Raw genomic sequence first — 269,150 nt, 5'->3', positions numbered from 1 at the left:
AATTAAATTTAAAAATTCAGTTCCTTTGTTACGCCAACCACATTTCAAGTGATTAAGAGTGACACGAGGCTACTGGCTATTAGTATCTTGAACAGAGCAGACATAAATCGTTTCCTTCATCACAGAAAGTTTTATCAACAGCACTGTTGTGATTACTGCTTTAGATGTGATCCTAACATTTTTTGACATAAGATGTTGCCACTGTTGTTTTTAGTTCCATCATAGTTTCCCTTGTATTTCTTTTTTACCATGTTATTAATAATATACTAATTAGCTGCAGACAAGGGAGGCTTTGTTTGTTTTAGATATCCTTTCATTACTAACCTCTAACCATTTTTCATAATGATCAGAGCACAAGATTCATATTATATTTGTTCTTGGGAGTCTATTGAGGTTTCTCTTCTAACCTAGCGTGTGTTTGGTTTTCGTATATATGTTGTGTGTGTTTGGAAAAGGAGTGTGTGTTGTTAGGTGCCAACTTCTAATTGTACATCTAATCCAGGCTGAATGACGACCCCCCACCCAGACACCCATGTCTTAATCCTCAGAACCTGTGAATATCATTTTATGACAAAAGAGACATTGTAGATGTGCTTAAGCTAAGGACCTTGAAATGGAGAGATTTTCCTGGATTATCCGAACGGGCCCCTAGATACAATCACAAGTGTTCGTGTAAGAGGAATACAGAGGGAGATTTGAGCAGAGAAAAGGAGAAAGCCTGTGATGATGGACCAGAGATTGCAGTGATGCCGCCACAAGCCAAGGAACTCCGGCAGCCGCTAGAAGCTGGAGGAGACAAGGAACCGATTCTTCCCTGATGCCCCCAGAAAGAACAAGGTCAATGTCAAGGTGTCTTGATTTTTAACCCCACATCTTTTTTTTTTTTTTTTGAGACAGAGTCTCACTTTGTGGCCCAGGCTAGAGTGAGTGCCGTGGCATCAGCCTCGCTCACATCAACCTCAAACTCCTGGGCTCAAGCAATCCTCCTGCCTCAGCCTCCTGAGTAGCTGGGACTACAGGCATACACCACCATGCCCAGCTAATGTTTTTTCTATATATATTAGTTGGCCAATTAATTTCTTTTTATTTATAGTAGAGACGGGGTCTTGCTCTTGCTCAGGCTGGTTTCGAACTCCTGACCTCGAGCAATCTGCCCACCTCGGCCTCCCAGAATGCTAGGATTACAGGCGTGAGCCACTGTGCCCGGCCTTAACCTCACATCTTGACTTGAGCCCTGCAAGACTCATTTGGACTTCCCATCTCCAGAACTGGGAGGGAATAAATTGGTGCTGTTTTAAACCACTAGGTTTGTGGTAATTTGTTACAGCAGCAACAAGAAGCTAATACAGTATCTAATAGCTTGAGTTTCTTAATTGCATAATTCTTATGTATATCTTTGCTTACTTTTAGTCTGCTTGTTTTATCAGTTTCTGAGACAATTACATTAAAACATCCAATTGTACTTATTGATTTGTACATTTATCCCCCTGTTCTATTAATTGCTTTTTATACTTTAAGGCTATGTTGTTAGGTGCATGTATGCTCAAAATGATTTCATCCTCTTGCTCTGTTTATTCCTTTTGACAGTATATAAGGCTCCTCTTTGTTCCATAAGATATTTTCTTGGCTTCAAAGTTATTTTGTTGGATATTAAAATTGCTTTCCAATTTAAAAGTATGATGTCTTTGGCTACTCTCACTGCAATACTTATTTACCACACTCTCTTCTGATTCAAACTCATGGGTTTTAAATACACACACACATACATACACATATATGTGTGCATATTTGGCATATGTATGTATGTATATGTACACACAAATATATATATTTATATATGTATATATACAAACACATATAGAGACATAAATAAATATATATGTGTGTGTGTTTACACTAACTCATATGTATATATAGGTTAATATAGATATGTATGTATTTCTTAGTTCTTCCATTGGGAGAAACGAGAAGCATTGGCACCCTGGCTGCAATGAGCACACCTAGTTCCCACATCTTGGTTTCTAAATGCCATTCTCCACTGAAAGAAAACACGGTTCTTTGGAGAAGTGGTTGGGGAAAAGAAAACTCAAGATGAGCCTGGGGGCATCCAGTGGTGCCAGAAAGTAAGGAAGTACTGAGAAGAAAACAACCCAGGCAAGGAATGATAGCATGTTAAAAGCCAACCTGAAGGAGCACCCAGTAACCAAAGCTGGAACAAATTGAGTGATAAAATAAATAACAAAAGAATATTAATATTAGATAATAATTCAAAGAATAAAATCAATATCCGTAAGACCATCCTGATATAAACAAATGATTAAATAAAGTCATGGGAAGAAGAGACAACCTTTTCTTACAGAATACAAAGTGTCTTTATACAATATAAAGACAGAAATAAGGGAAATAGAAAATCACCATTAGAAAACCACATGGACTAAAGAAAATTACTCTGGAATAAAGAATCATAATTCCCCAAGGAAGGGATTGTTCACTATGACATTTACATTTTCCCAAGGCGATATGTTTTAGTTATTGTATCAACCAGGATCTAAGCGGGCAATAGATGGTACACCCAAAGTGTTAAATTAAGGAAAGCTTAACGAGCAACTGTGCAAAGATGTGGGTAGGATAAAGAAAACCAACAAGAGTAGGCAAAACATCCTGACCCATGGGTCCAAAAGATCAAGGGAAGGTCCCTAAAACTCCAAGTGGGCTGGAACCCTAGAAGCAGCATTGCTTAACAGAAGCTAACCCAGTGCATTATAGAGAAATGCATTCACTGCCAAAACTTCAGCAAGAAAAGCAAGGAATGGGAAAAATAAATACTCGATTTCTCTCCTCCCCTCAGACCTGTTGATGCCTCTCATGAGCAAACCTAACAAGAAGGCAAAAGCAGGGGAGTACAGTTGATGCAGTCCTCCAAGGTCCACCCCCTATGGACACAGCAGGACAAGCACAGGACGTGGTTCCAGAGGGACAAATGGAGAATATATTTACATAAATCAGGGGGGAAAAAAGCAGAAATTTTAATTTCATTTATAGTGCTTACATGAATCAGGGGGGAAAAAATCCTAAATTTTAATTTCTGTCACATGGGGAAAAATTTGATTACATGAAACCCACAATTGTCCTGATGGTTTTTACTCTTCACTTTTAGGACAGCAGCATTTGAAAAGAAAAATAAACAAATGATTTCAAGGATTTCCTTTTAAGCCATATTATCTCCTAGGTTTTTGCATGTTCATCATCAATACTGTGCAATGAGAATTAATAGTGACATAAACCATTACAGGACCCTTTGCTTCTAAGAGCAAAATATGCTGCATATATTTCATTCGCCAATGCAGGAAACAGACTAATAACACATTAAACATTTGAACAACTAAAATCAGAATAGAACAGCGTTTTATATTGACTGACAGTAAACCAGAAAATTAAAATTTATTTTATTTCATTTTTTAAAATGAATTTATTTACTTTATTTTTTTAGCATATTATGGGTAGAAAATTAAAATTTTAAAACAATTTCTTAAGCAGAAGTTTATGACCTTTATGATATCACATTTGTCCTCACCTTTTATCTATGAGGTATTACTTTTATTATCCCTGGAGTCCTTTGATCCCTAATAGGGTAGAAAGAAATTTGTAGAGAGAACTAAAGAGATAGCAGGCTTCAGACTCCACCTATGAAGAGGAGAAAACTAAATCTGTAAGGGAACCAAAAATGTTTCTGAAATTTCTCAATAGGTTGCCATCTGCTGGTTGGAAGATCATATATAAGTATAAGCTTGTTTCTGTTACTCTGCCTCTGAATGATGAAAAAACTAGTGTGTTTGGGGCCACCATGATGCATTTCCAAGAGTAATGGGCTACAAGTCAGAAATTTCATGTTCTAGTCTCAATCTTGTCACCGTGAGGCTGTGAGACCTTAGATAAATCATAGCTCTTTCTTGGCTTCCATTTCCTAGTTCCATTTCCTTCCATTACCTGGAAAACAAAAGTCTAGGGCTGCTTCTGCAATGGGACCATGCTGGGAGGGGTTTCTCTTCAGATATCAGTGAGCTATTGTACATTATTAAATCATATTATTAAATAACTTATAATTAATAAATTGATATCCAAATCTTTGATTTGCAAACACACCCCTCAATTGTTAGGATACATGAGAAATTTGGGGAACTCTGATGTGTGGATAATCAGATGCTTAACAAATGATTCAGACTGACCAACAGACCATGCCCTGCGTGGAGGGTCACTGAAGGGTGTGTGACCAGGGACAATTCTGAATTTGTCCAGCAGCTTTCCCTCAGTGAAACTTTGCCTCAAGTGTTCTGTCTTAAGAAAAACAGGACTATGGTTATGAGTTAGTGGCAGATGCAGGATTATAACGACGAGAGATTTCAGATTCTGGATCAATTACTCTGGTTAAATATTTTTTAAACTTTTATTACAATATAATATACACACAGAAAAATATTTAGTAATACTATTTTCTTCACTTATTATAGTGTAAATATTTCATACTGCTCCAAGATCTTCATGTTACTGTGTTCAGTGGCTGCCTGATATATGTTGTATGGCTACTCTCTGCTTTAGAATAAAAAGATAGAGACCTTGCATGAATATAGCCTTTTACCTATATTGGAAGGAGAATCTTCATGGTTTTCCCCTTATATTTTAGATTATCTCATGAAGATATCAACATAAAAATATAAATATTTTCAAGGGTCTTAAAATTGCAAAATCTCCTGAAAGAGTGAATTTTATCTCTTGTTAACAGTAGTTATGGACTCACTGGACAAGCAAGAAGCACTAAGTAGAAGGTTGCAATGCAAGATTCTGTTGGCCAATAATGTTTTGTTTTTTTTTTAAATAAAAATGTAACTCAAATTCTGGATTTTCACAGATTGGAAGACAATATTGTTAAAATGTCCATACGACCCCAAAGCAATCTAAAGATTCAATATTATACGCATCAAAATCCCAGTGGCATTTTTTATAGAAATAGAAAAAATATCCTGAAATTCATATGGAACCACAAAGACCCCAAATCGCCAAAGCAATATTGAACAAAAAGAACAAAGCTGGAGGCATCACACTTCTTGATTTCAAGATGCAAGGGAAAGCTATAGTAATTAAAACCACACAGTACTGGCATAAAGACACATACATTGGCCAGTGGAACAGAAGAGAGAGCCCAGAAATAAGCCCTCACATACATGCTCAACTGATCCTCAACAAGGGTGCGAAGAATACACAATGGAGAAAGGATAGTCTCTCCCGCACATGGTGCTGGGAAAATTTGCTGTCCAGATGCAAAATGATGAAAGTGCACTCTTACCTTATACCACACATAAAAATCAACTCAAAATATATTAAAGACTTAAATAAATGTAAGGCCCGAAATTGTCAAACTCCTAGAAGAAAACATGAGGGAAAAGCTTCTTGGCATTGGTCTTGGCAGTAATTTTTTGGACACAATACCAAAGTCTCAGGCAACAAGAGCAAAAATAAACTAGTGGGATGACATCAAACCAAAAAGCTTCTGCACAGCAAAGGAAACAATCAACAAAATGAAAAGCCAACCCACAGAATGGGAAAAATATGGGGTTAATAACCCAAATATTTAAGGAACTCCTACAATTCAATAGCAACAACAAAAAAATTGAAATGGGCAAAGGATATAAATATAATAGATATTTCTCCAAAGAAGATATACAAATGGACAACAGGTATATGAAAAGGTGATTGATAACACTAATCATCAGAAAAATGCAACTCAAAACCACAATATCACTTCACATGTGTTAGGATGTCTATTATCAAAAAGACAAAAGATAAGTGTTGTCAAAGAAAAGGAAATCTTTGTACACTGTTGGTAGGAATATAAAATGGAGCAGCTACCACGGAAAACAAAAAATTTAAAATAGAGTGGTCATGTATGGTGGCTCATGCCTACAATCCTAGCACTTTGGAGGCTGAGGCAGGAGGATCACTTGAGCTCAGGAGTTCAAGATTGGGCAACATAGTTTTGCCTCTACAAAAAATAGAAAAATTAGCCCAGTGTGGTATCAAGCACCTGTAGTCCCAGCTACTCAGGAGACTGAGACAGGAAAATCGCTTGAGCCCAGGAGCTGGGGTTTGCAGTGAGCTATGATGATGCCACTGCACTCTAGCCTAGGCCATGGAGTGAGACCTTGTCTCAAAAAAAAAAAAAAAAGAAAATTACTAAGTGAAGTTTCCCAAGAATGGAAAAACAAGCACCAGATATATTCTCCAGCAAACTGGTATTAACTGAGTAGCACCTAAGTGAACACATAGGTACTACAGTAATAGGGTATAGGGCAGGTGGGAGGGGGGCGGGGGGTGGGTATATACATACATAATGAGTGAGATGTGCACCATCTGGGGGATGGTCATGATGGAGACTCAGACTTTTGGGGGGAGGGGGGGAAATGGGCATTTATTGAAACCTTAAAATCTGTACCCCCATAATATGCCGAAATAAAAAAAAGAAAAAGAAAAAAAAAGAAAAAGAAAATTAAAAATAGAACTACCATATGATCCTATAATACAGTTTCTGAGAATATACTCCCAAAAACTGAAATCAGGGTCTTGAAGAGGTATCTGCACTGTCCTGTCCATTGCAGCATCATTCACAACAGCCAAAATACAGAAATAATATAAATAATATAAATGTCCACGGATGGCTGAATGGGTAAATAAAATGTGATATATATGTGCAATGGGATATTATTCATCCTTTAAAAAGAAGAAAATCCTGCCACATGTGACAACATGGATGAACCTGGAGGACATTATGCTAAGTGAGATAAGCCAGTCACAGGACAAACACTGCATGATTCTGCTTACATAAGGTATTTAAAATATTCTCGCAGAAGCAGAGAGTAGAAAGGTAGTTGCCTGGGACTAACGAGAGACGGAAACAGGGAGTTGTTTTTCCGCAGGTATAACATTTCAGTTATATATTTTATTAAAACTAATAAAACATGTATTCAGTTTTTAATTCAGATAGATATAAAGGAAAAACAAATAAGGAAAATTGGCCCATCTGCTCAGATTACTGTTGTCAACCTGTTTTAATGAAAGCGATGTATGTATAGTTAGAAGATGGAACTGCATGGGAAACAATGTCACATAAAAAGCAAAAACCTCCCATACACTGCAATCCTTCTCCCTGAAGCTATTTACAGCTCAAATTTTACAGCAAATTGTAGAATCTATTATACCTCCAAGGCAAAGGGGAGAATTGGAAGCTCACAGAAAAATATAGAGCAGAGGGCTTCTTGCCTAGATTTAAAAAAATATATGTACTAAGAGAAGACATTGTTTTTTCATAGCATAGGAAATTGAAGGTATTATTAAAAGGTAGAGACAGTTCTTTTAGGATATTTCGCTATAAAGGTGAGGCAGAGATATGGGGCAGTAGTTGGTAATTTGGGGAGATCTGGGATTTGGGGTTTTACTTATCTATAAGTAGGAAATAATATAGCCCATTTGGGTGTTAATGGGAATTATCCAAAAGGAAGGAAGGAAACCAAGGATGCAAGAACGAAGTTGGTGGGAAGGAATGAGCATAAACTGATCCTCTTCTAACATGAGGGAAAGTAAAGTACCTGGGTCCAAAGGCAAGAAAGTTGGTAGATTTCCTGGGGAAAGCAAAGGACATTCTCTTGTGGTCACTTCCATCTTCTCCACTGGAGTCAAGGTTATATCAGCTGAGAGGGAGGGAGGACCAGTGAGGAGGTGCCAGAGTTTCAGGAGAGGACAGAAGGTGTGAAATGCTCTTCTCTGGGTCTAGAAAAGTTCATTGACGAGGAAAATGAGGTAGGACTTCCAGGGGGCACTTCAGGTTCCCGGAGGTGGAGAGTCCCATCATTGCTACATGACAGTCCTCACGGTTGTGAGCTTCTCTCTAGCCATATTCCACTGCTCAGGTGCAGGGGTCCACAGCTCAGAGACGGATTTCAACAGAGTTTGCCAGGAGAGCACTGGGCAGGGTCAAAGGAGCAGAGAATACGTGCAAAGCAATGATCGTGACGTTGGTAAGCTTGGTGAGAAGGGAAGTGAGGGCATGGTGGGTGGGTGGGATGGGGGGGGTATGGATTTAAATAAAATAAAGCAATGGGGCTACCAAGTCATTCAGAAATGAATCCCAATTCTGCTAAATGATAAAACCAGCAAACTCCACAGCAGTGCTGAGACGCTACTTGGTTTTATTAATAGTTCCTTCTGGGGCACTTTCTCCATCACCCTGGTGTCCCCCTCTGGCCTCCTCTACATCTAGACATTAAAACTGATTCAGTGTCAGCTGTTATACAGCCATGTGTTCGTGGACAAAGCTCAGGTGTCATTTGTGTTTCAATTGGACACCTTCTTTTTGATGAATAAAACCTTCCAGATGCAAAGGTCTCAACTCTCTCGGGGTAAAATTTCAAGCCATCAACAGACAATACGTAACAACTTTGGGGCAAACTACATAGCCCATATCAATGGGTTTATCAAATGAGTGAAGCTAAAAGATGATAGTACCAGGACAGGGCCCTGGACTGGTGAGTTCTGCTGAACACATGTGATGGGAACAGCTGTGGTTCCTCAGAGGAAACAGTCAGAGATGCAATGTAAACTTGAACTTGGACGAGTGTCCGTTCATTGGTTGTACGGTGAAAATTCTGCAAAAGGACAGCTGACTTTTACTATTCTTTTCCCCTCTTTGTCTCCCTAGGCACCGATATGTGTGTGTTGCAATCTTTGAGAATATAGAAAATGTTTACGAAAATAACCAAGCATATGGTCGGTGGACCAGCTGGCAGGCGGTCCAACGTCAAAGGAAGGGCAGAAGGATGGGAAGCCCGGGAGTGAATGCATGTCCATCTCTTAGAGCTGTGACCCCCCCCCCCCCCCCCGCCCCTGGAGCTCACACATACACCCCCCCCACATCCTCTGAATCTGTTCTAGAGCCACATTTGCCAGAGAAACTTTCCCGATTAGCATTTGAATGGAAAAGGTTTGTCCTGCCGTTTCCCCTGGGGTCTAGACGGCTCATTATAATCAAAGAGTGAGGAAACCTGTTCCCCGGCCTTCTGAACCTGGGAGGGAAGAAAGGCTTCCTGGGGTGGAAGAGCCCAGAGAGAAGTGCCCACCAGGAGGAGTGCGCGGTGCACTGCTCACACGGTGCACATGCGCACCTGGCCCGCACGCCAACCGCTCTGCGGGCATATCGTATGTACTATGGGGTCAGCCAGCAAGAGGCTCAGGAGAACCAGGGGGTGGGCCCCAGAGAGAATCTGGTCCTCACTTCGCACAGAAACAAGAGCGTGGGGATTGCATAGCATTAATGCCTTATACCTGATGTGCATAGAAATCACATATTTGGAAGCATATAACCCAAAATGTAAACGATTATTATCTTTGCCTGATAGCACTACCAGTGATAGCTATTACCTTATTTTTGCTTACCTGGGTTTTCTGAGTTTTCTAGAGTGAATGTGGACTACCTTTGAAAAGAGGTGGGGGTGGACAGTTGGAAATATTCTTTAAATACCTCCCACTTCACATGCTGGGGAATATTAGCTTATTTGATCCTCACATAATTGTCTAAGGTTGGGAAGCCCATGGGACCATACTTGCAAAGAAAGAAACTGAGGCCCCAAATTTACATTATTCTGCAGTGGGTCATGGTTATCCAAAGTGGATTGATGTGTAGGCAAGCACTGCTTGATATTTCCCTCCCCTCTGGCTGGTACAGCAACATCTACCCTGAAACCATCTCATGCTCTCCCACTGAAGATTGATGCTCATTGTTCAGTTGATGGATATTTGACTGGAGAAGGGAGAATCCTTCATTCTGAGACTCAGGATCTATACCCAAATCAGCAAGAAACAGCAGGATGACCTGCCTTCTCCCTGCCATGACTTCTCTTTGAAGAGAGGAATCATAGAGATGATGAGCTCATTTGCCCAGGATTGCAGAGCTAGCAGATGGCATGGCTGTTGTACAAACCTGACATGCTAACTGTAGACACCTGCACTCAGCCACGAGTAAAAACCCCCTCAATAAAATAGTCAAGATCCATTCAAAACAATATGGGTGTGAAACTCTCAGCCAGCACTCCACCAGGACTGGGGGGAGGGAGTCTCTTAGCTCTTGCCTTGCCCTGGCCAATGTGAGTCAGAAGCTGTGGGGCTGAGAAGACAGCCACAGTGGCTGGGAGGTTAGCTGCATCCAAAAGAATTAATCAAATACATTGAGGATAATGGGAACCAGCTTTCTTACTGTTGATGAAGGGAGGTACAAGGTATATGGAGAAAGGAAGATTAGAATATCATGTGATGTTGGATTGTAATTGGAGGCAATAGTGTGAATGCAGAATTTCCAAAATGTGCAGATACAGATACAAATAATGGATGGATGGATGTACATGTGTGTATCTAGCTCTATCCACCGAGAGAGCCTAGGATCGATGACACCCTCGTAGCACTGAGCACTTTTCATGCCTAAATATTGGTTTCTAAATACCATCCTCAACTAAAAGAAACTAGAACTTCTTGGAGAAATGACTGGTTCTATGGCTGGGAGCAGGGAAGATACGAAATGAAGTTGGAATTTCTTAAGTCAGAATATAAGGAAGCAGGCCAGGCACAGTGGCTCACGCTTGTAATCCTAGCACTCTGGGAGGCCAAGGCGGGAGGATCATTTGAGCTCAGGAGTTCTAGACAAGCCTGAGCAAGAGCAAGACACTGTCTCTACCAAAAAAAAAAAATTGAAAATATTAGCCAGGCATGGTGGTGCATGCCTGTAGTCCCAGCTACTCAGGAGGCTGAGGCAAAAGGATCGCTTGAGCCCAGCAGTTTGAGGTTGCTGTGAGCTAGGCTGATGCCACGGCATTCTAGCCTGGGCAACAGAGCGAGACTCTGTCTCAAAAAAAAAGAAGGAAGTTCTCCAAGAATGGTGAGGACTGTCAAAAGTCAACAAGAAGTCAGCTTGAAAGGTTCTCACTGGCCAAATCTGGGTCAGTTTGATCAAAGCAAATGATGCTAGTAATTATAGTAAATTGTAATTTATTCAATAAAATAGGAATATGGGAATCAACACTGATTTAAATAAATAATAAGGAAGCGCTCTACCTCATAGTAGAATGCAACAAATAATTGTAGAAGGAACGGTAGCATTATATAATTATCAGCCATTGTAATCATTGGTTCCGGTAGGAAGCATCTGTGGGTGCCCAAATTAATAGATGAAGTTTTAATGAGCAGCCAGATATTTACATGGTCTCAAACTATCTCCCTCCGAAATACTTATTAACATCTTAATGGATGCTCATCAACACTTACCAATGCTTAATACTTATTAAAATCCCTCTACAAAGTACTTATTAATTAACTCTTCTGTAGAGAAACATGATAGACACCAACAATGAAAGCTAACATCACCGGTGATGGGTTAAATCAATGCCCTGTGCCTTTTGACACTCTGTGCTGAGAAGAACACACCATCATTCCTGTGATATTCCTGCAATCTACCTGCATGGTACCATGGCAAAACAACTGACAACCTCAAATTGAGCACATTCCTCAAAGTAAAGGGTCGGCACATCAAAAATGTCAAGGCCACAAAAGATAAGAAAAGACTGAATGACTCTTCCAGATTGAAAATGATGAAAGAGACATGCAAACTACATGCAATACAGAGTCCTGAATAATTGGATCCTGGCCCCCATTATTGAGATAAGCAGTGAAATTTCAGTGGTGATCTGTGGATTAGAAATTGCATAGTATCAATGTTAATTTCCTGATTTTGATGGGTATCATGTGGCTGTGTAAGGCACGTCCTTGTTTTGAGAAAATACACACTAAGGCATTTAGAGAGTAGTGCAGCATCGTGCCTTTTGGGACTTTTTCTCAAATGCTTGAGGGGAAAGATGTATAAATAGAGAAAGAGCTAAGGAAAATGAGGTGGACCGACAATTCATGAATCTGGGGAAAGATGTACAAGACTTCTATGTACTGTTTTTGAAATTGCAAATATTCTGTAAGTTTAAAATTATTTGAAAATAAAAGCTACTCAAAAAAGCATATATTAAAGTCCAACACCAACTTTAACAAAAATAAGTCATACACATATGAAAAGAGAAAAAGAGGGGGGCGGAGCAAGATGGCGGACGAATAACACCGCCAGACAGAGGGTCTCTGCAGAAAAGACCGATTCTAGCAGAAACTAGAGGAAAGAAGCAAGAAGACGAGCATACAGCGGACAAGGGCCGGAAGGAGGGGTACCTGAGACCCCGGGAGACTCCACGGGAGGAGGCTGCGGAGGAGAACTGGAGGCTGAGACCACCGGAGCAGCCCGGAGACCAGCGGCAAGGGTAGGTGGATCTGCTGTTCCCCCTCCCCTGCATTCGGGACTGCTGGTGGGCTCCCCAGCGGGTGGAGAGACCTGCGGACATCAGCCCAGAGACTGCCGCCGCCTGCCAACGGTGAGCCTGTAGCAGACGTGGCACCAGGTTCCCAACTTCCTCCGGGCACCTCCGTGTGCACGGAGAGCCGCGCGGCAGGCGCCATATTGCCTCCTCCTCCCCTCCGCCGACCCTACCCGCGGCTGCCCAGAGAGACAATACAGCCACCAGCCGGAGGCACCTCCAGGGAACCTTCCCGTTTGGGACCCCGCCCGCCCTCCCAGGTGCTGCTGGCACCGTGTTCCCAGGAAAACATAGACCAAGCTTGGGCTCCCTGTGGGTGAATTAGGACCGGAAATCCTCTCCCTGGTGGGAATACAGTTTGAACTCTGGGACCCAGAGGTCGGACCTGCAGACCAGATCCCCTGCACCGAGGGCTAGCATTGCCCAGGGCACAGAAGGGTTATATGTGAACAGCCTACTGAGGTCTGTGTGCCTCCAGGGGCGGATCGGGTCCTAGAGGGCAACCCTCCTCCCAGGAGGAGGCTGTGCGCCCAACCCAGGTGGCGTTCCTGTGCAGGGAATCTCCCCGCCGGCATCACAGTCCCGGGAGGCCTGGCGGCTTGTGGTCTGGCCTGCTGGCAGAGGCCCAGGAGTAGCTGCGGAGTTGGGGAGGGTGGAAAGAAGCGAGGCCTGCTGCAGACTGCGGGTCTCAGACAGCCCCACCCCCACACCCAGACTTTCTGGCTGAGCAGGATCATTCCAGCCCCGCCCTGACAGCTCTCCCTGGAAGCAGAGAACAGAACTTTGACCCCTGCTAACGGCCTGAGGGCAGGCTTACCCAACCCAGCTCCGCCCAGAACAAGAGCTGATAACAGGACTCAAAATCAACACCATAGCCTGTTCCTCCAAGCAAACGCCACCTACTGACAGGGACGGCATCTTGCACAGCCTTTCCACGGCACCCACTGACTCAATATACAGGGAGTGGTCCAATTTCACCCACAGGCACCACCTAACGCCTCAGAAACTAAACAAGGTGTGTGAATACCCAAACAATAACCTAAGGAAAGAAACAACAACTGATCTACATGGGAAGAAATCAGAGAAAGAACTCAGGAAATATGAAGAACCAAACGGAAAACACACCCCCAAAGAGGAGCACCAGCCCCCTAGAAACGGACACCGACCAAAATCAGGCAACCAATATGACAGAAGAGGAATTTCGTATGTGGAACATAAGAACACTCACCCAGCTGCAACAACAACTCAATAACCAACACCAAGAAACCACAAAAAATCTCCAGGATATGAGAAAAGAAATAGACACATTGAAGAAAAGTGTAGCCGAACTCCTGGAAATGAAGAATCAATTCAAGGAACTACAAAATACAGTGGAAAGTCTCAAGAACAGGGTAGATGAAACAGAAGAAAGAATCTCAGAGCTTGAAGATAACACCCTCCAATTAAATAAATCAGTCACAGAAATAGAGCAGAAAAACAAGAGAAAAGAGCAAAGCCTACAAGAGCTGTGGGATTATGTGAAGAAACCTAATGTGAGGGTCATAGGGTTACAAGAAGGGGAAGAAGACAACACTCAAGGGTTGGACAAGCTGTTTGAAGATATAGTAGAGGAAAATTTCCCAGGCCTTGCTCAAAAGCTCGATATACAAGTTCAAGAAGCCCAGAGGACCCCTGGGAGATTCAATGCAAACAGGAAGACGTCACGTCATGCAGTCATTAGACTGACCAAAGTATCAACTAAAGAGGCCCTTCTAAGAGCTGTAAGACAAAAGAAGCAAGTGACATACAAGGGAAAGCCAATTCGAATAACATCAGACTTCTCTAATGAGACTTTACAAGCAAGGAGAGACTGGGGCCCCATTCTCACTCTTTTGAAACAAAACAATGCCCAGCCTAGAATATTATTCCCTGCAAAACTAAGCTTCATATATGAAGGAGAAATAAAAACATTCTCAGACAAGCAAAGGCTCAGAGAATTCACCAAGACAAGACCAGCCCTACAAGAAGTACTTAAAACAGCGTTATGCGCGGAACATCATAATAATAACCCACGGATATAAAAACAACCAAAACCCAAAGATATTAAAGGCCAGATATTACAATGGCTCAAGACAGAAATCATAGCAACAACATCCAACCCAACAGAATGATCAGTAATCTACCTTACCTATCAGTTCTCTCAATAAATGTGAATGGCTTAAACTCTCCACTCAAGAGACATAGGCTGGCTGAATGGATAAGAAAATACAGGCCAAGTATATGCTGTCTTCAGGAAACACATTTAACCTGCAAGGATGCACATAGACTAAAAATAAAAGGGTGGAGATCAATATTCCAAGCAAATAGAAGCCAAAAGAAGGCTGGTGTGGCAGTTCTAATTTCAGACGATTTAGTTTTTAAACCAACAAAAGTAGTGAAAGACAAAGAGGGTCATTAAATAATGGTGAAGGGCACAGTTCAACAAGAAGAGATAACAATTTTAAATATATATGCACCCAACTTAGGTGCACCCAGATTCATAAAGCAAACCTTACTGGAGCTAAGCAAATGGATTAATAGCAACTCCATAATAGCCGGGGATTTCAACACCCCACTGACGGCACAAGACAGATCCTCCAAACAGAAAATTAATAAAGAAATAATGGACTTAAACAAAACTCTAGAACAATTGGGTCTGACAGACATCTACAGAACATTCTACCCAAAATCCACTGAATATACGTTCTTCTCATCAGCTCACGGGACATTCTCTAAGATTGACCATATCCTAGGACACAAAGAAAATCTCAAGAAATTTAAAAAAATAGAAATCATACCATGTACCTTCTCAGATCACAGTGGAATAAAACTAGAAATCAACCCTAACAGAAACTCACATTTCTACACAAAAACGTGGAAATTAAACAACCTCCTACTAAATGATTACTTCGTAAATGAAGAAATCAAGACGGAAATAAAAAACTTCTATGAAGAAAACGACAATGGAGAGACAAGTTATCAACTCCTCTGGGACACAGCTAAAGCAGTTCTAAGAGGAAAGTTTATCTCCATAAATGCCTATAACCAAAAGGCAAGAAGATCACAAATAGACAATCTAATGAAACGACTCAAAGAGCTGGAAAAAGAAGAACAGACCAACCCCAAACCCAGCAGAAGAAGTGAAATCAACAAGATCAAATCAGAACTAAACGAAATTGAAAACAGGAAAGCTATTCAGGAGATTAATAAAACAAAAAGTTGGTTCTTTGAAAAAATAAACAAGATTGACACGCCATTGGCTAAGCTAACGAAAAGCAGAAAAGAGAAATCTCTAATAAGCTCCATCAGGAATAAAAAAGGAGATATCACAACTGATCCCAAAGAGATACAAGATACAATTTATGAATACTACAAAAATCTTTATGCACACAAACTGGAAAATGTGGAGGAAATGGACAAATTTCTAGAAACACACAGCCTCCCTAGGCTCAACCAGGAAGAAATAGATTCCCTGAACAGACCAATCTCAACAGCTGAAATAGAAACAGCAATTAAAAATCTCCCTAAAAAGAAAAGTCCCGGTCCAGATGGCTTCACACCTGAATTTTACCATACCTATAAAGAAGAACTAGTACCTATCTTGCAGAAACTATTCCACAACATCGAGAAGAACGGAAACCTCCCCGACACCTTTTATGAAGCGAATATTACTCTGATACCAAAACCAGGAAAGGATGCAACAAAAAAAGAAAACTACAGACCAATATCCCTAATGAATATAGATGCAAAAATTTTCAACAAAATCTTAGCTAACCGAATCCAGACACTTATCAAAAAAATAATCCACCACGACCAAGTGGGCTTCATCCCAGGGATGCAGGGATGGTTCAACATACGTAAATCTATAAATGCAATTCACCACATAAACAGAAGCAAAAACAAAGACCACATGATTCTTTCAATAGATGCAGAAAAAGCTTTTGACAAAATTCAACACCCTTTCATGATACGAACACTTAAGAAAATAGGCATAGAAGGGACATACCTAAAAATGATACAAGCCATATATGACAGACCCATAGCCAACATCATACTGAATGGGGAAAGATTGAAATCATTCCCACTTAGAACTGGAACCAGACAAGGCTGCCCACTATCTCCACTTCTGTTCAACATAGTGCTGGAAGTCTTGGCTACAGCAATCAGACAGGAAAATGGAATCAAAGGTATCCAAATAGGGGCAGAAGAGATCAAACTTTCACTGTTTGCTGATGATATGATATTGTATCTAGAAAACCCCAAGGATTCAACCAAGAAACTCCTGGAACTGATCAATGAATTTAGTAAAGTCTCAGGATACAAAATTAATACACAGAAATCAGAGGCATTCATATACGCCAACAACAATCTAATTGAGAACCAAATCAAAGACTCAATTCCCTTCACAATAGCAACAAAGAAATTAAAGTACCTAGGAATATATTTAACCAAAGAGGTAAAAGACCTCTACAGGGAGAACTATGAAACACTGAGGAAGGAAATAGCAGAGGATGTAAACAGATGGAAATCCATACCATGCTCGTGGATCGGCAGACTCAATATCATCAAAATGTCTATACTACCCAAACTGATCTACAGATTCAATGCAATACCTATTAAAATCCCATCAGCATTCTTCACAGATATAGAAAAAATAATTTTACGCTTCGTATGGAACCAAAGAAGACCCCGAATATCAAGAGCAATTCTAGGCAACAAAAACAAAATGGGAGGCATTAATATGCCAGATATCAAACTATACTACAAAGCTGTAGTAATTAAAACAATATGGTATTGGCACAAAAACAGGAATATTGACCAGTGGAACAGATGTGAGAATCCTGATATAAAACCATCCTCATATAGCCATCTCATCTTTGACAAAGCAGACAAAAACATACGCTGGGGAAAAGAATCCCTCTTCAATAAATGGTGCTGGGGAAACTGGATAGCCACCTGTAGAAGGCTAAAACAGGACCCACACCTTTCACCTCTCACAAAAACCAACTCACGCTGGATAACAGACTTAAACCTAAGATATGAAACTATTAGAACTCTAGAGGAAAAAGTTGGAAACACTCTCCTAGACATCGGCCTGGGCAAAGAGTTTATGAAGAAGTCCCCAAAGGCAATCACAGCAGCAACAAAAATAAATAAATGGGACATGATCAAACTACAAAGCTTCTGCACAGCCAAAGAAATAGTCATGAAAGTAAACAGACAACCTACAGAATGGGAGAAAATTTTTGCATCCTATGCATCCGATAAGGGACTGATAACTAGAATATACTTAGAACTCACGAAAATTAGGAAGAAAAAATCAAATAACCCCATTAAAAAGTGGGCAAAGGACTTGAACAGAAATTTTTCTAAAGAAGACAGAAGAATGGCCAACAAACATATGAAGAAATGCTCAACATCTCTAATCATCAGGGAAATGCAAATCAAAACCACAATGAGATATCACTTAACCCCAGTGAGAATGGCCTTTATCAAAAAATCTCCAAACAATAAATGCTGGCGTGGTTGCGGAGAGAGAGGAACACTCCTACACTGCTGGTGGGACTGCAAACTAGTCCAACCTCTGTGGAAAGCAATATGGAGATACCTTAAAGCGATACAAGTGAATCTACCGTTTGATCCAGCAATCCCATTGCTGGGCATCTACCCAAATGATCCAGTGACACTCTACAAAAGAGACACCTGCACTCGAATGTTTATAGCAGCACAATTCATAATTGCAAGGCTGTGGAAACAGCCCAAGTGCCCATCAATCCAAGAATGGATAAATAAAATGTGGTATATGTACACCATGGAGTACTATTCAGCTCTAAGAAACAATGGTGATATAGCACACCTTATATTTTCCTGGTTAGAGCTGGAACCCATACTACTAAGTGAAGTATCCCAAGAATGGAAAAACAAGCACCAGATATATTCTCCAGCAAACTGGTATTAACTGAGTAGCACCTAAGTGGACACATAGGTGCTACAGTAATAGGGTATTGGGCAGGTGGGAGGGGGGAGGGGGGCGGGTATATACATACATAGTGAGTGAGATGTGCACCATCTGGGGGATGGTCATGATGGAGACTCAGACTTTTGGGGGGAGGGGGGGAAATGGGCATTTATTGAAACCTTAAAATCTGTACCCCCATAATATGCCAAAATAAAAAAAATAATTAAAAAAAAAAAAAAAAAGAGAAAAAGAGAAAAGCATTACTGAGACATTTTTCTGTGCCTATCGACATATACAGGGGTTTTGTTGCTGTCCTTTAAAAATGGGATCCTATTGTGCACACGGTTCTACAACTTGCTTTTTTCACTTAAACATATGAGATCTTTCCACATCAGCATAGATAAATCTGCCTCGGCCTTTCAGTTGCTGTGTATAATTGCCTTATATTGATATTTGATCATTTTTTAAACCAATTGCCCATCAGAAGATATTTAAGTTGTCACTTAATATGCTTTAAAATATTTTCTTATAACATTTTTACAACTATATGAGATCAGGTACTTAAAATCAGGATGTGAATTACTGAATATCATAGAACCAAAAAATTCCTAGACTTGGGTTGACCAATGAAGCTAAAAGAAAACAAATTCTAGGCGTCCTTCCTGAATGTTTCCATTTCCAAGGAGAGGCATAGTCCTCAGAGCGTCAAGATCTTTGGAATGAAAAGTTTGTAAACACCAGGACCTCAATCCTCCTTCCATTTAAACCACACGTGATGGTCACATTAAAAAAAAATTTTTTTTTTTTTTTTTTTTGAGACAGAGTCTTGCTTTGTTGCCCAGGCTAGAGTGAGTGCCGTGGCGTCAGCCTAGCTCACAGCAACCTCCAACTCCTGGGCTCAAGCAATCCTCCTGCCTCAGCCTCCCGAGTAGCTGGGACTACAGACATGCTCCACCATGCCCGGCTAATTTTTTCTATATATATATTAGTTGGCCAATTAATTTCTTTCTATTTATAGTAGAGACGGGGTCTTGCTCTTGCTCAGGCTGGTTTCGAACTCCTGACCTTGAGCAATCCGCCCGCCTCGGCCTCCCAGAGTGCTAGGTAAAAAAATTAAGTCATCGATTCAACACCATTCTTTGGGGTGGGAAAAAAAATCCAGTTGCATTAACTGCAATGATTAGTAAAAGCATTTAAGTGGCCTTTTGTTTTTTTTCAACATGGTCTTTACCCATGAAGGCCTAGGTTTCATTCAAGTGTTAAATAGACTTTTAAACAAAGATACCTACATTCATAGATACTCATTGATTTTTCCAAGCAGAATAGTGCACATTTTCCCTCCGTCTAGATGAAAGATACATAATTTAGGATATGTGCCAAGAAGTATAGCTTAGGTGAAAATAACTGATACTGTTATGAACACATCAACTCATATTTTCTAACAATTTAAAAGAGTGAAAAAGAACACTGCAAAATAGAACAACAACATATCACATTCTAGTATATTCTATTTTTTACCTAATAGAAAAAGGAAGATAAATGGGAAAATTACTGATCATCAAACGAGTTCCAAAAAAACACAACTCACAAAATGCTTTTCTTTAGGTTACTTAGTTTTTAAGAGTTTCAATAGGCATTCTGAGGACATCTGCTGAGGCGTAAATATCTCAGGTGTTTCCAGAGAATTGGTATTTGTGGCTATAGTGAAAAGGTCTATGAAGATATTTCATCACTCTTTGTGTTACTGAACAAAACAGCTGACCTAAATTCTCCTGCATCTCGCATGATGCAAGAGCCTCATGGAGATGTATAGAATCAAGGGTGCTCCAAAAATACTGAGTAGCCCCAAATATTAATACTAATAACAGAGATAGCCCACCACTGATCACAGCTGCCATTCCAGAACACATTATATTTACTGTAATATGTATTGAATTCCAATCACCTGAGGTCGTTTTGATTTGACTATTTCTCAAAATCTCTTTAAGAACACAAAGGCATGAAGTCTGACTGTGTTTGCTTCCCAAAGATCCCTCTAAAGTCCTACTCTCCAAACCATCAAACTGTCATCCCTGAATTTCTCAGACAAAAATATATATATATATCCAATCCTCAAGTCAAGTGGCCTGAATTCATTTCCTGGGCAAATTGCCAAAAATGTTACCTCTGCCTCACTTCCTCATCTGTAAAATGGGCCAGTAGCCATCATGCCTTCATTGCAGAATGCGTTGAGAATCAATGAAGTTTTTAGAAGTCTCATTCCGATTCAGCTACTATCTACTGAGGTATCTGCTCTACTCTAGGTGCTCTGTTACGTATTTTTACTTAAAATTTTCCATTTAATCCTTGAACAACCCTACTAGGTAGACATTATTAGCTGCATTCTAAGATGAAACACCAAGGGCCAGAAAAGTTGAATGACTCTTCACCTCAAATATCACGGCTAACCATAGGCATGCTAGGATTCAAATTCCAAATTGTGTGCTCTTTGCACCTTATTATTTCTACTTCTATGTTTGTATATTCAGGATGCTACTACAGTAATAAGCTTTTCTAGTAGAATGAAACGTTTGAAAATCACCAACAAACTGTACATTTGAGACAGCAGACTGCAAAGGTCGTTTTCAAAATCTACGTCTGAACCAGGCTTTTAAGTACTTACTGTCCAAGGTCAAGGTGCTGTGTTCCTGTGAACTTCCTGGCAAGGCAAAAACATATACATATAAATATTCAATATTATCCAGAAAGGAGAAAACTCTGCATTTTGGAAAGAAACAAGAACCTCCCTGTTAATTTAGGATTGAAGAAGAATTGAGATTTATAAGTAAATATTTACCTGACAGGGGAAGGCTTTTAGAAGTGAGGGGAACACGTGAATTCCAGGACCGTACACACACATTCTTGGATATGATCTAGCAGGTGAGCAAGTTCACCGCCTGCTAGAGCTTGCACAGCCCAAGATCCCTCAGAATGTATTTATAGCTGCTCCGTCACTAAGGAGCCAACATTTGATCTGTTCTTTCCAAAATGGGTTTTAAAAAATTCAAAAGGAAAAAAGGCAAGAGGGCTGTAAACAACATCTCCTGCGGCCAACTGTAAACATTGCAGGCAGAGAGACTAGCGGACAACTGGTTGCAAAGTCTGAACGGGGCAGACTTTTAGTCCGATGAGAGAGGGGTGGGTGAGGGTATGTGGGGGGCTGCAGAAAGGAGGAACAGGTGCTTCAGCTCTTGTGACCTGAAGAAGCAAAAGCAGAGCAGACACACCTGTGTGGGGAAGGAAGGCCACACGGTGAGTGCGTTTCCTCCATGGGTATTTCATGCCTACCCTGCTCTGTGCTCTGGGAAGGCAAGTGGCCAAAAGAAAAAAGCAAGGCACTTGGAGTCCTGCTTTTCTGAGGCCCCAGGTTCTAGAACTTCTAGAACTTTCCAACTTCTAGAACTCTATGGAAGGTGTGAAGTAGAGGTTTTGTAAAAAAGGGCCCAAAGTCTCAATTAGTGATTGATAACACCTAGAGTCGCTGCAAAATGGCATTTCCACAATCTCTAACCCAAGATCTCAATATCCCAAAAGAATTCTAAAATCAAAACTTCTTGTATGTGACTCATTTATGTGACCTGAATTCTTCTGGTGACAAAACCTGACCCAGATTTATGGGAGGGTGTTTCAGGGTGCTGCCCCGAGCCCTGTTTGGGGCGGGAGCGAGATTATGCAATATTAGTATATGCATCGTAGTACCTTTCTAAAATCTGAAAAATCATTAATTCCAAGAACATGTAGCTCCAAGGATTTTGGTAATGGATTGTGTGGGCCTATATTCTGTCTTTATGTGCTCTTTTTCTTTCTTTTTCTTTTTTTGTTCTTACTGTGGGTTAATCCATGCATTACTCATTATAGACAACAGTGTCTTAATAAGCAGGTGTATGTTCACAGAAAATGCAGCAGTTGCAGGTCAAGTGCATTAGTTTGCAAGGCCAACCACCACACTTTGGGAGAGCGAAAATGCATGACCTGAGCTTCATATACTGAGTCATCCTCACGTTGGGGGACAGTTGTCAGAATCATATGCAGAGGGCCTAAGACAGTGGTTCTCAAACTGTGGCTCCACATTGAAGTCACCTGGGAAGCTTTAAAAAAGACACTGGCACCTGGGACTCTCTCCCTTCCCTCCCACCACCCCGAGACTGAAGTGATTGGTCTGGGGTGCAGCCTGCACTTTGAGATTTTTAAACATTGCCCAGGTACCTTCGACACAGAGCAGGGTTGAGAGCCACTGAGCCAGGAGTTAAAAATCCACCTTTAAAGTATGTGCCTTAAGCAGTTTCATTTCACTCACAACTAACAGCCCAACCTCTGTCGACAACCACATTTAAAATTTTGATCGATTGGTCTCACACAGTCCACTGTTGAGAGTTGGAAATTCAGCCCCTTGAGTACCTGCCCAATCCCAATTCTCAAAGTTCTGGCCAGTGAAAAGCATATCAAAAACAAACAAGTGTGAAACAATACATACTACTCATTCCCTTTTCTATTGATCTTTATGTTACTGGGGAAAAAATATTCTCAGGGGAAAGATAACTTGATGCAATAACGGTTCTAATTTGAATCCTTTGCTGATAGTATAAATTTGAGATCCCTATGCTAAAACAAAAAGGAGAAAAAATTAAAATACATGATGGAGACTAATGAAAAAAAGTTTCTAAATTCAGAATGATAGCATACCCAAGAGGATTGGTGGAATTGTTCTGTTTCAAACACACAAGCATGGCCACCTGACAATCATTTCTTTTAGATTAGATTCATGGGCTAAAAGTACACATTTATCTGCTTAGAAGGACACTCATCAAGAGCTGCTCAAACCCATAGATGGGGCCTTTGGATCACAAACTTCTGTACTGTTTAGAGATTTACTAATTAAATATTTTCTTATCCTATATGCCAAGCTAATTCGGTTCATATTTAAAGCTTTTTTAGTGAAATGTGGATTACAAATTATTCAGTTGTATTCAGAGGAACTACAACTTTTAAGTTGTGCTCTAAATGTTATATCTGGTCCCCCGTGTGTCGAAGAACCAAATTAAAGGGTCGTCTGCATGGAATTTTCTAAATCTAGACTAGATCAGGAATGATTCCTGTCCCAGCCTGCTGCTGTTCAGATGACAGGTTTTTTTTTTTGTTTTTTTTTTTAGCCCAGAGTTTTGTCACTTTTGTCAGAATGTCTGATTTCTAAATCTTATGTGCTGATGGATTCGGGGGTAAAATCACACATGAAAAAAAATGCACGTACACACACAAACCCATGCACAACGAAAGAAGAAGCAATTTAAAATAAAAATAAAATAGAAAAGTGGTAGCTACTTCTTGTTAAAGCAAAAAGAAAGAAGGAAAAACTTGTATGAAAGATGCAAGTAACAAGGAGGAGGAAGAGTTATTTAGGGTATGATAACCAGGAATTATAACTAAGATTCAGGGTAAGGAAAAATTTATACTATGTGGCCAAAATAGATGGTTTGTGGCCACAAACTATTTCCCTCCATCCTCCTCAGTAAAAAAAAAAAATCCTGATCTTATTTGGGCAGCAATGAACCCAACCAAATGAAGTTATTTCCCAAACTCCTTTGCAGACAAGTTTGACATGTGATTAAATTCTGGTCAATGGTGTAGAAGCAGAGTGTTAAGTGCCACTCCAGGGTGGGGGTGGGGCTGCCTTAAACAAGGTGGCTCAGGTTGCAGGCAGGTCCCTTCATCCCTTCCCCCTCTGAAATCAGGAATTCCAGCAGCCAACTTGGACCCTGCGTTAAAAATGGAAACTACCACCAGGATGTGAAGCGAAAAGACTAGATCTGAGTCCCTAAAAACTTTATGGAGCTGCCACATTCATTCTGGACGAGCTACCATCTGGACTTGTGGTTTTTGGGTTTTGTTGTCGTTGTTGTTATTGCTGTATTCACCTCTTTCAAAAACCTAACTGATTGAGACTGGTGTGAAAGTCATCAAAATCAAAATGGAGTCACTCATGGTAAGAAAACCCTGACAAATAGAGCTGGGAGACCCTGAAGGGAGGGTTCTCGGGCTTGTCTGCCTGGCAACAAAAGCTATCATAAAAGACTGCAAAAAGCACAACCTTGCATAAAAAATACTTCTGCAAAGGACATGTGCCCAGCAACTGCATGTCCAACCTCAGACTGGTGTCACCCTTGTTATTGATCTTGGTAGCCAAGGAGAATTATTTCAAAACAATTATGCAATTCTCATTTGTTTTTCCTTTTAAAAGCCTTTATCTTCCTTTACTTCCCTGAATACACACATAGTTTCCTACGGCATGCATGTTTCCATTGCAATGCTCTATTCCCAGATAAACATATTAATATTTTCCTTTAGAGGGCCTGTCTCTGTTATTTAGGTTGGCAGTGAAAAAGGAAAAAAATATGTCAATCACAGGATCCCTGACCTCGGCCCTTGCCACTGAAAGTGTGGTCCCTGGAAGAGTACAAAATGAAGAATCAGGCCAAGTATGATGGCTCGTGCCTGTAATCCCAGCACTTTGGGAGGCCAAGGCAGGAGGATCACGTGAGGCCAGGAGTTCTAGGCCAGCCTGAGCAACATAGTGAGACACTGTCTCTACAAAACATAGAAAAATACATGGTGGCATGTACACCTGTAGTCCCAGCTACTTGGAAAGCTGAGGCTAGAGGATCACTCAAGCCTAGGAGTTTGAAGTTGCAGTCAGCTATGATGATGCCACTGCACTCTACCCCAGGAAACAGAGTGAGAACAAGTCTCAAAAATTAATTAATCAATTAATTTAAAAAATAAAAAGAAATACAGAATCTCAGGCCTCACCCCAGACCTACCAAATCAGAACTCACATTTCAATAAGATTTCTGGGTGATTTGGATGCACAGTTCAAGAAGTTTGAGAAGCATCATTGTAGAGTAAATTCTCCTTTAAAAACTAGACTAAACACCACTGGTTTCAAGGACCTGCTGAGCATGGTTCCTATTACCTAGATTTTCATCCAGAAAAAAATGACACAGAAGTGTGACCCAATTTTGAGATCAGACATCAATCATACTATTTTCAAACAACACAGTGCTCAATAGGTTCAAAATGCAAAAAGAAAAACAAACATAAAGGCTAGAAGAAATTAAAAAAAAAAAAAAAACTAATTTTGGACTTTTAAAAAATGTAATTCAAAATAAAGTAGGTGTTTTACACACCATGATCAAGATGCCAAAATCCAGAAACACAACCACTTTTGGCCATTTGTTTACACCAAGGCTTTTTTATTCTCATTTTTCAGTCACATGGCTACATATACATTTCTCCTTAGGAACCACAAATTCTCTGTCAAGTTCAGTTACATCCCAGATGTCCAGCTGAAAATTCATTTACACCTGCAGCATTTAAAGGTGAAAATTATACCTTCAATGTATACTTTCATTCTGGAAAATTTCTCCTCTACTCCCCAAAATGACTCCCAGGTAGTAAATGCAATTCTTTGAACGAACAAGGTGTTTTGAATCAATTAATTTTATTTAATTTTCAATAATTTTTCTACAGTGGTTTTTCTCTGATAATTTACATACAATAAAATGCTCGGATCTTAACTGTACTACCAGATAAGTTTAACAATCCTATTCACCCATGTAACCATCACCCCAATCAAGATATAGGATATTCCCACCACTCCAGAAAGTTCCAAGGAAATGTTTTACAGTTATTTCTCACCTCCACTTGCCATACAGGGGCAACCACTTCTACCTTGGGTTTCTTATTCTTATATGGCCACAAAATGGAACCAAAAATAATTTGACAATCTTAAAGCCAGTAAAATAGCATTAAGAACCATAGAGTTCCATATTGCCTACAGGTTTTCTTAATATGCTTTAATCTTCTATCAAAAGTTTGTCTGATATAGGACCATGAAGAAAGAAAAAAGACCTTGAACTTGGTTCAATTAGTAATGCAACTGTTGGTTTGTTTTTTTTTGTTTTTTTTTTTGAAACAGAGTCTCACTCTGTTGCCTGGGCTAGAGTGCCGTGGCATCAGCCTAGCTCACAGCAACCTCAAACTCCAGGGCTCAAGCGACCCTCCTGCCTCAGCCTTCCAAGTAGCTGGGACTACAGGTATGTGCCACCATGCCCACCTAATGTTTTATATTTTTAGTAGAGACCAGGGTCTTGCTGTTGCTCAGGCTGGTCTTGAACTCCTGACCTCAAGCGATTCTCCCACCTTGGCCTCCCAGCGTGCTAGGTGCAATGCAAGTGTTGTTACAATTGGTCAAAACATTGGGTATACTTATATGGATTCTTGATCTATTTTCTTCAAGCAGATTTAAGTAGGTTTTCTTCAGATGGGAAATACCAACTTCCAGTAGTCCTGCCCAACCATTGCTGACCCCAAAGAAAACTAGCATGTAGAGTGATTTGCAGATGAAAATAAAAAATTGACTTTAAAAAAAAAAAAGTTTGATTATGTTAGGTAATTATTTGGGGTTGAAGTTGTGTGTCAGATAAGCTAATCATTGCTTCTTTTGTCCTAGTCAAATACATTTTTAAATCATGTGCAGCAAAGAGCCTTCGCGCATTCTCTTCCCTCTTGGAATCAATTCACTTCATCAATTTCTCAGCACTTTCACTTTTCCCAGTTTCAGGAGACAGGCAATGGTCATTTACATAGGCCTTCCAAGAAAAGCATGAGAAAAGTACTTTTAAGTGTTGGTTCCCTGCAAATGTCCCATATCAGTAAACTCATAAAGTAACAAAATTCGGAGGTATAATATTGACACAAAAAGTATGAGACCAAATATAGCGCAGTTCCTAGTTATCCTTCATGAACATGTCCATACCCTAGACAGTCCTTTTCTTTTCTAATCACAAGTCATGGCGTGCCAGGTTCAAGGTCAGAGCTCTGTTTTGGGGGGTGTGGCTGTGTACTTGGGGGCCAGTTCTTTGATCAGATCCACATAGTCGGTTTTTTCGGCACAAGCTCTGCACTCTTCCCCCCAGCTACGAAGGATCTGCTTCAGCTCTGCTACTCTCATCTTCCCCAGGTCGGCGGAGGCCAAGTCCAGTTTCTTTTCTAAATGCCAAAAGGGAAAAGCACGATTAAAAAACAAAACCAAAAGAACCCTCTAAGAAAAATGTAGCGCAACTGCTCTCTGTATCCGCGAGTTCCACATCCGTGGATTCAACCAACCATGGATCACAAGTATTCGAAACAAAAAAATAACAACACAATTTTAACAGGAGAGTATAACAACTACGGACATAGCATTTGCATACTATCAGGTATTATAAGTAATCTAGAAATGATTTAAAGCATATGAGACTATGTGCATAGGTCATATGCAAACACTTGTGCAAAAGGTCCTGGAACCAATGCCCCACAAGTACGGAGGGACAAGTGTATACACAAAACTATTGGAATAGTTGGTGTTTTTATCTGACTTTCTTTCCAAGAGATTATACTTGCATCAAACAAGGTAACAGGGAAAGCCATAAAAGGCAATCGGTCCCTTTGGGATGGCCTTGGTTTGCGGCCAACCGAAAGCCATAGACCATAAAAAGCAGCAAGCTGTGATTCACTTTTTCTACGAAGATATGTTTTCCTTAAAGCAGATGAGCAAACACTTGGCAAAACACTATCAAGTTTTAAATAAAAATGTAAAAAGAATCCCAAACAGGTGGTCAAAATTAGGAGCATGCTCATTGAACCTGAATTGTTTGGGATCTCTGTTTAAACTCACCTGCCGCCCCACCCCTAATAAATAGGATTACTAAATCATTTCTGTGTTCACTGACAGCCCTTTGCGGTCTACCCACCTCTCCAATGCTAGTGCTTCGGTGCCAGCCAACCTGGCTTCTACAGTTCTTGCCAGTAATACTTGTTATCAAATTCTAACTCCTCTAGCAAGACTACTGTTTCCTTATTTACAGATTATGGGCAGAAAATATCAAGAACTCAGCTACTTCTCCGTTGCTGACCCCAAAATAGAAAAAAAAAAAAAAAAGCTCATCTATAATACACTAATAATTATCATTTACCTATCAGAAAGGGTTAAACTTTTCCTCTTTCAAAGGAAACTCTCTTTGACCGCTCCTGCCTGCCAGGTATTTGTTTTGGACAAAAATACAACCTTTAAGTTTACTTATTAAACCAGTAGTGGCAGCCCAGGACTTTTTCAGCTTGACTTGTCTTTAAAAATTCTTTCCCTTTTTTTTCACCTGAATAATAGAAGATTGTAAAACATTAGAAACTTAGAAGTTGTCAAGCGATTTGTCAAAAAATTTTAGTAAGTGTGTTCTAATTCAAAAATTGGATGTTAAAGCCCTTTTTTAATGAGGGAGGATCAGCTATACATAGTACTCCACAGAACCCTTACATTTTTATGGGGATTTCTCATCCTTTTAAATTACAAAACAGGCTGGGCGTGGTGGCTCACACCTGTAATCCTAAACACTCCCCAAGGCCAAGGAGGGAGGATCACTCAAGGTCAGGAGTTCAAGACCAGTCTGAGCAACAGTGAGACCTTGGTCTCTACTAAAAATAAAAGGCAATTAGCTAGACAACTAAAAATATTTTTAAAAAATACAAAAAAAAAACAATTAGCTGGGCATGGTGGTGCATGCCTGTAGTCCCAGCTACTTGGGAGGCTGAGGCAGGAGGATCACTTGAGCCCAGGAGTTTGAGGTTGCTGTGAGCTAGGCTGATGCCACAGTACTCTGGCCCAAACAACACAGCAAGACTTTCTCAAAAAAAAAAAAAAAAGAAAGAAAGAAAGAAAAGAAAAGAAAAGAAAAGAAAAGAAAAGAAAAGAAAAGAAAAGAAAAGAAAAGAATAAATAACAAAAGTAAACAATAAAAAAGCAAATGAAAATGTTCTTTCAGGTCAAAAACCAAATGACACCTTCCTAATTGAAAACATACTCCAACTTTGCACTTATCTTGCTTTTAATTTCATCACTGACCTTTAAAAGTAAAAACTTTTATAGCCCAAATTATGAATATCCCGCAGCACAAAGGCCTCTATTCGATCTCATCTTTTCTAACAACAATAAGGAAGGGAGAATGTACAATAATTAATCTATTCAAGATAAGAGGTGGAAGGAGAAAAATTCTTTTTGCAAGTGTCAGTTTGAATTCTCCTAAAGAACTTGGCATCTCACATTAATTTTAAAAAGGGGAAAACCTCTGTGATGTCCTAAAACTATCAACAACAACAAAAAAATAGATCCATACAAAAATTAAAACTAGTTCACAGCTCCCCAGGGGCCTCTAGTGGCCGGTGTTGCCAAAACATTAAGCATTCATTTCTTCTCGATATCCGATTAGTTTTTCTATTAAGGAGCTCTGTTAAGATCCCTTGCGTATAGGAGAAATTATTCAAAATAAATTTTTTGAATGAATGAATCTGCATTGGTGCGTCCCTTTTGCAAATGTTGTTTATGTGGACTCAGTGATTTCTGCCTCTACTTCATTACTTTAGAAGCCAATAAAAAGGGAAGGCTACCCATAATAACTACCCTGGGAGTTAGGTCTTGTGCTTGACAAATTGAGAAATAGTTTGGTAGCTTCCCATCTCAAACCTATTTAAAGCTAACGATGTAGCTATGATGCATAGGCACATTACACAGCTGTGTTGGAAAATAAGACTATGATAACTTAGAGTTGGATGCTAATGACTTAGGTAGTTTAAATGAGTCTGTCCTGGGAGAATTTCAGCTGTCAAGGATGGACTGAGGGAGGGATTCCTCATCCTTTTATCAGACCCCAAAGTCTGGTCCAGATATAAATCCTTACTATAAGAATAGATCTATCCATGTGAAATTTATAAGGCCAAGGATAACGTTTTAAATAGAACATCTCCTTCCTTTCCTTGCTGTTTATTTTAGGCACCCTCTGATATGCTATTTCATCAGGCAAAACCTGATTTGATGTGAATAACCTATTTCCTAAAATTTAAAGCTGGCGGAATGGTAGACGTGCCCAGGAAGAAAGATATAATCACGTTTACAACATCAAAGTCCTCGTATCACCTTTGAATAGATGCAACTTTTGTCTTAATAGGTTACCAAGAACTAAATCACCACAAGTAGCTGCTCTCTTTGTATCTTGAAATTCTCCTTGACATACGTAGCTGACATTGCATTATTACATTGTGAGTTTCAACGTGGCAGTTTGGGGGTGGCAGTTTTAACCTAATGCTGATTATGCCAATACTATTCATTTCTCTTCTCTCAAATAAACTCAGATGGCACTAGGCACCACTTGTCAGCCCAGCAACCTAATTGGTGAGTGGAGAATTTCTTTGCTTCTAACACTGACTCTTTAGAAAACATGGCCCTGAGTTTGGAAGTTTGGCAATCCATTGGATGTGCTGGGAAGAACGCCGGGCTCTGTGATACCATATTTCAGCTCACAGATCTGACTGTCCATCTTCTTCAGCTTGTCACAGATCTTCCCTGCAGGCATGTGCACACTCATCGGACGTGTGACCTCACTTAGGATCTTCGTGGCTGCGTCTTTGGTGGCTCCCAGATAATAGCACTGATGGAAAAGGGAGAGAATTTAGTTTCCCAGACAATGAAAACAGCAAGTAACACACTATGGAGGGATGAAAAAGAGGTTAACCTAGTTTTCATGGTCCAGCTATTGAAGTTTAACCTCTGCTGACGAAGATACCAGGAAACTGGTGACTCCGTTCTTGTGATCATCCTAATTAGAAGTGCCCTGACATTCACATGGTGTTAAAAGACTAATGGGAAGAGCTAACACTTACTAAATGTTTTCTCTGTGCCAGTCACTCTCAGTGCTTCAAAGGTATGAATTTATTTACATCTCACAACGATCCTGTGAAGTTCTATTATTATCCCTATTTTATACCCAAGCCAACTGAAGGTCACCCACCTAGCAAGTAGAAGAGACAGAATTATAAAATCCAGCATTTGGGCTCTAGAGTCCATACTCTTTTCCATTGTGCAATACTGCTTTTCAAACTCTCTGAATTAAGAATTTTACATTTAAAAATATAAAACTTAATAGTACAAATAAATGACGTGAGTTTTACAGCGTGTCCATGGTGAGCAGTCAACAATGCAGATGTAACTGACAAATTCAACATGACATTTTTAGTCAAAAAGGAATTGAAATTGGAAAAGGAATTCAGTGATATAAAATAGTATATTGAAACAAGCCATCAGTGTATACCCAGGAAACACCACATAAATACCATTATAAGAAAACAGAAATACTTCATTAGTTATGTATAAGTAATAATATAAAATGTTTTGATCGGTTTGACTAATTGTCATGGCAAGAAACAGAAAATCTACCCACTCTTAACTCAGGACTCTTAAATTCTCATTAGGAATTCAATTTTATAATTTCATTTAAGAAAACATAGAAATGGTTGCCCATGGTATACTCAGAAAGTAAATGAAGCTGGATAATATATTCTGGATGAAAATACATAGGGCTCCATTTCACTGGAAAACCGATTTCTGCTTGCTGTCTGCCATGAACAAGCTTGAGGCAAGCACGTAAGTAGGACGACATTGAGTCTAAGATGAAAAACGAAATTATTAGTTTTATTTAAGCACACGGGAAAAACAAAAGGTGAAGATTTACCATACCAGGCGGTTTTCTTTTCCTTTGGCATCCAAGCAAAAGCTGATCAATTCTTTCTCTATGGTATCCAGCGAAAAGTTAATTCCTCTGTCTACTAAGGAGCTGTAGAATCGGTTCAAGAATTCTTTACATACTAGAAAGAACACAGAGATATGTCTGTATGGACAACTTAACCACTACCACACCTATGTTTATGACCCACTGACCACATTTTAAAAAGTGGGAATGGGTCAATGTGTTGTGACAATGGATTTAAACTCTAAGAATGATTTCAGGCCTGTTGCTACTTAATGTGCGCTTAATGAATCACTTCATCGATCAATCTTTGGAACCAAGTTTCACTTAAAATGAGAACTTTTCCACAAAATTTGGTGAAACCTAACAGAAAATACAGCCTTCTAAAGGATATGGTCTTGGGACAGCTTAGTTTTAAGCACAGACGAAAACCTGAATAAAAATCTTGAATGACGCCTCTTGGTAGTCTGCATAAGTCTCTATGTTCTATCATCATGACCCTGAAGTGAAACCCTTATTTGAACAACAATCATATTCAGCCCTGGTGTCCAGAGCTAGTAGAAGAGATGGAGCCAGGCAATAACAACCATCATCATGGTTCACATCTGTTGGGTGCTAAAGATGCTGGCCCTGTTCTAAGCACTCAGTGGCTCTATTTTAACTCACTCAAGTCTCAGGACGAAAGTATGATGTGGATACATTACTATCCTCATTTTACAGAAAAAGAAACTGAGTCAAAGAAAGGTCAATGGACTTGCCCAGTAAGTGGTAGGGACAGTATTAGATCCCAGGTGGTCTGACTCTGGGCCCACACATTTATCCATCAGGCCAACCTGCCATGGGAGGAGGTGGTTTTCCCAGATGGGCAAGTGTCTGCACCATGCAGGTCCAAAGGAAACTTAGGCCAAAAGCGTGTGCTGGAAAAAAAGTGGCCTTAATATTAGAAAAAGAATCCTGGGGAAACACAGTGAGGAAGAGTGGAGAGTACTTAGGCCCTTGGTTTTAGTTTTCCTCTTAATTCATGGCACTAACTAAAACCAAGTGACCGGCACTGTGCCCCATGCCCAGGTGACCAGGTGTCTTATCTACCCATCTGGTAAATGAGGCAAGATCTATCGATCCCTCTAATACACAAACTAGACATCTCAAATAGTTTAAACTATTTTCACTTGATTCAATTAATTTAATAATGAAACACGTTAGCAAACAGGAAGTCAAGCTTGAGTTTTGTTGTAAAATTGATTCTAAGTAGTGCCTAGGCAGTATCATAACACTTGTGTTTGTATATGCTTCTAAGTGCATGGATGTGGGTTTTGCATTTCTGTATACCATCTTAAATACTTTTTTTCAAATAAAGTGACTATAAGTATATATGACAACATATTGTTCTATTTCCAAATTCATGTGCATACACATGTCCGAGTATTGTGAAAGATTTTCTGTTACAATCGAATACAACTACAGACTCTGTATACAGTGGAGAGAATTTTAATTAAAAAGAAAGCAAATGTTTATTAGAAAACCTGCGAATTTGCCTCTACTCTATAAAAGTTAAGATGTTTTTGTCTTCACTTTGTATCCTGCAAAGAAGAAAGATCAGATTTTAAAAGAAAATGAATAAGTAACCTATAGTATGATTGATTATGTTTTGGGACAATATAATGTATACCATAAACTGAAAGCTTTTTGAGCTTTCTTTTCTTTATGAGAAAAGAAAATGGCAAAGAAGATTTAAATAAAGATGACCTGTATAAACAAAAATAATGAACATATAGTGGTGTAAACATAAGGTAAAACCCAAATATGGTACAATTGCAACATAGAAGCAAAGGAGAATTCAAGTTAAACTTCCTAAGGTCTTTTATTATCTAGGTGGAGAGTTAAAGAGATAGTATTAAGTCATATTGATTTTTAGCCAGTCAAGCACGCTAAAAATGTAAGGGTAATGGCTAAAAATATATAGATTATTTAAATCTGTATTGGTTCAGGGGGCAGAGGGAGGGATTTTAAAAACTTTGCCAGTCCACTAGAAGGCAAGAAAGAGAAAAAATAAACAAAGCACAATACTTCTTTAAAAACTCACAAAATTAAGTGATAGGAACAAATTTAAATATATCATAATTACAACATGTGTAAATTATTAAACTTGCAGTTATATACCTGTATATTTACAGTAAAAGATTTTTTAAAAATTCATGGAAACCACACATTTACTTCTGAATTGAAATTTCCTCTGAAAATGACCGGAAGAAAAGAGAATTGGACTGAGCTGCAGCTAATAGTTTTGGGTTTTTTTTAAAAGAGAGAATGGTGTCAAATACGGAAAAATATTAACATTTAATCTAGATGCTAAGTATATATACCATATATAATTTTTCTGTTATGTTTGAAATATTTCCTAATTTGTTTCAAAAAAACTCATGATGTATTTGATTATTACGACCCCCCCAATATGCTCAGTAAAATACTTAGTAATATTAATTAAATTGAATTTAATCTTTTAAAGTGAAATTACTGTTCAATTAAGCAATTAGCCAGAGCCCAAAAAGAATACAGCAGTATTTGGAAAACATAATAATGCCACCTACAGGAAAAGAGCTACAATTTTGTCAAAAAGATAATGGTAAAATGCTTAAAATCAAGTTCATGAATGTGTAGTCCTTCACTGTACCAATTTTATTTATGTTTTCCTAAAGAAATTGGTTCCCAGCACTACACCCAGAAGGCAGTACCGTTAGAGATTCAGTGTTAGGGCTCTGAAATTAAACCATCTATGTCCAAATCCTAGCTTGACTCCTTACTAGCTGTCTGACTTTGGGCCTTTCCTTGTTGCTTTTAAAAAATCATCTGTTATGCCGGGCTCGGTGGCTCACGCCTGTAATCCTAGCACTCTGGGAGGCCGAGGCGGGCGGATTGCTCAAGGTCGGGAGTTCGAAACCAGCCTGAGCGAGACCCCGTCTCTACTAAAAATAGAAAGAAATTAATTGACCAACTAAAAGTATATATACAAAAAATTAGCCGGGCATGGTGGTGCATGCCTGTAGTCCCAGCTACTTGGGAGGCTGAGGCAGAAGGATCGCTTGAGCCCAGGTGTTTGAGGTTGCTGTGAGCTAGGCTGACGCCACGGCACTCACTCTAGCCTGGGCAACAAAAGTGAGACTCTGTCTCAAAAAAAAAAAAAAAAAAAAAAAAAAATCATCTGTTAGTCTAATTGCCATTCCTTTGAAGGTTATCAATCTTTACCCACCCCTCCCTCCGGATATTTTTAAGATTTTTTTTATTATTTTTTCTCTCGTGTTCTGCAATTTCCTTATGACATGACTATGTGTGAAATTGTTTTTATTTATACTGTTTGGACCAATGCTACAAGTGGGCAGAAACAATCATCAGAGTCTCCTAAGTGACCTCTAATTCTTGTCTTCCTACAATCCAGCACCCCAGTGCCTCATAGCTCTTACCCTACTTCCCACAATATACCTTCATATGATTCCTACACTTCAACGGCCACTCTGCCCATGTATCGTCTAGGTAGGTGATGAGTTAGAAATTCTTGTGCGTTTCAAGGTATACATGTGACCCCCTAAAAGACACACAAAATTTTACCACCATATATACGCACACATTTGTTCAACAAATTGAGTGCCTACCAGATGCCATGCCCTATAGTAGGTGCTGGAAATAATCTAGTGAGAGAAACAGTCTTGAGTTTCAGAGTGCACAGTTGCATGGGGGAGACCAAAACAATTACTAAACAATGGAAGTATACTAGATACTGTGGGAAAACAAAGGAGAGGCCCCTGGAAGAAATTGGGAAATCATGAAAGATATTAAATAAGGAAGTCACATGACACCCCTGCCAGGAGACTAGACATGTCGGAGGGAGACAAGTGGCAGGAAGAATGCTTTTGTGGCAGCAAAGAAGGTAAAAATGGTGAAGGTCAGTAACAAGGCATTGGACCTGGGTAAGGAGAAAGGAGCAGAGTCAGTCTGGAGGTAGGATCCATGGACACAGTGATTGATTGGCTATCAGGGCAAAGGGAGAAAGATTAGTCTGGAATCCAAGGCTAGTTTACCAGGTGGTGGATCCATACTTCACCATAAGCATAACAGGTTTGGAGTTGTTAAGAGGGGAGTAGATGATGACTTTGGGTTTTGACCGTGTTGAGTTTCATGCATAGAGTATCTAAGGGGAGGAGGGTGTTCAGCAGTCAATTGGAAACAAGGTCTAGAACTCTAGAAAGGAGGCAGGTTGGACACAAAGGTTTGGGGATTTATCAGACTATAGGTAAATTGATTTAGATTGCACAGAAGAAAGACTGTGTAGACTGAGAAGAGATAAGGGCAGAGGGTAGAACCCTGGAAAATCCTAATATGTAAGCCACGGCTAGAGGATTGGAAGCCCACAAAGATACTTTGGACAAGTGGGCACAGAAACAGGAAGCAAAGGCGAGGAAAAAAGTAGTGTCACTGCATTCAAGGGAAGAAAGTTTCTGAAAAGGAGAGAAGTCAAGGGGAGAAGGGAAACTCATTCCTTGGACTTACACAAAGAGAATCATAAATCACTACACAAATTAGTAACTTAAGGTTACTGGCATGTCTTATTGCTATAACAACTTCAGATAACCATACGCTTTTCTTTTACGTTGCAGTTTTTTGTTTATTAAAGATAGTCCAATAAGTGAATCTGTAGTTATTTCAAAATAAGAAAGTTTTTTTCAAATAGTGCCATAATATTATAATCCTTTTAAAGAGATCCAGAAATATTTACATGTTTCCAGTAAGCCTCACATTACCTAACACAGGGCTCACAAATTTAAATATCCACAGGCAAGGAAAATGAATGAGTTAAGCAATTTGAGTCTAAGCTAAAAAACGAGACCAAACAAAACAAAACAAAAAACACCCTCAAGACCTAGGGAGCACATATGGTTTCTAAAAAGAACAGGCACAACTAATTCTTACTACATGGCCACATGGGCCAGTCTTATTGGGTCATCTGGTTTTCTGAAAAAAGCCAGAAATCTGAACTTTTATATGAACTCTCCCAATTCTAAAATGTAACCGATTAACTTAAATATTTTCAAAATACTTTGTAAACTTAACAAGACACATCAGTAGATCTGAGGTGGCTCATGAACCATCTTTATTTATTTTTTTTAACTTTGCTCTAGTACACATAATATATAGCATTTTAATCTTACACATTCAGGAGAAATTAAGTTGCAAATAAGAAAGGCTCATAAACAGTAATAGAGCCATATCTAGACTCTAGTTTTTTTTTTTTGTCCCCAAACTAATATTTCCTTCCTCTGTGATTATGCAACCTCTTTACCTAACAAATGAAAGAAATACACAGGTTAGTCAGATACGCAAGTTAGTAATCACAACATGCTGTAATAAATTTAGGAAAGATAGCATAAACTTCACATTTAATTAACCGAGATGCTGTCACTTCTGAAACATTTTTAGGTAGAAGCTCCAGAAAATAAATTACTGATGACTCATCAAATCCACCGACTGTGCCTCACAAATTTGGCTTTAATTGTATAGGGTGCAATTCTATGACACTTTTAAGCAAAAGTATAACTTAGCTAAACAAATGTCTATGCCACGTTTAAAATATCATGTAGATATTTTAAATTTCTGGAGAAAAAAACGATTAACTATCACAGGGCTAACAGAAAGCTGGCCTCTAATTAGTAAGACTTTATTTATTGTACAGACTAAACTCATCCGTTCTTTAAACATACATTGTGAGCCTACAATTTCCTGTTCAGCGGGGATCGATTCTCAAGCTCAGGGGACATACACTTAAAAGTAATCATTTTCAATGAAACATGAAGTGAGCGCTATAGTAGTCCAGGAGGAAAGGGCTAGCAAAGCTATTTATCTTCTTTTCTCTGAACAGCTCTCTAAAGTGAAGCACGCTGATTTTGCAAGAACCAGGTGCAACAGCCCCAGAGCTTGTGCTCTGAGTTCGAGTCCACAGCTGAAACACCGTGACCAACAACAGCAAAGGGATTGTTCTTTCGCATTCCTCTCCTACCTATGGAGTTACTGCACTCCTTTGCAAAGCAACTGTCACCTGTAGAATCCTAACAAATGTTTGCCATGTGCTCAGATTCAAGCCACCCCAACTCGGTGTCATGTTTTATTTTCCTTCCGGGAGTCACAAACTAGCTTGGACTTGAAAGACGTCTTCCGTGCAAGGAGGGGCGAGTCTCGCCGGTTAGAAGCAGCAGAATTAGTCTGGCGCCAGGGTCAGCTGAGTCTAGCAGCGTGTGCACAAAACCTAACCCAAATCATAAGCCGCCAGCTTTTATTGCAGCAGTTTAATAGTCACAGCAAAACCAGAACGTGGCCTCAAGGTGTCACCAGACCCAATTCCAGCTTTTGCTTAGGCGTGGGCTGTGTGCACCAGGGACGGGGCCCGCATTTGCCAGGTGACATGTAATTTACAGCCAGGGCCGGAGAAGCCAAGGACAACAGCTGCCTGCCGCGCGGTGCCGCCGCCAAGCAAGCAGGGCTCACACCGCTCACCTTCGCAGTCGGCCCCCGGCCGCCCCCCGGCCTCCTGGCCCTGTGCCGGCACCGGGCTAGAGACCCAGAGCCCCGCGCAAAAGGCCACCACGGCAGCTGGGCTCGCGCACCACATGCTGAGCCCGCAACTCCAATCGCCGCCGCCACCCGCGCGCACCTCCAGCCACGCTAGGGCTAGGAAAGAATCTGCCCCGGGTTGCTAGGACAAATGACGCCACTCAACTGACAGCTTCCATTGGCTCTCACGAAAGGGGCACGGGAGGGGGCGGAGCAAAGGCGCCTCTTCCTTTCCCTCCCCGGCGGGCGCGTGCGCACTCCCACACGCGCGGCGCGGCTCCCGCGGAGCGCGCAGAGGCGCATTAAAGCTATTCGCCCACTCCTCGTGAGGAAAGGAGGGACCTTCACGCTGATTGGCTGCGACGCGGGAGACCGACGCGGCGGACCGGACGCAGTGGGCGGGCGGGAACGTGTAGTCTCCGCGGTGCCTGCTGGGCCCGTTCGGCGGCCGGTAGCTGTTGCGGCTGTCGGACTCGTCGTTGCCGCCACCGCCGGCGCTGCCGCCTCATGGCGGCCATCGGGGTTCACCTGGGCTGCACATCAGCCTGTGTGGCCGTCTACAAGGTGAGGACTGGGGGCGTTGGGCTGCGGCTTGGTGTCGGCCACCCACCCCTCTGGGCGCCGGGTCATCTACAGGCGTGAGGACGGCATGTCGCCGGCCTAGCAACGGCGCTCGGAGTGGCGTTGCTGCAGGGACTTTGCGGGGCGAGGGGCAGAGCGGGCCCGGCCGCGTCCCCCGCGGCTCCTCCGGAAAGCCCGCTGCTCCCTGGGGGAGGCGCGTGGCGACGCCGGCGCGCCAGGTTCGGGGATGTGGTGGAGGCAGGATGCCGGGAAGGGTCCCGGCGACTGGAGGGCCGCGGGATGCCCGGAGGGGCCCAGGATTCCTGCTGGCGGGTCGTCCTGGGGACGTAGTGACCGCGAGATGGCCAGAGGCTGGTGGTGGTGGTCGCAGAGACCTCTGGGCCGCAGGACGTGCTGGGCTGGGCCGGAAAGTCTAGGGCCCAGGGGGGCGGGGTAGCCGCAGTCTGGAACTGGAGCTCTGGATCCTGCGGAGCGTGCCTGGCCGGGAAGCCTGTTGGTCGAGCATGCCCGCCGCACTTGGCCTTTCTGCAGGTGAGAGAGCTAAACACGGAGCTGTGGCCTTCCTCTCACCAGTGGGGAGGCGGAAGGAACGGTAGTAATGAGCTCCCCTGCTACTACTCCCGCGTTTAAATCTCCGTTGGTCTGTAAAGAAAAGCCAAAGGGATTGGTGCTACTTTATTTGTATAAAAGGGAAGAAAGATGTATTTGTGGGAGAAGGAAGAGAAGTAGGATGATAATGTAATAATAGGCTTTTTATTGTGTATAGAAAGGTTATTATGTTTGATGCAATTGTTGACTGTGCAGAGCAGACTGAAAAAAAAAACGAGGCCATTCCTCAGGGAATGCAGACCTACTGTAAAAACTAGGGAATTAATAATAATTAAATATACAACTTTAAGATGTTGATATAGCAGTTTTTCTTGCCACATAGGTGGCAAAGTAACGCTGTATGTCAGAATATGTCTAATATGACTGTATATTTCATTTCAAAAGAACTAATACAGTTGTGCTTTTTTTTTTTCTCTCTAGGATGGCCGGGCTGATGTAGTTGCAAATGATGCAGGTGACAGAGTTACTCCAGCCGTTGTAGCTTACGCAGAAAAGGAAGAGGTATTATTCTCCTTATTTTTATACTTTGAAATAATTAAAACATTACATGGATTGTAATATATTACTCCTTTTCAGATTGTTGGACTGGCAGCAAAACAAAGCAGAATACGAAATATTTCAAATACAGTAATGAAAGTAAAGCAGATCCTTGGCAGAAGGTATGGAACAAAATTATACTTTTAAATATGGTAATAAAAACATGTTCATAAATTCTAAATATAATATGAAATGAAACTTGGGAACACCATAGTTTGGTTTTTTTGATGCTTTTTATGACTGAGTCATTTCAGAGAATATTCCAATAGGCTGTTTCTTTTGATTATTATTATTGGATCTTCTAAAGGATGGAATTCACTCAGACATTTCTTACTGACAGATCTGTTAGTGTTGATAAATGCCAACAAAAGTTCATTTAATTTTGATAATTTGCGTCATTCCTAGGTAATAACTTAGACTTTTCACATTTTCATATTTTTTTTTTGACTAAGGGAAATTCAAAGGTTTTGTGGGAATTTGAAGAGTTCTTGGCACTGTGGTTGAATTTTGCAAAACCTATTCAAATTGGTTATAATTTATATAGATGCTATTGATTTTCCTTAGGGGCTTTTGTGACACTTTCTGGGAAGTAACTTTTCCAGTTGGCTTACACATTTAATCATTAGAGAAACAGCTTTTAATTAATGTCTTATGTAAGAATCAGGTCAATCATCTGTTGTAACTTTAATTAGAAGATTAAAGAGGCTTGCCTCTCCAGACTTCTGTCTCCTCAAATTATAGATTACGGTAATTAAGGGTTTTCCTTTTCACTACAGTAGCAATACTTGATAGAGTGTTTTTAAATTTTCAAAGTGCTTTCACATCTATTATTTAATCCTCTCAACATGCCTGTAAAATTGGTAGGACAAGTAATATTTCTCCCCATTTATAGATGAGAAAATCAAGGCTAAAAGAAATGTTGCATTTCTAAAATAATTAGGAAGAGTGAACTAGGTAAGATTGCAGTTCAGTTCTCCTAACCCTCAGCCCCAGTTTCTTTTCTACTTTGTTTAGTGAGAAATTTAAGTAGAAATTTCCTCATGTTGATTTTAGGATTTGGAGATTATAGATTAATATTTATTTCTTTTACGTATATATTTTTATGATCTCTTACGGCTATTAAATTGAGCTTGATATTAATTTTTTTCCTTAGGATATTTATGCACTAAGCCAAAAACTATAGTATTTTAGAGAGAATTCAATATTTTGTGACAATAAATATATTCCCATATCCTTTTACCTATTGATAAACTTAGTACTAAGCACGTTAAAAATTAAGTTAGTAAGCAGGACACAGTGGCTTATGCCTGTAATCTCAGCTACTTGGGAGGCTAAGGCAGGAGGGTTGCATGAGCCCAAGAGTTTGAGTGGGAGCTATGATCGCAGTGCACTCAGGTTGGGCATTAGAATGAGATCTTGTCTCAAAATAAAATAGTTGGTCAAATATTTTTAAATCATAAAGTCTGGAGTCTGGACAAAAGGAAGCTAGAATCACTTAGTAGCCAACAGTGTGTCTGGTTTTTTTTTAATTAAACTTTTTATTTGGGGATAATCATAGTCTTACATGCTGCTATAAGAAATAAAAGAGACTTCTGGTATATTACTCGATTTACTAATTCCCAGTGGTTATATCTACAAACTATAGTACAGTATCACAACTAAGATACTGACATTGATATAGCCAGATATAGAACATTTCCATAGCAATGTTTTTCTTAGTTTTAGGCTGCTATTTGGGGGCAGATGGTTACAGTAATGATGTGGCTGTCTTTTGCCATATTATGCAAAAAGTCTTACATTAGCAGAACAACTCAAGCTCAATTTTCTAGCCCTCAAAGTTACCTTTTAGCAAAGGAGTAGAATAGTGACAGTCAGATGGGTAACACAGCCACAGTGTGCTTCTTAGGCAAAGGTCAGTAAAGCATGAGCGCCTTTTAGACTGTTGCTATACCATGGTCTTTCTTGGGCTTCTCCAAAGTTAGCTGCCTCTTGGTCCACGTTGCTTTCCCTCTCAGCCTATGCTACTCACCAGTCAATGGTGATTTTTACAGATTCATAGTTGTACCAGGTCTCAGCCTTAGAAGCATTTGGCCCTTTGTGGAGGAGCCAGTCCTTTTGTTACCAAGCCATTAAGCCCCTGGTCCAGTATCCACCCTGGGCAGCCTCCCAAAATGGAGCTTTCTCAGTCTTGGCCTCCTGCCTATGTATGACTTACTCACAGGTAGCACCACTTAACTTGCTGCCAAAATTATCCTTATACTCTCCCTGTAACTCTCATTCCCCTGTGGCCTTCCAGCCAGAAATTCAGTCCTTGGACCTGGCTTCTCAGCAGTTGTCCCTGAGAGGGAAGAATCGGCTGGCTCCTGGAAATACACTGAGAACACACAGAGCTTCCCCACACCTTCAGATTTGCACCTTGCTGCACAGGAGCTTTCCAGCCTTCCTTCCCAACGTACCATGGCCAGTACCAATAGCAGTGCGGGCATCCGGTGGTCCAGACAGGAGACACGAACTCTCCTCTCCATACTAGGTGAGGCAGAGTATATTCAGCGCCTCCAGACTGTGCATCATAATGCAGATGTCTATCAGGCTGTGTCTAAGCGAATGCAGCAGGAAGGCTTCCGCCGCACCGAACGTCAGTGCCGCTCCAAGTTTAAAGTTCTGAAGGCGTTATATTTAAAGGCCTACGTGGCCCATGCCACAAGTATGGGTGACCCACCACACTGTCCTTTTTATGATACGTTGGATCAGCTTCTCCGAAATCAGATAGTGACTGACCCAGACAACTTAATGGAGGATGCTGCTTGGGCCAAGCACTGTGATCAGACCTTAGAGGCCTCTGACACCCCAGGGGAAGAGGGAACCAGCATTCTGAAAGCAAAAAGGACTCAGGCAGCTGATCTTCAGCCTATCTTGAAAACAGTTAAGGAATCAGATGAGGATTGTCAGCTGAGAATCAGTGACCGGATACGAGAAACCAGTGACCTCGAGGACTCCTGGGATGAATCCCCGGGTGCAGGTAACTCCCAAGCATGTGAGGGATTGGGGTCCCCGAGTCACTTGGTTCTAAACAGCAGTGTATATTTGGCTAGTGCTCTCCTGAGCATATTCCCTACTTCTGCTACCCCTTCTGCCCTCCCCTTTTTAAACCTATTAGTAAGATAAAACCTCTAGGTTTTAAAAAGCTATGGTCCTAGGTAGGTAAGGTGTTAGAACTCTTAGAACCTAGAAGTGCTCTTTAGAACCAAACTAGTTCTGGCATTATTTGTAATGGGTACTTAGTGCTTTGTAGCTAAAGAGCAGGTTGTATAGCTACTTGGAAAGGGGTTACAGAAAGCAAGGGGGAAGTTCTGGAGGGAAGATTAAACAGGCCAAAATGCCCACATTAAAGAAATGAATTCTTCCCAATCCCTGGCAGAAAGGGACCTTTCTAGGAACTGCCATAGTTTCGTAATTGTCTGTCAACTCTGCTGCTGGCTGCAAGCATTCCCTTAGTGGGAATGTCCTCTTTGCAACATTGTTGCTTTGTTTTTCAGGGTGCTCTCAAGGGACCCCCACCTACAGCAACTCCCACAACCTTTTCAGAGGTGCAGTTGCTCCCTGTCAGAGCAGCCCCATGACCAGACTGGGTGTGTCCGGGGAGCCCGGTCCCTGCACCAGCACCAGCCGCAACACTCCTGGTGCAGCCTCCGCACCACGGCCTCCGGTCTCCTCTCCCAGAGTTGGTTTTGTTTCTGGTGGGGATAGGCCTTTGACCAGTGAGCCCCCTCCAAGGTGGGCAAGGCGAAGAAGGCGGTCAGTGGCCAGGACCATTGCAGCCGAGTTGGCAGAAAACAGGAGATTGGCACGAGAACTTTCAAAGCGTGAGGAAGAAAAACTGGACAGGCTGATTGCTATTGGTGAGGAGGCCAGTGCTCAGCAAGACACTGCCAATGAGCTCCGCAGGGACGCTGTCATCGCGGTCAGACGTTTGGCGACAGCAGTGGAAGAAGCAACTGGTGCTTTTCAGCTAGGCCTTGAAAAATTGCTTCAGAGGTTGATTTCGAACACCAAAAGCTAGGAACTGATAACAAAAGTTTATTTCCTAAACTGGTAGAAGTCTAGTTTCAATACTTTCTAGGATTCTGGCTCCTTTTCTGTGTCCTCAGAGAAAAAGAGTGGATGAACCATTAATGTGCAGAGTGGTAGGAATATACTTGCTAGTACCTTTCCCCAAGATTCTCCACTAATTGTAAGACCTTTCAGAAATGTGAGGGGTGGCCTAATAGAAAATGGATGGAGCCGAGTCCAAGAGAGCTAGTTCGACCTGGGCTTTGTCTCTGATGTAAGGCAATTTAGTTTACCTCTCTACAACAGTTTTCCTCATCTGTAAAATGGGGATGATAATAACTCCTCCCCTGCCTACCTCACAGGGTTGTTGTGAGGGTCAAATGACTAATAGATGTGAAAGAGTTTAAAAGCACTATAGACATTTAAGTTATTAACACATCTGACCTTGGCTGCTTGGTAAGGCCATGGTGAGGCACGTTAGTTTACAAGACACAAGTGTGGCTGTATACCATGACCTCATTGCTTGAATCTTTTTTCACTGGTTTAACTTGACTGCTTTCATGGAGTTTGGGATCTTAATTTTATAAATCCCTCTGTGGCTCTTCAGGCTAGTGTTAGCACTGCATTTTCTTACATTTTCACTGCTATGTCTTTGACATACCTACTACTAAGCAGTCAGACCATCTTTCCCCCCTTCATTTTACTAGTTCTCAGTCTCCTGTCAACATAAGGATATAATTAAGAACCAACAGGGAGTCACAGTAGTATGTTATGGTTCATATGGGTAATCTTTTGATATAATTAAATATTGGCTGTTTTATTGAAAATGTAAGTAAATTCTTTGCATTCCATAGTATTTGGGTCCCTCTATATGCCTAAGTTGTAGCTTTAAATTTTGGTTGCCATTTGAGCATTATGGAAACCATTCAGATTATTATATCAGTTTCCAATCTTCTTTTAGCTAATTTCATTCTTTTCTGCTAGCTGTTTTTTGTCTAGTATGTTACAGAGGGAAAGCCCTAGAAAACTTTCCTTCTAAGGAACTTTCCAAGGTCACTTTTTCTCAAGCATTGCAGCCAAATTTGATGTAGTTAATGGAGTACGGTGGAAGAGAACAGCATTATTTCCCCTTTAGCTTTGGAAACACCAGAGGGTGGTGTGGGTAAAGACTGCCTGGAATAGAGGACTCCTTTTAAGCACAAGCCCTCAACAAATGCACCACTCCGATCCCTCCCCCCACTTCTTTGGAAGAGATGAAGGTGATAACGCCAAACTTCCACTTTACTTTAGAAGGAAAGCCAGTACTAGCCGTCATTAAACTAACTTAAAGCTTTTAGTGGTTTGCTTAGTACTTTCAGGACATACAAATAGAAATCTTTGTGATTTATAAAGCTTCCCTACAGTCTAGAAGCTGGGGGAAAAAAGTGGGCATGTTGGGAGAAGTGAGGTTTTATATTTTGCAGGCGTGGGTGCTTAGCTAAATACTGGAAATGCGAGTGGATGGAGAAATGGTCAAAACAACAGTGGGACCATACCCAGAACCATGAATAGATGGCAGGCAGGCATGCTGCTCAGTGAATGTGTGGTGGCGGAGGGAGGCAGCTGGAGTGATAGAGTACGCTGGAATCTAGTTAGAACGCCTGGATCCCAAACCTTCCATAGTTCGTTTCATCAACCAAATCCCTTGCCCTTTGCATGCCTCGGTTTCTTCGTCTCTAAATTGAGGGACTTGTACTAGTTGACTTTTTTCTAGTACCTTCCAGTTCTAAAAATCTTTTAAATAGCATAATTTAAAAAAGGCGAAGTGGAAGTGAATTTAATTGTAATACTTTCAGTCATAGCAGCATATTAATGTATGTTTGAAATACCGGTAACGATTGTAAGGTAGCATTCTATGGTACTAGTGTTTCTTAATATACTGATGAGCTTCTAAGCACCACACCAGACACACAGATTCCTTGCTTTTATAAAAGGGCATATATTATGGCCTTGAAATGGATCCAGATATATACATTTTCTCAATTGTCTTAGGTCACTATATGGAAAGGTATACGTCAGTTATAACTGGATAATGCTATTATAGATAGGTAGATTTTTCTGGAAAAACAGGGAAGTACTTGAAGGAGAGTTAGAACTGTACTATAGGCCAGGCACGGTGGCTCACGCCTGTAATCCTAGCACTCTGGGAGGCCGAGGCGGGCGGATTGCTCGAGGTCCGGAGTTCAAAACCAGCCTGAATGAGAGCCCCGTCTCTACTAAATATAGAAAGAAATTAATTGGACAACTAAAAATATATATACAAAAAATTAGCTGGGCATGTTGGTACATGCCTGTAGTCCCAGCTACTCGGGAGGCTGAGGCAGAAGGATCACCTGAGCCCAGGAGTTTGAGGTTGCTGTGAGCTAGGCTGATGCCATGGCACTCACTGTAGCCTGGGCAACAAAGCGAGACTCTGTCTCGAAAAAAAAAAAAAAAGGAACCGTACTATATAAACCTAATAATGGTAACAAAGGACTTAGGCAGGAATGTCTTAGAGATGAGTGAAGTGCTGAGGAGCAGAACTGGAGTTCGAATTCAGAGGTAGTATTATGAAAATGTAATGGGTAAAGTGACCTGAACATGGGAATAAAACTCAAGGGAAAGGGCCTGCAGAAGTAGACAGAAAAATACACTAGAAATATTAAGGGGAGGGAAGTTGCAATACTGGGAGACAGTGCAAGAAAGCAAGCCAGGAATCTGCTGATGCGATAGGCCCAGCCATTATACCTGTACCTCTTTGGACAGCCTTTCCACCATTCTGTAACTCAGGTTCCTTGTCTACAATGTAGAAAACTCATAATTACCTACCTCACAGGGGTGTTGTGAGGGTGCTTTTAGGACGTGTAAGGTGCTGTCATGTAACCATAAGGAAGGAGATCCGAGAGCACTTGAGTGCAGCTGACTGTAAGGGATGCCTAAGAAGGGGGACGAAGAGAAAATGGCATTGCTGATACCGATTGTGATGCAGTGGTAGGATTAACTCTGCCTCCTCAAGACCATGATGTAAATGTGGTGCTGTGTATACCAACCCCCTACCACCTTTGTCTTATGTTCAGTAATTTAATCCTGGTGTGGACAAATAAAGTTTTTACTTGTATGTGGTTGTGGGTCAGTCCACTACTTTCTGATGATAGCTGTGATCCTTTGTCACCTCCATTCTCTGCTTTCTACCTGTCCAGTAATTACTCTCCAGTGTCTGGCCTGTATATGGCCCTCAGCTCTACATATGCTGTCTGTCCTGAGATGAGAGAGCCCTCTTTGCATGGCAGTTCAGAAGTAATTCGCCATTTTTAATAGTTGTATGAATTCCATAAAATATTCTTCCTGGCAAATTGTCTTGAGTAGTAGAGAACCTACACAGAAAGGATAAATTATCCCGATTGACTTAAATTCTATTTTAAAGAAAACAGAACCAGGAAGTATCATGCTGGAATTATACTAGGTCATTAAATATGAAATGTCCAATTTTGAATTGAAAGTGTAATTTATTATATCTCAAACAAGAAGCAGTACAAAGTGTGTGCCTAAACTATCGACACAGTTTTGCCGTCTTAACAGTAGCTTGTTCATGCCAGCAGCAAAGAAGCCCAAGAAGCGAGTGGTGATGAAATTGAAAGGTGTTTTCTGCAGACTGTTGACAACTGAATATTTTTCCTTGCAAGAAATGGGCCAAAGCCTGGAAGTAGTGGTAGTGGGTTGGTGCAAGGTCTGAATATAGTGGATGACAGAGAGTTTCCAAGTCCAGCCTCTGTAGTTTAAGCAGTATTGTTTGTTTGACATGTGGCGAGCATTGTCTTGTAAAAGGATTGTCCTGTCTCTATTGACCAATCTCGGCTGCTTAATTGCAATCATACTCATTTCGTCCAAATGGTAGCAGTAGACATCCACTGTAATCAATTTACCAGGTTTAATGAAGCTGTAGTGGATAATACCAGATCTGGATCACCAGGCAGACACCATTAGCTGTTTTTGATGAATATTCTGTTTTAGACCATGTTTCGGCACTTCATCTTTATGAAACCATTGTCGAACACTTGAGATTGTCAAAAAGAATCCATTTTTCATCACACATAACAATATGGTGTAGAAATGTTTCGTTTATATTGTGACAGCAAAGAAAGGCAAGCTTCGAGAAGGTGTCTCTTCTGGTGCTCGTTTAATTCATGTGGAACCCATCTATCCAGCTTCTTTGCCTTGCCCATTTGTTTCAAATGGCCCAATATTGTTGGAATGGTAAGGTCAGACCTTGCTGTTAATTCACACATAAATTGATGGATTCACTTCCACTACAGCTTTCTGTTCATTGTCCACCTTGTTCTCAGGCCGCCCACGGACTCATTTTCAAGATTAAAATCACCAGAACAGAACTTCTCAAACCATTGATGTACTGTACATTCATTATTAGCTGCATCCTTCCAAAACACTTTGTTGATATTTTGAGTTGTCTGCAGTATATTGGTTCCATACAGAAGTCACATTCAAAAATAACACAAATTTTTGACTTAGCATGGTTTCACCAAAATTACTGTAAAAAAAATTACAAAGATAATCACAAGCCCAATGATGCTTTTGCAAGACTGATGATGTACCTTCACAATAAAAATAAAACAAGAGGTGTCAAAGTGAAATGTCAGGGATGACAGTTGTCAAACTTACTACGTAAGGAAATCGGACATTTCATACTTAATAACCTAACACTACTGCACAACCCACTGTGAGCACACTCTTAAAATATTTGACTGGGATATAGTGTAAGTATTGAGTTTAGAAAAAGGGAGCAGAGGGTTTAGTGGAAAGAACACTACATTTGGTGTTGAAGATTAATTATCTGTGTGACTTTGGACAAGCTACTTAGCTGTTTTGTCTCTTATTAATTGATTTTTTAGGTGATAGAGAAGGAAGTATGAGCAACCTGCAAATACTCCGGAGTTCTAAGCCAATTAACCCATTAGTCCTTTCCTTTGCCTGTTACTTACACAGGTTAAGGTCCTCAGATGTCCTGTAACCCTTCAGCAATTAGCTATTATTGCTATTATTATTGCTATATTATAGCTATTACTAATTTTCAGCTCCTTTTACTGAACATTAATATCTCCCAGTGATTCCACTCAAGGAGTCACAGCTCCTTGAAAGAAGGGTTTAGTTTTAGTGGAAGGGTGCTAGTCTATTTCATCTTAATTTCTGGATGAAATTAAGCCAAGGATCAGATTTCTATTCTTGCTCAAGAGGCAGAAGCACTGTGATCATTGATAGTGTCAGTGGGAGGCAGGATGGTAAAGTGTAGACAATAGTAGCCTGATAGAGAAGAACTGGGCTCAAGTGCTGGCTTTGCCTCTTATGTGCTTATAAGTCGTTACCCCTCTCTGAACCTTTTTCAATCTGAAATAATAGCTGCCAAACGTGCCCCACTTTGGTGTCATGAGGATAAAGTGAAATATGTGAAAACATTTCGTACTCTGCATAAATTGGTATTTCCAATTTTAGCAACATAGTACCCATTGTTTTAATTTTTTGCCTTATACATTTATGTATTACTTTGGGACATTATTATGAATTTATATATATGAATATCTGTAGAACTTTGCACATTTCCATTCACAGCATTTATATGTTCACGATGTCTTCTGGTTTTTGATGTTGATTTATATTTGGAAACCAGGCAACAAAGATGGTCTTAGCTATTTTGGTTTGTCCTTGGTTTGTTATCTCCTTTTGTCCTTTTCATCTCAGTGGTTGGATCTTAGGATCACAGATGTGAAAGAATATGACATAAAATTAATTATATCATGAAAAGTCACTGCAAAACATATAGTATCTGTTATTAGCAAGGTCAGAACAAGAAAGAGCTGTTTACTTTCATATTCAAAGATCAGTGCTTTAGTAGAATTAACTATGATATAGTTCTCCATTTCTCAATGAAAATATTATCATGTAAATATTTTAAGACTATGTTAGCATTATGCAGCAATATAAATAAAAATAATTTTATTTATATTTTAATATTCCAGTGATACTGAAAATTACAATCTTTAAACCTTATATATCTATTGTACTGATTTTAATACCTAGCTATCTTTATTTTTCTTTATGGACAGTTCTGATGATCCACAAGCTCAGAAATACATCACGGAAAGTAAATGTTCAGTGAGTATGGGTCTGTTATTGCTTCCCTGTTACACAAACTAACTGCCAAGGTCATGGCATATAATGTTGATTTGAAACTTTGCATTTTTATTAAAATTATTTCTTATTTAGCACAATTATTTCTTTTATAGGTCATTGAAAAAAATGGGAAATTACGATACGCAATAGATACTGGAGAAGAAACAAAATTTGTTAACCCAGAAGATGTTGCCAGACTGATATTTAGTAAAATGAAAGGTATAGAGCAAAAAAGAGAACAAGTCTAATAGTCTTTTGAAAGTTGACCTTAAAAAAAAATTTGGAGGTATTTTTAGATCTTGGGAGAATCAGAGTGATTGAGTGGATTTGCAGTAAAGAGACCCTAAACTGTAGATATAGTTTGAGTACTAATTAGCTGTGACTTTAAGTAAATGACTTACCTTCCCTGACTTTAATTGCCCTATATGTAATATGCATGGATTGGGCATTTACATATTAGCATTTTCAAAACTTTTTAAGATTCAGTGGCCAAATAAGCTTGGTAAGTAGTGAATATTATATCTCTCTTCAATATTGACTGAGCACTCTCTACAGTAATTTAGGCAGATTAATTAGGTCTGATTTTTATCACCACTTCCAACAAAGCCTCTGATCTGAGCAGTATCCTGTTGAACAATTTGGGACATTCTGGAGTAGATTATAAGGCTCACTTCAGCTCTGCAATGATGCTATGAACCTGTGGGATGGAAGGCAGCCTTTCTGATGTGTTGAACTAACATTATTATGATGTTGTGTCTTCACATTGGTGCATTAGAAGATCATTCTTTTTTTTTTTTTGAGACAGAGTCTCGCTTTGTTGCCCAGGTAGCTGGGACTACAGGCACGCGCCACCATGCCCGGCTAATTTTTATATATATATATATATATTAGTTGGCCAATTAATTTCTTTCTATTTTTATAGTAGAGACAGGGTCTCGCTAAGGCTGGTTTTGAACTCCTGACCTTGAGCAATCCGCTGGCCTAGGCCTCCCAGAGTGCTAGGATTACAAGCGTGAGCCACCACGCCCGGCCCTTAGAAGATCATTCTTTATGGAACCAATCTGATTTGGAAGATGGTTGAAACTTTAAAGCTTAAGAGCTAGACTTTTGGGAAAGTACCTAGTTCTGTGTCCATAAGCTGTCACCAAAACCACAAGAAGTACTGCATAATTTAAGATTGCAGAAAGAAAATTGACAGGGTAGGGCTATTTTTTTAGTGAGAAGATCTTTGTCATAAATTAATAAAATCAGGAAGTATTACTTGACATTTTTTTCTGTCATCAGAATTAATCTTATATTTTTTAATATACAGAAACAGCACATTCTGTCTTGGGCTCAGATGCAAATGATGTAGTTATTACCGTTCCATTTGATTTTGGAGAAAAGCAAAAAAAGGCTCTTGGGTAAGTATAATATGGACTCTATCTTATTGGCTCAATTAAAGAAATTTTTCACAATAATACTATATAGTAAAAGATAAGATTATATTTGATAATACCTTAGGCAATAAAGCTATATTTGTAAATAGCTTAGGAAGGTAATGCTCATTAATATTCCCTTTTAAGAACAGCTAAGAGAAAAGTTAGATGTGGTGTACCCTCTTAGCTATTTTGATTGGAAACTTTAATTACCAGGTTAAATTGATATTTATTAATTAATTACTTTGCCTTAGTTTCCTGCAATTAATGTTTAAATGGGAATTACAGAAGAATATGTAATTTTAGAAAATATTTGTGATTATTTCTTCATCTTAGATCTTTTCTTTTTTTGAGATAGAGTCTCACTCTGTTGCCCAGGATAGAGTGCTGTGGCATCAGCCTAGCTCACAGCAACCTCAAACTCCTGGGCTCAGGTGATCCTCCTGCCTCAGCCTCCCAAGTAGCTGGGACTACAGGCATGTGCCACCATGCCCAGCTAATTTTTTTCTGTATATTTTTAGATGGCCAATTTCTTTCTGTTTTTAGTAGAGACAGGGTTTCACTCTTGTGCAGGCTGATTTCAAACTCCTGACCTTGAACTCCTGACCTTGAGCGATCCTCCCACCTTGGCCTCCCAGAGTGCTAGGATTAAAGGCGTGAACCACCACGCCCTGTTAGATCTTAACATCTAAACAAAATAGTTGCACTTAGTTTTTACATGTCATCATGCAAATGTCATTGGTGAATAAGCATGTCTTTGCTGAATACAGTTCTATATGGAGCTTTGGCAAATATTGAAGTTGTTTCTGTGGCAGAGAATTCCCTTATTTACTTATGAAAACTGTGACCCTATATTAAAGCAATTGGAAAATTTCAAATGCTTTATGAATTTGTATTAATCTCTTTCTAAAGTTTGTAAGCATAGGCATTTTCTTTTTGACTCAACAAATGTTTATTGATTACTGTTTAAGCCACATTGTATTCAGGGTTGAGTATATAGCTACAAATAAGACATGGTTTCTGACTTCACAGAATTATTAATAACAAAATCATTGTGATAAAGTATGATAGTGCCTTGAATGGGGAAATTCTGGATGGCATGAAGGCTTTGAGAGCCCAGAAAGACTGTCCAGAGAAAGTGAACTTCTTTTGTTAGCATGGACATTTTTGAGAGCTTTATTTTCCTTATTCAATATACGCACATATTTTCTTTGTCAAGAAAATGGGCTCTGAACATTATAATTTTAAACAGAAAGTGAACTCTTATAATAAGTCACATCCATTTCTTGTGGTCTATTTTCTTTTAAAGATCATTGCACTTCATTTTCTACTTGTGAAATCTTATTTGCTGTTACATAAAATCTTTAGCAGAGCATTTCTAAAAATGTAGTATTGAATATGTTGTGATATTAAATTCATTGAAAGCAAATTGTTCACAGAGATGCAGCCGGAGCTGCTGGATTTAATGTTTTGCGATTAATCCATGAACCATCAGCAGCTCTGCTTGCTTATGGAATTGGACAAGACTCCCCTACTGGAAAAAGGTAAAAACCATATTTGCAGTTTTAAGTTCTTTCAGTGCAGAGAACATTTTAAATTACAGCAATTTTATCAATAAGGATTGTTATGTAGTGGCTCCCAACCTTCATGGATGGAAGGATGTTGAAATTCTTACCTAGAGGTTTTCAAATATTAGTAGTTAAGAAAGAGGTCATGGGAAAAACAGAAAGGACATAACAGGAGGAAAGATTGAGCTTTTCTGTCCTTTTTATTTAATCGCCTTCATTTTGTCCCTTTTTTAGAGGAAGATTTGAAAATAACATGCCTGGCCAGTTCCAACTCAAGCTAGGAGCACTGCTGATTTTTCTACCAATTTTAAAAATTATTAGACATGTTTAGGACAGTGGGTACTTTCATATACTTTTTTTTTTTTTCATATACTTTTGACTTGACGGGAGATGGGGGAAATCCAGCATAAGCATTTGAGATTCCTTTTTTTTTTTTTTTATGAAACAAGAGTCTCACTGTGTTGCCCTGGCTAGAGTGCTGTGGCATCAGCCTAGCTCACAGCAACCTCAAACTCCTGGGCTCAAGCAATCCTTCTGCCTCAGCCTCCCGAGGAGGTGGGATTACAGGCATGTGCCACCATGCTCGGCTATTTTTTTCTCTATATATTTTTAGTTGTCCAGCTAATTTGTTTCTATTTTTAGTGGAGATGGGGTCTTGCTCTTGCTCAGGCTGATCTTGAACTCCTGAGCTCAAACAATCCACCCGCCTCAGCCTCCCAGAGTGCTAGGATTACAGGCGTGAACCACCACACCCGGCCTGAGATTCCTTTTGATGGTGAAATAGTAAGATATACTTATTCCTAATTTAGCTGTCAACACATCTCAAGAGACCTAATGTTCATACAACTTTAGAGAAATGAATTGAGATAGATAGTGTTGACTTTCCCTAATTGTTTGACCTCATTCATATCTCACAGTGAAAGAAATTAATATGTATAAGTCACTAGGAAATTATTTTTACAAACACTAGATAAATGTAGAACAAATACCAAACTTTGAGTTCTGATGCTCAAGAAATTGGGAATTAGCACCTAGTTTTACATGTTTTATATCTACAGAACATGTTATTACACTAAGTTACTTGCATAGTATTAACACATAGAATTTCTATATTCAATTTTCTTAAAATTTACTATAATCACAAATGTCTTCTTGATTTCCTTTGAAAAGTTAGTGTTATAAATTCTAGTTACTCAGAAGAATACAGTTGTACACACATGACTAAGTAAAAAAGAACTTTGGGGGGCGTGAGGCATGGGCAATATACATAACCTTAACATTTGTACCCCCATAATATGCTGAAATTAAAAAAAAAAAGAACTTTGTCTTTTTTTTCTGAACCAAGACAAAGTTCTTGGTTCAGAAAGTCTGGGTTTGAAGCTGAATTCATCACTGAGTGACTGTGAACAACTTAATTACTCACCTGAGATTTTCAGTTTCCTCATTTATAATTTAAAGCAATTAGACTAAGTGACTCCTAGTGTTCAACCTAGCTTTAAAATGTTGTGGTTTGCTAATAACTAACTCTGTCTTTCTCTTGAAGCAATATTTTGGTGTTTAAGCTTGGTGGAACATCCTTATCTCTCAGTGTCATGGAAGTTAACAGTGGAATATATCGGGTTCTTTCAACGAACACTGATGATAACATCGGTGGTGCACATTTCACTGAAACCTTAGCACAATATCTAGCTTCTGAGTTCCAGAGGTGAGTGTTAATGGCCTGGATAATACATTTTGATAGAAGTTTCTCTTCCAGTTTTTTATTTTTCTCCTAATTTATTTTAAATTATCCAGCTACAAAGGAGGAAGTTTTTGTGTTATTTTTTTTTTCATTGCTTGGAAACTGGATATTTTCATATCTGAAGTTATAATGTCCTATTTGGGCAATAGCAAGGAAGCAGAGGCCAGGCTGTGCCCAGTGCAGTGTGCTACTTGGATTTTTCACTTAGAATAAAGGGACCACCAGACGTTGAATTGCGTGAGCTTGGATCTCAAGTTTGTTTTCCTAATTCTTCATTTACTGCTCTTCTGTCTGGTATAAGCACTGAGGCCTCGCTGCCTTCTGAACAATTTTTTTATAAGTCTAGATTTGGTGAAGACTGCATTATGTTATCATCATATTCCAGTAAGTTAATGTCTCATGGAGTGTTTAATTACCAGTCTACCACAAGGAATATTTTAGTCTTGTTACTGGATGTAATTACTTCATTCAGAATTCTAATCCTGCTTGGACATAGAAAGAGTCAAATATATAATGGTTATACTTTGGATATTGCCACTGTAAAAAAATAAAATAGTTGAAACAGTATCTTTACCAGTTTGATTAAATTCATTGGTTGAAAAAGTCTTGAAAAAAATGGCCATTTCTCACTTGTTTAATAAAGACCTATACTGCTTTTTGTTGTAAAGTTATTGTTTAAACAAAACCATTGATAACTACTTACCAAGTAGTTTTAAAATTGAACTCACTGGAGATAGAGGAACTGTAATTTACTTATTTTGTATGTGTCAAATTTCTTCGTATAAGCACTTTTAGGTTTTTTGGTTTTTAATGCTCAACTGGTAATTTGAAACCGTTTGACAACGATAGTGTTATGATTGTAAAGAGTAACATAGGAGACTTTGACCCAGTTACATAAATCTCCTTCAACCTCCGGTTGTCTCATGTGAAGGATCATGTGTACTCTGCTTGCTTCAAAGCATAATCTACTATTACGGTTACATAATGCACCAATTCAAAATATTCGGTAAATTGGTTATTTTTCTTGAGGAGACCCTTCTTTTAATTGCAGATAATGTTCTTAGGAAAGTTTAGAGGAATTAGAAGTAAAATAATAAAATGTGGTATGTAATATTGATTCATGAGTTTATTATTGTTCTCATAGGGATTATCCAGATTTTAGTTACAATAAATTCCAAATGGCCCAGTAATTTTAAGCTTAAAAGGCTGTATTTTTAATTTAGATCCTTCAAACATGATGTGAGAGGAAATGCCCGAGCCATGATGAAATTGATGAACAGTGCTGAAGTTGCGAAACATTCTTTGTCCACCTTGGGAAGTGCCAACTGTTTCCTTGACTCATTATACGAAGGTCAAGATTTTGATTGCAATGTGTCCAGGTAAAACTGAATTTGAAAAAACTTTCTTTAAAAATTCCAAAAGCATTCTTATTTAGGTTTAATTTTCTCACCTTGAGTTTTGTTTGTTTGTTTGAGATTTATTAGCCATCTATAAAAGGGGAATCTTACTATCTTTACTTTTAGGGTCCTATTTTTGTCAGACTAAATAGCTGTTCCCAAAATAATTACATCAGTGTGGCCGCTTGCCCAGTTATTTTATGGCTACAATTAGCAGTATGTGAAAAAGAAATCCTAGATCTTTTAAAGAAAGGTGGGATGGGATTTACAGTTTGAGAATTTCAGATTTCTCTATGCATTGCAGTTCTACCTGTATAATCCCTAGTTCTTTGTTGCTTAAATTTGATATGGGATTTGTTACATTTCAGTATAGCTTGATAGTTAACACTGTGTAGCATGCTGTGTTCTAAGTACTTTATTAAGTGATCATATCTCTATAACATGTCTAGAAGGTGGGTAGATACTATAATTATCTTCCTTTTATATATGAAGAAGCTAAAACCAGAGAGGGTTTGTTACCCAAAATCACACAGCTAATGAGTGATGGACCTTGGATTCAACCCAGGTATTTTGACTTCCAAGTTCATATTCTTTAACACTGTAGACAGTCCCCAACTTAACGGTGGATTGACTTTCAATTTTTCACCTTCATCGTGGTGCAGAAGTGATACATGTTCAGTAGAAATCATATTTTGAGTACCCATACAACCATTCTGCTTTCCACTTCCAGTACAGTATTCAATAAATTACATGAGCTATTGAACACATTACATATTATGAAATATTATAAAATAGGCTTTCTTTGTGTTTGATTTTATAAATCATATTATATTTTATATTATATTACATATTATAAAATAGGCTTTGTGTTTGATTTTGCCCAACAGTAGGCTGATGTAACTGTTCTGAGCACATTTAAGGTATCCTATCACGTTTGGTAGGTTAAGTGTATTAGGTGCATTTTTGACTTAGGAAATTTTCAGCTTATGTTGGGTTTATCAGGATGTAGCCCTGCCATTAAGTCAGGGAGCATCTGTGTACTGAAGATTAATATCTGTCTTGTTTTTGTTTGCTTTGTCATCCATCGTCATGCATTTTACATTTTCATAGCTTTTATGACATTTAAAATAAGCACACATTTAATGTGCATAGTTTTTAATATCCATATCTTCCATAATCAAGATACTGGTCACAAGTGAGGACCAATTTTTGTCAGACTAAATAAATAGCTGTTCCCAAAGTCGTTTTATCAGCTGTGATTGCTTGCCCAGTTATTTTATGGCTGTAATTAGCAGTATGTGAAAAAGGCATCCTAGAACCTTCAGCCTAAATCCTAGGTTACAAGTGATTGTACTTTTACCCCAAAAGCACAAGTAGAGGACACTGCCCTAGCTTTTTGTGTTGCATATTTGCTAACTCTAACGATAGCTACCATTAGTGAGCCTATCCAAACCTCCCAACAGCCCAGCAGGTGACTTTGGAACGTAGTGAAAATTTCCAGAATTGCAATATTATATTATTTGTAGGATTCTCGTGACTATATTTGATTACATTCTCTTTTCGTCTGTTTAGTTTGGTTTCTTCACTTTCCCTGGGCTTTCCTGAATACTAGATCTGTACTGCCCAATACAATAGCCACTAGCCACCTGTGACTATTTAAATTTAAATTAATTAGAATAACTTCAAAAATTTGGTTCCTCAGTAGCACTAGCTTACAGTTCAATAGTCTGATGTGGCTAGTGGCTAGCAGAAAAGTCTATTAGATGGCACGGCTCTAGATCTTTGTAGAAAGATTTTAAGCTACAACTCAGAAGATAGAAAAGGTGTTAAATTGAATTGAAATTTCTTTGTGGGCAGAGCATTTTTATATTTTTATATTTCCCTAATTTTTTAGTGCTAAGTTTGTCCAAGTATTCAATATATGTTTGCTTATTAATATCAGTAGTTAAGGAAATGAAATTTGTAATTTTTCATTAGGGAAATTTTGCCTTTATCACAAAGTTTTTAACCGTAAAAGTGTGTTTTAATATATAGAGATAAAACAAATTTTAAAATCACCCATCTGCATTTAGAAATTCAGTGTGAAATTAGGGAGTACATTTTCCATGAACTCATTTTTCTTAAAATTTTATTATGTGCCAGCATTCAAGCTTCTTAGGTAATACAAAAGGACTAAGTTTGTTATAACATTGACTATCAAGAAAAATAATTAGAAATAATTTTCAAAGCTTTAACATGTAAAAATAGCAAAAACTTCCAAATGACAGTTTGATTAGGGTTAATAAGTTTATTGTTGGGAATGCCATATACTGGGTACATATTCTTAGATTTTGTTTTCAAAACTTGTAAGTAGGCCATGGGTAAGACACACTTTCACCTGAATTTGATATTAAATATCTTTATACATATGTAGATGAATAACTTAGACTCCATCCTCCGCCTGTGATATTGCACTGCTGGTATTTAGTATCCTGTTCTGATCATAATAAATGAGATAACTGTCACATTAAGGTACATTCCTTGTCACAAGAAAAATAATTTTGTTTAAATGTTCTAAGCCTTTTTTCTGTCTTTCTCCTGTGTGTGTGTATGTGTTTAGGGCAAGATTTGAACTTCTTTGTTCTCCACTTTTTAATAAGTGTATAGAAGCCATCAGAGAACTTTTAGATCAAAGTGGATTTACAGCAGATGATATCAACAAGGTAATGCTTTTATATTTTTCTTAATTATTTTAGGGGTAGTTTCAGACTTGGAATTTAGGAAATAGCTCTTGGTTCTGAAAGCATATAAATATTCTCTTATTTTGTGTTAATGAATAAGGAAACTTGATTAAATTTTGATTAATGACTCTGGTGAACTCATATATATTTAGTTTCCTAGCAAAAAATAATTTCTTTCCAGTAGATTTTTTAAATGTGGACAAAGACAGGCAGATACCTGAATGCTTATTGTGTGTCAGGCACTGTTTCTAAGTGCTTTACATGTATTAACGCATTAAATGCTCACTAGCAACTCGGTGAGGAAGACACTATTACTTATCCCTATTTTATAAGTAAAGGCACCAAGGTACAGAGATTAGGCATCACCTGGAGATCACATGGTTATAAACATTAATAATAAAGCCAAGATTTAACCCAGCACTATCATTGCTGAATCTACTCTTTTTTTTCCATGCACCACTAATTTTTTTTTTTTTGTATATTTTTTTAGTTGGCCAATTAATTTCTTTCTATTTTAGTAGAGACTAGGTCTTGCTCTTGCTCATGCCGGTTTCGAACTCCTGACCTCGAGCTATCTGCCCACCTCGGCCTCCCAGAGGGCTAGGATTACAGGCGTGACCCACCGCGCCTGGCCTGAATCTGCTCTTAACTAGTACACCATACCACTTCTCTCCACTTGCTTATTTTCAGACTTTCAAAAGTATTAAAATTGCTTAATCTTTTCTTTTTTTCCCCCAAATTATTTCTATTTATTGAATATACTCTTTCAGAATGATGTCCATCTTTAGGCATAGGCTAGGCTTTTTTTTTTTTTTTTTTTTTTTTTTTTTTTTTTTTAAGACATTGTCTTATTCTATTGCCTAGGCCAGAGTACGATGGCCTCATCATATCTCACTGCAACCTTGAACTCCTGGACTCAAGCCATCCTCCTGCCTCAGCTTCCCAAGTAGCTAGGACTATAGGCATGCTCCACCATCCCCTGCTAAATTTTCTGATTCTTGTAGAGAGGAAGTCTTGCTGTGGTGCTCAGGTTGGTATCAAACTCCTTGCCTCAAGTGATCATCCCACCTCTGCCTCCTAAGGTGCTGGTATTACAGGTGTGAGCCCCTGTTCCCAGCCAGACATAGGCTTTTCCCATATTTAGGATTATTTCTTAGGGTAGATTCCCAAAATAAAATTATTAGGTCAAGACTGTAAATAACTTAAGACTATTCTTACCTCAAGTTGTTATACTTTCCAAGAGAATTGAATATTCTCGTCAACAATACCTAAGAGGGTGCATTTTACTATAACCTTGTTGCCGCTGAGTTTTATCACGTAGAGATAAATTTCCAATTGACTATCAAAGAAAATCTTTCACTTTATATTTAATTGGCTACTAGAGGATTTTTTTTTTTTTTTTTTTTTTTTTTTTTTTGAGATAGAGTCTCACCCTGTTGCCTAGAATAGAGTGCTGTGGCATCAGCCTGGCTCACAGCAACCTCAGACTCCTGGGCTCAAGCAGTCCTTCTGCCTCAGCCTCCCGAGTAGCTGGGACTACAGGCACGCGCCACCATGCCCGGCTAATTTTTTCTATATATTTTTAGTTGGCCAATTAATTTGTTTCTAGTTTTAGTAGAGATGGGTCTCGCTCTTACTCAGGCTGGTTTCGAACTCCTGACCTTGACCTTCGAACTCCTGACCTTGACCTTCAAACTCCATCCACCTTGGCCTCCCAGAGTGCTAGGATTACAGGCGTGAGCCACCTCGCCTGGCCTATAGGATTATTTTTAAATGTTTATTTTTATATCTCCTTGTGTGTAAATATTTCATATTTTTTGCCTCTTTAATCATTGAAATCTTAATATTTAAAAAAATTTGTGTGAGTACTTTATATAATCAGAATATTAACTATCATTTACTGTAATCTTCCTTCGAGGTATGTATTTCACTATTTAATTTTGATTCTGCTAGGGATAAAGGTGTTTGGCATGCAAAAGCTTGATTTGTTTATCTGAATCTATTGATCTGTTACTCTGATTTCTTCAGGTGTTTTGCTCAAATGTATGACAAGTATTAAATAGTGTTTTCATTTGTCTGTAGCTTGACAGTTTTATATTTTTAACTTTTTTGGTATATGCTGTGGGACAGAAATCATTTTTGGGTTTTTTTTAATTTTTTTTTTTGCAATTTAGGTGAACAAGTTCTTTTAGGGAGAGGGAGCGTTTATCTTTGTTTTTTTGATACTAATAATGTGCCAGGCATTTTGCTAGGTGCTCAAGGGCTAGGGGAGAGCCATGAAGAATGCGGCATGTTGTACAATGGTAGAGACAGAGGTGGAGAGTGAATGACCCTGCAGATAAGCCCAACTGAAGTAGAAGTCTCACAATGCTGATATTAGTAACTGTGGACTAGGCAAACCACTTAATTTCCTGAGCTTTACTTTTCTCTTCTTACAAGAGGGTAATAATACTTACAAGTATTATAACATACTCTGTAGAGTTGTTATGAGGATTAAATGAAATATCTATGGCACAGTGTGCGGCATATTGCAGGTGATGAATTAGTGTCAGTTCCCTTCCTTCATTAACTGGTCACGGAGCCCTGACATTTAATTATCACCAATAATACCAATTCAGTTGCCTCAATTGAAATGGAATACTTTTAGGGTTGAGAAGATTCCTTCTCTAGATATTACTAACATTTAGGCTTTTGAGAACTTAATAATATGAAATTGTGTATTCAGATGTTGGCTTTGGTGCAGTAACAAAACCACCCTCCATTCTTAGTGGTTTTTCTGTAGCAGATGATTTTTCTCACTTGGCTTACTTGTTGGCAGCGGAAGGTGGCTGTAGGTGTACTTCTGTATCTGTGTTCTACCTGTTTCCCATTGTAGGACCCAAGCCAAAGGAGCAGCCTTTGGGACATGCACTTCTTGGGGCAGAGGGAAGAGAGAAAGAGCACTGGGACAAAACACACAGCTTTTAAAGCCTCTTTCTTAGCTAGAGATAGGTGCATGTCAGTGTGTTCACATTTGGTGTCATGGGCAGGCCTGACAGCAGGCAGGGAAATCCACTCCACTTACCCAGTCCTGGCAATGGGCGGGGATGGATTATCCTCTTAATAGGGGAGGGTGGAGTGAATGATTGGGATATACATGCATTAAAACGTTTAATCCTCACAAAAGCACCAGGAGGGAGGCACTTTTATCTCCAATTTCAGATAGGGAAACTAAGAGGTTTCCAGAGGTTAAGTCCTAAGACTGGTAACATAAGTGATGCAGGCAGGACTAGGACTCAGGCAGGCTTTCTCCATCTCCCATGTTCTTTTATGCTTGTCCTGTTGCCTTTCTAATTTTAGTATGTGAAGGTCTAGTGTGGAGCATTTGCTTTTTCTGGAAGGAATTCTCTAATCTCTTGCTTGACGAGGACAGGTCTGGTTTCTGGCCAGAAACTGAGTAATTAAGGTTAAAGGGAGTCATCAGGGTGGGTCCCTGATCCAGTGGAATTACTGTCCTCATTAGAAGAGACCTAAAGAGCTAGCTGTTGCCACCCCAGCCCAAAAGGCACGAAGAAGAGGTCATGTAAGGAGACAGTGAGTGAGATGGTGGCCACCTACAATCCAAGAGAAGAGGCCTCAGAATTACCTACCTTGCTCAGTCTTGGACCTCCCAACCTCTAGAACTGGCAGAAATCAATGTGTCTTGTTTAAGCCACCCAGTCTGTGGGATTTTGCTGTCGCAGCCAAAGCCTAGTAATACAGGTGTTTTTTTCTTAACAGCAGTTTTGTTTTATGAAATATTGTGAAAATTATATTTGAAAAGCCCTTGGTAAGGATAGTTAATTATACTTGAAATATATATTTTCTATTAAAATCTAAGTTTGCAGAAAAAATCTTACACTGCAGATTAGACATTTGAAGACTTTTTTTTGTAGAGATGGGATCTCACTATGTTGCACAGGCTGATCTTGAACTCCTGGCCTCAAGTGCTCTCCCCACCTCAGCCTAAGAATTTATTTAAATTAAATGTACGGGTTACTGTCAGCATTCATGGTAACACTAATTTTGTACTTTTTATCCTAAAATAAAAATACAAAAAGTCAGGATTTTCTAAGGGTTGGATTTTTTTTTTTTTTGGCATAGTGCTGCTTACTGTTTATTAATAAAACCTTTTGATGTTGAATACAAGAAATTTGAAAAGGCATATTCTGCATTTTTGTTCTCATGGTATTTACCTGGAATCATAAAATTTTTTTAGAAGACTTCCCTTTTAACTTAACTCCAAAGCAGATCTTTTGAGGATCTTTTCCAAGGCTGGGGTCCCTCATGCCCTCACCTGTGGATTAGTAGGGTGTCGTCCGCATTGCACAGCGAGTGTTAAAGAGGCTGAGTTTTCATCAGTCCTCTTCTCTGCCACATTGAGCTGGAGAACATCCATTAAGAAACTGTGAAATAAGAAGTGGTTATTGATGTTTTGCTCTCTTGGGCTATGAATGTGTCTATTCAATATTCTGAAAGTCCATGCAATCATAGTGCTAAACAGAATCAACGAAGAACTGAAGGCATTTGTAATTTAAGGGAGTGATTTTATGTGAAGTTCTTCAAAGATAAAAGATTTAATAAGATGGTACCAACAGCTTAAAATGCAGCTTCATAAAATATCTCATTTTCCTCAAGAAACTTATTCTTCATAGTGAAGACAAAACTATAGTATAGTTTTCACATAAAGAGATTGGCAATATTTGTTTTGTCAGAAAAACGCCGTAGGATTTACTTAAACATTTCTTTTGGTGGGGGGGAGTTGGAACAGTACAAAATATTAAATGTTTTCTATTCAAATGACTCTTTGTAGTTAAGCTTCATATGCACAGTGTTAATCATGAACCACATACCTAGCTCTACTGTATTTTCTAATATATGGTGAGGTCTCTTTATTTTAAATTTTGCTGGAAGTAAAGAATATATTATACATAATATGTGAAATATGTATATTATGTATGTATATGTTACGTATATATGTATATGTTACGTATATACATGTATATATGTATATGTTAAGTATAACATAATATGTTAATTTATAGGGCTTTTTTGTATTTTACCATTATATGTGAAGATGATTGAGCCTAGAATGCTTTATTTTGAGAAATAGCCATTTTTTGAAAAGTAAATGACTGAAGATTATTTTCATTTTCTAGGTTGTCCTTTGTGGAGGGTCTTCCCGAATCCCAAGGCTACAGCAGCTGATTAAAGATCTTTTCCCAGCCATCGAGCTTCTCAATTCCATCCCTCCTGATGAGGTTATTCCTATTGGTGCGGCTATGGAAGCAGGAATTCTTATTGGGAAAGAAAACCTGTTAGTGGAAGACTCTCTTATGATAGAGTGTTCAGCCAAAGATATTTTAGTCAAGGTTTGTATCGCTTTTCTATACTTTTCCTTAAAAAAGTGCAAATTAATTGCCATAAGTTTTCATGCATACCATGACTGTATAATAAAACTTAGTATACTAGTAAAGATTTTAAATTTAGATTTATAATCTTCTAATGAATTTCTTATATTCTTTTCATATTTATCTAACATGTTAATTTCTTAGGAAAATAAAAGTTTAGCTAAGAAGTGAGGTAGGATTAAGGATCTTTCCCTTCTCTTTGCCTAGTTTCCAGATTATCAACAAGGAATATATATTTTAGTTATAATAGGAATGCTTTTTTAAATTATAAAGATAAATATCAGAGGATATGCATCTTCTTTTCCCGCTTACTAGGGAGTGGATGAGTCGGGGGCCGACAGATTCACAGTACTGTTTCCGTCGGGGACCCCTTTGCCAGCTCGAAGGCAGCACACGTTACAAGCCCCTGGAAGTATTTCTTCAGTATGCCTTGAACTCTATGAGTCCGAGGGGAAAAACTCTGCCAGAGAGGAAACCAAGTTTGCACAGGTGAAGACGTGAAATGAGACTATGACTTAGTCAACATCAAACGGTTTAACTTTTCCTTCTGGATTAGATTCAGTTTAACATCTCAGTTAATACAAAATGTAGATAGGACACCTAACGCGTTTCTATGAATGGTTTGCTTCTACTTTCTCATTTTTGAAAGAGGGAAGAAATAGGCCATTTGAATCTGAAAGAGTTCTGGGAAAATATAAACAAAATACACTTTGTATTTATATACCACTTCTCTGTTACGCTCTTGGTCCACTTTGGTAATTGGTAAGAAGGGGAAAATAACATTTTTTGTTTGCTAAATGAACATTATGCTCAGGTTGGTTTTACTCCTGAGCCCATGTTCTTTCCATTTCACCCAAGCTGCTTCTGATATAAGATAGGCTTGCTTTTTCAAAATATCACAATGCAGATTTCGCACTATATGATTCTCTGCATCTTTTACAAAGAATGAAGTGGAGCTGTGTTATTTACTTAAAAACATGTCCAAGAAATACAGTTGCATTAAAATGAACACACACAAGGACTGCCTAACAGAATTTATACTATGATGTCATTTGCATTTAAGTTAAAAGATTGAGAGCTTGAATGTGTTTGAGGGAGGTGTGTTTCAGTGGGTGTTCACTTTTAGGTATCCATGCATGTATACAGAAGGTATCTGTAGGTATTGAAACCATATTCCAGAAACTTCTCAGTGGGTAGATATATTTGAGGGTACCAAAACTTTTTTTTTAATTTCCTTTTTACATCTAGTATTGAATTTTTTTATAAAGAGTACAGGATGTAACAAAAGAGAATAACTAAAAGAGTATGGTTATTTTTTTTTTAATATGTACTCCTTAAGAGAAGCCTAGAACCAGACGAAAAGGTCTAGTTATTTTGAGAAAAGAGGGTGTTTATTAGTGATGAGAGATACTGTATATGTGTATAAATATATATATATATATATATATATATATATATATATAATCTTTAGCTTATATATTTTCTAATTCCAGTGAAAGAATAATGAAAACACACACACACACACACACACGCATACATACATGGCATGCCTGGGCTACAGCTCAGATCTACCAACTTGGAATCCACTGGTAAAGTTTTAAAAGCTCCTCTAGATAATTCCACTGTGTAAATATAAGAACTTCCCCATGTGCCAGGTTTCTAAACTCAGATGGCATTCTTAGTACTCCCTCAAGTGCACTCTCTTCACATGCATTACCTTTTCTCTTCATATCCTAGTGCTGCCACCATATCCTAACTTGAAGATTCTAGAAGAAGAGTTAATCACATAACACTGAATTTGGAAGAGAATCTTTCAGAGTTCCCATCTGTTCTAACCCCATTTTACAAATGAGTGAAACACTGTATTTCATGACTTACCTAAGATCATTAAATTTGATCTTGGCAAAGTCTGAAAAGTCACTGGTAGACTCTAACTTGGGTTTATTGGTATACCATTCTTTAGGAAACTGGAAAATTTTATACCAAATTCATTAGCATTACTTACTAATATAATCTTAAAGTCTATATGGAAGACTTTCCAAAATATAATTTGCATGTTACTAGTAATAGTTTAATTACCAAAAAGAGAGCACTCTTTATTTTTGAGACAAACAGTACTTAGAAACAATCATTTTAACCTAGGACATGACATTTAAAAGGGACACATATATTAATTATCTTAAATCCCTCCTTCTGGAAGAGACATTTCCAGTTAACAAAACTTTACTCCTATTATTCTCTGAATTCTGTTTAAATGGCAGCAGAATTGAAAACTGCTTTATTTTAAAAGTTTTATTTCATTATTAAGAAAGATGTGGTCCTTGTAGTAACTGATGCATCAGTTCATTGATATGGCAAAGTACTGAATCGTCTTTGTATTATTTTTGCATAAACAGGTTGTACTCCAGGATTTAGATAAAAAAGAAAATGGATTACGTGACATACTAGCTGTTCTTACTATGAAAAGGTACAAAATTAAACTATTTCTGATGTTAAGAAAATTCATTTTGAAACTTGACCCTTTTGTGAGTTGATTTTTTTACCCATTGTCATTCTAGGCAAATCATTTATTAAAAACCTACGTACAAGATTTTCTCAGTGAATTATATTTTTTACCCCCCAAAGTTATTACATTGTACAAAGAAAAGTATATCTCAAGTCATTTGCATTCTGAATATTTTAGGAACTTTTTATTTTGGTTACAGTCAACCTAAAAAGCTGGTCCATACTAATTTGAAATGTCATTTTATCAGTTTTCAATTATAAAGTTTATATAATTGATACTATTTGCCCTATGAAAGGATAAGTTTATTTTATTATTGCTACAGAAAATCTCTAGGAAATAAATGGCTATCTAAATTCAGCTATTACCACATCCCTAACACCAGGCTATCCATACCACTGTGTATTACAAGTAAAACCTTTCCTAATTGATGTTAGGGACAACTTACTGTATCAACCATACTTAGCAAGACTGTCGAATTCATCAGGGTGGGTATACCTTGGCCTGGGCTTGAATAAGGCTTGATGCATCTTAAGCTTGCATGAAGTCTTACACTTAAGATGTGTGCCATCAAGGGTTTTCAAGGAATATAATTATTGTCTTAATGGCCTAGGAGGAGATTTCTAAGAACAACTATCTAAATATAGCATATGATACTAAATTTAAAGATACCGTGATTGTGTTTATTTATCTGAAATTCTTTGGAAATTAAAATTAACCCTTGTTTACTCAAGTTCCTCAGGTAATTTGTTATAGATTTTCTGTTTCTATGAAATAAGCTTATGTGGTGTTACTTGTTTTTTTGTTTGTTTAGGGATGGATCTTTACATGTGACGTGCACAGATCAAGAGACTGGAAAATGTGAAGCTATCACTATTGAGGTGGCATCTTAGTGTTTTAGGGAAACCGAGGATTTTTTAAAACAAGATTATCAACATTATTTGGTTTTGTGTATAAGTGGTGTTTATATTAAAATACTTTTTCAATGAACAGTATAAGCTATGTTTGTATTAAACTACAATATATCAATATGTGTTGCATCCTTTTTTTGTTTTTCATGTAAGATGAATAATTACTGGTGGGAAATACAAGTTTTTTGTCATGAAGCTGTTGAGAATTAAATTGAGTTGGTTGAAGGAAATTTTACATGGTGTTTTTTAAGTTTTTCTGCTTCTATACTTTCAAATTTTAAAGTCTTTTACTCTTGTTAATTAACAAAGAGAACAATTAAAAGTCCTTGATATTAATTGAAAAAAATTGCAGAACCATATGCAAAGTAAGATGCATGAAGGGGAAAAAAGTAAACTCATTAACTCAATTATTGGGAGAGGGACTTTTACTTTTTCTCTTTACTTTTTTGATAAGTTTGATTTTTTTTCCCTCCAAACATGTTTTTCTTTTAAAATTGAAAGATTTTTTTTTTTGAAGAGTAGGGTAGCCATATTCTGTTTACCAGAGAACATTTCTAGAGCACTGAGATCCTCAGTGGGCTCCCAGTGAAAAACTTTATTCTCTAAGTAAAACAAGAGAGCAGATCTGTATCCCCCAAGGGAGTTTTCATTCATTCCTCTCTAGGGTTTCATCAGAACTAGGAGAGGCAATACCTTTATTCAGTGGTAAAATAAAAACAAAAAACTATTGTTTTTAATCTGTTCAAACTTTATGGATGTGCTTTGTTATTGAAATTGGTTTTATGCAGATGGGTGGCAGTACTCTTCTAGAAGTTTCTAAAGAAATAGAAACCAAACTTAAATTTTTTTCATGATTATTCTGTATCAAATTGACAGAACCATGAGGAGAATTCAGCTGTGATTCTAAGTCTACAAAGTCTTTAAGAAGCAGCATCAAAGGTATATACACTCTTTTGACTGAGTACTTAGTTACTTCTTAGGATCTTGTCCAAAGTTATAAAATATTTGAAATAAAATTAATGTATGTATAAACCATTAAGTGTCTTCGGAAAATACCAACAGAACTATTTCACCTGATACATCTAAATGCTTTCAACTAGGCCAGGCTCAGTGGCTCACACCTGTAATCCTAGCACTCTGGGAGGCTGAGGTGGGAGGATCACTCAAGGTCAGGAGTTCGAAACCAGCCTGGGCAAGAGCGAGACCCCGTCTCTACTATAAATAGAAAGAAATTAATTGGCCAACTAAAAATATATAGAAGAAATCAGCCCGGCGTGGTGGCACATGCCTGTAGTTCCAGCTACTTGGGAGGCTGAGTCAGGAAGATCGCCTGAGCCCCAGGAGTTTGAGGTTGCTGTGAGCTAGGCTGACGCCACAGCACTCTAGCCCAGGCAACAGAATGAGACTCTGTCTGAAAAAAAAAAAATGCTTTCAGCTCTGCTTTGGAAAAGTGTTATAGGATTTTATTTTATTAGAGTGTAGCCCCCTTTAATTGTTTATGTATTGTCTATGGCTGTTTTTACATTACAAAGGCAAAGTTGAGTAGTAGCAACAAAACCTATGTGGCCTATGGAGCTGAAAATATTTATCATCTGGCCCTTCACAGAAGTTTGTTGACCCTTGAAGTAGATTTTTCTTTAATTTTGTTTAATAAATAGGGCCTAACTTTGCCACCCAGGCTGGTGTACAGTGGTGCAATCATAGCTCACTGCAGCCTTGAGTTCCTGAGCTCAGGCAATCCTTCCACCTCAGCCTCCTGAATGCTGATGTTACAGGTGTGAACCACCATGCCCAGCTTGAAGTAGATTATTGAAATTTGTAGACTAAAATATCATAAGACTAACTCAAAAGTTTATTTTCTTCCATATTTAGGTAATAATTTACTTACTTGACTGCTTAACTAGATTATTAAGCATTGTGAGAGCAGAGACCCTCAATCTTAAGTCACCATCTTGTCTCAGCCCCTAGAACAGTAAGTACATGAACATAGTAGGTATTCATAAATGTCTATCTATTAAATGAATTACATGGAAGAAAAAATGTTATCTTTGTATCCTACAGGAAAATGGCCACTAAATACATCCTTTGCATTTCTTACGGTTTGTTTAGAAACATAATAATAAAGGAAAGGAATACCTTTGACTTTATTGGTCAGCTAGGCATGTTCCCCCCCCCCCAGGCATCAAATTTGAATTATCATCAATAAGCGCTCTATTGCCTGATGAAATTCTTCCAAATTTTCTTGTACCTTCAAGTGACAAGTTTTTTTCTTCTAAATTTATGAAAGATTTGCCAACTAAGTTTTCTAGTGTTTTATTTTTCAAGGTAAAAACAGTTTTATTTATTCTAAGAATGTTACATGTTCATTATAAAATTCAAAAAGAAAAAATACAAAACATTCTGTCTTCTACCCCCGAGTAACAACTGTTAAGATATTTTTGGTGAACATCTTGGTAATTTTTTGTGCACTCGCCAATTATCTTTGCTGTGTCATACACATATTTTAAAACTTGAACACTTATGAGCAAAAGGTTATGTCAAATTATCGTTTTGCCTGTTTACATGTCTGACATAGTGTAAAGAACACTACCAAGTATAAAAATGGGAAGAAATACCTATATATAATGTGAAAGTCTCGGGAGGTGTCTTAGTTTGGGCTGCTATAACAAACTGCCATTGACTGGGTGGCTTGTAAACACGGAAATTAATTGTATTTCTCACAGTTCTGGAAGCTGGAAGTCTGGGATCAGAGTGCCAGCATGGTCAGGTTGTGGTTAGGGCCTTCTTCTGGATTGTAGACTGTTACCATCTTGTATCTTCATAGAAGACAGGTCTAGAGAGCTCTGTAGGGGCCCTTATATAGGGACACTAATCTTCATGAGGATTCTATCCTTGACCTAATCACCTCCCAAAGGCCCTGCTGCCTAAACCATCATATTGAGAATTAAGGATTTCAACATATAAATTCTGGTGGACACTAACATTCAGTCCATAAGAAGAAACCATAAGATATTTCATCAGGGGTCAGGGCTGGAGGCAAAAAGTTGGGAATCTTATGTGTAAAGATAATATTTAAATCCATGGGAACTGAGGCAGTCACATAGGGAAAGCATAAGAGAAATGTGGTCCCTGGGCTAACCCTTGAGGAACCCCAACTTTTAGGTTGGACACAGTAAAAGGAGCCCAAAAGGGGAGTAAAGAGTGGCCAGTGAGGTAGAAGGATAAACCAAGAAAATTTGAGTAGCCGTGGACGCTCATGATGTCCTGAGGACATACGGATAGCGAAGGAGACGCTTTGGGAAGGGAAGGGAGGCTCGCTCTCCAAATTCTTAAAGGTCTGGAGAAGTAATCCTAGCAGATGCCCTTCCGTGTGATAGCGATGAACAGGATCTTGTATTCTTCATTATCAAGGCAATGAGATGTTTATTACAGAAAATTTTTAATATGTAAAAACAACTCAAAATCACCCCAGAAAGACTATATTTCGGTATCTTCCCATACGTTTTTTCTTACATAGTTTTAGGGGATTTGTTTTGTTTTTGCTTAACATACGAGAAACACTTCCCCAGGATGCTAAAAGCTTCCTACACATCTTTTTGTTTTAGATGGCTACACAGAATTTCATAATGAAATCAAATAACCGTTCTTTTAATGTTCTGCGTTTGTTTCCAGTCTTTCAAAATTTACACATGCTACTGTGAAATATTTATGTAGTTTCTTAAAATGAATCTTTTAAAAATCCCCGGTAGATGTCAAATGGCCTTCTACCAAAGCTTTTGCAGCTTGCCCTTCTAAGATTTCTGCTTCTTGGTGTCCAGCACAGTGGCGGCGTCCGCGGCGTGAAGAGCGGGCGGCGCGGGAAGGAGACAGCTGGGAGGCCCGCAGCCGTCCTGCTGACGGGAGCAGGGCGTCCCTTGGCCTCGCCACCCAAGCGTGACCCCCGCCCGGGCCGGTCAGAAACGCAGAAGCTCGGGTCCCGTCCCAGACCCACCTAATTCAAATCTGCATTACAAGCAAGCACCCCAGCCGACTGCTATTCCCCTACCGCGGGAAGCCAGAGGGCGCCCGCTGGTTCCTAACTGCGCCGCACTTTGGAGTCGCCTGCGGAGCTTTCGCGCCTGGCCACACCCGGCGCCCGTGAATCAGACTCTCGGGAGTCGGACCCCGCCGAACCGCTCCAGGGGCCCCCACGTGCGGCCAATCTTCAGAGCCCGTGCTTTGGGGCGGTGCTGTGGGAGGGAACGGAACAAAGGCTGGCTGGGCGCAGGCGGCCGAGGAGCGGGGCCGCGTACCCCGCTGCACGTCCGTGTCCTGCAGCGCGCGCGTGGCGCCGGCGTGAGGCAGGTCGAAACCAAAGCGTGGGAAGGCGCGAGGTGGGCCGGGCGAAGGGAGGGGACGGCCAGCCCAGGTGAGGGTCCCTCCAACCCAGAATAAGGTCCCCGGCGCCGCGTACGCCTGCACGCCCCGCTCCTGGCCCCGCCCCCGCCGGGCTGGGCCGTAAAGCGCAGGCGCATTGGCCACTGCGGCCGGGGTCGGCCTCCGGTGACGTCAGGACGCTCCGAGGGTGCCGGCCCCCAGCCCCGGCCCCCAGAGTCCCGCGCTGGCCGGGCTGGGGCGGGGCGTCGGGCCAGCTGAGCTATCCCGTCAGACCGCGCCAGTTTGAATGAAAGCTCCTCAAGATGGCGGCGGCGGGGGCCGAGACGCGAGGAGGTGAGGCTGGAGCGCTGCCCCTCGCCCTGGCCGTCCCCGGGCACGCTCCCGGGGCCCGGGCAGCGGGGCGCTCCCGCGGGCCAGCCGGACCGCGACGTGGCCGGACGCCGCCCGGCGCGGCCTCTGAGCCCGGGATGCGCGCCGCGGGCTCCCGCCCTGCCCCCGGCCCGCTGACCCGCCTCCCGGCCCGCGTCTTGCAGGCACGGCTGCGGCTCGACTCCTTTGTGGTGGTTTGCGCGGGCGTGAGGTGTGCGCTCTGGCCTTTTAACTGGGAGGCGGGGACCGCGGGTGTGAACGTGACCTTAGATTCGGGGGGGAGGAGGAAATCGGGGCTGAGGCGTGCTGCGAGTGGGCGTGAGCGAGGACCCCCCGGTGCGGACACGCTGGGAGGCTCGGCCCTCTCTGCAAACCTCCCCGAAAGTGGGCGTCCGAGGGCGCAGCGGGTGGCTGGCGGTAACTTTGCCACCCGCCGGGACCTTGCGTGGTGTCCGTGCGAACGCGGAGGAACCGCACAGTGGGCGCGCGCGTGGGGGCGTGTGTGTCGCGCGGGCTTGGAAAGCCTGGAACTTCCGATGCGTTCTGGAATTTAGAGGTGTCTGCACGCTCTGCTTTTCTCCGCGGAGAGTATGACCTCATTATCCCTGAACCTTTTTCTTCCTTTGGGAATGGCAGGGGTTCGTGAGAACTAGCGAAAAAGGCTTTTGCGGTGGCAATGAAGTGCTTGATTTTTTTTTTGTCAGTGAAATCTTTCTCTACGTTATCGTAGACTATCTGGTTTTTTTGTTTTTTTTTTTTAACCAAGTGTTTGCGGTTTTTTGTGTTCAAATTTACTTTTTCTCAAAGGTAGCATTTTTATCGAGGGTTGTGTTTTGAATCTCCAACTAAATAAATAAAAAAAAAAATGTAGGAACAGCGGAGCAGTACACCTTGGGTAGACACCCAAGAGGAACTGCCTTTGAATGTGATCAGCATTATGAAGTGAACTTTACAGAAAACAACCTCAAGTTTTTTACATGGAAGGGGCTTATAGGATCATTTCTCTTCCATCGCTGTCCTGCCCCCAAACCATCACTCCAAAGCTATCAATCTCGCCCCCCAAATTTTTTTTGGGGGGGAGAATATCTTTCCCTTTCTTGGTTTAGAATGATGAGTCGTCTGCAGCCAATAGGGTGGTGGAAATTGTGCTTAAGAGTTTCTGACAATAAAGTCGCTGTGTGAGTTGGGGAGGGTGAGGAAAGGAAGTTAGAGCAGCTAGCAGTATACTCGCTTCCCTAGAAATTGCCTCCAAACACAAGGTTATTGCAACCACCTGGGTGAGCTACCAAGTAAAGCTTGAGTTGACTGCTAGATTTTGTGTGATAAACCCAATTTTCCCCACCTTTAACGTTTTTTAAGTGAATGTGACACCCCAGAAAGATTGAGACCTCAAGTCATGTAGTTATGTGGCCAGGCAAGGGGTAGGGCCGAGGACTCTTGCTCCTGTCTAGTGCTTGCTATGACACTAGCCATAAAACCAAGTCTATTACGTTTTCATAAACATGGCTTTGTTAATTTATACTTTAAATTCAGTATGGTAGCATACTGTTTACAGAAATTGGAAGGTAAAATCTTCTGGAACACAAGTAGTTTCTGGCATCTGTAAGGTTGATTATGAGTATGTCTGATTTTCTTGAAGTTCAATATATGGATTATGTAAATTGAACACTGGTAACTCTTGGCTTTAAAAACAATACAGGCAATGAGTTACAAAAATCAATATACTCTCCATTTTTAAACTATAACTCTTGGGTTTATTCACATTGATGATAATACATTTGCCACATGGGCAAAATAATAGTTGGATTTAAAATTTCATGCAACATTCCAAAGTGGGAAAACTAGGACATAATGATTTGAGTTTGTAACTGTAGAACTATATTTCAATTAGATTTCAGTTCTTATTGTCCAATTAAATGAAAAAGTGACCTTAACGAATTATAGGATTGCATTTTAAGATATATTTTAGATATGTATACATACAGTATGTCCTAGAGATCTATGTTTTATTGAAATAGCAATTATATTTTATGTAGAATATAATGGAAGTCAAAATGTTCCTCAGTTGACCTTTGCATCTATAGATAATCTTTAAAAAGCTTATAGATGTGCAACATTGTGTTCAAGTGGCTTAGTAGAAATTAACTGATGTCAGGTAAACATAGGATCAAAATCCGTGAAAAAGCCAAAACTATTTAGCAAAATAGTTCTTTAATGCTTACTTTTTTTCTTGAAGACACATAATTGGTTTCTTGTCATATGAATTTTTAGTCCTGTAAAATTGCCATTTAAATGGTGGGGATCTAGAGGTTTTAAGTTTCTCTTTTTTGTTTCAATTGAATAGCTATTTCATTAGTAAAGAATTCTATTTTCTTATTGTAGCTTGGTGTGTGCCTTGCCTAGTTTCACTTGATACTCTTCAGGAATTATGTAGAAAAGAAAAGCTCACATGTAAATCGATTGGAATCACCAAAAGGAATCTAAACAATTATGAGGTGGAATACTTGTGTGACTACAAGGTAGTAAAGGTAAGGCAAATTCTAGCCCCTTAAAAGAGACCTAATCAGACTTCAGTATTTCATATTTTTGTAACATAAAAAAAACTGGAAAAGTAAGCAAAGCTCTTCTTAATGTTTAAAATTCTAAGCCATGATAAATTTATATGTCCTGTCATCTGTATTGCCAAATAACATTGAGAGGATTTTGAAGCATAAAATGTTCTTACATTAGAATATTTTAAGGTGCTTGTATCACTCTGCATCCAACTCTTGATTATCTCTGTGGTGGATTACCAGAGCAAGTGTTTGATCTCAGATTGGCTTCTCCTGTCATTCGTTTTGGTCCTAGATCATATTTCCCCACTATCACCTGAAATGAACCTAGCGTTTCAAACCAATTTTAGTGTTACTGAATTTCCTCAAGAACGTCACCATTTGTATTTCCTGCCATCATGTCAAACTCTGAATACTAGTGAGACTCTAGGCTATAATCGGATGTCCTGGATTTCAAAGTCATTTCCAGCCTTTGTTTAGTACCTTATAGCTTCTGCAAACTCAGTTAACATCTTTGGGCCTTCATTTATTCCTCTTAAAAATGACATAGTTGTTCATCTAAGCTTTTTTGATCTAAACCTTACATTTATATTTTTGAGTAAGTCATCTGTTGATAGCTTACCAAAGCACTGCACTGTTTTATTTTCCCACCAGCTGTGTCTGAGGGTTTCAGTTTCTTTACATCATGACCAATATCTGACTTTTGATGATCACCATCTAAGTGGGTGTGAAGTGGTATCTTATTGTGGTTTTGATTTGCATTTCTCTGATGACTAATGATGTCGAGCATCTTTTCATGTGCATACTGGCCATTTGTATATCTTTGGAGAGCTGTCTATTCAGATCCTTTGCCAACTTTTAAAAACTGGATTTTTTTGTCATTTTGTTATCGAGTTGTAGTAGTTCTTTATACTGGATACAAATCCCTTTTCGGATACATAATTTGCAGATGTTTTCTCCCATTCTGTGGGTTGTCATTTCACTTCCCATTAACTTTTTAACCCACTTTATTCTGGTTTGTGCCTCTATCAGTGAGCTTTTCTAATTGCCAAATTTGAAAACCTCAAATCTTAACTCTAGTACTTTGCCACATTTAACAGTGTTGGCTACCTTTTCTTCTTTGAAACTCCATTGTCTGTGGAGAGACTGCCTAGGTTCAAATTCTGGCTCTTATCATTTATTAATTGTGAGAACTTCAACAAATTACTTAGCCTCTCTGCCCTTCAGTTTCTTCGTCTATGAAATAAGGATAGTTATAATACTGATCTTACAGGGTACTGTTAATAATAGTGTCAATGAGTTGATAAAATGCTTACAACAGGGGCTGACGTGTATTTGTGCTACGTCAGTGTTTACTGTCATTATTGTACTCACCTCCATCCCCACTTCTTTTTTCCACCTATTTTTCTTAGTGAATCTCCTTTATTGTCTCTTATCCATCCTCCCTCTGGAATGTCAGTCGTATCCAGTCCTTGGCCCTCTTCTCACATTGAAGGTGCTCCATAGGGAACCTCTTACCCAATGGTTTCTACCTATATCTGTTTGGCTCCTGACTCCCAAATCTTTCTGAGACCCTGACCTCTTTCTGGGCTTCATTTTGAACTAGATACCCTGCAGGTGCCCAAGTTCATTACATTCAAAATCGGACGTATTTTCCTCCTTCAAATCTACATCGTGTACTGGCGTTGAATTGTAATTCTCCCAGTTACCTAACCTAATAATTTCATACATTTTTAATACTTCCATTTTACCCTCTAAATCTAGTAGGTGATCAGAATGTGTTATCTATACCTATTTGTCTTCTCCTGTTCATTCCTGCTATATATTCACAGAGAGAATTGGTTGCATACAGGTCTGTGCTTACATTGAGAAAGCTACCAAGATTTTTAATACAGAATCCTAAGTGTTGTAGTTCATTGTCAATTAGTTTTTGCTGTTTAGTTTCTCCTTAATCTTTCTCATCAATCTGTCTGGTTTCTTGCTTTGAAATAAGCAACCTTACTTTGCTCACTTATGTCCTCAACACCCACTTATATCTTCCACTTCTTCTTCTGTCTGGCACAAATATTTAATCATAAGCCAGTACTACTACTTCAACACACCTCCATGTGTTTTCTTCTCTCTCCCTCTCTCTCTCACATATTCAGGGTAGGTAAAAGATCTTATGACTCTGTCCTTTTCCTGCTGGCCCTTCTACTTAACTCATGAAAAATGTGGTCTTAGTACCATATTCCATAATGCCATTACATTTGTTTCTGAAATCTAGCTCTGATTGCATTGGGGCTTTGCTATAGATCTTTTAATGGTTCCCTGTTGTCTACCAGTCTAATCTGAGACATTTAGCATGGGACTGAGATTCTTTACCATCTGACCACCCACCACCTTTCCAGCTTCATCTCTTATCATCTATCCTACTCTGTCCACATTGAAATACTTATAGACTCTTTTATTTAGCTAAGAATTACTGAGCACATACTATGAGCCAGAGGCTATGCCAAGCGTTGGAAACATAACTGAAAAACAGACATAGCTTATATTCTAATTCCGTGAGCACATCATGTACCTTTGTGCCCACTTGCTTTTCTCATCCAGTTTCCTCTTTGGAATACTATGGTTTCCCTTCTCTGTTTGGCAAAATCCTATATAGCCTGCAAGGTTCAGTGTCAAGGTTACCTACCTGTTGTAGTAACCTCTCTCACCTCCAGCAAAATTAGTTGCTTTATGTTCAGGACTTACAAAGCACTGTTCTTGTCATTATTCTAGAACTTGTCACATTTTATGGTTGGTTCCTGTCATGCCTTCCCTGCTAAATTGTCCATCATTTGAGGGCCAGGACTCTGTAGTCCCTGGTACAGAGGAGTGTTTTAGTCAGTGGTTAGTGAGTTGGATGGTCTTTTGCCAGTCATTTCTCCAGTGCCCACAATCACTATTAGACAAGACCTTCCTGGCTTCATGCTTAGATTGTAGCAGCACTCTATTGACTCATAAGTCCTCCTCCTTCCCATAGATTCACTCAACAAACATTTTTGTTTCTTCCATGTCTCAGGTACTATAGTAGGCACTGGGACTATAAAGATTAGTAAGAAACAATCCCTTACTTTAAAGAACAGCCTAGCGGGAAAGTTTGGCAAGTAAATAACCCATTGCAGTATATATATATATGTGTTTGTGTGTGTATATATATATATATATATAAAAAATAAATGTTATGGCAAACATCACTGTTACATCTTTGGGAGCTACATCTAGGATAGGTCACAGAAAGCTTCCTGGAAAAGGTAATATTTAAGTTGGGCGTGAAAAGACAAGCATATTTCAGTACAGCTTCTGTCTAGAGGATGAGGTGGTAGGAGATGGACGTGGCAAAGGTGAGAGATGAGTGAAAGATCTTTCAGCCATCCTGAAGCAATGGGAAATCAGTTGACAGGTCCTATAGAGAGTGACACATCAGATTTGTAATTGAGGGAGTTTTCCTTCTGCAAGGAGAAAGTTGGTTGGCAGGAAGGAAAGGGAGTGACACACACATGGCTCCTCGTTTTGAATGGCTGTCATAGTAACCAGGCAGGAAACCATGGTGCTGGAACTGAAGTATTAATGATGGCAAGAAAGAGAAGTAGGTAAATTAAAAAAAAAAATAAATAAGTATATAAAATTTATGTCTGTGCTTGTGGTCAGACGGTTGGGTAGGGGTTTGCAGTGAAGGAGCCACATCTAGGAAGATAGGGGTTTCTGCTTGGGCAGTGGTGTAGATAATATTATTTATTGTTCACCGGCTTCCAGGAATATAGGAGGAAGAACTAGATTGGGTTTGGGGAGGAAAGTTGAGCATATTTTAAGTAGAACTTAAACCAGCTGGAAATGTGGCTCCAAATAAAGAGCGAGATCTAACTAGAAACATAGATCTTGAAGTAATTGGCAAAAAATAACAGTGATGGAAGCCTTGGGAGTGGATATAGTTTCCCATTCATTAACTCAACATACATTAATTGGCCATCTAGCATGGCCTGTGCTAGGAACTGGGAATCTCAGCAGTGAATGACATGGGGATATGGTCCCTGATATTAATGAGTTTATCTTTTAATGAGGGTAGAAATGCCTTAAATACAATTGTACTTTAATTATAGTTGAGGTGAGTACTGTTGTAACAGAAGGATCTAACTTATCCTGGGCAGGTATCCCTGAGGACCTGATGCTTTGACTTAGTACTAAAGATTGAAGAGATAAGAGGGGAAGGATTTTGAGGAAGAAGATAGCATGACTTCTTCAAGGAATAGGAAGAAGGCCTTCAAGGAGTAGAGCGTGTGCATGGGAACATAGTCAGCAAGAGATGGCCATGGAAGCCTGAGGGAGAGGTTGTGTGAACAACAGAGACTATTAAACAGTGGGTCAAAGAAGAACTCCCAAGAATCCATTGTCTTTAGCAGTGTAGGGCCATTGATGTCCTTAGAGCAGCTTCTGTGGCTTGGATAGAGGAGCCAAAAGAATGAATTAAAGAATAAGTTGGTGGTAAGAAAGTAGAGTAGTACGGACAATTCTTCCACGAATCCTAGCTGTCATTTCTTTTTTTCTTTTTTTTGGTTTGTTTGTTTTTGCTTTTGTACGAATCCTAGCTTTCAAGAAAAGAAGAGACAGGGCTACATGGATGTGAGGGTGTTCATAATTTTTTAATTTTTATTTAAAAATTTTTGAAGAGGTAATATATGCATGTGATTTAAGAAACCGAAATGTTATAAAAAGCCAGATACTGAAATCTTCCACCCCGTGACCTAGTTCAGTCTCTCACTCTTAGCAATTTAATATGTCTTTTAGAGATTCTTTATATACACAAGCATTTATATCTCAAAGGTTTGGTTTTATTTTGCTTTTTAAAAAATGGGGGAAGCTTATGTGCTAGCGAGTACCAGTAGAGAGAGAGAAACTGAAGAAATAGGAGAAGAGGAATAGTTGATGGAGGAAGTACTTCTATTGTATCCACATCCACCTTCTCTCTAGTTAGATGTTTGTGCAAGGCTGGAAATTAAGGCCATTTGTGCCTGGTGGTTTCTGCTTTCTCTCCCCATAACGAAGAAAGATCACATGCTGCTGAGAATAATGGAGGAGGTGGGGGATAGGAACATTGAGTAAAGTAGAGGAGGTCTGAAATAGCCTACTTGGGAAATGGAAAGAATGCTGTCTGGGGAACAAAAGGGTTGTTACTATTATGAATTCATGTTGAGGGGCTAGTTCAGGGGTCCTCAAACTTTTTAAACAGGGGGCCAGTTCTCTGTCCCTCAGACCGTTAGAGGACCGGACTATAGTTAAAAAAAAAAAACTATGAGCAAATTCCTACGTACACTGCACATATGTTATTTCGAAGTAAAAAAACAAATGGGCAAAAACACCCGCATGTGGCCCACGGGCCATAGTTTGAGGACGCCTGGTACTCTAGTTGAACTTAAAGGGTACAAATTGTAGTCGTACTTAGTCTCGGTGCCATGTGATTTTTCTGCAGCAGTGTTCTTGCCACATCACATACAGAATGCTTTCTGAGAAAACAATGGGCATTTAACATACTTAGTTCAGCAGTAAAGAACAACAGTCTCCATGCACATCGATGGGATTTCTGTCTTAGTAAACAATACATATTACCCACAGCTTTGGCTTTTTAAAGCATACAGGTACGTCTATGTCTCTAGAACCACCACTGTACTGCATGGCACAGACGAACAAAATAATCCACATCTAACAATAGTGTAATATTCCTACAAGTCTGATTGCACCTAGAGTGTTTTTTAAGAACTATAATAACACAGAAATCATTAGACTATAATCTGAATTTTAGAGATCGGGAAAACAAAGCTCCAAGAAAGGACTTTTCCAAAGTCATGTGGCTCATTTTTTTCAGTGCTGGATCTCTCATCCAGCTCTCACAATTCCTACCCTCTGTCAGTCACTGGCATTGAAAATCCAGTGACTTTTCATTAAATATAATAGTTCTCAAACCGTGTTCCTGTAGAACCACTGGTGTTTTCATAATCAGATTCGGGTTATTCTAATGCTAATATTGAATATAATGATTAGTTCCAAATTGGCACAAAAAATTAGCTAATGGAAAGATAAAAAATGTTGTTGGTCTTTGTTCTCCCATATGTATTTCTTTGAAAGTTTTGGTGTTTGCTGCCACTTCTTGGCTATAGACAGCAGGTGACAAAAACAAATACTGAAAAACTATGGATTTGCTACCTCCAGGTTGAGTTTAACAGCTTGTATTTCTTTTAAGAATTTGTAGAGTTACTGTTGTGATTTTTATATTGCATCCATTTTGGTAGTCATATTTTTTGTTATACAGAGCCTGAGATGTGGTAGGCAACTGTGCTCATTCTCAGGCTGTGAAGAATAAGATCTCATCCCATCCCACAGCTAGCTTATAGTTTAAATTAGAAATGGGAACACAAGGGAGTTAGTTGGTAGTAATAATAAAGTTAACAGGAAGTTTAACTTTATTTCTGTTAATGGCAAAGTAGGAACCACTAACAGTTTTCAAGCAAGAAAACAATGGAATAACTGGTTCTGTGGATTTTTGTTTTTGTAAGAAAACTGTGATGCAGGACAGTGTTGTCAGTCTGGAGGAAAGAAGCCTTTTGGAACATTAATAAACTAGGCAAGAATTGAGGGCCTGAACTAACTGAAGCTGTAGTAGTAGAGATGCACAGGAAGGAGGCCATGTCTAAAGGAACATGGCGATCAGTTGGATTGAAGAGAAGGAATCGAGATTGAACCCCTGGTTTGTGGCCTCTGCGAGTAGGTGAGCAGATGAGTTTAGGAAGGACAGTGTGAGTTCTGTATGTATAGATTGTCCAGGAACCTGTTGGACATCCAGCAGCCTATGGGGATATAGGGGGTTGCGGAGAAAATTTCGGGAATCGTCAGCATATAATTAATAGTTAAAAACACTGGAGTGATGAATGAGGTGACCCATTTAGAACAGGATTTCTTAACCTGGACTCCAAATGTCCTGCAACTGCCAAAAAGGTTACTTCTGTGGCTTTTGCTATGGAAAGGTCCGTGGCTATCCCTTTCTCACAAGGGATAAACACTTGTTTAGCATAAAAAGGGGCTGAGGGTCCCGAGTGGCTCACTCCTTTAAGAGATGGGCAGGGAAAGCAGTCTCAGTAAAGACAGTAAGAAAGGAACAAGAACCAAGGCAGAACGGTGATACTGGAGCCCAAGGGATGGTCCCGCAAGTGGCTGCTGCTATAGTGAGGTCAAACGAGACAGGGCTGTAGAGTTCATTGCCTGGGCGATTTAGAAGATCTGCAAACTTCGATAACAAGGTGGAGTAAAATGTATTTGTATTTAATGAAGCTCCCCCAGAAACACCGTGATTTCTAGGAATTGTAAGAACCGAACTGTAAAGCTACACAAATCCATCTTCTCAGTGTTTTCTGGGCACTTCATACAAATCTGAGCTCCCAGCTTTTGCTTATGTTTTTCATCCTGCCTGCCATGGTCCCTGCTCAACAAATTCTGTCAGCCCTTTACAGTGTAGTTTGTTCTGCTTCCTCTGTTCCTTTTTCCAATGGTCTCACCTATATTGATTTTCCTCTTTATATTTTCATGGTATTATCTTATGTTGCTGCATATTTCACATATTACTGCCGCCTTTTCCCGGTGAGATTTTGCTCCTAAATGCTAATCGTACCTTGCATTTCATCACAACCCCTAGTGACCAAACTTTCATACACTTATTATCGATACTAAAATATTGACTAAATTTAACTTAAGCCAACCATAGTGGAGGAAAAATGTCTTTAAGAAGAAATTCATATGATATGTTCCAAATTATATAGGAGTGATTTATGGATCATTCTTACTACTTGTACTCCATTTCTATAGGTAATCAAGAGTTGATTACATATCAGAGTAAGATATTGATATAATACGTAAGTTTAATGAACTTCTTGGCTTTTATTTGGAATTGTAGGTTATCAGATTATTTGAATTTGTTTCTTAAGTCAATGTGATTTTTTTGTGTAAATTATCTTATTTTTCAAGATGGAAATATTTTTCGGATTTTAAAAGTAAAATATGTTTACAAAGAAAAGACAAGTCTATGAAATAAAAATAAAATATTACTAAGATTTGTATACTATTTTGCCAAAGGCATTCGTTTTGTGAGCATATTTACAAACATAAATTAAGTAGGTAACAATATGATTAACATATGAAACTTAGTCACTTAAAATGCAAGTGACTCATCTAAGATTAAAAATTACAATTAATTATTTTGGAAATAAACCTCAGTGGCAGGTGTTTCTAGCTTTGCTGGATGATAATTTAATCATCTGACTTAAAGCAATGTTATCTATTTCTTTCACTGAATGCTGATAGCATTTGGCACAACCCAGGGTTATGGTAGGAAAAACTGTAGCAGAAAAAAAACAGTACCAGGTGTTGCTTTATGCTAGCATCCAAAAAATTAAAAACTTACAGGATTAGGGAAATTAGCTATATTAGGTTTTGCCGGTTGGCTCTCTTAACATGCTTGCATGAGCAGATACCTGCTGACAGCAGTCCCAAATTGTAGCAGTTACTTGACAGGAAGGGGAGAAGTCCTTAAACCTTACGAAGGATCAGTCTGACACATACTCAAATGTATGTCTAGGCTTTTTTCCTGGAACCTCAATATATATTGACTTCCACAGAAGGACAGTTTTTGCACGTATCCTCACACCATAATTTAATCACGTTGTTTGGCAGAAAGAGTTTATCCAGTTTTCCAAAGGAAACAAAGTTCTTTTAATTCACGAGGATTTCTGCTTATTGAATAGAATACAGTAAAACAAAACACAAAGATGCAGGTAGTGGGATAAAGTAACCTCGCTCATGGGTGGACCACTTGCTCCGGCAAAGTGGCTTTCCCATGTTCCTCAGCCCAGTTGGTGCCTCAGCTGTGCGTCAGCCACCACGTACCTCAGACCTCCCGGTCCTTTGTCGTTAGTAAATCATGAATATTACAACGGCGGTCGTGGGCAGCCTTACTTTACAATTAAAACTTTATTGAAATTTTCAGAGAAAAGCAAATGTATTGCAATTAACAAGTTTTTTCAATATCTATACATGAAAATAATTACAACTGTCAAATGCAATTTAATCACTTCCCTATTTCAGGAGACATTTTATGACTTTACTTCACCCTAGGGCATGTGGATATATGTTAGTTATTCTAGAAGACAAAACAAAAAGCTTACTATAAGAGGCTTCACTTCAGATTATATTTATTATACACACTGAATGGCCTAATTTTAAAGTGAAACTTACCATGCCATTGCCTGACTTCAAGGGAAGAAAACATAGTCAAGTCACTGGGGTGGAAAGACAAGAGTCTGGGAACCAGGGAGGCCAACAGTAGTCTGAAGGATAAATCAAAATATTTTATCTTTGGCTTGAGTCCCTGCTACTTAATCCAATCACAGGTGAGTCTAAGGTCAGCATTCTCTAAAATAGAGCCATCTAATAGGAATAGAATGAAAACTGCAGATGTCATTTTAAATTTTCTAGTAACTTATCTTAAAAAGAAACATTTGAAACTGCTCTTAGTATGTTTAATCCAGTATATCCAAAATATTATTTCAACATATAATCCATATTTTTAAAAAGTTAGAGATATTTTATATTCTCTTTTTTTATATTAAGTCTTCAAAATTCAGTGTGTGTTATACTTAAAGTACATCTCGATTCAGACTAGCCACATTTCAGGTTCTGCGTAGCTACATGTGGCTAGCAATACCTGTATTGGACAGTGCATCTCTAGAACATCTAGGGCCTGTGTGCCCATGACACTGAGAAATAAAAGTTCCCTCATGTCCAGGGTATGATATTAAGTTATGGACCTTAGTACCATTATCCATGCTGGCCAAGTAAGCCATTAACCTGGGTCATAAATAGTTAGCTTTGGGACCATCTGTTTTCATGATCGAGATAAATACTTTTTTGGTTTAATCATTGTTTAGTAAAATATTCATAAATTTTAGTTCCTTTATCTTTCTCCAGGTAAGATTCTTTAGCCTATTGTCAAACATGTTATGCCACATCTACAGTCTGTTTTATGTAATGTAAAGAAAAAGTTTTACTTGTACGATTTGTAGTTCATGTGTTAGGAACATGTGACTCTTTACATATTCTGAACTGTTATTAAGAAAAATGGTAATGAATGCCTTTTTCTTTATGTTTAATAATTTTCAATAAGTGGGACTATCATAATCTGAATTGCATTTTCTTTTGTATTTCAAGGATATGGAATATTATCTTGTAAAATGGAAAGGATGGCCAGATTCTACAAATACTTGGGAACCTTTACAAAATCTCAAGTGCCCATTACTGCTTCAGCAATTCTCTAATGACAAGCATAATTATTTATCTCAGGTAAAGAAAGGCAAAGCAATAACTCCAAAAGACAATAACAAAACTCTGAAACCTGCGGTTGCTGAGTACATTGTGAAGAAGGCTAAACAAAGGATAGCTCTGCAGAGATGGCAGGATGAACTCAACAGAAGAAAGAATCATAAAGGAATGATATTTGTTGAAAATACTGTTGACTTAGAGGGCCCACCTTCAGACTTCTACTACATTAATGAATATAAACCAGCTCCTGGTATCAGCTTAGTTAACGAAGCTACATGTGGTTGTTCGTGCACGGATTGCTTCTTTGACAAATGTTGTCCTGCTGAAGCTGGAGTTCTTTTGGCTTATAACAAAAAACAACAAATTAAAATCCCGCCTGGTACCCCCATCTATGAGTGCAACTCAAAGTGTCAATGTGGACCTGATTGTCCCAATAGGATTGTACAAAAAGGCACACAATATTCACTTTGCATCTTTCGAACTAGCAATGGCCGTGGCTGGGGTGTAAAAACCCTTGTGAAAATTAAAAGAATGAGTTTTGTCATGGAATACGTTGGAGAGGTATGTTTAACTTATCATACAGCAATTAATGTGTATGTAAGGTTTATACTTTTGAAAAGTTGTCTTTTTACCTGAGTAACATAAATATTTGGTATATTTTGATATTATCTGAAGATATGTATGTAGAAATTCATTTTCAAGTTTAGGAGAAGAGTTCATTGGCATACTTAGAAATAAACTTACGAACAAAATATATATATAATGGCAAATTAAATCAATACAGTCATCATTCAACAAACATTCATCGTTATTGAAGCTAGAATTTAAACATTTTAAAATATGACAGTTTTTATGCAAAAGTCCTAGGAGGAAAACCAGATCACATGCTGACTTTGAAACTTGAAAGTTGTTCATTCATTTGGCCAAGTATGGTTAGGTATAGTTGACAAAACCCTATTTTGTATCAATATGAAAGATACCATAGGGTAAGTAAGCCAATGCTTTGCAAGCAAGTATTATAAAATATACACGTAAGCATTTATTGCATCGATAAGAAAATCAGACTGTATCTGTAACTCAAGATACTTTGAACTGTAAAGACCATTCTCTGAATGACCAAATACTAGCAAACTTATTTTTATACAAATCATACACATTTAAATGTAAAAAATAGTATTTGCCATGTGCCACTTAGTGTTCTAAGCATTTTATGTATTAACTCACTGATTAATGCTCTCTACAACTCTGTGAGGTAGTACTATTATCTCCATCATTATAGATGAAGAAACTGAGGCCCAGAGAAATTGAGCAACTTGCCCAAGTCACACAGGAGTAAGGAAGAGCCAGGTCTCACAACTACAAAATCTCCCTGGTAGACTAGTGGATGAAAGAAAAAAACATGAGTTAAGTATTTGAAAAAAGAAAGGCAAAACTCCAAAATCATGTTCTTCATTACTGCACTACACTGCCTCAAACTGAAGGGTGGGTTGAGCTGTGACTAGATAGATAGATGTAAGTGTGGCAGCATATCTAGGGTTATCAAATCTGATTGGTTTTTTAAATTAGTTGACATTGGATCACCTATAATTATTTATATTCATTCTAGAATTCTGAAAGTAAATGAGATTCCTCTTTTGTTCCTTATACTTTTAGACAATGGCGGATTATTATAAATCACTTCAGGGTTCTAGATCTTGTACAATCAATGTTTTTGGTTAATCAATTTTTTTTTTTTTTACTTATTAATGAGTATAGCAGCCAAGTTCGATTGGTAACATGAATCACTTTAGATATTTTTGGTTTCTTTAGCTGAGCATGTGATAAAGCTGTGTTCTTAAGAGCAGAACTGTAGATGATAGTTTTGAACTTACAGAAATTCATGAAAACAGCCTTTTGCACAAAACAAAACTTTCCACATAGTCAACTGCAGATTTAACATATCTTCTCCCCTGTATTCCTAACAAATTTCCTTTTGTAACTGCACATAGATGAGTTATAGAGAAAATATCCTTTTCTAGGATATATACTTGCAAATGTAGTCCTTAACATTCAGTTATGCCCTATAGAGAGCTCTAGTTGTATAGCATTTCGAACATACTAATTATAATGAAAGTAGTGCAATGTTTCAACTTGTTAAGTGTCTCAAATCCTATTTAAAAAGTCATAAATCTTTTGCGTCATCATTTTTCCTTTTTTTGTTTTCCCACTTCTTTCCATCTGGCTCTTTATGTGAACATTTGTTTTGAAGACACTTGCTTGAATCTCTCACTTTTTAAACACTTGTAGGCATTAATATATTAATAAATTTATGAATGAAGGTTTCTTCAGTTCAGCAATAGCTACATAATATACTATAGCTTTTTCTGTTTAGGTAATCACAAGTGAAGAAGCTGAAAGACGGGGGCAGTTATATGACAACAAAGGAATTACATATCTCTTTGATCTGGACTATGAATCTGATGAATTCACAGTGGATGCAGCTCGATATGGAAATGTGTCTCATTTTGTGAATCACAGTGTAAGAAGAAATACTTAAACTGTACACAAGATTAATAATTCAACTTAGTACTATTAATGATTTTCCATAGTTTGAAAAATAATCATCTTTAAACTACATATGCTTTTAACATTTCCAAAGTACATATTTTAATATGAGGGCCCCTTCTGTTAAGTCATGGTGTTATTGCTGTATTAGGAAAATAAACATTGAGGTACCTACCCAATACCATGCATTCGTAAGAGTCTTTACATATGTTACTACATTTAAACGTTCCAGTAACTTTGAGTATTATCTTCCTATCAGAGGAGGAAATTGATGAGCAGAGGAGTTAAGAGGGTAATATGTTTAAGAATCAAACATAACTACATAGGTGTCTTACAGAGGTTAACACAACTAAATTGTAGGATGTACAACTAAAGATAAATGTATTTCCTTAACATGTTAACATTTTTTATAAAATTTAAAGACTTGTAGAGTATTGAAGGATGTGGGACTATTTATCTACATTATAAATTAGTATTCTTCCTTAATTTTTAATTAGTGTTTGAAAGAACTTAGAATACAGCTGGACTTAACTCCAAAATCTTAGACTCTATAAAAATTATTTCCTAAAATAAGGAAGTTAAAAATTGGGGTTACTGAGTACCAGGTGTAGATAATATAACATTAGGCTTGCAAGGTTGACATTATCTTCATTTAATAGGGATTTTATGGATAACAAGGAAAATGTGTTTCAGAGTTATTTAGATGACCAAATAAGGAGGTGGACCATCTTAAACTTCTGATGAATTTTATACCAAGAAATTAGTGTATGATTGGCAGTAAAATGACAGAGACATCCTGACTCCCTTGTGAACTTTCTGATTGACCTAAAATTTCACGTTAAGGAATTTATGTCTTAATGATAAATTTGAGATATTCTCAAAGCAGATATATTCCATCCAAGGACAATTAAACACTTATTTTGATTTTTTAGTATTCACTAGATCTCTCTTCTTACATATTCCATAAGTTAGTATAGTGTTCTTAAAATACTGAACAAAAGTTCAGCTGATGGAACTCTATGCAATATGAAATTTGTGTTCCACATGCTGATTTGACTTTTTAAATATAGTTATTCTAGTTCTTTAAAGTGTATATGACCTCCTGAAACAGAGGTGAAATGATAATGTTATATGGGATTTGCATTAAAATTCTCAAGAAAAAAAAAGTTGAAGATTGGCAAACTTGTTGAAGCTGCTTAGTGGATACCTGTGGATTTATTATGTCATTTTTCTCTACTTTTATGTATGTGTAAAATTTTTTTTTTTTGAGACAGAGTCTCTCTCTGTCACATGGGCTATAGTGCCATGGTATCAGCCTAGCTCACAGCAACCTTGAACTCCTGGGCTCAGGCTATCCTTCTGCTTCAGTCTCCTGAGTAGCTGAGACTACAGGCAGGCACTACCACACCTGGCTAATTTTTCTATTTTTAGTAGAGATGGGGGTGTTCCTCTTGCTCTGGCTGGTCTTGAACTCCTGACCTCTAGCCATCCTCTCCCGCCTTGGCCTCCCAGAGTGCTAGGATTACAGGCATGAGCCAGTGCGCCTGGCCTAAAATTTTTTATAGGTGAAAAAATGTGCATGCCTCAAAGACCTCTAAACAATAAGCAACTTATTTTCCAGTGGAACCTCAAAAACTAATACTCTGGGAAAGTAAAAATTTTATATGGCAGGTAGAAGAGCTCATTCACATCATTTTTTACTTAAATGGGTTCTAATGTTCCTTTTTAGTGTGACCCAAATCTTCAGGTGTTCAATGTTTTCATTGATAACCTCGATACTCGTCTTCCCCGAATAGCATTGTTTTCCACGAGAACCATAAATGCTGGAGAAGAGCTGACTTTTGATTATCAAATGAAAGGTATGGTTTTCAAGTACAGTTTCATTGGTGTTAGCTTCAATAGGAAGAATCAGATAAGATAGGAAAAGACCTTAGGTCATCTGAACCAAACTAATATTAAAGATGGAAAAAATCGAGGCTCTAAGTTTATCATCTTATTTAAGATCCATAGCTAATCTGACAGCTAATGCTGGAACCGAGGGCTGCCTGACCTTGGGCTGAGGAATGGTCTTTCATCTACATCACATTGCCTCCTGACTGTTTTCAGAACTTCCATTTTGGGAGCTGATTTATTATAACATCAGTTCTCAATACTATACTACTTGTGTAAAAAAAAAAAAAAATCTAAGCTTACATTTCTGAATATTTACTAAGAGATATATATTGAAAAGATTGAAATATAATTTAAGTCACATGAATTCCATTCCTACTTGAATCTGCTTTTTAAAAAGGACATCTAATTCTATTTTATTGTCACAATATAGATGTTTTCTTTCTTTTGTTTTTCTGAGCGTGATGCCCATTACATATTGTTATTACTTGACCTCACTTTATGTGCTCTTATGTAATGCATGAAATGAATGATTGGATTTTCCCAGTAAGTGTCATCATTTCAGAAATCCATATTCACAAATAGAGGCTAATAAACATAAATTTTACCTATTATTAGCCCATACCATCCTTTCAGGATAACGCATCATGATTTTCTCTGATATTACCATTTGTTTATAAATACAAGGGAACTTTTATCTCTTGGGGAGTTAACTTACTCGAACAGTCTTGAATACGTAAGTACCCTTGCTAGTTACTTTAATAGAGATTTAGAAATTCATTCTAAATTGTCTTAACTCTCTCCTTTATTTCTTTTTCTGTGTATTCAGGTTCTGGAGATATATCTTCAGATTCTATTGACCACAGCCCAGCCAGAAAGAGGGTCAGAACTGTATGTAAATGTGGAGCTGTGACTTGCAGAGGTTACCTCAACTGAATTTTCAGGAAATAGAGCTGATGATAATTGTAGTTTTTCTGATGTTAACATTTTTTAAAAAATGAATATTTGGGACTCTTTGTTTCATATCAGCAAGATTATACCTTTGTTAATTTATAATTCATATTTCAACACATTTGCCAAATGTATTACCAACGCTTCTAAAGAGAGTGCCACTGGGCCACATAGACTGACTTGAAGTCTACATATGTAGTGCTTGGAGACCAAATACAGAAGGCAAACTATTTACGGGTCAGCATATGCATACGTAAGAAGTCCATGTGAATAGAAAAATGCCGCCTTCAGTATTTGAAAAGTGTTAAACTCATAACAGTTGCTGAGATCAGAAATTCGACTTGCCACACATACACCCCAAATTCGGAAAAATAGAGTTAATTCAGTCTGGGCAAACATGCCAGTTCTGTTTTTGTTACTACATTGTCATTTCTGTTTAATACTCACTGTACTTGTATTTGAGACAAATAGGTGATACTGAATTTTATACTCTATTTTCTACTTTTTCATTAAAACATTGGCATCTTAATGATACAGAAATTTAAGGTTTAAAATTCAGTGTAAAAATATTTCAGCTTGATTTCATATTGTGAAGCAATTAAGACCATTATGAGGGATGTATGTCTGAACTTGTAATCCTTAAAGGTTTTTTTAATCCTATAGAAGAAAAAATCTCCTAAAAGTCTGGAATGGCTGGCCATTATGCTGCTTTAAAAGGGCAGGACAGTGGGACCAGGAAGGTTTTGGGGGAGGACCAGGCAGAGGGATGGAGTACTTTAAGGGCACCTCTTAGGACCATGTATTAGGAGATCCATGTTGAGTACCTGCAATCTAAACAGTAAAACAAGATATCTGGGGAGAGCAGCTATACCCAATGATAATGTAATGTGCATTAACAGTACATCTTTTCAATTTCAGGCAGTTTTAACATTTCGCTTCCACCAAATTTAATTATTTTTATATTTCCGGAAGGCCTTTCTTAAAAATTAATCTATATTTGGAATTGATACTCATTTTATACATGAATTTTTTAAATGTGATAGAGGTAACCTTGGCCAAAGCGTGTGCCTGAATTATGAGACCTTTTATTAGTTGACCTATGAAGACTGAATTTATTCGTTTTTGGGGTTGTGTTTTTTTGTTTTGGGGGTTCTTTTCCCCTGGCATGGTATAAAACCTCAATCAGGAAAAACCATTTCCATCTCTTTCTAATTCTAGGATTTCTAATCATGGCGTCCAGTGATGTGAAGGTAAATGCAGTGAATACATCTAGCTTTCAGTATTCCTAAATTAAGTTCTACCTAAGCTCACTGCTCCAGGTTTTCATGGCCTAAAATAAGCTGAGGTAAAAGTTGAATGCAGCACTTCAAATCTTCTTACTCCTTAGCCTCTTTTTTGGGAGAAGCTATCCTTTATTATTCATTATCTTGCCATCACATGACTTTGCTCGTTCATAATATAGGATAAATTGTTTACATGTCTGGAGCCTTAGAGTATATCTGGTAACCAAAATTTGCAGAATGTATTAAGGAAAAATACACTTTTTAAATGGCATTTCTTGTGTTTTTGGGTTTTTTTTTTTTATGAAAAATTAGCCTCATAGCATCAGTGGTGAGAAAGAGTCACAGGTTTATATGTTGCCCCAGTGGCCAAGCTTGATTTGAAGTATGATTCTTGTGGGTTTAAAGACGTAATTTTTTAAAGTCAATGTTTTACTGTCTAGTTACCGGATCTTGTTGACTTTGTGTGTTAAAAATATTGTAAAAGTGGAGGGCGAAGGGAAAAAGACTATTGTCAGTAAACTTGTAGTTTTGTCCTTATTAATAGACATTTAATGGGCTTTTGGGACCATAGGTACTTATGTTACCTTCATTATTAAAAATCTGAACTTTGGTGAAGCTGAATATATTTCCTAAAAAAAGAAAAGCTGAACTTCAGCAGTAAAATAGAAATTATTTAAATGAAGCTATTAGGGGCTTTAACTATTGAGTTGACATTTGGCTTAATTAAATTAGTTTCCTGAAGATGTCAGAATTTGTTCTCTCTGTATAAAGCAAATAATCAAAGGTAATATAGATCAAGTTTAAAATGTAAATCCACTGTTCAAGTTGGATTAATAGTAACATTTTCAGTATCTACATAAGAGGATTGTGATATACAATTAGTTAATCTCAGGGTTCTTCCCCACATACCTGAAGTCGTCTAGACTGTACTTTTTAGTTCAACAGTTTCTCCTTAGCGAAATAAATTTAGTTTATCAGTCGATGTTCTATTTACCATGGCTTAGCTTTGTTGGTCATTTGCAGTAAGTCTACCAAAAAGGCAGAAAAGTACTGATACACTCCTGATTACTTACAAGATTAACTGAAGGTTTATATACAATTCTTTTAAATGTAATTTTCCTTTTAAGAAAGCTTGTCATCATGGTTCATGAATTTGAATATAAAGTACAAATATACAGTTAGGGTACTGTGGATAGATATTTCTGAAGTTTTTTGAGCATTACTGCTCATCAGGTAAACATCCTGTGCTAAATACTGCCTGGAAATAAATGCAAAGGGATTTTTGAATTCGGAGCTAATATTCATTGAGCAAGCCCTTTATATATATTCATGTACTTCTCATGAATCTGAGGTTGGCTTTGTCGTCCCTATATTGCACCTAAGGTAACAGGCTTAGGCTAGCTAACATTTACATACCCAAGATCACTCAGCTAGTACTAAAAATATATAATCTTCAGCTTCAGGCAAACTTTTTAAAAAATCGATTTCTACTATGTAAACATTTGAGTCCTAGGACTGCTTTCTAAGGCAAATGTGGCTAGCTCTAGTGAGTTTCTTCTGTAATATATCTTGGCAGTTTTGAAACTATTTTTCTTCACATTTCCTTTTATAATTTATAGGGGGTTTTGTTTTTGTTTTTTGAGACAGGGTCTTGCTCCGTCACCTAGACTGGAGCACAGTAACATGATCGTAGCTCACTGCAGCCTCAACCTCCTGGGCTCAAGCAATCCTCCTGCCTCAGCCTCCCGAGTAGCTGGGAACTACAGGTGCGTGCCACCAGGTCTGGCTAATTTTTCTTGTTTTTTGTAGAGATAGGGTCTTGAACTCCTGGCCTGAAGCAGTCCTCTTTTCTCAGCTTCCCAAAGTGTAGGGGTTACAGGCCTGAGCTACAGCACCTGGCCTATAATTTGTAGTTCTTGAGGTACAACTCAAGTAACCACTACAATTAGTCCTGGCCCTTTTTTAGTGCTCTTTTTGAGAGATGTCATAGCATAGCGGTTAAGAGTATGGACTCTGAAGGTAAATTGCCTGTGTTTGAATCCTCACTTTGCTCCTTACTAGATATGTGAACTAACCTCTGTGCCTTAGCCTCATTTGTACATGGGGAGAAGAAATGTATCTACCTCAAAGGATGGCTATGAGGATCAACGGAGGTAATATATAATGTGTGAAAAACTTGAGCATTTTTAGGGGAAGCATCATATATGAGTATTGGCTATTGTAACTGTGTACTCTAAACCTTTGCTTTAAAATTTTTGGTGGTCACAAGTTTGTTGATCAGAGTCTGTTCTGGTGCTGTTAGCCCTAAAATTCAGTCAGCATTTATGATGCCAGACTCACACATGAAACAGTATGTGGCAGTGTGTAATACTAAATCGATGGTATAAAATGCTGGGAATATATTCAGAAGAATATTTATAGGCATTTTTGAACAGCCACCTTGGACCATAAGGTACAATGGGTGGAACTAAGTCTTCAGTATCAGTATGTACAGTTACATATATAGTGAATCCTATTACCTTAATCTTGTGGGTCCATTACTAATTGGTTGAATTGCCATGCAGCATAGTGATAATGCATATCATTTAGTTTAATGTGCAAATTGTGTTTTAGAGATTATTTAAACTTGTTTTAAGTGATTTCTACTTCCTTATTTTATGAAATGTCAGTATACCAAAGCATGTACAAATATAAACTTTATTAAATCCACATAACAAAAGCATACCCTATTGATGGACTCTGAGGAAGGTGAATGACACAGAACACACACTTTTTAGCCTTTTAATTCTAAAGCATTTTCTTGTATGTCCTAATTGTCAAGGTTCTTTAATGATGTTACATGTTTGGAAATAAGGTGTCTATTTTTTCTGTAGCCATTAGTTTATTATTATAGATCCAATATGTATCCAAGTTTATTCTTTCAACTTAATGAAGTATTTTTATGGCCCCAGACATGGTCAATCTTGGTGAATGTTCCATGTACACTTTAAGAGATATATTCTGCTGTTTTGGGGTGGAGTGTTACACAAATGTCAATGTAATCCGGTTGGCTAATAGTGACATTCTGATTTGTTGTGTATGTACTATTTCTTACTAAGAGATGTTACAAGTCCCTATTTCTAATTGTGCATTAGTTTGTATCTTTTTTTTTCCTCCAATGAAGCTATTGTGAGGTGCATGACACATTTAGGATTCTTATGTCTTTTTGGTGAACTTGACCTCTCATCGTTAGCAAATTGTTACTAATGTAGCCTCTCCACTTTTCATGTCATGGTGTTTACGTGGTCTTTTTTCCATCCTTTGACTCTTCACCTACCTCTACCTCTGTCGTGTGAATTGAGTTTTTTGTAGACATCATATAGTTGGCTATGTGATGGGTTTATTGGCTTTTTTGTTTTCCTCTTTTTTGAGATAGGGTCTCACTCTGTCACCCTAGGCTGGAGTGCAGTGGCAAGATTGTAGCTCACTTTGGGGCCTGGGCTCAAGCCATCTTCCCATCTCCCAAAATGCTGGGATTACAGGCGTGAGCCACACACTCAGCCCCAAGGGTCTTTGCACTGAGTTGTCTAGACCTCGGTGTAGAGGTCTTTAATGTAATTATTGATATGTTCGGATTTAGTTTTATTTGCTTTCCATGTTTTTTGTTCCTCTGTTTCCCCTTCACTGCTGTCTGTTAGGTTATTTGAACATTTTAAAGTATTCCGTTTTAATTTCTGTATTGTGATATTGCCTATTCTCTCTTTGCAGAGTTTTTTTTAATGGTTGCTCTAGGATGAAATGTTATTTTAAGTATCTAACAGTGAGCATTTTTTCTTTTCAACTACTATACTCTCACCTGTTGCCAGCTTCTCATATAAATATCGTAAATGTTCTCGTTGAGGGAGCTCAGCTTCTGGAGTTGAGGGAATTTCAAAATCAGAGGAGCTCTGTGAATCTGCATTTGTGCTCAGATTTAGCTGACTTTTCTCCTGAGGTATATGTTCCCTACCACTTAGAGTAGTCGGTTCTTCAACAGTAGGAACTACCGTTACATCTTGATGTCTGCTTTTCAAATCAGAGTGAGTATCCTTTGGGCAAAGTGCATTTTGTTCCATGTGAGAGGCAGGAATAGTCTCTTTGATTCTTGGTCTACAGCCAGCTTTGTTTGAGGAAGTAACATCCCCATTTTTCTCTTGGGAAGATAACAAAACAGTATCAGATTGGCTGTCCCAGCCTTGACTTCCCTGTTCTGTTATGTGTGTTGACTGAGAGGAAGTCTGGGAGGAGATGTGGGTTGATTCTCCATCAGAGTCACTGAAAAGCTTCGGTGACTGAGATCCCCCCGCCTCTGTAGAAGAAGGGCAGTTTTCCAAACTCTCGTCTGTGACTTCATCAGTTCTTTTAAAGAATACTTCCCACTGGGGTACATCCCCATCAGCCTTTTGCTGGGGAAGTGTTACAGAGCTCAGATCTTCTTGCAGGGAAGCTGGGTTTTCTAATTCTTCTTCACTTTCACTGTTGGATTCTTCACAATCTACAAAGTTTGCCACAAGAGAGCTTTGCATACTCTCTGCATTGTAGCAGCCTGTGCTTTGTCTCAGTTTCCCGGGCTGGTTTTCTAATGCTGCAGTCATTGAAAATACCTCAGGGTGAACAATTTGCTGGTTTGGAACCTTGTGCCTTAAAGGTACTGGCAGAGGGTCATCAAAGAGATCATCATCATCTTCTTCTGTGGAACAAACAAAACAATTTTATAGGAAACAAAGCAAAGGGAACCATTTTGTGCTTTTCATAAATATCCAATTTGTAGCATTTACTTACACTTTTAATTCTTAGAATTGCAAAGAAGACAGAGGTCACTCTTCTTCAAAGAGTAATCAATTCTTGGGATATTCTGAATAGTTGAAGTATAAGCCTTCACTTTTTGATAATGCCAAACTATCAGTTGAGGATAGAGATCCGTCAAACCTGGCTGATCATTACAATCATACAAAGAGCTTTTTAAAAAATACAGCTTTCAGGCCGGGCGCTGTGGCTCACGCCTGTAATCCTAGCTCTTGGGAGGCCGAGGCGGGCGGATTGCTCAAGGTCAGGAGTTCAAAACCAGCCTGAGCAAGAGCGAGACCCCGTCTCTACTATAAATAGAAATTAATTGGCCAACAGATATATATAAAAAATTAGCCGGGCATGGTGGCGCATGCCTGTAGTCCCAGCTACCCGGGAGGCTGAGGCAGAAGGATCGCTCGAGCCCAGGAGTTTGAGGTTGCTGTGAGCTAGGCTGACGCCACGGCACTCACTCTAGCCTGGGCAACAAAAGCGAGACTCTGTCTCAAAAAAAAAAAAAAAATACAGCTTTCTCTCATTCCAGACCTATTGAATCCCTGAAGAAACTAGGGCTAAAGGATTTGATTTTTGTTTTAAGTTCTACAGCTGATTGTGTTCATCAGCCTGGTTTGCAAACCCTGAGTGCTCTGCAAATAGTAGATGCCCAGTGGGTTGACTGATTTAATAAAAAGACATTTGATTTTCTTTTCCCTAAGGTTTTCCCTCTATGAACATTTTATTGATACCTTTGTGCACAAGGCTGTGACAGATTTCAGGGAACACATACAGGCTAAGTCAACTTTAACCAAAATGCTGAGTAAACTACATTGAGTGTCAAGAACTAAAAGTCAACAAAATTCACTTTGCTGATTTTTAAGCAAGTTCATGTTATATCAGACAGTAAGCCCAGTCCCCTTAAAATGAAAATAATCTTTACTTGGAGAATAAAATTCTCATAAATACATAAAATTTCCATAAAGTAAAATGTGAAAGCATGGAATTGGGGACAAAACGAATTTTCCTGCCTTCTAGAGTGCTATGTATGGCAACTTTTACTGTTCTACTAAATCTGGTGTTATAATAACCTACTTCTTTCCCAGAGATGAAGGATGTGGTTGAATACCACATTTGTTTAAAAGCCACTAAAATAACAGACCGTAGATACTGTCACCTAGCTCCCACTTAACCCATGAGGAGACAGGCCAGACAAGCAGTATGCCAGTACACAGACCAAATCTTGTTCTTAAAGTCCAGTGTTCTATTATGGTTTGAAATTGGTCCTGCCCTTCAAAGGGCTTAATGGTGACCGAAATGTCTAGCTACTGTATTTGCAGTCACCCTAGTCTCTAGGATGTGGCTTAAGCCATGGATTATATGTATATTCTAGCTCCTCCACTGGTATGCCCAAGTTATTTCTAACTGAGACATTGACTATACCAGGGTCATGGTACGTTTCAACTGTACAATCCTTCCTCCATCAAAACATTTTCAATCATCTCATGAATACTGGAAAAACAAAGTCTCTGTACTCTTAGAAATTTACTGTAACATTATGTACTTTTTGTTATGAACACATAGAATTTTAACTTTATGAAAATAGGCATATAATACTGAGAAAATTTTCTTAATATAGAAGTCTCAAAATCCTTGCAAGTTTACACAAACTGATACGTAATTCATAGATACTTTCTACCATCATGCATTGTTTATAAAAATCATACTGAAAAAGCAATTTAATATGTACAAAGCACCTTAATTTTTATAGTATAAACAAGATGTGACATAGGGATGTTGATCACATTATTTATACAACTGAAAGTTCTAAATAACCTAAATGTATGACAAAGACTACATCTACCATTATATGGTTGTCATGAAAAACATGCAACCATTGACATTTTTGAATAAGAAAAATTTTCCAGTGAAATGTTTAAAGTGAAAAAATATACATATACACATGTATATGTGTGTGTGTATATATTAATGATCTAAGCTGCTTTTCGGCCTGTATGCACCTATATAGTCTTACAGTTGTTATGTTTAAGAAATACTTTTGCCCTCGCCTTGTGCCAAGTGTCCTTCCTGTCTCCCACCACCCTGGGCCCTACCCTAAGGACTCCAGTTCACCTCTCCCCAATCCAACCCAAAGAGCTTTGCACTGCAGAACTTTAGGACATTGCTCTAGCACTACAGTTACTGTTCTTGTTGATTGGTGCCTATATAATGTTGCTTTTTAAACATTTTCAATATCACTCCTTCAAGTTTTGTGAATATTTATATAAATGAATAGAAAAAAAGGAAATACATTAAAATGCTAATCAAAATAATTTAGACTTGTGTGGTTCTACATAACTTTCTATTTTCTCAGTTATCTACCGTGAGTATATAACTATTGTAAGAGGAACAAAAACGAGACTAAGAAGAACTTGTGGATTTGCCCCACAGATGCTGAGACAACAACACACATCTTAAAGCAGCTGATTTAACACTAGTACCTTAGCACTGACTTGGATCAACAGACCATTGTAAGAACTAAAGAACCTGAAAGACTGGTCAACAGGTTGTAGAGATCACCAGAGATTCCAAAGCATGCTCACAAGACTGAATACCAATTGTAAAGTCAATGACATACCTGGACTAAAATATTATGACGACACCTGTTGCTTACAAAATACATCTAAAGAGAGTAATATTACAGGGCTGTTTAAAGATCGATGCCTGTATAAATACAAGATATAAAAATTATTGCTAGAATACATGTATTATAGTAAGGAATAAAAAAGCCTTAGGAATCACAAAGGAAAAAAATCAAAGCTAAGAAAATAAAGTGGAAATGAGCATCAATTCAAAAAACAAACCCATGGCCTGATTCAAAAAGACGTTTCATCAAAAACAAGTGTGGACTAGGTCAATGCATATTAGGTACAAAAGTTTAAATATAAGACTTCTGCTTTCAGTAAGATGGAGTAACAGGAACTAGATTTAACCTCCCACCTGAAACAACTAAAAACCAAAGACTGATAAACACTGGCTCTCAAGAAATTAGATGCCAGGCAATGAAGGACAATAACGTGAGACTAGCCCTGTGACTTCCCAGCTCACTGCTTGGTGACAAATTCCAGTCAGGGAGGGGACGTCTCCAACTTGAGATGGAACTGGGAGTCTGAGGCGGTCAAGGTGGCTGGAGTTGACAGAGCAGAGGGCCGGAGAGGATGCTGAGGAGCTGCAGGGGGTGGTGGGTGGGCATAAATGTGAAGCCTTTGAGCAGCACGTGCTTGTGAGGAAACTACCAGGATCCCTGGAAACAGTGCCAGGAATGGTGTCTGTTCCCAGCAACCAGAGTGAAAACCTTATAATCTATGGGCATTAGTAAGAGAAACAAGGGCCTTGCCTCAGTAGTAGAGAAAGCCAACCGTAAGCTAGATGCTCCTCTGGTCCTGCCTAACAAAGATAAAAAGACACAAAAGGATCAAACTGTAAATTACTTAAAATTTTTTTAGCCCTATACCTGAGAATAATAAAGAGTATTTTTGGGAATCCCAAATTATGCAGGACCTAATGTACATCAACAGGTGAATGGAGCAGCAAGTTTTAGTATCTCCATGCAGTGGACAACTACTCATCAATAAAGAAGAATGAACTACTGGCACATGCAACCACATGAACAAATCTCCAGTGTGCTGAGTGAAATATGCCAGGCATATACAAAATTCTAGAAAATGCAAACTAATCCCTAGTGACAGAAGGCAGATCAGTGGTTGCCATGGCAGGAATGAAGACAGGGAGGAATTATAAAGTAGCATAAGGAAACTTGATGATGATGGATATTTTCAACATCTTAATTGGAGTCATGGTTTCTCAACTGTATGCATATGTAAAAATGTATCAAATCCTATACCTTAACCATGCATAATTTATAGTTTATCAATTATACCGCAAAAAAAACTAGATTTATAAAGATAACAAAATGTATTACAGGATAGAGTGAACATTTGAAATTAATGGAACTTTTCTAGAACCTTTTGAGTTCTACAAAGGTTTGCTTTCAGACACCAGCAATAGGTTTAGTGTATCAGTCCTGGACTTGGCACCTAAATGTTTTCAAATTATATTCTAAACAGAAATGCAGAAGCAGAGATGGGCTGAGATTCTAATCTAGGTCTCTCTCTCCTATCACTTACTTCCTGCTAGACCCTGAGGGCTTTCCTTAACTCTCTAAACTTCAGTTTCCTCATTGATAAAATTGGGATGGTACCCCCTCATAAATTTGTTTAGAGGTTTCGCTTTAACATGTGTAAAGGACCTGGCACAATACCTGCCATGTAGCAGGTATTCAATAAATAGTGTCATTATTATCATGTTTTGGCCACGTATTCACGGTATGGCATGGTGACTGGCTCTCCGCCAAAGGAATGGAAATTCAGAACCCTAACCACTAAAGCTGGCTGCTGTAAAGCTGCAGCGCTTTGCCCAGGATCTAAAGTTCTGATTTCTGCTTCAGAGCTTACCTCTGTCCTTCACTAAAAACCTAAAGTAGCAATAAGTGAAGGTAGAAAAGTAGAGAGAAAATCCATTTGCATAAACACTACCGATCAATCTGATGAGAAATGACTAGAAAAGTCTCTTATCTGCATTTACTAGTGTCCTAAGGAGGTGCTCAAACATAAAAATGTAGCCTCTCTCCTTATGGCCTATGTAAGTCTTAGGGCATATTCCAGAAAGCTGAGACCAACACACAATACTGCAGTTTTCACCACTTGTTTTAAACCTGTGAAGGACAGCCAACTCCCGGTTTTACAGGCTGGGGACAGGAAAGCAAAGCACATCCCAAGACCATGGGACAAGTTTGAGCTACGTGGGTCCACTCTTTCTGCCCAAGGCCATTTCCACCAGACCACAGCACGCTGGAAAGCAATCCTTGCCGGAAGCCCAAACCCCTGAACCCAGGACCATTCTCACCTGAGTCTTGGTAGAGTGTTCTAGCTTTCTTCAGTTTTCCCAGTGGTTTGTACTTAGGCGTAGTACTTTGGGAAGATCGGCATAAAGGCTTTAAGCTGAAACAAATCAGAATATTTGATTTTTCCTTTTGGGAAAGCTGCTGGGAGCAAAGCATCACTAATAGGGGTTACAAAACCATGACCATAGCGGAAATCACACAACTATTTTGCACAACTAAAAAGCAATGTTTAATCATTAAAAATCACTTCAGTATACTAAGGGGATGACTATAAGCACTTGAATACAACCTGGTAGATGTCTCTCTAATTGTCAGGGTGGAGGGAAACACCTTCAGTAAACTAGACCAAAACTTCCATCTTTCCTTTTACAGTACTATAAAAGCAGGTCCCTATCCTAAAAACCTAGTAAGAAACACGGTGGTATCTTCTGGCATTCAGGGAATACAGCATAGCTCATTGTTTCCCCTTCCCAGTTTATTGGGATTTACTTCTGTCTTATAAGAATCTCACAGATTCAGTCTCTTTGTTCTAGACCCTTAGGCTGAAAGCTAAGACATGGTAGAGATAAAGTAGAAAAGGGCACAGAAATACCATTTGAAGGTGTCCTACACTCTTTTTCTGAGGGCCTCATTTTTAACTACCTCCTCCTTCCACATTCCTGGAAGCTGTTAGGATGCTCTATGAACACGACACACTTGAACAGGGCCATTAAGTTCCGAGCGTGAAACATGTACAGCCACAGCCATTGTACATCACTCCCCTGTTCTCAGGTCCACCGGGGTTTTGTGGATCATCCCCTTGTACAAACCCCAAGGACCTCTGCTCTTGTCACCGCCTCTCTCTGTAGTCATTTCAGCTATTCTTGGATAACTGTTCAAAGTGAGGTCATCCTTCTCCACCTGCCTACAAAAAAATCGCCTGATAGAAATGCGAGACGGGAGCATGCATTTTAATAAGCGCCCCAAGTGACGCCTGACCACATTCAAATTTATGTATGTTCAAGTTTAGCTCCCTAAGGCATACTGAAGCCTCAGCTATTTTAAGATTAAGCCTCTATACTTTGCTGCCTCCAGTTACCATAACTTTCCCTTCACCCTCGGGCTTTTTCAAAGAATGTTCTATCCTGAGTATTCTCCATTTCTTCACTTTTTACCCATTTCTCAAATAGCTGAAAAATGGCTTTTAACTCAAAAGTCTACTAAAATTTCGCTCACTGAGCTCACATGTATATATTGTCATCCCTATATTATTTGTCTTCTCAAGGGTCTTGACACTGATGCCCTCTACTGCCTTTCCCTGTTCTCGTCTGCTCTGGGCCACCCTGTCTCCATCTCTTCTCAGCACTGCCTCCCCCACCCCTCCCCTCAACGTGCTGCTCAGGGTTCTGGCCACAGCTTTGTGATCCCTCCTCACCCCCTCCTGGTGATTTCCTATGTCCTCATGGTTTCAGTTGTCACCTGCACTGCCAACTCGAAATCCGTGTCTCCCACCCAGAGCTCCTGAATCTTCTTTTCTGTCAACTTTTGCTAGCTTGGGTCCTATATGTCCTCATCAGGGTCTCTGTGGTAGATTCCCTGACACCAGGTCTGGTTCCTTCCTGCACGCCTGGCCTCCCCACGAGGCTGGAGCTCTGCTAGGGCAGGGTGAACCTTAGCCTGGCTCTCTACCATATAGCTGGCTCCAAAGAAATCTTTAATGAATGCATAAATGAAACTCCCAGAAGAGGTGAAAACATGGTAACACCGTAGTACAAGATATCCATTATACTGTTTCACCTCTCCTTTGACTTACATTTATCCATTCAATACATAACCTTTACCTGACTACCTATTTGGCACTGTGCTAAGTACATTTCATATATTATCTCCAAATCTCTAAGAAACTCATCAAGGAGGCAGAAATATTCTTGCTTTTCTGATGCGAAATGATTAGCTCAGAAAAGTGATCTGATTAAGATCACACTGCTAGTAAACAAGCTGAGATGCCATTCAGGACAAACTGACAACATCACCTCTACCTTCTGCCACGCTGCGGACTAAAGTAAACACTCGAGGAAAAATGGACATGAATATAAGTTGAGAAGTGTCACAGCGTTCTAGATGTGTAAACATTCAGGCATTGTCACCCATCGACAAACCACAAAGGGAGGCGCTGAATTCCACAAACAGTAACTACTCACATTTCTATCACTTTATCCACAGTCGTGCCTACTGGAATGACATTTGGATATGCGTTCACAGGACAGATGTAGCTCAAGAAATCTTTAATCTGGAAGAAGGAAGATAAAATGGATCAACTGTCTTATCTCTATGATGAAAAACTAGGGTGTGAGAGGAGACAAAGGGACGCCAAGTGTAAGAGAAGCAGAAATCTCGTGACTGTGGTTCTCAACAGCGGCTGCATGTAGGAGTCACCTGAGGGCCTCTTGGGAAAAACGAATTGCCGATGCTCAGGCCTCACTCCCAAAGAGCCTCTGAACCCTGAGAGAATGCAGGGCTAGGAATCAGGACATTGGAATGTCTCCAGGTAACTCTGCTCCACAGCAAGAGCTGAGAATCACTGATGAAATGAGGTTCAAACATTATTTTTTTTTTCTTTCAGACAGAATCTCACTCTGTTGCCCGGGCTAGAGTACCTCGGCGTCAGCCTAGCTCACAGCAACTTCAAACTTCTCGCTCAAGCAATCCTTCTGCTTCAGCCTCCTGAGTAGCTGGGACTACAGGCATGTGCCACCATGCCCAGCTAATTTTTTCTATATATTTTTAGTTGGCCAATTCATTTCTTTCTATTTTTAGTAGAGACGGGGTCTCGCTCTTGCTCAGGCTGGTTTTGAACTCCTGACCTTGAGCAATCCTCCTGCCTCTGCCTTCTTGGGATTACAGGCGTGAGCCACTGCGCCCGGCCCTCTTTATTTTTTTAATATGATAGTTTCCTTGTCCAAGGTCAATAGCTCATATTTAACAAATCCCCTTTGAAGTAAGTTAGAATTTAGCTGAGAATTAACTGTAATACACACAAGAAAAAGTCTTAGAATTGCACTTCTTAGCCAGGTGCAGTGGGGCACATCTGTAATCTTAGCACTTTGGGAGGTTGAGGTGGGAGGATCACTTGAACCCCGGAGTTTGAGGCCAGCTTGGTTGATATAGTGAGACCATTTTTTCTCTTAAAAAACAAAAACAAAACAAAAAACTGCATTTTTTTCCTCCTGCAAATAATTAGCAATATCAAGAGAATTACATCTTCAAGTTTACTTAATTTGTTCTAACAGTTTGTTCTCATAGAGCAGAACACACTATGCACTGGTTACCAAATCCTAGGGAAGGAATCCAAACACGTCTACCTGTGGCATCTTGGTGTTGGAGTCACCAAGGAAAGCAATGGGACATCAAGCACTGGATGGAACAATGCTTTACTTACAAAGAACAGACAGAACAAGGTCAGCTCCAGGGGTCTGTCAGTCCCCCATAGCCAGCATGGGCAATCTGCCTACAGCACCCCTCTCCTCCCACGCCTCCTCCTCCCCCATAGTGTCTGCAATCAGGAAAGCAGGGGTGTGCCTGAGGGCCATTGACACACAGTCTTAAGCAAAACAAAGGAACACACGGTGAGTCCAAAAAACAGAGAAAGATGTTTCCACACAAGGCAGTCAGCAGGCTATCAGCTGGTTCAGCTACATGTGCTCTTTACCTCTTGGTAAGAATTGCTCCAGGCCAAGGGCCCTTCTTCTGTGGCCAGTGCAGGTGGGAAGACTGTGCACTTGGGACTGCCTTTCCCAACAATTAATTCTAAACAAGCACAATTACATGCAAAAATTTCACGAAATACCTTGACTTTCTGCAAAGTTCAGAATGCTACACGGAGGAACTGTCACTATTCCTCAAAGCATCTCTACAACCCAGATGACCTTTGCATTTGTTAGATAAATCTTGGCAAGTCATCTCCACATCTTAGATTATTCATCTGAAAGACTGAGATAACACACAAAGTGCTTAGCCCAGTCCCTAGCACATGGTGCAAGTCAATAAAATTATCCATTACAAAGTTGACAATGACAACGCAAAGATTTTTATTTCCTTCTGCAAATAGAAAGTCAAACTAGGGCATAAAATGCTTGCTACTGTCCAACTTTCCAAAGAAAAGACCAAATCAAAAGAGGCAAGAACCCAGAGATTACCATTAACTATATAAAAATAAGATGGCTGCTTTAGTTAAGATGGGGCAAAGCAGGAGGACCTGTTATCTTTCATAAGCAATTTCTTGTGTACCTTCGAATTAGGCATGCAAAGACAAACCATTATTTGCCTGCCCACTACTTATTTGGTTTGCACAATCAGTTAAAGTTGAGAAATAAATCTAAGACTCCTGAGGGGAATACAGATAAAGAGAGTTAGGTCAAGCCTATACTAGAAAAGATTCACTGCTTGTTCTCAGGGATGAAGTGGCCACAGGGAGGAGAGAGACACCCAGTAGAGGAACTCTCTCTCTCACATGCACAACTTGACTCCCTGGCATCAAATGCCTTTAAAACAACGCGTTAATACAGTCGATTTCTCTTTATCCACAGCAGTTATGTTCTATAAAGTCACCACGAATAACAGAATTAGCAAATACTGAACCATTGCTCCTAGGGGAAATACCGGGTAGAGTTCATGGGAGCCTCTGGTGAATATCATTTTCAGTCAGTCAATACATAACCTCATTTTATGTGTGTTTCTGTTTAAAGACACCTTATTTAATATATATTGTTGATTCAAGAACATTGAACTCATGGCCAGCAGGACTACGACTCATGCCTGAACAAAGCTTATCTAACATATCTTCTCCATAAGGCACATCCCAGCCTTCTTGAGATAGGAATGCTAGATAGAACTTCAGTACTAAGTTTGGGAACCATTTAAAATAGTGATATTGGGCCGGGTGTGGTGGTTCACGCCTGTAATCCTAGCACGCTGGGAGGCCCAGGCGGGAGGATCGCTCAAGGTCAGGAGTTCAAAACCACCCTGAGCAAGGGCGAGACCCCATCTCTACCAAAAATAGAAAGAAATTAATTGGCCAACTAAAAATATATAAAAAAAATTAGCCGGGCATGGTGGCACATGCCTGTAGTCCCAGCTACTCGGGAGGCTGAGGCAGGATTGCTTGAGCCCAGGAGTTTGAGGTTGCTGTGAGCTAGGCTGACGCCATGGCACTCTAGCCCGGGCAACAGAGTGAAACTCTATCTCAAAAAAAATAAAAATAAATAAAATAGTGATATCACCAACACAAAGCACAAAAATATGACAAACACGCCACTCAACAGACCCAGAAAGGACACTGTTGAGAGTACGAGAGCTGAAACGTGGCGGCAGAGCGCTGCCTTGCTTGATATAAGCTGGGAACGCGCATGTCCGGTGGCTCACATTTTTGACCACTCTCCCGTGTCCACAAATGATCACAAAAGCACCGCAAACATTGGTGTTGGTATTGGGTTTACAGAATAGTTTCAGGGAGCAGGAAACGCACAAATATGGAATCCGTGAATAATAAGGATCAGCTGTATTTTAAAAAAAGAAAGGAAATGAGACTTAAATAGAAAAAGAGATGCCTCTGAAAGTCAAGGGAACTGCAGTGACCCATGAAGGCTGCAGAACAGTCAGCAATAAGGTTTATGAGTACACGGATCCTCTTACCTCGCTATAGGAAGAGTGAAAAGAAAAACAAGCTCTGTATGAACTTTCTCCAGTCCTGGAGGAAAATGAACACATGAAATGAAAAGGTCACTTAGCAAAACTAAGCCAAGTTCTAAACTTTGACCCTTCCCATTTAGGCAATTTCAGTATGAGATCACCCTAAGTCAGGAACTTCTTGGAACAGGAGTGAATCTTTTTCAGAAACGGAAATTTGTTGCGTACACTCTGAACAGCCAGAGTTAAGGGAATGTTGCTAAGATACTGTGATCATCATGGTAACTCCTGCACTCTGCCAAGGGCTTCTGTTCTCTACGACGTCAGTTTATAACCTCTAGGCGAGCACTCAGGTACCCTCGGTCTGCAACCATCTTAGCCAACTAGAGTAACACTCAGGATAGAATGGCCACTGGTATCGCCATGGGTTGGAAGAAGCATATCCTCACATTAAATAAAGTTTAAGAAATTATTTCCCACACCTCTAACATATCCTCTTCTTGGGCTTAGCCTAGACTGCATTGACAGATTAAATCATACAATTGACCTCAAAACCAGGTTTCCCTCAGAAGACCTATGACATTGCGTTCTTACCTCACTATGACATCTGTTTTTCTGGTTCTTTCTCCAAACCACATGGTGGATGGCTTAATGCTGATTGTGCGGAGTGGAATCCTGTTTTTGGAAGTAATTCCACAAGGTAGTCTGTTCCACTGAAAATATTCTTCTGCCTAAGAAAGAGCAAAAACACAGAAAAACAGTTGTACATTTCTGACAAATCTTTTTATAGGGAGCGTCTCAAAAACAAAGGTAAATTAATTTTCAGACATGAAAAACAAAATGTAGACATGAGGAAACAATCAGATAATTCCAAATTGAGGAACATTCTACAAAACAACTGGCCTGAACTGTCCAGAACCATCAACATTAGGACAGAGAAGCAAAGGCTAGGGGATGTGACCTACATCAAGAGACCCTTCAGGCCTGACTGAATGCAATGCATGACCCTTAACTGAGTCCCCCATACCCCTCCTGCCTGCCCCACAAGCTATCAAGGACACTACTGAGACAACTGGGGAAATGTGACTATGGACTGTATACTAGCTACCAGTACTATGACAACACTAAATTTCCTGAGTGGAGGAATCATATGAGAATGTTCTTATTCCAAGAGATACATGCTGAAGGATTTGGGGTGAAGTGCCATGGAGTCTGCAACATGCTCTCAGATGGTTTGGGGTAGAGGAGTTGGTTACACATACATAGAAAAAGAGAAAGCGAGAGAGAACGTGGCAGTGTTAACAAACCTGCCACTCCAGGGAGTATGGCGTTCTTTATACTAACTAGCCTTACAACTTCACTGTTTTAAAAAATTTTTTTAAATAAAGTCAGAGGGAAAAAAATAATAAAAGTGTTTTCAAACAGCTCAAAAGTAATAGGATGACACTTCCAAAGACATTATTTTTACTTCTGGGTCCTTCAAAACCATTAGCACTCCATCCCAGTCTGGATTTCTTCAGAGTGCCTTGGTGCTGTTTCTCATGAAGAAAGAACTCCACAAGCTCCAGACCTCCCAGTACTTTTAAAGGCTGTGTGACCTAAAATATATTTTAAGCTGCTAGCAGCAGTGTCTCAGGAAAGCTATGACAGCAGTAGCAATTACAAATTAAGCTACTCTGTGGGATGTGAGAAAATTCACAACAAAAAGAAATTTGCCAATTACAAGATTTGTAATACAAGGGACCAAAGACTATAAGTCTAATAGAAAAAAGGACAAGATAATTTATATTTAATTTAATATGTACATTTTTAACCATCCAAGAGTCCACTGCATATGTGTGTAAGTGTATGTATGTGAATATATATTTATGTAAGTACACACACTTAAAAAAATTAAATAAATTTATGAATGCAAGATAGAATACGTAGCTTACCAATCATCAGAAGTAATTTCTTACCTTGCAGCTCTTACAGTGGCCTATAGAAGAACAGTCCGTGCTGTGGATAAGAATTCTTTTTTTGTTTAATATTATGCTTCATTATAAGGGCCAAGCAACTTTAGGCTTTTGGCTGATGGAGCCAACAGTACTACCACAATGGTGATTTAAAGGTATAAATGCAGTATTCACTAAAAAATTGCTCAGCATTTGCATGCTTAAGATATTTTAAAATTTAGGCCAGGCGCAGTAGCTCACACCTGTAATCCTAACACTCTGGGAGGCCGAGGTGGGTGGATCGTTTGAGCTCTGGAGTTCGAGACCACCCTGAGCAAGAGTGAGACCCCCGTCTCTACCAAAAATAGAAAGAAATTACTTGGACAGCTAAAAATATATAGAAAAAAAAAATTAGCTGGGCATGGTGGCACATGCCTGTAGTCCCAACTACTTGGGAGGCTGAGGCAGAAGGATTGCTTGAGCCCAGGAGTTTGAGGTTACTGTGAGTTAGGCTGACGCCACAGCACTCTAGCCCAGGCAACAGAGTGAGACTCTGTCTCAAAAAAAAAAGATATTTTAAACTTTAGAGGAAAATTAGATTCACTAATACCACTACATTTGAAGATCATTAATTTGTCATGACATTTTAAACTAAAAAACTGAATTTTTTTAATTGAAAAAAATGTCAAGGAAAATTTGAAATGGAAGTCTTATATCTGACATTTGAAAACAGAAGGGGGTTCTACGGTGGTATTAGAAAACAATCACAAGTGAGTTACAGAAACACTGGAAGCATACATTTGAAATAGAACCATCAATACATGTAACTTTCAAAGTGTGACGGAACGTTATATCTAGATATTTGTCTCAAATGAGTAGAAGACAAATAGTTTATACGTATGCCCATGTCACTTGTCTTAAAAATAAATTAGCAGTGTGGACCATGAATGTTTCAAATTATAAGCTATAATATATTACTACTTTCCTTACAAATGAATTTGCATTCTCAAATCTGTATGAATAGATTTCATCGGAAAACTGTAAGGATCTGTGTCTGTTCACTAATTATGGAGTATATGGTAATGGACTACAGTAATGTACAGCTGTGTGAACTTGCGCTAACGATTTAGGAGTATACCCTCAGTTTGTACATTTGTAAAGTGTGGAGCCTAAAAAATGGAATTTCTGAGGTTTCTTCCCAACCTGAAAATCTTTTTTACGGGTCACACAAACAATACGAGAAAAATCACTTGCATATGTACCTTTGGATGCCGGCACGCATGGATCTGGGTGCTGCGGTCCGTCGTGAGATGATGAAGGATGTCGGGCATGTTTCTAAACATGTCTAGCTTATCCACGTGAACCTGAGTAACATACATAAGCAAATTATTTGAAATGCATTTCCTATAAATACATTGTTAATATTCAGATCGAAACATCCAGTTAGTGAACTAACCCCCTCTTCTTTCTTGCAACCTAGTTTTTGGCTGTTTCAGTCCATGGTAGTATTCTGCCAGGACGTCAACAGGCACAAGTCCAACCAAGTCACCGGTGGCAGTAAAAAGTTAGACACGTGGCTTATGGATTTCATTTGATCCTAGCTAATACTGCCCTTTAGTCTTTCAAAACGAATTCAATTATTATTTATTGTGAGCCTACTGTATGTCATCACATGTGGTTCTAAATGCTGGGTATACAGCAGTGATCAAAGCAGACAAAAAACAATCAGGAACCACCTACCCTTAAAAATAAACACACAGCTGCTCCTCTGTTCCCAAAATGATAATGACCCTGACAGCAAGCAATATACACTGATACCTCCTAGTTCAAATTTATTTTCAATGCTGGTCCCAATCACTAAATTTATTTCATGACCCACAGTTTGGAAAAAAATACTTCCTCTATGGGGCATTTCACTTGAAGGCTCTTCTAAGCTATCTGGGCTCCTGTCAGTTTCCTCCCATGAGGATGCAAACAAAGATGACATCACCTTAGAGAAGCCACCAACCTCTGCTGCAAACACGGTTTCGATAGGTCACTTCCGTCTGTCACTGTTTTTGGTTATTTGGGGGCAGGGAGGGGAAGGAAAGAAGTTGTTGGGAGAATGGAAGGGAGAGAGAGAAAAGAACAGTCAGTCGGCATACCTGGACTCCAAATTCTTCACTAAGGTTGGTGAACAAATACTCGTAGCCGTAAGCTGCCTTGCAGTTCAGCCACACGACATGGCACGGACTCCGAGTGATCCAGCTGCGAACCAGCTCTAAGATTCCACTCAGACATTCCCCCTAGACAGGATTGTTGAGACATTTGTGAAGAGCCTCATTTACTCTTTCATTCCTGACACTCGCGGGTACTCATGTCAACAGGGACAAAGACGATCTGATCTGTCATCCTAAAAACCCTCCTGCTAGAATTACTGCCACATTCCTCCAGGCAGACTTACCCGACTTGGAATTTGATAAAATCTTGGATCGCAGAAAGTGGTATCTAAATATACACTCTGGATGTCTTTTACTCTGAAAGAAGAAAAAAACTGCTGATAGCCATCAAGTGGGACATGAATTATGCATAAGATTTAAACTCTCAGTTATTTTACAGGGTGTTCCATTGCCTTTGGAATGTTTTTGTTCAATCAACTTTGCTGAGAAATTATTTCCATACAATAAAAATACACAGATTTTCCATAAACGATTCAGTGAATTTTGACAAATTCATGTAACTACTGCCCTAATTCAGTAGAGAACACTCCAATACCCGATGTCATAGAGAAAAACTGGCTCTACTATTACAAATAGTATAATCAAGTTTGACATCTAACAAAAACAAAGGCTTGCGTTTGTTGGGACAAGTGCAATAAAACTTTTTAAACCATGCGGTCTCACATTCAAGAGCTGTATAACGCCCAGTACCTGCCCCCAGAGTGCAGAAGCTCCATTCTGGCAGCTTCTCCTTTCGCCAATCTGAAGTCTCCTGTGTACAAGACAGTTCCATTATTGCCCTGAAATAAAAACCTGAAAAGGAAATACATCTCGGTGACTTCTAAGTCTCATACAAAATCTTAATAAAGCAGGCCGGGCGCGGTGGCTCACGCCTGTAATCCTAGCACTCTGGGAGGCCGAGGCGGGCGGATTGCTCGAGGTTGGGAGTTCGAAACCATCCTGAGCGAGACCCCGTCTCTACTAAAAATAGAAATTAATTGACCAACTAAAAATATATATATACAAAAAACTAGCCGGGCATGGTGGCACATGCCTGTAGTCCCAGCTACTTGGGAGGCTGAGGCAGGAGGATCGTTTGAGCCCAGGAGTTTGAGGTTGCTGTGAGCTAGGCTGACGCCATGGCACTCACTCTAGCCTGGGCAACAAAAGTGAGACTCTGTCTCAAAAAAAAAAAATAAAAAATAAAACAAAATCTTAATAAAGCAAATGCATGCCAAATCCATAGCGAATGCTTCTTGCTGAACCTCCCTCTCATGATACAGTGTTAATGGAATGACTATAGCTATAAAACCACACCAGGCACTTCACCGTCGCCTCTTTTCTTACGTAGAAAGAAATAACAGAATGTTAGCACTCTCAATTATATATTGAGACCATTCCTATTCATGGAGAGAAAAATCCATGTGACAAGGGAATGCAAAGTCAGTGGAGGAATAGTAATTGAAGATTTCCATGGTTAGAAAGCCATGTTTCAAATTTGATCTTCACCTCCATCCCCCAAGTTCAATTTGGAAAGAAAGGTTAAAGAAATGGCCAGAAAAATAATCAAATCTCCCTATCCATATTAATTTTTAGACCTAAAAATTTATTTCTACAAATACAACACATATCACATTATAATAAAATGGCAAAATAGATGAGCCCCCTTACATAACTGATCCTGGGCAGTGACCAGCTGGTAAGAGAGTCACAACAATCTCTTCCTTCTATAAAGAAAATAAAGAAAAAAACAATAATAGAAGTTATTATTAGGATCCAGCTAAATAAAACCCTCCTTGATAGAACATATTCAAGTACCTCTCAACAAGGTGACTTTTCTCCCCCAATTTCCTCGCTCTCCAAATCCTGGAAACAACTAGAATCCTCATCCACTCAATAAATGATTAAACATAGAGTTCCCAAAGGACTGAGCTATTCCACTGCTAGTTATAGAACCAAGAGAAACGAAAACTTTATGTCTACACAAAAATTTGTACATGAATGTTCATGGTAGGATTATTCTTATGAGCTAAAAAGTGGAAACATCCCAATGTCTATTAACTGATGAACAAATATAAATAAAATGTGGTCTGATATTCCATACACGGAATGTGATTTGGCCATGAAAAGATGTGACATACTGACACATGCTACAACATGGATGACCCTTGAAAACATCATGTTTCGTGAAAGGAGCTGGACACATTGTGTAATTCCATAGATACGAAACATGAATAGGCAAATCCATAGAGACAGAGAGTAGAATATAGTAGCAGTTGCCAAGGCTGGGAGGGGTGAGGGAATGGAGAGTGATTGCAATAGGTACAGGGTCTCTCCTTTGGAGTGATGAAAATATTCCAAAATACACAATTCTGTGACTCACTTACATCTCAATGAAGCTATTTAAAAAAAAACAAGACTGGATGTAGCCTGGTCCTCACACACACTGCACATTGTACTGTCCCTCGAGGGCAGGGCCTGCAGGGCACCAGCGCCTCTCCGGCCAGCGGCACTTGGGGAGCCAGCTTGCTACTCAGTGACGTGACTCCTCACACCAGTCCAACCTTACTCATTGTGAAGGCTCCTCCCACCAGTGTGCTGGATAAACGATGCACAAAGGCCATGGCCCACAAGAAGGGGAATGAAGGATCAGGGTGAGGCAGCAAGACTGCCCCAAAGCCTGCCCACTGTTGGCTGTCCTGCCTGGGCAAAGCCTCTCACCATATATCCGTCCGTGACAAGGCCTCGAATCAATTACGGTATTCCCTGGAAAACCAGTCGTCCAGAGGCATCTAGAAAAATGTCTAGGCCATCTTTTCCTACCCCCTCTCCCCTCTGTTTTAACCCACCCTAAACTGACCCTGCAGTCTTCCCTTAGGATGCTAATTTGCAGAGAGGAATACTACAATTTCAACTGTCTGATGTTTTCAAAGAAGAAATATCTGAAAAAGTCAGTTTCCGTTCTGATCACATTCACGCAACACAAGACACCCTCAGAGTTAAACATATCAAAGCAATGTGTTATAATCAGGCTACAGAATGAATATTAACTGGCTAAAACAGGAAAATTTTTAGCCCTGCATATAATTTCAGGATGAAAAACAAAAAAGCAGGTCCGTAGTTCTACCTCCTATTAAAACAGCACATTCACAAAAGTACTACTTCTAAATTTAAGGATGAAAAATAAATTTTACCCACTTGGGCAGTGACTTTTTTTTTAATTAATGATTCAGAAAAAAATTACAATATACATACATTTTCTGCAAATATGTTAACCACCATTTTATATCCTGAACATTATAATAAACGTAATAAATATGACTATGATACCATGTAGTAATATCAGCAACTAGAGCTCCCATAATTAGCATGTAATACTAAAAAGGAACAATTTTGACCAAAAAAAAAAAAAAATTAAGCTATGTCCAATCCTTTCAATGTAGGAAATAAATAAGTCACTATTATGGACTGAATGTTTGTGTTCCCCCCCAAAATTCATAAATTGAAATATTAATCCTTGAGGTGATGGTGTTAGGAGCCGGGGTCTTTGGGAGGCGATTACTTCTCGAAGGTAGAGCCCTCATGAATGGGATTAGTGGCCTTATAAAACAGGACCAAGGGAGCATGTTTGTCCCTTCCATCATGTGAGGACGCAGGAAAAAGAACCAGGAAGCAGGCCCTCACTAGATACCAATCTGCCAGAGCCTTGATCTCGAACTTTCAGCCTCTAGAACTGAGAGCTAAATGTCTGTTGTTTAAGACACCCAGTCTACATTATTTTTGTGATAGTAGTCCAAGTGGACTAAAACAATCACAAATGTTTTGGGAATTTTCCCCCCTACAAACCCATTCAATGACTAAATTTTTATGTATGGTTAAATGAACATTCAAAATCAAGAAAGACAAACAATCATTTTAGCACTAAATGTTTTTAAAAATCACATGGTATTTCAATGTAGTTACCTCGCCCGATGCTTCATCAACTAAAGATATCTGGGTAGGAGTTTCGATTTCAATTGATATCTATAAAAATAAAATATCATGTATATGTCAGTTTTTTCACAACTTTATATGCCTTTGCCATCTCAAACACAGAAACGAAATGAAGTTACAGAATCTCTCTGTATGACAATTTCTGATTTCACCATAATAAATATTTTAACAGTTTGGAAAAACAGTAAAACAAAAATACCTTTCCTGAAACAGATTTTGTAAAATGAATTAAAAGCCTTATAAATGTATATAGTTCTTTGACATAATTCTATTTCCATGAATTCAATGCTCCTCCATCCCCCTATCCCTGCCACTCACACTCTCTTCTCCGTTTGCATTTGAGTCTTTGTAAAAACATGGGATCATGTGTACTGTGTGTTTAGGTTTTGTGCCATAGAACACAGGCTGGATCAGCCCACGATATGTACAGCTCATTCTCCAACTGCTGCAGTATATGTGCCCATTTCACTAGAACAGTGACCAGCACAAATGAGGCATTCAAGAAGTATCTGATGAATGGATGAATGTGGTTCTTCATCTTTTTAGTTCACTAATATCATAAAACTTATAGTAACTAAGGTTTGGGTGTTACAATATCCTTATATTTCTGGAATACAACATCTGATTCATGGTGCACTATTTATTACTGTTAAGTTTGGTTAGTTACTATCTTCATTAGGATTGTCACATATTTAATGTATGAAATTGCTCTCTTACCCTGTATGTTATCTGTTTTGCTAGCAAGGTTTAGCCACGTATCTTTTTATTATTGCCTTAAACAACTCATCTAATGTAGGGATTATTTGTTCTTTGAACATTTGGTAAAATGCACCCATAAAACCATCTGGGCATCGGGCTTTTTTTTTTTTTTTTTTTTTTTTTTTTTTTGATGAAGCTATCCTTAATAATTGTTTGTATTTCTTTGATGGTTACTACTCCATTTGGGGCTTTTGACTGTTTAGTTTATCTCCCCCCCCCCCATTTCAACCTGTATTGATCCTTTTGTTTTTATCTATGTCTCTTGTAGACTAATACTAGCAGATCTTTCTTTCTTATTTAGAGACAGGGTCTTGTTCTGTTGCCTGGACTACAGAGCAGTGGCCTCATCATAGCTCACTGCAGCTTTGAACTCCTGGCTCAAGCGATCCTCCTGCCTCAGCCTCCCAAGTAGCTGGGACTACAGGCATGTGCTACTACACCCAGCTGATTTTATTTATTGTAGAGAGGTGGGGGTCTACGTTGCTCAGGCTGGTCTCAAACTCCTGGCCTCAAGTGATCTTCCCACCTTGGCCTCCCAAAGTGCAAGGATTATAGGCATGAGCCACCACACTCAACCTGGGTCTTTCTTATTTTTTTTTATGTAAACTGAGAATTTGTCTTTTGATCATGAGTTGAATTAAATTCATTCAGGTTTATAGTAATTACTGTTATAATAGGACTTTTTCAGCCTTCTTTCTATTTTCTATGTACCACACTTTTGTTTTTCTCACCTTTACCACGTTATATTGGATAGATCCATTTTATGCTGCCAGATTAAAAGTTATCCATTCTATTGTATTCTTCTGGTTGCTACTCCTTCCTTATGATAGCCCATAAATTATGTTTATTTTTCCTACTCTGTCCCATGATCTAATTAAAATGATCTAGCAATTATGTTAATGATCATTTCATACTCTAAAATATTGAAATGCATCTTAGCTAGAGAGTCAATGAGATTACATACACAAAACTAAAGACTTAGATCAAACTCTTGAGGAACAAAAAACCAAATTGACAACAACAAAATGTTGACCTCTTCTAAACTGCTGAATTACAAAGGACTAAATATCAACATTCTAATTAACGTGGGTAACTACAGCATGTGAGGAATTGGGTTTTGAGTAATTCCAATGTTTTTTGCAATCTACCTCTAAAAATATTTCCCACTTAAAAAAAAGATTAATGTTATTCAAAAAATAAAACTTACAATTCGTTTCTCCCAAAATTTGTATTTCGGGCTAGTTAACAGTAACTCCTTAGTAACAGGTGAGCAGTATAAACAAACCTTCAAGCTGAAAGGAAAAGACAAGGGTGATTTCAGTATAATCCAAAATAAGCCATCTTGGTGACTAGGAAATATATTTCATCATACATCAGTTTTCTCTAATAAATCAGAAACTTCGCTGGCACAGAAAGTGTTAGTGTAGTTCCTAACATACCTAAGCCCACTATTTCGGTCCCATCAAAAGAATAAAGGGGGCCGGGCGGGGTGGCTCACGCCTGTAATCCTAGCTCTTGGGAGGCCGAGGCGGGCGGATTGCTCAAGGTCAGGAGTTCAAAACCAGCCTGAGCAAGAGCGAGACCCCGTCTCTACTATAAATAGAAATTAATTGGCCAACTGATATATATATAAAAAAAAATTAGCCGGGCATGGTGGCTCATGCCTGTAGTCCCAGCTACTCGGGAGGCTGAGGCAGAAGGATCGCTCGAGCCCAGGAGTTTGAGGTTGCTGTGAGCTAGGCTGACGCCACGGCACTCACTCTAGCCTGGGCAACAAAGTGAGACTCTGTCTCAAAAAAAAAAAAAAAAAAAGAATAAAGGAGGGGGACATACTATGTCCTCTGACCTCCTCAAAAAGTTGTCCCTCTTAGCCAGGCGTCGTGGCCTATACCTGTAGTAGTCCCAGCTATTTGGGAGGGAGGCTGAGGCAGGAGGATCCCTTGAGCCCAGGAGTTGGAGGTTGCTGTGAGCTAGGCTGATGCCACAGCACTCTAGCCCAGGCAACAGAGTGAGACTCTGTCTCAAAAAAAAAAAAAAAAAAAGTTGTCCCTCACCATTGTTATGGGAAAAACACCTGCTTATACCTGATCGGGCATGTATATCTGGAAAGATGCCACCAAACATTAACCTACATTTGGAGAATGACAAACAGGGGCTGGGAGCAGAGACTTCTGCTTTTTACTTCACATGAATCAATTCTATCTACTTTTTTTAAAAAAAAAAAAAACAGAATTTCATAATAAACTTTAAAAATTTGACAGTACAGAGGTTAGGAATACTGTCAGTGGTAGACTGTATTTTCCAAAGATGGCCATGCTACTATATATACCCCATCCACACACATTCTTCTTACAAAATGGGTATCAGAATTCCTCCACTGACCGGAGGGGTCTATGCTCCCTGCCCTTGAATCTGGGCAGTCTTTTGTAACTGCCTTAACCACAGAACGTGGTGGAAGTAATCGTATACCCTTCGAGGTCAGATCTCCAGGCAATATAACTTCCTGCTGCCTCTCTTGGGACATAGACTTTTTAATCCTGAGCCTCCATTTAACAGGTCTGGCTATCCTGAAAACACCATGCCACGGAGACTTTGCAGAAAGAGAGAGAGATGCCCAAGGAGTCCCAACTGTCTTATCCCTTAGCCATCTTCCCAGCCCAGGTATCAGACACTGAACAACTCTTCAGAGTACTTCAGCCCAGTCAGGCAGAAACCAGCCACCCCAATTCTATGCCGTCGGAATTCCAGACCCACAGAAACTAAGAGATGGCACCTGATTAGTGTTGGTTTAAGTCACTCGGCTTGGGGCGATTTGTAACGCAGCAATAGGTAACTGATACATAGGCTCTAAAGTCAGACAGACCTGGTTGAAATCCTGGTCCTGCCACCTACTGGCTGCATGACACTGGGCAACTAATTTAACCTCTCTGGTTCCTCAGTTTCCTCATCTGTAAAATAGAAATAATAATAGTATCTATTCAAAAGGTTGTCAAGAGGCTCTGATGGTAATGTCACGTCCAAGAGGACATGGATTTTCATCTGTGTGGCTCCTCCAGTACAAAGCCTGCCTCATCACAGGCACTTAAAAAAGCTGTTGAACTAGAAATGCATAGTGCCCAGAATATAGTAAGTGTTCAATAAATATTAGCTATCAGTATTAAGAACACAGACTATTGTTGCTGATTAGCTGAAAAGCCTTGACGTCCACTGGTTCAAAAGTCAAAAGGGCCCTTTCCAAATATATATCTTGAGATTTTAGAATTTAGATTTAGCCAATGGCTGCAGGAATCCAATAGTTCAGCTTCAAGAGAAAGAAAAAGTCTTAACTGATTTCTTTATAATGGGACAACCATTCTCATATACACACACTCTTATAGAGATGAAAATGAATGAGTTATTGCTATACTCAATAGCATAGATGAATTACACAAATATAAAAGTCTATTTGGTGTGATTCTATTTACACAAAGTTCAAATAACAGCCAAAGCTACCCCACGATAATACAAGTCAGAATAGAGGTTACCTTTGGGAGGAGACAGGGGGCCTGGGATATTAGCACTATTTTGGCTCTTGGTCTGGGGTGGGGGGGAGCTACACAGATGTGTTCACCTTGTAAAAAAGCTCATCAGGCTGTGCCCTTACGGGGGATGGACTTTTCTGGATAGACGTTATCACCTCTAAATTAAAATGTTTACTTAAACACACACACACACACACACACACACACACAGCAAAATAAATTACCTGCACTCCAACCTTCTTTTCAAGGTAGGGGCTCTTAATCCTTTCATGTGATCTAAAAACAAAAGAACTGAAAGTGATAAAACATTCTTTTTTCAGAGGAGTCCTCAGCCCAACAAAACTTGGTTGTCCCCTTTGTAAGCTTCCTTTTAAGAGAAAACACATGAGGTTCACTTTTGCAAGAGAAATACTCCACATGGGCTATTGACTCTTTTTCCTGTAAGTGAAGAATCCTTCTGAGAACAGGACAAGTTGCTCATCCCTGAGCCATCAAAAACAATTTAAAAGGAGAGTGATTCTCCTGCAATATGGGGCAGAGTTTAAGTCACCCTGAGAAGCCACAGAAGAATGAGAATGGCTTCCAATCCTTCCCTTTACCCTCTCCTTTTTCATTTCGATCCAGCCATCCTTCGGGCCTCGCTCTATGTGCCCCATTCACTTCCTGCCACTGAAGTTAGTCCATCTAGAAATTCAAGCTCGCTTCCATGCAATCTTCTGGGAAATTCTTCAGGCTTAGGCCAGAGTAAGAAGTGGTTCATCATCTCCTTGGCCTACTGTGACTGCTGGATTGAACGGTGGGATGTTACTATCCACGCAGACTTGCTCCATAGCCCTCCAAATTAACAGACATAGGAAGGCGACCCCAGAAAGGTAACAATTAAACCAAACAGTATGCTAAATATATAGTGTGTTCTAATACTTTCCGAATGTTTAGCATGTAAAGGCCTAGACAATAAGGACCAAACACTTCTAAACTATTTAACTAAATCAAACCAATTTAATTACCACCACACACACAAAGCACACTCTCCATTTGTATGTGGCGATGCTTAAACCCAGTGAAAAGAGGGCAGTCGCCACACCTCACCTGACAGCCGTTAACTGAATACATGCCTTCCCCCCACCCCCATCTAGGACAGGCCACCTGTGCCCCAGTGGGTGAATCAGGTCACACCTGGTCTGGTGTTTTAGGGTCTATGGGAACATCTCGGGGCAGGACTTCCCACAGTTGGGGTTTCCAAAGAGTTTCTGCCATGGCAAAAGGAGGCTAAATCAGGGTTCTGCACCGTGCCCCCAAATTAAGCAGGCAGCACCCTCTAGCCCAGGGGTCCTCAAATTTTATAAAAAGGGGGCCAGTTCACTGTCCCTCAGACCATTGGAGGACCGGACTATAGTTTAAAAAAAACTATGAACAAATTCCTATGCACACTGCACATATCTTATTTTGAAGTAAAACAACAAAGGGGCAAAAATACCCGCATGGGGCCCGCAGGTCATAGTTTGAGGACGCCTGCTCTAGCCTGACATCTCCCCAACCCCACCACCCCAGAGAACCTTCCTAACTGGTGCTCAAGAGAATCTGGGTGAGTTTACTTTGTGCTGCTGGAACTGCACTCAGGGTCTGCTATTCCAGGCCCATTTTCCTTTCCCTTGACCAGAATAAATCATCTTACGTTGCCCCCTCAAGGGCTCTTCCCCAATCCTGGGGTGCTATCTCAGGCCACAGGTCTCCTCTTACCCTCTGGACCTTACCGATGGTGCTTAATACAGACTACCCTGAGCCCAGTATCGAGTTCCAGATGGTCCACAAATGGGTATCAGGTAGATCCACAGCCCACTCTAAATTTTATCAAAATGTGATGTTAATGTGTTTATCTGCATTTCTTTCTAGCCAAAGAGGTCATAGAATTTGTCAGATATTCTGAATTAGTCTACTTGAACTGCCATAATATAATACCATAGACTGTGTGGCTGAAACAGTAGAAATTTATCACTCACAGTTCAGGAACCTGGGAAGTCCAAGATCAAGGTGTGGGCCAACTAGGTTTCTGGTGAGGACTCTTTTCCTGGCATATGGACAGCCACCTTCTCACTGTGTGCTCACAAAGCCTTTCCTCAGGGTGTGCGCATGAAAACAGTGAGGCTCCTCTCCCTTTTCTTATAAGGCTACTGATCCTATCAGAGTAGGACTCCACTCATGACCTCATTTAGCCTTAATTACCTCCTAAAAGCCCTAGCTCCAAATATAGTCACTTCGGGGCTTAGGGCTTCAATATACAAATTTTGGGGAGATACAACACAGTCTGCAACACAGTCAAAGAAGTTTGTGGCCCTAAAAGGTTAAAAAAAAAAAGCAACGTAGGAAACTTCCAAAAGCAGAAGCTGAGTTTTCACCCTTGATGAACTTACGTCTTGGTTGAGTAACAAGAGCCACGTGATTAGAGAATGGCAAAAGTTATAGCGGCTCAATAGTAAAGAGAGTCCATTTCTTGCTTAATGTTCAAACTGATGATTCCACAGATTCCTTCAGATGAATTATTTCTCCAAACTCGCTACTCCTAAACACGATGGGCAAGATTCTACATCATACTTTCATCATGGCTACCACGTTTGGAGTTCAGAAATTCCAGCGAGACTCAACACACAAAGTAAAAACAGGGGCACCCTTGTCCAGCAGGAGACTCTCAATGGAAAACAAAACTGAAAACGTTACTCTCAAAAATAAACAAAAAGAGCTTCAAGAGGTTCACAGTGCTATTTGGTAATTCGAGAGGAGGTTCAGATTTTCCTCACTGAAGAGAAATCATGGTGGCTTTGAGCTTCAAAAAAACAAAACCAGAAGCATTTCCCAGAAGCAGTATCTTCAACTGTTTACACCAAGTGGGACTGATTCCACACACAAGACCATTAGGTGGCCATCACACCAACCCTGGGAGGAAAGGCAGCGTTTTCATACGCATAATTTTCTTGACAATCCTCTGCACCAGTGCTTTAAACATTTGTGTATGGGTTTGTTACACTGACTCGCTCAGTTTTTTACTCGGAAAGTCCTACTAAAGCTACTTGCAAGGCCACAGCTGCAAGAGGCAGCTACTTTATCTCCCATCAGTGCCAACAGCTGTGCTAATTAGCACAGTGAACCTTTACCTTTCATTGGTAAGGTTAGGGATGTATTCCTCAGCATGATAGATGTTATAATTGGACAATGGCTATGAAAGTGGCAGCATTTACATTCTGGTAATTATCTGATCTCACCTGGAGCATCTAGCCTCGAACCTGTATCATTAAGACTGACTCTCTAACCCTAAATCCCCAAAGGAGTCCAGCTGGGAAATCGTATTCTGGTTGCCTAACGCCATCTACTAGATCAATGTCCTGGCGTCCAAGGCTAGAAAGAACGAACCTTTCGTACCTGACGTGGACAGACTATGCCAAGGAGAGGGAGCGAGCGCCTGCCCGAGCTCACAGGCGGGCTGTGCGACCCGACAGCGTGGTCTGAGCCTGCCCGCTTGCCAGCAAATGTTTGAGGGTGTGGCCGAAACTGATCTGAAACTTGTGTTATTTATATCTGGTAGCGTGGCCATGGGGGACAGCTAGCGAATCCCCGCCACCTCCTGACTGTCGGCCACTGGAAGAGCTACCGGGAGAACCCGCTAGCGGTGCCTGCCCGGGCTGGTCCGGGTCGGTGCGCAAGCGCCAGTCGCCACTGCGCCAGGTTGGACAGATCCCAAACTCTATAAACCCTTCCAGGGCTGAGGGGCCCGACTGGCACAACCCTCCCACAGCCGCACCCCCTGCCCCGGGGCCTGTCCCTCCCGTCCTCTCCCTCCAACCCCCTACGCCCCGGGAGTGGGCGGCACGCAGCGCTCACTCACCCTTGTGGCAGTGGGACAGGAAGTACGCGCGGGCCTTCAGGTTCTCCCTGTCAAAGCGGTCTATGGAAATGGTTGGATACTCGGCCATCTGCCCCTCGAAGGAACTCATAGCGCCGCGACCCCGGGCGCGCCGGACCGCAAGCAGGTTGCGAAGCCGGTCCTGCGCCGCCACTTCCGGGAATCTGCGCGCCGCCTCGCCATTGGCCGGCCGAGCGCAGCCACGTCCAGTCAGAGGAGGCCGGGGGCGGAGCCAGGCGCTTCTGGGCGGGCTCGGTCCGCGCGCGCCCTCGGGTTGAAATGCGGCGGCCGCGCCGCTCGGGTTCCCACCGGAAAGCGGCAATCCCAGCGCAGGTGTTGCTCTGGGGAAGAGCTGCTGGTGTCGGTGCAGTTAGAGTTGCGCGAAGGGAAACAAACACCAAAGGCAGTTCCCACCCAAGGAGGCGAGTGGGCTGCCGGGCGCGCTTTGTTTGCGGTCATTCTGCGCTTCCTCCTTCCTTGTCTGCTGCCGCCTGGGAGCTCGGGCCCTTTCCCTTCTCTTCCCCACGGTTCGGGGTGACCCGGAGGGTCGCATGAGAAAACGTATCCGACTCGTGGTAGATGCAGTAACTGTTAGCTCTCTAGGTTAGAGTAGGTAGTCACTTCGGTGTCTGCAAGGGAGGAGGAACCGGAAAGGCTAGCCCACCGGCTGGAACAAACCGCCCCTGAACAGACAGGCTTGAGAAGGAGAGAGCCACTGACCTCCCCGGGGTGCCCTGGTACCAAGTGGCCTCCCCTCCGTTACGTGGGAGTGGGAACAGAACGACACTGGCCGTCCAGCCGCCTTGGGACAGCAGCCGCTTGGGTGTCGGGGTGGTCGCTCTTTTCCACCTTTCGCTTCTGCACAAGCCTTTGCTAACCCTGGCCGCTTTCACTCAATAAACTGCCGCTGTAGCTCGGGTGTGTGCGCGTCCTGAAATTCCTTTCTGCGACTTTAGCGAGAGCCTTTACGCCGGTGACATCTTCATGGCGAGCCAGGCCGGAGACTGTTCCATCCCGAGTGATTTCTGGTGAGTATTGCTGTCCTCACCCTGGAGACTGGATCGGAGGATTTTTCTTCTTTTGCTTTCCGGTGAGTCACAGGTGCATAAGCTGCTGCATCTGGCCGACCGCGGCTCCCCCTAACCGGGGTGGCAGAGGGTCACTCCTCAGGCCGTGTAGATGCAAGCGGATGCCAGACACTGGGTGACACCAGCCTAGGGAGCTGGCAGGGGACTTCCCCACGCAGGAGCCCGTGGTTCACTCTCTATGGCTACCCTGTGCGTAGTCTCAGCTGCTAGATTCCACTCTTATTTCAAAGTGCTTATTTATACATAAAGATTATTGTGATCGTGTCCCATGAGCTGTGCTCGAGCTGTGTAGCCACGTAGCTCAGCTTGGAGCTGAGCCGGGTCTGTCTGAATCCCAGGCCCTGGGCTGAGGCTGGGATTGTGATCAAGGCATCAGTGTGAAGTGTAGGCTTACCAGGGTCTCATTCAGTCTGTCTTTTTTGCTCAGATTTCCTTTATCTCAAAAATGAGTCTTGATTTTGCTCAAGAATTAGCAGGTGAATCGTCTCTATTCTTCCTCTTTTAAGGATCTCAAATACAGCTGTTTTAGAAGCAAAAAAACGTGCTTTATTAAGTGTGGGGGAAAAAATGTTTGTGATTTAATCAGTCACTTTGCTAGGCAGGCTTGCTCTTGTATCGGCTTTCTGGTGGTTGTGTTTGTCCATTTCGGGGGAGGAATTACCAGCAGAGATGTGGCAATGTCGGGGAACAGGAGCTTGGACTTTGATGCTGTTTAGTCTGGCATACAGTGGAAGTGCTCTAGGACATGAGACTCCTCCTAGGAATTAAGCATTTGGAGGCAAAACCTGATTCAAGCCAACTTTACACTGAAAGAGGAGAAAAGCCTTCCAGGCACGAAAAGCCCCATGCACTGTAACCTTGGTGTCAGGGCTAAAAGCACTTCATTAAATCTGGAACAGAGAAGGGTGGGATCTCAGGAGGTCTCCAAACCTGGGAGACACCAGCTTTAGAACCATACATCCCAGCACTGGACCACTGATCATTGGACATGGCCCATATCTCTTTACATCACAGGAGTCAAAGGCCCTTGTGAACAAAATTCCCTGGACAACTTCTCACCCCCAGGTTCACAGAACGCAGGGCAGGGTTGTGAACCTCCCCTGGGGCTGTAACTGCCAGGGCGAGAATCCGGAATGCCCAGACTCTGCAGGACAGGCAGGGAGATGTCCGGGACACCTGTGCCCTCCACTTTTTCCTCACAAGGTAATATTTCACAGAGGTTAGAAGTCCCTGTGCCATTTCCAGATTTTGGCCTTGGAACCAAGAAAATCTGGGTAATACTCTCTTCGTCCCCAACCACTCTCATCTGTATTCTCTGGAATTGGGACTCTTTTCAAATTAGACAGAATAAAGAAGAAGAAACTTGTGTCTCTGTGTAATGCTGTCCGGTCCCAATATGTTAGGTGATGAGGAGGTCTGGCCAATAAATGGCAGCTTGAACTTTAACCCTTTGCACTCGCTTCTCATTATCCACTCGACATTATCCATACTCGACATCCGAGTACAAAGGGTTAACCCTTTGCACTCGCTTGCTTTTTTCTCAATTCCTTTATTCTACTCGGGATTTAATTTTTTAAATACTCCGATTTTACAAAGCGCAGCAGTAGAATAAAAAACTGGAGTTTCTTTTCATGCAAACTTATTTATTTGGATTTTTTTACATTTCAAATTATTGATACATTCAAAGAGTAATTTTAGGCCGGGCGCTGTGGCTCACGCCTGTAATCCTAGCTCTTGGGAGGCCGAGGCGGGCGGATTGCTCAAGGTCAGGAGTTCAAAACCAGCCTGAGCAAGAGCGAGACCCCGTCTTTACTATAAATAGAAAGAAATTAATTGGCCAACTGATATATATATATAAAAAATTAGCCGGGCATGGTGGCGCATGCCTGTAGTCCCAGCTACCCGGGAGGCTGAGGCAGAAGGATCACTCCAGCCCAGGAGTTTGAGGTTGCTTGCTGTGAGCTAGGCTGACGCCACGGCACTCACTCTAGCCTGGGCAACAAAGCGAGACTCTGTCTCAAAAAAAAAAAAAAAAAAAAGAGTAATTTTAATCTCTATAATTTTTGCTAACTGTGTCGAGTCACACTCAACATCCGAGTGCAAAGGGTTAATACGGTCCTTCAGATAGATCTTCTTTTGTAGATAGGAAAGCAAGTGGACTGAAGTCCCACACATCCAAGACTTTATGGCACTCAGAGGGCTTTGATAAGTGCAGTTCTTGCCTTGAGAAATGTCAACCTGGTGGGCGGAGCTCACCACCTCTAACGCCCCCTCCCCCCCCCCCAGCTTTAGTTTTGTATTCTGAGACCCACCGAACTGCAGTGGCCCCTAAACCTAACTTGGAGACTCCTCTGACATTTCCCCAGCTTACCAGCCCACTGCCAGGTTACCCAACGTTGCCAGATAAACTTTCAGAAGAACTCTTTTGCCCTCTGCATGACACTACACAGGGACAGTATTGCCACATGGCTGTAGATATAGCCCACGCATTTTCGGCAATATAGTTGCCAAAGATTTATGAAAGCTCATTTTAAACCACCAGAGCCCTCTTACAATATGTGGATATAGACTCCTGTGCAGCCCAACCTTAGAAGACTCAAATAGAAACACCATGCAAGTTTTGAATTTCTGGAGAGAAACAGGGTATAAACTCTCTCCTGCCAAGGCCCAGGTTTCACAGCAGACAGTAACCTATCTAGGCCACATCTAGAATCCAGGCCAGCGGAGGAAGCCCTCTTACACATAGACCACCACAGAAAAAGCAGCAACTTAGGACATTTGGACATGGCAGAGTTTTGCCAGATTTGGTTACCCAGGTGTGGACTTATCACCAAGCCTTTATATGATTCAGTGCAGTCTATTCTCAATCTGTAACAATAAACAAATTGTGTTTAACTGCCCTTCATCCTCTGCAGTGGCCCCTTTCTGATCTCAAATTCCTGCTCACTTGGAATCTATGTCCTGACAGATATTTAGGACATCATGGATGGCAGGGGTCAGTTTCACCAAACTGTGGATTAAACTGGGGATCAAACTGTCTTTGCCCTATAGTGCTTCATTTTCCCTCCAACTCCCTTGACATAGACCAAGAACTCCTGGGCCTATGACTAGGACACTCTCTGCCAGCTTGAAACTGTTACAGAAAACAAGACCTCCATCCATACACCCTTGTAAGATATCCAGGGCACAGATCTCCTGAGGGGGGAATGTCAGAGTAGGAATGCTCTGGAATGCTCATCAGGCAGGTATGGGCTTGTAAGGAACAAACAAAAGTTAGCCAAGTACCAGCCTGAGCAAGAGCGAGACCCTATCTCTACTATAAATGGAAAGAAATTAGCCAAACAACTAAAAACAGAAAAAATTAGCCAGGCATGGTGGTGTGTGCCTGTAGTCTCAGCTACCTGGGAGGCTGAGGCAGGAGGATCACTTGACCCCAAGAGTTTGAGGTTGCTGTGAGCTAGGCTGATGTAACAGCACTCTAACCCAGGCAAGAGAGTGAGACTCTGTCTCAAAAAAAAAAAAAAAAAAAAGTTAGCCAAGTAGCTGGAGCAACCAGCCCTTGAATGGATTTGAGGAGAAAAAAAGAGCCATTGGTTTTCCAGCTTTGCACAAGTACAAAATGACCTTTCCGCCACTGTATAGGAGGAGAACACAGTAAACGCTAGCAGCCCAGCCATCTTTGACCTCAACAGATAAGAACAGCAACCCCTTGGGATTCAGTCTGAGCCTGCCCACTTCCTTTCTAGAAAGCATACTTTCACGTCTGCACAAGCCTTTCCTAATCCTGTCTCTTTCATTCAATAAAGTTGCCAGTATTACTTGAAATCCTGAAATTCCTTTCTGGGATGTTAGCAAGAACCTTTATGCTGGTGACACCTCTTCCATTTATAGAGTCTACAAAGTGAGTGCATAGCCGTCTCTGACGGTCCCATGATGATCACAGCTCACATCTGTGATCTTTGGGCAAACGAGGATCCCAACAATATCTTAGCTGTTAGCCTCTCCCTCTGACATTTTGAGCTATAATTTTAGGAAGTTAGAGGGGTGTATATAAGAAAGAAAATGAATGGTGGGAGAAAGGATTTGATTTTTTGTTCTTTTTTCTTTTCTTTTTTTGAAATGGAGTCTAGTTATGTTGCTCAAGCTGGTATCCAACCCTTGGGCTTAAAGGGAACCTCCCGTTTCAGCCTCAATAGTAGATGGGATTTGATTAGGATACCACTGCACTGCACAAGAAAGGTCTAGAATTTTTTTAACCACCAAAGTTAAGTTTATGAAAACATTGGTTAAAGTACTGTATTAAGGTTTCCCAAGTCACCACAATGGCATTTATTCTGACCTACCACAAATAACCAGGAACACTTTATTATTTACCTTTTGTGGAGGTGGGGCAGTGGGGTGGAGAGGTGTAGACACCACAGTCAGCCAGGCGAAATCCCAGCTCTTTGTGGGGGCTGAGGCAGGAGGATCACTTGAGGCCAGGAGTTCGAGACCAGCCTGAGCAAGAGCCAGACCCCGTCTCTACAAAATAAAATAGAACAATTAGCCGGATGTGGAAGCACATGCCTGTAGTCCCAGATACTCGGGAGGCTGATGCAGGAAGCTTGAGGTTGCAGCGAGCTATGATGACAGCACTGCACTCTAGCCTGGGTGACAGAGTGAGACTTTGTCTCAAAAAAGTAAAAATAAAAGACACCATAATCACTAATTCCAGTAAAATATTCTGCTAGTATACTAGTGGTAAGACCTATGATTTGGTGAAAGATGGTTTGACTTAGAATAGAGGGGAATTATCACTGGGGTGAGATTATGAAGACCTAACACCAGAAGTTTGTGAGTCTGAATATAGAGAGTCTCAAAATTTGGGTTCCAGGAAGGGCAGGACATGATTGTTCTTATTCTTATTTGCTCACTTGTCACCTCCTCTTCTTTCCACAATGGATATAGGATAAACAAATGAAGAGAAATAGATAATCAGGACAAAAGGAAAGACGGGATGGAAAACAGTGGAGATAAGTCAGCATAGCCCAGAGACATGCACACGTTTACTCTTGGGAGAGGCAGGCCATGCATTCGGTTCTTCTCGAAGCCAGAGCAAAGAGAAACACACAATCACTTACTAGCTTTCTGGCATGCTTAAGATAAAAATAAGTTTTTCCTAAAAAGTCCAATTTTCTGGATTCTGAGTCCCTAGAGAAATCCTCCTTGACTTGGGGAAGGAGCAGGAAAGTGTTTGAGAAGGTCATTTGGGACAATCAAGTTGAGTATATGCTGGATATATACAAGTCTAACCTTGGCCGGGCCTGGTGGCTCACGCCTGTAATCCTAGCACTCTGGGAGGCCGAGGCGGGCGGATCGCTCGAGGTCAGGAGTTCGAAACCAGCCGAGACCCGTCTCTACTAAAAATAGAAATTAATTGACCAACTAAAAATATACATATAAAAAATTAGCTGGGCATGGTGGTGTATGCCTGTAGTCCCAGCTACTTGGGAGGCTGAGGCAGGAGGATCGCTTGAGCCCAGGAGTTTGAGGTTGCTGTGAGCTAGGCTGACGCCACGGCACTCACTCTAGCCTGGGCAACAAAGTGAGACTCTGTCTCTTAAAAAATAAAATACAAGTCTAACCTTCAGAGAGAAAGATCCCAGCTGGGGAAATAAATTGACAAGTTGTAAGTAAAGAGTTTTTATTTTAGTTTTTAGTATTTATTTCTAAAAATGTTTTAATATGACTTTTAATTAAAACTTTCTATAATTTAATTTGTAATGTGGCTTGTGTTTGTTTAACAACGGGCTCAGAAAAAATTCCTAAAAGTTTAACTATTGATTCTCTCAAGCTCTAATGAGTTGGCTCCGGCATGTCACTGTCTCTCACTCTCCAATTTATTAGCAAATCCTGATGGCTCTCCGTTCAAAATGTGTACCTTGAATTTGGTCACTTTTCACCAAAGTGGCTGCTTACTTCTAATATAATAATGAAGGTAATGTTAGAACAATAATTAAAGCTACAGATATTTATATTTAGGGTTACTGTCAGCCTACAGTTTATTTAATTCCTACAAAATGGACAGACAGAAGAGATCTATTAGGAACTAGAAACACCAGTAGTCTCCGTTCTCCATTCCACTTTCTTAGGGAATTTGGTCTGGGATTCAAGAAACAGCAAATAATCATTTCCCACTTTACTACTGGTAACCCGTCCCAAAGTTCCGGCCTGGGGTCCTCTCTGGCTTCAGAAATTATGCTTGCCAACGGCTCAAACCCTCGCGCATGCGCACAACGGCCCTCCTGGAGGCGGAGCCTGCCCGAGCTGGGCGGGGCCGGAGTGAGCCGCGCCGCCGCGTTGCTAGGAGACGCGAAGGTCACAGAGGCCGCGACAGTTGGCTTCTCTCTCGCCCCACGGATCTCGAGTGTTGAACACAAGCCTCGCCGCGTCTCCCTGCGCGCTTCCGGGCGGGGGGCCCCCGACCTCTCCTGCTCGGCCGAGCGAGGATAACCACCGACAGACGAACCCAGCGGTGGGTGGATGCGCCGCTGAGGGCCGGGACCTCCCCGTCCCGCCCCTGCGCCCGCCTGGGCCCCGCCCCGGAAGCGCGGGCTCCGCCTCTTCCGCCCCGCCGTCCCTGCAGGGCCTGCAGAGATCCGCCCTGCATACCTCTGAGTTTTCACGTTTCCTCCCTCATTTCCAGGACTGAGGGGCTTTCTGTGGCCCCTCTTGAGTTTCGGATTCTGATTCTCCCAGAAGTTCCCGGGCTGCCCCGCGCCCCGGTGAGCTTTAGGGGCCGCGACTCTGAGGGCTCACTCATTTGATCCCTAGTTCTTAGAATACTGTACTTTTCCCATCCCAGCCTTCTCTGGGCAGGTTTCACATCAAAAACACGTTTGGCGATTTCACGCGGAAAGAAAATTCGAGGCATGTTAGCAGTCGGCGACGGCAAAGGCGTGTGTTTGTGCCGCACAAATGCAGATTAGCACACCTGGACCCACCAAGGCGTGTTTGGGCAACCGCTTTTTGTTTCCACTGAACACCCAGCAAGTTGGGGATGGGGAGTTAAGGGACTTTAGAAACCGTCTAATGCTTCACCTTTTAGAGTGCAGGTAACAGGCCCAAGAATGTTCCTGGTGTTGGCCCCGGTTATGTGCTAGTTAACAGGGCTCCTCCACCAGATCCTACTGCTTCTTAGGAACAGAAATAGTAATAATACAATGGGGAAAGACATGGAAGATGACGGAGACGAATGCTGTGGGGGTTTTAATGGCACTAAAAGTAAGGAGCCAACTGAGGTGAAAACGTTTTGCATAGAAGGGAATTTGGGGTGGCTGGCTACATCAAAGGCTTTTTAGTGATATCTTTAGATTGTCAAGGATTTGAGATTGGTGGGGTTAAAATACAGACAAGCCTGTACTTAGGATGGGGTTCTGTCCCAATAAATCCGTGGTAAGTTGAAAATACTAAGATGAAAATGCATTTAACAACCTACAGAACCGCTTAGCATAGCCCAACCTACCTTGAACGTGCTCAGAACACTTACATTAGCCTACTGTTGGGCACAGCATCTAACACAAAGCCTATTTTATAATGCAGTGTTGAATATCTAATGTAATAGTGAATACTGCACTGAAAGTGACAAACAAAATAGGTTATATGGGTACTCAAAGTGCAGTATCTACTGAATGCAGTATCACTTTAACACCTTGGTCAAGTTGAAAAATCTTAAGTGGAACCATTGTAAGTCAGGGACCATATGTTCCCATCTAAACTCTTAATAATTAAGTGTTTAATAAAATTCAGTTTTTGCAGACTAGAAACTCAGGCACTGCCATTTCTTGTTTGTGAAGATACAACTCGGTATTACAGAGATCAAATTTATTTTTTTATCAATTCCTTTTTTTTTTCTACAATGTTTAAAGAAACCCCTCAGTTTGAAAGTGCTGAAGGTTACTGGCAGAATTAGTACTGCCACCGAATTTCCTAGAATCACTGAAACATTTAATCAAGGAATTATAAGTTGATCTTCCCAAATTTTAGTTTCATTTTGTGTTTTTAATAAACTGAAAGTAAGAAAGACCAAAAAATGGAATTTACACCACAACTAGCTCTAGTAGCCACTAGGGTTGCTGTTATGGTGAAAATTACATTCATGTTACCTTTAAATATTTTGGGAAAACAAAATTTTGAAATGCCTGATAATAACGAGAAGATGTCTATTTCTTCTGAGAAAAATAGTCATTTTCCCAGAAGTCCAACTGAATACAGCATATTTTTTGCTGTACCATATATACTCAACTTACTTGTTGGTCATAGCTAGTATATCACTAGTATATTGTGCATGAGTGAAGTAGTGAACTTCCTATTACAATGAATGGAATTAAAAGATAAGGATTTCACTAAGGCATGATGGGTATTTTTGGTCAAGTAGTAGCTCCTCTCATCAGGGTAAGAACTATGTGACTCAGGTGACTTCATTTAAATTCATTTAAATCTGGAGCTGAGTCCAAACAACTTGGGGGGATTATGGTTTCAGAATAGAATATAAATACTATAATCTTTAGAATATTGAATAATTTTTTAAAAATCTAGAGGAAATAGAAGGAACATTAGACCATTTTTCTTATTTTTCATAGAAAAGAGTCAATCAGTACACGTGTGTGTCAGATTGATAACATAGAGTTAAAACAAAGACCCTTGGCTTCCCCAACTGTCTTCATTATTGTTTTCTATTAACCACTGAGGTAAATTTTAGGCTACATCTTTCATATTGAAGAAACATTCATCTGAAATTCAGCAAGTATGTCAATTTTCTTTCCATGTCCTATTTTTATTCCTGTTAAATCCAGATAAAGCTAAATTTATTACTCTTGTAAAAGCATTTGCTATATGACTCCTTTTTATAAAACTTTTAACGTCTATCTTAATTCATCATGTGTTTAGGATGATGTTCACTCAAAGTGAAGGATGGATATTTCTAACTGATTTGACAATTATTTGGGCGTTTCCTTTTTGTACTTCGGTGTATTTCTTGACCTAGTTAACGTACAAGCATTTGTCATTGTGATTGAAAAAATTCAAAGACTCTTAATTCATTTACAGGATCTGACTTTAACATATTTCATCCATTAGAAATATTTTAATGGAAGAGCAGATCAAGGAATCATGGTGACAATTCTAGGCACTTTATTCCATTAAATGACTGGATATATTTTGGTAATAAATAAGAAGTGGTTGCAAAAACAAGCACAAAATTATGACTTTGAAAAAGTGGCCACAGAACTTTGGTGAATTGGCCAGGCGTAGTGGCTCACGCCTATAATTCTAGCACTCTGGGAGGCTGAGGCGGGAGGATCGTTTTAGCTCAGGAATTTGAGACCACCCTAAGCAAGAGTGAGACCCTGTCTCTACTAAAAAATAGAAAGAAATTAGCCAGACAACTAAAAATCTATGTAGAAAAAATTAGCTGGGCATGGTGGCACATGCCTGTAGTCCCAGCTACTCAGGAGGTTGAGGCAGAAGGATTGCTTGAGCCCAGGAGTTTGAGGTTGCTGTGAGCTAGGCTGACATCATGGCACTCTAGCTCAGGTAAGAGAGCAAGACTCTGTCTCAAAAAAAAGAAAGCAAAAGAAAAAAGAATTTTGGTGAATAGACAGTTATATGAACTCAGGTTGAATATGTGAATTTCCAAGACCATCAGTCACCCTTCTATACTGTTTCAAAATCAATGATCTCGGCCTCATGACAGCCATTACAGCTTACATGAACTTTGTGTCAGTCTGTCTTATCACACTGGGATTGTGTGACCTGAGTAAATGAATTGCAGTGATTGGGATGTTTCCAAGCAATTAAGAAAAAGGAGAGACCATTGCTTCCCAGCAACAAAGAAGGGAAGAAGATAAGACTGATCGTAAATTCCTTTTTTTTTTTTTTTTTTTTTTTGAGACAGAGTCTCACTTTGTTGCCCAGGCTAGAGTGAGTGCCGTGGCGTCAGCCTAGCTCACAGCAACCTCAAACTCCTGGGCTCGAGTGATCCTTCTGCCTCAGCCTCCCGGGTAGCTGGGACTACAGGCATGCGCCACCATGCCCGGCTAATTTTTTTATATATATATCAGTTGGCCAATTAATTTCTTTCTATTTATAGTAGAGACGGGGTCTCGCTCTTGCTCAGGCTGGTTTGGAACTCCTGACCTTGAGCAATCCGCCCGCCTCGGCCTCCCAAGAGCTAGGATTACAGGCGTGAGCCACAGCGCCCGGCCTCGTAAATTCCTTTTTTAAGAAAAAAAAAAAAAGAGCCAATTTTGAATATAATTAAATGGAATGGTGGTGGGATATTTTAACAATCTACTAAGCAGTTACAAATAAGAGTATGTTTTCAGAAATGTGCAAACCATTGCCTGGAACACCAGAATTTGTATACAGCATTTAGGATATCACTCCGAATGCAGTTTTATTTGATAAAGATATAAACAGTTCTCCATGTATCTTTCAAGGGTTTTTTGTTGTTGTAGTAGTTGTTTTAGAGTTTTCCCCCTAGAATAAAGCATGAATCCTTCTCAGTCTAGGAACTGAATGTTATAAACTAAATATGTTTAATAGGATTCTCAACTCTATGTGTAACTTTTAAGTGTTAGTTTTGTTCATTCATAAAGGAACTTTCAAAATTGTCATTATGATACCTATTAATGTTGTTTTAACATCTTTCAGAAATTGTTGGTAATAAGGCCTCTGTAGCCATGGCTAGTTCTGATGTGAAACCAAAATCAATAAGTCGTGCCAAAAAATGGTCAGAAGAGATAGAAAATCTGTACAGATTTCAACAAGCAGGATATCGGGATGAAATTGAATATAAACAAGTGAAACAAGTATCTATGGTAAGATTTATTCCTGTACAAACTCCCTCATGGTATTGATAAGGCGACCAAGGCCCAGAATAGTGATTTTCTAGGCAGACTTGGGGGGAGAGGTGATCCCTCAGCTGGGGACATTCGGAATTTTCTAACTTTTATTGAGCCACTGTGCTCTGCTAAATGAATCTTTTATGGTAGATTACAAAGCACAATCTTTTACCCTCATTCAGACAATTCTATTATCAGATATTTGGTTTTTGTGTAACTATAATTTCCCTCCATTATGGGAAGTTATATATATAATTTATATATACAAAAAATAAATTCATGGTTAACCTCTTTTAACCATGAATTAAAGGGGTTAAATAATATGTTTTTATGGAGATTATATGTGACAAAAAAAAAGTGTTAGAGAACAACTCCTGACTTTGGTTGTACATTTCTGGCTTTCCTGAGATAATAGAGACATAGTTTTCATGACTCTACCATCTGTGCCTTTTAAATAGAGACTACATAATAATTATCATTTGATGCTATTCAAAAATAAGCTTCATACCTTGCCTTGAAATTGCCATGCCCTTAAAGATATACAAGGCCCAGAATCATCTTAGGCAGTGTGAAACACAACACACTGTGTGTTCTTTTCTCTCTTGCCCCTACACCCTCACGCCCAATGATGTTATTGAGGCAAAACCAGATTTAAGAGAACACAAAGTACATCCTTAAATGGGAAGTCCCAAAAAGCAACTGAGAAGCGTGCATGCATGCGTGTGCGTGTGTGTGTGTGTGTGTGTGTGTGTGTGTGTGTGTCTGTGTGTAATGGAAGAAAGAATGGCTCTATTTATTTTATGACTTGGCAATTATAAAGAAGTTTCCGTTTCAACTCAGTATATGTTTATTGGATACCTACCATGTGCAAATTTCTATAGCAAGTGCTTTAGGAGCCAAAAGTAGAGGTGAGAGAGGACCTGACCCCAAAAAACCCCGTAAGCCAGTGGGAAGAGGACAGGCCTTGGAGTTGGTCAGTTCAGGGTTTGCATCCTGGCTCTACCTCTCAACAGCTGGGGGATCCTGAACAAGGCTCTTAACTTCACTGAGCCTCCATTGCCTCAACTGGAAAATAGTGGTGGCAGTGCCTGCTTCAGAAAACTGTCACAGGAATGAAATGAACTCATGTGCTTGAAGTGCCTGGCATTGGAACACTCAATACTAATTTGTTGAGTGAACGAGCAGTAAGTGTTCCATGAACGACAGTTCTAGTAACCTCATTATCTTGGAGTTGAAGAAAAGTAACAAGAATAATAAAACCATATGCAAGACAAAGTATATGTGCCTTAAGTAAAAGCAGCACAGGAACTTAAAGGAAAACAAAATCACTTCCTTCTGGGGACATTGCCCAGAAAAGGCTTCATTGCCCCAGTGGCACTTGCCAGGGGCCCTTCCAGGGTGGATAAGACAGTAACTGAAGTCTTGCTTTGGTTGGGACGTCTCCACCAGTGTGCAGTGGCCTGAGGGTTTGAGCAAAGTTCTTTTTTCTTTAAGAAGCACACATGTTTATGGTGCTATTAGTACTTGCTGACCTCCCTGCCTAAGGAGCAGGTAATTGGACTTGAAGATTGTTATCATTCCATTTCACCTTAGGCATGAAGGTTTCCTAGATCAAATGGGAATGATCAAATTAAAAGCGAAGAAGAGGCCCGGCGCTGTGGCTCACGCCTGTAATCCTAGCTCTTGGGAGGCCGAGGCAGGCGGATTGCTCAAGGTCAGGAGTTCAAAACCAGCCTGAGCGAGACCCTGTCTCTACTATAAATAGAAAGAAATTAATTGGCCAACTGATATATATATAAAAAATTAGCTGGGCATGGTGGCGCATGCCTGTAGTCCCAGCTACTCGGGAGGCTGAGGCAGAAGGATCACTCGAGCCCAGGAGTTTGAGGTTGCTGTGAGCTAGGCTGACGCCACGGCACTCACTCTAGCCTGGGCAACAAAGTGAGACTCTGTCTCAAAAAAAAAAAAAAAAAGCGAAGAAGAAGAAAACATTCAGAGATGGTAAGGGGTATGAAAAGGACAAATATCCAGAAGTCACTAAGTACAGGACCTGTCTAGCTGATTGAAGGATCATCTCATAAAAAGTAGCTCCAGATGTCCTGAGGAGGCAGCGATTGTACTGTTTCTTCACTGAGATGGTTCTCAGGACCCTATTAAATAAAAGACCTCATGGCTCCAAGGGCTATAATGGAGCCTTGAGAACATCTCCTTGAGGGTCATGAAGGCCACACAGGCAGGCAGGACATTAGTGATAGAAGGGGCTGCTTATTTTCTGTAACGTATATGGCAAAGGGCCTGCCAAGGTTTATCAGATAGGCTGCGCACCTGTTTTTACTAATCCATAAATAAACGAGACAATGGAAAAAAGGAAATGCATTAGAAAATAAAAGACAGGGAGACCCAGATGATATATTCATCTTTTCTCCCTATCGAAAGCTGAGATTTGTAAGTGAGGAATATCAAAAGTGCAGAACTGCCTGTATAGAAGGTATTGAAGGACAGGATCTGATTTTTCTAAAACCTGGATAATGATAAAGTGCATCTCACAAAATCCAGAAGGAACATATTTAACAACAACAAAAATGAGTTCACCTGATCAAGAAGGCATGACACTGAATTTGGAGAGGAAGGAGAGAGGCAAGTGTCCAAAGTAGGTCAAGCCTAATGATAAACAAGCCAACATGGCACATAAAAAGGTGAAAGTAGTAGGACAAGATTGTTGAGAGCTATTTTCGTGACCTCAAATTCCTGTTACAAATTGAACTTTAAGGTGAACTTGAAATTTAGGCAGAAGGAAATGCCTTGAGATACTTCTCAAGTCTAATTATTTCCTGCAATTACTGTAGTATCAACAACCAGCAGGCAGAGCCTTCAGAATGAGGCCCAGGCCTAGTCATATTTTTTTTTAGAAGTTATAATGTTTGAAATTATTTATAAACATGAAAAGAATGAAGGTTAAGTTATTTTTACTGTTTTCTCTATCTTGTCCGCAGGGTAGAAATTTAGATCTAGAAACTGGGCTCTAAGGAAAAGCACTGAATTAGTTTTTCTGCTGTGTAAGGATGCAACTTCAAGATACGTTTTGTGTGTGTGTCATACTCTAAGAGCTCAAGCATTTAAAAAAAACTGTGGTGTGAACTGTACTTTTAAGTATTTGATAGTAAAATATGAGATCAAAGTAGAACCGGCATTACAATATCTGTATCTGGTTTTTGATGTGCAGGTAGATCGTTGGCCAGAGACAGGATATGTGAAGAAACTTCAGAGAAGGGACAATACTTTCTATTACTACAACAAACAGAGAGAATGTGATGACAAGGAAGTCCACAAAGTGAAAATTTATGCTTACTAGGCTTGCTTCTTTGTATCACTTGTCCATTATATTTTAAGAATTCATTGTTTCTTTCTATATCATGTAAATGTTTGTCATTTTACAAAGTAATTCACAAAGTGCAGTCTTCAATTTAATGTTTTATAGCATGAAGACCATGAAACTTAGTATCTACTACTCATCTTGTCCTGTTCTAACATATGGCTGCAGATACATTAAAGTTGTACCTTTCTTGGTCCTGCTCTTTCTGACCATTTTAATTGTGGTAGAATAACCATTAAGCGTGGGGGCAACCATAGCCTCTTTTGAAACCATTAGTAGCCAGTGGTTCGCCTACTGCTGTATTTTATTTTCTTTCTTTCTTTTTTTTTTTTTTTTTGAGACAGAGTCTTACTCTGTTGCCTGGGCTAGAGTGCTGTGGCATCTGCCTAGCTCACAGCAACCTCCAACTCCTGGACTCAAGCGATCCTCCTGCCTCAGCCTCCCAAGTAGCTGGGACTACAGGCATGTGCCACCATGCCTGGCTATTTTTTTCTATATATTTTTAGTTGGCCAATTAATTTCTTTCTATTTTTAGTAGATATGGGGTCTCGCTCTTGCTCAGGCTGCTTTTGAACTCCTGACATTGAGCCGTCTACCCGCTTGGCCTCCCAAAGTGCTAGGATTACAGGCGTGAGCCACCGCACCTGGCAAAGTTCAGTTTTTATAGGATCAAATACTGAGATTAATTATGTGCAGGAAATGTAAGGGTCAGAAAGGACCTATAGAAGGAAATGCATTTTCTGATATATTTAAAACAACCACCATTGAATTTTTATTGGCAGCATCAGGTAGGGAATATCAGCTCTGCCATTCAGTTAAATTAGAGCGGTGACAATAGATACAGTCTTGTAAAAATGCAGGAGGTAGTTTTATTGCTTTTCAAGTGGCAGAAGCAGACACAGGAGGGTAAAGGAGAGTATACGGGAAACAGTCAACATTGCAAGGCTGAGACCACTGTCCTTAGAATGACCCACCGGCAAAGCAGGCCCCCGGCTGGCCTCTGGGGACTTAGATTTCTGGGGCATTCTCACCATTCTTGTTAAGAGTGACCCACTGTGTCAAAAGTATTTATAAAACAATACAATTTGTGCCGTTCTCCTGGGATCCTGGAATTTTGGCAGATGTTAGGCGAGAGGGTGCTTATGTGACCAGCCCCCTGCAAAAAATCCCTGGCTGCTGAGTCTCTAAGGAACTTCCCCAGTAGACACCGTTTCACGTGTGTGGTCACAACTCATCGCTAGAGAAAACAAGCACATCTTGTGCCACTCCACTGGGACGGGGGCCTTGAAACCTTGAGCCCCGTTTCCTTGGACGTCACGCTAGGCACTTTTTCCCTTTGCCAATCTGCCTTGCATATTTTCAAATAATTCCTCTTCCCACAGTAATGGGTCCCAGTCCAAATAATTTGTTTGGGTCCTGGATTTCAGAAGAGCTGCGGTCATCCATGCTAAACAGATTTTTGCACATGATATCAGCTCCTCAGCCTTGCATGTGTGGATTACAGCTATAGGTGTCGGAGATGGGAAGTTCAAGGCCAATGTTATTCCCACTGGGCCTTGGCACCCCTATTCTTGAAGTCCTCCTTCCTATTACATGGAAATATTAAAATGTCCCCAGACTCTACTTTCTCAAAAAAATATATTATTTTTTGTTATAAGATATTTGAAAGGATTTTTGACATTTTGATTTCAAGGTTCTGGCAAATCTTTTTTTTTTTTTTTTTTTTTGAGACAGAGTCACACTTTGTTGCCCAGGCTAGAGTGAGTGGCATGGTGTCAGCCTAGCTCACAGCAACCTCAAACTCCTGGGCTCAAGCAATCCTCCTGCCTCAGCCTCCCGAGTAGCTGGGACTACAGGTACACGCCACTATGCCCGGCTAATTTTTTCTATATATGTTAGTTGGCCAATTAATTTCTTTCTGTTTATAGTAGAGACGGGGTCTCGCTCTTGCTCAGGCTGGTTTCGAACTCCTAACCTTGAGCAATCCACCCTCCTCGGCCTCCCAGAGAGCTAGGATTACAGGTGTGAGCCACCATGCCCGGCCATGGTCTGGTAAATCTTCAGGTGTAATGTTATAATATACGTGTACGTTGGTTTTCATTCCTAGCTCAGCTAATAACCCACAATCTTTTGTTATAAGGTTGGGGAGATTTAGTCTTAGAGAACAAAATCTCTCATTCTGACCTTCTGCTGCCCTGCTTCTCCCAGCTTGAGGTAGAACTTTAATCTTTCTGACTGTGGGTTGGTTAAGCCTTCATTCCGAGAGGGTCCTGCCCCACACCCTGGAAGAAGTCATATTTCAATACATCTGTCCCTGCTTCCATCATGCCTATCCAAAGAAGTCTGCATAAAAGACCCAAATCAATAGGGTTTGGGGAGCTTCCAGCTAGCTGAATGCATTGCAGGAAGGTGACCGAGAATTCACCCTTGTGCCCGGGAGGGTGGCGCACCCCAACTCTACAGGGACAGTAGCTTCTGTGCTCAGGAGCCTTCCAGACCTCGTGACCCTTCAAATATCCTCAGGAATAAACTGGTATAAAGGTAAGTCAGTGTTTCCCCGAGTCCTGTGAGCTGCTCCAGCAAATTAACCAAACCCAAAGCGAGGGGGTCGTGGGAATCCCAACTTGAAGTCGCTGATCAGAAGTTCTAGAGGCCCAGACTGGCAACTAGTGTCGGAAGGTGGGGAGGGGTAGGGACAGTCATGGGGACTGGCTCTCCTCCCACAGGATCAGACGTTATCTCCAGATAGATTGTGTCGAAGTTGAATTAGAGCACACCGAGCTGGTGTCTGCTGCAAAAAAATTGCTTCCTTACATGCTGGTGGGGAGAAATCCCCCATATCTTGTTTTCTGTGTTAATCGTTGTGGTATAAGAGCAGAGGAAACCCTTGAGTTTTCCCTAATATCTTGCACAGTAGGGAATTCTTAAGAAGTGAGAAAAACCTATTCCACGCATTATTATATAATTTTGTAAACATACAAAAATGAACACTTGATGAGATGGATGTATTACACTTTGTGAAATGGATTTATTACACTTTGTAGACATTTAATCCAACATTTATTAATTCATATGTGCAGTTTTCTATTCGGACCTCGGAGCCTATATAGTATCACTTTGTTTTTTTCAGATCACAGGCATTTTCCTATGTCCTTGCAAAGCAACCGGGTCTTAAACTTTGTGCTTATGGTGCCAGTGGATATCCTGACATCACCTGTTGTGGGCTAACTTGTGCCCCCCAAAAAGGATACATTGAGATCCTAACCCCTAGGGCCTGTGAATATGACCTTATTTGGAACCCCTGGGGCTGAGGTACAGACATTGCATTTTTTTCAGAGCACTGGAGGCAATTTTTTGTGAACAGTCAGGGTTTAGGTTAGAATCTCTGTACCAGTGGCTCGTAAGATCAATATACTGAGTCGTAGTCATCATGTTTTTAAAAAATTAAGTAGAAAAGAGTACATGTGTGGAATGTATTTCTTTCTGACCTATGGGTCAAGTCAAAAAATGCTGAAAGCCACTGCTTGACCATGTCCAACCACAAGTCTGATGGATTCTTCCTGAAGAGGATCCCTCTGTAATCTCTGTCTCTGCTGTTGCCCCCCAAGGCCAGGCTGCATCTCTTCCTTTCTCGCTCTCTCTCTCTTTTTTTAATTTGTATACATTGATGAGGCATCTGTGCAATTTTGTAACCTGCATAGATTGCGTTAGTGGTCAAGTCAGTGATCGCCTGAATGACATGCATTGCACCCATTAAGTAATTTCTCAGCATTCGCCAACTCTCACCTTCTCACCCTTCCGGGGCTCCATTATCCATCCTTCCACAATCTCTATCCACAGGGTAGGAGTTGTTCCTCACCCATTCACGAGCAAGAACACGTGGTATTTGTCTTTCTGGATCTGGGTTATTTCACTTAAGATGATGATCTCCAGTTCCACCCATGTTGCTGAAAAAGACCTGACCTCATTCTTCGGGATGGCTCAGTAGCGTCATATATACCACATTTCCTTTATCCAGTCATTTGTTTATGGGCACTTAGGTTGAGTCTGTATCTTTGTTCTTGTGGAAAGTGCTGCAATGAACACACGAGTGCAGGCATGACATGTTGATTTTTTTTTTTTCTCTTGAGTAGATACCCAGTAGTGGGATTGCTGGATTCTATGGTAGTCCTCTTTTTAGTTCTTTGAGAAATCTCCATTCTGTTTTCCATAGAGGTTATACTGATTTACATTCCCACCAACAATGTATATAAGCGTTCCTTTCTCTCCCTATTCTCGCCAATGTCTACTCTTTTTTGTTGTTGTTGTCTTTTTTAATCATAGCTGTTCTTGACTGGGTATGATGATGATATCTCACTGTGGCTTTAATTTGGCATTTCTCTGACGATCAGTGACACTGAGCACCCTAAATGAGCCTGGTCCCCTCTCGTCACGTCCTTTCTGGATTCTTAGCATAGCTTCCCCGATGGCTTCTCCACCTCCCCTCTCGCCCCTTCCAGCCCTTTATCCTCACTGCAGCCGGAGTGAGTTTTCTGAAGTGCGAACTTGAAACATGACTTGCTTATGAGACTCTTTGGAAGTTCCTTGTCATGCTTAAGGTGAAGCTTAAATGCCATCAGATGTCCTGCCTGAGGTGCTTGACTATTCCTTGGGCTTCTTCCCTGAGAATCTTCTGCCACCCTAAAACCCACCGCACAGAGCTGCTTCCAGATTCTCACAGCTCTGGCTTCCTCTCTGGCTGGGTGCCCCTCTCTCCAGAAACCATCCCCGGCCAACTCCCTCCATCCTCTGCTCCTTGGCCTGTCTTCAGCCTTTCCGCGTTGTTTGCTCTCACTCAGTCTAGGTTAGGCGTCCTTACCCTGACACATTCTCATAGCGCTTTTATTTCAGCACTTTCATGCTCTGTTCTAAAAAGTTTGTGTCCTTACCCCTTCCACCAGACTATGAGCTCACAGAAGCAGAAACCCACAATATGCATCTTTGTTTCCCTTAGTGCTATAGCTCTAGCGTGGATGGGCAAATAGGCAAACGAACAACTCATATGTTCTACCCGATTACTCACAAAATGGAATTCTGTTACCAAAACTTTCATAGAGGCCGGGCGCAGTGGCTCACGCCTGTAATCCGAGATCTCTGGGAGGCTCAGGCGGGAGGATCGCTCAAGGTCAGGAGTTCGAAACCAGCCTGAGCAAGAGCGAGACCGCGTCTCTACTAAAAATAGAAAGAAATGAATTGGGCAACTAAAAATATGTAGAAAAAATTAGCCGGGCATGGTGGTGCATGCCTGTAGTTCCAGCTACTTGGGAAGCTGAGGCAGGAGGATTGCTTGAGCCCAGGAGTTTGAGGTTGCTGTGAGCTAGGCTGACGCCACGGCACTCTAGCCAGGGCAACAGAGTGAGACTCTGTGTCAAAACAAAAACAAAAACAAAAGAAACAATTTTCATAGAGCCCTATTATATAAAGCCCTATTATATATATTTATTACCAGAATGAACTGGGGCGGGAGAAGGAAGCAAACACTTTCTTCTTTTTTCATTTGGAAGTGACACATGAAGTAAAAGAACATTTAGGAAATTAACCTAAGCAGAAACTTTAAACTTTAACCCTAGCAGCAACATTAAAAGTCATCTATGGTTCCATGCCCCAAAACAAAATATATTGGTGGGAATGTAAATTAGCATAACCTCTCTGGAAAACAGAATGGCGATTTCTTAAAGAACTAAAAATAGAACTACCATATACAATATTGGTGTATTTCTTTCTAACCAAAAGGATTATCCCTTATATTTGAATCTCACAAATTTTCACCATGACCCAATGTCATGGACAGTTAAGTAACTTGCTCCAGGTCACAGAGCTGGTTAAATGACAGAGCCAGGACATGGACTCAGACACCTTCGAAAGCCCACACTATGCAGTTTGTATTGATTCTAAACTATAGTTACATAGATAGACTTTTGAGGAAAAATATATTTTAATTATGTTTCATTTGTTGTTTTAGATCTTTCACAGTATGATATTTAGTGGTTTACCTAAGTACTTTTCACTATTACACATAATACATAAAAAAGGATGAAAACCATTTAAACTCATAAAAGCCACCATCAGAGCTATCTGAAAACTCATTTCTGGATGCTTCTCAGAATATCTGCCCTAGGGCCTTTTTTTTTTTTTTTTTTTTTTTTTTGGAGACAGAGTTTCACTTTGTTGTCCAGGCTAGAGTGAGTGCCGTGGCGTCAGCCTAACTTACAGCAACCTCAAACTCCTGGGCTCAAGCAATCCTCCTGCCTCAGCCTCCCGAGTAGCTGGGACTACAGGCATGTGCCACCATGCCTGGCTGATTTTTTCTATATGTATTAGTTGGCCAATTAATTTCTTTCTATTTTTAGTAGAGACGATGTCTCACTCTTGCTCAGGCTGGTCTCTAACTCCTGACCTTGAGCAATCTGCCCGCCTCGGCCAACCAGAGTGCTAGGATTACAGGTGTGAGCCACCGCACCCGGCCCCTAGGGCCTTATTGTCCTGAAGGCACCAATGCAGTCTGTCAGTGTCTTACAGTGAGAACTTCTTCACCAGAACACAAATAAACCATGCAAAATGAAAAGCATCCCACTAGAGAGTTTTGTGTCTTGCTGTTCAAAGTGCTAGACACGTTAAGTTTCTCAGTATTGCTATTTCTGGCCCAGAAGGTGACTTCTGAAGTGGTTCTCAGAAGGCATCAAAATCAATGTGTTCCTAAATTCAGGGAAGTGGTAACTAAATCTGGCTCTACAGGTCTTCCTCTAATGAAAAACAACTTCCTTAATTCTGATACCTACCAAGGAAGAACAGTAGTGAACTCATTTAGCAATTCTACTGATTATGGATTTTATAGTAGGAATAATTAGTAAAAATCAGTGGTTTCCTAATTTTTAAGGCTCATCAATTTGTATTTCGGGACATATTTAATCAAGTGAATGGGTGATTATAAAGAACAAATCCTTTGATGACTTAAAATCTAGGCATAGCACCATTAGGAAATTCCTTTACCTATATTAACATATATATGTGTATATATATGGAGAGAGAGAAAGGGGGACAGAGAGAGAGGAAGGAAAGGAAGAGAGAAGAAGAAGAAGAGGAGGAAGAAAGAAGAGTGATATCTTAGTCTGTTTGTGCTGCTATAACAGAATACCTGAGACTGGGTAATTTACGATGAACATAAGTTTATCGGCTCACAGTTCTAGAGGCTGGGAAGTCCAATATCAAGGCACTAGCGGGTTTGGGGATTGTGATTCAAGATGGCGCCTGGAATGCTGTTGTCCTCCAGAGAAGGAGAATGCTTCATCCTTACATGGTGTGAGGTAGAAGGGCAAAAAGAGAAGGAAAAAGGGGGCAAACTAGCCCTTTTGTAAAGGCATTAATCCCACCCAAGAAGGCAGAGCCCTCATGGATTGATTAATCACTTCTTAAAGGGCCCACCTCTTCATACTGTTACAATGACAATGAAATTTCAATATGGGTTTTAGAGGGGACAAACATTCAAACCGTAGCAGGTGAGGAGAGAGATGTAGGGAGGAAGAGAGGGAGGGAAAAAGAGAGAGACTGGTCAGGTGGAACTTTGGCAAAAAAGTTTCCCTCTCCAGGTGGACAGGAGAACTGCTAGTAGAGAAAGAGGTGGGGGAATTTTTGTAGAAGCCTAGGAACCTTCTAGAAGAAAAGGGCAGACTCCAACCTTTCAAAGTTGAACATTGCTAGAACGTCTTCAATGGGCAAGAAAGGGTACCAACGAACGCCAAAAAGGCCAGGGCAAGGCCCAACTGGGGTCTTGACGAGCACCCAGATGATGATGAGGGAAGGCCAGCCCTTCCCTCAGGTGTGCTGAGGCTGGAAGTGGCAGTGGCCCAGGCACTTTGACCTTGCAGGTGTGCTCCATGATGGACTACTGAGTTATGGAGACGGGAGCCCACGTCATGCTCCACTGTGGTCTTTGCCGAAATCAAAGCCCCTGAGGAAGCATCAGGGGGTAGGGCTGGTTTTCTAACATGAAGCACTGAGAGTTATTAATAAAAGGCTGGGGCTTGTGGATTACACTCCCTAGAAGCAGGAGTTTGCTAGGGAAGAAGGCAGTGGTGGAGGGAGAGGCATTGCAGGAACATGGAGAAGCAAGGTGAGAAAAGGAAGCCATAGGCCAGAGAAAGCACAGAATATTCCGAGCTGTGGCCTTCCAAACCCTGGGAGTCATGCAAAGACAAAGAGTTGTCTTCCCAGTCACTCCAGTTTGTCTTCCCAATCACTCCAGTTTGTCTTCCCAGTCAAAAGCATGTCACACTTTTCTCCTCTGGGGATGCGTTGGGACGCCAACAGAGGACAGAGGCAAAGCCAGCTCTGCGGGGGAGGAGAGGAGCCCAGGCACATGGATCACCATTTTCCACCTTGGAAAGCCACTACATCTGAGACTGTCAGAACTCAAACGAGCCTCCGGGGCCTTGTGGCCGCTACACCCTCTCTTTTCCCACCTTCTCGTCCGGCCTCACATCAGTCCTGAGAGACAGCTGACGGAATCCAAGCCCAGAGAGGGGTGTGGTTTACCCAAGGCCTCCCAGGGGCTGAGCGATTCTAGAAGCTAGCCCAGCACCCCGCAGCGGGGTCTTTCTGTAAGGAGAAATCAGCTAAGGGACAACAGCACCTAGACCTCCAAGAGGGTCCTGGCCTGGAGGCCGATTAACTCTATGTGTAAGTCCCATCATTGTTTTCCATTTAATTATGGTTACAACTATCTCTTCTCTTCTCTTCTCTTCTCTTCTCTTCTCTTCTCTTCTCTTCTCTTCTCTTCTCTTCTCTCCTCTCCTCTCCTCTCCTCTCCTCTCCTCTCCTCTCCTCTCTTCCTCTCTCTCTCTCTCTCTCTCTTTCTCTCTCTCCCCCTCTCTCTCTTTCTCTCTTTTTAGAGGCAGAGTCTTGCTGTGTTGCCCGGGCTACAGTGCCATGGCATCAGCCTAGCTCATGGCAACCTGAAACTCCTGGGCTCAAGCAATCCTCCTGCCTCAGCCTCCCAAATAGCTAGGACTGCAGGCATGCGCCACCATGCCCGGCTAATTTTTTTTTCTATATATATTTTTAGATGGCCAATTAATTTCTTTCTATTTTTAGTAGAGACAGGGTCTCACTCTTGCTCAGGCTGGTTTCAAACTCCTGACCTTGAGCGATCCTCCCACCTCGGCCTCCCAGAGTGCTAGAATTACAGGCGTGAGCCACCGTGCCTAGCATCACAGCTATTTCTTGGATGTATAATACTATAAGAATTTTTAATAGCAAGAACTACAGGGTATTAGCTATAAATGTAACTGTGGGGACAGGGCACATCCGTGGGCCGGAATGGCAGTCTGATGGCTTCCTGGACAACGCACGACACATTTCTCATGGGCAGCAGAGTGTCTGCGTGGGCCAAGGCGGTGGTCTGTGAGCTCTTGCATTACAGTGCCTGAATTCTCTGCATTTGGTAGTGAGTGGCTAGACATTGAACGTAAGTGGCCTTGCCATTGTAAGCACCATTCTGTATATACTTAGAAGCAACTTCGGCCAGGAACAAGGACCCCTTGTCCTTTGTAGGCCACAGGCCAGCAACTGTGCCCGACTGAGTCAGGGAAGGCTTTGCCCCAGGCCTCGGGGCATGCTACAGGCACTTGCAAGTCTTGGGCAACTTCAGTGGTGTCGGAGAGAAGATTTCAGGAGAATGATCGGGGGGGTTTGTTGAAATTCACTGGGACTGTATGTGGGGAGATTGATGAAATACAGGTTCCGAGAGCATGAGCCGGTCATTTGGGGCGAGCATGGCCCTGAACTCTTGAGAAAATGTTCCGCATCTTTATTAAGGAATTGTAGATCATAGAAGAGTTAGAGTTTAAAAAAAAAATCTCCCTAGAAGATTGTGTTTGTAGGTGACTTTTGAGAAAATGAACTAGCACCCCCTTCTCCCATGATCATGTCTTTACTCACTGGGTAACACATGGGCCCCTAAAGCAAAGAGGCTTGTGTGTGTATTTTCCAGGGAGCTCCAGGAGGAAGGGCAATCTTTCAGGAGCTGCCAACAGTAGTCAGTCCGGAAGACACTGCCCCAACGTGAGAGGTCACTTCAATGGTCACTATGGCCTCCAAGCTCAGATTGTATCAAGTCTTAAAACGAAGGGCATGGGGCCAGGCGTGGTGGTGGCTTAGCCTGTAATCCTTTGACAGGCCGGGGCAGGAGGATTGCTTGAGGCTGGGAGTTTGAGACCAGCCTGGGCAGGATAGCAAGACCCCATCTCTATGAAAAATCAAAAGAATTAGCCGAATACAGTGGTGCGTGCTGGTAGTCCCCACTACTCAGAAGGCTGGACAGGAGGATTGCTTGAGCCCAGGAGTTGGAGGCTGCAATGAGCTATGATCACACCGCTGTACTCCAGCCTGGACAGCAGAGCAAGACCCTGCCTTAAAAAAAAAGTGGCGGGGGATGGGGGCACCACTTACAATGATTTGTTTAGCAAAATTGATCCTTAGCTCCTGAGAAACAAAAGAGGTCCATGCCATAGCGTGCATGCTACCATCTCTGGCTCACTGTGCATTACCCCCAAAACTCACACCCCCATGCGGGTCTGGTTGTCCTTCAGGGTGGTCTCACCGCCTCAGTGTCAGACTATGAACTTTGACCTGTGTCTTGCAGCCGTCTAACATTTTCCCCACGCCCTCTTCCTTCACTCCGAGGGAACTCGCTCTTGGCTCCCATCTCAACCCCTGTCCCCAAGGCTCTTTTCCCCAGAAGAGGGGCCCTGTCTTGTTATCTATTCGGCATTCTCCAGTCGTAATCTTGTGGTCCCCTTCCTCTTCAAAGGCACCCCCAGTCCTCTTTCCCTTGGTTCGTGTCCTTCCAACCTGCCTGTCCGCATGTCTGGGCCAACCCCTCTGTCCGGGTTCTTTGTTTCTGAGCTGATACTCATTGCTACAAAAGATGGGGCATGCTGGTGAAATATGCAGGCTTCCAGCCCTATCTTTTTTCTTTTTCTTTTTTTTTTTGAGACAGAGTCTCGCTTTGTTGCCCAGGCTAGAGTGAGTGCCGTGGCGTCAGCCTAGCTCACAGCAACCTCAAACTCCTGGGCTCGAGCAATCCTCCTGCCTCAGCCTCCTGAGTAGCTGGGACTACAGGCATGCGCCACCATGCCCGGCTCATTTTTTTTATATATATATATATTAGTTGGCCAATTAATTTCTTTCTATTTATAGTAGAGACGGGTCTCGCTCTTGTTCAGGCCGGTTTCGAACTCCTGACCTCGAGCAATCCGCCCGCCTCGGCCTCCCAGAGAGCTAGGGTGACAGGCGTGAGCCGCCGCGCCCGGCAGCCCTATCTTTTTGTAAGTTGTAGACTCAGCCCTTTCGATCTCTCCCACTCCTGATCATTTTCGATTTTATTCTAGTCATTGGTCATCTCATAATTGCTCAACATTCTGTACGACTTCCCTTGGAAAAGAAGCCATCCATTTAAACCCTTCCTTCCTCTGTGTCAGCCTCAAAACCTCTCCAGGGCATCACCCTTTCCTTTTGTCCCTTCCCTCCTGTCCCAGATGAATAAGCCTCACCACGCTTGCTACTACACCTGTCTCCTACTACTCCTGCTCATTTACTCATTGTTCCTTCGGCTGAAAAGGGATGGGGGCGCAACAGCGAGCCAGACCACTAAGACCTCCTTGCTCAAAGAGCCTACCACCTAGCAGAGAAGAAAATCGGCGACGAGGACTATAAAAGTCCTTTCTTTCTGCTCTGGGACTTCCCTCCATCAGTTCATTACTCTTGGCCTCAACCCATCCATTTCTCTCTTTTTAGCATTCCTCAATCCTGTCTCCCTCGTAAGCACTCACTCCTTCTCTTGGCTGTCAGATTACTTATGAGATCAGTCGGCTTGGCCAGCTGGTATCTGCTCTGCTCCTGTTGAGCTCCCAAAGCTTCCCTTTGAGAAGTAGCGAACAGGAGTGAACAATGTTGGTACTCTGCCCAAATCCACTCTTGGCCCTCTCAGCTGTTCCTACATGACATGGGGGTGATCCTGCAATCCCAATTTCTGCAGCCAACTCCAGAATCTCTTCCCAGGCTACCAGAGTTTTACCCACAAGCACAAGAAGCATGCAAAACTTCTCTTTCCCAAGTGAGAGAGACCCCTTCCTTATCACTAGCCCCAAGACACTCTTGGAGCAGTTGCCTTCTTTGATTCAGTAATGTTCAAGGGTCAACACTGTTGCCCCATGGGTGCCCTCCTGAACCTGGGCTCTGAGGAGCTTACCTACCTGGTTTCCTCCGCCAACCCCTGAAATGGTACTGGGCACAAATACAACAAACACACACGTGCAATTTTCCTAGAAAGACCAACTGCTCTCTGTCCTCAATCCAAGCCATCTCGTTCTGTCCCTTGGCTTCAACCTCCCTTCTATTCAGATAACCCCCAGACCTATTCTCAAACACTCTCCTGAGGCCCAGATCCCTGTGGCCAAATACTTTCAGGAAATCTCCCGGTGGAGACCTCACAGGTATCTCAAACTCAACCGGCACCTTTGCCTCAAGCCCGTTCCCCCTCCCGTGTTCCCTATTTCAGTGGATGACGCTGCTGACTATGCGTCCAGTTGCCCAAACCTGGAAAACTGGGACTCATACTTGCTTCCTCTCCCTCTCCTACATGCCCCCCCCAATATCTAACTAATCACCAAATCCCCCTGACTCTGTGGTCTAAAGTAGCTGTGAAATCCAGACCTTCATTTCATCCAGACCTCAGCACCTCCACCTGGGCACAGAGGTGGGCTGCCTCAGGAGCTGAGAGCACAGCTTCTAGAACCAGACTGCTTGGTTTGCCCTCTTGGTCTATTCCCCATTCGTGTGTCTTTTATGCAGTTACTTACCTCGCTGTGCCTCAGATTTTATCTTTAAAACAAGGGGCCGGGCGCGGTGGTTCACGCCTGTAATCCTAGCACTCTGGGAGGCCGAGGCGGGCGGACTGCTCGAGGTCAGGAGTTCGAAACCAGCCTGAGCAAGAGCGAGACCCTGTCTCTACTATAAATAGAAAGAAATTAATTGGCCAACTAATATATAGAGAAAAAATTAGCCGGGCATGGTGGCCCATGCCTGTAGTCCCAGCTACTCGGGAGGCTGAGGCAGGAGGATTGCTTGAGCCCAGGAGTTTGAGGTTGCTGTGAGCTAGGCTGATGCCACCGCACCACTCTAGCCTGGGCAATAAAACGAGACTCTGTCTCAAAAAATAAAATAAAATAAAATAAAACAAAACAAAACAAGGGGCATAATAATACCTTAATTATTTTTGTGAATAGTGTCTATATAGTTATGAAAATTAAAAGACTGACTCTGTATTGAAGGCTTAGCAGGGCACCTGGCCCTCAGTAAGTGTTACAGGTTTGCTAATACTCTAAGGCCAAATACCACCCTTTATCTCCTAGATCACGATCCTAGATCCTAGATCCTAGATCCTAGATACAGCCTCTTGTCTGTATCTGGTTGGCAGAATCATCACTCTGAAAGGAAATTCATTACCATTTCACCTTTCCGTGGATTCTCCCCATTCTTAAGGTCACGTCTAAACTCTTTAAAATCGCTGTCTCCTAGTTGCTTTCTCACTTTCTTTTTCATCACTGGCTCACCCACGTCCTGCCTGCCAGTCATATTTAGCTCTTTCTGGCTTCCCAACAATTGGTGCTTTGTCCCTCCTCTGGCCTTTGGCCCATGTTGTTCTTTCCGCCTTTTCCTCAGGTGACCTACTCACAATGAGCCTCTCTTCCTTTGCTACCCAGTGGCTCGTCATTTTCCAGACAGTGTTTCTCGGGGTTGCACCCCAAAGCCTGGTAAGTGAGCATTTTATACTTAACATTGTTTAGAATCAGAGCAGTAATATTGTTTTAGATAATGTCTCCTCTACACAGGCCTATAGTTGGGTTTTCAAAATTCAATCTTGACAATTTTGCTTTGTAACTGGAGAATTTAGTCCACTTACATATAATATAATCACGGATATTTGGGGTTTAAGCCTGCCATCTCGCATTGTGCTTTTTTCATTTGTTTCATCTTTCCTATGTTTCTTTCTCTTTCCTTTTCTCACTTTTCTTTTTGGTCGATGAAACATTTGTCTCTCCCAGTTTGGATGACTTATGGTGCGTGTCTATTCCTTTTATGGTTTGCCTGAGAGATGAAAACATGCGTTATTTATCAAAGTCTAAATTTAACAAAACCTCACAGACAATATAAGGCATCTTTCTTTACTTGCTCCTGACGTATAGGTTATTTTTGCCTGGTATTGTAAGTTAAACTAATCTTATTAAAACTTTGTAGTGCTTAGTAACGACTTCCAGGTTGTCAACACCAAAAATGTGTATCCCACCTCTGATTGCCTACTTTCCTTGGTCAAAGTGGTTCTTTTGTTGCATTTTATATTATTTAATCAAGAAGGAACTACTTCCACACAAAGTCAGAGGAATCTAGTGACTCATCCAGTTGATTCTTCTGCAAATTTACGATGGCTCCGGGCCAGTATTTCTACAAACAGCCTCTGAGAAAAGAACACATGGACTTCCCATCTTCTGTGAACTTTCTTCTCTATTTAAGCAAGTCTTTCTGTCCCTCCTTGTCCCAGCACTGCACTGTAAGATCTGCAGGCTGAGGGGTCAGGCTGGGCTCCCAATAACAGTTTTGAGATTCACAACTGAGACTGTGAGGTCAACTGCAACCTTAAAGATGAAGGATTAATCCTTGGGATTAAAGGAGCTCTTAAGAATATAACCTTTTTGAATGACAGGGCTTTGTGTATTCTTCTTCTCTTTTCTGAATATTGGAAGCTTGCAAAATTGGAAGTTTGGCACAGTTGTGAAGCCTTTCTGAGGGTCCCTAATTCTTTCTTAATATTTAAAAGAGCACAACTTTATATATATCTAGAAAGGTAAGACATTTCTATTTTCAAAACAAATATCCCCCACCCCAGTTGTCAAACAACTATTGAGTGTTTTCTGCTTATTTACCTGCAGGGTTGTTGAGTTGCTAGAGTTTAGAACTGTTGCATCTTTTAGTATATTAGCTAAAAGTCCTGTTAAGAACTTACTGGAAGCTGAATATGAATGAACAGAGGAGGGGGGTGACTCCTTATCTTGGATAACATCTGTTATGTTTCTTCTAACCCATTTTTCTTCTTTGTCGTCTTCTTCTACTATTTCTTTTCCTCTTCTCCTGCCTTTTCCTCTTTCCTTCTTCTTTTTTTTTTTCAGCAGAGGTGGGAGCAGTCAATAGAGTCACCACTTCGAAAAAGAAAGCTAGTCACACTTCTCTGTGTGCACAAGGCTGGTTGGAGGTTTTACACCCAAAGAGGAAGTGAGTGCTGTTGAGCCTTTAACAGATTTCCGAGAGGATCAATTTCATATCGTCCCCTCACAGTATGGAGGGAAGAGACCAAGCTGGAAGAACCAGGTAGGCTACTCCTTGCACAAACTGGCTCTTCCCCCACAGCAGGCTCTCTACCCTGCCTTCATAAGCCTACCGTTTTAGACTGGAAGAGGCTTCTGCCCTTAGCCTAATTTGCTGGTCATTGGCACTAATGCAAGGTACACCAGTCTCCCTTTATTTCAGGTCTGAAAATAGGTGAGTACAGCATGATGAAATACTTTGAGAGAGAGAGAAAGAGAGAGAGAGAGAGACCACATTCTCATAACTTTTATTACGGTCTATTGTTATTATTGGTCTATTTTATTATTGTTGCTGTTATTCTCTTACTGTGCCTCATTTTTAAGTTAAACTTTATCACAGGTAATATATGTCAAGGAAAAACACAGTCTACGTAGAGTTCAGTACGATCTGCAGTTTTGGGCATCCACTGAGGGTCTTGGAATGTAGTCCCCCCCGGGATAAGGGGGGACTACCGTCTTGTGAATGGCACCATGTACTTCCTATGTGAAATGGTATCCACTTGGGGATGCTTTTAAAGTGAAATTGTAAATGTTGGCTGAAGCACTTGTGTGCATTAAGAGAGGTACAGGCAAGGTTCTACTTATATATCAAAGCGAAGAAGAGTTTCTAGTCCTGACTGTCTTAATCCAGAACATCTCAGGTAAGTTCTCCACCTGTTACTCAGTGGCCTGCCTGCATGGTGATGCTGACAGTATGGGAAAAGGGTTAAGCAGGGAAGTAGCTTTTAAGACTAATGGGATTTGTCTTCTAATTCCTAATTTGTCACTAACCGGCCAAGCGACTTTATGTCCCTGAGCCTCAGTTTCATCAACCGTGAAATAAGCAATAATAGACAACACTTCCTCTTCCTTGGTGTGTGCCTAAAACTAAGCTGAGAGTTTCTGATGCTCTTAATCATCACAACTACCTTGAGGGAAGACTATTACGACTGTCCTCATTTTACAGATAAGGACACTGGGAATTTAAAGCCCTTGCGTAATTCTCCTAATGCCACATAGTAAGGGGCGTAACCCGACCTCCTTGTTTCCATGGCCTTTGGCCATCAGGCTGCAAGAGTGGACTAAATGATTTCTCTGGTCACTCTCAGTGCTCAAGGTTTAGAATTCTAGTATTTAGCTCAAATGTGAAGAAGGAAGAGATACAAGAAGGCAAGTGCAGGTTTTAATTGATCTTGTATTCTTTCCCTAAGACGAAGCGAGGAAGTTGGCCAGGTGGTAGAGAAAGGCAAGAACCTCATGGTGGCTGCCGTTCTACTAGCTGTCCAAGCTTGCAGGCAATAGGCACTTCCCCTCCCCCCTCCTCTCCCCCATCATGAGATCCTGGCCACGTGTGAGCGTCCCATTGGAATGGGTTCAAGGACCCCCCCAAGACTGACGCTCACATAAAAAAGTGAAAGATAAGCAGCTCCTATCCTAGCCACCAACCCTAAGGAAAATGATTATCTTGAAACACAGGATCAAAGGTTCTGGACCGAATTTTGGACTCATGCTTCTGTGCTCTTGACCCTGCAAATTGCACAGGCTCTAGGCATGGCAAAACCCACCCTTATTGTTGCCCTAGCACATTTCTTTGTTTATTAAAACGGAGGCAATTTAAATAGATTGAAGCAGGCCTTTTTGACTCTAAAAATATGGCATTATCTGAAATTCAGGTAATAGTTCTAGACTTTTCAATAGCCCGAAAAAATGAGGTACAGAAAGTCACCCGTTATGTTATGTAGTTTATCACGTCAGTCTCGATGGACCGAGTTTGCACTCCTTGAGAAAATGACTGTAGCATTTCTCAAGAAGATGGTGGAGATCTATGAAATACTCATTTAGGGATGACCCATCATCAATGAATTTGTTGAAGATGGGGTTGGTTAGTGGGAACGCAGGTTCAAGTACAAATTTTTTTTTCAAAGTACAATTTTTCAAAAAAAAAAAAGAAAATTGAGTTCTTTTTGCTTTTATTTTTTTAAGCTAGCAGTTATTAAACTAAGTGCCCAAATAAAGAGCAAGGAGTTTTTCTTCAAAAATTATCTCTCCCCTCCAAAATTTTCATTTCTACCTAAGTGTCTCATTTTATGAGTGTTCTCTCAATTGTTTTATTATGAAGAACAAAGTCCTCTGTACAGAACACAAGTTCACCTGAAAAGATCTCAGTTGGTGTTAGTTTTGGATGCTTACAGGGAACTGAAAAAACTCATACTTAAAAAAAAAAAGAGAGAGACAGGCAAAACAGACTTAATCATTATACTAGGGTTTATATCTCACATTTGGGAAGATTATATGTATTTGGAAGGAATTTATTGATCCACATCGAAACTTTAGAGGAAGGGTTTAAATCGTGGAGAACACAAATGAAAACATCTAGGATGACTTTTTAAAAAATAACTTTTCCTCCTGCTAGCATATTGGGCACTTGGATCTTGGGATAACATTTCCCATGACACTATATGCAGATTTAAGTGTTTATCGAACACTCAGAAGGAAGTGAAAATAATATGCTCTGGAAAACTTTTAGATGACCTGAAAAGTGGCTCTGTAATAATGAAGACACTGAGATTGAACTGTTTGGATAAAACTATTTCCCCAATTGTGAAAAGGGTAATTTCTAAATTAACATTTATGTCATTTTCAATGTGCATATAAAATGAACTTACTAAATGTAATATAGAGATATTTGACTATTTCACCAATACCCCTAAAAGTTTACACATTCAAATTGTCAACACAGACCATAAAAACCTTTTTTGCCCTTTCTAATTGGAAAAATTGGCAATCACTTTATCTTTGAACGTATATTCTTTATAATTAATAAAGGTTTTTACCCAACTCAGTATGGAGAACTTAATCGATATATGTAATGTTAAATATATTTTTCTTCCTAGGAATGAAAAAGTGCTCAACTGCTTATACGAAAATCCTGATGCCATTTTTAAGCTCATTTGCTTTCCCTGGGCAGGAGGTGGCTCTATGTATTTTGCCAAATGGGGCCAACAGATTCATGAGTCACTGGAAGGTACGTGATAAAATATTTTTATTGCCATCTAAGCAATTTATAAGGTCAGATGACAACGCACTCATAGGAATTTGAAGCTTGGTAAAGATTTCTCTTATTAGCTGTCACATCTCCTCCGCCTGTGACAGTTTCTCAGACTATCCTTGGTTTGGATGACCATTTGGAGTAGTTCAGGTCAGATATTTTGCACAATGTCTCTCCATTTGGATTTTCCTGATGTTTTTCTCACAGTTACATTAGGGTTTGGGGAAGACGACCACAGAGGTGAAGTGCCACTCTCATCCCTGTAGATCAGGGGCATATGCCATAAACATGACTTGTCACCAATAAGGATAAGCTTGGTCACCTGCCCAAAGTAGTGCTTGTAGGGTCTCTCTTTCCCATGTTCTGCTTCTTTGGAAGCAAGTTGCCCAAGGGTCAGGAAGTTAAGCTCCACATAATTTATTTGGAAATACTACTTTAAATATTTTTAAGAAAACAAAAGTTCATTTGAAACTCTTCATGTATCCTTTCGAATTCCTCTCCTTTCTTTCTTCCTTCCTTCCTTCCTTCCTTCCTTCCTTCCTTCCTTCCTTCCTTCCTTCCTCCCTTCCTCCCTTCCTCCCTTCCTCCCTTCCTCCCTTCCCTTCCTCCCTTCCTTTCGTCCCTCCCTTCCCTTCCTTCCTTCCTTCCCTCCCTTCTTCCCCCCTCCCTCCTTCCCTCTTTCCTTCCTTTTTGAGGTATCAATTTTAAATAACAAGATTCAGAAAATACGAGTAAGTATAGAGTTTCTTCAAGCCCAAAGCTTGAGGATGGCCACTTGAGAGCAAAGATTCAAGTTGCCCTGAAAACACACTCTGATTAGCAGCAGTTACAAGTGGGTTTTTAAGGGAGAAAGAAGAGGCAGTGCCTAAGTTGTTCACCAGGAATTTATATTACAACAACATAAGCTATGGATTGGCCATCCATTGCTCTTTGTACCACTAATTCCAGGAATGTGAAGAAAATAAATGGATCAGGAGCAAAATGCCTTTAAACACCAGCCTGGGGGTGGGGTACTGAAGTCCCACACTCATGTCTCTCTGGGCCTCACATAGCTCAGACCGCTGTGAGCTATTTTTCTTTTCTCAAAGGTGACCTACCTTTCTTTTTTTTTTTTTTTTTTTTTTTTTTTTTTTTTTTTGAGACAGAGTCTCTCTTTGTTGCCCAGGCTAGAGTGAGTGCCATGGCGTCAGCCTAGCTCACAGCAACCTCAAACTCCTGGGCTCAAGCAATCCTTCTGCCTCAGCCTCCCGAGTAGCTGGGACTACAGGCATGCACCACCATGCCCGGCTAATTTTATATATATATATATATTAGTTGGCCAATTAATTTCTTTCTATTTATAGTAGAGACGGGGTCTTGCTCTTGCTCAGGCTGGTTTCGAACTCCTGACCTTGAGCAATCCGCCAGCCTCGGCCTCCCAGAGTGCTAGGATTACAGGCTTGAGCCACCGCGCCCGGCCTGACCTACCTTTCTTTGCTTAAATTTTGCAGGTTACCTAAGATAATAAAACACATGGGAGAGGGGTTCTTTGCCATCATAAAACCGTGACTTGTCCAAAGTCACATGTACTCATTCTGGCAAGCTAGAAAGTCTTGCAAAATCATATTGACTTGTTGGCCAGAGGTTGAACTAATAGGCACTATGGACTTAAAGAAATCAAAGTTGGTTTTATTCTGAGCCACCTTTCAGAGCCATAACCCAGAAACGTACTGGTGCACAAGTCCTAGCAATGGCCTACATGACACTCAGCGTCTGTGCCCTCTGTCCCATAGAAAATAAGAAAAGGGGACAGTGGAGCAAAGGTGACATTCTCACAGTTCTGACTGGCGCCCAGTGGCTACCAAACAAATACGTGGTCAGCGTCTACAGGGTAAAAAGGTAACCCATGTGTAGGCATCTTAAGGTCTGGAGAGGGGTGACTGGTTTTATCCTTTGTGCTTCCCATGATAGGGGCAGTTCTAATGAGTACACGTCACTGAAATGTGTCGCAGCCCACAGCCTTCCAGGTGAGAGTTTAACTCTAGATCACAGGTCTAGGTTTTATGAGTCGTATGGCCAAACTAAAGCCATCTTGAACCGCTTTTGGAAATTTTTCTTTCAAATTTTCCTTTTTCTGACAATATACCCTTAGACACACACACCTATTATCTGGTATAAAATCAGTGAACTTAATTCTATTTCTCTTTTCTTCCATCCCAATAAAAAAGTTATTTCTACTCTATCAGATCATATAACCATCATCCTTACGTGTTGAAATCTTAACACCAGTCCTTTGCCATACTTTCTCTAATCATCTCCTGTTTGGAAGAAGTTCATCTTCTAGTACAGAGATGGGCAAACTTTTTCTGCAAAGGGACAAACAGCAAATATTTTCAGATACGTGGGCCATCCGGTCCTTGTTGCAATGATTCAGCTTTGCCATGGCCTCCCAAAAGCAGACACATACAAAATGAACGTTGGCTGTGTCCCAATAAAACTTTATTTACAAAAACAGGCAGCAGTTGGCTTTGAGTTGGAGATTCCTGTTTTAGCAGATGGCTTAAGCAGGCTCACGATTACAATATATCCAAATCTCTGTATCTCTAGGGAACTTTGATACTGGAGATAAATGATTGAAGCATATACTTCCTTGAGATCCTTAAAATTTTTTGCTTTGCTGTTGTATTGCTTCATATTTTGTTCTCAAATAGTCTAATACCATCCTGATTTGCTTTCCTTTATAAATAACTTGGTAATTTGTCTGAAGGGCTTTTATTTTTCTTCAGATCCTCTAATATTTTAATTCAACTACTATGGGTCACTTTTCTCAAGCACATAGTGGGTTCTTTCAGTATGTAATTCTGATCTTATTTTATTTCGGAGAAGTTCGAATAAATTAGTTTCAGATTTTCATTCTTGGCTGGGCGCGGTGGCTCACACCTGTAATCCTCGCACTCTGGGAGGCTAAGATAGGAGGATAGCTTGAGCTCAGGAGTTCGAGACCAGCCTGGGCAAGAGTGAGACCCTGTCTCTAAAATAAAAAATAAAAACACATCAAAAATAAATCATATCAGATATCTTTAAAACTAAAAAGAAGACCAGATTTTCATTCTTTCCCAGTGTTTTATTTTGTTTAGCTTTCCTGGGGGTTTCCATTTGTTCCTATGCCAGACTATGACTTTCTTTTGTAATATTTCCCCTATTTCTTTATTTAGCTTTGCTTTCCTTGTCCTCATTCTTGTCCTCTGTATCCACTCAAATACAGCACTTTGCACTGGTCATGTCATGAACGACTTTGTTGAGTCCTTTTTGAAATAATTTTTGTCCCTTTGTTTAATTTCTTCCTGGTCTTTTGTCAGCTCTTTGTGCAATCGTCTCTCTCTAGGCAGAATTCTAAATTTCTGAGTCATAGTATTCTTTCATTTCTGCCATCTGTTTGATTTAATGTCTTCCATGCTGGAGTGTCGTGTTGTTTTCTTCTGCTTTGCGAGTTTTTTTTTTAAACAAGTATTTTCATCAGCTGAAAACGTTTGATTTATACTTTCTGTATTTGCACGTTACATTCATTTCTGTGTATGATGAGATGCCTCCGAGTCCCTGATGGGCAATGACAGGTGGTTCCACTGGCGGGAGGTGGCTGGTTGCTACCTAAGGTTTTTTTAGCTCAAGAGTGCCCTCTTCTGTTGCTATAGTGAATTGCAGTTTTTAAAAAAGATAAATGGCACCTTGTTGGTATTGGGTGGAAGTTCTGTCATCTGACGTTTTCTGATGTTTTTCTGTTTCCGTGGGACACTTCTTTAGACCCTTCCTTCTCCATTTCTGCCCTCAGGACTCCAGGGGACATTTTCCTTCCTCAAGGTACCTCTGTGTCCCTGGAAATGGTCCCTTCCCAGCACTCTACCTCTCTCTTCCTCACGTCCTCTGTGTGTCCCTTCCCTGCCACTCTCTAGTAGCCTGTCCTCTGATCCGGGACTCAAACAAAACAGTCCATTCATTGGAAGAAGAGAGACCTCAAATCTGTGTATAAATGTATTTTTAGAAATTATTGGGAGCACTTTTTTTGTTGTTTTTGTTTTTTGTGTTTTTTTTCTTTTTGAGACAGAGTCTCACTTTGTTGTCCAGGCTAGAGTGCCGTGGCGTCAGCCTAGCTCACAGCAACCTCAAACTCCTGGGCTCAAGCAATCCTCCTGCCTCAGCCTCCTGAGTAGCTGGGACTACAGGCATTCGCCACCATGCCCGGCTAATTTTTTGTATATATTAGTTGGCCAATTAATTTCTTTCTATTTATAGTAGAGACGGGGTCTCACTCTTGCTCAGGCTGGTTTCGAACTCCTGACCTCGAGCAATCTGCCCGCCTCGGCCTCCCAGAGAGCTAGGATTACAGGCGTGAGCCACCGCGCCCAGCCAAGGGGAAGAATATTTAATCATTCATCATTAAATATGATATTAGCTATGGGATGTTTATAGATGCCTTCTGTCAGCTGAATAGGTTCCCTTCTATTGCTACTCAGGAGGCTGAGGCAGGAGGATTGCTGGATCCCAGGAGTTTGAGGTTGCTGTGAGCTAGGCTGATGCCACAACACCCTAGCCTGGGCAACAGAGTGAGATTCTGTCTCAAAAAAAAAAAAAAAAAAAAAAGAAGTTTAAAACCATGAGTGACCAGTGAATGTTGTGAAATACTTTCCCTGCATCTATCCTTGATAAACCCTTGGTCATAATGTATATATTTCTCTATATTGCTGGATTTAATTTGCTAATAATTTGTTCAGGATTGCTGAGTCTAGGATCATGGGTTTCTTTTTGGAACTGTTTTGTCTAGTTTTGTTAGCAGAGCTATGATGGCCTCCTAAAATGAATTAGGAGGTGTCTCCTTCTTTTCTCTTTACTGGAAGAATGTGTGTAGAATTGATGTTATTTCTTCCTCAAGTGTTGGTTTTCTTTGAGGGAAAGTTCTAACTGTATAGTCAAATGTAATTAATAGATATAGGGCTATTCAGGTAATGTTTTAAAACATATTTTTTTATTGAGACAGTGGTACGCTCTGTTTTCTAGGCTAGGGTGCTGTGGCATCAGCCTAGCTCACAGCAACCTCAAACCCCCTGGGCTCAAGCAATCCTCCTGCCTCAGGCTCCTGAGTAGCTGGGACTACAGGCATGCGCCACCATGCCAGGCTAATTTTTTCTATATATTTTTAGTTGGTCAATTAATTTCTTTCTATTTTTAGTAGAGACAGGGTTCTCGCTCTTGCTCAGGCTGGTTTTGAACTCCTGACCTTGAGAGATCCTCCCACCTTGGCCTCCCAGAGTGCTAGGATTACAGGCGTGAGCCACCTTTTTACTGAGGATTTAGAGCAGGCATCCTAAAACTATAGCCCGCAGGCCACATACGGGTGTTTTTGCCTGTTTAGTTTTTTTTACTTCAAAATAAGATACGTGCAGGGTGCATAGGAATTTGTTCATAGTTTTTTTAAAACTATAGCCCGGTCCTCCAACGGTCTCAGGGACAGTGAACTGGCCCCCTGTTTAAAAAGTTTGAGGACCCCTGATTTAGAGTTTAGAGTTTCCTAGCTTTATGTAAAGGATTCAGTTCTAATTCTCAAATATAAGGCATTTCAATGCCTTGTCTCCTGACCCTATAGGCCACGCTTGAAACCTGATGGTTTACTTTCCTGACTGGCACACGCTTACCACCAGAATTTTTAGTTCCTTCTTTTTTGATTTCTAGATATTCCCTCTACTTTATCGCAAGCTAAACCGTGCATCTACTTATACATGTGTTTCATCTAGCATTTCTAGGTATTTTGTAGTTAGAAAGTATTTCATGCTTACTTTTCTTTATCAGCAAATACTAAAACTTGCACCTCACTGGACTTAACCATTATCATGTTTCTTTGACAGTGTTCACATTGTGCAAACATTGGCTCTTTAACACCATCACGGTATCTCGTTCATTGCTTGTGTGTACTAACTTGTGTTTTTTGATCTCTAGTGCACTCCGTAAGGCTTGCTGGAAGAGAAAGTCGACTGGAAGAGCCTTTTGCCAAAGACATCTACCAGATCGTTGATGAAGTTCTTTGTGCGGTGCTGCCGGTCATCCATGATAAACCGTTTGCATTTTTTGGCCACAGGTATTTGAAAAATCTGTTTTCTAAGACATCTGGGGGAGTTTCTTCAATCCCAAGTCTATGGCTAATGTTGTTCTTGGTGTCTTCTGAGATGCGTCCCTTTTGCATTGACTAAACAGCATGTTGGGTCATTAAGACTAATCACAACTTCTACAGTTCACCAGTTTGCATAGCAAGGATACCTTTTCTTTCCTTTTAGGCAGAAAATCAACACTTGTAACTCATAACGGCCACTCATATTCCATTTATTTTGAAAACTAAAAACCATGCAAATAGTGTATGTTTCTTAAGCTATTATAGATTGTATAACTATGAGGGTAGGTCATAGACCTTGGGTTCTGGCTGCTTCTTAGGCAAATTCCTTAGGCTTTTGAATTAGTTTCCTCCTTTATAAAGCTGGAGTAAGAAGAGTGCCTCCTTGTGAGGATTAAATGAATAGCGATCATAAATAAATTGGTACATAGTAAGGACTCAATGAATGTTGGCTACTATATTAGTGTTTATAAGTATAGGCGAACAAAAATTGAAAAATAAAAAGTACCCATCATCCCACCACCCAGATAACAATGCTTTAAAATTTTGCTGTGGATTGGGTGCAGTGGCTCATGCCTGTAATCCTAGCACTCTGGGAGGATGAGGCAGGCAGATTGCTCAAGGTTGGGAGTTCGAAACCAGCCTGAGCAAGAGCGAGACCCCTGTCTCTACTAAAAATACAAAGAAATTAATTGGCCAACTAAAAATATATAGTAAAAATTAGCTGGGCATGGTGGCACATGCCTGTAGTCCCAGCTACTCGGGAGGCTGAGGCAGGAGGATTGCTTGAGCCCAGGAGTTTGAGGTTGCTGTGAGCTAGGCTGACGCCACGGCACTCACTCTAGCCGGGGCAACAGAATGAGACTCTGTCTCAAAAAAAAACAAACAAATAAACAAAAAAACAGGTAAGGGACCTGAAAAAAGACAAAAGATGAGTGTTGGTGAGAATATGAAGAAAAGGGACTCTAGTCTGGGCAACAGAAACTCTGACTCAAAAAAAAAAAAAAGTAAAATTTTGCTCTGATTCTTTAGCACTTTCACGTGGTGGGGGCCTGTTTTATACCCTCAGTTAATCTTTTTCACTTATTGCTGTGAATACCTTTCACAGCCTGCGAGTAAATAATGCTTCATAATTTGTTTTATTAATCTCCTTTTGTGGGTATGCATTAGTTCTATTTTTTTTCTGTTATAAACAACGCTTCAGTGAGGATTCTTATAGAAAATTTAGCATAAATCTCCTGTCAATTTCTTAGGATAAATTCCCAGAATTGATGTTAAATGATACGCCCATTGTTAAAGTTCTTGATGCATATTTCCAAACTACCTGCACTTTACGCTCCATTGGCAATGAACATGAGATTGAGTTTCCCCTCCTTTCATAAAATATATCAATACAACTTACAAGAGAATAAGCCCTGGCAATCTGTCTACAGTATATATCTATATAATATCTGCAGCAGTTAACCAACTGTGTGGCCCTTTATACTTTTTTTCCAGTGACCCTTTATACATTTTTGTTTGTTTGTTTGTTTTGTTTTGTTTTTTTTTTTTTTGAGACAGAGTCTCACTTTGTTGCCCAGGCTAGAGTGAGTGCCATGGCGGCAGCCTAGCTCACAGCAACCTCAGACTCCTGGGCTCAAGCAATCCTGCTGCCTCAGCCTCCCGAGTAGCTGGGACTACAGGCATGCGCCACCATGCCCGGCTAATTTTTTCTGTATGTATTAGTTGGCCAATTAATTTTCTATTTATAGTAGAGACGGGGTCTCGCTCTTGTTCAGGCTGGTTTTGAACTCCTGACCTCGAGCAATCCACCCGCCTCGGCCTCCTTTTTTTTTTTTTTGAGACAGAGTCTGGCTCTGTTGCCCGGGCTAGAGTGCCATGGCGTCAGCCTACCTCACAGCAACCTCAAATGCCTGGGCTCAAGCAATCCTTCTGCTTCAGCCTCCCAAGTAGCTGGGACTACAGGCATGCACCACCATGCCCGGCTAATTTTTTCCATATATATGTATTTTAGTTGTCCAGCTAATTTCTTTCTATTTTTAGTAGAGACGGGGTCTTGCTATTGCTCAGCCTGGTCTCGAACTCCTGACCTTGAGCGATCCTCCTGCCTCGGCCTCCCAGAGTGCTAGGATTACAGGTGCGAGCCACCGTGCCCGACCAAGACTTTTATTATGCTGACATGAATCATTGAAAATATACCTTTCAGAAATCAGAATTGTCAATCAACAAACTTACACTTTTGTCTATAACATGATACTTTTCCCTATTGTGCTTATTATGATGTGTCTATGATACTTGTTCCTATTGACTTTTGATGGATGACCTTCTTTTTCTTTCTTGGATTTAGTATGGGGTGCTATATTGCTCTTTTGACTGCACTAAAACTAAAAGAGAAATACAAGCTAGAACCAGTACATTTCTTTGTGTCGAGTGCCACGCCTCCCTATGTAAGTATCTCAGCTTTATTTTAGGAAGGGAAGGGGAGAGGAGGGAAATGGGGGGCGGGGGGGAGGGGGGGAAGGTAGAAATGAAGCCATTATTTTCCTATCTGGTGAATTTTGGTCCAGTATGGAGACAATGGCAGGGATACTATGTGCTATTGAAAAGTTCCTCAAGTCTCCTTCAATATCATTCTCTCTCCATTTCCCTGAAATGCACTTCAACTATTCCCTGATGGCTCCCTGCTTTGTCCCTGGAACTTCTGAGCTCATACTGACCCCAGAAGTGCTTTCTCTTTCCTTCTGGGTCAGCTGGGAACTTAATCGACTTTCAGTAAAGTAACTGGATCAGAGCCAGGAAAAGAATCCCCGAAATTTCAAAAGGGGGTGGTGATATCACATTTTTGGAACGACAGTGGCTTTTTAAAGCCTGGCGCTGCTATTCCTGCTACACTTCCTCCATCCCCTTTGATGTCCTCATTTTTTATCTGGAGAAAGATGCCGGCTGGTCTGGGGCCCTAGGTTTGCAATGGCATTACTGATGGACTTCCTTCTCCCTGCTTTTAGAAAGGAAACAGTTTTCCCCCCCTGAAACCTACAGAGAGAGCAGTCCATGTCCCAGCGCTGATGTGACCATGTGTCCCTTAGATACAGATTTCAGTTTACGAGCAAGTGTGTTATATGAAATATCAGGGCTGTGTTGTTATTGTTTCAAGTCCAAGGCCAGGGTTTACATACCTGAAGATAAGGGATTGTCTGAAGAACAACTTTACCATGTCCTTAATGATTTTGGAGGCACCCCCCAGCATCTTGTGGAAGACAAGGAACTTTTCCAACAATATATCCCCATTCTGATGTCAGACATGCATGTCATGAGTACTTACACGTAAGTAACCAACATGATGGGGTTTTCTGGGTATCATGATTTATAGAAAAATGTAGACTGGCAGTTCTCTGAGGCTGCTTATAGGGGAAGACAAAATTTTAAGAGTTTGTTTTCTACCTTCTAAGCTTTGTCCTTGAAAACAAAATTTAAAAGAAAAAAAAAAGGAGAGCTTAGTTTTATTTCCTTTGAGACCACCTGTGATATTTGTACTAGCTTAGAATGGAGCCTGGGCACAGAAACTGTATCTGTAAAAGATGACTAGCACATATTTTTCTTAAAAAAAAAGAAAAAAATATATATATATATGATTAGACATGCATGTTTTGTTACAAAATATGTATTTGTTGACTACATTCCACATATTTTTCTTAGAAAAAAATATATATATGATTAGACATGCATGTTTTGTTACAAAATATGTATTTGTTGACTACATTCCAAACCATTGTCATCTTATTAGGGGGAGGTCAGCAGAAATGGATTGCTGTTTTTTGTTAAGTGTGGAGGCAAACCAGTGGGGAGGGGAATTTTGCTAGGTTTGCTTTTTTGTGAATTTTGTTCCAGAACTCATTTAGCTCTAAGGCATCGCTCCATTCCCTCATCTCACAGGATGTCTGTATTGACGCTTGATTCTTCTGATAGGACTAAAGTCCTAACACTCTGTAAATCCTTGCCTAATAACCTCCTAAAATGGCTCTTCCCAGTCTAACTTCCCCACAGGCATGGTGGGGCCCTTAGTCACTGTTACATGCTGTCATGCATTTCTTCTATTTTGCTTGGGCTTGTCCCCTGGATTTCTTGAAGACAACTGCTTGGGCCTGTGTTTCTTTTACTTCCTCCACAATGTCAGGAGCTGGGCACTGGGTCACCACTGACAGTGCTTGCTACTAGAAGTTTACACAAATGGCCACAAAATGTGGAACAGACACAGCCCCTTGAGATCTGAGACAATCCAACCATCTTGGACACGTCCCTTCATTCACTGCCCACCTCCGATCTATCACAAAGTCCACAGTTTATTTCCTAGATATCCCAAGTCTATGGTATATCTCTCCATTTCTGTGCATCCAAACCATCTTAGCCCAATTTGATTCCAATAGGCTAAGCTGCCTTGCTTCGCACAGATTTAGGATCAAAGAAATACAGCCTGACATTTGAATAAAACCCCAAACTTGAAACTTGACATTTAAAAAGACTATTAGTAATCAAAACAACATGGTTCTGGCATAAGAACAGACACATCAACCAATGGAACCGAACAGAGAGCCCAGCAATAAACCCACACATTTGTGATCAATTGATTTTTTCAACAAAGGTGCCAAGAACACACACAATGGGGAAAGGAAGTCTCTTCAATAAATGGTACTGGGAAAACTGGATATCCAAATGCAGAAGAATAAAATTGGACACTTTTCTCACACACTATATAAAAATCAACTTAAAATGGATTAAAGACTTAAATGTAAGACACGAACCTATAAAACTACCAGAAGAAAACATAGGGTGGAAGTTCCATGATGTTGGTCTGGGCAATTGGTTTTTGGGTATGATCCTAAAAGCACAGGCAACACAAGTAAAAACAGACAAATGGGATTACATCAAACTAAATAGCTTCTGCACAGCAAAGGAAATGATTGACAGAATGAAGAGATAGCTTACAGATTGGGAGAAAACATATGCAAACCACACATCTGATCAGAAGTTAATATCCAAAATATATAAAGAACTCAAACAACTCAATAGTAAGAAAACAACCAGTTAAAAAAACACATAAGGGACCAGGCATGGTGGCTCATGCCTGTAATCCTAGCACTCTGGGAGGCCAAGACGGGTGGATTGTTCAAGGTCAGGAGTTCAAGACCAGCCTGAGCAAGAGCAAGACCCCCTCTCTACTAAAAATACAAAGATATTAATTGGCCAACTAAAATATATGTAGAAAAAATTAGCCGGCATGGTGGTGCATGCCTGTAGTCCCAGCTACTCAGGAAGCTGAGGCAGGAGGATCGCTTGGGCCCAGAAGTTGGAGGTTGCTGTGAGCTAGGCTGATGCCACAGCACTCTAGCCTGGGCAACAGAGTGAGACTCTGTCTCAGAAAAACAAACAAACAAAAAACCAGGTAAGGGTCCTGAAAAAAGACAAAAGATGAGTGTTGGTGAGAATATGAAGAAAAGGGAACCCTTGTACATAGTTGGTGGGAATATAAATCACTACAGCCACTATGGAAGACAGTAGGGAAGTTCCTAAAAAAAACCTGAAAATAGAACTACCCTATGACCCAGTAATCCCACATCTGGGTATATATCCAAAGGAATTGAAATCAGTATTTTGGAAGATATCTGCACTACTCCCATGTTTATTCCAGCATTGTGCACAATAACTAAGATATGGAATCAGTCTAAGCGTCCATCAGGGATCAAGAAAAATGTGTTATATATACACATTGGAATAATATTCAGCCTTAAAAAAGAAGGAAATCCTGTCATTGGTGACAACCTGGATGAACCTGAAGGACGTTATGCTAAGTGAAGTAAGTCAGGCACAGAAAGACAGACACTGCATGATCTCACTTACATGCAGGATCTTAAAAAGTTCAACTCATAGAAGTAGAGAGTAGAATGGTGGCCGCCAGAGGCTGGGCTTTGTGTGTGGTGGGGAAGGAACAAAGAGATAGGTTTTCTTTTTTCTTGCTTTCTTTTTTTGAGACAGGGTCTCACTCTGTCACTCAGTCTAGAGTGCAATGGCATCATTAGAGCTCACTGCAACCTCAAACTATCTAGGTGCAAGCAATCTGCCTGCTTCAGCCTCCCAAGTAGCTGGGACTACAAGCATGCACCATCATGCTGGGCTCATTTTTCTATTTTTTTGTAGAGACAGGGTCTCGCTATGTTGCTCAGACTGGTCTTGAATTCCTGGCCTCAAGTTATCCTCCCACCTTAGCCTTCCAAAGTGATGGGATTACAGGCGTGAGCCCACTGCACCCAGCTACAAAGTTTCAGTTAGACAGAAGGAATACAATTTTTGAGGTCTGTTGCATACCATGGTGACTACAGTTAACATAATATATATTTGAAAATTGCTAAGAAAGATTTTAAATGTTCACACCATCAAAAAAAAATAAGTATGTGAAGTGATGGATACGTTAATTAGCTTGACTTAATCATTCCATGAGATGTATATATATCTCATATGTATATATATGTATATGTACATATATGTATACATATATGTATATGTACATATATCATATATCTCATATGTATGTATATGTACATATATGTATACATATATGTATATGTACATATATCATATATCTCATATGTATATATATACATATCTCAAATATCTCACTGTACACTAAACATATACAATTGTCAATTAAAAATAAAATTTACAAAAGCAATCCAAATCACTATGAGCAGTCAATGAAATAGTGCATGCAAAAGCTGTTTTTTAATAATTATGCTTTGTACAATGATTAAACAAACCATCTTTAAAGTCCACTTACCAGATTGAAACCTCCTGTTCGTGTCTTGTTAACTGCAAGATTCTGAGCAAGTCTCTTTAACAGTCTATGTCTCCTCTGTCAAAGAAGGTATAACAATAGTAACTTTCAGGTGTTGTGGTGAGGATTAAATGAAGTCGTACTTAGTAGAGAGTTTGACACATAAATCACAAGCCATTTTTAAAAACAAAACATGACAAAAAATATACTATTGAGTTCTTTCACTCCAAAGAAGCCCCTCAAACACCAAAAATAAAACGTTAATCACTCACACGGATATTCCACTCATAGAATATAGGAAATCTTAACATTCTCAGCCATTTCCCAGTGAATCAAATTACATTTAGCTACTCACAACTGTTAACTTTCTGCCTCCAAATTCCAACAACTCACCCCAAACCCTGGTCTCTGGTCCTCTCATCCTTCCTGTCTCACTTTCTCAGTCTGATCTTCTCTGTTGACCCCGCCTGACATGTCAGCTTTTTCCAATGTAAATCACGTCGTAGACCTGCAGAGTGTCTCTCGGTCTTCTCCTTCCCCATCACCTACCACCAAGGCTCAGAGCCTGGTGGCCCAAATGGCAATCTGTGTCAGATGGGCAATACCAGAAGCTGTGACTACTCCAACTCACACAAGCTGTCCCCATCTCTTGCCTGGACTATTGTGCTGCTGTCTCTTCTCTTTCTGGAATCTTGATTCCATATGTTAGGCTGTTTCATAACTGATCTTGTCCCACATATCTTGGATGTTGTGTCTTTTCTAAAAACAAAAAAACTTTTGTCCCCGTGTTTTGGTGTAGATAATTTCTACTGACTGTTTTCAAGGGCACTGATTCTTTCTTCAGCTGTGTCTAATCTACTGATGAGCCTGTTAAAAGGAATTCTTCATTTCTGTTGCTGTTTATTTTCAAAAATTCCCATTTGACTCTTTCTTGTAGTTTTCACCTCTCTAAGGAAATCCCCTGTTTGTTCATGCAGGTTGTCCACCTCCTCTGTTAAATCCTAAATCCATATTAATCACAGATATTTTAAAGTCCCTATCTTTCAATTCTGACATCTGGATCTTACCTATGTCTGATTCTTTTGATTGTTTTGCCTCTTAACAACGGGTTGCTTTCTTGGCTGTCTCGGTTTTTTCTTTTTATTTTTTTTTTCTTTAAGTTTCCACTTCTGTGTGAATCTTTTTTACTTTTCTTTTTATTTTTTTTTTCTTTAATGTCTCGGTTTTTTAGTTGCAAGCCAGCTATATATAAAACAGTAGAGACTGAAGTGAATGTTTTTTTTTTACACCTGAATTTGAGCAAATCTCTCCTTGTCATCTCTCCTTCTGTTGCTTGTTACTCAATGTATATGTTAACCTGTGGGGTAACACAGGGAGATCTTGGATGTCCTAGACAGCCTTAAGCCTCAGTGCTAGGTAGGCCCCCAGGTGGGTGGGTGGGACTTTCTCAGCGCCTACCTGTCCCTTCTCTCTGTTGCAAATAAATTTTGCCTTGTACCTGTGGTTGGCTTGAGTGGGAGAATCCTGCCCCTTCCCACAAGTGGCAGACCCATGCTTGGCTTTGACGTAGGATTGTTTCCTACTCTTTCCCCAGGAGTAGAGGGTTTCTGCTTTTGTCCTTCCCCTGGCAGCCACAGGAGTGGCTTCACCTGCGTCCCTCTTCACCCCTCCTTACCTCTCAGGGTGTGATGCCCACTCCTCCAAGGGGCTTCGTGCTTCTGCGCAGAATGACAGCCGGGCCTGTGCAGGCGGCAGGATCTAGCGCCTTGTCCCATGGCCACAAGCTGACTCCCTGTACAACGGGAGGTGGCTGTCTCTGGCCTCCTGCTTTGCTCAGCGTCTTTCTCCCGAACCCCTAGCCGAGGCCCGTGAAAAAGAGTTGGCGAGTCAGAGTGAACCTCACCTGACACACCTGGCTTCAGCTCTCCAACAACACTTTGTTCCAACTTCAGCTGATTTGAGTCTCGCCCCACTGCAAGGTAGCAGACGCCCTGCCCCCTTCCTCCCTGCATTGCTGAGCGGGTCTCTACCCGCCTCTCCCCTGCTGGGCCTGCCTTTCCTTGGAATTCCGATTCTAGCTGGCCTTGCAGATACTCTCAGATGAATTCAAGAAAACTTAAGGATGCTGTGTTTTCTCTGGGATTTTCCCCCCTCCTTGCTAGGCCTGGAGGGCACCGCTGGCTTTCTCCATCCTTGGCAGGAGAAGGGGTCTTGCCTGGACCCCTGGACGAGCAGCCAGACTGGCCCTGCCACCCACCCTCAGTCCCCTGCCACCCAGCCCACGTGCCCCCCCACCCCCAGGGATGAGGGTCGAGTTTGATCCTGATGTTCCCCACCTTAAACCCTTTTGGTGACGTCCTGTCACTCTTAGGATGACCAAAGTCCTTTACATGGCGTCGACTTGGCCTTATCTCTTCGACCTTAATTTGTCCCCACATGTGGCTGTGTTTGGGGACACATGGCCATTAATTCGTGCGCTTTCTCGTCCCTCTTTCCCTGCAGGCTCTGGCCCCTTGGCCCAGTTCTTTCCTGTTCGTAGACTGCAGAGCCTCTTCCTTTCCCCTTGGGAAGGGGCTTTGACCCTGTCCCCACCCCCGCTCTCCTGCCACCTGTTCTCGGTCACCCTGGGACTCTCATCTTCCATGCACTTGCATCTCTCGCTAGCTGCCTGCCTTTTCATGAAGGTCTGTCTCTCAGGTGCAGGAGGACAGGGACTGGGGCCACCCTTGGGTCCCTGGTGTCTCGCACGGTACACACATTTGCTGCTGTTGTGACACAGGAACCAACTGAGGGGCCTCCTGTCTTGAACCCACTTTTTTTTTTTTTTTTTTTTTTGAGACAGAGTCTCACTTTGTTGCCCAGGCTAGAGTGAGTGCCGTGGCGTCAGCCTAGCTCACAGCAACCTCCAACTCCTGGGCTCAAGCGATCCTCCTGCCTCAGCCTCCCCAGTAGCTGGGACTGCAGGCATGCGCCACCGTGCCCGGCTTGAACCCACTCTTGGTCCAAGCCTGGCAACAGACCACAGAGAGCTAGGAGTTCTCAGAGAGGCCATTGTTTCTGGGGAATGACAGAGGTGCTGGGTGTGACCAGCCTCACCCTGAGTCGGCCTGGGGGCCCCACTGCCGTCCCCCTGCCACTTGCCACATTCTAGAACAGGCGTCCTCAAACTACGGCCCAGGGGCCACATGGGGGTGTTTTTGCCCATTTGTTTTTTTTTTACTTCAAAATAAGATGTGTGCAGTGTGCATAGGAATTTGTTCATAGTTTTTTTTTTAAACTATAGTCCGGCCCTCCAATGGTCTGAGGGACAGTGAACTGGCTCCCTGTCTAAAAAATTTGGGGACCCCTGCTCTAGAAGTTAGATGATGCTGGAAAATGGCCTCCACATTGCATTTCTGGAAGGTTCTCATTGGTAGAAGTGCCACTGGTGGGGAAAAGAACGTTTGCATTGCTAGAACTAGCCACAGGGAGAGAAGTGAGTCCACCCCAAGTTTCACTGCAGTTGATAACAGGAAAAAAAAAAATTCTGGGATGTTGCTTGTGACAAAACGACTAACCAGCTCTTTTACGTTTACAGCTGTGACACACCATCTAAGGCTGTTCTTTCTTGTGACTTAACATGCTTTGTTGGAACCAAAGACATAGCAAAGGATATGGAAGGTGAAATTATTTTTATAGTCTTGAGTGTTTTATTGAAATATGCGTTTGATAGTTTTGGGCTAATGTCAACTGGCAGTTACTGCAATGAGTAGGAAATTGGTCTAAGTTTTATTTAGCATAACAGGAGAGATGTTGGTCTGGTGTAAAATGAAAAAAATGCAGGTAATACTGCTGTAGACTGATAGATCTTAGAGAAATTCAAAATACAGGACACGTAGAACGGAAGACCTTGGAATTAGCTCTACCACTGGGTATCAGCTCTTATAGAAATAGTATCTCGAAGTAAATCTTTAGTTGTGGTTGGTGTCATTTGTCATTAAATATAATTTTGTTTTATTTTTTAGCCTGGAAAGGTATAACCAATGGAAGTACCAACCTTCATGTCCTTCCAGGAGATCATTTTTACCTTAAGGAACCTGGTAATGAGAAATTCCTCAAAGACTACATAGCCAAGTGTCTAGAAATATCATCACTTGCCAATTTTTAGATAATTTCCCTTTCGGTCTTAAAATAGTCAAAGCGATACGATATTCTTCGCAGCTATTCAGACATAACACATTAGTTTTATTTAGAGATTGGAAACGATACATTTTCCATTGGCATGGTGATTTGTTATATATAAATTTATTTCTCTGAGGAGGATTTATGTATCTGAAAGGCACATGGGTAAAGAACACTCCTGACAAAAGAGTCTTTTATCTTTGTATTAAAATCTTATGTGATTCTCATCAGTCGGATGTTTGTGAATAAAATTCATGCTTGGTAAATTATCCATTCTTCTTTTAATTATTTTAATGGTGAAATGATGAACAGGGGAAATGCCGAAATTTATTTATTGTTTCGCCAAAGTTCGATCTAACCTTTTGAAACGTAGGGGAGTTCCATTTATAAAAAAAAAATGAAATGCTTTATTAAAAGAAGATAGCCTTGGCCGGGCGCTGTGGCTCACGCCTGTAATCCTAGCTCTTGGGAGGCCGAGGCGGGCGGATTGCTCAAGGTCAGGAGTTCGAAACCAGCCTGAGCAAGAGCGAGACCCCGTCTCTACTATAAATAGAAAGAAATTAATTGGCCAACTGATATATATATAAAAAAAAATTAGCCGGGCATGGTGGCACATGCCTGTAGTCCCAGCTACTCGGGAGGCTGAGGCAGGAGGATCGCTTGAGCCCAGGAGTTTGAGGTTGCTGTGAGCTAGGCTGATGCCACGGCACTCACTCTAGCCTGGGCAACAAAGCGAGACTCTGTCTTAAAAAAAAAAAAAAAAGAAGATAGCCTTAAACAATTATTGTCACCTGTAACAGCAAGTGCCTGGCCCCCCTTTCTAAGGAGTTGCTTCTACGCCAATTGCTGGTTGGCTTTGTGTGGCCCTGCCACCCCGGCCAGCCCTCCCACAGAAAACCAATCCAGAGTCTGGCCCCTGGCTTGGCGTAGGGAGTAGCCAAGCACAAATGCCATGCCTGATGGGCTGCCTCAGCCTCACCCTGCCGCACCTTGAACTTGACATTGGGTGAAACAAACAGGGACCAAGAGAACAAGCAAAGCAGAAACAGGGAAGATTAGCTGAGTGGGAATAATGGCGGAACACTATCAATGGGAAGGGAGTGAAGTGTCACTGAGACCCTGGAGTTGCTTGAACTCTGAACTCTGTCAATTTCCAGACTGTGTTTGTCTCTTCAAGGGCTGACTCTCCCGCAGATGCCCGGATTTCCTTCTTTCCTTCACATCGTCGCAATAAACTCCACTCTTGATGTGACTGCTGTCCCTTCCTAACAGCCTACACTGCTTAACATAACATCATCGACATGTTTATGATCACATAATAGGCGTTTATGTTTTTGTTACTATTTTTACATAATGGACCTAAGGTCTTAGTACGTAAGAATAAGGAAAATGCATACAGGAGGAATTTTTCAGAATTTATCATTCTTTTTTGACAAAGTGCAAATAATATAAAATGAATTATGGGGTGGGTTTTGAGTTCAAATTCATGTTATAAATTTGGGCTACAAGCTGCCTCAAGCCAATTATGTTAAATGTTAATATGTGTTATAGTTTACCTTTAGTTTGATACTGTTTCTAGAGCCCCCTTACTAAAGGATTGATACAAAAGCAATTTAGATTTATGATTATCGATTTGAAAAAAAAAATGTCAATACAGTCTGTAAATGGGAGTCTCCCGGTGTGGCCAATGCCGGGCTTTGGGGGTGGGTGAAATCCACATGGGAATAGCTCTAAGAGTTTCCAAGCCCTTGATTGCAAGAGACCAGACCAGTCTCAAGGGACTTGGCCTCAACTTCATTGTGGACAACTTCCAACTATCTTTAGGCAAACCTAGAATAGATGAGAATCTTTTTTTTTTTTTTTTGAGACAGAGTCTTGCTCTGTCTCCTAGGCTAGAGTGCTGTGCCCTTAGCCTAACTCACAGCAACCTCAAACTCCTGGGCTCAAGCCATCCTCCTGCCTCAGCCTCCCGAGTACCTGGGACTACAGGGATGTGCCACCATGCCAGGCTAATTTTTTCTATTTTTAGTAGAGATGGGGTCTCGCTTGCTCAGGCTGGTCTTGAACTCCTGACCTCCAGCAATCCTCCGCCTTGGCTTCCCTGAGTGCTAGGATTACAGATGTGAGCCACTGTGCCCGGCTGAGAATCATCTTTCTTGTCCAAATGTTCCAGATAAAAAATCGATCCTTGGCCGGGCGCGGTGGCTCACGCCTGTAATCCTAGCACTTTGGGAGGCCGAGACGGGCGGATTGCTCAAGGTCAGGAGTTCGAAACCAGCCTGAGTGAGACCCCGTCTCTACCAAAAATAGAAAGAAATTAATTGGTCAACTAAAAATATATATATACAAAAAATTAGCCGGGCATGGTGGCGCATGCCTGTAGTCCCAGCTACTTGGGAGGCTGAGGCAGTAGGATTGCTGAGCCCAGGAGTTTGAGGTTGCTGTGAGCTAGGCTGACGCCACGGCACTCACTCTAGCCTGGGCAACAAAGTGAGACTCTGTCTCAAAAAAAAAAAAAAAAAAATCGATCTTGATTTTTTTTTAAATCAAATTTTTGGGATAACTGTTGATTCCCTTAGATCTGTAAGAACTAATACAGAGAGATCTGTGTAGTTTTTTGGGTAGTTTCCCTTAACGGTAACCATCATGCAAAACTGCAGTGTAATTTCACAACCACAGAACATTCTATCACTGTAGGATCCCGCCGGCTGCCCTTCCATGGCTACACCCGGCTCCCCGCTCCCGGACAATCACTATTCTGTTCTCAGTGTCTATAATTTTGCTCTTTTAAGAATGTCACATAAATGGAATCAAAGAGCTTGCAATGTTTGGGGATTGGCTTTTCCCACTCAGCGTAATTCCCTGGAAATTGATCTAGTGGATTCGGAGGGTTTTGTTTTTGTGGTAAGTGACATGAAATTAATCTGTCCCTCTGGTCACACCACATCAAACCTAAATCATTATACAGGGAATAGAGGTACACTGTTTGGGGGGATATTTATCCTATAGGATCTCAAGCAGGTTTGTGAGCTGTAAACATGAGACTAGCTTCTTTCAAAGAGCCTATGTATGGCCGGGCGCGGTGGCTCACGCCTGTAATCCTAGCACTCTGGGAGGCCGAGGCAGGCGGATTGCTCGAGGTCAGGAGTTCGAAACCAGCCTGAGCAAGAGCGAGACCCTGTCTCTACTATAAATAGAAAGAAATTAATTGGCCAAATAATATATATAGAAAAAATTAGCCGGGCATGGTGGCGCATGCCTGTAGTCCCAGCTACTCGGGAGGCTGAGGCAGGAGGATTGCTTGAGCCCAGGAGTTTGAGGTTGCTGTGAGCTAGGCTGATGCCATGGCACTCCTCTAGCCTGGCAACAAAGCGAGACTCTGTCTCAAAAAAAACAAAAAAAAAAACAACAAAGAGCCTATGTACGTACCATCAAGAAAACCTGAGTAGTGGGTCCTTATTGGAGTCTAGATTCGACATTTTCACTCTGATAAAATGGAACATACAGGGTGCAGTAGTGGTAGAGTTTATCACTAGATACATTTTAGCTTGACTTTTTTTTATTTCTCTGAAATATAAAAATTTAAAGAGAAACAGGAGATATTTCCATCTGATAGTGGCTTTTATCTTCCTTTAAGGCACTATAGATAGACATATACATTTCTTTTTTAAAAAAAAAAACATTTTCCAGCTTATTATGTTTTATATAGCATTTGCTCTATTAAGAGGGTAGCATGGGTACAGTTATCTCCTTGAATTCTTACAACAACCTGGTGAGAGTGATATTATTATTCTTTTTCCTCTACAGACGAGGCTTAGCAAGGCTAAATAACTGGCCCCAGGACACTCAGCAAGTAGGTCACACAGTGAGGACGGGACCCAGGCGTGTCACTGCATCAGCCTGAGCCCAGAGCTACACGTGTAACAAAAGAGTAGTCTTGCTATTAATTCTTAATCCCTTGTTTTTATTACACCAGTAACACAAGCTCATTGGAGAAGATCAGAGGAGCCAAGAGAACACACAATGGTTAAATCTTTGTCTACACACTAGCAGAGCAATATTTTTCTAAAAGAACCTTCACAGTCATCTAGGTTAAGCAAGTAAAATTTAACTACGCAGTTTCAGCGTACTCCTAATTTTAAGTATTCCAGTTCATGCTAATAGCAAAAACAGACACGATCCATAAACGTGTACTTCCACCCTGAATGTGAGGACGTGGTACCTCTGTGAAAGCTTCAGAAAGAAAAGTTTCTCATACGCAGAATCCTAAATTCCATACTTTTCTATCAGCTCTTTTGCTTTAGAAATGTAGGCACTCATCGCGTCTTCCTTCGACAATCCTAGAAAGATACAGAGAGGTTATCTCCCTGAGTGGTGCACTGGGAAATTAAGGAAGTTATTTGTAAACTTTATTAAAGAATTAAAAACCTTTTCGGAGGTTCCATGCTTCCCATTTGGCCTTGCCTTTTAAATCTAACACTCCTGGACACTCTGCCAAAAAAAGAAGTGTATTTTCAGGTTTACTTTTTACTGTGCACTTCTATAGACGCTGCTCAAATGAAATGTAGAAGTATTTTTTAAGTGACAAGCTGATACCAATATTAATGTCTCCGATTATGGCTTGTTTGTAAAGCCCATACAGTTCTTTGAGTTCTTCATCGTCTGGTCTTGATTTCAGCTTCCTGACATCTTCTGCGAACCTGTCAAAATCAGCCTAAAGCAAAAAAAAAAAAAAAAAAAAAAAAAAAGAGCACACGGTGCATTTGTTAACTTTAGGCAGGACTGTCAGAATCTGGGGGCACTTACTGCCACCAAGGTGGGGGAATTTAAAAAAGGAAGAGGACAAAGGTTTCAAATAGATATGAACTATTGCTACTCTGGTTCTACCAGAATTATCCTAATTTATTTGAACTCCCATTGGTTTACCTTTCCTGGTACTCACGTGCTAAATAGACAAAATATGGAGAACAAAATAAAACTTCTTTTTTTTTTATTTCAGCATATTATGGGGGTACGAATGTTTAGGTTATGTGTGTTGCCTTGCCCCATACCCCTGCCCCCCAAGTCAGAGCTTCAAGCGTGTCCATCCCCCAGATGGTGCACATTGCACTCATTATGTATATATATACCCATCCCTTCCTCCCCCTCCTATCTACCCGACACCCAATAAATGTTATTCCTATATGTCCACTTAAGTGCTGATCTGTTAATACCAATTTGCTGGTGAGTACATGGGGTGCTTATTTTTCCATTCTTGGGATACTTCACTTAGTAGAATGGGCTCCAGCTCCATCCAGGAAAATACAAGAGGTGCTAGATCACCATTGTTTCTTATAGCTGAATAGCACTCCATGTTATGCATATACCTCATTTTATTAATCCACTCATGTACTGATGGGCACTTGGGTTGTTTCCACCAAAATAAAATTCTTAATACTGAAAATATTCAATTTCTCTATTAAAAAAAAAAAGCATTCCACTCGATGCAGCTTTCTTGATGATCCCATCAAGATCCCATGATCTTGGATGATCCCCTCCAAGATCCATGGGATCTTGAAGGATCCCATGAACCTTCCTCTTTCTCCTAAATCCACACTGTACTACACGCAGGGCTCTGCTGCCAGTTCATACCACCGTCCAGGGCATTTCTCTCCCAGCACCCCCGTGCCCACGCCCTTCAACACCTGTATCATTTATACCCATTTAGTGGACTCGCTAGTTTCCAAGGGCAATCAATATTCCTGACTTAGTTGAACTTTGCTTATACAGATTGCTTTCAACACTGAACCCAAAAGTTATAAGACTTTTTTTCAACTGATTTCTAGAAAAGGGAAATTGTTTAGCCAACTCAGAGTTATGAGCAAAACTTTGTGTACAGAGATACTTGAGTAGTAAGTATATATTTGTATACTTCCTGGACACATAAGCGCACATACGTGCACTTAAGCAATAAGCTTTATCCTGGGTTAACTTAGAGACACCTGACCTCGCTAACTCCCATATTTATTCTCAGATGCCAGAGGCCTGGGAGAGAAACTGGATCACCCCACTGTAACCTCAGAACCCCTTGTGAGCTGGGCAGAGTTGCTCGGTCGAGTTTCCATCCAGTCGCCAAAATAAGACAGAGTCGCACACCTAGAACAGTTGTGTTGGGAAGAACAAAAATCATCTGTCAATCGGAGACCAGGGTCTCCAACCTAAATAACCCTGAAAATGACCCAGTCTCTTAATCAATTCCTACAGGGGACTGACAAGGATGGGTACATGTGGCCAACGGTGCCTTGTCTTTCTAGGAAACTGTCAGCTGCTTTATACGTAAGGCCATGGTTAAGAACACACACAGGCTCTTGGAGCCAGCCTGCCTTGGTTTGAGTCTGAGCTTCACCACTTAAGAGCTGTGTGACCTTGGGCAAGTGACTCAACCTCTCTGTGTCTGTTTCTTCATCTGGTATATGAGTCAATAATAACACCTATTCACAAGGTTGTTAGAAGGATTTAAATAAGGTAACGTGTAAAGCACTTAAAATACTGCCTTGTATATGGTGAATGTTCAATACATGTTAGCTATTATTTTTATTATAAACCTTTTTTGGGGAAAAAAGAACTGGTTCTAGAAAAAGTTGCAAACAGTTCTTTCAATGAAGTGAGACATGAAAAATACTTTATAGTTGAACAAAGAACACAAAAATTGTTTTTATACTCTCAGCTTTGCAAGTTGGGTAGAAAAAGTAAAGACTGGAAAGAAATATACTAAAATACGTAAACAGTAATTGCTTCTACCTACCAGTAGGTAAGGTTTCTGGTTTTTAATATTTTCGATCCTCTCCAAATTTTCTATAATGTGTACCTATTTTGTTTATAATAAGGATAAAATTGAAATGCTACACGAGTGGCCAGGGCTTCCTAAGAGCAAGGCAGGGCGAGGGCATTCACAAAGAGGTGTGGGCAGCTTCCTCTGTAGTCTCATCAGCCATCTCAGATGTTCTGTTTGCTATAAAGTCTCGCGCCATTTTCCAACGACAGCAGTCCAATTCCTTTTGGTGAGCCCATCCTCGATTGGAATTCTAAGGCTCCTTAAAAACCACGTGAGGTCCCTGCCTTCCAGCAATGAGTTTCTGGACAATTGTTCTTCATATTTTGGGGGGTATAGAACCACACAAAGATCTAACGAGGCAGGGCGTGGTGACTCACGCCTGTAATCCCAGCACTTTGGGGAGGCAGAGGTGGGGAGGATCGATTGAGGCCAGGAGTTCAAGACCAGCCTGAACAACATAGTGAGACCCCGTCTCTACAAAAAATTTAAAAATTAGCCGAGCATAGGGATCTGGACCTGTGATGGTGCCACTGCACTCCAGCCTGGGTGACAGAGCAAGACCCCATTTCAAAGAAAAAAAAAAAAATAGGTCCAATGAAAGTCTTGGACCCTCTTCCCAGAAGGGCTGGGCCTCAACAGTTTCCCATATCACTTCAGGGGTCCCCCTCCTTCCTCCCTCCCCAGGAAAGAATCAAGTTCTAGAGCAGCATCCAGCACCATCTCTCTGTCCAGCCTGCCCTGCCCTAGCACCTCCACTGAAAATGCTTCTGGTTTAAGGTGCTGTTCTGATGAACCTTCCTCTAGGAGGCCTTTCCCACCCCACCATGATGTGCCGTAGTGGAAAGAACGTTGGCTTTGCGTTGGGACGCTCAGTTTGAATTCTAGCTTCGAGACACACTGCCCTGGGACTCTAGGTAAGAAACAAAGCGCCTCTGAGATGCAGCTTCAGCCGCAAAGATACCATCAGTCTCAGCAAGAAGGGGTTAGGGTGTTTTTTTCTTGAGACACAGTCTCACTCTGTTGCCCAGGCTAGAGTGCTGTGGTGTCAGCCTAGCTCACAGCAACCTCCAACTCCTGGGCTCAAGCGATCCTCCTGCCTCAGCCTCCCCAGTAGCTGGGACTACAGGCATGCGCCACCATGCCCGGCTAATTTTTTCTACATATTTTTAGTTGGCCAATTAATTTCTTTCCATTTTTTTTAGTAGCGACGGGGTCTTGTTCTTGCTTAGGTTTGTTTGGTTTGTTTGTTTGTTTGTTTTTTGAGACAGAGTCTCACTTTGTTGCCCAGGCTAGAGTGAGTGCCATGGCGTCAGCCTAGCTCACAGCAACCTCAGACTCCTGGGCTCAAGCAATCCTCCTGCTTCAGCCTCCCGAGTAGCTGGGACTACAGGCATGCGTCACCATGCCCGGCTGATTTTTTCTATATATTTTTAGTTGTCCAGATAATTTCTTTCTATTTATAGTAGAGACGGGGTCTCACTCTTGCTCAGGCTGGTCTCGAACTCCTGACCTCGAGCAATCTGCTCGCCTTGGCCTCCCAGAGTGCTAGGGTTACAGACATGAGCCACTGCGCCCGGCCTGAGGCTGGTTTTGAACTCCTGACCTTGAGCGATCCTCCCACCTTGGCCTCCCAGCGTGCTAGGAATACAGGCGTGAGCCACCATGCCTGGCCAGGTGTCAGGGTTAAACACAACAAAGAATGTAAAATATTCTTGATCTGGTCTGTGGACTGCACCCTCCCAGGGCTCATCGTACATATCATGCTACCTAACAAACAGATTGAGCACCTGCGACATGGGCCGGGCTTTTGCTAGGCAGACAGGGACGGGGAGGTCAGGGCAAGGGCGTGCGCTGGAAGGAGCTCAGAGTCCAGTGGGAGATGAGCAGGTCAGCCGTGAACCCATGAGACTCGCTGCCAAGGAGAAGCAGCCGGTTGCTCCGGGAATGCAGAGGAGGCAGCACAGTGGGGAAGGGCGTGGAAGAAGCCTTCCCTGGGCTGAGATGGTGCTTGCACTATTGGGTACTCAGGCAGGGACAGCTGCTCCACGCAGCGTGCACGGAATTGACTAGGGCCCCACATAAAGGCTGGGTGGGACTGTATTCGCTTGCTCCCCTACACATCCACAACAGAGGCAGGCGTGGATATTCACCTTGGGAGCAACAGCAGAGCCCTACAGACTTACAGAGTGGGCAGGTGGCACAAGCCCAGTGGGAGCCCAGTAAGGACACCCTTGCTGGATGGATTAATGAGTATTATTAGGATCAGAAAGTTATCGTAGGTGACACACAGCTTTAAAGGTGCCACCATTTACATTGAGTCTCAAAGCATTCTGAGCAAAGAGAATGACGGTTTTGTACCATGCATGCACTGGTGTGGAGCTGGGCTCGCTGCTTTGGGAAGGAACTTCAGCTTCTGCTGGGCTGATGCTCTTGCAATGGGGTCCTCAACACCCCGGTGCAATGTCAGCACATGATCTCCCTACTGGCAGTGCTTAAGATGCTGCAAAACAGGCTCCCTTAAGGCTAGTGAGCCTCTCCCCCCACCCTGTCCTGTTCATGCTGGCATCCCAGGGTCCCCTCCCCCCACCTTTGGGGTAGCAGTTATGCCAATGTCACTCGGGCTGGATATACATCGTGCCTGCTGTGCTGACTGCTCTGGCCCCGTGTACATTTCCTTTCCATGTCACCCCAGCTGGACAGCTTCTCAGTTGTCTCCCACCTAATCTAACTTCACTTTCTGCGGCCAAAGAACGTGGACATCCCACATGTGGGGTTGACATGGGCTTTTTGAGCAATTCTTTCCCACTGAGGAACTGAGTTAGGAAGATCAAAAATGCTCACTCAAGAAAATGCACAGTTCTTAGGTCGTACAAAAGTAATGGGTGGGGCAGAGAAGGGTAGGTTAGTTATTTGCCAATTGTAAAATCATGAGTCCTCTAGACTTGAAAAGATGCATCCTCTCGGAAGGAAAATCATTTAGCTTCATCATCTAAAAAAGAAATGTGTCCAGTTAAGATAACCATCCACTCTCTTAAAAGGTTTTGTAAGGATGTAAGCATATCGTAATTTTAAAATGAAACTGGGGGCCGGGTGTGGCGGCTCACGCCTGTAATCCTAGCGCTCTGGGTAAGTCGAGGCAGGTGGATCCCTCAAGGTTAGGAGTTCGAAACCAGCCTGAGCAAGACTGAGACCCCTGTCTCTTCTAAAAATAGAAAGAAATTAATTAGCCAACTAAAAATACATTGAAAAAATTAGCCGGGCATGGTGGTACATGCCTGTAGTCCCAGCTACTCGGGAGGCTGAGGCAGGAGGATCACTTGAGCCAGGAGTTTGAGGTTGCTGTGAGCTAGGCTGACGCCACGGGACTCTAGCCCAGGCAACAGAGTGAGACTCTGGTGCACACACACATAAAAATGAAATTGGGAGGCTGTAGATGAATTAGAAATTCCATTTGTCTTGTTGCTTCTGTGAGACTTTTTGTCACTATTGACTGCTAGCATAAAGAAATAGGAGACTGGGGACTCTGTGCTTGTGACCTTTCCTCTTGCTTCCATTAACTGAGCTATCAGTAGCATCTTGGCAGGACACAAGTACCACTGTGATGCCTGCACGTGCCAGGTAAGTTGCAAAGAAGGACGAGGTTTAAATATGTCAGCCAGCTACCGGTTGTCTTTTTTTAAAAGTTATTTTCCTCCAATATTCTTAATGCTCAAATGGATTGGTGGTAGATACTATCAGGGTAGTTGATATTAACCCTTTGCACACTTGCTTTTTTCTCATTAGCCACTTGACATTATCCACACTCGATATCCGAGTGCAAAGGGTTAATATTTCTTAGCACGTTGCTTTCCTATGATGTCCCTTGACTTTTAAATCCTCATGGAAAATATTTTCAAAATAAACAACAGCAAAAAAAAAAAAAAAAAAAAAATCAACCAACCAAACAAAAAAGCCCCCACAAAGTACTAAGCTAAAAAGAAACCTTCTAGTTCTTTTGATTTGAAGAAAGTTTTGCTCATTTGGGGGAGAGTTCAATAAGAATTACATAAGTCATACATAAGAATATCTGAAAATAAAAAAGAATATCTGCCTGTTCAAACACAACCTTATCTTTATTGGACACCTACATGTTAGGCACTGTTTTAAATGCTCTATACAGGTAGCCCCTTTAAAAGTACCTGTCCTCCATTTTTAGATGGGAAACTGAGGCACAGAGAGGTTAAACAATGATGCTACAGGCTAAGAAGAGGTGAAGCATGCATTTGAACCCAGGTGACCTGCAGTACGTGCCTTTACCCACGGTAACATCCTGCCTGAAGAAGTGGTTAAAGTTAGCCATGTTCATTCTGTAAAATTTTATGCATTTGAAAAGTTCATACTATAGAGGAATATTTAATGATGAGAAAATGCTCATAATACAGTGTGAAGTGCAGGAACAAAACTGCATACACAAAATAACATAACAGGTGTGTGCGTAGATAATATGAACAAAGACACACACACGATAAAGGACTTACTAGGAAGGAATCCACCAAGTCAGCAGCGGTTGTCACCTGGGTGAAGGAATTCCTAAAGATTTTTACTTACTTTATATTCGTTCTCTTTTCCAAAGTTTTCTACCCTTGACATATATAATTTTTTCACGTACCAGCAAAACAGTATTTTAAAATCGGAGCCTTCACAGATCTCTTCTGTTCAGAAAGACAGCTGTCTAGAAGAGCGAGCCCCTGGAGGTGCCACCGAGCAAGGGGGCGCAGGGGACACCCCCTCCGCCCCCGCCGCCCTCTGCAACAGGGAGAGAAGGGGCGGAGCAGGGGCTGCCCCGCGCTTTCCGCTCCCGTCGTTAAACCAGCCCCCGCCCCGGGGTCCAGAAGGATGGCCATGGAGCACCCTGGCTGGTGTAGACCAGACTGCACGAGTCCGGTCTACACTGCAGTCCGTGGGGCGCTCGGGAAGGACCGGGAGTGCCCCCGGCCCCACGCCCCGCTTTGAGCGCTTCCGTCCCGGAGCATCCTCCCGCCCGCGCGGCCCCCCGGCCCGTTACCTGCAGGGACATGCTGGCCCGGCCGGGTGGCTGCTCCGCGCGCTCGGGCTCCCGGGCCGCGCCCCGCCGCCTCTTAAAGGGCGCCCGCCCGTCGAAGGGCGCCCCCATTGGCTGGGATCTCGGATCCCCGTGGTTGCTGTCCGGGCTTCGCTGTCTCCCATTGGCCGCAGGCGGGAGGGCGGGCTGATCCGCGAGCCGGCCCCGCCCGCCGTCCGCACCTGTCGCCGCTGCCCCAGGTGGAAGGCGCAGCGACGGGAATTCCAACGAGGTCCTCTGCGCTCCTGGCCTGCTTCTCTCCTCTTTCTCTAGAGGTCTCTTGCGGGAAACCCGGGGCCCTGACCTCCCCTGGGACCCCTGGGACCCCTTCTTGCCACTTACTCCCCTCTGTCCTGTGTAATTCCTGGAAACCCCGGGGCGCCGGTCAGCATCAGAGACAGACAAAGGGCGTGCGGTTTGCACCTTTCTCCTCCTTGCAAAGCAGAAACACCTGCGTTCTGAACGCGCGCTGCAGCCACCCCAACTTGTTTTCGATCATGGCAGAGGCGCAGGGCCGCTCGCCTGTTCAGTTTGACCCAGTTCTCCAGGGGAACAGACCCTGCGTCACCCCGAGTCTGCAGACCAGACTCGCAGAATAGGGTTTTGAGTCGCGACTCGTTACACGTCCCAAGAACCGGAGCCAGAGCCTCTGGTCACAGGAGGAGCTGATTTCCCGCTGACTCTTCGTCTGAATGGCCCCATCCGGGGAGAAAAGGAACTTAAGAGTTGGCAGAGTTGCTGAGTTCCAACATAACAACCACTGACGGAGAAGAAAGCTTAGAAACCTTTTAGCTTGTTTTCGAATAAGCTACATCTAAAAAAAAAAAAAAATACTTGCTACTTTTTCATGTAAATTCCACCCCCACCCCGAAAATATTTTCGTGGTGAAATGAACGCATTTCCAAGTAAAGGACAAAAAGCAAATGTTAGAAAAATGTACTAGGCAGTTTTTAGGTTTTTTTTTTTCTTTTCTTTTCTTTTTTAAAGTCCTGGATGATGGGAAGGTTTGGAATTCATGAACATAGAGATAGTATTTAGAACAGTGATTCTGCAAGACCCTAGAAACTGAAGGTATGTAGAAGAGAAAAGAGGACCCAAGACTGAGCCCTGGGGGGTGGCTGGGGACAAGGGGAAGAAGTAGGAAAAGGAGACAGGGAAGAAGTGATCACTGAGGGAGGAGGAAAACCAAGAACATGTAACCCAGAAACCAAGTCAAGAAAGCAACTCCAGTGAGGAAGTATGTCAAGCAAGATAAGGATTGAGACGGTATGATTAACCCTAAGAATGCATGACCTAAATAAGAGTTTTAATGCAGCAGACGTGGGAGGCAATGCCTGGCTAGAGCGAGTTTAAGAGAGAACAAAAGAGCAATTATAGAATAGTCTCGTGGACTGTCAATCGGGTGTGGGTGGGACTGACAGCTTTATGACACACAGTTGCCCAGCCTGGGCAACATGGCAAGAGTTTGTATCTACAGAAAAATAAATCAGATCCATTAGAGAGAGAGAGAGTGAGAGAGAGTACATGAATACACATCCTAGTCTAGCCTTGTGACCATCTGATTTAAGGTCTTTCAAATTTCTTATTTTATTTTATATATTTTTTGAGACAGAGTCTCACTTTGTTGCCCAGGCTAGAGTGAGTGCCATGGCATCAGCCTAGCTCACAGCAACCTCAAACTCCTGGGCTCAAGCGATCCTCCTGCCTCAGCCTCCCGAGTAGCTGGGACTATAGGCATGTGCCACCATGCTCGGCTAATTTTTTCTCTCTATATTAGTTGTCCAATTAATTTCTTTCTATTTATAGTAGAGACGGGGTCTCACGCTTGCTCAGGCTGGTTTTGAACTCCTGACCTTGAGCAATCTGCCCGCCTCGGCCTCCTGGAGAGCTAGGATTACAGGCGTGAGCCACCACGCCCGACCCAAATTTCTTTTTTAATAGAACAGCTCTACCAAGGCCCCTGACAACCTTGAACATCGCCACATAGCCACCTAGGCAAGGCCTGACTGTAGCAGTCTATTTTTTTTTTTTTTAAGATGAGTCTCTGTCGTCCTGAGTAGAGTACAGTGGCATCATCATTGCTCACTGCAACCTCAAATTCCTGGGCTCAAGCGATCCTCTTGCCTCAGCCTCTCTAAACCCTGCTAATCTTTCTATTTTTAGTAGAAACAGGTCGGCTCTTGCTCAGGCTGGTCTCGAACTTCTGAGGTCAAGCAGTCGTCCCGCCTCAGCCTCCCAGAGTGCTAGGATTACAGGTGTGAGCCACCGCACCCTGGGGGGCCATGTATTAATAGCGGTCTATCCTAAGTCTTGGCAGAGAGTGCCCACGATTTCTCACGGAGCAAGGCTTCCCTCTGGTGGGAAGCAGGAAACACAGGGGTAGTTTGCATCCTTTTCCCTAACTTCAGTTGATACTAGGGCTTTCCTTCTCTTCCCCTTCTCCCTTCTCACTCCCTGCAACCTACTCTACCTTAGGGCACAGCTGCAGGCTTCTGCATCAGTCTATAGAACTGTTTGCTGAAGTTCACAGATGGCTTCTCAATGCAGAGTGACCCACCCCTCATAATACCTGTCATCTGACCTCTGGGACTACGGATGTTGTCCCATGGGATTACAGTTGCAGGGTGTTGACATCATGTTGATCTTGATTTTGCTGTCCTGTGAGGCCTAGAAATTGCTTAATTGCTTGAAACATTTCACATTCACATTGCTTCTATGGACACAGGTCCTTTGGGGAGCATTATGTAGTCCTAACTAGCAGAGTTTTCACTGCCCCAGACTCAAAGTCTGTTTATCCGGTTTTGCAGTGCATCATTAAAGTTTATTCTTAGGAACTGATTTTAAATTACTGATTGTTCTTTACATACCAATTGTTGATGTTATATATAACAATAACACACGCACAAAGCAAAGGTCAGAATGTCACGGAGGGAAAGGAAAATCTGGTAGTCAATTCTCTTACATTCTTCTATTGACAAACTTTCTCGTGACTTTATTTCATCAAAGGACTGTGGCTAATGACATCATTCAGAATCTTAAATCACTGTTACACCATGGTAAGCATATAAACCTAACACTAGTCCAATTCTAGAATTGATATAAAAAAGAAAGCTTTATTATTCAAAGACCAAACTGAGATGGAGTTTTGTTTTTGAATTTTAGAGACAGGGTTTCCCTCTGTCACCAGACTGGAGTGCAGTGGCCCAATTATAGCTCACTGCAGCCTCAAATCCTGGGCTCAAGTGGTCTTTCTGCTTCAGCTTCTTGAATAGCTGGGACTATAGGCACACGACACCATACCTGGCTAATTTTTTTTTGTTGTTTTATTTTTTGTAGAGACAGGATCTTGCTATGTTGCCCAGGCTGAAAACTGAGGTTTTATAAGTGTCATTAATAAGTAAAACTGATTGTTCAGTATTGGACACCAAATATGTAGACTTACAGTAATAATTTGAAGCCTTTATTTGAGAAACATGAAAAAATGTTATATGGAAATAAAATCAGAATACAAGATTTAATCTGCCAAATTTTAATGCAAAAGCATGCATATATGGGGAAAAAGTTAGAAGAGAACACTAAAAAAATAATGTTTGGAGGTGAGTGGGTCACAGGAGAAATTTAAAAACGTGTTGTAATGTTTGTACAATACAAACAGGAGAGAAATTAACTTTGAAATGTAGTTGTTCAGGGTAGGTGCAGTGGCTCACACCTGTAATCCTAGCATTCTGGGAGGCAGGCGGATCGCTCAAGGTCAGGAGTTCGAAACCAGCCTGAGCAAGAACAAGACCCCGTCTCTATTAAAAAAAAAATTAATTGGCCAACTAAAAATATATAGAAAAAATTATCCGGGCATGGTGGCACTTGCCTGTAGTCCCAGCTACTTGGGAGGCTGAGGCAGGAGGATCGCTTGAGCCCAGGAGTTTGAGGTTCCTGTGAGCTAGGCTGACGCCACAGCACTCTAGCCTGGGCAAGAGTAAGACTCTGTCTCATAAAAAAAAAAAAAGAAAAAAAAAAAAAAGAAATGTAGTTGTTCATACTAGCAAAGTTCTTGTGGAAATTATCTTGCTAGTTTTAAAATAAAACATAAGTGCTAATGTCATAAAGGCTACATTTAATGTTTATTAACTTAATTCTGCCAAGGGTGTCACTAGATTCATCACAGTTCAATTTATCAAGCACTTACTATGTGCCAGGCACTGTGCTAAGTGTCTTATGTGGGATCATCTCTTTTAATCCTCACAACAGGTACTATTTTTATCCTTTCATATAGGAGGTTAATGAACTTGCCTAGGGTCATATGCTAGTCAGTGATGAAGTTAGGATTTCAAACTAGGCTGCGTGGCTCTGGAGTCATGTAATATATTAGAACAGCTAATAATCTTCATAGAGTAAATGTTAAGCTGTGATGATCCTTGAACTATAAACCTGGAACCTTACGGGGACAAAAACGTATACACATTTCCTTCCCATTACTGTAGCATTTTAATTAGACTTCTGTGTCTCTATTTGTCTTTAGAATTGCATGTTTGTAGTTCATCATAGCGAATTCATGATTCTTTTTATGAAACAAAAGCTTTTGTTACACTCAAACTCATTGTAATCTCGTTTTTTTAAATCTAATTGTGATTTTAAAAAATCATGTTATATTTTTACCCTGTGTAACCTGCAATAATCTTTGACCAAAAGCCAGTTTTTTGTTTTGTTCACTTTATGTACAGTTAGGTACTATTAGGTAGCTATTATAAATATGGAAATTGGAAATATAGAAACTAAAAAAAAATTGGAAACAAAATGAGCAGTGAAGAGATTGAGAAAGGGAAGAAGATATAATATGTAGAAGATGAAAAGGAAGGGGGCCTAAGTAAGAATGGAAAGGAAAAAAAGTGGGGGCAGGGAGGAGGCTCTTTTAGATTGGAAGCAACCTCCTGTCTTCCAAGTTCCTGCCAAGAGCGGATCCGAAGATTCAGATTCCTGGCCTTCAAAGTGTCACTCAGCTGTTTGACCAATTGTCCACGACTTCCCAGCGACTCCGACTCCATTCGTAACCGCAATCTCCACTGCTTGCAGTAGCGACAGCAGTGACACTTGATGGAGTATTCTGGTCTGCTGCTGCACAGCTCCAAGCAACCCTTACTCCCTCTTTCTGGGCCTCAAGGTCCCCCATATTATTATTGCCTGTAAGTATTTGTTTTAGCCAACACCCTGCCCTTCATTTATCTTGATTTTCCCGGTGCCGGGGGTCTACTGGGATTCGATGGGGATGGGTCACTGGGACTGGGGCTAGGGTTTCACGTCCCTAAGGCAAGGCAAGAGACAGAAAAGCGATTAGAGGTAGAGGACTGAGACACCAGGGCGCTGAAAGGCAGAAAGTGCCGGAGCCCTGAGAGCACCAGCCTCCAGGAGACCGCAAGCCAAAGGCTGGCCCCCAAATAGAGGGAGTCAGTAAGCGAGCGGCAGGTTACCGTGGCAACCGCAGAATATATCGCGAGACAGACACTGCGCCTGCGCACTGCCGCTCTAGGGCCCTGTCTGGAGCCTGGGGTCTGAAACCCAATTTTTTCAAGATGGGGCTTCGTTCTGTCGCTTCCCGGCCGCGCGACGCTGTGGCCCGATTTCCCCCACCTTGGGAGTGACCTACCGCAGGATAACGAAACGGGAAGAGCTCCGAGCGGCTCCGCCCCGCCCCACCGCATTTGGTAGGTGGAGCCGGGAAGGCGACGACTCTGCGCATGCGCAGCACCGGCGCACGTGGAGCCGGCGCTGTCTCCGGCTGATGACGACAGACTCGCCCTCGTGAGTCGGAAGTGGGTGCCGGGGACGCGCCATACGCCGCCCGGGGTGTGATCGGGACTAGTACTCCGGCAGAGGCGGACTTGAGGCAGCTTTTCCCGTTCTCCCGCGAAGACATTTGTGGTATTAAAAATCTCTTTCTTCTTTTGCAATCCTTGTCTCAATAATTGGATCTTTGTGTGACAACCGGACGTAGAAACGCCATTGCTGTTTGACAACGTAATTACTTGCTAATGTTTTTCTCATAGATTGTAACCTCACTGAGGCTAGTGAATATTTGTTCCTTACTGAAATACTTCATCTTTATGGCCTGGTGCCTAATCCATAAATATTTGAAGTCTGAAAGGTGGTCGTGGGCCTGAGGGTGGGAGTGGTACTCCAGGCAGAGGGAATAATGGGCATAAAGACATTGAGGTGAGAAATTGTTGGCCTCATGTAACAGTACGTGGTTCAGGGTTGAGTGTCATGGGCATGGCAGGCCCTAAGAAGGAGCCTCGTGGGAGACTGGGGCCAGAGTATGGAGGGCCTTGTATGTCCCTTTAAAAAAGAGTTTGCACTTGGTCTGTAGGCAACCCCAGACAGAGCTCAAAAGGCCTCTCAGCAAGGCCTTCTTATTTTTCTCCCTTTCTCTGAAACAATTACTTCTTTGGTACTTTGTTTTCGCATTATACAGCATGCGATGCTGCTTTTCCCAATTACATGGTTCTCTTCCTCTCCTCACCAGATTGTGCAGACATTAGTCACTGCCTATCTTGCTATATCCTTGCACATCATTTTAAGTATTTACCTCGTGCTGTTTTGATGATGAGACACATGATCTGGGACTTGCAGTTTGGCAAGAGCTCGTTTAGATCCTATTTGTCTTGCTCCTCTGTCATTTATCTATCTCTCCTTGACCATCTTGAACCTGATGCCAGTCACTGGCAATCACCACATTGGATTTGGATGATCTGCTTTCCTTCCTGATTTCCTGAGCTCGAGGGTAGCACAGAGATAATGGGGGAAGAGGAGGGCTTGCATTGTGGCTGGCAGGAAGGAAGCAGGACAATACTGACATGGCCAAAATCACTGCTGGTTAATTATGAAAAGCAGAGGCTTCCTGGGTCCTTACAGATTGTGAACTCCATGCAGGTGGGCATGGGGTCTTGTTTACTGAGAGTCCCAGTGCCTAGAGCACAGCCTGCACACGGGAGGTGCTCAGAGAATATTTGTTAAATGAATGAATAGAAGCCCAACTAGAGAGCAGTTTGGATAATGGCAACAAGTCTGTAACAGTACCATACAGCCACTCAAAGGATAATTATGAACATGTAGAAATGGAACATTTTTTAATAAATGAAATGAGTGAACACTATGATTGCAATAATGCCATTCACATATTGCCTATATATGAGTAAAGTCATGAAAAGGGTAAGATCAAACACTGGTCACCCATAGTCCTGAATATTTTAAAGAGCCTCAACTAAGCATTCAAAATGGGGCAAAAAAAATAGGGAAAGTGATTAAAGTTATTTAATCTTAAAAGGGAGGTTCCATGGATAGTCACCTCATTGGGCCTACATAATTAGGTTTGCTCTAGTTTATCAAGACTCAGAGTAAAACCAAGATATTCTTAAGATGTGCATTTCAAGCTAACATGAATTTTCTGTTGTCATTTTGCTTCTCCACGAAGGATTTTCAGAATGGCTGCAGCTCCTCAAGCCCCAGGGAGGGGATCTGTTCGTAAAACAAGGCCTTTAATCGTAAAGCCATCTTTGAACAATCCATACACTATCTGCTGGAGTGCTCTAGAGAAAGAGGATATGCACTTCATATTACAGACGCTCGAAGACAGGTTTAAGTCTATTGGACTTAAGAAGATTGAGGATAAGAAGAGAAAGAAAAAAACACCTTTTTTAAAAAAAGAAAGGGAAAAATGCAGCACAGATGTTGGTGTTAGTGGGGATCTGAAGGAGACAAAAGCAGATGCCAGCCAGCAGGTGTCTGGCTGGTCGCCCGTGCACGTCAGGAAGCAGCTCGCCATTGGTGTGAATGAAGTTACCAGAGCCCTGGAAAGAAGTGAACTGCTTTTAGTTCTGGTGTGTAAGTCAGTCAAGCCCGCAATCATCACCTCGCACTTGATTCAGCTGAGTTTGAGCAGAACTGTTCCCGCTTGTCAGGTTCCCAGGCTCAGCGAGAGAATCGCCCCGGTCATTGGCTTAAAATGCGTTCTAGCCTTGGGATTCAAAAAGACCACCACTGACTTTGTTGACGAAATAAGAGCCATCACTCCCAGAGTACCCAGTTTAATTGTCCCATGGCTTCCAGGTGGAATTGAAGATTCCAGGGAAAATTTAGAGCATGAATCTTTGGAAAGCCAAGACAAAGAGATTTTGGACACTTCGTTTGAAGATCTCTCAAAACATAAGAGGAAGTTTGTTGCTGGGCCGACTTCTGCTGTAGCTTTACAACCCCTTAAAATAAAGAAACTGATCCCAAACCCCAATAAGATAAGGAAACCATCCAAAAGGAAAAAGACTACTTCAAAGTAATCTTGTATAAACTTGTAATTTCATATAATTTTTAAAGAGGACACATTGTAAAGAAGCCTTGAAATTAATAAAATGATTTATATTTACATATATTTGTAGGGTCCTGTTTGTTAATGTTCCTTACAATGTAAGACTATAACTGTATGGCCCAGATGTGCTGAAACTTTAAAAACACTAAGTGCAGAAAATATTCAAAAATAGGAGTATCAAAACAAAAGTTTATTGAAACTAATGTCCATGCTTGTATAAATTCACTTTTTTAAAGGCTGGTACGATGCTTGTAAGCAAGAACATCTGTATCCTACAACACATAGCATTATTTTCTATCAAACTTGGAAAGTGTGCCACAGTAAACATGGTTCTTGTTGGTTGGGTAGGTGAAACTGGATTGGAGAAGCATTATCACTTTTAAAGGAAGGATACCAAATGCTAAGCAATACATTGTCTTCAAAAGCAACACATTTTTTACTTCATGTCAATTCAACTTTCTTTGTAGGTAGGCATAGACATGGACTTGGAAGAAAGGTGTGATATTTATAGAAAAAGCCGGATAAGGTATTTTGACTAATTAAAATTCACCCACCTTTACATGGTTAGCTTACTTCCTTGAAAATCTTCACATATAAAAAGTTTGATGGTAACTAGATGAAATGTGGCAAAAAGAGAATAAAAGCAGCTTGGATTTTCAGAAGCGGGTCTGTGCCATGACAGGGGTCCTTCAGGTTAGGAAGTGGAACATAATCAAAGCTACTTAGTGTGTTTGAAAAAGTCACTTTCTATAATTTAGGGGAAATAGATTACCAAAAATTTTTTCAGGTTAAATTCTGGCTGACTCAGGAATTATGCCACCTCTTCATTTAAATTTTATTTATACCATCTTGGCAAAAAAAAAAAAAAAAAGTAAGGCTACCTTATGTAGTAGAGCATTTTCATAACAAAGTGCAAGACAAGGTAGTTCTTTTTTAATCTATAAGACTATATATTGCCTTTGAATTTAATTTTAATAGCTACTCTATAAACAAGCAGTTTTACTGGTTCTCTAAAATGTTCATTGGTAATCTGCTTAAATTATAAAGAGGCAAATGGTATTAATTACTGTATTTAAAAATGATTGAGTAAAATCAATTCTGAAACAACTGGAATTACATAAATCTTTGAAGGAACAGTGTAACAGTTTCATCAGGAGTTAAGCTCATGACAAAATTTCAGACGGGCAATTCTGCAATTATTTGAAAAGCTCCTTTTGTGTAAGACTGTGCCATAAAAATGAGTGGGATTTATGTTCCTAACTAGAGTCTTAACTCTGATTCAGTCAAAATCTCTTTTACTTAATGGTGTCTCAAAAACATGTTCCAGTGAATTGGTACAGTTTTGTTTCTTGAAGCCTTTCTCCTCCTTTAGGAGAGACTGGTGATGCAACTGGGTTTGAACTATCCAAAATGAGAAGTCCTCCAATGAGTCTCCAAGAACAGTGCTACTCCTGATTATGCACTACTGTGAGGCCCAAGTCTGCCCTCTAATGGTAGTCTCAGGGATGCCACAGCTGTGGGTTGGTCTCTAGGATAACGGCAAGCTATATAAAGTAGCTTTTGACCCCTTAGTGTACATCAGTGTCAACAAACTTTCTGTAAAGGACAAGACAGTAAATCTCTGAGGCTTTGGAGGCCATAAGATCTGTCACTACAACTCAACTTGCCTTTGAGTGTGAAGCAACTTTAAGCAACACACGTGAATAAAGTGTGGCCAAAGTGTTCCAATAAAACTATGGATGCTGAAATCTGAATTTTGTATAATTTGCACGTTTCACAAAGTGTTATTCTTTTGACTTTTTTTCCCCCAATCATTCAAAAAAATAAAAACTCTTAGCCCCTGGGCTGTACAAAAACAGGCTACGGGCCCTAATTTGAGGGCCCCTCCCCGGTGTAAGGTATGATTGGTTTCATTGGACTACTTACAACATGAAGGAAATGCCATCATGTTATCTAAAATAACTTTTTCTGCACTGAACAGCCTAGGCACTGGTATAGTAAAGGCAGGAATTAGTATCTACTTTGTGGTGTTTGAGACAAGGCCAGTCTATGTGGCCTCTTGTAGCATCTTATTTTTCCCTTGGGTGACGGGCAATATATACACATATATGTACACTATGAAACTGTTTTTCAAATTCTAGATAAAAACACCATCAGTAACAAAATTATGAATACTTATTTACAAATAAGACATTTTCCATTAGCATGACAATTTTCATGATAAATTAAAGTCAGCATAAAGGAACATGTGCAATTCTGCATAAGTCATAAAAACATTCAAACTATCAATGTCCTGATAGCACTAATAAATTTCACATCTCTTTTGACTTAGAGCTTTTATTTCCTTTTCCTCACATAGATCCTTGTTGTTGCTGAGAAGAAACTGGAGTTTCCGCAGCAGCAGAAAAGTCTAGTCTTACAGAGAGCACACAGTGTGTGCACGGGACTTTGCTTTTGACACAGTTCACCAACCTGGTGAAGATCAAAGTATCAATCTGTATGTTTACTGATTTGGCAACTTTGCTTAGGGAGAAATCAATGTACCCGTCACCAGCACATTTTTGTATTGTTCCACACTTCAACATCCACCACTTTTGTCCTTGAGTCACAGAAGTGTTAATTCCACAAATGTTCCCAATGATACCTTGTAAGATGATACAAGTCAAAATTTTCCAAATGGATCCTTCATTCTGTTCCAGGGACAAATATTCTGAATAAATAGAAATGCAGCAGTTTATCTCCACACAATACCAAAGATTTTCTTACGCTATTTTGTGACTTCTGTTTAGTCCATAGAAACGGTCCCCTTTCTAGAGAGTGGAAAAATACCCCTCTTCATCAAGAGACAACCAAAAGTTTGAAAATCAGAAGAATGTGCTCTTTGTACCCTTTCATTCCTCCCACAAATGGGTAAACAGTGAAAAAAAGGATGAATTTGAATGTCCTAGCTAGAAATGTGTACTATTGGTCACATGTGGATTTTTTTTCCATCTTTTCTGATTGTTATCTACCTTCAGTTTTAAGTTGTGCTTTTATTCTTCTTTGGAATGGCAGTTCCAGAAATCGTGAGAATAGTAACAAATGATGTCAGAGTTCTAGAAATAAAAATATCCATCTACTGCAGTACAAGTCCAACCTAAAGGGAGGGAATAAATGGAATAGTAAGAAAAATTAAATTACAATGTAGTACAAGAGATCTGTATTTTTTTTTTCCTTTATCCCCAATATTTGTGTTTATGGAAAGAGATCTGTATTTTTATAAGCTTACTTAAAAAGCCCTCTAGATCCTAAGGGTAGTCCAAGTATGGGACTGTCAAAGTCAATTTATTGGGTTTACAAAGGCTATATACCTGCTTCACTTACTTTTTCTGAATCTGTTCCTGGACACCTCCAGTTGTACAGGTAATACTGCAAATTGCCATCTCCTATACCAAACTTGAGTTTTTCTAAGAATGTCTTATTTTCCATCAAATCCAGTGCATTGAATACATCAAATCCTTTCTGCCAATGGAAAAAAGGAAATAAAATTTAAAACATCAAAGGACCAAACTGTTTTCCATATTATTCATAATAATACTGAATTCCTCTAATAGCTCAGATAGGCATTTATAATAGGGCTTAATGTCTGCAATACATAGTGTAGGTTAAGAATTCAGGTGAAAATTGTCATATAAAACTAGTAGTGAATCTGATGAAGTCAGTAAGATAATTCAGAAATTGCTGAATCAAAAAAAAAAATATAGTATGATGGCTACCACTGATATAAAATAACTTATTTCAGAAAATATTTTATTGTTTTAGAAGGGAACAGTTATCAAATGGTCCCATCTCCAGAATTATTCATTATTGGCCATTCTAAATCCTGACTTGGCTGAAGCTATTGTCACAGAACCACAGTTGTAAAGACTTTATATAGTTATATTTGTCCTGGGATGATAATGGGAAATGAATTCAGTAGGATTTCAATGGTAAAAGATTAAATTTCTTTAAAATGTTAGATAATAATACTATGCAAAATGTGATATAGAAGCAGTACCCCAATTTTTATTTCTCAGAATTTTTATCTTAAATAACTTATTACTAGCCATTTTGGGAAAGTAGATGAAAATGGGCAATATGAGGACAGTGTTGATTTGGAGACCCAAAAGTACAGGTAACAGATTTTTAAAAACGACGTTTTCAATTATCAAATACTAGAGGAATACAAGGAAGACACTTTTGATGTGTTGTTTCCAATTTCTCATAAACAATTTTCCCACATTCAATATGTATCATCAAAATGTATCTTTCAGCTGAATTAAATTTATTTTTAAAGGAAAAAATATATTTGTAGCAAAAATTTAACAATTATCCAAACTTCTACATTGGGTAAATAGAAAAACAACAGATATAGTATGTACATTTTGAATGTAATTCCTGTGGTTTTAAATTCCTTTAATTTTAAAATTCACAGACTATTTAATTGAATCAAAAACTTATTGCTATTAATTATTCACTCAACACAAAGTATACTCAAGTATTTGCCTTGTATTATAGGATCACGTCTTTTTCTTATATTCCTTATATTATTTCCTTATATTGTGGGTTTTTTTTTTTTAAGACAGAGTCTCACTCTGTTGCCCAGGCTAGAGTGCCGTGGCGTCAGCCTAGCTCACAGCAACCTCACACTCCTGGGCTCAAGCGATCCTCCTGCTTCAGCCTCCCAAGTAGCTGAGACTACAGGCATGTGCCACCATGCCCGGCTAATTTTTTCTATGTATTTTTAGTTGTCTGGCTAATTTCTTTCTATTTTTAGTAGAGATGGGGTCTTGCTCTTGCTCAGGCTGGTTTCAAACTCCTGACCTTGAGTGATCCCCCCGCCTCAGCCTCCCAGAGTGCTAAGATTACAGGCGTGAGAGCCACCATGCCCAGCCTATCATGGGCTTTTATGTGCTCTTCCTGATTTGTATAAAATGCCTTTTTTGTTAAGGTGTAATAAAATTAATGACAAAGAGCCACTTAAGTTTTAAAAGAAGCTCTTGTCAAAATTCTAACTTTGATTGATGCTCAATAGTGGAAAAAAAAAATCTTGTATGCATTCCATTCCACCTGTGTGGAGCAAAATACAGTATGTTGTTTCATATACTTTGGCATACACATTTGGGGAACCAAACAGCACAAAAAGGAATGAATCACTTACCGACTTAGCCAGGATGAGTGCATCATTCATGAGGTCCAACAGGGGTGTCTCCGTGTGAATGTTGTAGAAAGAGTAGGCAGCTTTGAGGGTTTTGTGAGCCGGGTGGTGCATCACTGTTGAGGGGAGAGTGTAGAAGCTCAGGAAGTCTGTCAGTTTTCCACTGGAGCTCTGAGAAACAAAGGTGACGGCAGGTAAAGTGAAATGAATAAGATAATACAAACTACCAGAATATCCAACAACATGAAACACTTAGTAATGAATTTAATAAAAGATAAGCCAGTCCTCCCCACCAAAAACTACAACATACTGGGAGAAATTAAAGAAGAAATTAATGGAGAATTATACAGTATCCATGGATTAGATATCTCAATATTATGAACATCAATTTCTCCCAAAATTGATCTATAAATTCAATGCAATCCCTACCAAAATCCCAGCAGGCTTTTGTGGTAAAAACAAACCAGCTGATTCCAAAATTTATACAGATATACAAAAGACCTAGAAGAGCTGAAACAATTTTGAAAACAAAGAGAATGACTGCAAAAAGACATAGGGAAACTTTCTGGATTCTTCTTTTTTAATTTCAGCATATTATGGGGGTACAAATGTTTAGGTTATATATATTGCCTTTGCCCCACCCTAGTCAGAGCTACAAGCATGTCCACCCCCCCGACAGTGCACACCTTACCCATTAGGTATGAATTTACCCATCCCCCTTCCCACCTGCCAGACACCCAATGAATGTTACTACTATATGTGCACAAAAGTGTTGACCAATTAATACCAATTTGATGGTAAGTACACGTGGAGCTTGTTTTTCCATTCTCGTGATACTTCGCTTAGTAGAATGTGCTCTAGGCTCCATCCAGGATAATACAAGAGATGCTAATTCACCATTGTTTTCTGTGGATTCTTTATCTTGATTTGAGTTGTAGTTATTTACATGGATTCATTTGTCAAAACTTATCTAACTGTGCACTTAAAATCTGCGCATTTCATTTTATGTAAATTATACCTCAGTAAAATTGACAAAAAATTTCAACACCAACTCATGATTTTAAAAAAACAGAACACAATGCACAGAAAAGAACCTGATTAACCAAAATAAAGGTTTTTAATATCTACCAAAACACCTATGCAAAAACTCCTTAATGCCTAATGTTGCAGTCAGGATCAAAATGAAGATGTCCATTTGATATTTATTTATTTTGTACTATATAGCTTATCCACTGTAATACTAAAAGAAAACCAAATATGACCCATAAGGATTAAAAAGGAAAACTAAAAGTATAATTATTGGCATATAATATGTTTGGACATACAGAAAAGCTAAACAAAATCTTAGAACTAGTAAGAGTTCAGCCAATTTTCTAAATACAAGATTAACCTACAAAAATCCTTAGTAATTCTATTTACCAACTTAAGTCCATTAGAAAATATAATAATAATTTTAAAAATTCCATTTATAACATTACCAAAAGCTATAATGTCCCTAGGAACAAAACTAAAATGTGTGTGTGTGTGTGTGTGTGTGTGTGTGTGTGTGTGTGTGTGTACACACAGACACACACGCACCAGGGCAGCTGGGCAGAATTGGTGAGAAGGATTTCGCCACAACAAACACTCACACCCTGCTGGAAGCTCTTTGCACTGGTGGGCCCCAAACTCTCCAACTTCCCCGCACTGCTTCAGGCAGGGGGACCCTGCCCACAACTAGTGCCACCAGGAAAGCCTCTTTGACTGCACAATTTTGAGATTCCCATCCTACTCTGAAAGACCCCGGACAGCCCAGCCTGGGGAGCCCCCTGCCAACCCTGCAGACAGTACCAGTTAAGGGCCAGTGGAAGTCCCATAGACACCAGCAGACCCATATAAAACTGGGAAGGCTCTGACAAACTGTCATCGAAACAAGCGCTAACAAAGCAGCCAAGACCTGCATGTGCACATCAACAGGGTGACTACCTGTCAAAATAAAAAACTTTACTAAGACACAGAGTCTCCTCCCATAAAGGGCAATATATCTAGGATAAAATAGAAAGTTACCTGTCATACCCACAACCAGGAAAATCACAACTTGAATAAGCAAAAGCAACCAACTGAGGCCAACACTGAGATGAATCGGCCGTTGGAATGATCTGGCAAGATTGCCAAGCAAGCAGCTACCATAGAAATGCTTCAATTAATCACAAGTTCTCTTGAAACAAATGAAAAGATGGAAAATTTGGGCAAAGAAAGAGACGTTATTAAAAACAAGAAGACAACAGAGAATAAAAAACGAAAGTCTGGTTCTTTGGGAAGAAAAATCAATAAAATTGATACAAGTCTAGCAAGACTGACAAAAATAAAGAGAGAAGATATGAATCACCAGTATCAGGGAGGAAACAAGAGATATCACTACAGATCCTGCAGCAATTAAAAGTATATACAAGGGAATACTATGAACAACTTTACAAAAATAAATTCAACAACTGAAAATAAATAGACCAATTCTTCAAAAATTAAAACTCAAGATGAAATAGATCATCTGAATAATCATTACAGACATTTAATTATTTTAAAACTCCCCAAAAAGAAATGTCTAAGCTCAGATGGTTTCAACTGTAGATGTCTACCAAATATTTAAAGAATTAATACCACGTCTATACAATCTCTTCCAGAAAATAGAAGTGGAAGTAATACTTCTCAACTCATATTATGAGGACAGTATTACCTTATCTAAACCAGTCGAAGACGTTATAATAAAAGAAACTCCAGATGAATCTCTTGTGAATCAATAAATACTCAACAAAATATTAGCAATCGAGTACTACAATGTATATAAAAAGAATTATACACTGTGACCAAGTGGATTTTTTTCTAGGAATGCAAGAGGGATCCAACATTTGAGAATCAATCAACGTATTCTACCGTATTAATGGACTAAAGAAGGAAAACCACATGATTATCAAAAGAAACAGAAAAGGCACTGGACAAAATCCAACACCCATTCGTAAGAACTCTCAGCAAGTTAGAAACAGAGGGGAATGACCTTGGACTGACAAGGAGCACTGACAAAGAACCTCGGCCAACATCATACTTCATGATGAAAGACGGGATGCTTTTCCCCTAATATCACAACAAGACAAAGATATCAACCTTCACCACTCTCATTCAACAAACCACTGAAAGTTCTATCTCCTGCAATAAAGCAAGAAGAAGAAATAAAGGAATGGAGATTGGAAAGGAAGCCATGAAACTGTCCTTATTTGCAGATGACACGATCCTCTATGGAGAAATCCTAAGGAATTTATACATAAACTCCTGGAACTAATGAGTGATTTCAGCAAGGTTTTAAAAACAACACAGAAAAAAGCAAATGCATTTCTATATAGTGACAATGAACATACAGAAACTGAAATTAAAAGCACAATACCATTATAATCGCTCCAAACAAAGTGAAATATTTAGGTATACACTTAAGAAAACAGGCACAAGATCTGGATGCTGTTGTAGAATGCTGATAAAAGAAATGTTAACAGATCTAAATCAATGTACAGACATACATATCACATTCATGGATCAGAAGACTTTTCAATTCTCCCCAAATTAATCTATAGGTTTAACATAATTCCTATCAAAATGCTAGCAAGGTATTTTGTAGACAAAGACAAGCTTATTCCAAAATTTATGTGGAAAAGCAAAGGCAATAGATTAGCTGAAACAATCTTGACAAATAACAATAAAATGGGAGGAATTATTCTATTCAATATTAAGGCTTACTATATAGCTATAGATGTAATCAAGTCAATGTGGTATGCGTGGAGGGACAGAGAGATGAATGGAATAGAATACAGGACCCAGAAATAGAATATATAATACAACATATTAGTACTCAGAATATAGAAAAACTTCCCTAAATCAGTAAGAACACTACAGTGAAAAAGAAAAACAGGCAAGGCCTGGCGCGGTGGCTCATGCCTGTAATCCTAGCACTCTGGAAGGCCGAGGCGGGTGGATTGCTAGAGGTCAGGAGTTCGAAACCAGCCCAAACAAGAGCGAGACCCCATCTCTACTATAAATAGAAAGAAATTAATTGGACAACTAACATATATAGAAAAAAAATTAGCTGGGCATGGTGGGGCATGCCTGTAGTCCCAGCTACTCGGGAGGCTGAGGCAGGAGGATCACTTGAGCCCAGGAGTTTGAGGTTGCTGTGAGCTGGGCTGATGACACGGCACTCACTCTAGCCTGGGCAACAAAGTGAGACTGTCTCAAAAAAAAAAGAAAAAAAAAAGAAAAAAAGAAAAACAGGCAAGGTATACAAATAGCAAATTCATACAAGAAGAAATACAAATGGCTAACTGATATATGAGATTCAAATGCATTAGTAATGAGGAAATATAAATTAAAATGGAGATACTGTTTCATATAAGATGGGCCTAAATATAAAGTCTGATACTACCCATTTGTTAGTAAGGACACAGGAATCTCATACAATGCTAAGGAGCTATTCTAGTGAGCTACTTCCCAATTCTAATAATGTGAAAGATGGGTCTGACCCTTAGACTTAGCAGTTCTAAGTACATGCCCCGGGCAGCGGTTCTCAAAATGTAGGGGGGTAACTGAGGCCCCTTGCAGAAATCTGTGAAGTCAAAACTATTTCCCTAATAACACTAAGAAGTTATCTGCCTTGTTCACCATGTTGATATTGGCACTAATGGAGCAAAAGAAATGGCAGTCAGAACTGCTGGTGCCTCAGCACAAAATAAGTCAGTGGCACCAAACCATAGTGGTGGTGGTCACCATATTCTTCAACACTATGTACCCTCACAGTTAAAAAAAAAAGAAGTCAGTTTCGGCCAGGCGCGGTGGCTCACGCCTGTAATCCTAGCACTCTGGGAGGCCGAGGTGGGTGGATCGCCCAAGGTCAGGAGTTTGAAACCAGCCTGAGCAAGAGCGAGACTCCGTCTCTACTAAAAATAGAAAGAAATTAATTGGCAAACTAAAAATATATATAGAAAAAATCAGCTGGGCATGGTGGTGCATGCCTGTAGTCCCAGCGACTTGGGAGGCTGAAGCAGGAGGATCGCTTGAGCCCAGGAGTTTGAGGTTGCTGTGAGCTAGGCTGATGCCACGGCACTCTAGCACAGGCGACAAAGCGAGACTCTGTCACAAAGACAAAAAATGTCAGTTTCATATAAGCATGACCTTGATAAAACATTATGAATTATTCATTTTATTAACTCTCAAGACTTCAGTCCACATCTTTGCGATGCTGTGGGATGGAGTGGAAGAAGTAAGCATAAACGCTTCTGCTGGACGCTGGAACACAAAGGGTGCCCCAAGGGAGAGGCCACACGCGCGTCACCTTGTCTTTACCTCCACTACAAACGTGTCGATGATGTGCTCCCGGGGGAGGAACCAGTGGGCCACTTCATCTTCATCCATCACGGGGGCGAGGTGAAACTGCTTCAGGTAACTGTTGCTTAACTCTCGAACTGCTTTGATATCCTTTGCTTCCATCGGTCTCAACCCTGAAGTCTTCGTCACCTTGTGAGAGGGAAAAAACAAAACAGACCCAGAGGTTGACGTATGAAGAGGACTTAAAGCTACTTTTACGCTCAGAGTGTGGTCCACAGAACAGAGTGTGGTCCACAGACCAGAGTGTGGTCCACAGACCAGCGGGCTCGGCGCCACCTGTTAGAACCGCAGACTCTCAACCCCACCCCAAACCTAGCGCATGGGAATCTGCCATGTCACAAGCCTCCCTGGGGACTCACCGGCACATTAAAGTTTGAGAAGTGCTGGGTTAAGAAATACAGGCTAGACACTGTGTTGTATCTTCTTGCCTCTGTGCAGCGGGTCTTGGGTCGGTATTGCCCGTGGCCCAGATACAATCAAACAGAACACTAGGAATTGATTTCTAGCCCGATGCCAAGAATTTAAACAGCCTACAAGACGGGGCATCCCAATCTTAGCATGGCTTCTGGAGTATAGTCGGCCCCCTGTATCTGCAGGCTCTGCACCTGTAGATTCGACCAACTGCAGATCAAAAATATTTAGGAAAAAAAATGCATGGCTGCATCTGTATTGAACAGGTGCAGACATTTTTTCCTTGTTTCCTATTATTCCATAAATATTAATACAACAACAACTATTTACACAGCATTTATACCTTCTTAGGTATTATAAGTAATCTAGATGATTTAAAGTATACAAGAGGATGTGCCTGTCACTTACATGGAAATAGTATGCCATTTTATGTAAGGGAATTAGGCATCCATGGATTTTGGTATCTGGGAGAGGGGGGTCCTGGAACCAACCCCTCACGGATACTGAGGGACAACCACATTGTGCTTTAAAACTGCCAAGTCTGATGTTTTGAAAACACAGTTGGAGAAACTTGTTTTTATTTCATTAGCCCATGAAAAGGGTGTAGCGATTTTGTTCTCTTGAGAATAAATCACCCTGAGCAGGAGGGGAAGGCGAGCACTGAATAGCCAAGTGTTTCTAAAGGCAAATGATGGCCAAGAACTGGGCCTGGCCTCTCGTACCATGTCTTCTGATTAAACGTAATCAGCACAGGCATTTTAATAACCACTCCAGAGAGCTTTATAATTTTAAAATTAGTATATAAGAATAAAAAGCCTAAAGTTCAGGACAGGTCCCCATTTGAATGTGTCCAACTGCTTGTCTTCCAAAAAGGTCCTGACATCACTTTGCTTTCTAGAACTGTCCAGACACAAAGCCCTTGAGACTAGGAGAAACTGAGAACATTTTAAAACAAAAGAATACAAAAGTATAAATTCCACATACTCTCTGGAAGACTTTATAGTACAATGATAAGAAAATAAAAGTGACAAATGCAAATTATATTTCAGTGTTGTTATGAAAATAGTGTTGACTTCACGGATTCAAAGATCTCGGGGACTTCCCTGGGTCCCTGGCCACACTTTGAGAACTGCTATGTTAGGTCTCTGAAGGTCAGAAAAATAAGAATTTAACCAAGGAAGACTCAGTGAAACAGTATGTTTGGGTGAACAGGTAGAAAGTATCGTAAACTTGGGCAATTTGTAAGCATTTCAAACAAGTTCTTACAGAAGCATTAAAGGAGAGAAAACAACAGAGCATATCAGCTCTCTCTCTATATAAAGCCCTAGAAAACAGGAAGAATATGTACTTTTGCTGACTAGCTATGGCTAAAAAAATCTATAAAAGAATGCAATAATTTTTAAAATGTGAAATAAACACACAAAAACATAGCTGTTGTTTTCAGGAAGAAGTGGGAGGACTGTTAGGCTTAGATAAAAATGGTAAGCTTGTGTATAGTCGGGGAGAGGGGAGTGCTTATGTTCTCTGTGAGTTCAATAAAAAGCAAAGAAACATTTCTAGCGAGTGAGAAACTCTTTAGTTTCATCAGCAAACTCTGTGTCTGAATCAGGTATCCTTTCCCGTGGGGCCCAACTGATAGCCATTATTTGCTGGACTCTATGTTTACTGAAATCTGTGTAAGATCTGTTTACAAGTGCATGAGGAAATAAAAGCTCAGAGGTCTACGAAAAAACAGAAGTAGTGTTAGCTGTCAAAGTCCGTGGCGTGAACTGTTTTAAGCCAAGATTCCAGAGTGGAGATGTAAGCAATGATTATGGTTATTTATAGGATTAAAAAAGGAGCAGTAGAATGTTAAACACTAAAAAAAAAAAAATCACATGCCACTAAATATAGAACTAAATATAGAACACCTTATGTGTCTTAGAACATGTCCTTCTTTCAGTACAATGCTAGGACGTTGGTGGTAGACTGAACACCAAAAAAAAACCCCAAAAACAAAAAACTGCGAGGTGCAGTGGCTCATGCCCATAATCTCAGCAACTCAGGAGGCCAAGGCAGAAGGATCACTTGAACTCAGGAGTTGGAGGCCAGCCTGGGCAACATAGCAAGACCCACCTCTACCAAAAAAAATTTAAAAACACATTAGCCAGGCCTGGTAGGGCACCTGTAATTCCATCTACCTGGGAGGCTGAGGCAGGAGGATCAGTTGAGCCCAGGGGTTGGAGGCTGCAGTGAGCTATGATTGCACCACTGCACTGCAGGCAGAAAGGGAAAGAGAAAGTCTCATATATGCTACTTTGTCCAGCTTTTAATTCATGAGGCAGATACCCAGGAGACTGTTGGCACCTTCTGATTTCCTAACATCTATATTTTCATCTCTCTTTTTTCCTATTAACTTACTCTTTATTTTCCTTTCCTTTTCTATGACTCAAAGTGGGGGGAGAGACTGGATCAAGCCAGTGAGAGCTGGTGGGACCCTGACAATCGTCCTTTTCTGTCTTAACCCATGCTGCAGCGACTGCACAGTGGGAAACTTGGTGGCACCGAGGCATGGTGCCCCTCCAGGGGCTGGGCTGGGGGGACAGGAGAAGCAAAGGGATAAAACCGCAGAAACACAGAAGTCTGGGGCTTGCAGCCCAAGTCTCCACTTCTTAGTGACGTGCCCTCACCTAAGTGCCAACCTTCATGAGCCTCAGTTTTCCCGTCTGTATAATGGGGACAAAAAAGTACTAATTTCGAAAGGTTGCTGTGAGAATATATTGAACAATGTATGTGAAAGCACTCGATAAACTTCAATTTCTTGGGGGAACAAAAGGCAGTCATCACAACAACACGGCTGGATTGCTACATTAGGAAGCTGGGTTCAGTGTAAACAAGATGCCAAAGTGCGGTTTCACAACCAATGCCTCCCCAGTGATTTAGCATAGCACCAACTTCTCAAAACTTTCTTGTCCGTGATAGACAGAGTCAAGTCAAAAATACTTTTAGCACCTTAGAAAACCATCCTGAGTAATAAACCAGTGACAGGTACGAAAACTCCTCATTCTTCATTCCGTGTTGGGCAACCTACTTGTAAAAGTGGGGGTTTTCCTTGTACATAAGTTAGACTGCTTTAGGTTCAAGACAGTGAAATGTGGGGAGACCTGAGTATTATAGAATAGCATTATCCCATAGTGAAAAAAAAAAGCAGGCATGCTTGAAGTTTCCATTTCAATTTAAATGGAGCAATACTTCAAACAAAAAAACCCCATCTGTGGCAGACGGATTCCAAGATGGCTCTCAGGGATCCCACTTCCTGGAGTCAACACCCTGTGTGATCTGTTCCTGGCGCACACGGGTGGGACCTGTGATTTGCTTCTAACCAACAGAAATGGCAGTGGTGACTGGATGTCCCTTTCGTGAATTGCTTACATAAGGTTCAGACTTGCATCTTGCTAGCAGGTTCTCTCTCTAGGCTCTCACCGGCTTTGATGAACAAGCTGCAGTGCTGTGAGCCACCCTACGGAGAAGCCCACTTTGCAAAGAACTGAGGCCCCCTGGTCCACCAGCCAGCAAGGAACCCCTCCTGCCAACAACCACACGAGCTCGGAAGTGGACCCTCCCCCGGTCAAGTTTCGGGGGAGACCCCGGCCCTGGCTGACATCTTGGTGGGCAGCTTCACAAGACACCCTGAAGCAGAGAACTCAGCTAAACTGTGCCTTGATCCCAGACTCTCAGCACCGTGCGATCACAAATGTTGTTTTAGGCTGCTCAGTTTGCAGTGATTTGTTACACAGCAAGAGGTAACTAGTACACCATCCACGCACCAAATCAAGCCAAGACAGGAAAGCACATTTTCAATTATCCCTATTAAGATGACAACTTTTCATATTGGGAATTTGCCAGTTTGAAAAGATGGTAATTTAATGAGACATTATTTCCTCTGCCTGGGTTTCTCCTCTCAACTTGATTCCTTAGTTCCAGGGTGTTCAGAAATCAGCAGCAGCCTGAAATTTTCTCCCCCCTTACTTAACACACCATAAAGACTCCACATTTCAAAGCTTATCTGTCTCAAGTTCAATCTCATCCAACTACAAAATGAAGAACTTTAAAAGCCTTAAAAAAAAAAAAAAGGTATTTCCAAACAAACTCCCTACTGTTCCTAGCTCCTGAGTTCTATGCAGTTTCTATAGCTACATACTCACTTCCTTGGACACACGAGTCAGTTGTTAGACTCTTGCGAACGATTCTTTTCTGCATTAAAAGCTTCAGTTGTTACAGCTTCAAAAAACCGCAAATGGTTCTTACTTACATCCGGAAGTCTGTACAGCTTCATTGTTCTCTGTAAGGTCATGTTTCTACTCAAGTGAGAAAATTTCACTTCTACCAATTTTCTGGGGTTTAGTGATCGATGCCAGTATCTGGAATACAATAAAGGGTTTAAAATCGAATTGATCTCTAACTCTACAGGTGTTCACTCTTTGTCTCAGCTCAGCTGTTACATAAGCAAGTACTGAATACTTATGTGGTGCCTGGCGCAGTGCCAGACACTGGGCTTCTTCCTGGGCAATAATTTTATGGGTCAATTTTATCTCTGAAATATCTCTTGCATTCCTAGTTATGTTCCTTTGGCGTTTGTGACCTTTCACCTCTTTCGACAAAGAGGAATCTTAAAAATCACAAAAGAAATATTAGTCATGCCCAGCTTTGCAAGTATTTAATGATCATCGTTGATTCTACAAAAGGCAAACCAAAAAGCTTAAAAACATGAAAACACTTCCCCTCAGTGAGTAGCCTTCACTTTTACAGAATACATATGAAAGAAAACAACTTTTTGAATTCAACTAGCTTGAATTTCTTAAGTGATTCCAGTTTGGGTACTGGGATAATTGATTTGCATTAAAATATACCTGTGAAGTCTTTTATTCCGTTTACTTATGAATGTAATAATTTAATAGGATATAGTCATTTTACAGTGTTACTGTTTATACTGTGTTTAAAATTATTTCGTCCTATTTGAGCCAATAAAATCAGTGGAGGGAGATAATCTTTCTGATGTTTTAGAAACAGGTTAGTCCAGTGGCAATCCGATCATTTTTCTCACTGGAATAACCTTCGAAAGCTTGACTAGAGTAGAGGAAGTTGTAAAAACAAAGCTTGAGCCTTCTTCTTACTCTGATCACAGGAGTACACCTGCAGCCTTTCGACTGATGTTTATCAGGCTTTTGCAGTAGTTCAGTAGCTCAAAGCATGGCAGAAACTGAGTGCTGGGTAGAAGAAAATGGTACGACACTGGACATTTCAAAGTCACAATGCCCTAGGGCTCCCCATGCAGGACAGAACTAGTCTTTTACAAGGACTAGAAACACAAGTCTAGATCCAGCATCATTAGCAGGAAAATGTCATAAATTTTTTTAAATCACCAAGTGGCTGTAGGAGATACTGGAAAGAATATTGGACTCAAGCGGTTTTAGGTTTTCTGCAGCTACCAACAAACTATACAATCACGAGTAAGGCAAAAGGCCTCTGAGTTACCCCCGAGCGGAATAATACTTCTAGCAAAAGGCAGTGAGGCTCAACACAGTTGGTAAAGGAGAGGCAGGGAGGCGGTGCTATTACCTGCACGTGGCCACCGGCTTAGGAAGAACGACTCCAGCGGTGTACACGGCCTGAAAGATTCCTTCCAAGTTCACTCTTCTAGTTATCTCTCGGATCAACACTGGGGCCACCCGCTTTGATCTCAATTTCTTATGGACACAAAGAAAATTGATTTCTACCATCTTCTTGACACTGAGAAATAAAGATGTTGAAAATCAGAGCCCATACAAGATAAACACATTTTAAAAAACAGGATCATGCCCATAAAATTGCGAAGACTTAGGATCGCGAAAGGTGTCCTTTAACGCAATATTTACGAAAAAATATTGTAGCATTTAGACATTTTGCAAATTCGGATTGAAACACTATTCCCCTGCTAAAATGACTGTAACACTAGGCCACAGAGGCTCCAAACCCTCTTGTTCTAAATACATTTTAGGACTTTGGTCTTTTGCAAGTTTTCAACTTGGAAACTGGATCAGATGTGTCCCTTAAATCTTCTGTATCTGTTTTTCTTGTAATATATATAATTATGGTAATAAGTGGGTCAAGCATGGCATAGAATCTGATAAGATGTTGCTTTGGAATATAATACAAATCCCCAGGATTGCTCTGAGGGGCCTTGACCAGACCTCAAAGCCTGTTCCTGGCTCTGCTTCCAGGTAAGCAGGCATTTCACTTGGGGCTTGATATTCCTTAAGATCAGATGTTTTTAGCAGTAAATAAGCTAACCTGATGTACCGAAAGGTAAACAGACCTATTATGCGTTAGATCTTTGACTCCCTGGGCTGGAGATCAGAGGAAAAATGCAACATGCTTATGCTATGGAGAGACAGTTTTTATCCCTCCTAAAATTTTTCTTAAGTCATTTTTTTTTTCTAGAAATAAACCTGGAATACCCATTTATGGCTTTGTTTATTCTGAGACATACATATATACACATATATGTATATGTACAGAAGATATAACATGTACATGTATGAAACTGAGACAGAGAAAAAAAGAGATAAAGAGAGAAACACAGAGATTATTGTCCTTTCTATCGGGTTCACAGCCCAAGATTTCTTTTTTCTTTACTAATTAATAAACTTTACTGTTTAGAGCAGTTTTAGGTTCCCAGCAAAACTGATCAGAGTTCTCCTACATACATGCAAAACCTGCTCCACAAACAATAGCTCACATCGGGTAATTTTAAAAATTTCCCTTTCTGGGGGGAGGGAAAAAAAAAATTTCCCTTTCTAATTGCAATTCTTGGAAAGGAAGCACACAAAAGCTGGCATGGACAACCTTTGACATGTACCTGTCATAAATCCGAATGTTCGCTGGGATGGCGCTTATGAACCCCACCAGCTTTTTATTGGAAGACACTCGGACCCCGCAGTGCCACTGGAGGAGCCAGCCTGGGGGACGCAGAGCCCTGGAGTCAGGGTGGGCGAGAGAAACAGGCACCAGTTACCGTCCAAGAATGTGGGGACAGACGCCGACAGGAGGTCCCAACCCGACCCCCGCTGTCCACATGCCACCAGTGACCAGGGAGACCTACCACAGCAGGAACTCGGGCGAGTAGTCGAAGCGGAACATGTTGTCATCGTCTTCCACGTAATTCTCATTTAACAACGTGTACAGCTCCTTGAGCTACGAGATAAAACCAGCGTCCTATCTATGGCGCTCAGAACCAACTCGCAAGCGACAGGTGTGAACACGGGCATTGAATTCAAGAGCTGTACTCACCACTTCCGCATTACTCAAGTCTAAAGTGTCCCACATGAAGCCCTGTGGCAAAGAGTACGGCTCTTGGCGTACGTTGTCCTTATCTGGTTCAATTGCGCCATGAGATGTTATGACTTCATCTGGACAGGGAGAGAAAGAGAAAAAGACAAAAAGAAATATATATATATATTAAATTACAAAGTATCCTGACGATCCAAAACGGTCAGTGACATAAACAGAAATCAGACTTAATATAAGCCCCTGGGCTTAATATAATCTTTAAGAAGATGCTATAACTTCAGCTTCTTCTGGACTGAAACAGGAAAGCTAGGCAGTGGTGCGAAATAACTGAGGATGTCCTCTTCTTACTCTGCACTTCCACAAACTGGGGCGGGGGAAGGGCTGCAGTGACCTCTGTCCCCCCCTTGCCCTGCCCAGCAAAACTGAAAATCCAATTCAAGACTGGTTACTTCTCCCTGTCTGTACTGCTAGCAGCTCAGTCCAGGCCATCACGATCTCTTGCAATTTCTACCATGATGCCTTTCTCCGGTTCATTCTCTGCAGAGCTTCCCAACGCAGTGGGGACAGAACCCGAGCCCTGTGCGTGGCCGCTGCCTGCCTCACCCTAGCCCAGAGCCTTACTGGCATCTTCTCTCTCCTGGACGCCCCCTGACATTCTCAGATGGGAGCTTACACATCGCTTTCTCCCGGCCTCTTTCCATGACTAAAGCTTTGTGCTATTTCAAGCATGTCCTCCCGCCACCCCCTGCCCGGCCACCTTCTGTCCTACTTTTCCACTGCTGTGTCCCAGGTATGGGATGGACCCCACACTGCACCTGGCACTTAATAACAGACACGCAACCAACACCTGCTGCATGAAGGACCCTCAGGGCCTGGTTCTTCTATTACAGAACATTCTTGCAGGTTAGAAGGGTCTGCACCAGCTCCAGTGGGTTTCTTTTTCTCTTCCTTCTAGCCCCTAACTTGGTTATGCTTGTTTCCAATTTCCCAGTTAATCTCCACCGGATACCCTGGGCTTTCTCAAATCGGCCCAAGTGGACAAATTCCCAGTCACTCCCATACAGAGTCCTGGTGACCACTGTCTACCACATGGCTCTCACAGAGCATTCCAGGGACAATGTCCTGCAAGTGGCTCTGAACAGATGGGTGTGTTTGGACTGAGCTGGGGCACCCCTTGGGATGGGCAGGCATGGAGAGACAGAGCCCCCCTGACTTCCGGATGTTTTCCACGACCTCAGGCTCACTGTCCCTCTACCAACCTGGCCTCTCTGACCTACTCTGGCTTCGACTGTGTTGAGCTGCCTGCCAAGAACGCAAGGACTGGAGAGCCATACAAGGTAGGGAACGGCCACAGCTCAGGAGCTCCTGGGCCGTCTTCCCAAAGAAGTGCCTGGGGTTTCCGGCTGAAAGTGGCTTTCTTCTCCACAGAGTGGACCTGCAGGTCTCCGAGCAGTGCTGGGCTAACCCCGATGCATTTAGATCAATACATCCAGAGCCCTTTGGCTAATGGTCACTCAAATTCAGCGTCACTAAATATCCCGTCAGTTCATTCTAGAGGGTCTTCCTCCACTACTAAAGACATTTCTAGAGCCAGAAGAAGAAAAAGGGCAAGCTCAGACCATTTCTCTCTTTTTTCTTTCACATTCAGAAGAACGTTCTTTTTAAGTTGTTTGGGGTGGGGAAGGGTGGCGCAGAGAGGTGGTAGCTTTAAAAAAGTTTGAGAACCGATATTCAAGGGTGCAGAGAAGGGTTGCGCCCTGATTTATATTTGACAAAACATTATTTATACATCGCTGAATAATTAAGGTTTTTGGATGGCAATTAACCCTTTATATGATATGGATTCTCGAACTTAAACAATCAAGAAAGAAAAAATAAAAATAATTATATGATACTCTATCTTCATATGCACATAAGACAAAGCAGCAGGTGTAGGTTGTAGTACATTTCTGAACACTTTTGTGGCATTTGTTAACATCACCTTTTTTCTGCCCAATGTGAAAGAAGAACAATGAAAGTACGATTATGGCAACTTCACTGGTAACAGTCCAAGTGAAATGTAAGGAAGCAGGCAGAGGGCCAGGAGAAGGGCCCTGTGGTTGTTTCCTAGAGGAACTAGAGCCCTTCAAAGGCCTTCCCAAGGCGTCCTAAGTCCCTTACAATACCGGAACATTCTAGAGTTCAGACTCATGAACGACAGTGGTGATATTTAACAGATACTAATTAACACCATCGGTGAGCGTTCAGAATCCTGTTGATAAACAGTTCAAAACTTGCCATTTCAGTAAGATAGAATTGAGCACATTTTTTTTGAGTCTTTTGGAACAACTGAGGACTGAAACTGCTAAAAATGTGTATACACACACACACACACACACACACACACACACACACACACACACACACAGGAAAACCAACTCCATGAAGCCCAGAAGGAAAGAATGAGGGTGGCGGACTCCCTCTTTTATATACATTCTTAAAAATCTCATGTTTCCTAAGTATGGGGAAATTGAGTATTCTTTTTTTTTTTGAGACAGAGCCTTGCTTTGTTGTCCAGGCTAGAGTGAGTGCCGTGGCGTCAGCCTAGCTCACAGCAACCTCAAACTCCTGGGCTCAAGCAATCCTGCTGCCTCAGCCTCCCAAGTAGCTGGGACTGTACAGGCATGCGCCACCATGCCCGGCTAATTTTTTGTATATATATCAGTTGGCCAATCAATTTCTTTCTATTTATGGTAGAGACGGCGGGGTCTCGCTCTTGCTCAGGCTGGCTTCGAACTCCTGACCTCGAGCAATCCGCCCTCCTCAGCCTCCCAGAGTGCTAGGATTATAGGCATGAGCCACCGCGCCCTGCCGAAATTGGGTATTCTTAGAGGGATAGGAATTGGACTAAAATCACTGTTATCGAAAGCCAGTGTCACTACCTAATATTTTAGGAATTGGACTAAAATCACTGTTATCGAAAGCCAGTGTCACTACCTAATATTTTAACTACCTAATATTTTTCAAAAGCCAGTGTCACTACCTAATATTTATATTTTAAAAAGAAAAATGTTACTTTCGTGTACATTTCAAGTCAGTGGTCTGAAACAAACGCTATACGTGAAGTAAAGTCTCTTTTGTGATTTTTATTTGTTCATCCAGTTTTGTTTCTATGGGGGGGGGGAAATAAAAAAAAAAGCAGGACGCTCACTTAGCTTGGGCACCGGCTGCGTGTCCCAAAACTGGTATCTGTGCTTTGCGGCCTCGTCAATGCTCCTGGCGGGGCCGTGGCAGGCGTACAGCAGCTCCATTGCTCTCTGGATGTGCTGCAGCTTCTGCATGGGAATGCTGGGGTTCTGCGAGAGCAAAGACAAGAGACGCGAACCGTGAGACAGCCGCCGTGCCCTTCAACTTGGGGCCGATGCCCACGTGATCTGCCTGGGAGAGACTACAGTACCTAGAAACTAGCAATCCCCCGCCAAGGCAGGTCAAGGCCACGGGCTCAAGCGTGTGACACACAAAAACATAAGCACTCATTTTCTGTTAAAGACGACGGCGGCGGCAGTTCTACAGTCCGCCTGGGGAACGTAAGGATATGGAAGCGAAGCGCTCTTTGCTTCTGTTTCCCATCCACCTGCAGGTGGTCCCTGGCATTGCCCCTGTGGGGGGAGAGGCCAAAGGGGTGACGTGGGCGATGCATGCATTACTGTCACGCAGCAGCCAGGCAGCCGCCAGCCTGGGGTGCACCGTCAGGGAAAACGCTCTGCAGAAGCAATGCGGAGACGAAGGGAAATAACTTCTACAATGGAAACTAGGCAGATGGGGGAAATTGTCATTCATTTAAAAAAAATAAAATAAAAAGGAAAGATATCTGAACTTAATGCTGAGCTGGAAAGGAAACGATCAAGAAAGGAAACCGCTAACTAAGCCCCTTCCTCCTAGATACCCCGTGCCCTTCTCTAGATACTCATGATCCTCTTGAGACAAACCCTCCCGCCAGGAGGAAGAGCAGTTTCCTCCGGAAATTCAGATCCTTGACAACCATACCTGTTGTCCCCAACCCAAGTGCTGGGAACCAAGCCTCTTTTTTACGTAAACCACATTCTCAGTCTATAAAACGAACACCACCTTTAAAGTTCCTTTCTCGAAGCCAAGATTCCCATCGCCACTTGAAGATTCCCTGGCTCTTTTTCTTTAAATTCCTCAAATAATGTGATCGTCCATAGAACATGAGACTGTACTTGACATGAGAGGGCAGTGCAGGGGACTGAAAGTGGACATCAGTGACTTTTTTTTTTTCAATATGCAAAATGACTGAGAAGGTGCAGAATTCTGATACCAACAATATTCTTTGCTACAGTTCAGAAGCAGTTATAAGAAACACCAGAGCCCTTTGGTTTTGTCCTATGTCAACACACCATGGACACCAGCAAAAGGCACAATCGACCCTCAGTAGTTGGTAAATGGTGACTTTGGACTCAGGTGTAACTTGGACTCTGAAATCTGTGGTCTGGAGCAAATAGGTTTAACCTGGGAAGACTTACTTGTCTGACACAGAACAGAACAGGGTTTATTTAATACAGACTGCCTGTGGTTGCATGTTTTGCTGGGTTTTCTTAGGGTTCTTGACACTAAAATGATGCAAGAAAACAAAGTCCTGAAGTCTAACTGGAGGCAGGATGAAATCTTAATGTCTCCGCTTAGAAGTCTAACGGCATAACCCAGGATTGCCGCAGTGTTTGTTTGCAAGCTGTTTTTTGTTTTTGTTTTGGATTTTCCTGTTAGATAGTTTTCCTCTGTTAGGTATGTAAGCTTTTTCTCTTACATTTTGATCTGGATCAAAATCAAGGCTCGTATCTTAATGACACACACATTTAACAAAGTCCTTTTCTTCCGATTCATTATAGTTTTGGATTGTTTGCTCTAGTTTCTTGTAAGTGACCAGGGGTAGGAGAAAGGCTTAAAATCAGCAGGGTGGATGGGAAGGGCAGAAGCTGATGGTGATGTGAAGCAAAGGATATGCCCACGCTGCAGACAAGGGATGTGTTTATCTGATGAAGCAATGCTGAGAAACCAGAAGAATAATTTGCAAGCTTACGGTGGTATCCTCCCCTACGAGTTACCTTGGAAAAACTATGTCTAGCGGACAGAATATTTATTACCTGAAAATCAAGTTGAAAACCTGGGGAGGAAGACTCCACTTTCTTCTCTCCCCACCATCAGTCAGGATAAAACTGGGGTAAGGAATTTTCCTTCTCAGTGATTCCTGGTCCTTTTGTGTGAAACAGGTGACGGCGACAATAACACAACTACCTGCCAGGCTCGGCTCACACTCCATGCGATGAAAGATTAATTTTGCATAAGGGAAAAAAAAATGTAAACCCACAAAACTTGCATCACGGTAGTAACTGCCATATACACAGTGATTTATCATGTAAAAACTCTTTTTAATTAAAAAAAGGATTGAATTTTAATCTCGTGACCTGTGAGTTGGGGAGAAGGCATCATCCCCGTGTCACAGGTAAGGAAACGGGGTGAAGGAGGGACAGCATATCTGGGCCACAGACACACAGCTCACGAGCAGGGAGCGAGGAGGTCTCTGACGCCGCCACCCTGAGCCACGTCCGTGACATCACATGCTGCCCATGGTAACTGACATGGAGCTGCAGTCATCGAAATCATCTCCACTCCGTCATCCTTCCAAGTGTACCCTGTCACTGTGAGTTTCGTGCATCAGGAGGGCTTTGTGCTTCCTGGAGGCCCCGCGCACACAGGCCACCTGGGGCTGGGCTCCCCAGACGGGGGCGGCTGCCATCTGTGCCACCAGACGCCCGTATGGCGCGACCAACCCTCTGCTCGGCCGGCTGCGAGCCAGCACCGGGCCCAGCTGCACCACTTCCGGGTCGGTCTAAAACGGGCGTTTCTGCAGGGAGGATGTTAGGAGGTAGATGCCCCACCCTTGGCCTCAGAAGGAAGGATGGCCGCCGAAGACGGGTCTGAGTCCAAGTCCACGTTGCACTTACCCACGGCTTCTGTCGCCGAGCTCTGCTGCCAGATGGCGTTGGGCTATGCAGGTAATTAGACAGACACCCAGAAAAATTAAGACGTGAATATCTTCCGAACGAAGAGTCATCAAATGATCAAGTGTAACTTCAATGAAACCTAACAAGCTCACGCTGACACTTTCTTTCTTCTACAACTATAATCTAGCAGGGGTCCTCAAAGTTTTTAAACAGGGGGCCCAGTCCACTGTCCCTCAGCCCGTTGGAGAGTGCAGTGCACATTCCACGCATGCGCACTGTGGGCCCGGGACGAGTCGGCTGCTAAGCAGGACAGGCAGCGGTGGCAAAAACACCCGACGGGCTGGGTGGGATAAATGTCCTCAGCAGGCCGCATGTGGCCCTCAGGCCATAGTTTGAGGACCCCTGAAATACTCACTCGCTTAAAAGGGGGAGATACAAGAGCTATAGGCACATGCACACACAAAAGCACGATGTACCTCTCAGTGACTTGGGTGCCAATGTCAGGTTTAAGGAGGCTGTCAATGGCCACCAGGCCCTGGTGCCATTCAACACACGGTCACAACAAAACCCTCACCCATCTGACGCGCCAGGGCGCTAAGCTGCGAGAACCCACCGGTGCACAGGTGGAAATAAAACACGGCTCTCACCTTTGAAGACTGCTGAATTTTGATCTCCTGGGAATCAGATGCAGAATCTGACTTGGTGCCCCCAGAATACGGTTTCTCCTTTTTTCTCTTCTGTTTCTTCTTTTTCTTTTTGGCTCCCAAATCCCCTCCGGGACTTCTGTAGGAAATGCAAAGAGGGCAAGATTAAAAAAAAAAAAAAAAAAAGTCATCGTATAAAAGTGAATTGCATAAAATTAATCACTTAGAAAAATACAAATGTTATGCGTGGTAGAAAATAACTAAGTTAGGGTGTAAATGGAAAATGAAAGGTAGTCAGGTTATGATGTTAACAAATAACAAAGGAGAAATTACTCCACACACTCCAGCAGGTGGTGAGATGTCATTTAAGCAGGAAAATTACAGAAATAAACCACATTTTACAACTGAATTCAAATAGTGTTCATAGATACCACTGCTCTACTAATCTACTTTTTTTGTCAGCTTTTTCAGGGAGAGATACAATAATGCAAAACATTCCATACAAACATCTCTCTTGTGTACAGCAGACCATTAATCTCCTAAGCAACAGCACTAAACGAACTTCTTTTCCGCAGAGGAGGAAATTTTTCCCGATAAAGATTTTTACTGGGAGGGCTAACAATAAAAAAAAAAAACATTAACTGGTGAGACGTTTCCGTTTGGAACCCTTGTCATTTTATAGTTGTCATCTTCCGAAAGAGCAAACAGGAAAAAAAAGTACACAAGGAGATTTAAATTTTCCATAAAATTCCATAAAATTCCCAGAAAGTAAATTATTCTACCATAAAATCCCCAGAAAGTAAATTAAAATTTAAAGTCAGAAATTATTATTGCATTACTGCCTAATATAGGGAAAAGTCATGCAATCAGTTTCTATTGCTCTGAATCAACCAGCTCTATCTACTGCTACCTTTTCCCCCTGGGGTTTGTATCTAATTATCACACAGATATTCATTACAGGAGACTCAAATGTCATTAATATATATTAACGGCCCTATAATACTGGCCCTTAAAGGCAACCAATTGTCTTCGTGCTATACATGCTTCTGAAATTGTCTTTATTTTCTACATATGTCCTCATTTTCATAATGAGTGATTTAAAAAAAAAAAAAGAATCTTAAACATACCACTTGCTCCCCCCCACCCTTCCACTTAACAAAGTATCTGACTTATTTCTGTGTCAGGATGTACAGTTGACTGTTGAACAACCCCAGTTTGAAGTGGGTATTTAGGTGCTTTTTTAGCAACTAGACAGCATTCCACTGTGCAGACAGATCACATTTTATTGAACCATTCCTACAGTAAAAACCCTGCTATGAAAAATATATATATATTCAGGTATACTTCATTGTGCATTCAAGCCAGTATATCTAAAGGTGGAAATGCTAGGTCAAAGGGCATGCACATTTTTGGTTTTAATGAATACTTAAGACTGCTTTCCTAAATACTGCACCAATGTCCAGTCTACGAACAGTGAATCGGAGAACTGGTTTCCCTACATCTTTGCCAGAACTGAAATAGCATCGTCCTTTTTCATCGTCAACAGGTTTGGAAACAAATCTCACTGTGGACTTAAGTTTCAATTATTTAATCAGGACTGAAGCTGCACATCCTTTCATGTGTTTTTTGACCATTTATATTTCTTCGTGAATTGCTCATTTATATCCCTTTCTTATTAGCCGTTTTTTTTTTTTTTAAAATGATTTGTGGGTGTTCTTTATGGGCATGGATAGCATCTACCGTTTATTAAGTATTTACTTTGGGTGCGTAATTCCATTTACAACGGCCCTAGGAGAGAGATCCTACTTTATGTTTGTATTACGCTGCTGAGTATGTTGTCTTTTACTTAGATTGCAAATACTTTATCCAGTTTATTTTTTTTTTTAGCTCTTACAATAGGCCCTTGCCTATTCCAAAATTACATAAATATCCTTTTACACTTTTCTATCATTTTAGTGGCTTTTAAGAAAAATAGCCTCCTAACTCCTTTGGAATAACGTGCTATAATGTGATGTGCTGTACCTTTACTTGCCAAATAATTATAAATATGAGAAAGCCCCATTAGAACATAATTTGTTAATACAGGGTCAAACTGTACTAATAACACGGTTGCCACTGCAGAGACTACTGGGACAGAGGGGCTGGCAGGCCTGCTCACTGGGTACTCATTCATTCACTCGACAATTAGATAGTGAGGTCCATCTCGTGCCACACACTGTACCCGGTGCAAGGAATTTTAAGATGCATGGAAATTCTTTGCTGCTTCTGTCATAGAGAAAGCTGGGTCTTTGCCCCTCCCATTGGATCTGGGTCAGCTCGCCTGTGATTCGCTGATAAAGCGCAGAGGAAGTGACACTAGCGAGTTCCAAGGCTATTCGGTTTCCGTCCCCCTGCTTCCCTTGGGATGCTCACTCTGGAAGCAGCCAGGAGCTGCAGAAGAAGTCAGGCTGCCCCGAGCCCCCCAGGCTGGGGGACAGCTCCGTAGACAGAGCGGCTGAACATCCAGGTGGCAGCCGCTGTCCACTGCTGGTGGCCGGTGGGGCTGAGCCATCTCAGGCGATCGGCTCAGCCTAGTCTGCAGGTGACTTCGCCCAGGCAACACCTGACTGCACAGGTATGAGAGGCCCCAAGTGAGAAACTGCCCGTGCCGACATCCCGACCTCAGAATCTGTAAGTGACTGTTGTTTTGTGTCACCCAGTCTGCGATGATTTGCTATGCGGCAATAAATAAGGGAACAGAAAAATTTGGAATCTGAAAAGTGGATGGCTGTTGTGATTAACAAAAAGCTAAAACGGGTGGCACTGGCTCCATGACCAGGTGGCAGACAGAGCTGGAGGTACACAGAGGAGCCTGCCCAGACTGAGGAAGCTGCCAGTGAGCGTGCACAGCAAGGAGTGGACACCTCTGTCACGGAGCAGAGGAACATTTATAAAACTGTCACCAGCAATAATGTAGAAAGTAGAAAATATACCTAATGAACTTGATCTAAGAAGTGGGCAAAGAGTTAAAAATGCTGGCTGCTTCTAGCTGTCTATAACACAATGAGAAAGCAAAGATTAACTAAAGAAGGACTATGCAGGTCTTAAGCAGAATCTAGAGAAAATACAAGCCCAGCCCTTACTTGCTAGATTCAAACATAAAGTTGTTTCTCACCCTAGCCATCTCCGCATACTAAGTCTCAGGACAAAAAAGTAAATAAAATATCCAGGATGGAGCTGGCAGACCTTTTATTAAGACCTCAGAAAGATCTAATCAAAAGGCCTTCTGAGTTTCTGAAGGATATGCCTTGTATATCTCCCTTTAAACAAGATGGCCCCTAAGAATTAAAAAAAAATTTTTTTTTTTTTTTGGTAAGACACAGCATCTCACTCTGTTACCCAGGGCGGAGTGCAGTGCTGCAATCATAGCTCACTGCAGCCTCGAACTCTTGGGCTCAAGCAATCCTACTGACTCAGCCTCTCAAGTGGCTAGAACTACAGTCACGTGCCACCATGCTCAGCTAATTTTTTTTTTTTTGGTAGAGACAGGGTCTCCCTATGTTGCCCAGGCTGGTCTGGAACTTCTGGCCTCCAGTGATTTACCTCGGGCTCCCAAAGTGCTGGGATTACAGGTGTGAGCCACTGTGACTCACCTTCTAAGAATCTTAAGAGCATTGCTCCATCACTACCTCAACAGGGAGCTCGAGGTTAAGTAGAATTTATCTGCAAGATGTGTAGGTGTGGCTTTTGTCTAATGGTGTGAACCAGAAACCAGCACACAGGAAGCCCACGACATTTTCAAAGGAACTGTATCAGAGTGGCAGAACAGAACAGATGAACAAGAAGTGTCACAGTGAAATGTCAGAGATATCAACCGTCAAACTTAGTACTTAAGGAAATCGGACATTCCATACTTAATAACCTAATATTAAAATAATAAACTTTTTAATTTAAAACAGATGAATTATTCCTCTGAAAATACAGTCAAAATACGAAAGATACGTTCAACAGTGAGAGAAACTGTTTAAGAACTAAGCACTTGAGCCACAGATTCATATTTCCATTCTAATTCTTAAATAGAAAACAGTGCTCCTTTTTGGAGAAATATTAAGATCTTGTCAAGTGGTACCCAAGTGGTCTAAAAATAGTAAGGCATTCCCACCCCAAAACGAGCAGTTTATTTTCATCAGTGTAATCAAACTTGTACTATCATGATGTTTATATTTAAAAATCATCTGGTGGCTAAAGACACCCAGAAATATCTGACTAGCAGTTGAGCTTAAACAAACATATAACAGCCAGGTACCATACATACATGCTGTGAATACGTATAGTTTTACATATTTTCTGATTTGGGAGTAGGGATAGTTTAGGCTGTCCTCCCTCAATTTTCCTAGGGCTGGCACTCTGTAAAGTGGTGAACCTGCTAGACTGTTACTGGTGTGTGTGTGTGTGTGTGTGTGTGTGTGTGTATGTGTGTGTGTGTGTGTGTGTGTGTGTGTGTGTGTGATAGAAGAGATCTATTCATAACTACATCCCTAAGGTCTATACTGCCTCATACTAGAAGATACTAATAACAAATTCCTCTTGAATGAAAGAAAGAATGAATAATTCTGGCTCTTGAAGTAGTTCCAACCACATATTAATATTAATAATAATTAACAATTAATTAATTAGGTAAAGTACTAATACCTCTGAAAGCTGTAATTCTCCCAACCTTGATGGTAAAGGCTATTGCAATTTATTATCAAGCACTTATTGTACATTTCCTACATGGTCTGCACTATACAGGGGCGGGGGCAGAGGGAAGGCGTAGTAACCACAATTGTAAGGACATGCCTTGGCTTCACAACCTGGGGAATTATCTCTCTTCTGCCTCTATCCTTTATTTTACCTACTGCTGGTTACGGCTTTTCTAGGAACCACGAGGAGCCCAGGAGCTCACAGCTTGTCTGTACAATACACCCAGTTTAAAATATCTCCAGAATTCCAAGACGCTTGCATGCTTTGAAGCAGATGCCCATCTAACTGGATAAAAATATCTCCCCATCAATGAAGATTCTAGAAATATTTGTCCTAAGTGTGGATTAATTTTCTCTAAAACAGACAAACAAACTCGCAGAAACTGGAGTGGATCTAGAGACATTAAAAAATAAAACATACTTGGAGACTTCCTGTTTTAAAAAAAAAAAATAAAAAAAAAATAAAACACACACTATTTCACTAAAAAAAAAATCCCATCCCTTAAATAAGTTTATATCACCCATTCTTATATCTTTTTTTTTTTTTTGAGACAGAGTCTCGCTTTGTTGCCCAGGCTAGAGTGAGTGCCGTGGCGTCAGCCTAGCTCACAGCAACCTCAAACTCCTGGGCTCAAGGGATCCTCCTGCCTCAGCCTCCCAAGTAGCTGGGACCACAGGCATGTGCCACCATGCCCGGCTAATTTTTTGTATATATTAGTTGGCCAATTAATTTCTTTCTATTTATAGTAGAGACGAGGTCTCGCTCTTGCTCAGGCTGGTTTCGAACTCCTGACCTTGAGCAATCCGCCCGCCTCGGCCTCCCAGAGAGCTAGGATTACAGGCGTGAGCCACCGCGCCCGGCCCCATTCTTATATCTTAAAGGACACTAGTGTAGTAAGGTTTTCTGCTAGTTACAATTTGGGGGTTAACTGATATTACAAACCAAAACTGTGCTCACCCCCAACAGAATTGCTAAAAATCATATTTTCCTTATTGTGGTATAATGAAGAAACTGTAATCATTTTTGTGAACTCTAGTTCATCAAGAGTTTCTCTTTTTTTTCTCTGTCTGAGCTTTAAAGATAAATTGACAGAGAGCTACAGAAATCGGGCACTAAATTGGTCATCTCCTCCTCCAAACTCCCAGACACATATGAAAGCATGTCAACAGAAGCTGAGCTTCCTGGAATGAGCAAGAGCTACTTATCCCTTTCCGGAGGCTGGAAGGAAACTTGGGAATTGGAGCTTATAGGTGTGCCACTTCATACCCACTAGGACAATTATAACCAAAAAGATAGTAACCGGTGCTGGCAAGGATGTAGAGAAATTGGAACCATCATACACCGGTGCTGGGAATGTAAAATGGTGCAGCCCCTTTGGAAGCCAGTCTGGCAGTTCCTCAAAACGCTAACCCTACATTTCCCATATAATCCAGCAATCACACCCCTGGGTATATAACCCAGAGAAATGAAAACTTGCATCCACATAGAAACTTGTTCGCAAATATTGATAACAGTATTATTCATAATAGCCAAAAGGTGGAAACAACCTCAATGCCCACCAACTGATGACGGAATAAAGGAAATGTGATCTAGCCATGCAGTGGGATATGATTCAGCAATGAAAAAAATGAAATGCTGATGATACAACATGGATGAACCTGAACACAGTATGCTGAGTGGAAGAAACCAGGCACAGAGGACCACATATGGTGTGTGATCTCATTCGTACTAAATGTCCCAACAGGCAAATCCATAGAAGCAGAAGGCTGTCAGGGGCTGGGAAGATGGAGGGTTTGGGTGGCTATGGCTAAGGGATGCAGGTGTCTTTCTGGAGTGATAAAAATGGTCTACAATTGACTGCAATGATGGATGGACAATTCTGTGAATATACTAAAACCCAATGAACTGTATACCTTAAATAGGTGAATTGTATGGTGTGTGAATTGGTTTCGAACTCCTGACCTTGAGCGATCTGCCTCGGCCTTGGCCTCCCAGAGTGCTAGGATTACAGGTGTGAGCCACCGCACCCCACCTAGTTTTAGCTGGCCAATTACTATCTTTCTATTTTTAGTAGAGACGGGGTCTCGCTCTTGCTCAGGCTGGTTTCGAACTCCTGACCTTCAGCGGTCCTCCCTCCTCAGCCTCCCAGAGTGCTAGGATTACAGGCATGAGCCCAGTGTGTGAATTGTATCTCAATAAAACTGTCCAAAAAGTTGACAGGTGCAACTTCTGTCCCCAGGATGTTAAGACCCCAAGAGTCAAGAGTCAGCTATGGCTGCATGGCTGGTTTCCGCTTCTGAAAGGAGAGGTATGACAGAAAGAGATGCCACGGTAGCCAGGCAGGAGGGATGCAGGGCAGGCTTTGGGATAATAACGGAAAATCAGTGTCCAAGTCTCTTCCTGGAAATCCAACGGAGAAAATTGCTTCAGACTGTCTGTGTTTGAGGTTGAGTACTGAGTCACAGAAATTTAGCCTCAGAAATTACATTGCTTTTTTATAAAGACTCTTCGATCTTCCAGAACACAAGTTCCATTTCCCTCATCCCCAAGATTTCATATTTGAAAGGCCCACAAAGAAAAGGCTCTCAGTTTTGCTGCCTTGGAAAGGAGATACTTCTTCAGTCTGTGTCTACAGAGAATCTGTGGACCACTCAAACTTCAAGTGAAAACTGGTAACCTCCTTCTCAGCTGTGGAAATGTCAAATATGTAATAAGCACATCAGAAAATCTCTTTGAAGAAGTATTCATGGAATCTACAGACAGGACTTGATGGGATACCCGCTATAACAGAGCCACGGGAACATTTTACAGGTGGTCCAGGAGAACATTCAAGAAAACCCACCCTTCCTCTCTCCCTGGACGCACAGCTAGACCACACGGCTCCCTTGCCACCCAGGGGGCACCTGCCCAGGGCTGGCACGTGACTAAGAAAGAAAATTCCATTGTGCTGGCAGTCACATGCTAGGGTCTATGTGTTACAGCAGCTCAGCCCGCCATAACTAATACAGTAATCCTAACACTGACATCCAAAGAGCTCAATTTTTGGTATGTGAATTCCAAAGAGAAGAAACAATTTTAGACTTTATAGCAGGCGTCCTCAAACTACAGCCTGCGGGCCACATGCAGGTGTTTTTGCCTGTTTGTTTTTTTACTTTAAAATAAGATATGTGCAGTGTGCACAGGAATTTGTTCATAGTTTTTCTTAAACTATAGTCCGGCCTTCCAATGGTCTGAGGGACAGTGAACTGGCCCCCTGTTTAAAAAGTTTGAGGACCCTTGCTTTATAGGATACCACCAGAGGGATCGTTTAGCTCCTCCCTGCTGTGAAACAGAAGAAAAATTAGTAGTTTGATATTGCAATCATTTTTCAAATATTTTCCCCCTTGACTTCCAAGTTCTTACATAGAAAGTGGTGGAAATATAGGTGATCATAATCTTCTTTGTATGTTTATGCATTTTCTAAACTATCTGTGATCACAATAGCTTTGTAACTAAAACATTACTGAAATACAACAGAGCTCAAGAACAGATAAACAGATTGATGAAATACAACAGACATACCCATGGTGGATATATACGAACTTGATACATGATAAAGATTGCATCATAAATCAGTGGTGAAAAAAATAAACTTTTCAATGAACAGCATCAGAAAAACTGACTTCCTCTAGGCAGAAAAATAAAATTAGCTTGCGATGCCCCACAATATACAAAAACAAATTCCAAATGAGTGAAAGACCCAAACTTGGAAAACAAAACCTTAAAACTGCAGGCAGTGACGTCTGTCCATTTAGTTCACATCTGCTCAGTGCCTACAACAGTGCCTGGCGTACAGTGGATGCTCAAGTATATATCTATTAAATGAATAACTGAAAGAATTAGATGATAACTTTGTAAGGTCAATGAATAAAGAATCTCTTAAACAAGGGCCTGAAAATACAAACCATAAGATAGCTACATGGGAGTAGTATTGGACTACATGCAAGTTAAACATTTCACAGCAAAGTGCTTATAAACAAAATTTTAAAACTACAAAACGAGGCAAGATATTTATAACACACATGAGAAAGTTTTAATAGCCAGGATATATAAAAAGCTCTTTTCCCCTCTACATTTTATATCCAGTATAGTATGTGAGGCAACATAACATCCTGGCCAGGACTGTAGGCATTTAGCTAGCATTTGACCACCTGCATTTGAATCCTGGCTCCACTGCTTCCCAGCTGTGTGACTTTGGGTTTATTACTTAACCTCTCTGTGCTTCTGTTTCCACAGCTGTAAAAGGATGATGTTTTCAATAAAGTCATAGAAAAATTGTGAGGATAAAATGAGTTATTCACACAAGAACTTAGCACAGTAGTAGTGGCATATAGAAATCATTCAGGGAATGTTAGCTATTACAACTGCCCAGCTTGAATTTTCTTCATATAACTTACAGCTAGCTAAAAGCAGATAATTTGAATTCCTCTAACTAGAACATAATCTCCATAAAACAGGGCTTTCCAATGTATTCCTAGCACCTAAAACATTATCTGACATATAAAAAGTTCTCGGCTGGGCGCAATGGCTCTTACCTATAATCTTAGCACTCTGGGAAGCCGAGGTGGGAGGACTGCTCAAGGTCAGGAGTTTGAAACCAGCCTGAGCAAGACCGAGACCCTGTCTCTACTAAAAACAAAGAAATTAAATGGGCAACTAAAAATATAGAAAAAATAGCCCGGCATGGTGGCGCATGCCTGTAGTCCCAGCTACTCGGGAAGCTGAGGCAGGAGGATTGCTTGAGCCCAGGAGTTTGAGGTTGCTGTGAGCTAGGCTGACTCCATGGTACTCTAGCCTGGGCAACAGAATGAGATTCTGTCTCAAAAAAAAAAAAACAAAAAATAAAAAAAAAAGTTCTCAATAAACATTTGCCAGATGAATGAGAAATCAATAAAAAGTCAGTGAGAAAAAGACAAAAGACTGAAAGAAGAATGGGCTGAGGATATGAATAAACGCTTAACAAAAGAGGAAGCCCTAATGGACAATACACTTATGAAAAAAAGATGCTCAGTTTTTATCCACTGTTTGGCAAGCCTTTTTTCTCCCCCCAGACAGAGTCTCGCTCTGTCGCCTAGGCTAGAGTGCAGTGGTGGCATCATAGCTCACAGCAACCTCAGACTCCTGGGCTCAAGTGATCCTCCTGCCTCAGCCTCCTGAGTAGCTGGGACTACAGGTTTTGCACCACAATGTCCAGCTAATTTTTCTATTTTTTATTTTTTTTAGTAGAAACAGGGTCTCTCTCTTGCTCCGGCTGGTCTTGAACTCCTGACCTCACACAATCCTCCCGCCTTGGCCTCCCAGAGTGCTTAGGATTACAGGCATGAGCCACCACACCCGGCCTAATTTGGCAAGCAGTTTGAAGTCTAACAATATCAGAAGAATGTGAGGAAAGGCAACACTCATATACCACTGGTAAGATGTAAATGGAAACAGCTTTGGAGAACAATATGGTACTGCCACCATCACCACCACCACCATAACCAACATGACCAGGATCACCACCATCATCATCGTCACCATCATAATCATCACAGAAGCTGTCGCTTTAGGACACTTACTATTTATCAGGAACTGTACCAAGCACCTTATAGATACCAACCTTATACACTGTCACCACTGAGGTAAGTCCAATTATCATTATTATTCCCACTTTATAGTTGAGGAAACTGAAATACAGAGAAGTTGAGTAACTTACTCAAGGTCACGTGGCTCATAACGACAGAGCCAGGACTTGAATCCAGCCAGTCTGGCTCCAGAATCCCTATAATTACTACATTATTCCCAAAAAAAAAAAAAAAAAGAAAAGAAAAAAGAAAAAAACATTGGTCACAAATTTCTTGGTGAAAAGGAGAAAAACAAAAACAAAAACAAAAAAAAGAAAAAAACTACATTATTCCTTTAGGTATTTCCATTGGTCGACCATCTTTTTAGATATTTATTGGCAGTTTTCAGGTCTTCTTTTGTGAACTGCCTATTCATGACCTTTGAGCATTGTTGTTATCAGCCTATTTTATCAAATTGTAACAGACCATTGTACTGTGTGTGCCCATGCTTTGGAGCTCTGGTTAGGACATCAGATCACTTCATAGAAGGAAAGGCACTACCGGGGAGAAGAAACAAGGCTGTTTTTGTACAGTTTGTGAAAAACAGTAAAGGTAACCCAAAGGGGTGTTACATTGCCCTGCTGATGGAAGAAAATTCAACCCACATCCGGGGAAGTCACTGCGGCTGATTCAGATTCTCAGGGCGTCCTGCCCACAGGTTGGTGCTCACCCTGGACTGGGGCACCTATCTAACACAAGCTGATCACGTGGCCACCATTCACTAATGGATTTTACCTGCAGTTTAGGTTCTTAAAGAAATCACCATGAGTGTGCTTGTTTTTGTCAGTGGCTGATTTGTGTAATTCCAGTATTGATTTCTTTGCTCTTTTTTTCCCCCAAGTAGAATGCATAACCCAGAGCAGGAAGCCCACCTTGCAGCTGTCATCATCTGGCTGTGTTACGGTCTCATCTAAAGCAGGGTTTCAGCCACTGCGTGGGTTTGATGGCTTCATGCTTTACTCAGCGCGTTCCTTCTCCTCTTGGGATTGGCACTGGAAATATCCACAAAGCCACAGCATCTCTGGTCACAGCAGTAAGTCACGCACAAGCCCTACTAAGGCTCGGAGCTCGAAGATGCTCCGGAAGTTTATGGCCAGTTAGGGGCAGAGACAACGATAAACAGGGCAACCGAGCAGGCAGGTGGCTGCCGTGGTGGAGGTGGAAGCTTTGGGGAGAGATGACTGAGGGACTAGCCAACAATTTAAATATTTATATGGGTGACAGCAGCACAGAGTGGCTAGCTCTAGGCAATGGCTGAACAATAAGCCCTGGATTCAACACAGGCCTGGCTGGAGGGGAAGAACTCTGACGATGTCCTTAGCTGGCTTGTGGTCTAGTCTGTCCATCAGCCCCTTTTCTTACATGCTGGGTTGTTTCCAAGTTTTTGGTTCTTTTAAACCTGCACCATATTCTAAATGTGGGAAAATACGTCCCAATCTCGTTAGCCTTCTCTCTTCCCAATTATTTCATTATTCTCAAACAATTTTGGGGCCTATTTCATATAAAAACCAAACTCTGATAAGAGATGGTGTTAAACTATGATAAACTTTCACCTAACACTCATTGGCCAGAAACTTGTCCAGTATGAAGTTTAATATGTGAAGTTAAGATCTGTCTTTGCAGATAGTTCAAAATATTTAAAATGCTAAAAAAAAATTTTCTTACATATCTTTAAATACAAATGTTTAGCCATTGAACAAACAAATTTCTTTTCTTTTTTTTTTTTTTTCTTTAAACTCTAGAGTTTAATTTTTTTTTTTTTTTCTTTAAACTCTAGAGTTTAACAAACAAATTTCTTAAAGGCTTACTTCTGTGCAGCTTAGGTGAAACTCTTCCTAAAGATGAAATGATGAACAAAACAAGTAGAAATTCCAAATTTTTTTAAAAAGGCTTAAAGGAGTTGGCAGAGTATATTCTTAATGACAGCCCTAATTAGTGAACAATTATCCTATTTTTTTTTTTTTTTTTTTACAGCTTTTCTCACCCATACTCACAAACATTTTCCTGATAGAATAGCTGATATACACTAGTTCCTGTATAACTTTTCTCATTTCTGGGTCTGTCTGAGTTTTAAAGGTTAAGTCAAAACAAAAATGCTTTTTTCCCTTGAATCTCTATATTGTATTATCATCATTATATTTAATGATATTAATGTGTGCCAGCCAAGATAATTATCTGATATACTTTTAAAATTATATTCCTATTCTAAATTCCCTTGCATATCACATTTTCATTTTTTAACTTTCTTTTCTATATATTGCAGTCCTGATCAGAGAGCTACTCGATTCTTTCATTAAAGGAATGTCCCATATTGGGATGAAATCCTTGTGGTTATAAGGTATGGCAAAATACTATGCTTCTTACCCGCCCTCTACCCCTTAACAAAAATCTTGTGAAGAAGGGCCATGATCTGCCTGGGGTGTAGGAAGAGAACTTCCATCTAAAAGAATGACATTTCAGATACTCAAAAACTCAGGCAATACATCATCCACACACTCTAAGAAGAAAAATTAGATGAAAAAAGTATTTAAAGAAGAAAAGGAGAGTGTATGTTCTGCAAAGAATAACGGTAATCGATAAAAACAGTAGAGCTGTCAGGAAAGTCTAGAAGTTTCTGATAACATGGATGTAATAGTTTAAGAAAAAAAAAGTCTTTAGGGATACAAGGGCAAAAATAAAAGAAGCCACATGGAATAAAAATCCTAGGTTATTTCAACAAAACCTAGGAAATGAGAAGGAGAAGATATCAAAATATCCTACTTTTGCCTTGTAAGGTGGTAGAATATTTTGGATAGAAGTTAATTTTTGACACTGATAGGGAAATACAGATAAAACATGCTTGTTCAAAGTTTAAAGGTAATCCCCAGAAGAAAAATAAAAGGAAGAATGAAAAACTAGTCAAATTCTGTAAAAGGCAGGAAAATAAAGATATATTTTGAGTGCCATGAAAGCTTATAAACAAAATTCAAAGGCAGACGATGATCTGAACTGCCCCATACTAGGCAACTTAAATTTAGACTAATTAAAATAAAAGACTGCTCAAGTGCTCAAGAATCCCACATACTAATGACTACCAAACTGGATTTCTATCACTCCAGAAAGTTCCAGCAGACAGCATTAATGGTGAAAAATACAAGGTAACAAACAACTCCATGTTAAATATGGTCCCATTTATGTTAAACACACACACACATACTAAAATGTGAGTTAAACTGCCACCAGTGGCATCTCTAGGATATAAGATGATGAAAAGCTTTCATTCTCTCCTTTATGCACTTTATTGTTTGGATTTTTAAAAAGCACATTTTACTCTTATCAAGAGTAAACAGTCCTTAACATACTTTGAAATGGAACAACAACAAACCAGTCAATTTCTTTCTTGAACTAGAAAGTAGAACTTGGTTCTGTTAAAGTGATTATAACGAAAATAGATTTATAGCATATATTTGTGCTATTAAACAGAGATGGCAAAGTATGTGTCCTATATTTAGAAATTTTCTGTATTTTAGCCAACCTCTGGGAGAAGTTTGCTCTGGGCCAAAGGGTGATTCAGATGCAAGTCTTAGCAGATATTTGATCATTTCAAATTGTATTTCTTGAATTGCAGAGGTCCCTTGGGCATGGATCTCATTTAGATTTATATAGTTGATAACAGATCAAATTTCAGAAAGGGCAGCTTGGAGTTATTCCTTAAATTTTTGATGACAAGAAAAACCTACTGAGAGTCATAGTAAGTTTCTGTATTTTCCCACTGATACCATACGGTTGAGTAAGGGAAAGTTCCCGAACTCAATCTTAACCAATAGACAGATAAAGTCAGATATGACAACATACTGCACAGAGAATAACTTCACTATTCCCCCCTAAATCCGGGGTGGTAGAAGATAGAGTGTGTTCTTTGTTAAAAGAATTCTGACATTTTCATTTTTGCCTAATACCAGATCTTTAATTTTTCTAAGAAAAAAATGTCTTCACCCTTAAATACTAAAACCATTTCGTATCTACCTTAGGGATTAATTTAGTCATTTATCGGCCAACAAAGACATATTCATGTATGTTATATTTTGATTCCCTGTATAAATATTCTAGACAGCTGCTTCCTATTTCACCATAGTGAATATGCAGGGAAAAGCTCTCCCAGTGGGAAAAGGATGAGAAACATCAATGTGTCTAGGAAATACGCATTCTGAAAGTCAGTGTTGGTAAACCTAGGTTTTGTTACAAACTTAAGCATTAATTTTATTTGAGGCTAACTGCGTGATTTTTATTTCTCACACTGGACGATAGCTATCATTAATGTAGTAAGACATAATGACTACTACCCAAATGTCCCCCACGGACATGGAAAGGACAAGAAGATGGTGAGTTTCAGCTGACTCTTCAACAATTTGCCCTGTCTTCAATGGTTTCCCCAAATCCCTTTATAACAAACAGAAGGCACAAACACAGCAAAGATGATCAAAGTATTAAAGATCCTTGAGTATCTACCCAACTGTGAAAGCTTCTATGAAATTCGTCCTATAGGTAACCTCTTTCATACCACTGCCACCCACGGCAGAACATAAATCTTCAGTCATCTGAACTATTTGTAATCATTCGTACAGGAAGCTGGACTGGAGTTAATAGAAAATCTTTTCATGCTCCCTCAAACTCTTTACAAAGACCTACTTACTTATTCTAATTGCAAATCATGTGGTAAACCAAGTTATCCAAAAGAACTTTCTAGGCAATCCTCTATTAGCCTGTTTCAAATTGCCACATATTGCTTGAAAATAATAAAACTACACTTCTTAGAATACAGTCTCATTAATTAAAACTGAAAATCCTTCGCCTCCCCTATGTTTTTTTGCAATTCATGAGATTTTTTATAGTGGTATATCACTTTCATACCTGGGTGGATCAAAAGGATAAACAAAGAGCTCATTTTCCATGAAAAATAAGATATAAAGATAGTAAGATTCAAGTATTTTATAATACTTATGCCATCGCTTTGAATTAAACATAAAACATCTTACAGTTCATTCACAGACTATCAGCATTATTCATAAAATGAAATGCCCTTTTAGTCCATAAAGAAAATTCTATGAAAATAAAAGTATATGCAGTAATATTTACATATTGGTGCAAAATAAGAATCAAATTGAATATTTTCCTTTTAGTTGAGGCTCTAGTTTCAACTTAATGTGTCTAAAACAAGTAGTAAATACATTATCCTGGGTGTTCAATGGTCGGGGCAAATTAATTGTTTTAGGCCACCAGGGTACTATTGGGTAAACTACCACTCTGTGCAGACAGCTGCATTGTGGCCTCAAATTGATCATCTGCCTTTAAAAGGTGAAGTGTGGACCTACTCATTCATCTAAAGGCTTATCATTTGTTATTTGTTTAAACTGGTAGAGAATGAAGAGGCCAAGTGCAGAAAAGGAGTCTTTCCAACGTTAACATTTACAAACTTGAGCCTCTTCAAGAAAATCTAGGTTTCTACCTGAGCCATATCATCAGAACAAGAGCCAAATAAAACACAATTACTCCCCCAAATGTGGCACACACTGTCGAAATTCAAAACCAAAAAAGCAGTCCAACATGGGCAGCAATCTGGACTTTTACTAATCTCCTTACATTTTAAGAGAGTACAATAAACCCATTATATTAATTTCTTCCCACTAGAAGTGGTAATCATGTTATCTGCTCTTGGTTAAAACATTTCAGTCCATGGGACATTTCTAAATTTGTATTAACCTTGCTAATATATAATGAAGGGGCTGAGGCACAAAACTGAAAACTCAGAAGGCACAGAGAATCTTTGGGTGCTACTCCAAGAACTTCACCCAGACTTTTGAAAGGTGTCACGAGACAGGCCCGATTCAACTAGCACACAGATAAGTAATTCTTTCTACCATGGACATTGTCAACTGTGGAAGTCCTAATCAAACCCTCAACCTAGACTATCAATCAAACCAACAATAAGCAGAAGTTACAGCAGAGAAGACGGAAATCCTGGGTCTCTCTAGAAAGATAACTGGTAGGTACTGCAGTTATTTGGGTGGTCCATTAATCACCCTTGCATCTGGACCCATTCCTAGCAACCAGAACCACTGTTTCAAAAACATATTTACATTTAGTTATCAAAAGCAAATTTCAATCACTGCATCCACAGAACTCAGGCTCAGATTTCTGTACAAATTCTTTGAAAATAATATTCTGGACTCAAACATTCGGTACTTGCAGCTGCCACCGAAGTATTCACTGCAAAAATTTCTTTAAAAAAAAAGCAACTTTGCTGTTAGATAGTATTTTATCAAAATAAAAAAAAAAAAAGCAACTTGCAAAGGGATCTCTACAGGCGATCATCTTTTCTTGATCTCCCGTTTAATATTTTATAATGCATTTAAAGGTCAGAAAAAGTGCCTCTCTCAAATCTTGAGACGTTACATAGAATGCAAATGGTTTACACGTTTCAGTCACCAACCCTTTGAAGAATGCACTGAATGAACCATCTGTGACTCAGGCCTCCCTAGCCTGTTTTCAACATGACCCACACCCCTCTCCATTCAAGTCACCGGGTTCGCCAAATCGCAAAATGTCACTGCTAAGGGGGCAGGCAGCTCTGCAACCAGCGAATAGTTTGAATCCAACGGGGTAACAGGGCAAGGCAAACACCACTTGCGAAGGACACCAGTCTAGATTTAAAGCGACCCTTTACCTCTAAACGGAGGACGCCAATACACCAGCTGTACCCCAGAGCAATCTCTTCCCCAACAGAAGGGCTAATCGAGGCCGCGGGGAGGGAAGGGGGAGAAGTGCAGAAGGGTTAAGAATTAAGAAACCTGACCAGGTGTTGAAACACTCGGTGCGCCGGGCTCTGGAGCCCAAAGGCCAGGTTTGCAAGCGGGCTGCGGCCGGGTCCGGTCCGGTCCGGAGAGCGCGGCGCACACGCGGGGCTGGGCGAAGCTGAGCCCGCCGGGGAGGCGGGACTGCGCGCACCTGGCCGCCCGCGGGCAGCCCCGGCCCACCGGGGAGGCGGGACTGCGCGCACCTGGCCGCCCGCGGGCAGCCCCGGGCCACCGGGGAGGCGGGACTGCGCGCACCTGGCCGCCCGCGGGCAGCCCCGGGCCACCGGGGAGGCGGGACTGCGCGCACCTGGCCGCCCGCGGCAGCCCCGGCCCACCGGGGAGGCGGGACTGCGCGCACCTGGCCGCCCGCGGCAGCCCCGGCCCACCGGGGAGGCGGGACTGCGCGCACCTGGCACTGCCGCCCTCCCCGCCGGCGTGTTCGCGCGCTTCTCCGCCGGCGCCGGCAGCGCGGGCAAGGCAAGGGTCTGCGGGCCCGGGGAGGGCGGCGGGGCGCAGAGGACGACTTCCCACCCCCAGCTGCCGCGGCCAGGGGCGCCGCCGCCACAAAGGAAGGGCGTCGCGCCCGCCCTCGCGCCCGCCGAGAGCCGCCCGCCTGCCAGGGCAGCGCGCCGCCCCGCGGGCCCGGACGCGGCGCGGGTGGGCGAGGCCGGCCGGCGGGGGCGCGCCGCAGGTGACAGCCCGGCCCCCGCCGCCCGCGCCCCTCCTCTCCCGCGGGCCGCGCCGCCCGGACCTCGCCGGGGCTCCGCGCCGCAGCGAAGCCGTCGCCGGGCGGAGCGGCCGAGGGGCCCGGGAGCCGGCGCCGGAGCGGGAGCCGCGAGGCGGGGCGCGGTCCCCGCCCTGTCGCGCCCTGGGGCGCCCGCGCGCCGCCCCTACCCTTTGGCGTGCTCCGTCTCCTCCTCATTGTCCCCGTCTATCCCGCACGTGTCCTGGTCGTCCAGCTCCAGGCTCTGCTGGCTGGCCGCAGACTCGCTGTCCTCCGCCATCGCGGCGGCGCGGGCTGGGGAGGCGGCGCGCGGGGCGGGCCGGCGCGGGGCGGGGTGGGCGGGGCCGCAGCGCCTGCCAGTGCCGCCCGCCGTCCCGCGGGAGTCCCGGCGCCGCGCCGGCCCCGCCCCCAGGCCAGCCCCGCCCCCAGGCCAGCCCCGCCCCCAGACCGGCCCGCCCCGCCCACACGACAGGCTCCGCCCCGGCCCTAGCCCCGCCCACGCCGGCCGGCGTGCGAGCTGGGGGCGGCCGGCGCTTCCCGGCTCCCTCCGGAGACGCGCGCCAGAGGCTGGCGGGATCCGGGTCCCGCGGCCAGGTGGGACCGTGCCGCCCGCGCCGCGCCTCATCCCGGCGCTGAAGGCCGCAGAGTGCAGGCTCGCCGTCCTGCGCGCCGGCGTTTCGGGGACGCAGGCCTCACGACTGTGGCTCCGCACGAGTTCCGGAGCGCCCTGCCCCCCGGCGCGTTTCCATCAGGGGTGGGCGCGCCGAGGCCTGGGGTCCCGCGAGCTCTCCCCGCCCCCTCGCACGCGTGCACTTTAGAAAATCGCACGTCACATCGATCTAATAAGTTATAAAATCAAAGTCAGAGTCAAAAGAGTGCTTCCAACCTGCCCTGTTCCAACCAGGCTGGCAGACCTAAAACTCTTGACAGAAAAATTATTTTCGTTGGACACCACACACCTTAACAGCTAGGACGGAAATGGGGACGTTGTCCGCGGTGCCGGGGGACTGGACAATTTCAGGTACCACTCTGGCTTCCCCAAAATGAAGGTCGTGACCTAGATTTCCAAGCTAACGTGCAAGGCCTTCTGGGCTGAAATCACTGTCTGTCTGTCCCAGTGAGCACGCTCTGCAGGATTGGGAACTGCAGGCCCTTTGCTTGGCTTCTCTGAGACGGGCAGTGTCCTAAGGTCCTGCCAGGCCACCGGAAATCTCTGCGGTGGTTTTACAAAGATGGTCATCAGAGACTGCTCAATGAGCACAGTGAGACCTTAAAAAGCCACCTGAACTTTTTCCTATGAGTCTTTTATTTGCAGAAGGTCTTGGGAGCATTATGTGGTTTTCTGTTTTTCCCGCAAGGGAGACTATGCCCTTAAAAGGCGGTGAGCCAGAAGTAGCTAAAGATGAGAACTGCAGAGTGGTTTCAAAAGCCAAGATCAGCTTTCTGACTGACCGATTTGAGCCAGCCAAGTTTCTCCAAGAAATGCAACAGGGGCCAAGACATGAAAGAAATATGATATTATCTTCAACGATTGCAACTATTTCAGAGGCAGAAAGTCAGGCTGGCTTCTGGCTTCCAACCTGAGGATAAAGTCAAGTGCAGATCAGTGAGGTTCCCCTATCTCATGGTCAAAATGGACTGCTGGATGACTGTAAGCTGCTTGGGTAACCAGTAGGAACCCTACTAGGGACAAGCCTGTCCGATCAGCCACTGTAACCTGTCAGGAAGGGTTCTCTAAAAGATTTTTAAAGGTGGAAACTCACCAGACATATATTTATTTGAATTTTCAAGGAGTTTGGGCTAAGAACCTCTCAAAAAAAGAAAAGGAAAACAAATAATCCTGGAGACATTTTTTTAAAAACACCAGTTACATACTATACATACTAGAAAATAATGACAAACAAGGAACATCTGTTCCCCAGCATGGAAAGAAGTTGGTCCAGACGTCTGTACAATACTGGATGGGGGTATTATAGAATACAAATGTGTCTCAGCATTCATCTTTGCAATGGGGATTCCTAAATGCTAAATCCCGTTGTCCTGTATAATAACACTATGTTTCTAAAAGTGTTTGCTTCTTTCCCTGGCTTAATCCCAGAGTTTGGAGAATTGGAACCAAGTGGCATCTTCTGGAATCTCAGATCCAAAGTCTATCTGGGGGAGGAGAGTACTGTGGGGTGGTGGCTAGTGTGTTAAAAGAGGCCTTTGGGAATTTCCTATTCTGCCTGGCTCATCTGCTACAGATATAAGACAATGGTTGTTGTATAATTGGTCTTGTTTTATTTAAACTATTATAAACTTTTTTTCAATTGTGGTAAAATACATGCAACATGAAATTTACTATCCTATTTTTAAGTGTACATTTCAGTAGTGTTACATATACTCACATTGTGGTGCTACCAGTCTCTAGAACTTTGCAAAAGTGAAACTCTACACTCATTAAACAAATACTCCTCATTTCCTCCTTTCCTCAGAGCCTGGAAACTACCGTTCTATTTTCTATTTCTATGAGTTTGACTACCTTAGATACCTCATATACAGTATTTATGTTCTTGTGATTGGTTTATTCCACTTAGCACAATGTCTTCAAGGTTCATCCATATTTTGGCATCCATCAGAATTTCCTTCCTTGTTAAGGCTAATTAATATCCCATTGTATGTATAGACAACATTTAGTCTATTCATTCTTTTTATTTATCTTTTTCCAGCATATTATGGGGGTACAAATGTTAAGGTTACATATATTGCCCTTGCCCCCCCCTCCCCGCCCCCTTGAGTCAGAGCTTCCAGCGTGTCCATATTGATGGACATTGGGCTGCTTCCACCATTTGTCTATTGTGAACAATGCTGCTATGAACATGGGCATACAAATACAACCTGCTTTCCATTTTTTGAAACCCTGCCTTCACTTCTTTTGAATATATATTCCAGAAGTAGAATTGCTAAATCATATGATAATTCTCTTTAATTTTTTTTTTTTTAGGAACTGCCATACTGTTTTCTGTAGCAGCTACACCATTTTACATTCCCACCAACAGTGCACAGGGGTTCCAGTCTCTCCATATCCCCTCCCACACTTATTTTCTATTTTTTTTGATAGTAGCAATACTAATGGATATCAGGTGATATAAATTCTTTATATAACCAGGGATTTATATATAACCCAGGTTTCTGCTTATGAAGTACATTTTTAGGCCAAAACAATAATAAACTTTTTAAAACCACATATAATAGAGGGATTGACTAAGGATAGTTACTGTTATCCACAAGAGGATGAACAGTGACAAATTTAGAGATGTGTTAATTACAATGAAAAATTTACACAAGTCAATATATCATTGAAAGAGTATTATGCATTAGCTGTAAACTAATATACTACGTAGTACTTGACCTGAAGACATTTTTGAATATTCTTTCTTATTTTCATCTTTGAATACTACGATATGAATAGGAATGGGGGGTGAACAGAATAGGATTACAGAGAAAAGAAATTAAAGGGGTTTGACAATAGGACGCCAAAGGAAAGGCCAAAGAGGGTCATGTTATTAATACTAAAATACAAGAATTCATTTTGAACCTGTACGTGGAGGACCCAACCTAGTCTTCTCTATTTCCCCAGAGGACGGTAGACATTAGATACAGCTCAAAGACATTTAATGAACCAGAAGATCGAATCTGAACATGATTAGTGTCTGTACACCTGGGCGTGTCTAATAACAGACTCATGCCAAACCAACGGTTTGTACTTGCCACTCTGCTCACAAAAGCAAAGCCCATTCCTTTTGCATTGTACTGACTATTCCTGATAGCTGGTTTGCTTCAGACTTAGGTTTGGATTCATATTAAAAAAAAAAAAAGTGACTCCATTTCTAACCCTGTAACCACACTGCACCTTTTGCAATTGTGTATTTGAGAAGCACTTCTTGTGGTCACCCTGGGTGTAATTTTCACCTCCCACTGCTTATTATTCTGCTGAAAGGTTTTCACGCGTGTTCAGACCAGCAGGGTGGTGCTGCAGAGAGTATTGTAGATTAGCCGCGTTGTAGAACTTCACTGTTGGCTAGTCTGTCTCGCCCCTGTAGGACAAGCTGGGGCTTGAGAGTGGTGCCAGTGAAAATTCTAGAAAATTTTAGAAAATTCTGCTGTGACACCATCTAGAGATGGTGTCATTTTAGGAGGTGGAAGGTGCCTTAATTTTATAAATAGGGTCACCTTGAAACCACACTGCTGGCCCAACTCCTCAAATATATACAGGCTTTGCCCACGAGTGCATCACTGGATAGTTTATGGCCAAAATTCATTAGTTCTTTCATTAATAAAAACGATATATTCCAGAAGCACACTGTCCCATCGGAAATTCTGATTACAAGAAGGAGGAGCACTAGAGGAGGCAAAAGGATCCATTCTCGCTTGTCTAAGATGAGTGCTTCTGGCACTTTCGGGAAGAAAGGATAGGGGAGGAAGGAAATAGTAAAGAAAGTGAGGGAAGTAAAGACCACCCTCTCCAGCCTCCCTCTGGCTCCCTCTGCAGTCTCTGGATGCACCAGCCTCTTCCTAAGCTTCTGGTCTTTTCCAGGTCCTCAGCCTGGAATGCTGTCCCCCTCTGTCCCCTCTGCCGTTAAGGACACAGCCTACACGCTGCCTTCTCTGCTGAGGGTTTCTGTGCTTGCCACCGTCCTGACTCTAGACCGTCAGCTCCAGAAGAATCACACTCTTTAGCCAGGCATGGTGGCGCATGCCTGTAGTCCCAGCTACTCGGGAGGCTGAGGCAGGAGGATCACTTGAGCCCAGGAGTTGGAGGTTGCTGTGAGCTAGGCTGATGCCACGGCGCTCTAGCCTGGGCAACAGAGTGAGATTCTGTCTCAAAAAAAAAAAAAAAAAAAAAAAAAAGAATCACACTCATTTACTCCTCCCTGTACCCCTATAACACTAACGGTGCACGGAACACGGGGGCCCCTTAAGAAAAAGCTACAGAAGGCCAGGCGTGGTGGCCCACCCCTGTAATCCTAGCACTCTGGGAGGCCAAGGCAGGCGGATCACTCAAGGTCAGGAGTTCGAAACCAGCCTGAGCAAGAGTGAGACCCAGTCTCTACTAAAAATAGAAAGAAATTAATTGGCCAACTAAAAATATATATAGAAAAATTAGCCAGGCATGGTGGCACATGCCTGTAGTCCCAGCTACTTGGGAGGCTGAGGCAGGAGGATTGCTTTAGCCCAGGAGTTGGAGGTTGCTGTGAGCTAGGCTGACGCCACGGCACTCACTCTAGCCTGGACAACAAAGAGAGACTGTCTCAAAAAAAAAAAAAAAAGATAAGAAAAAGAAAAAGCTACAGAATGAATGAATCTATCTTACCCTTCATTTCTCCCTATTGGCAAGCTCAACAGGGAGAGTATTTTTTCAGATGCTTTTAAAAAAAATTTAATTGACATAGAATCATTTTACATAGCTATGGGGTATGGTGTGATATTTTGGTACATGTGTACAATGTGTAATGATCAAATCAGAGTATACTGGCAAATCAGGCAACTCAAATGTTTATGATTTCTTTGTGTTAAAAGCATTCAAAATGTCCTCTTCTATTTGAAAATACATGATAAATTAACTATCACCGCCCTACAGTGCTATAGAACATTAGCACTGGCTCCCAGCTAGCTGTGATTTGGTGTCTGTTAACCAACCTCTCCCTGTCTGCCCTCCCACCTAAGAACCACCATCCTTCTCTCTACCTTCGTGACATCAATGTGTTTGGCTTCCACATATGAGTGAGAACATTTTGTGCCTGGATTATTTTACTTAACATATTGTTCCCCCAGGACCTTGTAATAAATAATCTAACTACAGAGGTATTCGAGCAAAATTTCCCCTTACTATGGACTTTCATAAAAACTCAAGGTACAATGGTGGGAAGGAGAGAGACAACGTAACTTGTTTTTTCTGGGAACGGAGATTTCTTCCAGGAGTGCATGGTTCTTCCCACTCCTGCAAAAGCAAACTATGTGAGAGGGGAAGAGAGGGGGAAATCTACTTAAAAAAGCAAAAGAGGAAAGAATGCTTTTTCATTATCTTTATATAAGATAATGCCATCTTGGCTGGGCGCAGTGGCTCACTCCTGTAATTCTAGCACTCTGGGAGGCCGAGGCGGGAGGATCGCTTGAGGTCAGGAGTTCAAGACCAGCCTGAGCAAGAGTGAGACCCTGTCTCTACTAAAAATAGAGAAATTAGCCAGGTGTGGTGGCACGTACCTGTAGTCCCAGCTACTTGGGAGGCCGAGGTAGGAGGATCACTTGAACCAAGGAGTTGGAGGTTGCTGTAAGCTAGGCTGATACCACAGCACTCTAGCCCAGGCAACAGAATGAGACTCTGTCTCAAAAAAAAAAAAAAAAGATAATGCCATCTTGGTAGCTCTCCTAAGCAATCTTCAGGGTTGAGTTTATGGTTCCCCTGGGGAGCAGTCTAGCCTGAGTCCATCTGAGTTGCTAAGAATACAACTTTTAGCTGTCCCCAGATGATTGTCTTAAAGTGAAGGCTATCAGGAAGGGGAGGAGAAATAGAAAGACATTCAGCTGTCTTCATGTCAGCCATTAGCTTCAGTAAAAGTAAGAAAAGAATACAAAAATAAAATATCTTACACTGGTGTGCTGGAGCCGGCTCCCACAAGCTCGGGAGAGCACACGGTATGCACCTCTCCCCAACTCTGAGTTCAATAATACCATCTTGAGAGGCCGATATTGGCCACAGTGGGCATATTTATAGTACAGAACCAACACAGGCTGCAAACCAGGGCTTTTGCCCCCAGGAGAGCCGGTTGTTAAGCGTTTAACAGCACACCACTGCTGCCATGCGTTTTTTGTTTTTTGTTTTTTTTGAGACAGAGTCTCACTTTGTTGCCCAGGCTAGAGGGAGTGCCATGGCATCAGCCTAGCTCACAGCAACCTCAATCTCCTGGGCTCACTCAAGTGATCCTTCTGCCCCAGCCTCCCCAGTAGCTGGGACTACAGGCATGCACCACTATGCCTGGCTAATTTTTTGGGGTATGTATATTTTTAGTTGGTCAATTAAATTTCTTTCTATTTTTGGTAGAGAGGGGATCTTGCTCAGGTTGGTTTCAAACCCCTGACCTTGAGCTATCCGCCCACCTCGGCCTCCCAGAGTGCTAGGATTACAGGCGTGAGACGCCACGCCTACCCTGCCATGCATTTTAATAATAAAAATCAATTGGTCATTGATAAATACAGGGAAGGATAGATAAGGGATAAAACAAAGCACAAATATTACTTGTAGAATCCAATGGGTAGATATGGGGAGGTTCACTGTGTAATTAGTCTCTGTTTGAAATTTTTCCTAACAAAATATTAAGGGGTAAAAATCCTGAAAGTGTAGAAATCAACTCATCAGACCCTCACCACTAAACTCACAAAGGAATAAACAAACTCCTTTGTCTGAACTTAAACAATTAAAGTTCACAAATGCTCAGGGCTGCTGAGGTCCAAATCCGGACTCCGTGGGGTCCAGCTCCTAGAAGGGCACAGCCCCAAGGAAGAAGCTGTCACCAGAGGCTGAGCCTCAGGTATAAACTGCGGGGGAAAAGGTAAACTGAGACTCAGGAAGTCCACTTCCATCTGATCTGCAGCCAGAGCAGCCACTTGCAAAATCTGGAAAAAGCCACAGTCCCCTGGTCTCTCAGTTCACAACCAAGAATCCTTGCAAAACCAGAGTTATTTGCTAAATTTGGCATTGCTCTCATTGAAAGACAAGGAAAAAAAAAGGTGATTTTTATATATAGTTTTTCCATTTTTATCTTTTTTTAATATAAATTTTTTTAATATTTCTTTTTCTTTTCTTTTTCCCTTACATGTTCCTATGGATTCTGACATTTTTATCAATAATTACTATTAAAGTCTTTTGATCTATCAGACACCTGTTTTATACATATTATTATAATATATATTATTATTAATAATATATATTATTTTATTATATTATTTTAAAAATATTATTGAAGTAAGAACACTTGCCATGAGATTTACCCTCTTAATAGATTTTAAAGTGTACAATACAGTGTTCTTAAGTATAGGCCCAATCTTCTACATCAGATCTCTAGAACTTATTTATCTTGTATAACTGAAACTTTAGATATGTTGACTTTTAATCCCCACGGCAGCCAGAAAAGTATATTTTACTCTTCCCATTTTTCAGTGACAAAATAGAGAGCAAGAGAGATTAAATAATTGACCCAAACTCACTGAGCAAATGCCTGAAACAGGATTCAAACTCAAGTCTGGGTATCCATAAAGCTCTTAGGCATCTCCTGTTTTGCTCTGTATTTTCCAAAAAGTCCTAAGAAAATGTTCCTTTTAATGTTATTAAGCAGAACTCTTTGCCAGTAAGATTACTATATTGTGTTTTATATATATGATTACTGTATTTTAATTGTATATATTATTGCATATTGTATATATCGCATAATAACATAATTCATAGTAATGATTGTATATATAATTCTTTAAAAATTAAATGGTATATAATTTTAATAATATACAATAATTATTATTGTGCTTTTTTTCCCAGAAGCACTTTCTCTCTTTTTGTTTTATTCTGAAAGCTCCTCTGTTAGGTGGCTCATGTAGTTATTAACATTTCCTCTAAGAGGCGACAACACCAAGCTTGGGGAAGTTACACTATTAATCTAAGATAAAAGCAGCCATATCTGGCTGGGCATGGTGGCTCACGCCTGTAATTCTAGCACTCAGGGAGGCCAAAGAGGGAGGATCACTCAAGGTCAGGAGTTCGAGACCAGCCTGAGCAAGAGTGAGACCCATCTCTACTAAAAAAATAGAAAGAAATTAGCTGGACAACTAAAAATATATACCAAAAATTAGTTGGGCATGGTGGCCCATGCCTGTAGTCCCAGCTACTCGGGAGGCTGAGGCAGAAGGATCCCTTGAGTCCAGGAGTTGGAGGTTGCTGTGAGCGAGGCTGACACCACAGCACTCAAGCCCGGGCAACAGAGTGAGACTGTGTCTCAATCAATCAATAAATGAATGAACAAAAGCAGGCAGATCGTCGGTAAACGAGATCCAAACTCTGGTATCACGAGCCCCAGTACTGTCCTCTCCCTACCAGCCCGACATACTATTTGGACTTCTCATACTTTTTATCCCAGGGTTTGCTGGTCTCTGTGAGTGGCGTTCCCTGACCTTGTCAACTTATTGTTCCAGCATTTGCTAGCAAAGGCAGTGAAAGAGAAAATGTCCCCCAAGTCCAAAGGCTGAACACGGTGAATTTCCTAGTGGTTTGTCTTCCCTGCGAAGTTCAAATATATTCTAACAGTCCCTTCCAAAAGAGGAATACAAAAAGGAGGGAAAAAAGGAAAAGCACTTAGAATGGGGAGACACAAACCCACCTTGGTGACACTCTGCTGATGTTGGTTTGGAGAGGAGGGGCCCCCAGGGAACTGGAACGTTGTCACTTGATAAGGACCTAGGACAAGATTCTGTGAATGAGCAGTTAGAGAGGGCGGTGCCCACGTGCTTGGAGGGCGTCTACTAATTCTGGACACATAGTGCATTCAAGAGGTACTCTGGGTGGACAAGAACATTGCATGGCGACCACATCATTCTGCTCGTGTGTCAGCTACACCACCTCTGTAGCTGCGTGCATCACTGCAGATGAGATTAGGAGGCTCAGTCTCACCGTAGCCAGCAGCGTGGGACGAGCTGGCTCCCACGCTCAATGCACAAACCCTCACTCACCCTCTGCTCCACCTCCGCCTGGCCACCCGGCACTCAGAGGTAGAGCACATTGGTCCACAATCGACACTGAAAAGGATTCTTCCCTTCCTTCTCCCACCCTTCCCTTCTTGTCTTCCTTTTCCCTTCAACCCATCTCCAGAAAAGCATCTTTTTTTTTTTTTTTTTGAGACAGAGGCTCACTCTGTTGCCCGGGCTAGAGTGCAGTGGTGGCATCAGCCTCGCTCACAGCAACCTCAAACTCCTGGGTTCAAGCGATCCTTCTGCCTCAGCCTACCGAGTAGCTGGGACTACAGGCATGTGCCACCATGCCCAGCTCCTTTTTTCTGTATGTTCGTAGTTAGCCAATTAATTTTTTCCTATTTTTAGTAGAGACGGGGTCTCGCCCTTACTCAGGCTGGTTTCGAACTCCTGACCTTGAGTGATCCTCCCGCCTCAGCCTCCCAGAATGCTAGAATTATAGGCGTGAGCCACCAAGCCCAGCCAGAAAAGCTTCTTATTTGCTGCTTTGCAATGTCCAGAATGGTGCATTCATCTGGCCTTTTGAGCAAGTGAGCAGGTCTTTCCGGTCAGAGCTCTGGTCCATGTTCAAGGGCGAGGAGTGTCTGGTGCTGGTGAGGACGTAGAGAAATGAGTACGTGCCTGCACTGCTGGGGGAAGAACGAATTGGTGCAACCTTCTGGAGAATACTTTGGCAACATCTATGAGGAATTTACCCTTTGGACATACTCCCAAAGGCTGACAAAGACATATGCACAAGACATGCATTGCAACACTGTTTGAGCAACAAGATGTTAATGGGATATTTCATGTTGTCTCAGAATGAGGCTGCAGCCCCAAAGCTGAGATTAAGTGTTACTAACCCCCCCCCCCAATACCTGAAGGACCAGCTAAGAGGTGGTAGGACCAGTCTAGTAACCAATAGTCCAGCACTGCCTCCATGTTATATTATAGTGACAGAAGTCCAGGTGTTACAAGACTACTAGAGTTCAAGGTAAGAGCTACTCCCTTCCTTCCCCAGAAGCTACACGAGTGGGGCTTCAAGAGCAGCTCAGAGACTGAGTGTGGCTGCCAGAAGGGAAGACTGCACAGTCTCACTCCTGAGCTAGACACTGGCCAAGATGCAGAAAATCACCATCCCACCTCGACTCTTGTGTTGTTGCAGAACTTGGTGAGAGAGTTCTCGAGAAAGCCAGACATAGTTCTTCAGGAGTTGGGAACAGACAAGCAGATAGAGACTGGTCCTTGCTTCTTGCCTGGATAATTCTAGAACAAGAGGCTTGCTGGAACAATCTGGGTTGTGTGCATGAACCAGGAAGCAAGCAGAGACCAGGAAAGGTGGCTAGGCTTGAGTTTGTCCTACTGGAGTCCCATCCCCAAAGGTAGCTATCTAGAAGAAGTAGGGATTGTATGACCAGGTGCAGGGGCTTAGAAAAAAGATTAGAAGTCAGCTACAGCACATCACCCAGCCAGAGAACTTTCTTGTCATCCAAAGGACTTGTGCAAAAGCACCATGAAAGAACCAATATTTGGACGCCTGCCACACGATGGACATTGATAACCAAGAGAAGATTATAATTGCACCAAGTAAAACAAGTTATACCACTTTCCTTCCATCCCTCCTCCCTAACCATCTCAACTCTGGAGGAGCCAGAAGCTCTAGAGTGTGGGGAGGTCTCATGAGCCTCACGAGACGCCAGAACCAATGGTGGGCATGACTTGGCATTGGGTAGGAGATTGAAGTTTTAAACAGGATACAACTGGAGTGAACATTTCAGTACCTGCCATGAGAGATGTGTGGAATTACTACAGTCTAGGCTTCGTGCCAAGCACAGAAGAGCTCACATTCCAGCAAAAAAATATAAATAAAAAAGGTTTATCACTCTCTGTTGGCTTTTCATCCTATCAAAGAACCAAACGTTCCCATGGCCTTGTTTTGTGGGACAGATATATGACTTCACGCCCTCGCTGGTGAGATTTTCCCGGAGGAGGTGGGCTCTGAGATGATTTTTGAATTAAAGGAAGAATTTCTTGGATCCTCGGTAGAGAACAGGCGCCTTTGATGACAAGTTGTAGGAGAGAAAAGGAAACCAAATGTCTTTTTGCATAATTGGCAGGGAAAGCATCCATAAATGGAACAGGGAGGTGACAAAATCAGGGATAATTCGATAAAAGTCTCGAAATCACGTGGAAGTTGAAACTACTGCACATGCATCCTGTGATTATGTTGTCGAAGATGCAGGTGAGAGAAATGGATTTTAACTGCAGTTTTTTGAACCACTGGTAAGGAAAGGAGTATGTAGGCAAGACTGCCAGTTAGGGTGATTTATTTCAGATAAGAAATGACCCCAAATCATCTCAGGGACTCTACGATAGAGGAAAAAAACCAAACCAAACCAAACCAAACCAAACCCAAAACCAAGAGTTTAGTCGAGCCAGTTGCAGGAAGGAATGGAAGATTATTTAGGGGTTCCTTCGTGAGGGAGAGTAACAATAAGTAATCAGATGATCTAGGGAAAATGTGTTAGACGCTTAAATGTAGTTACTGGGCTTTCTTTTAAATACAATGGAGCATGATTGCATTCTAAATTAATTCCTAGCATGCCAGCCTTTGAAATTTTCATGTTTACTTTTACTTTGCCTGTCAAATTGATTTTCTTTTCTTTTTACAAATAGCCAACAAAATTCAAGAGGATAATGTTCCAGATAAGCTATGTTTACTTGATTAACAAATATTTATTGTGCATTTACACTGTAGGTGACAGAGTGGAAGGAACAAATGTGTGTTCACTATCAAGTACTGAAACCGAGATGTCCTTATATATTGTTTCATATGAATCTGCACATCAGCCCTGTGATGCAGGTTTTATCAGGCTCATTTTCCATCTTAGGAATCTGAGCCTCCAAGAAGTTATGTGACTTATTCCAAATAGTATCTTAGCAAATTATTATAGGACTTGCAGTACTGTGCTGCAGTTAACTGTTTATTTCTTAGGGTAGACACTTGCCTACACAATGTTTCATAATCCACCCTGTCATTAGAAGCCACGTTCCCCTGTTGGCATTGCAAACACCAGCTACTCACTCTCCCAGCTTCTCTTGCAGATAGAGGAGGGACTGCGGCTCCATTTTGCCAATGAGACATAAATACACCTCCATGCGGGGCATCGGGGAAATCTTAAGATGTGATGCATTCATTAAACTGCTGAGACTACTGTCAGAGACCACGTGGCAGAGGGAAAGACGTCCTCAATGGGGTCACAGAGCCACGGAGCTCTAGCCCCACCCATGTGCAGGATTCTTGCTATGTGACAAAAATGATCTTCTAGTGTTGAGGTCCCTTGCATGTGGCTGTTCTGTTACTTGCAGCCGAAAGCACTCTGCAGCCTGCCCACAGGCGGGCAAGACCACCAGGTGGCCCTGGATGAAAGCAGCCCTCCAAAGAGGGTCTGAAGATCAAATTAGATTCTCGCTCTTGGGAATCCAAGCTGGAGCTACAGGGAGACAGTTGTTTATTTAGCAGAGGAAGAAGGAACAGAAAACAAACAAACAAAACTTGACTTACAGAAAAGCTGAGTCATATTCAGGCAGAACAGACACTCCAGGGAATATCGATCCATAAATGCCCAAAGTCCAGGGAGGACAGGCTGACCACAGGTGACCCTGGTATGGGCCAGTTGTCCTTGGTCATTCATTCCCTATGCCTGGGAAACCTGTTCTATGGTGTGAGTCTCAGGCCTCAGCTCCTCTCTCAGCTGAATTCTGCTGTTTAATGATCCTCTGTTCTCAATTTTATTTTTAGTTTCCCGGGCGACTTGGCTGAGCAGGGAGCAGGCTAACTGCACACATGCTGAGAGTTTTGCTGATCTTTGCTCATTGAGCCTTGAAGAGTTCAGGAAAACGGGCCTTGGATTCTAGGAAAATCTTTGAGATCTGATTGATGCTGGGGGGTCAGTATACCCCCAGGCCAGGGACTCAGGGAACTCAAACCAGGCTAGGTCACCCTCCCCATTATTGGGACCATGCCATTGCCCTGCCAAATCCTTTGAATAGACCAGCACACTCTTCAGTAGCTTTACCAGACCCTGTCACTTGTCACCTCAATGCCCCATCAGCCTGGACCCCGAGCAGCCATCCAGTCCCTCAACTGACCTCTGCAAGGCCTGGCAGTGAGGCCAGTTGTCCCCAGGGTCCCTGGCTTGCTTCATTGTCACAAGCAGCTGGAAAGCCCCAACAACCCGATGTGAGCTGAGACACACCCTGCACACCAAGCAGCCTGCCCGACACAGCTGCCCTGCCTCTAGCTCGAAGCTCTCATCTCCTCGTGGCTTAGCTCAGGCTGCCAAAATACCACCGATGGGTGGCTTAAACAACAGACATTTATTCCTCATGGTTCTAGAGGCTGGATGTCCCAAATCAAGACGCAAACCATTAATTTCTGGTGAGCTCACTCTTTCTGACCTACCTATAGATGGCCACCTTCTCACGACAGCCTCACACGGCCTTTCCTTTGTGTGTGTGCTTGGAGAGAGAACGAACTCTCTGGCATCTTTTTTCTTTTTCTTTCTGGTGGCTCTTCTTATAAGGACACTAATCCTATTGGATCAGGGCCCCACCCTTATGACCTCATTTAACCGTAATTACCTCCTTCGAGACCCCATTTCCAAATACAGCCTTCTTAGAGGTTCAACATATGAATTTGGGGAGAGGGATACAATTAAGTCCATAGCACCCCAAAAGCAGTAGCTATGCTTGATTCAGCTTTTAATTCCCCAATCAGAGCCCAGTCCAGACATACCATACTGCCCAATAAATCTTAATTCAGGGAAAATTTTTTTTTTTTTTTTTTGAGATACAGTCTCACTTTGTTGCCCGAGCTTGAGTGCCATGGCATCAGCCTAGCTCACAGCAACCTCAAACTCCTGGGCTCAGGTGATCCTCCTGCCTCAGCCTCCTGAGTAGCTGGGACTACAGGCATGCGCCACCATGCCCGGCTAATTTTTTCTATATATTCTTAGTTGGCTAATTAATTTCTTTCTATTTTCAGTAGAGACGGGGGTCTCGCTCTTGCTCAGGCTGGTTTCGAACTCCTGACCTTGAGCAATCCTCCCTCCTCTGCCTCCTAGAGTGCAAGGATTACAGGCGTGAGCCACCGCGCCCGGCCAAATCAGGGAAATCTTGAATGAAATGGCAGAACTGGGATTTTTACCCAGGTCTTCTAATCTCCAAATCTAGTGCTAGATGCTGTAGCTGTACACCTATGGGGAATTAAAGGAAGAATAAGACGTGGTCTGCATGCTCTAAGAGTATAATCTTGTTCTGGTGGTGGGATATAGAATTGAAATAAATTCCATCATGAAGCACCATGTCCTGGGGAATAGGACGTGAACTGACCCCAAGTGGGGGGTTTGCTTTAGGACTTTGGGAGTCATGGGGAGGAGAAGGGCGCTGAGATCAGAGAGCTGGCATGGTGGGCCAGGAAGGGGTGAGAATTTAAGAAAAATTGGGTGGAGGAAGTAGACAGCAGGATGAGGACCCGCAGAGCTTCAGAAGGTTTGACACAGTGGATAGAAAGTGACCCTTGCAATCAGAACAATACTTCTGACCTTCTAACCAACCATTTAAAGATTAATAGAAAAGTTCATCCTTTTCTCAGTAAAGGGAATTATTTCACAGCTATGATAATTAATAGCTTAGGAAAGCTATTTCTTTTTTTTTTAACCATATGGATTATGGATGCAGTTGCACAGAAAATACTGCCATTTAAAACTTAGAATCACATCCAATATTCATGGTGAAATTTTAAGTGAATTCTTTTTTTTTTTTTGAGACAAGGTCTAGCTCTGTCACCCAGTGGCTTGATCATAGCTCACTGCAACCTCAAACTCCTGGCCTCGAGCAATCCTCCCCAGTAGCTACAGATGTGTACCGCCACACCTGGCTAATTTTTCTATTTTTTCTAGAGACCGGGTCTCACTCTTGCTCAGGCTGGTTTTGAACTCCCGGCCTCAAGCCATCCTCCTGAGTCGGCCTCCCAAAGTGCTGGGATTACAGGCGTAAGTCACTGCGCCCAGCCTAAGTGAATTCTTTATGCACCTAAGTATATCTTTCCATATATTTTTTCAACTAGTATATTGGATTATATGACACCAGTGTCATATAATGTTTACGCTTCATGTTTTAACTTGCCCTTCATTTTTCTAGAATTTATTGATTGTGTGGAACAAGCAAACTCATGGGAGTATCTTTTAGAGATCAAGCACAAGTCCCGAATTTTCATGTATATATTTCAGGAGAAAACGCCAAGAATACTGCATTTTTTTTAAAAAAAATGAATAACACAAAAGTCTGCGTGTTCAACTGTGTGCGACTCCTTAGCAAAACTATTGAAAACCACACCTACTTTTGAGGAGACATTTATATCATGTGAAGAAATGAACTCTTCTCTAAATGGTAAGCAATTCAAAGCTTAAAGGCCACTACACTCCCATCTTCCACTGTCTACAATGTGTCACCAAAAGCCACCGCCCCAGCATCCCCGCACGGGTCTGCCCGTGGACATGGTGATGCTGGAAAATTACTGCTAAAACGTTTAGAGTTTTTAATAGAAATTTCAGTGAGGCACATGCTTAGGGAGCGTGGGCACTTGCGAAAGCCATTCTCCCAGAGCCTCCCTCCTTGTGTGTACACGTGTCATCTGTGACTCCCTTAATGACTCGACAGAGCGGGCAGCTTTTTTATTTTTACCTTACTTTAAGATGCTCCGTTTTGATGACGTCACACCCCTGTCCAAATATAGTTGATTGGTTGGGACATCCATTCTCTCCTTAATCCTTTCAGCATTCGCGTGCATGCTGTCACCCCGACTTTGTTTGGGTATATCTGGGGCACAGGACAATAGCTACTGGGACTGAAACAGTCCGAGCTAAAATCCCCCTTTTGATTTCAGTTGAGTAGCTACTTGTGGGTGGAACATTCTAGAACCCCATTATTACTTGTGGGTGGAACATTCTAGAACCCCATTATCTCAGGTCAAGTTGCTTCTTGCTTTCATCCTTCTTTTGCATTCCTGCCAGTGCACAGGTGCCCGGCCAGTCTTCTGCGCTGAGCTAACCTCCCTCTTCCTGTCTCTCTTTTTAGCCAACATGAAAAGAAATGGTGACAGGTGTGATTTGACTTTTTCGATGTTTTTATGGAACCGAATCTCCCTGGAGAGCAAAGGCAGTGCCAGATAAAAAGGCCAGGTTGACCACGGTGCAGCTCAGGCTCTTGCTTGGTTGGCCTGTTCCGTGTGGTTCAGGGCTTTGAATTTTTCCAGCTTTGCAGGGAAAAAGAACAGCCTGGTGCTTACAAGTCCTGCCTGGTGGAAGGGACAAAGAACAAGTACGTTTGGGTTTCTGGGAAGCTGAATTTCTAGATCCCTTTCCAACTTCGGGTCGAACCGTCCTCAGTTCTTGGATGCCTGGCTGCCATCTTGCCTCCTAGCTGGGCATTTGCGCTTCCTAACTGGGCCTTGGCTCTGGCTGGACACTTGAACCGGGACTGTTAAGTCAGGGTCACTTCGTTCCTGGCTCTGACATGCCTGCTTCTTGGTGTACTGTCGGCTGGCATCTTGCGTCTGCATTGACCCTGGATTTCAGAACCTAATCCATTTTTCTCTCTTCTGATCTTCTAGGCTAGGATTTATTCCCTTGCTGTTCTGGATTCTTAGCCTTGGTTTTGGACGGGCCCCCGGTTGAGAAGCATAACTACTGGGTCCATGGTGAGTATGTGAGTCCTCAGTTCTCTGTGCCATTGGCTAACGGACGTTGCCAGGCAGATGCTCTTGGTCTCCCAGGCTCCTCAGTCCCTTCAGGCAGGTGGCCCCATAAATGTCTATCCTTGGTCACAGGCTATACCAGGTCACCAGAGAGCCTGTGGATGGGCACGTGAAGGTCCAGCATTATCAGCAGAAGTCTGTACAGCAAGAAAGTGCCCAGGAGGCAGTAGAATACCTACACTTGCCCAGTGGCATCAGCTTAAGAAGGCCATCTTCCTGTCTCCAGATTGGAGTCAAGAGTTGTGAACAGGCCAGGCGCGGTGGCTCATGCCTGTAATCCTAGCATTCTGGGAGGCCGAGGTGGGTGGATCACTCAAGGTCAGGAGTTGAAGACCAGCCTGAGCAAGAGCGAGACCCCCTGCCGGCAGTCTCTATTAAAAATAGAAAGAAATTATCTGGACAACTAAAAATACATAGAAAACATTAGCCGGGCATGGTGGTGCATGTCTGTAGTCCTAGCTATCAGAGGCTGAGGCAGGAGGATGGCTTGAGTCCAGGAGTTTGAGGTTGCTGTGAGCTAGGCTGATGCCACGGCACTCTAGCCCGGGCAACAGAGTAAAACTCTGTCTCAAAAACAAACAAACAAAAAAGACGATGGCTCTCCTTGCTTGTGGCAGTCCAGGCCTTATGTTATACAAAGAGGGGGTGAGTTGGAGCTGGCACCTGCCCCCTCCCACTCCTGGCAGCCTGGATTTCCAGCTGTGGATTCCATTAGAAACAGCATAGCACCCCCACCCCCAAGTCTCTTGAGTCCCAGATTTTTATTTTAGCTCAGCTTTGCAGAATAATACCCTCTACCCTCATAGTGTCCCCGTGCTCAGCACCTGCCCCCACGTGACATGAAAAGCATGAGCAAGTCTAACCTGCCCACCCGTCTCTCCAAACCCTTTGTGCCCTGCTCAGCCGGGAACCTGGGCCCAGACTTCCGTAGTTTCAAATTGTCGTGCTAAAAGGACGGTTTGGATGTGGAAGCTGGAGAATATTTCAACATCACCTGGAACTTGGTTTCTATGGAATAGGCCTTTCTGCTCCCAGGACAGGGACCTGGGGGTGGGGGGTGGGGCATGTCACACCTGCCATGGGGACTTTGTGGACAGAGCCACTCTTGCCCACCTGTCCCCTTCTGACTTGGCGCAGTGGCTTACTCACCAGCATTGCTTCTTTCCCTGCTCGTGGTCATTTGATTTCAGGGCTCTTATAGCTTCTTATTGGTGTATGGTTACTTTGTTTTGTTTTTTTCCTAAAGTTAGGTTTCCCAAACTTTAAATGCTGCAGAGAGGGACTGGAGAGTGGGTCTCCATTCTCTTAATGGGACAACACCTTAAGTGGATCAGACTACTCCTCTGGAAGACAATTTTGTGATGCCAAAGGTCCTACTGGACCTTTCTCCCAGGACAGTACATGCTACTTTGCCATACCTTTGGCAACTTCAATGATTCTTCCAAGAATTAAAAAGGTCTAGCCAGGTCTCTGCCTCTAGTCACTACAAGGCAGCAGGACATTTAAATGGCAGTGTCCGCTTTTATAAAAGTTTGGGTTCCACGCCATCAGTACTGCTACCCATCTGCAGAATGTCTTTCCCTCTGCCCATGATCGCAGAAGGGAGACCTGTGTCTCATCCCCAGCCTACGTGAACTTTATAGTCCCAAGTCTTATTTAAAAACCCTCTCTCTTTTACAAGGAAGAGTGTTCTTTGTGTCTGGCTGTGAACAGAATAAATCCTTTGTGCGGTGGGTAATTAGAGACAAGGAGAGAAAGTTTACTTTCATCAGAATTTTCTAAATGACCTGTTCTAAGTGACTAGATAGCTCACATCTCACCTCACTTTCTTTCTAAATAGCCGTGGCAGTGTGAGCCATTATCTGGCACGTTCTGCAGTGTCGCCATGTGTTAAGGGTGACTTCTGGGGCTCATGGGAATAATTTCCAGACATTCAGTTTCAGTACTTCCTCATACACTCAAATGGCTGAAGAAAATAAAATGCCCACAGGCAAAGAATTTATGAAGAAGACCCCAAAAGCAATCACAGCAACAACACAAATAAATAAATGGGACCTGATTAAATTAAAAAGCTTCTGCACAGCCAAGGAAACAATCAACAGAGCAAATAGACAACCTACAGAATGGGAGAAAATATTCGCATGCTACACATCCGATATAGGGCTAATAACTAGAATCTACAAAGAACTCGAGCGAACCGGCAGTGAAACATCCAACAATCCCATTAAAAAGTGGGCAAAAGATATGAACAGAAGCTTTCCAAAAGAAGACAGACTAATGGCCAAGAAACATGAAAAAAATGCTCAATGTCTCTAATCATCAGGGAAATGCAAATCAAAACTGCAATGAGATGTCGTCTAACTCCAGTGAGAATGGCTTTTATCAAAAAATCCCAAAACAACAGATGCTGGTATCCATGCAGAGAGAAAGGAAAACTCAGACACTATTGGTGGGACTGCAAACTAGTACAACCTCTATGGAAAGTCGTATGGAGATACTTCAAAAAGCTAAAAGTAGACCTACCATTTTATCCAGCAATCTCACTACTGTGTATTTACCCAAAGGAAAAAAAAAAGACATTTAATTAAAAAGACACTTGCACTCCAATGTTTATAGCAGCACAGTTCATAATCGCAAAGAGGTGGAAACAACCCAAGTGCCCATCCATACATGAGTGGATTAATAAAATGTGATATATGTATACCACAGAGTACTACTCAGCCATAAAAAAATGGTGAACTGATACCTTTTGTAACAACCTAGATGGAACTGTAGACCATCCTTTTAAGTGAAGTATCACAAGACTAGAAAAACAAACACCATGTGTATTCACTGCTAATTGGAACTAATGGAGCAACACTCATGCACACATATGGTAGTAAAATTCCATGGAAATCAAGCAGGTGGGATGGGGAGAAGGGGATGGGTAAATTCACACCTAATGGGTACAATGCACACTGTCTGGGCGATGGACACACTTATAACTTTAACTCAAACTGTACAAAAGCAATTCATGTACCCAAAATGTTTGTACCCCCATAATATTCTGAAATTTAAAAAACCCCAGAAAATAAAAGGCCTATCTATTGAGTATGTCAACAACAAAAACAACGATAAAACATAAAAGTTGCAAATGAGAACACTGGCCAACTCTTAAGTTCCTAACCCTGGTCCCTCAGTAGAAGGTTCTCAAAGGCAGGGTGTTTCTTCTTGGGAAAGATCTGGAGGGAGGAAGGTGTAGTAATGACAATGGCTTGGCTGGCCTTGTGTCTCCACTCTCAGTTGCTCTTTTGTTCTTATGGGAGATCCAGAGGGTCAAGGTGGACCACAAGATATCTGAATAAGCAAGATGTCGGCTGTGGCAGCCCTCTTTAATGGCCCGGCTCTCTCATAGAGCTCAATTCCCAGCCCAGGTCTTTCAGGGAATCCCACTGTCCCTTCCTCCCTAAGGAAAGTTACAGCAGGTGCAGGAAAGAATGGCTTGTCTCCTAAGGTCCCATGCATATTTACTGGGGTGTACAATACTTACCCAAACTAGATCTCCATGCATGTCTCTTTGCACCTTGTGCTGACCATCCAGCCCAGCCCAGGGAATGCCTGAAAACTTTCCTATTTGAACTCTGAACATCAGCATGCCCACAACAATTGACAACCTGCGATTGCTTCACCTTTCTTGATTCGAACAAGGTGAGGTCATCACCCACAGAGCTTGGCAATTATCCACTACACTTGAAGCTATGACTGCTCATATTGAGTGAGCTGTGAGGTCAGAACCTCTCGTGTTTATTTCTGAGTCTCCAGGACTTCGTTTGGTGCTTATTGCATAGCCGGTACTGGAGAAATACTGCTAAAGGGTGCACGATGTTGAATGAACTAAAGCAACGCGCACTGTCATTAGAAACTCTATCCTCCCTGACTTCAGCCTTTGAAGATCTGGGGATGAGCAAGAGAAGTCGATAGAAACACTGAAAAGAGGCCGGGAGAGGTGGCTCACGCCTGTAATCCTAGCTCTCTGGGAGGCCGAGGCGGGTGGATTGCTCGAGGTCGGGAGTTCGAAACCAGCCTGAGCAAGAGCGAGACCCCGTCTCTACTATAAATAGAAAGAAACTAATTGGCCAACTAATATATATAGAAAAAATTAGCCGGGCATGGTGGCTCATGCCTGTAGTCCCAGCTACTTGGGAGGCTGAGACAGAAGGATCGCTTGAGCCCAGGAGTTTGAGGTTGCTGTGAGCTAGGCTGACGCCACGGCACTCACTCTAGCCTAGGCAACAAAGTGAGACTCTGTCTCAAAAAAAAATAAAAAAATAAAAAAAAAAAGAAACACTGAAAAGATAAAGATGCACTTAACCTCGCTCTTACTCAACAGGAAATTATTGCTTAACAGAATTCACCCACGTTCTCCCATCAAGAAGGAAACACGGAATAGTTAATGCAAATTCCAATTAAAAATAGCAACGTGTAATTTATGCCTAGATACGTTGCAGCCATCACGCCCCTCAAATATCTTCAGCGTTGAATGCTTTGGATGGATCGTGCCAGGGAATCCATATGTAGGGCAAACAGCACGGGGGGAAAAAACTCACCAGTGAGATCATGTTCCTGATGGAAGGTCTCAAAATAATTCTCTCTTTGGAGTAGAGTATCTATTTTTGAAAAGGGCTCCACTTGGGCTGGGCTGGACTCTGTTGCATTTCACCAGTTGAGTGAAACCAGCCTCAGTTCAGCCTTCCATGAAATCTGCAAACGAGGAGGTTGGGCCAGGTGACCCCTGAGGGCCCCCTGGTGACCTCTGTGGCCAAGATCAGCCGGTCAGACCTAGATCTGGAAGCCTCCACGAGCCTCTCCCTCAGCGTGCTGTTTTCCTCTTATTCCTGGGTTACTGCTTTGAGAGGCAGCTGCAGAGGATTTTTTAAAAATCCCTTAAATGGTTCGATCTTAGGAACACCTGCTCTCCTTAGCCCTTACCTTGTGAGCAGATGTAGGATCTTGTTGGCGCCCCGGCAGATGCTTAGGGGACCCAGGCTGTCCCCCACTTTCTTCTTCTGGCCGTGAGCCCTCGCTCCCCACGCTGGGAAGTGACTCTGCTCTGCGAGTGTGGCTGCCACCTCCCATCCCCCACTCCTTCCTGCCCAGTGCTCTCTGTTAACATGCCTTTTTTTTTTTTTTTTTTAAGCATAATCACACAGCTTGGTAAGAACAAATCCCTGTTGCCACTGCCTAGGAAAATGGTTTTCAAATGTTATTTTTTTTTTTAAATGATGGAATAATTTTTGAAACAGTCATCGTGCAAGATCCCACATATACAAATCAATATAAGATCGGAAGATGCTGTCTGGCCTGCTCAGCTTCTCAACCTCCCAGAACCCTGATGCACTTCAGCATAATTTTAAAAATCAATTGTTCTGGGTAACTGAAGAAACAGAAAATATGGGGAAAAATGAGCCTCTGTTAAAACCATCTGCCTGCTGCGCCCTTCGATATTACAAATGTGTGGTGAAAGGAAATAAGAGCAACTCACGCCTGCTTTTAAGAGAGCTCTCTTTGGGGCCTTTCCTTCCCCATTCATCTTTATGGAGGCAGCATATGACCTGGGTCAACCAAAAAAAGAAGAAGAAAAAAAATTGAAGCAGGAAGCCAAAGCCCATGAGTCACCCAGAATTGTGTCTTTACCAGGCCCAGATGCCAGGACAAGAATGATGACCAGAAAATGTCCAACGTCATAATATGGGATTGAAGTTAAAGAAACAAACTCTACCTAGGTATACCAAGAATAGAATCATCTTCATATGGCTCATAACCAAAGCCAGAGAGCATGTCTAGCATAGTAATTCAATCTGGAATTATCTTTCTGCTAGCTGGGCTTTAGCCGTTCCTAGCCCTTCATTGAATGAAGACTCAGGATGGGAAGCACAGGTATGCTTGTCCCTGCTCCTGTGGGCTGTGACCCACCATCTCTGCAGCTGGAGCCATTGTCCCTACATTTAGCATGAGGATCACACCTCACTCGAACCCTTTTTTTCTTGCAGATTTGAAGGAGAGTTTGGCTTTTTCAACCACATCAGACTCCATAGTTGTATATCCTCAGAGATCTTGAATTGCAGGCTCTATTAGACATTTGCTAACATCACATTTTAGTGAAATAATACTTTCTTTCTCTGAAAGCCTAAGCATGCCTCTTTCTAGTAGGATCTCATGAAAGCTGCAATAAGCAATCGATACACTTCAACATCTCAAGTTTTTCCTACTAATTCTTGTGTTAGACCTTGGTGGGTGCACCTTCTGAGTCCCAATTACATTGCCACTACATTAAAAAATTGCCCACTTCCCCCCAGCCCAGTATAGAGTTGCTTTCACTGGTTTCCACTCTACTTAACTCTGCTTAGCCAATTTGACATTTTAGGGTCTGTTACGTGTAATTCTCCTCTTCATGGAATCAACTTTTCCATGTCAGCAATGTAGCAGATAGCGTAATTCAAACAGATTTAAACAACAAGAGGAATTTATTAGAGCCCACTTGACTTTGTAAGGCTTCAGGTACAGTTTGATCAGGACTCCAGTTTGGTTTCTCTGTGATTCTTTTGGCCTGGCCTTTTGTCCTTTGTCAGTGACATCCTCTGACTTCCTTCTGCGTAGCAAAATGATTCAAGCAATTTCAACTTTCACCCGCGTGGTACAGAAAGAGCCTCCTTTTCCCCCTCCAGTGGTTGATCAAAAGAGCCTTTAATTTTATGCTAGTTAGACCAACTTAATTCATGTGCCAATCACTGGGTAAGGAGGATGTGTTATGTTAATTATCTTTGGCCAAATCAGGGCCCACTTCTGCAGTCACTCCTACCCAACACGGCTGCTGTGCTAGAGAGGAGGGAGGCAGAAAAGATGGAAGGCCACAGACCATGTCTAGTATACCCTTAGAGAAACCTGAGGACCGATCAACTGCAGGGGACAGCACTGTACTCTACAAATGTGGTTGCCAGTAGCCCGCTCTTGTGATCCATGGATGGGACAGGGTAGGAGAGCAGGTTCTAGCTAGAGGGTCCTGTGTATGTAACCTGAGGGGTTCCCCATGCAGAAAGAAACACACATCCCTGGTTCTCCTAAGGGACACCTAACAACATCACACCTGTCCACCCACGAGGTCTTTATTATTCCTGTGGACACAAACTTCCAATGAAGACAAAAAAAAAAAAAAATTTTAAATAGCACAAAAACAACTAAATCTTGAAATTCAAAAAACAACTAATCTTGAAATTCAAAAAGCGTAAGTTGGTGAATATTTCAGTCTGTTACCTGCCTGACAATCAATCCTTTGATCACCCATCAGATCTTAAGGACTAACGTTTTCTTGCTGTCATGAAGGATATAAGGGCCCCCAGTCTACAAACTTAAAGAAGAACATTCACTTCTTTTTTTGTTTGTTTTTGAGACGGGGTCTAGCTCTGTCGCCCAGGCTGGAATGCTATGGTGTCATCATAGCTCACTGCAGCCTTGAACTCCCGGGCTCAAGTGATCTTCTCGTCTCCCCCTCCCAAGTAGCTGGGACTACAGGCGTGCACCATCACGCCCAGCTAATTTGTAAATTTTCTGTAGAGATGGGGGTCTCGCTATGTGGCTCAGGTTGGTCTCAAACTCTTGGCTTCAAGTGATCCTCCTTCCTCGGCCTCCCAAAATGCTAGGATTACAATCATAAACCACCATGCGTGGTTTCTTTCTTTATTGTTAAGGGAACCTAGATGTGATTCTGAGACTCCAGAATTAGTGGGAAATTCAATCTTAGTCATTACGGGACCACCTCCCACCCTCAAGGTTGTACAAGGGGCCCCCAGGTCTTAACTAGCACTGGGGAGCTCTTTGGAGTCATCTGTCCTCACTGGTCCCTGATGGACACTTGTGGTCCATGGCTCTTCTTGGTCCAGCGGCTCTGCTGTCTCCAAGGCATGCTCGGATAAGGGTGTCTTTGGTAAGACTGGCCACTGCGGTGCTCAGCCTCCTTCCCCCATGCTCCAAAGAATTGGAGTCGATTCTGCTACAGGCTTGGAGGAGAGTAGAAAAGAAAATATAGGTCACACCAGTGCAATCGGCATGTTGAATAAGTCTGACTCGTGACACAGTCAAACACGACTTTTATTCCCCCTGCTGTCCTCTGGCAGGGGAGAGGAGAGTGCAGGGAATCTTTCTCTGTCCATCGATTAAACACTGTCGGGCTGGTGACATTTCTGGTCACACTTAAGGAACAACAGTCTTCCAGACCATTAGGTGACAAAATGGGTTTCAATATGAGAGTTTGAACGTTCGGTCCTGTGAACCGTCACGATTTCTGCCTGCTTTGGCATTGAATCTTCTCTCTTCTGGGCATGCAGGGCCAGTCACGTGGAGAGCGTGTGGTCGGAGGGGAGGGCTATGGTCTGCACCCCTCCCTCCTGCATCTTATGCCTCTTTCTGCCCCCTCCCCTGGCCCTGGGCTTGGGAGTAAAGCAAGGGTGGGAGTGGCAGGGTGGTGGGCTCACAGCACTGCTTTGTAAAAAGAAATCCTCCCAAATGCTCTCTCTCTCACAGCTCCCCCCCTCCGCCCCCCATTTTTTTATTTTTGAGGCAGAGTCTCACTTTGTTGCCCAGGATAGAGTGCCATGGCATCAGCCTAGCTCACAGCAACCTCAAACTCCTGGGCTCAAGCAACCCTTCTGCCTCAGCCTCCCGAGTAACTGGGACTACAGGCATGCGCCACCATGCCTGGCTAATTTTTTCTATATATTTTCAGTTGGCCAATTCATTTCTTTCTACTTTTAGTAGAGACAAGGTCTCACTCTTACTCAGGCTGGTTTCAAACCCCTGACCTTAGCCGGGCGCGGTGGCTCACGCCTGTAATCCTAGCACTCTGGGAGGCCGAGGCGGGCGGATTGCTCGAGGTCAGGAATTCGAAACCAGCCTGAGCACGAGTGAGACCCCGTCTCTACTATAAATAGAAAGAAATTAATTGGCCAACTAATATATATATATATAAAAAAAATTAGCCGGGCATGGTGGCACATGCCTGTAGTCCCAGCTACTTGGGAGGCTGAGGCAGAAGGATTACTTGAGCCCAGGAGTTTGAGGTTGCTGTGAGCTAAGCTGACGCCATGGCACTCACTATAGCCTGGGCAACAAGCGAGACTCTGTCTCAAAAAAAAAAAAAAAAAAGAAAAAAACAACAAACTCCTGACCTTGAGCGATCCTCCCGCCTCGGCCTCCCAGAGTGCTAGGATTACAAGTGTGAGGGATCATGCCTGGCCACTCATGGCCCTTTTATAAGTGGGCTATGGGTCGACCAGTTCCCACGCACTTCCTTTGTAAATTCTGCCCACCGACAGCCCATTATATGCCAGTATCAAACTTTGGAGAAGGCCTCTCCCTGTCTGATTCATTCAAAAGGATTCTTCTTAAGAGGAACTTATTCTTCTGACAGTGAAGGCTGATGTTGGTAGTTGAACCTGGGCCTGACCTCCCCCAGGTCTCTGTGGCAATGTTATTTACAAGAAGTGTCCCTTCTTGCTCAGCAAAGAGGTAAGTGACATTCTATTCTGATACTCCCATGGCATAGTTTTCTCTACCAGAATTTGTCTTTCGAAGATGCTTGTGCTTATCTCAACTGTAAGGTCTCAGACAGTTCTAAAGGAGAAGTGTGTTGATTGCACCTATTAATAATAACTATTCCCACAATGTTCTAGGGTTGCTGGGCGCCAATCATGAGTGAAACCTACATTGCTCTTTCCCTTGTTCATTTTTTTTTTTTGGTGTGAATTAAGCCAAAACTCAGTCACCCTTGAAGGTGGGAGAGTTTCATCCACAGACTTGAAAGTAGTACATTCTATCCACTTGCACTGCTAATGTCTCAAATAGGTATCTTTGTTTCCTTGGCAAATTTTTATTAGAAACAACGACAATAGCCTGTCTCTCCACCCTGGGACAGTAGTCAGAACACCTTCCACAGAAACAAATGCTGCAGCCACAGGACTTATTGGTTACAGGACTCCCATAATCTAAAGCAGCGGTCCCCAACCTTTTTGGCACCAGGGACTGTTTTTTTTTTTGTTTGTTTGTTTGTTTTTGAGACAGGGTCTCACTTTGTTGCCCAGGCTAATGTGAATGCCGTGGTGGGTGTCAGCCTAGCTCACAGCAACCTCAAACTCCTGGGCTCAAGCAATCCTCCTGCCTCAGCCTCCCGAGTAGCTGGGACGACAGGCATGTGCCACCTTAGCCAGCTAATTGTTTCTATTTTTAGTTGTTTGGCTAATTTCTTTCTATTTATAGTAAAGACAGGGTCTCACTCTTGCTCAGGCTGGTCTCGAACTCTTGAGCTCAAGCAATCCTCCCGCCTCGGCCTCCCAGAGTGCTAGGATTACAGGCGTGAGCCACCGTGCCTGGCCACCAGGGACTGTTTTCATGGAAGACAATTTTTCCACACACTCAGGGCAAGAGGGGATGGTTTAGGGAGGATTCAAGTGCACTGCATTTATTGTGCAGTTCATTTCTATTACTGCATTGTATAATATTTCTATTTCTATTATTGCATTGTATAATATTTCTATTATTGCATATATAATAACATAATCATACAACTCACGCTAGGTTGGGGACCCTTGAGCTAAAGTAAGAATGAGAATAGAGAACTCTTGGTTCTATTCGCATCTTAGAAACAATTTTGCAATTTTCTACTGGGGCCTGGTAGTATTTGGAATGAAGGCGTCACAATAGAGTCATTGCCCTGTCACCACAGTCAGCATACCAGTGGTATGAATCCTGACCGAAGTGTAACAGTGTGATTTTATCTATGGACCCACATGTTGAAACAATTGGGAGTGACTTTATCAAAGGAAACAGATAACGGACAATCCTCCTTGTGAATAACGTCCCTGAGTGAGCGGTGACTCAATCCTCCAGGGATTTCTGGCATCCTGAATTCCTTCGGCAGGTCAATGTCACAGGCCTTGGAGGACGGAGGGAGGAAAAGCGTTGACTCACACCAAGACATTTTTCTAATCATTCCAAAGGTTATTCTCAAATGAAAAAAAAAAAATCATTGTTACTATGGTATTCCTGCAAATCAAGAGATACTCATTCACGCAAGCAATGCCATCATCTAACAGCTAATGTCCCCAAAGATAAATTTATTTTAAAAAATTACTCAGTTGGAATAAAGTTGGGCTGGAAAAGTCAAGATGTTACATTGGGGTCAATTCAGCCCTACATCTTCTATCTAGAGTCGTAGGCACAGAAAAAAGACATCCAAGGAAATTCAACTTGGGAATTGGACAGTGGAATGCTGGCAGATAAGATTGGAAGATGTTCATAAGAGTTTTTCCAACATTTTCTTCTAGAATTCTTATGGTTTCATGCCTTAGGTTTAAGCAGCACAATTCACAATTCCAAAGATGTGGAAACAACCCAAGTGTCCATTAATACATGAGTAGATTAATAAAATGTGGTATATATATACCATGGAGTACTACTCAGTCATAAAAAATGATGAACTAATACCTCTTGTATTATCCTGGATGGAGCTGGAGCCCATTCTTCTAGGTGAAGTATCATAAGAATGGAAAAACAAGCACCACATGTACTCACCATAACACTGGTGCTAATTGATCAACCCTTATGTGCACTTATGGAAGCAACATCTATCGGGGATGGGGCAGGTGGGAGGGGGGAGGAAGGGATGGGTAAATGCAATCCTAATGGGTGTGGTGTGCAATGTCTGGGGGTTGGGCATGCTTGTAGCTCTGCTGGATGGTGCAAAGTGTTTGCACCCCCGTAATATTCTGAAATTTAAAAAAAAGATTGGAAGATGACTTCATTCTACTCTGGATTTCTGTTCTCTCCTCTCCTCCTTTTTCTCTGAAAACAATCCGACTTGACTTTCTAAGCTGAGTCCAAGCCTCACCTCCTATTTGGACCCTCCTAGCCTCTCCCTCCAGCTACTGCAGACCCCCTCAGCCTTATCTATTTGCCTCTGGCTTTTGGTTAAGTCGCACTGAGCTTGGTCTCAGCAGAAAAGGCACCTGTTGGCTGGGCGTGGTGGCTCACACCTGAAATCCTAGCACTTTGGGAGGCCAAGGCAGGAGGATTGCTTGAGCTCAGGAGTTTGAGACCAGCCTAAGCAAGAGTGAGACCCTGTCTCTCCTATAAATAGAAAGACATTAGCCAAACAACTAAAAATAGAAAAAATTAGCTGGGCATGGTGGCACATGCCTGTAGTCCCAGCTACTCAGGAGGCTGAGGCAGGAGGATTGCTTGAGCCCAGGAGTTTGAGGTTGCTGTGAGCTAGGCTGACACCACGGCACTCTAGCCTGGGCAACAGAATGAGACTCTGTCTCAAAAAAAAAAAAAAAAGGAAAAGGCACCTGTTTTAAAATGAGAGCTGATAGGCTGGGCGTGGTGGCTCATGACTGTAATCCTAGCACTCTGGGAGGCCGAGGCGGGCGGATTGCTCGAGGTCAGGAGTTCGAAACCAGCCTGAGCAAGAGCGAGGCCCCATCTCTACTATAAATAGAAAGGAATTAATTGGCCAACTAATATATATAGAAAAAATTAGCTGGGCATGGTGGCGCATGCCTGTAGTCACAGGGAGGCTGAGGCAGTAGGATCGCTTGAGCCCAGGAGTTTGAGGTTGCTGTGAGCTAGGCTGACACCACGGCACTCACTCTAGCCTGGGCAACAAAGCGAGACTCTGTCTCAACAACAACAAAAAAACCCAGAGCTGATTGACACCCTGAGATGCCTGGATGAGGGGAGTTGGCTGCATGTCTATTTTCCGGTTTGGGGTGTATGTTATTGGTGTATGATAAGGCAACCTGCAGTCACAACGTCAGTCCAGTCACAAACGGATTTGTCCCCATGCGAGTTTACAGATGTACCTGCCAAGATCTGTAAATGGTTTGATTAAGGGCTCAGAAGATACAAAGAAGCTGAGTTAGTTACGAAAAGGAGGAGGAAGGGAAGACTGAAAACATTTAAAAGCAATTAAATGGAACACAAACAGGGGATTTTAGAAGGCAAACACATTAATTTAAAAAACTCACTTTCTGCTAATCAATCTCTGCATCTCAGCTTCGATGAAAATCTTTGTCCTCACTCCCTCCTTAAC

The 269,150-nt window shown here is 41.6% G+C and overlaps 10 protein-coding genes and 1 long non-coding RNA gene across 32 annotated transcripts; 7 read left to right on the top strand and 4 right to left on the bottom strand.

Moving 5' to 3' along the window:
• Positions 1 to 25,935: 25,935 nt before the first annotated feature.
• On the bottom strand, positions 25,936 to 38,978 carry CDNF (cerebral dopamine neurotrophic factor). The gene is made up of 4 exons (XM_012738002.3): positions 38,607 to 38,978; positions 32,057 to 32,184; positions 30,830 to 30,971; positions 25,936 to 27,504 (listed from the first exon to the last, which is right to left on the bottom strand). Exons 1-4 carry the CDS (start codon positions 38,719 to 38,721, stop codon positions 27,326 to 27,328), a joined length of 564 nt encoding a protein of 187 aa, XP_012593456.2. The 5' UTR covers positions 38,722 to 38,978; the 3' UTR covers positions 25,936 to 27,325.
• A 70-nt stretch (positions 38,979 to 39,048) lies between these two features.
• On the top strand, positions 39,049 to 68,447 carry HSPA14 (heat shock protein family A (Hsp70) member 14). The gene is made up of 14 exons (XM_012738000.3): positions 39,049 to 39,227; positions 40,275 to 40,355; positions 40,431 to 40,513; positions 50,576 to 50,624; positions 50,756 to 50,861; positions 51,955 to 52,045; positions 53,500 to 53,604; positions 55,172 to 55,333; positions 56,593 to 56,748; positions 59,366 to 59,468; positions 64,664 to 64,876; positions 65,231 to 65,404; positions 67,312 to 67,382; positions 68,233 to 68,447. Exons 1-14 carry the CDS (start codon positions 39,171 to 39,173, stop codon positions 68,309 to 68,311), a joined length of 1,530 nt encoding a protein of 509 aa, XP_012593454.2. The 5' UTR covers positions 39,049 to 39,170; the 3' UTR covers positions 68,312 to 68,447.
• On the top strand, positions 40,429 to 45,294 carry MSANTD7 (Myb/SANT DNA binding domain containing 7). 2 transcript variants are annotated; one of them, XM_012738001.3, is made up of 2 exons: positions 40,429 to 40,513; positions 43,928 to 45,294. In XM_012738001.3, exon 2 carries the CDS (start codon positions 44,008 to 44,010, stop codon positions 44,449 to 44,451), a length of 444 nt encoding a protein of 147 aa, XP_012593455.2. In that variant the 5' UTR covers positions 40,429 to 40,513; positions 43,928 to 44,007; the 3' UTR covers positions 44,452 to 45,294. The 2 variants fall into 2 exon arrangements, with proteins under 2 accessions (XP_012593455.2, XP_075853799.1); XM_075997684.1 differs by lacking the exon at positions 40,429 to 40,513 and adding an exon at positions 42,724 to 43,410.
• A 4,396-nt stretch (positions 68,448 to 72,843) lies between the features above and the next one.
• On the top strand, positions 72,844 to 105,051 carry SUV39H2 (SUV39H2 histone lysine methyltransferase). 7 transcript variants are annotated; one of them, XR_012914879.1, is made up of 9 exons: positions 72,844 to 73,039; positions 75,458 to 75,603; positions 85,900 to 86,571; positions 88,382 to 88,528; positions 90,284 to 90,413; positions 91,274 to 91,366; positions 92,614 to 92,645; positions 94,326 to 94,831; positions 99,927 to 105,051. XR_012914879.1 is itself a non-coding variant. In XM_075997538.1 (9 exons), the coding sequence occupies exons 1-9, from the start codon at positions 73,009 to 73,011 to the stop codon at positions 94,750 to 94,752; spliced, it is 1,383 nt and encodes a 460-aa protein (XP_075853653.1). In that variant the 5' UTR covers positions 72,844 to 73,008; the 3' UTR covers positions 94,753 to 95,226. The 7 variants fall into 7 exon arrangements, 6 of the variants coding, with proteins under 6 accessions (XP_075853653.1, XP_075853652.1, XP_075853657.1 ...); XM_075997538.1 differs by lacking the exon at positions 99,927 to 105,051 and having other exon boundaries at positions 94,326 to 94,444; positions 94,740 to 95,226; XM_075997537.1 differs by lacking the exon at positions 99,927 to 105,051 and having other exon boundaries at positions 94,326 to 95,226.
• Positions 95,362 to 124,567, bottom strand: DCLRE1C (DNA cross-link repair 1C). Of its 6 annotated transcripts, XM_012737976.2 has the most exons (15): positions 124,385 to 124,468; positions 120,732 to 120,783; positions 119,850 to 119,934; positions 118,194 to 118,278; positions 116,198 to 116,257; positions 113,906 to 113,961; positions 112,946 to 113,047; positions 112,480 to 112,552; positions 112,181 to 112,321; positions 111,299 to 111,400; positions 108,697 to 108,833; positions 108,109 to 108,163; positions 104,619 to 104,707; positions 102,441 to 102,535; positions 95,362 to 97,386 (listed from the first exon to the last, which is right to left on the bottom strand). In XM_012737976.2, exons 3-15 carry the CDS (start codon positions 119,885 to 119,887, stop codon positions 96,464 to 96,466), a joined length of 1,956 nt encoding a protein of 651 aa, XP_012593430.2. In that variant the 5' UTR covers positions 119,888 to 119,934; positions 120,732 to 120,783; positions 124,385 to 124,468; the 3' UTR covers positions 95,362 to 96,463. The 6 variants fall into 6 exon arrangements, with proteins under 6 accessions (XP_012593430.2, XP_012593427.2, XP_075853649.1 ...); XM_012737973.3 differs by lacking the exon at positions 119,850 to 119,934 and having other exon boundaries at positions 124,385 to 124,567; XM_075997534.1 differs by lacking the exons at positions 112,946 to 113,047; positions 119,850 to 119,934 and having other exon boundaries at positions 124,385 to 124,567.
• Positions 124,568 to 125,351: 784 nt separating this feature from the next.
• On the top strand, positions 125,352 to 175,621 carry OLAH (oleoyl-ACP hydrolase). 3 transcript variants are annotated; one of them, XM_012737992.3, is made up of 9 exons: positions 125,357 to 125,430; positions 153,505 to 153,596; positions 155,010 to 155,205; positions 158,075 to 158,205; positions 164,197 to 164,335; positions 166,713 to 166,812; positions 167,520 to 167,689; positions 174,769 to 174,851; positions 175,196 to 175,621. In XM_012737992.3, the coding sequence occupies exons 3-9, from the start codon at positions 155,174 to 155,176 to the stop codon at positions 175,336 to 175,338; spliced, it is 798 nt and encodes a 265-aa protein (XP_012593446.1). In that variant the 5' UTR covers positions 125,357 to 125,430; positions 153,505 to 153,596; positions 155,010 to 155,173; the 3' UTR covers positions 175,339 to 175,621. The 3 variants fall into 3 exon arrangements, with proteins under 3 accessions (XP_075853658.1, XP_012593445.1, XP_012593446.1); XM_075997543.1 differs by lacking the exon at positions 153,505 to 153,596 and having other exon boundaries at positions 125,352 to 125,430; positions 158,149 to 158,205; XM_012737991.3 differs by lacking the exon at positions 153,505 to 153,596 and having other exon boundaries at positions 125,352 to 125,430.
• Positions 125,367 to 139,941, top strand: MEIG1 (meiosis/spermiogenesis associated 1). 4 transcript variants are annotated; one of them, XM_075997545.1, is made up of 3 exons: positions 125,367 to 125,430; positions 136,183 to 136,349; positions 139,597 to 139,941. In XM_075997545.1, exons 2-3 carry the CDS (start codon positions 136,212 to 136,214, stop codon positions 139,723 to 139,725), a joined length of 267 nt encoding a protein of 88 aa, XP_075853660.1. In that variant the 5' UTR covers positions 125,367 to 125,430; positions 136,183 to 136,211; the 3' UTR covers positions 139,726 to 139,941. The 4 variants fall into 4 exon arrangements, with proteins under 4 accessions (XP_075853660.1, XP_012593452.1, XP_012593453.1 ...); XM_012737998.3 differs by lacking the exon at positions 125,367 to 125,430 and adding an exon at positions 131,502 to 132,004; XM_012737999.3 differs by lacking the exon at positions 125,367 to 125,430 and adding an exon at positions 132,014 to 132,254.
• Positions 175,622 to 179,307: 3,686 nt separating the features above from the next.
• Positions 179,308 to 187,321, bottom strand: ACBD7 (acyl-CoA binding domain containing 7). The gene is made up of 4 exons (XM_012737969.3): positions 187,211 to 187,321; positions 179,949 to 180,066; positions 179,781 to 179,843; positions 179,308 to 179,692 (listed from the first exon to the last, which is right to left on the bottom strand). The coding sequence occupies exons 1-4, from the start codon at positions 187,316 to 187,318 to the stop codon at positions 179,619 to 179,621; spliced, it is 363 nt and encodes a 120-aa protein (XP_012593423.1). The 5' UTR covers positions 187,319 to 187,321; the 3' UTR covers positions 179,308 to 179,618.
• Positions 187,322 to 192,794: 5,473 nt separating this feature from the next.
• Positions 192,795 to 195,655, top strand: RPP38 (ribonuclease P/MRP subunit p38). 2 transcript variants are annotated; one of them, XM_012737966.3, is made up of 2 exons: positions 192,795 to 193,159; positions 194,709 to 195,655. In XM_012737966.3, the coding sequence occupies exon 2, from the start codon at positions 194,719 to 194,721 to the stop codon at positions 195,565 to 195,567; it is 849 nt and encodes a 282-aa protein (XP_012593420.2). In that variant the 5' UTR covers positions 192,795 to 193,159; positions 194,709 to 194,718; the 3' UTR covers positions 195,568 to 195,655. The 2 variants fall into 2 exon arrangements, with proteins under 2 accessions (XP_012593420.2, XP_075853741.1); XM_075997626.1 differs by lacking the exon at positions 192,795 to 193,159 and adding an exon at positions 193,168 to 193,255.
• A 116-nt stretch (positions 195,656 to 195,771) lies between these two features.
• Positions 195,772 to 238,819, bottom strand: NMT2 (N-myristoyltransferase 2). Of its 2 annotated transcripts, XM_075997625.1 has the most exons (13): positions 238,632 to 238,800; positions 220,544 to 220,679; positions 219,897 to 219,939; positions 217,085 to 217,229; positions 213,895 to 214,013; positions 213,707 to 213,798; positions 213,464 to 213,580; positions 212,185 to 212,355; positions 210,878 to 210,986; positions 206,134 to 206,304; positions 200,776 to 200,943; positions 198,960 to 199,097; positions 195,772 to 198,732 (listed from the first exon to the last, which is right to left on the bottom strand). In XM_075997625.1, exons 1-13 carry the CDS (start codon positions 238,657 to 238,659, stop codon positions 198,712 to 198,714), a joined length of 1,458 nt encoding a protein of 485 aa, XP_075853740.1. In that variant the 5' UTR covers positions 238,660 to 238,800; the 3' UTR covers positions 195,772 to 198,711. The 2 variants fall into 2 exon arrangements, with proteins under 2 accessions (XP_075853740.1, XP_012593416.1); XM_012737962.3 differs by lacking the exon at positions 219,897 to 219,939 and having other exon boundaries at positions 238,632 to 238,819.
• Positions 223,015 to 233,632, top strand: LOC105856349 (uncharacterized). 3 transcript variants are annotated; one of them, XR_012914902.1, is made up of 3 exons: positions 223,015 to 223,154; positions 231,749 to 231,937; positions 233,168 to 233,632. It is a non-coding gene; the product is annotated as an uncharacterized LOC105856349 (long non-coding RNA). The 3 variants fall into 3 exon arrangements; XR_012914903.1 differs by lacking the exon at positions 223,015 to 223,154 and adding an exon at positions 226,828 to 226,971; XR_001147089.3 differs by lacking the exon at positions 223,015 to 223,154 and adding an exon at positions 230,676 to 230,922.
• Positions 238,820 to 269,150: the final 30,331 nt, after the last annotated feature.

This window comes from Microcebus murinus, chromosome 25 (genome assembly GCF_040939455.1).
Source record: "Microcebus murinus isolate Inina chromosome 25, M.murinus_Inina_mat1.0, whole genome shotgun sequence".
In the NCBI taxonomy this organism is placed as follows: Eukaryota; Metazoa; Chordata; class Mammalia; order Primates; family Cheirogaleidae; genus Microcebus; species Microcebus murinus.
This window is presented reverse-complemented; position numbering and strand designations above follow the sequence as displayed.

Coding starts and splice junctions, on each gene's coding strand:
- MEIG1 (XM_075997545.1), top strand. CDS start 136,212: ATGGCTAGTTCTGATGTGAAACCAAAATCAATAAGTCGTGCCAAAAAA. Junction 136,350..139,596: donor AAGTGAAACAAGTATCTATG/GTAAGATTTATT, acceptor TTTGATGTGCAG/GTAGATCGTTGGCCAGAGAC.
- CDNF (XM_012738002.3), bottom strand. CDS start 38,721: ATGTGGTGCGCGAGCCCAGCTGCCGTGGTGGCCTTTTGCGCGGGGCTC. Junction 32,185..38,606: donor GCCGGGGGCCGACTGCGAAG/GTGAGCGGTGTG, acceptor TGTTCTTTCTAG/TATGTAAAGAATTCTTGAAC. Junction 30,972..32,056: donor AAGGAAAAGAAAACCGCCTG/GTATGGTAAATC, acceptor CTTTTCCATCAG/TGCTATTATCTGGGAGCCAC.
- OLAH (XM_012737991.3), top strand. CDS start 155,174: ATGGAGGGAAGAGACCAAGCTGGAAGAACCAG. Junction 155,206..158,074: donor GACCAAGCTGGAAGAACCAG/GTAGGCTACTCC, acceptor TTTTCTTCCTAG/GAATGAAAAAGTGCTCAACT. Junction 167,690..174,768: donor CATGTCATGAGTACTTACAC/GTAAGTAACCAA, acceptor TTACGTTTACAG/CTGTGACACACCATCTAAGG.
- SUV39H2 (XM_075997537.1), top strand. CDS start 73,009: ATGGCGGCGGCGGGGGCCGAGACGCGAGGAG. Junction 91,367..92,613: donor TGGAGCTGTGACTTGCAGAG/GTTACCTCAACT, acceptor TTCTAATTCTAG/GATTTCTAATCATGGCGTCC. Junction 92,646..94,325: donor TGGCGTCCAGTGATGTGAAG/GTAAATGCAGTG, acceptor TTTTTGAGACAG/GGTCTTGCTCCGTCACCTAG.
- MSANTD7 (XM_075997684.1), top strand. CDS start 42,849: ATGGCCAGTACCAATAGCAGTGCGGGCATCCGGTGGTCCAGACAGGAG. Junction 43,411..43,927: donor GGATGAATCCCCGGGTGCAG/GTAACTCCCAAG, acceptor TTTGTTTTTCAG/GGTGCTCTCAAGGGACCCCC.
- RPP38 (XM_012737966.3), top strand. CDS start 194,719: ATGGCTGCAGCTCCTCAAGCCCCAGGGAGGGGATCTGTTCGTAAAACA.
- NMT2 (XM_012737962.3), bottom strand. CDS start 238,741: ATGGCGGAGGACAGCGAGTCTGCGGCCAGCCAGCAGAGCCTGGAGCTG. Junction 213,581..213,706: donor TCGCCCGAGTTCCTGCTGTG/GTAGGTCTCCCT, acceptor CCCTGACTCCAG/GGCTCTGCGTCCCCCAGGCT. Junction 198,733..198,959: donor CAGGAACAGATTCAGAAAAA/GTAAGTGAAGCA, acceptor CCCTCCCTTTAG/GTTGGACTTGTACTGCAGTA.
- ACBD7 (XM_012737969.3), bottom strand. CDS start 187,318: ATGGGGGCGCCCTTCGACGGGCGGGCGCCCTTTAAGAGGCGGCGGGGC. Junction 180,067..187,210: donor GGGCCAGCATGTCCCTGCAG/GTAACGGGCCGG, acceptor TTTTTGCTTTAG/GCTGATTTTGACAGGTTCGC. Junction 179,844..179,948: donor AATCGGAGACATTAATATTG/GTATCAGCTTGT, acceptor TTTTTTTGGCAG/AGTGTCCAGGAGTGTTAGAT.
- DCLRE1C (XM_012737973.3), bottom strand. CDS start 124,493: ATGAGTTCCTTCGAGGGGCAGATGGCCGAGTATCCAACCATTTCCATA. Junction 112,322..112,479: donor TTTATCAAATTCCAAGTCGG/GTAAGTCTGCCT, acceptor AATCCTGTCTAG/GGGGAATGTCTGAGTGGAAT. Junction 102,536..104,618: donor GTGGATAAAGTGATAGAAAT/GTGAGTAGTTAC, acceptor GATTTGTTTCAG/CTTAAAGCCTTTATGCCGAT.
- HSPA14 (XM_012738000.3), top strand. CDS start 39,171: ATGGCGGCCATCGGGGTTCACCTGGGCTGCACATCAGCCTGTGTGGCC. Junction 53,605..55,171: donor GACTCCCCTACTGGAAAAAG/GTAAAAACCATA, acceptor TTTCTCTTGAAG/CAATATTTTGGTGTTTAAGC. Junction 56,749..59,365: donor TTTGATTGCAATGTGTCCAG/GTAAAACTGAAT, acceptor GTATGTGTTTAG/GGCAAGATTTGAACTTCTTT.